The following is a 225440-nucleotide window of genomic DNA, read 5'->3' as shown; positions in this document are numbered from 1 at the left end:
AAATGGAGAAGGAAGAGCAGGAACTTGGAGAGATTTGTGAAAATAAAAATACAAGCCGAGAGACCCTATATTTAAGGAAACCTAGTTACCCTTGGTAAGATATTTGTACAAAGTAGACACCAGCTCTATTTCCAACTTCCTACATCCCTGAGTAAAACTTGCAGTCTTCATGCAAATGCTAATGTGTCATTTTTACAAAAAGAATACCATCGATTGTTGATAAAATATGTAATTCGAGAGCTGGGTCTTCCACATTCAGGGGTAGCCCAGATGTTGGCTGAAATGTAGATAGTACTGCTGAAGTTCATTTCCCTGAAACATGCAGCAGTATTGGTTGGAATAGCTAGATAATGGTGAGGTTAAAAAACTCACCTAAAATATTAGTGGCTTATAACAACAAAAGATTCTTCCTTGTTTACACTACATGTTTATTACAAATTGACTGTGGGATCCATTTCACACGTCTTCACTCTAGGTGCCAGGCTGGAAGCCCTGTCACTACCTGGAGTATAACAGGTTCCTCTGATGGTAAGGGGAAGAGAGTATGCAGAATTTCAAACTCTTAACACTTCTACTCAATTTCCAATGGCCAAAGCAAGGAAAGTAACATGCCCAACTTCATGGGGGTGGGAAAATGCAGACCCACAGTGTGACTGAAATGGAAAGAACTGAGTTATCATTGAACAGTCCTAATGACTACCAGAAATGAACACATTTGCTAATATTTCATTGTATTTCTGTTCTATGTTACTGATAGAGAAATGAAAAGGACTTCTCAATAGCTTTTTAAGATTTAATTTGACCTCTCAATAAAAGAAAAATAAAAACCTCATAGGATATATTTTACATGTAGTGGTAATAATAGTACTTTCCTAGAAGAAGATAGGAAAAATATTCTGAAAGGGTTTGGAGTAGTGAGAGAGCTTTGCCAAGACCCTTCTCCCCTATCTTCCTTATATAACAAAAGGCTTGATTCTCAAGGGAGAAGGACAACAAACACTATTGTCTGTTGCAAATAGAGGAAAGGAATGGAAAAGTAACCTCTACCACTAGAGAAACAGCAGGAATACAAACTGGGCTCAGGACTACAAGATGGGAGAGAAAGGAGCATAGGCTTAAGTATAAGTCTAGGGCTAATGTCGACAGAAGCTTAGTCAGGCAATAGAGAATACCCCAAACCTCTAGGCCAGGCTAATCAGCTCTGGGTAAGAAGTAACCTGCAAGAGACAGACCCTCTTTGAGGCACTGCACAAAAGAAAGATTAAAAGCTGAGGATTGAGAAGACATTAGGAAAAAGCAAAAACCTTCTGACAGAACAGTCCCCACTCACTAAAAAAAAAATATGTAGTGCACAGAGCATAACCATAGGAACAACAAATCTCAAATCCAGCTCAGTTTCTAATTAGATTAACTCCCACAATAAAGTCCCAGCAGAAAAAATGGTGTACCCATTTCTAGGCATAAACACTATATACCTCAGTCTTTATTGTAGTACACAAGATATCTTATCTTTATAAAAATTACAAAGCATTAAAAAAGAAAGGAAAAAATTCCCAAGAAACAAAGCAATTCTTAAAAGCAAACTCAGATATGGCACAAACGTTGGAACTATCTGGCAAGAAATTTCAAAAAACTATGATTAATATGCAAAAGCACTAATTGAAAAGATAGATAACATGCAATATCAGTTTGGTGATTTCAGGAGAGAAAAGCAAACTATAAGAAATTATAAAATAGAAGTGTTAGAAATGAAGAACAAAGTAACGGAGATTAAAAAGTACCTTTGACCACAGTCTCCCATCAAGCCTCTTAGATAGCCTCAACAACCAGAGGGCAGACAGCAGAAGCAAGAAAAACTACAATCCTGCAGCTTGTGGAACAAAAACCACATTCACAGAAAGATAGACAAGATGAAAAGGCAGAGGGCTATATACCAGATGAAGGAACAAGAAAAAACCCCAGAAAAACAACTAAGTGAAGTGGAGATAGGCAACCTTCCAGAAAAACAATTCAGAATACTGATAGTGAAGATGATCCAGGACCTCAGAATAAGAATGGAGGCAAAGATTGAGAAGATGCAAGAAATGTTTAACAAAGACCTAGAAGAATTAAAGAACAAACGAACAGAGATGAACAATACAATAACTGAAATGAAAACTACACTAGAAGGAATCAATAGCAGAATAACTGAGACAGAAGAATGGATAAGTGACCTGGAAGACAGAATGGTGGAATTCACTGCTGTCGAACAGACTAAAGAAAAAAGAATGAAAAGAAATGAAGACAGCCTAAGAGACCTCTGGGACAACATTAAACGCAACAACATTCGCATTATGGGGTCCCAGAAGAAGAAGAGAGACAGAAAGGAACCGAGAAAATATTTGAAGAGATTATAGTCAAAAACTTCCCTAACATGGGAAAGGAAATAGCCACCCAAGTCCAGGAAGCACAGCGAGTCCCATACAGGATAAACACAAGGAGAAACACGCCAAGACACATAGTAATCAAATTGGCAAAAATTAAAGACAAAGAAAAATTATTGAAAGCAGCAAGGGAAAAACAACAAATAAAATACAAGGGAACTCCCATAAGGTTAACAGCTGATTTCTCAGCAGAAACTCTACAAGCCAGAAGGGAGTGGCATGATATACTTAAAGTGAGGAAAGGGAAGAACCTACAACCAAGATTACTCTACCCAGCAAGGATCTCATTTAGATTCGATGGAGAAATCAAAAGCTTTACAGACAAGCAAAAGCTAAGAGAACTCAGCACCACCAAACCAGCTCTACAACAAATGCTAAAGGAACTTCTCTAAGTGGGAAACACAAGAGAAGAAACGGACCTACAAAAACAAACCCAAAACAATTAAGAAAATGGTCATAGGAACATACATATCGATAATTACCTTAAACGTGAATGGATTAAATGCTCCAACCAAAAGACACAGGCTTGCTGAATGGATACAAAAACAAGACCCATCTATATGCTGTCTACAAGAGACCCACTTCAGACCTAGGGACACATACAGACTGAAAGTGAGGGGATGGAAAAAGATATTCCATGCAAATGGAAATCAAAAGAAAGCTGGAGTAGCTATACTCATATCAGATAAAATAGTCTTTAAAATAAAGAACGTTACAAGAGACAAGGAAGGACACTACATAATGATCAAGGGATCAATCCAAGGAGAAGATATAACAATTATAAATATATATGCACCCAACATAGGAGCACCTCAATACATAAGGCAACTGCTATCAGCTATAAAAGAGGAAATCGACACAATAACACAATAATAGTGGGGGACTTTAACACCTCACTTATACCAATGGACAGATCATCCAAAATGAAAATAAGTAAGGAAACAGAAGCTTTAAATGACACAATAGACCCGATAGATTTAATTGATATTTATAGGACATTCCATCCAAAAACAGCAGATTACACTTTCTTCTCAAGTGCACACAGAACATTCGCCAGGATAGATCACATCTTGGGTCACAAATCAAGCCTCAGGAAACTTAAGAAAATTGAAATCATATCAAGCATCTTTTCTGACCACAATGCTATGAGATTAGAAATGATTTACAGGGAAAAAAACGTAAAAAAACACAAACACATGGAGGCTAAACAATATGTTACTAAATAACCAAGAGATCACTGAAGAAATCAAAGAGGAAATCAAAAAATACCTAGAGACAAATGACAACGGAAACATGACGATCCAAAACGTATCAGATGCAGAAAAAGCAGTTCTAAGAGGGAAGTTTATAGCTATACAAGCCTACCTAAAGAAACAGGAAAAATCTCAAGTAAACAATCTAACCTTGCACCTAAAGGAACTAGAGAAAGGAGAACAAACAAAACCCAAAGTTAGCAGAAGGAAAGAAATCATACAGATCAGAGCAGAAATAAATGAAATAGAAACAAAGAAAAAAACAATAGCAAAGATCAATAAAACTAAAAGTTGGTTCTTTGAGAAGATAAACAAAATTGATAAGCCATTAGCCAGACTCATCAAGAAAAAGAGGGAGAGGACTCAAATCAATAAAATTAGAAATGAAAAAGGAGAAGTTACAACAGACCCCGCAGAAATACAAAGCATCCTAAGAGACTACTACAAGCAACTCTATGCCAATAAAATGGACAACCTGGAAGAAATGGACAAATTCTTAGAAAGGTGTAACCTTCCAAGACTGAACCAGGAAGAAACAGAAAATATGAACAGACCAATCACAAGTAATGAAATTGAAACAGTGATTCAAAATCTTCCAACAAAAGTCCAGGACCAGATGGCTTCACAGGTGAATTCTATCAAACATTTAGAGAAGAGCTAACACCCATCCTTCTCAAACTCTTCCAAAAAATTGCAGAGGAAGGAACACTCCCAAACTCATTCTATGAGGCTACCATCACCCTGATACCAAAACCAGACAAAGATACTACAAAAAAAGAAAATTACAGACCAATATCACTGATGAATATAGATGCAAAAATCCTCAACAAAATACTAGCAAACAGAATCCAACAACATCTTAAAAGGATCAAACACCACGATCAAGTGGGATTTATCCCAGGGATTCAAGGATTCTTCAATATACGCAAATCAGTCAATGTGATACACCATATTAACAAATTGAAGAATAAAAACCATATGATCATCTCAATAGATGCAGAAAAAGCTTCTGACAAAATTCAACACCCACTTACGATAAAAACCTTCCAGAAAGTGGGCATAGAGGGAACCTACCTCAACATAATAAAGGCCATATACGACAAACCCACAGCAAACATCATTCTCAATGGTGAAAAACTGAATGCATTCCTCTAGGATCAGGAATGAGACAAGGATGTCCACTCTCACCACTATTATTCAACATAGATTTGGAAGTCCTAGCCATGGCAATCAGAGAAGGAAAAGAAATAAAAGGAATACAAATTGGAAAAGAAGAAGTAAAACTGTCACTGTTTGCAGATGACATGATACTATACATAGAGAATCCTAAAGATGCCACCAGAAAACTACTAGAGCTAATCAATGAATTTGGTAAAGTTGCAGGATACAAAATTAATGCCCAGAAATCTCTTGCATTCCTATACACTAATGATGAAAAATCTGAAAGAGAAATTAAGGAAACACTCCCATTTACCATTGCAACAAAAAGAATAAAATACCTAGGAATAAACCTACCTAGGGAGACAAAAGACCTGTATGCAGAAAACTATAAGACACTGATGAAAGAAATTAAAGATGATACCAACAGATGGAGAGATATACCATGTTCTTAGATTGGAAGAATTAATATTGTGAAAATGAGTATACTACCCAAAGCAATCTACAGATTCAATGCAATCCCTATCAAATTACCAATGGCATTTTTTATGGAACTAGAACAAAGAATCTTAAAATTTGTATGGAGACACAAAAGACCCCGAATAGCCAAAGCAGTCTTGAGGGAAAAAAAACGGAGCTGGAGGAATCAGACTCCCTGACTTCAGACTATACTACAAAGCTACAGTAATCAAGACAATATGGTACTGGCACAAAAACAGAAACATAGATCAATGGAACAAGATAGAAAGCCCAGAGATAAACCCATGCACCTATGGTCAACTAATCTATGACAAAGGAGGTAAAGATATACAATGGAGAAAAGACAGTCTCTTCAATAAGTGGTGCTGGGAAAACTGGACAGCTACATGTAAAAGAATGAAATTAGAATACTCCCTAACACCATACACAAAAATAAACTCAAAATGGATTCGAGACCTAAATGTAAGACCAGACACTATAAAACTCTTAGAGGAAAACATAGGAAGGACACTCTTTGACATAAATCACAGCAAGATCTTTTTTGATCCACCTCCTTGAGTAATGCAAATAAAAACAAAAATAAACAAATGGGACCTAATGAAACTTAAAAGCTTTTGCACAGCAAAGGAAACCATAAACAAGACGAAAAGACAACCCTCAGAATGGGAGAAAATATTTGCAAATGAATCAACGGACAAAGGATTAATCTCCAAAATATATAAACAGCTCATTCAGCTCAATATTAAAGAAACAAACAGCCCAATCCAAAAATGGGCAGAAGACCTAAATAGACATTTCTCCAAAGAAGACATACAGATGGCCAAGAAGCACATGAAAAGATGCTCACCATCACTAATTATTAGAGAAATGCAAATCAAAACTACAATGAGGTATCACCTCACACCAGTTAGAATGGGCATCATCAGAAAATCTACAAACGACAAATGCTGGAGATGGTGTGGAGAAAAGGGAACACTCTTGCACTGTTGGTGGGAATGTAAATTGATACAGCTACTATGGAGAACAATATGGAGGTTCCTTAAAAAACTAAAAATAGAATTACCATATGATCCAGCAACCCCACTACTGGGCATATACCCAGAGAAAACCATAATTCAAAAAGACACATGCACCCCAATGTTCATTGCAGCACTATTTACAATAGCCAGGTCATGGAAGCAACCTAAATGCCCATTGACAGACGAATGCTAAAGAAGAAGTGGTACATATACACAATGGAATATTACTCAGCCGTAAAAAGGAACGAAATTGAGTCATTTGTTGAGACGTGGATGGATCTAGAGATTGTCATGCAGAGTGAAGTAAGTCAGAAAGAGAAAAACAAATATCGTATATTAACGCATGTATGTGGAACCTAGAAAAATGGTACAGATGAACCGGTTTGCAGGGCAGAAGTTGAGACAGAGATGTAGAGAACAAACGTATTGACACCAAGGGGGAAAAACCGCAGTGGGGTGGGGATGGTGGTGTGCTGAATTGGGTGACTGGGATTGACATGTATACACTGATGTGTATAAAATTGATGACTGATAAGAACCTGCAGTACAAACAAAACAAAACAAAACAAAAAAACAACTAATACTAAAAAAAAACCAAAAAGGAATGAAATACTGACACACTACAGCATGGCTGAATCTTGAAAGCATGGTCTCAGTAAAAGAAGCCAGACATGACAGGCCACATATTGAATGATTCCATTTCTATGAAATGACCCAAAGAGGTAAATCCATGGAGACAGAAAGCAGAGCAGTGGTGGCCAGGGACTGGGGTGACAGGAATGAGGAATGAATGCTTATGGGGGGGTGGGATTATCTCGTGTTGATGAAAATGTTCTGAAATTGGTTCTGGTGTTGGTTGCACAAGTCTGTGAATATACTAAAAACCATTGAATTGTGTACTTTAAATGGGAGAATTGTGTGAAATATTATCTCAATAAAGTGGTTTATAAAAAAAAAAAAAAGTACCTTTGACAGACTTATTAGTAGACTTGGCAGGGCCAAGCTGTCATGGTTTGCTAGGGCTGCCCTTCCAGAGTATCATGGATCGGGTGGCTTAGATAACATAATTTTTCTCATAAATTGGCAGTCTAGAAGACTGAGATCAAGGAGTTGGCAGGGTTGGTTTCTTCTGAGGCCTCTCTCCTTGGCTTGTGGATGGTCATCTTCTCCCTGTGTCTTATATGAACTTCCCTCTGTTTGTGTCTATATGTCCTAATCTCCTCTTCTTGAAAGAACACCAGCAATATTAGATGAGGACCCAGCTAATGACTTCATTTTAACTTAATATTTCTTTAAAGAGGTCACCAAAACAGACCCTATATCCAAAACAGTCATATTCTGAAATGCTGGGATTAGGACTTCAAAATATAACTTTCCTTTTAAGAGAGAACAACATAACTTAGCCTATAACACAAGGAAAGTTTCAGTGAACTTGACGATAAGTCTATAGATATTATACAAACTGAAACTGAAACAAAAAATGAGGGGAAGGAAAACCCAACAGAAGAGATCACCAAGAGCTGTGAAACAATATCAAAAGGTCTAACATACATGTTATTAAGATCCCAGAAGGTGAAGAGGCAGAGTAGAGAAAAAATTTAAAGATATAAAAGTGAAGAATCTTTAAAAATTTATGACAGACATCAAACCTCAGATACGAGAAGCTCAGGGACCACCAAGCAGGAAAAATACCAAACACATACCAACACAGATTCACACACACACACTATATCATACCTAAGTATTATCATATTCAAACTGTTAAAAACAAAAGGTAAAGAAAATCTTGAAGGAAGTCAGAAGAAGAGACACTTTACCTACACAAGACTGAGGATAACAGTTAAGGCAGACTTCTTACAAGAAGCAATGCAAACTAGAAAATAATGGTGTAACATCTTTAATCTTTTGAAAGAAAAATAATTCTGTCAGTCCAGAATTTTCTACTCAGCAAAAATGTATTTTAAAAATTAAAGAAAAAAAATTGTTTTAGATTAAAAAAAGTAAATCCTGGGAATTTGACAGAAGACCTAATCAACAGGAAATATTGGGTGAAGTTCTTTGGGCAGAAGGAATACAACAATAGAAAGAAACTTAGATCGACACAAAAAAGAAGAGCATTAGAAATGGAAGTAAAATGAAATTGCTTTCTTATTTTTAATTACTCTATAAAACAACTGATTATATAAATCAAAGATAGTAGGAATATATACTGTATTTATAGCATATAGAAAAGTACAACATATGATAATAGCACTATGAATGAAAAGGGGGAATTGGAAATATAGTGTTATAAGCTTCTTACATTACACATAAAGAGACATAACCCTGTTTAAGTGTAAACCAGTTAGAAGTTTAAGAGAAAAAATGAGGAAAACCAGTTGGGGTCAGAGAAAGTCTCAATGACTGGCTTCAAAGACTAGTCCTACAAAGGGTATAATTTAAACTGGATCAGACTGTGGAGGAATTTGTGCCCCAGGTCATTGTTGTAAATAGTAGTGCAATAAGTGGAGGCTAACAGCCTGGGTGTGGTATCAGTCTAGGCAGAGCAGCTAGAAGCTTAACAGGGAGAACAGAGAAAGAGAGTTAAAGTGAGACTAGCTAAAACCACTGTTGTCTTTGGGCATCAGGGGCAGGGTGGTCAGGGTGACTGTGTACATGCTCAAAGCTGTGTTCTCTGAGGTGCAACATCAGAGAATGCACATGGTCAGAGAAGTATACTTCACTGAAATATCTAGTCAAGTCACTAAATAAACAAGCAAGCAATAACAAAAAATACAAAGCCCAGGAAGTGGTAAATGAAATCTGTATCTGGAGTTGCAACAATATATTATTTACATGCCCCAAATTCAATAAAATGTACAAGATGCAAACCTATAGGAAACTGTGATTGATAGGCAGGGGGAGAAAAACAGGTAAAAGAAACTCCTTTGAGAAGGCCCATATGTCATATATAACACACAAATTCTTCAAAATAGCTAAGATGAATATGTTCAAAAAACAAATGGAAACCAACTTAAAGAAATAAAGAAAAGTGTGATAACAATATCTCAAAATAGAGAATATTAGTAAAGAGATAGTAATTATAAAAAGAAACCAAATAGAAATTCTACAGAACTGAATGAAAAACTCACTAAACCCCTATCACTACTCCTTTTCAACATTGTACTGGACTTTCTAGCTAATGCAGCAAGACAAGAAAAGGAAACAAAAGGTATACAGTTTGGGAAAGAAGAACTAAAGCTGTCTTGTCTGCAGATGACATGATTGTCTATGTAGAAAACCTACAGCAGGAACTAACACACCGTTATAAAGCAATTATACTCTAATAAAGAGTTAAAAAAAAAAAGAATCAACAAGAAAACTGGAATTAATAAGCCATTATATCAAGGTTGCACAATACAAAGTTAATAAACAAAAGCCAATTGCTTTCCTATACAACAACATTGAACAAATGGAATTTGAAATTAAAAACTACCATTTACATTTGCACCCCCCAAAATGAAATACTTGGTATAAACCTATCAAAATATGTACAATATCTATATGAGGAAAACTATAAAACTATGATAAATGAAATCCAAATTAAAAAGCACAAGTGACAATGGAAAAATAGATAATTTGGACCTCATCAAAATTAAAAACTTTTATGCAGCAAATGATACTATCAGTTAAGTGAAAAGACAATCCACAGAATTGGAGAGAATATTTACAAATTGTGTATCTGGCAAGGGACTTTTAACTCAATAATGGGACAAACAATTCAATTAAAAATGGAAAAGGCTAAAGGCAAACAGTGTGGTATAGTTGGTAAATCTGTCACATGTTTAGCAAATATAGTTGTATGTTGTATGCAAAGAGTAGTCTAGTCTATGGTGCTGGACTAGACCAGAAATATCAGGATAAATTTATGATTAGATAGATGATAGATATAGGTAGATAAATAGATAGATGATAGGTAGATAGATAGATAGGTATGAATACAGATGCATCGATACACATGAATGGATGGATACATACATACATGGATATATTTCCTACTGCTGTCTAGTAAGAAGGCATAGAAACAGTGACACTTCAGTAACAATGAGCACTCCTAGTGCCCAGCTCTTGACTTCTAAATACCATTATCCAATAAAAGGAACCAGGGCTCCTTTGATAAGTGGTTGATCCCAGGCATGGAACAAGCAAATACAAGTTGAGCCTTGAGCATTACATTAAGAAAATGATTTAAAAAAAGAAAAAAAAATGAAAAGATGGCAGCATGTTTAAAGGACAAAAAGTAAATCTGAAAACGCTCCCAATGGCCAAAACTGGAACAATTTGAACAATAATATTAGTGTTGGATTGTAAGCCAAAGGATAAAATAACTATTCATGGGCACTTATTTTATGAACTTATTTTTAAGTTCCTTAAAAATTTGAAAACTATTTTCTAAAGTATTATCAGGTCCTGGAACCTTTAGTAGGTCTTAGTTTTTGGTTTATTTTGGTTTTTCAATAGTTTAGGTAAAAGGATGAATTTGTGATTTTTTTCTAGAAAGTCATGAATTGCATCAAAACATAAATTAAAACGTTTAAAGGTATAAAAATATTATTTTAGTATTTTTCTCTCTGTAGTTATATACTTTTTCATTCCTAATTTTGAACATTTACATTTTCTCTAGACTTCCCAAAGTGTTTTCCATTTTATTAAATTTTTCAAAGAACCAGTGCTTGGATATATATGCTAAACATTAATTTTCAACTTTCATTTCTAAAACTTTTCTTCTTATTTTCATTAGACTTGCTTTGTTGTACATATTTAATTTATATCATCAAATATTTTATTTACATATTTTTATTCTTTCTAGTATAAGGTTGGCATTGAAGGATCTAAATTGGTGTTTGACTCTATCTTTAGCCACATATCATAATAATATTTTTAAATCACAGTAGGATTATTTCCTAAATATTCTAAAATTGAAAATATCAGTATTTCATTGCTTTTTATTAATTATAAAATTTCAAGTACTACCGAAATAGATAACTATAAATAAATAAATTTTCTCTTCTAAATTACCTCAAACCAACTTTTCAAGGTACCAACTGCTAATAGTCTCTTTATTCTTTCAAATATTCTTTTATTCATATAAATATACGTTACGTTAAAAAGGCTGTAAATGTCCACTCTTGTGGGCATGTCATTGCCTGCATGTATAAATATTTCTCTACAATAGATTCTAGGGAGTGGGTTTCCTAGGTCAAAGGGCATGTACATGTTTAATTTTGATAAGTACTCTCACACTGCACTCCACAAAAGGCTGCATCAGTTTGTACAACAATAGTATATATTCATGCCCATTTTCCTACACTCTGGCCAATCTTAATATATAACCAGCATCTTAATTTATAATTTGCTCTCAGTGGTATTTAGCAGATACATTTTAATTTCTAAGAAACTGAATTTTTTCTATTGTTGCTGGTGATTCCTTAACCTTTTATTATTGTTGTTCCAAAAATTTTTGGCAACAATTCAATATGAGAATGTGATCGGTTAAAATTTTACCTTTTAAAATTTACTGAAGTTTCCTCTGGAGCTTTATAGGTACAATATGCAATGAATGCCTTTTAAAATGAAGCATCTTCTCTCTGTAGAATACAAATTAACATGTGTTCTATATTAATATATTATTATTATATGTGGGGGGTTCTCTATACCTATACTTTGTATCTTTAAAATTTTTACTACTATGTTAATTTCTTATAGTGCTCACAATAGTCTTTATTTAGTTAAAATTTCTGTGTATTTCTGACATTAAATTATAGATTCCTACTTTGGCCAAGAAACAAGTCAACATACTTATAATTTACATATAAATGATACAGTATATATATATTTTTTTCTTGTGAACAGTAGTATTTTTAGGAGAAGAAGTCATTTGCACAATATTTCTTTCTGTCTCTTCATACAGATTATTACATCTTCTTTCCTCTAATAGACTTCCATTGTTAATACAATTTGACCATAAGAGTGCACTGGAGAGAACTAAAATTCACTCTACCTGCGAATTAAATTAGCACATGTATGATTCTTTAAAAGCCTACTAGAAAAAAAAAAGCCTACTAGAAATATCTCTCTATAAATAATTCATTGTTTCATATTACTCTTATTCAAAAAAATTCATGCTGTTCCATAATGATTATACTCATAGCCTAATTTCCACAGTAATTATCCAAGCTTGTTTCCTCTGTGACATCTATATTGTCCTATAGTCATACTGAAATAATCATCATCCAATATAATATGATATAGTAGGTATTTATAAGCAAATAACAAGTCCAGGCTTCTGGCTTCCTCCCTTCAACTCAAATTTGGAGATGCCACTGCAACTAACAAAAAGTTTGACTAAATACCTAGAGGAGAAAAAAAGTGAATGAGTCCCAATGTGTGGGAAACAGCTTCCAGTGGGAGAGCTCCAGGGTGCACATATATGGCCTGGCCTAGGGAGAGCTTTCTAGGCGTTCCCCTTTCTCTTGTTGCTTGCACATTTGCTTCACTGGGCAGCCAATAGTAATAAATGTCAGCATGGTCCAGACCATTTTCTCCCTACTCCCTGATGAAGGCAATATTCTCAGAGGGTAGCTACTCTTGGATTAAAACATAGCTTGGTCAGAGGCACTGGGTGATTATTTCTGCAGTCAAGAGATGCCTGGGGAGGTAAGGGACATGGAGTAACAGTAAATTCTCTGTGTCTCTTAATTTCTGTAGTCATATTTATTATAGGATAAAACACAAAGATGTGAACAAATAAAATCACCCATAAATCTGGTCAAACATTGTTTTATATTTCATTCTTTCTTTCCTTATTGATTTATACAACTGAAATTATATTTACAAAATTTTATGTCATGTTTCTATTATTTAATATTATAAGATTGGGATTTATATGTTATTTAAATCTTTACATACTTCATTTAATATTCCATTGCATGGCTATACCATCATTTGCTTGTTCTTTCTCTTATTACTTCTCTTATATTTGGTCATTATATCAATAATTTCTTCCACATTTATTCTGTTTTAAATGTTGCAAAGTGTATTTCTGCATACATATATGTTTTAAGAAGTTTTGCTTAATATAATTTCTATGTCAAATGATACAAATAATATGTATATACCTAGGCAACATTTATTGACGCAACACTATGTACCAGTGTTCTACATGCTTCACATATATTGACTCATTTAATCCTCACATCTGTCTGTTGAAATAGGTACTCTTATCATCCCTATACTATAGAGGCAGAATCTAAGGCACAGTGAAGAGGTTAAATAATGTCCTGATGGCTAGATGGGAGGTGGCAGAGTTGGAGTTCAAATAGAGGCTCCAAAGCCGTAGAAGCACCTGTGAACAGGTATACCAGCACTGAGTGTGAGTATAGTCTTTTCAGGATAATGCATGGGGCGTGCTATCACATCAATTCTCCATTAAAATAGTAGTGTGGCACCTTCATAGCAGAGAAAGAATTGGTATCTACTTTAGGTAAAAGAGCATACATGCAGCATTTTTGTTTAGAAGCAACTGACTCAATCTATGAGATATCTAAACTATTCAGGCAGTCTGCAATACATATGCCTACATTCCCTGCGTGATGGATAGAAAAGAATTTATAAGGATCACAAAAGACACCCTAGGTCTCACTGCAGACATTATTTCTGGGCAAATATAAAATGGTTTTATTAATGTATTACTTTGTGTTTTTAGTTTTCTTTGTTATTTTTAATAACCTAAAATTATGTCATTTAAGTAAGAAGCCACTCTCAGAAGAAATTATATATTAACTTCCATAGAAAGTATTTTTTCTCTTTGACATAAATCACAGCAAGATCTTTTTTGATCTACTTCCTAGAGAAATGGATATAAAAATGAAAATAAACAAATGGGACCTAATGAAACTTAAAAGCTTCTGCAAAGCAAAGGAAACTACAAACAAGATGAAAAGACAACCCTCAGAATGGGAGAAAATATTTGCAAACGAATCAACAGACAAAGGATTAATCTCCAAAATATATAAACAGCCCATGCAGCTCAATATTTAAAAAACAAACAACCCAATCCAAAAATGGGCAGAAGACCTAAATAGACATTTCTCCAAAGAAGAGATACAGATGGCCAAGACGCACATGGAAAGCTGCTCAACATCACTCATTATTAGAGAAATGCAAATCAAAACTACAACGAGGTATCGCCTCACACCAGTCAGAATGGGCATCATCAGAAAATCTACAAACATCAAATGCTGGAGAGGCTGTGGAGAAAAGGGAACCCTCTTGCACTGTTGGTGGGAATGTAAATTGATACAGCCACTATGGAGAACAGTATGGAGGTTCCTTAAAAAACTAAAAATACAATTACCATATGACCCAGCAATCCCACTACTGGGCATATACCCAGAGAAAAACCATAACTCAAAAAGACACATGCACCAAAATGTTCATTGCAGCACTATTTACAATAGCCAGGTCATGGAAGCAACCTAAATACCCACTGACAGACGAATGGCTAAAAAAGATGTGGTACATATATACAATGGAATATTACTCAGCCATAAAAAGGAATGAAATTGGGTCATTTGTAGAGACGTGGATGGATCTAGAGACTGTCATACAGAGTGAAGTAAGTCAGAAAGAGAAAAACAAATATCGTATATTAATGCATATATGTGGAACCTAGAAAAATGGTACAGATGAACCGGTTTGCAGGGCAGAAATAGAGACACAGATGTAGAGAACAAATGTATGGACACCAAGGGGGGAAAGTGGCAGGGTGGGGAGTGGTGTGATGAATTGGGAGATTGGGATTGACATATATACACTAATATGTATAAAATGGATAACTAATAAGAACCTGCTGTATAAAAAAATAAATAAAATAAAATTCAAAAATTCAGAACAAAAAAAAGAAATGAGGCCCGAGGAAATGGTTGGACAAGTGCACAATGATAGCACCACAAACATGGTCATCCCAGCTCAGCATTGTTTATCACAGGGAAGAATGGGAATCTGCCTAAATACTAAGCATCTAGAAAAATGATAATGTAGATTTGTATTTATGATCATAAACATAACATATAAATTGACAAAAACAGGTTTCCAAAGTTATGGTATGATCCTAGTTTTGTGAATATACATTTATTTATATGTACAGGCATATGAGAAAATCTAGAAGGGTGAAAATCAAAATGAGGATATATCATGGAATGATATTAGATGTAAATTTTTCTAACCATTTGCCTTTGCTCATTTTTCCATGAGAATATATATTGGTTATACAATAAATAAATGAATATAAATGCCATTTAAAAAAAATAAAAAGTAAAAATAAATTTTTTTAATAAATTTTTAAAAAGAAAGTATTTTTTTTCTTCCTCTTTAATTTCTTTTGGTGTGAATGACATGGTCAGGAGGTAAGGCATGGTAAGCACTAAAATTCACATGGACCTAGTAGTACCAAATGTAGTCACAGGTTGGCTTAGGCAAAACTCCATGGTATCATTTTTATACTTAGGTTTAGTATTTAATTAGTTAAGCTTTCATACACATTGCCTATTTTTCTACTGAACCCTGCCAAAAACATTCTGACAGATGGTAAAATAATAAAATTGCTGGCTCTAAAATCCAAAATCTTGGAGATAATTAGAAGACTTGATACAGGTAACATGTATTAGTCATGAAGAGCTTGACAGCAAGGAGAATTTTTCAACCCACACAATTTTGAAAGGGGAAAAATTCTCTTTTTGAACACTGATAAAATTATGTTTCTATGACAAGAAGGGAGAAATACACTTCATAGAATTTTGCTGGACAACTTCTTCATTTGAGCACAACCTAAACAGAGAAGGAAAGCATGCTTTTATAAAGGTGATCCCATTTACAGAACAACAAAGGCAAATATAAACCATCTTTTGAAATTTTCCTCTTTTCTAGTTAAACAAATTGCAAGTTCATTAGGTAGAAGCGAGCACCAAGAATAATCTTGGTAATCATTAGAGTAGCTGTAAATTAAATAAAATGTTCTTAATTATCAGTGTTCCTTCTTTCTTAGCATAAGCATCATTCTTGGGCTGGGAAGGAAACCTCTGCAGGGGCATTTGCTGGTTGTAGAAGCTTAAGGTTTTAAGATTTTCCCATTTAGCTATTTCACACCCACTGTTACACACATAAGCTACAGTGGTTACCCCATCCATGTTTCACCAAAGTCAAGTAAAACTTACAGGTATAGGAAATTCAAGAAATCCTGCTATTAACACTACAGAATGGGGACAAATAGCATTGCCAACCTGCTTTGGGGTTCAGAACTCAGTGTAATTTAGGCTGTTGTGGCTTGATCACAGACATATGCCACCTTCCTAGAGTCAAAGCGTTTCCAAACTGAAAGGAACTTTCGAGATCTCCAGTTGCATTTCTCATCTTTTAGAGGGAAGAAAAATGATGCTTTGTGAAATTAAGTGACTTGCACAGGCTATACTCTGGAAAGCTTCAGTCTTGGTCATGGATGTCCTGACCCCCTGTATCCTGCTCTTTCCAGTGCATTATGGCTGCAAGTTTGCATGATAAAGTATCTGCCAGATTCACCAAACCTAGTGACCACAATTACATTCTGTGAATACACAGGAGTGAAAAACAAGACCAAATAAAATTGCAATGTGTAAATTTTTTAAAGTTAGATTTAAGAGTGGATAATATATTGAAAGCCTTGAAAAGGAAGGAATCAAGGAAGGAAGGAAGAGAAGCATTTTTTTTTCTGCTTTTCTAGTTGAAATATAATGACCTTTAAAAGAGAACTATAGAAAAGAATGGCTGACTCTATATATGTTATCAAAAATTAGGATTAATTCTTCTAGCTTATGAAAATGGAATGATAAATTGGCAAGGAATGAAATACAGCTATGCAGATCAGCTATGCAGGAAAGATATTTTTCACAAATAATGTATCAACTAGATATCTCTGGAGAGGGGGCAGTTAAGCTCTAAAACCAAGTATCATAACTGATAACAGATACATTTTAAAATAACAATAATAGATAGCTTTAAGTAAACACAGTCTAGAAGGTGGTAAGAAACAATTCCTTAAGAAACAATTCTTTAAAAGTAGAAATCATGATAGAATATGATAATAATAGTAATTGACATTTATTGAGTACTTTGTACGTGCAGACACTGTTCTAAGTACTTTATACACATGAACTCATTGATTTCCTACAGCATGTCTGTAAAGTAGTTATGTTTATTTCCTTCATTTTATAGATGTGAGACCAAGGCATTTCTAGATTAAATTACTTATCTAAGGTTACAACACTACTAACAATATAATTAGAAACTGAACCCAGGAAATCTGATTTCAGAATCCATGGTCTTAACTTCTATGCTATATGACCTTATCTTAGTACAAAGATAATAAAATAAATAGAAAATGTATCTTTAGAAAGTTGGAAAATCTCTCATATAGCACAAGACCATTACAAAGGTGCAGCTGTACTATAATAGTGGAAGGGTGTTGTTCAAAGGAAATTGATCTTAGAGCAAGCTGTAACAGCTTTACATTTAAAGAAGTATGTCATGAGGTGACTAAAAGAAGGAAGAAAGGAAGGAGGGAAGAAAGGAGGAGGGAAATGAATCAGATATGTGTATGGCAATGCAATAACATAAATGCAAAAACATACCAGAGAGCACCTTTGATGGCAAAAAAGAACATATAAAACTGATGGTAAGAACCTACTGTGGACATTCAGATTATAGTTCCAATGATAGCCATTGTTAACATTTTAGGACTCTGTGTGTGTGTGTATGAATACATATATAACAGAAATGTTTGTGTCCCCCCAGAATTCTTATGTTGAAGGCTTAGTCACCAATGTGATGGTGTCTGGACATGGGGCCTTTAAGAGGTAATTAGGGTTAGATGAGGTCATGAGAGTGGGGCTCTCAGGATGCAATTAATGCCCTTATAAGTAAAGACACTAGAGACCAAGCAAGTCTCTCTCTTTCTCTCTCTCTCTTCTCCCTCTCTCCCTCTCTCTCAATCTCCAGCCTTCTACAAGCCAGGAAGAGAATCCTCATTTCTTATCACTTTGTCCTTCAGCCCTACCTCAATTCTCAATTCTATATTTATGTTCAATACATTGTGCTTTATCCTCTAGGTCTTTACCCCTGTATCAAATTCACTTCGGCAGGAACACATTTCCCTTTTCTCTTTCATCTGGCTTAATTCTTCTGATCCTTCAGCTCTCAGCTTAGATGTCATTTCCTCAAATCTCTACAGCCATTGTTATTATCATTAGCATCTTTAATATCACTATTATTAGTCCTGCCAAAGACCTTGAGAGAGGTTCCCCAGTTTATTAGCCATTTGCTAGCAGTTCCTAACAAATCATAGGATATTTTGCTTAGTCCACACTTTTTGGAAAGAGGGAGACAGAGCCCCTTTTTAAGTAACTAAATTCCAGCTCTTGTTTAAGTGCTCTCTTTAGAGAACCCCTATCTGGAAGGCATGGGGTTGGTTCCTTCTTTACCTGGTTATTGCCATTGCTTCTCCATTTGTTTTGTTTTCTTTTATAGAGACAATGATTATATATAGATTGAATCTTCATTCTTTGCTCAATGCTCATGAGATAGTGGTTAAGGATTCTTCAATGATCCACTATGCTATCTGCCTGGGAAAATGTAATCCATTGAATTTTTATCAGATCTTAGTTATCGAGTAGCAAACAAACCACTGCTCTGGGTTGAAAGACTTCCAGGTGTAAAGTAAAAAGCTAGTGAAAAAGATGTATCTCTCATGAAAAGTTTAGACTTGTAACATTGAAAGCAGGAGATTTCGATGGCCACGTTTTCTGAAATGGGCCAGGGAAAGAGAGAATATCAGTCTGCAGAGTTAGAGATAAGCCTTCATGGAGAGGGGAGCAAAGGTGGGACCAGGAGTGAGTTCCAAAGGTGTTTGGCTCTCCAGTTCTAATCTTCAGGCCCCACTGCACTGTTGCCCTTGAGTCTCACGAGACTCTCCACTATTATTTCAATATGAAGACAACCTACAGTTGATTTTTGTCACTTGTGTCCAGGAAAGTGTGCTTTTATTTCAGTATTTATTTAAATATTACCTAGGTTTTTTTGTTTTGTTTTGTTTTTTGCTTTTATGCTTACAGTTTTCATTGCATTTATATTTGAAATATATTGTAACTTTAAAATTCTTCTGTATGAAAAAAGAGAAATTTAATATAATTTTACTTTGATTCACCTCTACTTCCCCTTTCTGATCATGATGAATAAAATCTATTGGTAACAGCCAAGAATGCTGACATTATTGAATTAATTTGGCTTTTAAAAATTAAATATTCTCTTTCAAAAATCACTTTTTTCTTTTGAATTTACATTTGTTACCACATTCACTGGTAATTAGATACATTTCTGTGTTTACTGCTATTTCTCCTTTCTTGCATTTTAACATAGTTCATCAAGTTAATAGCTAGAATATACTCTGAGTAAATTTTTCAAGAATTGTACATGGTGGTATGTAATTTGAATCTTTAAATAACTTGAAATGACATATGAACGATACCAGAGAATTTTAAAGTTACTGTGTATTTCCAACATGCTCTAGACACTTTCCAACTGTCAGGGTCTGCATCTCTGTGCCCAAGGGATTTTTCCCAATCCATAGAAAGCTATTCTTCCCTTGCCTAGAAGTGCCAGGAAATTAACAGCCCCAGAGAGAAGCTCTCAATCAGTGACAGATTGACATGAGATAGGATATGATATATATTTGTATATATTTTGAAATGATCACAATAAGTTTAGTTAACATCCATCACCATACACAATTACAGAATTTTGTTTTCTTGTGATAACTTTTAAGATCCATTCTCTTAACAACTTTCAACTTTCAAATATGCAGTACAGTATTATTAACTATAGTCGCCATGTTGTGTATTACAACCTCATGACTTATTTTGTACCTGAAAGTGTGTACCTCCTTTTGACTCCCTTCACATATTTCACCCACCCCCACCCCCGGCAACCAACAATTTGGTCTATGTATCTATAAGTTTGTTATTTGTTTTTAGATTCCACACATACGTGACATAATATGGTTTTTGTCTTTCTCTAACTTATTTCACTTAGCATAATCCCCTTAAGGTCCATCATAAATGGCAAGATTTCCTTTTTTTTTTTTATAGCCGAATAATATCCCATTATATATACTCCGTATTTTCTTTACCCATTCATCTGTTGATGGACACTTAGGTTGTTTCCATATCTTGACTATTGTAAATAGTACTGTAATGAACATGAGGTGCATCTATCTTTTTGAGTTAGTGTTTTCATTTTCTTTGGGTAAATATTCAGAAGTGGAATTTCTGGATCATATGGTAGCTCTACTTTTAATTTTTTGAGGAACTCACATACTGTTCTCCACAGTGCCTGCACCAATTTACATTCCCATCAACAGTGCACCATGAGGGTTCCCTTTTCTCCACATCCTCATCAATACTTGTTATTTCTTATCTTTTTGAAAATAGCCATCCTAACAGATGTGAGGTGATATCTCATCGTGGTTTTGATTTGCATTTCCCTTATGAGTAGTATATAGAGTATCCTTTCATGTACCTGTCGGCCATCTGTATGTCTTCTTTGGAAAATGTCTATCCAGATCCTCTGCCCATTTTTAAATCAGATTGTTTGTTTTTTGCTATTGAGTTGTATGAGTTCTTCATACATTTTGGATATTAACTCCTTATAAGATACATGATTTGCAAATATTTGTTCCCATTCAGTGGGGTTGCCTTTTCATTTTGTTGATGGGTTCCTTTGCCATGCAGAAGCTTTCAGTTTGACGTAGTCCCACTTGTTTACTTTTGTTTTTGTTGTCTTTGCTTTTGTTATCAAATCTAAAAAATCATTGCCAAGACTAATGTCAAGGAGCTTACTGCCTATGTTTTATTCTAGGAGTTTTACGGTTTCAGCTCTTACATTCAAGTCTTTAATCCATTCTGAGTTCATTTTTGTGTATGGTGTAAGACAAGATGTTCAGTTTCATTCTTTTGCATGTGGCTGTCCAGTTTTCCCAATACAATTTATTGAGGAAATTGTCCTTTCCCCATTGTAATTCTTGGCTCCTTTGTCATAAATTAATTGACCATATATATGTGGGTTTCTTTCTGGGCTCTCTACTCTGGTCCATTGATCTATGTGTTGTTTTTATGCCAATTCCATACTGTTTTGTTTACTATAGCTCTGTAATACAGGAGTGATGCCTCCAGCTTTGTTCTTCTTTCTCAAGGTTGCTTTGGCTATTCAGGGTTCCAGAAGTCTGTCCAAGAACCAATTTCGTATTCTTGGTTGTTGTTATTTTCAGCTACTTTCACCCCTTTTCATGCATTTTTAGGGTTATATCAATGAGAAGTTGAAAATAATTATATCCCCCAAGTTGAAAAGCAAAACTAAAAGGCTACATATGAAACTATGAGTTTGCATGTCTGTGTTTGGAAGACAGTGGGGGGTGGATAATTTGAGAGGACTTAAATAGAGTTCAGTTTAGTCACTGCTGCTTTTTCCTCATAAGATTTGAAGATCATGGGTGGAGGGTGATAACCTGGTGCCCCAGCCCAAGGGAAGAAGACAATAAAATAAAGAAGGAGGAACCTAAGAGCAGCTAAACATGCCTAAAACAGGAATTTTTCTAGCTTGTTCCTTCTCCACTCCTAACTATTGAAAACAGCTGGCTGTTTCTTTAATTTAATCCTTTGTTATCTTGGATTCGACAAAGCAAATTCTATTTAAAGGAGTCTTTTACATTTTCAAAGGAGAAAATAATGGGGTAAGGGTGGCATATTACATGAGGAAACTTTTTAAGAATCTTCACAAAACATGTACGTGGGAAGAGAAAAGTGTGAGGGGGAAAAGCAAATGAGCCAAGGGGGTCCTTATTTTCTACACAGACAACTTGACCTGAGTTCTAATCTGGAAGCACTGCCACATAACTTGGCAAGTCATTTCATTTGTTTGGGTCGAAGGTAATCATGATCTTCTGGAATTTCTCCTGGAGTATTTTAATGTTCACATCTTCCACTCGGAATTTCCTCCTGTGACCTGGCCAAATTCCCAAATAACACGGGAGAGTTCTTCACACTGCATTTGGTTCTGCAGGACCACCATCATGGGCATAGATTTAGATTTGTGGTCTTAGCATTTCATCTAATCCAGATGCTTCATTTTGTCTGCTTTCTCAGCATAAGTGAGGTGGAGACTTGGACTGAGATGAACTGGCTTCATCCCAATCTGGACACAACAAATACACCCTGGCAAGAGAAAATATCTAGAATAGACAGTCTGACTGCCCCTTCTATTGAAAGCACATGTCTTGATTTAGCTGGTAAACATTTAGGCATTAAGGTTTTGAATTTATATTAAGAGCACTGGAAGAGACATCAAGAACACATCTCTTGTGCTCCTTTGACTTTTTTTTTAAATTAATTAATTAATTTTGGCTGCATTGGGTCTTCGTTGCTGTGCGCGTGCTTTCTCTAGTTGCGGCGAGCAGGGGCTACTCTTTGTTGCAGTGCACAGGCTTTACATTGCGGTGGCTTCTCTTGTTGTGAAGCATGGGCTCTAGTCACGCAGGCTTCAGTAGCTGTAGCACGTGGGCTCAGTAGTTGTGGCTCACGGGCTCAAGAGTGCAGGTTCAGTAGTTGTGGCACATGGGCTTAGTTGCTCCGCAGCATGTGGGATCTTCCCAGACCAGGGCTCGAACCCATGTCCCCTGCATTGGCAGGTGGATTCCTAACCACTGCACCACCAAGGAAGTCCCCTTTGACTCTTATAGCAAAAGTCCACTATCCCAGATAAATAGGTATATAGCCATCCTTTGGTTAGTCATATAAATGCAAGCATCCCTTGGAATAAACGATCCACATCAGCAAAAAAATCAATGAATTAAATATATTGGGCCTTGAGATACATTATGTTATTTTGTCCCCATCAATTTATCTCTCTGCTTAGGTGAGGAGAAAAATTGCAGATTTCATTGATCGAAAGATGCTAGTTTTTTCCACATTTTAATAGGTCTCAAACTAGGATGCATTTTACAATTGATGCTGTGTCATGATCTTTATTGAAAGTGCTGTTTGGGGAGATTTTATTAAAATATTAAAAATTATTGCATCTTAAAATGGATGGTGTCTTAGATTACATGAAATACAGAAGTTGGAATTCCTTGGAAAGTTTTGTTTTAGTAGTTCTAGGAATGGGGAGGTAATAGGAAGTAAACTTCGGAAGTGAACTCAGGAGTATTAGAGATAAAAGTTTTATCAATCAACTTTAATAATATACGTTTGGTTCTCTTGACTCTTGTCAGTTCTTTTGAGTTCAGGGATTAACTGTACACTTTACTTATTCAATACAATACCTAATCTATTGTGAATATTTGTTAACTACATCATCATAACACAAGCAGTCATTCGTTATGAGGGGACCAAATCACTGAAAAGAAAAAGAGGAATCCAGCATTAAAATTCCAACTTACCACTCTTTACTGACCAATTCCATATAATAGCATTATTTTACATTATCTTCTACAAGAATTTCCCTGTATAAACCTAAATATTGAATTATGAAAATGCCATTAAGTACCTCCAGAATCAAGAATTTCTTATACCAGTGATTCTCAAATGTGGCTACACATTAAAACCACCTAGGAAGCTTTTAGAAAATACTGATATCCAAACCCCATCTCACACTAAATTAAAGCAGGACATCTGGAATAGGGCATTGGCACTTTTTAAAAAGCTTCCCCAACAACAGAGAAAATCAACAGAACCAAGAAGTGGTTTTTCAGAAAAATCAACAAAATTGACAAACCTTTAGCTATATTGACTAAGAAAAAAAAGACGACTCAAAATCAGAAGTAAAAAAAGGGTGCATTACTACCTATTTTACAGAAGCAAGAAGGATTGTAAGAGAGTACTATGAACGATTATATGTAAACAAATTGGATAAGCTAGATGAAATGAACCAATTCCTAGAAACACACAACCTTCCATGATTGAATTATGAAAAAAGTGGGAAATCTGAATAGGATTGAAAGCAGGGACTCAGATATTTGTACACCCATGTTTATGGCAGCATTATTCACAATAGCCGAAAGATGGAAGCAAGACAAATGTCCATCAGATGATGAGTGGATAAACAAAATATGATATATACATACAATGGAATATTATTCAGCCTTTAAAAAAAAGGAAATGAAGGAAATTCTGACACATGCTACAACATGGATGAACCTTGAGGATATTATGCTACGTAAGTAAGCCAGTCACAAAAGGATAAATATTGTGTAATTCCACTTATATGAGGTGATTAAAATAGTCAAATTTACAGAGACAGAAAGTAGAATGGTGGTTGCCAGGGGTTGGGGTGAGGAAGAAAGGCCAGTTTGACAAGATTTAAAGGCTCTGAAGATGGTCGGTGACGATGGTAGCACAACAGTGTGAATATACTTAATACCACTGAATTGTACACCAAAAAAAATGTTTAAAATGGTAAGTTTTATGTTATATATATTTGCCACTATTAAGAAAAAAGTGTAGAGCCTTCCCAGCTGTTTCAGTAGAGCTAAATCTGAGATCCATGGACTTAGACCAAAGGATAGTCTCAAGTATTCTGATCACACTGGGCAGTTGAGGTCCTCTAGATAGAAACACAAACATTTTTTTTCTCTCTGTGTCCTCAGCTCCAGAGCTTGCCACATAACATCAATAATCCTATTTGCCTTTTATTGACCTCAATTATGAGTCAGAAATTATGCTAGGCCAGTCGTTCTCAAACTTTAGAGTGCATCAGAACCCCCTGATGGCTTGATAAAACTCAGATTGCTGGACTCCACCTGCAGAGTTAGGCATGAGGTATTACATTTCTAGTAAGTTTCCTAATGAGGCTCGGCTGGGGACCACAGGCTGAGCACCGCTGTGCAAAGCACTTTGCACATTATCACAGGATATACAACAACCTTTGGGGCAGGTATCATAGTTAGGCTCAGAGACACGAAATGACTTGTCCAAAATCACGAACCACGAGATGTTAGAGATGGGATTACATTCCAGGTCTTTCTGACTCCACAACCATGCCATTTCACTATGCTCTGGAAGATAGCCATTAAATGGATGAATTTTCTTAACAGATTCTTAGTAGACATCAATGGAAAATTAAAATTTGACTAAAATTTTTTTAAAAAGTTTAAAAACACAATCAGTGGAGGAGATGGTTTTTTACAGTTTCTCAGTTATGGTCCAAGGCAGTGTTTTGAAATTCCACCACTTACCCATAAGCAATCAGATGCCATTTGAATCTAGGCTCTAAAGTAGTGACATTTCACTTGTTATCAGTTTAGCTAACAACAACTTCCCCCTGTCAAAATCTTTCTAAGCATGCCCTTTCTTGGTATAAGACATGTCCTCTCTCTCTTTTTCATGCATTTTTTTCAATTTATTAATTTAATTTAGCACCATCCCCAAATAAACCATTTTCCTTGCCCATAGACTGACTTTTGTCTCAATCCTTTCTTTAATCCCTCATTGCTACTTATAAGTAGATCTGAACAACTTTTTTTTTTTTTGCCCAAAGAGTTCAAACTTGATGTTATAAAAATACTCTTCCAAGAAGATCTTTCCCCTTCATAATATCCACAGGAAAGATAAAAGAAGAAAGAGAGACAAAAGAAAAACAATATATGAATAGAAAATAAGAAATGGCAAATAAGTTGGAACTCTCAGTTCTAGTTAATGCTCCTCGTTCAAATGTTTTTAATTAATAATAGTGACTTGCCATTGACTGGTTGTATATTAAGTGTCAAACACTGTACTAAGAAGCTGAGGAATATCATCTGTTTTAGTCCTGATTTAAAAAAATATCTGAGGTGACTATTTTTATCACCGTTTTCTAGATGGGAAAATATGCATAGATAAAATTAGATAACTTACCAAATGTTTATTGCTGGTGTGTCTGGCTCCAAAAGTTCATGTTTTCACCCTCTGTAGTCTTCTTTGCAAAAAAAAGAGAGCGCGAGAGAGATATGAGTTTACTCGAGTGGTCTTGCTACTCAGGGAGAACTTTGTGGAATCTTTCCTACTTTTTGAAGCTTATTTCAAAATAGAAACCCTGGTATCGATGGTTTGATCTTCTCCAGTCACTAGGGCCATCTTTGTTTATAAAGTACATATAAGGAAGGTGTGTCATATATGGCTTGAGAAAGGCCTTGAGAGTTAGACCGTCTCAGTTTGGATTCTAATTCTACCATAATGTCTGTATAACAGAACAAGATGCCTAATCTCTCTGTGCTTCAGTTTCCTTAGTGGTGCAATGCGGTGGTAACTGTGCTTAACTCATAGAAATGTTGTGATGATTAAGTGATAGAAACCATGTATAGCTCTTTGAACAGTGCTTGGAACATTACACACTCTACAAGTAGCTATTATTATCATTATCAATTTTTAAATATTGGCCCTGTTTTATGATTATAATCTTTTTTATAGAAGGATTTGGAGTGCTTTTATCAATTTCTAGGTTGTGTTTTTCCATCTACTATCTTGTTGTAAAATGATACCACTAACGTTGTTTGTTAGGTGGCAAAACATAAGATGAGCTCTTTTTCCCATTTATTTTTCTGTAAGGAGTTACATCCGAATTCTCCTGGAGGCTATAGTTGTGAAAGAACAACTCAGGTTATCCGCACCACCAAAATTGATCCTGCAATTTCATGCAAAGTGATTTCACAAAAGAAAAAAATGTTTTCCTAAAATATGTGCATAAGCTATTGTAATATTTGTGGTTGCAAAATGAAAGCTATTCCTTCCTTTTGCTACACCCTTCAATATTTGCTCAGGTGCAATTTAATTTCCACATGAATTGATTTGGAAAACTTACTGGGGAGTTACAGAGCAGTTGTCATTCCAGCCTCTAGTAACTTCTCAAACAAAATCATATTCCCGAAAAATGGTTACATAAAGTACCTCTAATAAATCTCTCCACGTGTTTATACCTTAGTATAAACCCCATTGGCAATCTGCCTTTAAGCATGAGCACATTTTTAATCAAGCGGTAAAGCATTCAGAGTATAAAGGTCACCAAAGCTGAAGCTGCAGTGAACTGTTTTGTTCCCCTGGTGAAGGAGCTTGGCTGGAGAGGTTGCTGCAGTTGCCCCAAAGTTCTGTTCCCTGTGCGCCTGACTGCACTTCCCAAGTGACAGCAAAGAACACACTTGAAGGAGATACTGTTGATTTATTTGTACCAGGGCCCTTATTTCCAGATGGATAGGTTTTTTTCTTAATGAAGGAAATGTTCAGAAAGTCTATGTGCCAAAGATATCTTTCTTCAAGGGCCACCAGAGTAATAAAATAATTAAGTAATAGGATAATGCTAAGTTAACACCAGAAGTAGATTTTATATTTATAAAATTCAAAAAAAAAAAAGGAAATAGAAGTAGATAAATTTCACAGTGGAGCTTGGAACTCATGCCATGCAGCTTGGGGCCACTGTCATCAGATTCCTATTGGATGCATAATCATCAATAACTCCTCCACAAAGGCAATGGCAACTGAACTTGAATCAGTCCACTGGCAATGTTATGTCTATTTGTTTGCTGATTTATTCTTAAGTCAACCACATGCATTCTCTCAAACTGTAGTTGGCAATGTTTTATGGACTTTTTACAAGGCTGCATGTAATAACACAAATAGGAATAAAGAGTAAAGTAACCTAAATGTGCCCTTTCGCTGGCTTTAACTGGGATGTGACTAATAGGTAAAGCAAAATCATTTTTAAAAATAAACACATTTTCAAGTACATATTATTTTATTTCTAAAATATGAGATAATTATATTTTCATCTCTATCTGAGTGTATATATGTGCATGTATTTACATATATTTCTATGATATTTATCTCCAAACCATGACCCAAAAATAAATATTTAGACAGAATTTACTGTTAGCAGGTCAATGAGACATTTAAAGCAGTCTGCAAGCTCAAAAGACAGTGTAGGACTCTGCAAATTTGGGTAGTATTCCAAGTATAATCATGAGTCATCAGCGATCTAGAATTGATGGTAATGTTACTTTGAGGTGATGTGTAAATGATGAGCTTAGAGAGACAAATTAAGATAGGAAAAAAAAGAGCTAGGGGAGGCTGCTGTTACACATTATTGAATCATCACATTTCTATTATGATTGAGTATCTTGGTCCAAATGCTTGGTATTATGCTGACTTTTATAGGAAAAATATAGATGAAACTAGTTTTTGGTCCAATATCTTAAACTCATATGTAAGTCAAAAAAATGTAAAGTAGATCGCACTAATAACTGCTGTTTGTGTCTTATCTTGGCCATTGGGACATGCTTCCCAAAGGAGCGAGGTTTCTCCATTCCCATCTTTCCCGAATGCTCTGTCCAAGGTTATTCAACTGTCTTGTCCTGCAGCAGTCCTAGAACCAGTGTTCGACATCATTGCCTCACCCAAGTTTTTCTCCCTTTCACAGAGCTTAATACATCTCATTGTCTTCCACTTTCGGTTTCTATCTCATTTCCACATATTTTTTAGGTTGTCCAGATTCGTGAGTATCTCTTTCATGTTCTTTCTCTCTCTGTGGACTTATGCTTTGTTCATAGCACAGACAAAAATCATTCCATGAGTACCCACCCCCAACTCTCTCCCAACCTTACAAAAAGCACACAGCTACATCTTGTGCAATAATACTTTTTAAAATGGGGCCCGAGATTATTATTAATTTTTGCCAGTGACCTGGCCATATAATGAGGGGCTTTATGAATGTCAACAGTAAAGTTTTTTTCTCCAGTAACAATTTTTAAGTAAAGCCACTAAATTGAAGCACTTTTTTTTTTTTAACATCTTTATTGAAGTATAATTGCCTTACAATGGTGTGTTAGCTTCTGCTTTATAACAAAGTGAATCAGTTATACATATACAATATGTTCCCATTTCTCTTCCCTCTTGCATCTCCCTCCCTCCCACCCTCCCCATCCCACCCCTCTAGGTGGTCACAAAGCACCAAGCTGATCTCCCTGTGCTTTGCGGCTGCTTCCCACTAGCTATCTATTTTACATTTGGTAGTGTATATATGTCCATGACACTCTCTTACCCTGTCACATCTCACCCCACCCCCTCCCTATATCCTGAGGTCCATTCTCTGGTAGGTCTGTGTCTTTATTCCCGTCTTGCCACTAGGTTCTTCATGGCCTTTTTTTTTTTTTTTCCCTTAGATTCCGTATATATGTGTTAGCATACTGTATTTGTTTTTCTCTTTCTGACTTACTTCACTCTGTATGACAGACTCTAACTCCATCCACCTCATTACAAATACCCCCATTTCATTTCTTTTTATGGCTGAGTAATATTCCATCGTATATATGTGCCATATCTTCTTTATCCATTCATCTGTCGATGGACATTTAGGTTGCTTCCATGTCCTGGCTATTGTAAATAGAGCTGCAATGAACATTTTGGTACATGACTCTTTTTGACCTATGGTTTTCTCAGGGTATATGCCCAGTAGTGGGATTGCTGGGTCGTATGGTAGTTCTATTTGTAGTTTTTTAAGGAACTTCCATACTGTTCTCCATAGTGGCTGTATCAATTTACATTCCCACCAACAGTGCAAGAGTGTTCCCTTTCCTCCACACCCTCTCCAGCATTTATTGTTTCTAGATTTTTTGATGATGGCCATTCTGACCGGTGTGAGATGATATCTCATTGTAGTTTTGATTTGCATTTCTCTAATGATTAATGATGTTGAGCATTCTTTCATGTGTCTGTAGGCCATCTGTATATCTTCTTTGGATAAATGTCTATTTAGGTCTTCTGCCCATTTTTGGATTGGGTTGTTCGTTTTTTTGTTATTGAGCTGCATGAGCTGCTTGTAAATCTTGGAGATTAATCCTTTGTCCATTGCTTCTTTTGCAAATATTTTCTCCCATTCTGAGGGTTGTCTTTTGGTCTTGTTTATGGTTTCCTTTGCTGTGCAAAAGCTTTTAAGTTTCATTAGGTCCCATTTGTTTATTTGTGTTCTTATTTCCATTTCTCTGGGAGCTGGGTCAAAAAGAATCTTGCTGTGATGTATGTCATAGAGTGTTCTGCCTATGTTTTCCTCTAAGAGTTTGATAGTGTCTGCCCTTACACTTAGGTCTTTAATCCATTTTGAGTTTATTTTTGTGCATGGTGTCAGGGAGTGTTCTAATTTCATACTTTTACATGTACCTGTCCAGTTTTCCCAGCACCACTTAATGAAGAGGCTGTCTTTTCTCCACTGTATATGCTTGCCTCCTTTATCAAAGATAAGGTGACCATATGTGTGTGGGTTTATCTCTGGGCTTTCTATCCTGTTCCATTGATCTATATTTCTGTTTTTGTGCCCGTACCAAACTGTCTTGATTACTGAAGCTTTGTAATATAGTCTGAAGTCAGGGAGCCTGATTCCCCCAGCTCCATTTTTCGTTCTCAAGATTGCTTTGGCTATTCAGGGTCTTTTGTGTTTCCATACAAATTGTGAAATTTTTTGTTCTAGTTCTGTGAAAAATGCCAGTGGTAGTTTGATAGGGATTGCATTGAATCTGTAGATTGCTTTGGGTAGTAGAGTCATTTTCACAATGTTGATTCTTCCAATCCAGGAACACGGTATATCTCTCCATCTATTTGTATCATCTTTAATTTCTTTCATCAGTGTCTTATAATTTTCTGTATACAGGTCTTTTGTCTCCTTAGGTAGGTTTATTCCTAGATATTTTATTCTTTTTGTTACAATGGTAAACGGGAGTGTTTTCTTAATTTCACTTTCAGATTTTTCATCATTAGTGTATAGAAATGCAAGAGATTTCTGTGCATTAATTTTGTATCCTGCTACTTTACCAAATTCATTGATTAGCTCTAGGAGTTTTCTGGTAGCATCTTTAGGATTCTCTATGTATAGTATCATGTCATCTGCAAATAGTAACAGCTTTACTTCTTCTTTTCCGATTTGGATTCCTTTTATTTCTTTGTCTTCTCTGATTGCTGTGGCTAACACTTCCATAACTATGTTGAATAATAGTGGTGAGAGTGGGCAACCTTGTCTTGTTCCTGATCTTAGTGGAAATGGTTTCAGTTTTTCACCATTGAGGACAATGTTGGCTGTGGGTTTGTCATATATGGCCTTTATTATGTTGAGGAAAGTTCCCTCTATTCCTACTTTCTGCAGGGCTTTTATCATAAATGGGTGTTGAATTTTGTCGAAAGCTTTCTCTGCATCTATTGAGATGATCATATGGTTTTTCTCCTTCAATTTGTTAATATGGTGTATCACATTGATTGATTTGCGTATGTTGAAGAATCCTTGCATTCCTGGGATAAACCCCACTTGATCATGGTGTATGATCCTTTTAATGTGCTGTTGGATTCTGTTTGCTAGTATTTTGTTGAGGATTTTTGCATCTATGTTCATCAGTGATATTGGCCTGTAGTTTTCTTTTTCTGTGAAATCTTTGTCTGGTTTTGGTATCAGGGTGATGGTGGCCTCGTAGAATGAATTTGGGAGCGTTCCTCCCTCTGCAATATTTTGGAAGAGTTTGAGAAGGATAGGTGTTAGCTCTTCTCTAAATGTTTGATAGAATTCGCCTGTGAAGACATCTGGTCCTGGGCTTTTGTTTGTTGGAAGGTTTTTAATCACAGTTTCAATTTCAGTGCTTGTGATTGGTCTGTTCATATTTTCTATTTCTTCCTGGTTCAGTCTCGGCAGTTTGTGCATTTCGAAGAATCTGTCCATTTCTTCCAAGTTGTCCATTTTATTGGCATAGAGTTGCTTGTAGTAATCTCTCATGATCGTTTGTATTTCTGCAGTGTCAGTGGTTACTTCTCCTTTTTCATTTCTAATTCTATTGATTTGAGTCTTCTCCCTTTTTCTCTTGATGAGTCTGGCTAATGGTTTATCAATTTTGTTTATCTTCTCAAAGAACCAGCTTTTAGTTTCATTGATTTTTGCTATTGTTTCCTTCATTTCTTTTTCATTTATTTCTGACCTAATCTTTATGATTTCTTTCCTTCTGCTGGCTTTGGGGGTTTTTTGTTCTTCTTTCTCTAATTGCTTTAGGTGCAAGGTTAGGTTGTTTATTCGAGATGTTTCCTGTTTCTTGAGGTACGCTTGTATTGCTATAAACTTCCCTCTTAGCACTGCTTTTGCTGCGTCCCATAGGATTTGGGTCGTCGTATCTCCATTGTCATTTGTTTCTAGGTATTTTTTGATTTCCCCTTTGATTTCTTCAGTGATCACTTCGTTATTAAGTAGTGTATTGTGTAGCCTCCATGTGTTTGTATTTTTTACAGATCTTTTCCTGTAATTGATATCTAGTCTCATAGCGTTGTGGTCGGAAAAGATACTTGATACGATTTCAATTTTCTTAAATTTACCAAGACTTGATTTGTGACCCAAGATATGATCTATCCTGGAGAATGTTCCATGAGCACTTGAGAAAAATGTGTATTCTGTTGTTTTTGGGTGGAATGTCCTATAAATATCAATTAAGTCTATCTTGTTTAATGTATCATTTAAAGCTTGTGTTTCCTGATTTACTTTCATTTTGGATGATCTGTCCATTGGTGAAAGTGGGGTGTTAAAGTCCCCTACTGGGCTTCCCTGGTGGCGCAGTGGTTGAGAATCTGCCTGCCAATGCAGGGGACACGGGTTCAAGCCCTGGTCTGGGAAGATCCCACATGCCGCAGAGCGACTAGGCCCGTGAGCCACAATTGCTGAGCCTGCGCGTCTGGAGCCTGTGCTCCGCAACAAGAAAAAGGCCGCAATAGTGAGAGGCCCGCGCACCGCGATGAAGAGTGGCCCCCACTTGCCGCAACTAGAGAAAGCCCTCGCACAGAAACGAAGACCCAATACAGCCAAAAATAAATAAATAAATAAAAATTAAAAAAAAAAATTTAAAGTCCCCTACTATGATTGTGTTACTGTCGATTTCCCCTTTTATGGCTGTTAGTATTTGCCTTATGTATTGAGGTGCTCCTATGTTGGGTGCATAAATATTTACAATTGTTATACCTTCCTCTTGGATCGATCCCTTGATCATTATATAGTGTCCTTCTTTGTCTCTTGTAATAGTCTTTATTTTAAAGTCTATTTTGTCTGATATGAGAATTGCTACTCCAGCTTTCTTTTGATTTCCATTTGCATGGAATATCTTTTTCCATCCCCTCACTTTCAGTCTGTATGTGTTCCTAGGTCTGAAGTGGGTCTCTTGTAGACAGCATATATATGGGTCTTGTTTTTGTATCCATTCAGCCAGCCTGTGTCTTTTGGTGGGAGCATTTAATCCATTTACATTCAAGGTAATTATCGATATGTATGTTCCTATTCCCATTTTCTTAAATGTTTTGGGTTTGTTATTGTATGTGTTTTCCTTCTCTTGTGTTTCTTGCCTAGAGAAGTTCCTTTAGCATTTGTTGTAAAGCTGGTTTGGTGGTGCTGAAGTCTCTCAGCTTTTGCTTGTCTGTAAAGGTTTTAATTTCTCCATCAAATCTGAATGAGATCCTTGCTGGGTAGAGTAATCTTGGTTGTAGGTTTTTCTCCTTCATCACTTTAAGTATATCCTGCCACTCCCTTCTGGCTTGCAGAGTTTCTGCTGAAAGATCAGCTGTTAACCTTATGGGGATTCCCTTGTGTGTTATTTGTTTTTTTTCCCTTGCTGCTTTTAATATGTTTTCCTTATATTTAATTTTTGACAGTTTGATTAATATGTGTTTCTCCTTGGGTTTATCCTGTAATGGGACTCTCTGTGCTTCCAGGACTTGGTTAACTATTTCCTTTCCCATATTAGGGAAGTTTTCAACTATAATCTCTTCAACTATGTTCTCAGTCCCTTTCTTTTTCTCTTCTTCTTCTGGGACCCCTATAATTCGAATGTTGGTGCGTTTAATGTTGTCCCAGAGGTCTCTGAGACTGTCCTCAGTTCTTTTCATTCTTTTTTCTTTATCCTGCTCTGCAGTAGTTATTTCCACCATTTTATCTTCCAGGTCACTTATCCTTTCTTCTGCCTCAGTTATTCTGCTATTGATCCCATCTAGAGTATTTTTAATTTCATTTATTGTGTTTTTCATCGTTGCTTGTTTCCTCTTTAGTTCTTCTATGTCCTTGTTAAATGTTTCTTGCATTTTGTCTATTCTATTTCCCAGATTTTGGATCATCCTTACTATCATTATTCTGAATTCTTTTTCAGGTAGACTACTTATTTCCTCTTCATTTGTTAAGTCTGGTGTGTTTTGACCCTGTTCCTTCATCTGCTGTGTGTTTTTCTGTCGTCTCATTTTGCTTATCTTACTGTGTTTGGGGTCTCCTTTTCACAGGCTGCAGGTTCGTAGTTCCCGTTGTTTTTGGTATCTGTCCCCAGTGGCTAAGGTTGGTTCAGTGGGTTGTGAAGGCTTCCTGGTGGAGGGAACTAGTGCCTGAGTTCTGGTGGATGAGGCTGGATCTTGTCTTTCTGGTGGGCACGTCCACGTCTGGTGGTGTATTTTGGGGTGTCTGTGGCCTTATTATGATTTTAGGCAGCCTCTCTGCTAATGGATGGGGCTGTGTTCCTGTCTTGCTAGTTGTTTGGCATAGGGTGTCCAGCACTGTAGCTTGCTGGTCATTGAGTGATGCTGGGTCTTGATGTTGAGATGGAGATCTCTGAGAGATTTTTGCCATTTGGTATTACGTGGAGCTGGGAGGTCTCTTGTGGACCAGTGTCCTGAAGTTGGCTCTCCCACCTCAGAGGTACGGCCCTGATGCCTGGCTGGAGCACCAAGAGCCTTTCGTCCACACGGCTCAGAGTAAAAGGGAGAAAAAATAGAAAGAAAGAAAGAAAGAGGCTATAATATAGTGAAGTAAAATAAAGCTATTATAAAGCAAAGCTATAAAGACAAAATCTCACGCAGAAGCATATACATATACACTCACAAAAAAAGGAAAAGGGGAAAAATTAATATATCCTGCTCCCAAAGTCCACCTCCTGAATTTGGGATGATTCGTTGTCTATTCAGGTATTCAACAGATGCAGGCACATCAAGTTGTTTGTGGAGTTTTAATCCACTGTTTCTGATGCTACTGGGAGAGATTTCCCATTCTCTTCTCTGTTCGCACAGCTCCTGGGGTTCAGCTTTGGATTTGGACCCGCCTCTGTGTGTAGGTCGCCTGAGGGTGTCTGTTCCCCGACCAGACAGGACGGGGTTAAAGGAGCAGCTGCTTCGGGGAATCTGGCTCACCCAGGCCGGGGGGAGGGAGGGGTACGGAGGAGGCGGGGCGAGCCTGCGGCGGCAGAGGCCGGCGTGACGTTGCACCAGCCTGAGGCGCGCCGTGCGTTCTCCCGGGGAAGTTGTCCCTGGATCACGGGACCCTGGCAGTGGCGGGCTGCACCGGCTCCCGGGAGGGGCGGTGTGGAGAGTGACCTGTGCTCGCACACAGGATTTTTGGAGGCAGCAGCAGCAGCCCCAGCGTCTCACGCCCGTCTCTGGGGTCCGCGCTGATAGCCGCGGCTCGCGCCAGTCTCTGGAGTTCGTTTAGGCGGCGCTCTGAATCCCCTCTCCTTGCGCGCCGCGAAACAAAGAAGCAAGAAAAAGTCTCTTGCCTCTTCGGCAGCTGCAGACTTTTTCCCGGACTCCCTCCCAGCTAGCTGTGGTGCACTAACCCCTTCAGGCTGTGTTCACGCCGCCAGCCCCAGTCCTCTCCCTGCGATCCGACCGAAGCCCGAGCCTCAGCTCCCAGCCCCGCCCGCCCCGGCGGGTGAGCAGACGAGCCTCTCGGGCTGGTGAGTGCTGCTCGGCGCCGAGCCTCCGTGCGGGAATCTCTCCGCTTTGCCCTCCGCACCCCTGTGGCTGCGCTGTCCTCCGTGGCTCCGAAGCTTCCCCCCTCTGCCACCCGCAGTCTCTGCCCGCGAAGGGGCTTCCTAGTGTGTGGAAACCTTTCCTCCTTCACAGCTCCCTCCCACTGGTGCAGATGCCGTCCCTATTCTTTTGTCTCTGTTATTTCTTTTTTCTTTTGCCCTACCCAAGTACGGGGGGAGTTTCTTGCCTTTTGGGAGGTCTGACGTTTTCTGCCAGCGTTCAGTGGGTGTTCTGTAGGAGCAGTTCCACGTGTAGATGTATTTCTACTGTATCTGTGGGAAGGAAGGTGATCTCCGCGTCTTACTCTTCCGCCATCTTCTCCCAGGAATCAGCACTTTTGTTTTTACAGCTGGAAGGAGTCTTAGTGACTAGTTAGTTCCACACCTTCATTTAATAAAAGCGGCACCTGAAGCCCAGAGAGGCAAAGTGTCTTATCTCTGCGGGGCAGCAGCAAACTCCCAGGCAGGCTCTTCCCACTGCCCCATCGAGCCCCTCTGAACCTGGCAGCCAACTGATGAAAACTCTGTGCTGAATCACTCGGAGGAATACTAAAGTTCCCTGTTCTTATCTGTGTTCGAACACTATATGGTTACAACTATGAGGAAGTCACTCAAACTTTCCATGTCTCATTCTTTGCATTTGAAAAAAAATACATAATCCTTCATTTCTTGTCAGTCCATTTAGAGACAGAAATACACACACATACACACACACACACATAAAGAGGGCCTTTTAAAACAAGCAGAACTTTTGAAGGCATCATTTAGAAATTGAGTTCTCCTCAACCGCCAATAGCATGATCAAGAGAGGAAATAAATTGCCTTCAGTCTTTAAAGCATCAAGAAGACTCTATCTCTTATCCATCAAGAGCATCATTTAATTACCTACAGTGATACCAACTCAATGGACCACCTATCCCAATTAAGCAGCAGCGCATGCTAATTATCATTAGACTTAATTGGTTTCCCAATTCAGCAACTTCCCCGATCAAGTCTGCCCCAGTTAAGTGGCATTTATTGAACCACCTGCATCTTGCTTAAAAGAAACAAAAGAACATTTCTCATCTCAAGTTCAGCGAATATAACCTAGTCTCACCAAGTCACGCTAGCCAGTTTCTAATTAATTTCGCAAAGCATATGCTGAGGTTGGGTCCAGTATGCGTATCTTCTCCAATTAGACTGAATATTTTATTAAAATCAAGTAACATTAAGCAAAACATTTCAAACAACAATCAGTAAATGTGTGAAAATTAACAAATATTTACTAACATTTCCCCTTTTCTTCTTGTACACATTTTTGGACCAAGATGCTATGATTATTTCATCTTTTCAGATTTTGCACCCTTGAAATGTACTTTTTTTGGTAATAACACATATTCTGAAGAGTAGGTAAGCATAAAGAAAGGTGAAATTGTGCTTGTGGGCTCAACCTTCCCAGAGAAATTTATGTGCATGATGGTTCCTTTGCTTAAATTACATCAGTGAACTAGATGAATGTAAAATCTGGTACTTGAGAACTGCTCAGGACAAGGGGAGATGCTGGCTGAATGGGATGCATAATCTGCACAGGTCTGGAAGGTCAAGGCTGAGCATAGATTGGAAAGAGAAGCCTCTCCTTCTGGAAAGCTGGGCATTTGGGGTGGCGAAAAACATAAGCACACATGTGTTGGTGTGCAAAGTAATTGTTCCAAGTCTGCTCAGTGACAGCTCGAATGGGCTCTTGGGATTCAAGAAGACAGATGAGCATTTCTGAACCCTTCCTCCAGGTGAGCTAGAATTCTCACCTTAGACTCTTCCTGCCCATGTGAGAGCACAGCCCCAAAGAGAAAACATAACTCCAAGATTCCCGCTTTCTTCAGTTCCCCCGAGAAAAAGATGGACAAGAGGGAAGGTGGGAAGAGCTAGCAGAACCAGGTTGTGTCCAGGGGCCACATTTCTTCCGAGGGCAGTAAAACTATTCACGATTTCTCTGAGAAAGAGCCCGGAGGTCAACGTGGTCTTGCTGAAGGTGGAGGTGGGGATGAGAGCAGAGCCTGCCCCTGGTAGCACATGTATGGCACTGGCAGTGGAATCACCCAGCAGAGGAAGGGGGCACGCTGTGCCCTGGGCATGGTTTTTGGTCAGCACACTGGGTAGGCAAGGATGTGAGATCAACAGTGAAATAATAAAAAGGACCAGTGGCACACTGAGTGGGAGAGAAGGGTGACGGATGACAGCACAAGGGCAAGGGCATGTGGAGAGAGCTACTTGGGATGGAGCACTTTCCCACTTTCCCTGACAAGTGTAGTCCCGTCTCAGATGGCCTGGGAAAGGTCCACCAAGGAATTCAAGGCTAATCAGCAAGAATAACTCATCTTGTGAAGTTGGGGATTGTCTAGAAGATGCATCCTCAGGATCAAGGAAAGGGTGGACATTCCTCAGAAATTTCCCTTTTTTTGGCATTCTAATGATGTTGCATCAGAGGAGTTTCTTATGCCACCAATAGAGAATAACAACCACAGTAATAATAATAGAGAATAATATTGTCATATTTGATCTCAGTTTTCTTTGGACTGGCTTAAAAACGTCAAACTTGGGCTCAGGGTTCCAAAAAGAGAACAATATATATAACAAAATGCTTTACCTTTTCTCAAGAAACTAGCACACGTTCAGATTATATGAGTTGATGGAGCCTATTACTATAGTAGAGCCCTTTATTGGCAACATCAAAACACAGAGAGTAGCCTACATTTCTAGGATTCTACTTAACTAATTAAAATCAGGATTCCTAGTAGTATATGAAATCACCTCAGATACAATTCTATATGTCTGCTCATAATTGAATTAAACTATTCTGGCCTGAAGCAAAATTGTAAGGTAGAATTATTGAAGGTAGAGCTAGAAAGAATCTTAGAGATCAGTTATTCCCAAGCACTGTTTTTGCATTTAAGGAAACAAAGCTTTAACCATTAAAGGATTTGGCCAAAGAAGAACCAAATTTCCAGATTATTATCTAGTGCAGTTTCTGTTATGCAGGATGGAAACCTCTTACGAACTTTCACTATGATTCTGGTTTCTCCTTTCTTACCAAAATTGGAAAGATCTGGTACCAGTTATTTGTTGCTGTGCTTTCTGAAAGCCTTGCCTCCAGATCTGATTGAGTCAGACAGCAATAGGTCCTGAGACTTTGACATGTTCTAGCTGCCACTGGTTACTTCTCTGAGGAGATGAGGGGGGTAGGAGAAGGGGTCATTCCTGAACCCCATCAGGTAGGTGGAGAAGAACAGAGGAATCATGGGCTACTCCACTTCTTGGGGAATCATTCCAGTACTTGTCAGCAAATATATGATTAAGGGTCAACCATTTGTAAGAAGAGTGAAGAAAAAAAGCCTCTGAACATTGATGCTTGTTCTTAAACTAGTTAATTCACAACGGAAAAGATTAAAAGCTATAAAGATCTGTCAAAAAGTAGTACTAATTACAGTTATTTATGTGGACTACTAAACTATTGGCCTGAAATGTCATGGAACAACACATATCATTAAATATGTGTCAGATTAACTTTGTTGTAAATTGTATTTCATTCATTTTCTGTCATCAGCAATTATTGAACACCTGCTATACAAAAGATTTCTATTTTTTTCTTTCTTTTCCCACTGATCTCCAACTTTCCCCCTTTAGTGTTTCCCTGTCTTTCTCCTCGTCCCTTGCCATCATGAGATAGCTCTGTTATAACGGACTTTATTGGTTGCCTACTGGAACTATGCCCCACTTTTGCTAAAGAAACAAAATTGTGTTCTGATACCCACATTTTTTCCATGCAGTGTGTCCTTGAGGAAAGGACAGCGCTAGCTCCAATAAATTTTGATTTGTCTAAATCAATTGTGGTAATTTAATTTCCTTTATCAATGATCTATTTAGAAAGGGCCATATGACCCAGCTCTGGCTAATGAAATATGAGGGAGAGTTTTAGAGAAATGTTTCTTAGCTCTTAAAAAGTGTCCAGAAAAAATATGAGCTTTTCGTACCGTATTTTGACTTTTGACATTGAAATATAAGAATGGGATGCCTAAAGCTATAGCAGCCATCTCAAGACCACGAGGAGACTCCACATATCCACTGAGAATAACAGGTAGGAGAGAGACGGAAAGAATTTCTGTTCTCTGTAATATTTCTGAGCTACTGAATATCTGACGATACAGCCACCCTACCTGTGATCACATGTTGTATGAGATAATACAATTTTCTTATTATTTAAGCCACTTCGGGTTAGATTTCCTGTTAGTTGATGCTAAGTGCATTTTCTGACACTGTAGTGAATTGGTTAAGTGAAAAGATTTTGGAGTTGGGCAAACATAGGTTTGAGGGCTTGCTCTACCACTTACTATCTTTGCAACTCTCTGTTTTTTATCCATAAAACATAAAATGAATAATGTGGTGTTGTATGCATAGTATTTGCTCAAAGAAAGTTTGTCAGTAGTTAAATAGTGGTTCTGGGTGGTATTAAAAATTAACAAAGTAAAAAGGGATATTTAGAAGAAACATCAGAAACAGTATCAAGAGGTATAAAGCACGCAACTCTGATCTAGAGTACTTTTTAAAATTCCAAATTCACTTTCTCACAGCATTGAGTCAGAATTGATAAGCTTCCCAAAAGTACACCAGAGTTCTGAATGTGTCTAGGTCTGACACACAGAAAAATAGTAATTGAAGGAAATTTTTACTGACCATCTTTCAACATGTTGCTATGTCCTTCAGATTATGCAAAAAATAAATAAGACACCTAAACAAAAGTGAACTTTGAGAAAGTAAAGCTCATAGAACTTTAATTAAAAACATATATCAATCATGTTTATTAAGTGGCACAAATTTATTTCAAAATTCAAAAAGATCTTACTGTCAAATCACTAACTTCCTTGCCATCTAAGGTATTTGTTAGTATATAAAAGTGTGTGTGTGTCTGTGTGTGTGTGTCTGTGTGTGTGTGTGTGAGATGCAGCATACTTATCTCCTCCCTTCATATTAAAAATAGAATAAGTCAAATTATACATGGGACAAAATAAAAACTGGACAAAATAAAAAGAGACACACATTAAAATATTTACTGTAGCTAATCTAAACCTTAGACTACCCTACTAGTCTTTAAATTATTATATTCTCAAAGTATCTTAATTTCTCAGAATATTATATTCAAATGTTGTCTTTTTGAAATGGATGTTCAGACTCAAGAAATAGTACTTTGAGGTGATTTTATTTGAATTCCATTCCACACAAATTCCTAACATACTGATTTACAAAGAAGACCTGATAAAGCTTTTCAGAATATTGCTCAAGAGAAGCGGAAATGGAGAAACAGTTAGGCTACACTCAACAGTACCATCTTTGCCGCTGTTCATTGTCTGTTTGAAAGTTTTCTGCCAGTAAGGTATGACTTCACATATTAATGCCTAAGGGAAAAGGTTTATGCTTTGTCAGGTTTAGGAATACACAAAATTGACACTGATACCCTTTCTCCTTATTTTTCCTTCTTCAAATCCTTCCCTTAAAAATGCCTTCTGTAGTAGACTTGTGTTAAAAAATGCAATGTGACTGAAAGTGATTTGAAGTCAAATAGCCCAGAAATGGTGGAGGAAGAAGGCAACCTATAAGAGCAAATTAGGGTGGGTAAATATCTTAGAGGAATAACGGCTAATTAGGCCAGAGTGCTTATCCAAAAACGGAGTGGAAAGAAATGCTACAAGAAAGGGGATTCATTCAGCAAATATTGAATGATTACTATGTGCAAGGCAGTATGATGGGTGTTGGGGACATGTATGTTCTCTCAAAACTCTCAGTAAAGTTTACCGTTTGACAACTCACACCACACATGTATGTGGCTGATGTTAATTTCCAAGGTAAAATATTAAAAATGAAAACAACGATTATATTTCAAAATTGTTTAAAATATTTATATTGGTTATATCCCAAGGAGAATTTTATATTTTGATACATTTTGTCTTATTTTTAATGAAAAATGTATTCTTAAAGGAGAATTCCTACCAACAGTTGCTAAAAAAGAACCTGGTTCTGGGATATTCCAGAGATCTCTGGCAGAGGGGCATTCTGGGCTACAAAGTGGCAGTTGGATTTTCTTTCCCACACCTGGAGGGGCTCAGCAAACAGCAGCTCACAGGTGTCACCCAAGTCTGGCTGAGGCTGGCTCCAGTGAGTCTAGCCAGGATCTGGCTTAACTATTGCGCTGTTCTGGAGGGGCCTGCCTCCCATGAGCTTGGGCTGGAGTGCATGTATGTGGGTGGCTGAGAGTATATAACACTCCCTCTTATAACTCTCCATCCCTTTCAGCATCTAAATAGTAGTCAAGCACTTAAAATAACATTAAGACACGTTCCACCTTGCCCTGCCAGTCAAAGGGAAAAGGAAAAAAAATTGAAACCCTGCATTTCAGAACCCCAAGGGCTTGCTGATTTGTTAGGTTTAGTGGCTCAGAGGATTAAAAAGGCAGAAATATTAGGAAGAAAAAAGAAAGAGGCAGCATACCCATTGAAGCAAATCTAATGGGCTGCTGGAGCCCAGAAGGGTCTACTACCTGAGCAAATCTTATTTATTATTCTTGTTTCACAATTAAAAAAATTTTTTTAACTAATAATAATTTCCTAGACATTTTTCTTTTTTTGCTATGCTAGTCACATTTCCCAAATCCTTTATCAACCCTGCTCTGCATATGAATGGGCTGTAATTGAACTGTCACATTCATGAAGGTCAGTAACCTTTCATTAGGAAGAATGTGTTTTCTTGATAAATTATAAAGTCCCTGAGGATTTGAAAGCATATTAAAAGAAAAAAATTCTCTCTACTATACCCTGAAAAACAAAATACAGATTTTTCTTTGTTATTTTGTGTGGGGTGTAGGAGAGAGCAATTGCTTGTATTTCTGTTTAATTTGCTTTATGTGGTTTTTTTTTTTTGGTTTGGTTTGGTTTTTTTTGCGAGGGGTGGGGAATCCTCTCTACACCCCACCAACTTTAACTTTTTTGGTTTTTGTCAGCAGCACTATGCAAAATTGTCTAATGTAACCTTTTCCTGAGTCCTTCTTAAACGCAAAATGGAAAACTTGAACTCCTTCTCCAAAGAAATTATAGCCATTCTGTCTATTTAAAAAAAAAAAGTAATTATGGATGTTTTCTTTCTCATAGTACACTTCAGCATTTGCTATGGGAAAGACCAAAGTCATTATGTGCAAATGAAGACCCACCTGAGTTATGCATATTCTGCTAATCCTACCCAATGATTTAAGCAGTAATTAACACAGACAAGCACTCAGCCATCCCACCTTTGTGTTCAAGATGGCTGACCCCAGAGTGTTTCAAGTCCTGCCAGGGGTGTCTGCTTCTGCTTCCATGTAATTTGACTTGAGACCCCTCTGGGGATTTTCAACCAAAGCTTCAGACTTAACCAATACTAACTCCCTGTTGCCCTTTAACTCAACTGATCTTTGGTTGAAAACTACAAGTTATGTATGCCTTTTAATATGCGCCAGTATTCGGCTTCCCTGGTGGCGCAGTGGTTGAGAATCTGCCTGCCAGTGCAGGGGACACGGGTTCGAGCCCTGGTCTGGGAAGATCCCACATGCCACAGAGCAACTAGGCCCGTGAGCCACAACTACTGAGCTTGCGCGTCTGGAGCCTGTGCTCTGCAACAAGAGAGGCCGTGACAGTGAGAGGTCCACGCACCGCTATGAAGAGTGGCCCCCACTTGCCGCAACTAGAGAAAGCACTCGCACAGAAACGAAGACCCAACACAGCCAAAACAAATAATAAATAAATTTTAAAAAATTAATTAAAAAAAAAAATTATGCACCAGTATTTTAAATGGAAAGCATGGGAGATACCTGTCAATTTTGAACATAGTTTCTGTATTTGGCTTTTTCAATTTTAAGTTAAATTCAAAAGATTCTTCTAGCATTCTTGGTATTGAAAAGCACTTAAAACATTTAACATGAAATTTGAAAGACATTGGTGCAAAAACTAAGGCCATACGAGGGACTCAATGCATGATTTTTTCTGCCGTATTGATAGTCTGCATGTTTATCTGATACACTTAGGACTTCAAGTCCTCACTACCCAAACATATGGACAAGCATCAGTGCAAAACATATAGTCTGCAGGAGAAATTTTAAAATTTTCTATAAAAGAAACAAAGAAAAACAGAAGTCAATTTAGCACAAGATGATCCCACTTTCAAAGAATGTTATTATCATTTGTAGTTCTGGTGGTAGCATGGTGGGTATATCAAAAGAACATCCTATTAAAGCAACTAGTATTTCCCTATAGTATTCATCCGGTTCCAACTCAGAAAACAAACCTATGTCAGATAATTCAAAAGGGGGAATGTAATAGTAGAAAATGTTTTCAATGTTCTTACAAGAGCTGAAGGAGCAACCAGGGGAGGAAGGTGAGTAGAAACCATAGTGAGCTACTACCACCCATAGGGCTAGAGGGACAATGAGAGGGGATGATGTTACTGGGACCTTAGTGCTGGTTGCAGCTGCCCACACATGTGCATTGGGATGTTGCAGCTGAGAGCCACGGGTGCTCTTATGAAATATGATTTCAAAGAAATCAAACTAATTATTCAACCGAGTATGTCAGATTTTGCACCCAAACAGTTCAGCCGGTGGCAGCTGAAATTGTATTATGTCTGCCTGGTAGGAGGTGGGAACATGAAGGGAGGAACTGACCAGTGGGAGCTGAAGCCATTGATAAGACACAAAAGAGACCTTTCCTGGCAGAGAGGAACAGGGAAATAATCTGATGCCTCCTTCCCTCTGATCCTCCAATCTCCCACTGGGGCCTCCTGTTGTTAGGACTTAGCTGGAAGCAAGTTGGCCAAGAAGTCCGGAAATGCTGATGAAGGATTCAGCCCCAGTGATACAGGGAAAAGGCATGGGATACATTTGAGAGCAAAGAGACAAATGACCTGCAGTAAGTTCCTATCAGAACATGCAATCTGGGGCAAACACTAGTGTTAAGTTCTACAAATAGGATATATAGGCAGGAGAATAACAGCAGTAAGTTATGACGTTAAAATAGACAGTGTTATCTGGTTCACTCTAGTGGTCAACCAAAACAGTTCCTTAGAGATTTCTCAAGAAGTGAAAAAAAAAAAAAGAGAAAATTTTCATAAAGGAGACCCATTTTGCCAGTTAATGGGCTAAAACTAACCATTTTCAATGCTCTCGTGTGAAGCTCACTGTAACAGTATCAACATGGAGTCCCCGATTTCCTGGGGTGGCCTCGTTTCAGATTCCTGTGGGCTTCGTTGGTGCTCAGTGCAGTTGCCAGGCCATGTGCTTTGGGATGCTGAGATCCATGCCTGCACTTCTAAAACATGATTTCAAAATAAAACTATTTTTTTCGAACAGAATTTACATCCAAATAGTTTTTCTTTTTAAGTTCCTTTGACAAATTTAAACATTAAAAAAATCAAACAAAAAAATCTTCCCAATAGTGCACATGAAGGCTAGAATATTTGTTGACGTACATAAGAGTCTATTCGGGATTCTTATATTCCTTCTTTTTTAAAGAAATTCTTAATTATGGAATTCTGTGTTGTTTTGCTTTGTTTTACTTTTTTTGGCCAGGAACTTCCTACCCATTATCCTGGGTTACTTCTCCTTGCACAGACAAGGAAGGGTTTATATGACAGACTAAAGGTACAGGAGCATGTGGCAAAAGAGTCTTTGATGTAAGCTCAGAATTTCTAAGCTTTTAGAGAAGGTAATTACTCAGGCTTCACACCTACTTGATTTCTTGGGTTGATGCTGCCCTTGCTCTGACAGTGGTTTCAAACTAGAATCCTAGAAGCTCCTAGAAAGTACAAAGTAGTGTTTGAAGGGTAAAGATAAATGAGAGGCAGGGGTGAGCAAGGGGGAGGGGTGACTGTGTCTTCCACTCCCACCTCAATAGTGGCGCCGTTAATTAGGGTGTGGATATCGTGCTTGACTTCCTAAACCATTCATCCCATTTTCTACTGGTCTCTCATTCTGCACTATGAGAAACTGATTCTAGTTTCCGATTAGTCCTCCAGCCAATCACATAATCTCAAAGTCCCTTTTACTAACTGGTTCAGGGGCTCAGGCAGAAGCCAATCAGTGGATGCCATTCCCTGCAGGTATGTGAACGTGCGTGGCTCACTGAGACCAAAGGGAAAGAAACGAATTCCATGTTAAGAGAGAGATTCTCTCTCCCACCAGCTGTGAACAAGGAAAATATTGTAGCCTGGGTGCACAGTAGCCATCTGATGACTACTGGTGGGACCATTTCTGGGATTAAATAACACTGGCATTGTTAGGGTAGACAGAACGCAAGAACTGGGTCCTTTATGAAATTATTAAACAACTGACTCAACTAACCCTAAAGCTCACTCTGACATTTGGGTGTCTTTTTACCGAAGGTAATAATGTCCCTCTCATTTAAGCCTGTTTGTTGAGTTGCATCTTCAGTTACCTACAGCAGACACCATCATGACTGATATGTTCCACCTTGAAAAACACTGCCTTAGAGAATCTTCTAAAAAACTTCACATTTCAGATAGACATTTTGACTAAATGTTTTTACTTTTCTAATTCTAAATCAGAATTCTAACTTTTATGGATTTTAATATACTGAGTTTTCATGTTTAGAAGTCCTTCTCTTGTTTCAAAGGGGCCATCTTACTCCACAAGTGTATGGCTGTACAAGTGATCTCTAGAACAAAACTGTGTAGCCGAGAAAGGGTTTTGTTATTGTTTTCCATTTTTACATCTTCTATTTCCTTTTCCCCTCTGTGACACCCCCACTCCTTCCCTTCAGTCCATCATCGTCCTCACTTTGTCACTGGGCCACCGACGATCCTGGTCAGGTCCTATCTAGATCTGTGCTCTTTAGATATGTATCTTGCTATTCCTGTACCCTAATCTTCACTCTCCATTTAGTCACCCTGTGTTGCACTTGTCAAGTTGGTTGACTGGAATCATTGAAGAAATAGTTCATGCTAAGTTCTTCATGGCCAATAATGGCAATAGACATTTTAATTTGGGACCAAGGTGTCTTGCCTACAACAGAAGATCTGGCTCAGTAAAAGGGTTAGTGAAATAAATATGTGATTCCATCATCCCTAGTGTATTTATGGTGGAAGAGGGAGGTTTTAAAATGTTACATCATAATCCCTACAGATGAATCTATAATAGAATCACAGACCCAGTGACCAGACACTGGACATTTTTGAGAAGAGCCCCCTTTCTCAGGGCTATTTGAATCACAGCATTTACTTAACCATGTACTTCACCTAGCACTAAACCAACCAACCTAGGTGGCAAAGTGTTCATAATTTTTAAAAAAAGGCCTGAGTGCTGGGGACAGGTGTTGGGGAACCCAACTTTAATGTCGCATGAACACCATCCAGCATTCAAAGTGCTGCTCACGCATCTCTGCTGGGGCCTGGCAGCTGGCCCTTCCCACCCTCTTTCCACTCTGGGCTGCCTCATGTTTACACAGTGAAAATGAAACTGATGCCAGTGTTAATACAGCATAATTTATAAGCTGAGAAGAGAACTCAGCATGCATTCCCTTTTCAAGTGAAACAGGCTGTTATTTTCAGAACCAACTGAAGGGTGGAGACATTTCTTGGAAACCAAGGCAACTGCTGAATTCCCAGATCCTTTCTGCCTCATAGGATTCACCTCTCATGAGGCAGGTAGGACCAACTCACAGAAATGCTCAGTCTGACAAACCTCCTCCTTGAATTACAGAAGGCAGATTTATCTGATAAGGCCAATCTTTCTAGGCTTTGAAAAGTCACTTAGACCTCCAGTACAGCAAAGGGGCTTAGGACACTTGAGATCAGCGACCTTGCTTACGAGAGAAGGCCCATAGCACAGAATCTATGTCTTACCATTAGGTGTGATTTCAGGAATACCACAAAGCCAGACTGTATCTCAGAAGCTGGACATAGAGCATAGAACCCTAACCCCCCCATATCTATGCCTTTCAATTCTGTAAAAGTTGCCTGAATCCCTATCATACCCATTGTCCTTTGTTTCTAATATAGAAACTGAGATTATTTAACTGAAAACACACACACACACACTTTTCCAAATTCTGGGACCAATCTCAAGGAGAGAAGGAGGGAGGTTGTTAACCAGTGTCAAATCTATCTTTCTGGTTCCATCCTAAATTTGGTACTTGGGTCTCTTCAAAACTGGGTTTCTATCTTTTCTCTAGGCCCCACAGTGATTTTACCCTTTTATCCAGTCTCCTAATTCCTGAGTTTATTATACTTCTTTTAGGCGTCTGCCGTCTCAGATTTTTCCTATGGGCCTTCCATGGCTCTCCTTTTGCCTGATTACTGGCTTCTCCAGATCCTAGACTTGAACTGGACTTTGTACAAAGATATCTTCCTTTCCTCCATACCTTGAAATTGTAGGCTTACTTTTAAGCTCATATTCCTATTTGCCTGCCATTGGAATCATGTGCTGCCATGTTTAGATGCTCAGCTTCTGCCTAGCCCCATGCTATCTGTCTGAATGACAACTAAACACCAGTTTTAATAGAGTATTGAGCCCTAGATCCCCCTTGGGACATGATGGCCAGGGTCAGAATGGGTCAATTATGCTGATTATCCTGTTAATCCCCACCATTAGGATAAAGAGCAATGGTATTCAATGTAGTGTGAGGATAGGCACTCAGGAATAAAGCAGGGAGGTCCCTAATGCCTGGGAGGAGTATGATAATGACCCACATCACATCCCACTTTGATGGCTTCAATCTTCACAGCTTGAACACACGCATATCACCCTATATGACGAACCTGGCCTTGGACACAGATCCAAACTTACATAATTTTTTTCCTACATTTCCATTGCTAAACCACACGTACTTCTTTAGAGTACAACATTATATCTCCTATAGTCCTATTAAAGTTTTGAAAGTCTGGAGATAGAAACTGCCAATCCATTGTTAGTCCATCAGTACCTTATTGGAAATGCTTCATTCAATAATTATTTACTGCCATTATTTCCCAGTGTAATACCAGGACGAGAAAGCATGGGACCTGGAGCTGATACATTTTTATTGTGGAAGAGAAATAAGTAATAAAGAAATAGATTTCTCAATTAGAGTTTTCTGTTGCTGGAGAGGGTAAGACAAGAAGCTTATATGGAATGAAGGGCTAGGTGTGTGCCTCTGGGACTCACTCAGCTGTAGCATTGCCAGGAAACAAAATAATCCCAAACAGATAAAGGTAAAGATAGAGAGTGAAGTCCCAACTCTTTGGGGCAAGTGACCATCTCCATATTCCCTATATTTGCCAAATACCCAGCTCATCCCAACCTCCTTTCTACAAGGAAATCTGTTACCCCAAACCAACATAAGCATGAAGACATTTGTGTCATGAGTCTTGAAATTAACCCCAGAATCCTACAAAATGTTGTAGTTAGTTAAAGAGAACTATATGAAAACTATTTTAATTTCCCAGGAAACATCAAGCGGAATTAAGGTAATCCCTCTTTTCCATGAGATTTCCAAGAAGAGGCATAGAAAGATTGACAATGTAAGTTCAAAACACATGTAAAATAAAACCACTCTAGGTAATCCATGGCTTAGTTAAGCAAACCTTGTTAAAATAAATAAATCTTTTAAACAAAAACAAAAACACAGAAAGACATGCAGGTACATAATCTTTGTAAATAGCTCCGTTCATATTCTCTTTTGATCTTAACTTCTTACTTCTCCAGCAGTTTTCCTCTGAATCCACCCTTCATTAAGCAAGGGCATCATAATAGCTCAGGAACATGACTCCTCCTCGCTTGTCTCCCAGCCACATGGGTTTCCCTGGCTCACTGTTTTGGTGTTACTTCATGATCTCAATGTCCCAAAGACTCACAATTTTTTGTTTATAAGCCATATGGTGGCAAGAGTCCACAGGCTCTTGTCTAAAATGCTGGATACCACAGGCAGGGGTCCTTTAAGGTAATACTTTAGGTACATGGTGGGTGAATTTAAAAATAAAAGGAGTCTTTGTTTTTTTGTTAAATGGTCCAGTTGACAGACCTCAGCAAGACCTCTCTCATCAGCTAAATGAAAAAAATTTGAACAAAACATTTTTCTCTTGGTACCCAACACAAACATAAACTTCAACATGTCAGACTTCATCTAACAAGTATTCTAGGCCAACACTCTTCTCTCATTAATTAAACCATGGGACAAAGATCAGAATGACCTTGTCCACTACCTTATAATAGGCAGGTCTGGGTTCTGGCTGCTGTGTATATTTGTCCTTCAAAAAAGCCAAACTTGGGCTTCCCTGGTGGTGCAGTGGTTGAGAATCTGCCTGCCAATGCAGGGGACACGGGTTCGAGCCCTGGTCTAGGAAGATCCCACATGCCGCGGAGCAACTGGGCCCGTGAGCCATAACTACTCAGCCTGCGCATCTGGAGCCTGTGCTCCGCAACAAGAGAGGCCGCGATAGTGAGAGGCCCACACACCGCGATGAAGAGTGGACCCCGCTCGCCGCAACTAGAGAAAGCCCTCGCACAGAAATGAAGACCCAACACAGCCAAAATAAATAAATAAATGAATAAACTTATTTAAAAAAAAAAAAAAGCCAAACAAAGTTTTTATCCTCTTTTTAGATAGTTTTTAGAAATGTCTATTTGGCCTTTTTAAAGACCTAAGTGAGCATTTAAGTAGAATGATATTTCTGACTCTTAAAAATTATAAATAATATTATATACAAAACCAATACATCTTTACATGACAACAGAATTCTGCTGCATCTAGATACCTTACTAGCCTTAATCATTCGAAACAGATAACTAGGAACCATCTTGCATTCTCACTGGTTTGAGTTTGGGCACACTAATAGAGTGATAATACTTATTAAGTGCTCTCATGTAGATTATGTGGTCCTAGGAAATATTCAACAAATCAGAGACAGTTTTCTTTGTGCGGATGTCTTATACCCTAGATGCCCCCATGTTCACTTCCTTCACATATAAATGAGAGATGTCCTGACTTTTGGGAGTTTTACAAGATTTAACTAGTGAACGTTCAAAAATAAATTTAGATTTACATTAGAAAGAGCCAACTGTTAAGTCCCTGCCGGGACGAAAGGCAAACCTGCCCTTCTTTCAGGAACAGTTCCAAAGGCAGAAGTGAAACGTTTCTCTAATGTGTGACTCATTTATTGGAATTAGTTAATGGCTCGTCATTCTTGCTCTTTGCAAATATCTCAGAAGATATTTGGATGTCAAACAGAAGGTTCTAGATATTATCGACTCCCAGATTATCTCTGCTAACAACAATGTAAACATTTATGAGTCCATGATGATGCTAGATTCAGAAACAATCATCATCCTCTTTCTCACCACCTCAGAGATTAAATTACGTATTTGCAAGACCTTCACCCCAAAACAGCTGGGTGGCATCAAAGACAAAAAGGGTCAGGAGTCTAAAGGAGACTAAAGAGAAATGACAAGGAAATGTCATGCTTAGTCCCTTACTAGATTTTCTAAAATAAATATATATATATATATATATATATATATATATATATATATATGGCGGCATATGTTGAGATGATTGGGGAAAATTGAATATAGATTGTTTATTAGCTAATCATGTATAAATGTTTAATTCCTGAGTGTGATCCTTGCATTTGGTTATGAAGGAGAACGTCCTTGTTGTTAGATAGATGCTGAAGTAGTAACAGATAAAGTGTCGTCATGTATGCAACTAATTTCAAATGACTCAAGAAAAAAAGTACAGATATATGATAGATGGATAGATAGATAGACAGACAGATATAAAGAAAAGATGGCAAAATGTTAACAATTGGTGATTTCCAAGACAAGTGTGAAGGTAATGACAAATGGTTGCTCTTAACACTTTTCTTGGAAATTTCTCTGTAGGTTTGAACTTTTTAAAATAAAAAGAGTTAGGGGGAAATTGAAAAACAACCCAGGATGGGAGAGGCAGTGTGTGAAGTAGAGATGAAAAAATATTTGTCATTTGTCAATGATTGACTATAGCGATTTATGGGAAGTTCATCGAACTAGTCTTTCTTCCACTTCCATATATTTTAGAGGTTTCTATAATAAAAATGTTTAAAAAAAAATAGAGCAGGAATATTCCCTCTTCACCCCATCTCTTAGTTTTCCCCCATGCTCTGTTTGGATCAGAGCCCCTCTCTACTTTAAATAGCCAGAAAACCAACCACAATTATAGCCTCATTTTTGTGACAGGGCAGTGGACTCTAAATTGAGGTGATACTTGTGTTGACAGCAACTAAAGAATGTCTACCAAAAAACCCACAGTGTTTATAGGGCACTGGCTTAACATGATACTAGGAGAGGACAGATGTGAGAACAACATAATTTAAAAGAAAGTCTTGGTGGAAATAACCCAGTGTCCATGGATGGATGGATGAATGGATAAACAAAATATGGTATATCCATACGGTGAAATATTGTTCAGCCTTAAAAAGGAAAGAAATCCTGACACATGCCACAACAAGGATCAACCTTGAAAACGTGCTGAGTGAAACAAGCCAGTCACCAAAGGACAAATACCATATGGTTCTACTTATATGAGGTACTTAGAATAATCGAATTCACGGAGACAGAAAGTAGAAGGGTGGTTGCCAGGGTCTGGGAGTGGGAGGAACGGGGAATTATTGTTTAATGAGATAGAATTTCAGTTTGGGAAAACAAAAAGAGGTCTGGAGATGGATGATGGTGATGGTTGCACAGTAATGTGAATGCATTTAAGGCCACTTAGAAATGGTTAAAATGGTAAACATTTTATGTTACATACAGTTTACCACAATAGGAGAGAAGGAAGGAAGGAGGGGAGAGACGAAGGGAGGGAGGAAGGGAGAAAGGAAGACAGGCACCAGGTCTCTGTCATTCTGATCTTTGAATGTTGAAGCATCCTTCAATACTTGCAATGTCCATGGGTAAAAATGTTGTGTTTCCCATGACTGTGTAAATTTCAGCTACTGGTAGGAATTCTCACGTTAACACAGACCCAAACCTGGGTGCCATGAGGATATGAGTTTCCTGACAACAGAAGCCTTTCTGAACGGCTGCCCTGAGGGCGGACCCTGCTGTGTAGCCCCACAAAATCCTAGTTCACCAGTAGTTGACTTGGGGTGAGGGGAGAGGGGAAGATTTCCTGGTAGTGCTTCTTGTAATGCCTTGTTAGTGCTTGTAATCAACATGGCTAGGATGAAAGAATTCTGGCTTCAGAACAGAAACATCGTGCTTTAAATTAAATCAGATCCCCGCTGTGAGCCACTTACTCCCTTTCTTCCCCACAGCCAGGGAAACAATTCAGAGCTTTCTCTGCAGGGTTCGCAGCATGAGTGACCTTCAGTCTTTCCACTTAAAATCGATTCAAGACGATCACACTGGCTTAAATAAAAGTCTCCATCCACTCGTCTTCCCACTCTCTCCTTCTCTCTTACCTTCTCCGTTTCTGTCTTGGTCTCTTTCTCACACACACAGCACACATATACCCTCACGTTTATTCCTCTTCTGTGTATGTGCCCAAGAGCTGCTAAACCCACCTCCAAAGGCATCGCCTCGCCCTTCCACCTTGCTCAGAACTGACAGAGAGATTTTTCACCTCCTCGCTCTCCTTGCTGCTCTCTGATGAACAGTGAACCAGATGGCCATTCCCCAGTCTCCCAGCATGAGTTTGACTGACAGGGGCCTTTGATAAACCTCTGAAGAATGAAGTCATCTCCAGGTCACTGCTGCAGCCTGGCCTTTAACACCCCACACAGACCACCATTATCTGCTGAATAGGAGACAAAGGAAATTAGCCCTGCTTCCCTATCATCCCCATTATTTCCAGGCTGATTTAAACAAGGAAGCAATGAGATGCCCTTCACTCCTCCAAAAGGTACAAATGTCAGCTGTTAAAAAATGCAAACAAGAGGCTTTCCTATGTTAATGGCTGGGTTTCTTTGTCAAAGCTGACGAGTGGAAAGTGTATTTAATTCACCGCCTTTGAGAAAAGACTTAACAAGCTTCTAAACAACTTCCTCAACTACCCCGTACCTCAGTCTAGCCCGTAGGTATTCTTAAGCCTTCAGGTTTCAGCTGGAAAGGAAGGATGGAAGTGAGGCTTTATTTCCAAACACTTTAACAGCAGATAATCAAAGAACCTGGAGAGATAAGTGAAAGGAGTTTCCTATCATTTTAATCCTACAATTGAAAAAATAGGAAAAGGATCATTCCCCCTTTTCCCAAAACACTTTTCCCCCACAAACTAAATGTTTAAGTGTCCGCAGAGCTAACAATGAGGTGCCGGTACCATGCGCCCCTCTCTACTTGACACTCAGGGAGATTGTTTCTGGTTGCCCCCTGCCACATTGCAAAGGGCAGGTGTGTGTGTGTACTCTAGCTGTTTCTTGCTATGCGTGAGTACCCCAGCTTTAGCTGGAAAGTGGAAAATTATGACAGAAGGGCTCATTATTGGGAAGAAACTTGTCTCACAATTCCATAGCTGTTTCCGAATATTAAGGATCACAGCACGTTTCCTTTAGGTGACAGCCTATACTTCTAAGAAGGCAATGCTCGCTGTCGTTATCTTCCAGGCTATAATACTTTAAAGCTGTTGGTTCTGCAGAAACAGCCAGAAGATTGTAATAAAAGAGCAGGTATCAGAGAAATCATGACAATCCAGATAAATTAATGACTCAATCAACAGACACTTGTTAGACATCAGAGCCAGACGTTCCATTAGGTCCTTCATGTGATACTAATTTGGAGGCATAGTCCCCACAAGGAGTTTACGATCTAGATAAGGAAACACAAGTGAGACCAGACCTCATTCCTAAAGGCCAGGTAGGACCTACATAAGTGAAAATATGCAAGAAGCCCCTCCCAGAAAGGAACAGAAGCCTAGAAAAGAAAGAACAAAATGTTGAGGGGTTTCTTTGGAATAGGGAGTACTTCTATGAATGAGGTTGAAAGTAAGAATCAAATTGTTGATGGGCTAGATTGTCTGGATGAAGAATTGACACTTCCTGTTAGCTAGGGCTGCCATAACAAAACACGGCAGAATGGGTGACTTAAACAACAGAAATGTATTTCTCACAGTTCTGGAGGCTGGAAGCCTACGATCAAGGTGTTCGTAGGTTTGGTTTCTCCTGAGGACTCTCTCCTTGGCCTGCAGACGGCTGCCTTTTCACTGTGACCTCACGTGGCCTTTCCTCTGTGTGTGCATCCCTGGTGTCTCTTTCTCTTCTTGTAAGGACCCCAGTCATATTAGATCAGGACCCTACTCTTATGACATCATTTAGTCTTAATGACCGTCTTCAAGGTCCCATCTCCAAGTACAGTCACATCAGGGGGTAGGGCTTCAACATATGAATTAGGGGCAGGGGTTACATAATTCAGTCCATAACACTTTCTTTGGCAACAAGAAAACAAGGAAGTGATGAAACAGGGGGATCCACAAGATGAAAAGTTGCTTTAGAACTGCAACTGAATTAGTGAAGAGAGAGAAAAACTAAGAGACAATTTAGGAGGCTATTTCAATAGGCAACAGGTAAAATGTACAGGGCCTGAATTTGATGTTGGCAGTAAAAAGAACTGGAAGCAAAATAAAAGCATTAAGGAAAAATTAATAGGATTTGATGACTGATTAGATATGGAGAGCGAGAGAGAAAAGAGATGACTTCAGGTTATTAATTCTGAGAGATTAGGGAAATGGTGACCTATGAAATGAGTATGTAGAAGATACTTGTACCACCAAGTAGATTGGAAAGACCCTAAGTTCTGCAGTCACACATACTACTTTAAACATGTAAACTTTGTCACATTTTAAATGTATAACTTTAGCAATTCATTTATCCTTCCTGGGCCTCAATTTCCTCTTGTATGAAGTTGGGGTGATAAAACCAACTTCACTGGGTGGTTTACATTTTATGGATGAAAGGATATCACCTAATTCAACTATGACATAGAATTCAAAATTACTCTGGTAGGTTACAGAAGAAGCTTAAATCTAGAACATAGGTATCTTTTGATTTTCATCTTAGCTGAAAGTCTTCTCCCTGACATAAAGAAGCAAATTGAATACAATGTAGTTGGATGGGCAGGTCAGCCCCTTGATAACATTCAGGCTGTGACCCAGTTCTTTGCAGAATTATACACAACTGTCACTGTCTTATAAGTCAATTCTTTACAAAACAGAAATGTGGCTCTAGGAGCAATTCAAAGCCCACCTAGCTTTACAATCCCCAAACCTCACCTATTCATCTCAAAATGCTTGCAGATACTGTAAAAGCCCAGGACATTGGAAACAGAACTGCCCTGCACTTAAGAGAAAAAGGGAAAATTTTAAATAATAATTATACTACATTTCAGATATTAATGTATCTGACACATGGCTAAAATTTTAAAACAAAAACCATAAGGTCTCTGTTTGCAACTGTCTATATATTTATATATATATATATAATATATAGATATAATTTGTGATATTTTTCTACCTCTAAATGGTATTACCAAATTAATTTATTAAATCCCTTAAAGGAGTTCAAGTTGGCTTAGATATAAATGAGCACTCATGTAAATTAAGGATTCCTAAAACTCTCAGAAATATAGAATCTAACCCAAATGTGTTTTGAAGTTCACATGAACTGGGATACTCTTTGATAAATAAAGCTAGTTTTTAAATTGTTGGTAAAATGAAAATAGGCATTTCTTCAGCATCATCAGCATTATATATAAGGCACAGATACAATTTTTTTCTACCTAGGTTTGCCTCTCAAATAAGCTTATGTTATCTCTACTAGACATTTAAAATTAGAAAACTATAAATCCAACCTAAGAACCAAATGTACAATAAAAATGAACTGCTTGATGCACGTCAAGCACAGCAGTTTAAAAAAAAAAAAAAAAAAGGAAGGGAAGAACCATATGTTTAACTTTCTAGAGTCTTTCTTCAGTGATATTTTGATACTTGCCTGCTTAGTCAACAAGAAAAATAACTTAAAATGATGGCTAGCTTTGTTTTGTGTCTCATGAAATTTTCATCAGCAATTCTAGTATAGTTAAGAACATGTGCATTAAATAGATGTCTGTGGGATAAAAGTTTATAAGTGAACTTTTCAACAATAATTATGTTTTATAGTATGTTTACTTAAAAATAATTTCAAAAAACTTTCTGCTAACTTAAAACCTTAAAGCTATACAAAGTTAAATGATGAATATTCATTGAATGTATAGATGATTTACAAATGAGATAAAACATGAAGAGCTGAACAAAAGTTTATTTATCTACTTTTGGCATCTTGTTTTTATGTGGTATAGAGAACATAAATATACTGGGTCAGTAATGAACATGAGAAATTGTACTATGAAAATACATATGCCTCTAGAAATTATGAAAGGATGTATTTCCAATTTACTACAGAATTATAGTATGTGGAAGACAGTTCCCAATTGCTTCCTTCTTAGTTTTCACTGAAAGGAAAGATTACTGATGGTTAAAAAACTCTAATCCATACATATAAATAAAACTATGACAAATAATAAGGATAAAAAAATGGCCCATGTAGGAAAGAAAGATGTATTTTTGCTAAGGAAAGTTATTAAAGACATATTTAAGGGAAAGAGAATAATTTTGTCCTAAAGTAGAAAGATCGATTGTTCCAGAATGAGAAGGAGAAAACGTATATGACAAAAACTGGATAGATTAAAAACATGTAGACAGTTGTGGAAAAGAAATTTTATTTGTGAGTAAGCTGCTAATGGTAAACAGATTTATTTATAAATTATTATTTTTGGATGGAATGTCCTATAAATATCAATTAAGTCCATCTTGTTTAATGTATCATTTAAAGCTTGTGTTTCCTTATTTATTTTCATTTTGGATGATCTGTCCATTGGTGAAAGTGGGGTGTTAAAGTCCCCTACTATGATTATGTTACTGTCGATTTCCCCTTTTATGGCTGTTAGTATTTGCCTTATGTATTGAGGTGCTCCTATATTGGGTGCATAAATATTTACAATTGTTATACCTTCCTCTTGGATCGATCCCTTGATCATTATATAGTGTCCTTCTTTGTCTCTTGTAATAGTCTTTATTTTAAAGTCTATTTTGTCTGATATGAGAATTGCTACTCCAGCTTTCTTTTGATTTCCATTTGCATGGAATATCATTTTCCATCCCCTCACTTTCAGTCTGTATGTGTCCCTAGGTCTGAAGTGGGTCTCTAGTAGACAGCATATATATGGGTCTTGTTTTTGTATCCATTCAGCCAGTCTATGTCTTTTGGTTGGAGCATTTAATCCATTTACATTTAAGGTAATTATCGATATGTATGTTCCTATTCCCATTTTCTTAATTGTTTGGGGTTTGTTATTGTAGGTCTTTTCCTTCTCTTGTGTTTCTTGCCTAGAGAAGTTCCTTTAGCATTTGTTGTAAAGCTGGTTTGGTGATGCTGAATTCTCTTAGCTTTTGCTTGTTGGTAAAGCTTTTAATTTCTCCATCAAATCTGAATGAGATCCTTGCTGGGTAGAGTAATCTTGGTTGTAGGTTTTTCTCCTTCATCACTGTAAATATGTCCTGCCACTCCCTTTTGGCTTGCAGAGCTTCTGCTGAAATATGAGCTGTTAACCTTATGGGGATTCCCTTGTGTGTTATTTGTTGTTTGTTGTTTTTCCCTTGCTGCTTTTTCTTTTTTAAAACAGGTTTTGTTCTATGTTTATTTATTTATTTTATTTATGGCTGTGTTGGGTCTTCGTTTCTTTGCGAGGGCTTTCTCTAGTTGTGGCAAGCGGGGGCCACTTTTCATCGCGGTGCACAGGCCTCTCACTATCGCAGCCTCTCTTGTTGCGGAGCACAGGCTCCAGATGCGCAGGCTCAGTAGTTGTGGCTCACAGGCCCAGTTGCTCTGCGGCATGTGGGATCTCCCCAGACCAGGGCTCGAACCCGTGTCCCCTGCACTGGCAGGCAGATTCTCAACCACTGCGCCACCAGGGAAGCCCCCCTTGCTGCTTTTAATATTTGTTCTTTGTATTTAATTTTTGATAGTTTGATTAATATGTGTCTTGGCCTGTTTCTCCTTGGATTTATCCTGTATGGGACTCTCTGTGCTTCCTGGACTTGATTAACTATTTCCTTTCCCATATTAGGGAAGTTTTCAACTATAATCTCTTCAAATATTTTCTCAGTCCCTTTCTTTTTCTCTTCTTCTTCTGGGACCCCTATAATTCGAATGTTGGTGCGCTTAATGTTGTCCCACAGGTTTCTGAGACTGTCCTCAATTCTTTTCATTCGTTTTTCTTTATTCTGCTCTGCAGTAGTTATTTCCACTATTTTATCTTCCACATCACTTATCTGTTCTTCTGCCTCAGTTATTCTGCTATTGATCCCTTCTAGGGAATGTTTAATTTCATTTATTGTGTTGTTCATCACTGTTTGTTTGCTCTTTAGTTCTTCTAGGTCCTTGTTAAACGTTTCTTGTATTTTCTCCATTCTATTTCCAAGATTTGGGATCATCTTTACTATCATTACTCTGAATTCTTTTTCAGGTAGACTGCCTATTTCCTCTTCATTTGTTAGGTCTGGTGGGTTTTTACCTTGCTCCTTCATCTGCTGTGTGTTCCTCTGTCTTCTCATTTTGCTTAACTTACTGTGTTTGGGGTCTCCTTTTCGCAAGCTGCAGGTTCATAGTTCCCATTGTTTTTGGTGTCTATGCCCAGTGGCTAAGGTTGGTTCAGTGGGTTGTGTAGGCTTCCTGGTGGAGGGGACTAGTACCTGTGTTCTGGTGGATGAGGCTGGATCTTATCTTTCTGGTGGGCATGTCCACGTCTGGTGGTGTGTTTTCGGGTGTCTGTGGCCTTATTATGATTTTAGGCAGCCTCTCTGCTAATGGGTGGGGTTGTGTTCCTCTCTTGCTAATTGTTTGGCATAGGGTGTCCAGCACTATAGCTTACTGGTCGTTGAGTGGAGCTGGGTCTTGGTGTTGAGATGGAGATCTCTGGGAGATTTTTGCCGTTTGATATTACGTGGAGCTGGGAGGTCTCTTGTGGACCAGTGTCCTGAACTTGGCTCTCCCACCTCAGAGGCACAGCCCTGACTCCTGGCTGTAGCACCAAGAGTCTGTCATCCATACGGCTCAGAATAAAAGGGAGAAAAAGAAGAAAGAGGGCTTCCCTGGTGGTGCAGTGGTTGAGAATCTGCCTGCCAATGCAGGGGACACGGGTTCGAGCCCTGGTCTGGGAAGATCCCACATGCCGCGGAGCAACTAGGCCCGTGAACCACAATTACTGAGCTTGCGCGTCTGGAGCCTGTGCTCCGCAACGAGAGACGCCGCAATAGTGAGAGGCCCATGCACCGCGATGAAGAGTGGGCCCCACTTGCCGCAACTAGAGAAAGCCCTCGCACAGAAACGAAGATCCAACACAGCCATAAATAAATTAATTAATTAATTAATTAAATAAAATAAATTTTAAAAAAAGAAAGAAAGAGATACAATAAGATAAAATAAAGTAAAATAAAATAAAGTTATTAAAATAAAAAATAATTATTAAAAAAAATTTTTAAGTAATAAAAAAAAAGAAAGAACAACCAAACCAAAAAACAAATCCACCAATGATATCAAGTGCTAAAACCTATACTAAAAAAAAAAAAAAAAGGAGAGACAGAACCCTAGGACAAATGGTAAAAGCAAAGCTATACAGACAAAATCACACACAGAAGCATATGCATACACACTCACAAAAAGAGAAAAAGGGAAAAAAATATATTTATCGTTGTTCCCAAAGTCCATCCCCTCAATTTGGGATGATTCGTTGTCTATGCAGGTATTCCACAGATGCAGGTACATCAAGTTGACTGTGGAGATTTAATCCGCTGCTCCTGAGGCTGCTGGGAGAAATTTCCCTTTCTCTTCTTTGTTCGCACAGCTCCCGGGGTTTAGCCTTGGACCTGGCCCTGCCTCTGCGTGTAGGTCGCCTGAGGGCATCTGTTCTTCGCTCACACAGGACGGGGTTAAAGGAGCAGCTGCTTCGGGGAATCTGGCTCACTCAGGCCGGGGGTTGGGAGGGGTACGGAGGAGGCGGGGCGAGCCTGCGGCGGCAGAGGCGTCGTGACGTTGCACCAGCCTGAGGCGCGCCGTGTGTTCTCCCGGGGAAGTTGTCCCCGGATCACGGGACCCTGGCAGTGGCGGGCTGCACAGGCTCCCGGGAGGGGCGGTGTGGAAAGTGACCTGTGCTCGCACACAGGCTTCTTGGTGGCGGCAGTAGCAGCAGCCTTAGCGTCTCATGCCCGTCTCTGGGGTCCGTGCTGATGGCCGCGGCTCGCGCCCGTCTCTGGAGCTCCTTTAAGCAGCGCTCTGAATCCCCTCTCCTCACGCACCAGGAAACAAAGAGGCAAGAAAAAGTCTCTTGCCTCTTCGGCAGCTGCAGACTTTTTCCCCGGACTCCCTCCCAGCCAGCTGTGGTGCGCTAACCCCCTTCAGGCTGTGTTCACGCCGCCAACCCCAGTCCTCTCCCTGTGATCCGACCAAAGCCCGAGCCTCAGCTCCCAGCCCCGCCCGCCCCGGCGGCTGAGCAGACAAGCCTCTCGGGCTGGTGAGCGCTGCTCTCGGGCTGGTGAGCGCTGCTCGGCGCCGAGCCTCTGTGCGGGGATCTCTCCGCTTTGCCCCTGTGGCTGTGCTCTCCTCCGTGGCTCCAAAGCTCCCCCCTCTGCCACCCGCAGTCTCCGCCCGCGAAGGGGCTTCCTAGTGCGTGGAAACCTTTCCTCCTTCACGGCTCCCTCCCCGAGGTGCAGGCCCCGTCCCTATTCTTTGTCTCTGTTTTTTTTTTTTTTTTTTTGCCCTACCCAGGTACGTGGGGGGGTTTCTTACTTTTTGGGAGGTCTGAGGTCTTCTGCCAGCGTTCAGTAGGTGTTCTGTAGGAATTGTTCCACATGTAGATGTATTTCTGATGTATTTGTGGGGAGGAAGATGATCCCCGCGTCTTACTCTTCCGCCATCTTGAAGCTTCTCTTCATGTCCACACTTTTTTTTTTTAATTTATTTATTTATGGCTGTGTTGGGTCTTCGTTTCTGTGCGAGGGCTTTCTCTAGTTGCGGCGAGCGGGGGCCACTCTTCATCGCGGTGCGCGGGCCTCTCACTGTCGCGGCCTCTCTTGTTGCGGAGCACAGGCTCCAGTCGCGCAGGCTCAGTAATTGTGGCTCACGGGCCCAGTTGCTCCGGGGCATGTGGGATCCTCCCAAACCAGGGCTCGAACCCATGTCCCCTGCATTGGCAGGCAGATTCTCAACCACTGCGCCACTGTCCATACTTTTTGACATTTTTGACAACTTCCCCAAATTAAATTCTAAATGAAGTCTTTCTGACCACAACTAACTTTGAGATTTCCCAAAGGGCCCCTGGAAAATCTCAAAGAATTTGTCTCTTACCTTGTGAAAAAGAGGTGTAAAACTAATTAGGTTTATTGGCGATGTTAAATTACATGGGAAGCATTGTCAAATAAGAAGTGATGGTAAACTTTCTTAGGTCATATGTGTATGACTATTTTGGAAATTGTATAAAGTTCGTAGAAATTTGTCGATACCCTCATCATCTGGTTACCATGTTAGAATGTTGTAGTCACAGAAATACCTGATTTTCCTTATCAGGTGAACTTTCATCAGATCTTTAACCATGGCCATTTCAAAGTCACTTGTCATTCACAGACAGTTACTGGTTTACTCTGATTCTTCTTGGAAAGCATTTACAATCAGCTACAGGTGAGAATGCTCCATGATGGCATCATTTGAATAACATTGAGACCCTTCCACTGGACTGAGCAAGAGATTCCAGAATTAATGAAAAAACTGATGGATTCATAAAACTGCTAATTCAAGGTCAAGCAGAATAAGGATTAATTACATGGAACTGAATGAATTAACGAAGATGACTCTAATTTTTAGATGACTTTGTGTGACACATGACTGGTTCTTTAATGGATTGTTTTCCACATTTAAGGAAACCTTTTTTCTCTTAAGCTACGTGTAACTTACAGCAATTTGATAAAGTATGCCTTTGTGAACAAAAATGAAGCAATTGCTTTTTCTCCCTATCTGATCCCTCCAGAATTCAAAAACTCTTACCGTATATTCTTATTTTTATGGCAGTATAGTTATTTGCATAAGCTCAATAAGAATCTATTCTCCTGGTAACAGAATACAAAGGAAACATTGGTTATTCTACCAAGGCTTTGACTGGAATGTCATATTTGGGAATTTGGATATTTAGGAACTCGGGTTGACTTTTTTGAGCCAATAAAGCCCCTTGAAGAAATTACTGATACTATTCCAGGTACCAATCCCTGGTAAGGGATTCCAGCCTTACCAGGTAAGTAAGGAAGGTCACTTCCTGGTAGGCATCACAATGTAAGGATATTTTGGGGACCTTGAGAAGAGAGGAATTTACCCAAATCCATAGGTAATACAGGCAAAGTCTGATGGTGAGTTCTTAGCTTAGCTTCCCAGTCTCTAGAGGCTTTCAAAAGTCCAAACTGAGATTCCTTATGAAAAGTTCCAGCAAAGCAGATTTCACTATTCTTGCTGCACTTATGTAAATAATCAGGCCAAGTTTCATAACGCTTGGCTTATACTGCAAAGAAATTAGTGTTACTTCAATTATCTTTGATAGAAATGGAGGTGACTAGACAAAAAAAATTACATTTTGATGGAAAACTATAGCACACTCCTGTGGGTATTAAATTCTAGTCCTATTCGTGGTCTTTCAGGTCTTGTTACCTACTTGTACACTAGCATGGATCCTGAATTCTAGTTTCCTCCAATATCTAGCTACCTCTCTCCAAAACTATTATTTCCAATTTTTCTCTCACCCTTCTGAGTTGAAATCACTAAAAATTAAAACTGTCCTTTTTCCTGCGGCCCTGCAAGCTGAAGTTGGACAACTTGATATAAACTTCAGAGAAATCACCACAACAGCTCATGTTTGGACAATTTTTACAGCTGTTGTTGTGTGGGCCACTCAGAAAGTTTACCGGAATAATCGACAACATTCCCAGAGACATTCAAACTCCAAACCAGGAAAATCTGTAAGATTGCCACTGCTTGCCCTCACTTCTGAAGATATACTTTGAGCCTAACATCTAGAAATGCCCTCAGGACTCAAAAGCTGAATTTATAGTAGTTTGTTCTAGACATTAACCTTTGTTTTTCTTTTGTTTCCATGGAAATGCCCAGCACTAAGAGATTACTTCAACTGATTATGAGACAATTTACTAACTCAGTTTCTGGACTGTGAAACTTCTTAGGGAAGTTTCAGATGGAGGAATGATCATGCTCAGGACACACTACCCCGAAACATGGAACCTTGGCATATTGAATATTTTAAGCTAAAGGACTTATGAGAAAATGGCAGAAGCAGGAAGGTCACTCTGGCCTTCTCCTCTGAAACAGATCATAAAACCCTCATGTGAGAGGTGCCTTCTCTATACCTGGAGGAAAGAAAGATCCTTATCTCTGAAGTCAAAGGGACACCAAGTAGAAGCCAAACAAAAAAATCTTGCTAAGTTTCCCCCAGTTTACTGCACTTATACCCTTTGTCCTATCATATTCCTCATGAATGTCCACTCTTCATCAAACCTAGCATAAAATATAAGGTCTGTTTTTTCAGGTCTTCATTTCCTTATGAAGACTCCCATGTCACATAAAACACATAAAGAGAGAGAGAATCATACACACACACACACACACACAGAGAGAGAGAGAGAGAAAATGCAGTACTCAACATGAGTTGACTGGGTCAGCAGATTCCTTGGTTTGGAGAATATGCTCCCACTGAATATATATCAGCATATATTACTATAGCATCTCCCTGCTTTGTAATCATCGAGAAGAGACTGAACAAAATTTGGAGCAAGATCTTGTCAAACCCTCACTTAACATTTTGATTTCATGACTACAGCTCTCATTGTTGCCAGTTCAGAAAGCTTTCCTTTCGTCTTGTACTCAATGTGACTTTTAAATAATTTTAGCTATGTTCAGAAGCACAGAAGCTGGTTTTATGGAATCACAAAATTGCAGAATACAAAGGGGCCCTAGAGAATACTGTCTAAATTTATTATGCTGCTTTATTGGGTCAATTCTCATAGTTTTGCTGTAATCCTCAGGTCCCTTGGGATTCAATGCAGTTTTTAAGAGTGGTGATTATTTCATTTCTTATACTTGGAACTGGATTCTTTGAAATTAATTATGCAAAAAAAATAAGGAAAATTTATAGAAGTAAAGCATCTTGGTACTGTATGAAAACTTAAAGATCTTCTAGTCAAATTCTAAACCCGACACGTGAACGCTTTCGACACAACGTGTCACCCACCTGCTAATTAAACACTTCCAATGATCAGAAAGTCACTTTCAGGAGGCTGCCCCTATAATCAAACTGAGCTGGAGTCGGTCTCCTTGTGCCTTTCACTGGCTGATAGCAGTTTATAGCAGTTGTTATTTTCATCTGAACTGCATCCCTCCCCTCCCCCACCGCACCTCACCTCTCACCTTGTCCATGACCCAAGCACACTGAGGTAGAGTCTTTTCCAAGTATTTTTCTGGTTGAGTTGACAGTAAAGAACCTCCTTTTCTCTCTGGTTTTCTAAGCTTGATGGATGAGAGTTCAGATCACCCGGCAGCAGTAGGAGAATATGAAGTCTGTTCCAAAAGCAGGGATCAGAGTAAGAGCGGCGAGAAGGAGAGACAGAGAAAGAGAACACCCTGGTTCCAGTTCCCTCTCTGGCTAGTCCTGCTTCTGCCTTTCCCACAACTTGGTTACGTGAGCCCTTAAGCCTTCCTGTTTGCTTAAGATATTGATATTTCAAGTTACCTTGCTGTCACACACAAACATGAGACTTGGTTGAGTAACAAGTCTAATTCATCCTCTTTCAGGTAGCTCTTAAAAGCCATCATTAGAGAGATCATATTTTAATTGTCCAAACTGGGGCAATTTTGAGAGTGAAATACAACACAACTTGCGATTATGCGGAAACAATAGCCATAAACTTGGACTGTTCCAGGGAACTTATTGTTAGCCTACCCCTATTCTTTCCAGTCCACGCATCCCTGATTCCTTCACGCTTTGTTACAAATCCCCTTGCCACCCTGATAGGTATTCTTTGAATATTTGGCAATTTGTCAGTGTCTCTCTTAGAATGTGGAAGCCAGAATTGAATCCAGTGCTCAAGATGTGGTTGACAAGGGCAGCACATTACTTGGTTTGGAGAATACATTCCCATTGATCCCACTGATGCAAACTCAAATTGAATCTCACTCTAGCTCTGGGTCTCTCTCTTAAATAGCACTTTACATTGTGCCTGGCAGGTGGTTGGTGCTTAAGGACCAACGAATACATGGCTCATTTCGAGTTGGAAGTCAGCTATAATCCATTTTGCTTTTGAGGATTCAAATATGGGACCTCTTGTTTCTCTGTGTTAAATTTCATCTTGTTTCTTTCAATCTACTATATTAGTTTATATCTCACAGTATCATCATTTCTCCCAACTTCTGTTCTTCTATAAATTTGATAAGCATATCATCTATGTATCATTATTATTTATGTTGATATTAGCTAACACTTAGTGCTTCTTTTATGCCAGTCATTGTTTTAAGCATTTTAAACTCACTTAATATTCACAATAAAATTATGAAATGGATATTATGATTATTCTCATTTTACAGATGAAGAAATTGAGGTACAAAAAGATTAAGTAAACTCCTAAGGTCACAGACCTAGTAAGTGACAGAGACAGTATTCAAAACTAGACATCTGGCTCCAGAATCTGTGCTCTTCCATGCCTTTCTATTCTCATCAAACTCATTGATTGCTAAGACGTGGAACAGAACAGGGCCAAGGAGAGAGACCATGGGTCTCTCTCTCTCTCATCCCACCAGAGCCTGGGTACACAGCAAGCACTCATTGTATATTTCTTGTTCCATCAATTACTAGTCTACCTAACCATATGATGATACACATATAAAAAGAAAAAGTCATATGTTTTGCTGAAGCCCAGATACACTCTTCTAGCTTAAGTGTTTTAAGTACTTGCAAAGCATCACTTTATTAATCCAACCTAGAATTCTTTCTTGGACCAATGTCAACTCATAGTTTTTGTCCTGTAGAATCAACCTCCCTTCCTTCCTTCCTCCTTCCCTCTCTCCCTCCCTCCCCTCTTCTTTCCTCCTTCCCTCCTTCCCATCCTTACTTCCTTCCTTCCCTACTACATCCCTCCTTCCCTTCCTCCCTTCTTTCCTTTTTTTTTTTTTTACTCTCTCTCTTTTTCTCTCCCTCCTTTCTCTTCCTTACTTTCTCTCTTAAAGAGAATTGTATTTGCCTGATTCTAGTCTACTCTCTCCTGCTCCATGATTTCTTAAAGATCATAATATTTCCCTAGAAGTTCTCTCCTAGCCCAAGACTCTAATTTCCTTGGCCAGAAATTTGAATTTATTTACAGATGATAGATAATCTATAGCTTCCTCACCTGAGAAATTATAGTGCCCATCAAAAACTGCAAACCAACCAATGATCTGGACTAATTTAAAAGTCCTTCTTCTTTTGGTGAACATAATTTCACTTTGACAAATTTGTATCTCAACCTGGCCATTGTAAGAACAAGTCAAAACACAATGCAATGATACTGACCAATATGAGGGGCACACAGAAAATGTACAGTGGTTACAAGGTTAATGGTTTCAAAGATAACAAGACAATTATTTGAATAACTCCAAATTTAAATATAAAAAGTGAGAAATAAGTGTAAAAAACTCTGAGAAATACCTGATGCTATGGTCATCCTAGATCCAAGTCCTTTTGGAGGAAGTGTGTGACAAAGTCATTTATGGAGGAGTAGCCATGGAAATTAGTTTACACAGACACAGGGCCTCAAATTGATTTGGACAATCCTGAAAGAGTTAAAAAGAACCAATATATAAATAAAAATGAAAAACATCACTCCTGACCAGCCTGGCTATTGGATGCCCAACACCCTGCCATGGGGAAGGACAGAGCAAAGTGACAAATATCGCCAGCTCGGAGAGGAGTTTTTTCACCTCTCCTCAAGGCTGAATAGAAGGAATTTAATTTGCCTGCTTGGCTCTTATGCAATGCCAGGTAACCGTAGAATAAAGAGGGCTTTGAGGGAGAAAGCCAGACTTCCCAAACACACTGCTGCAATCATATCCTCCTCTTGTCAGATGCCTGCAGACACAGCGACCAACGTGTCCCAGACTGCTTATTGCTATCACTCAGATGCATAAGGCTCTGTCTCCCATAGAGAAGGATGGGAGATATAAAGGCTCCAACCGCTCTCCTTGTGAAAACTCCACAGTGAAATTCCATCAGACAGAAGCCAGTTCTCTGCTGAGTGAATTGAGCCTTTTATCAGTCAGATTTGTATACATTATAGAAAGAGCCAAAGAAGGGAGTCACTGTACACCTCGTATATTTTTAGTTCCCCAGGATTAGTTGCTATTGGACTTAATGTGAGGGGAAGAAAAGAAAAAAACCAACTTCAGTCTTCTGTGTATATTGGTGGCTTTTTGAGGTCTCTAAGTTTTGCTGGACTTGCCTGTTTCCTTTTCAGATATACTCTGGTAGCACAAAGAGCATGCTATCTGTTTCATGTTCCAATTTTGACCCCGATTTCATTTTCATTTATTTTTCAAATAATTTACTGATGAGAGCATGTGTATGTGTGTGTGTGTGTGTGTGAATACATGCATGCACACAAACTTACATTGACCTGATTTCAGTTTTGAGACTCATTCTGTTTACCAAAACAGCATAATAAAGGCATTTCAGTTGGCAGAATCAGCTGGGAAACTTTTGCAAGTCCCTCACTTTCTTCATTGACTTTAGTTATTGCTGAAGCAATTCCCTTGGGAAAATAAAAATGAAAACAAGCAAATCCATAAAATATGTGGATGCAGAGATAGAGTTAGTATTGATGTCACTAGATTTATAATAATAATAAAAAAAACGACTTTTTAAACTTGGTCTCTTGCAGAGTTTGGGGAATAGAAATAATCCTTCTACCGTGGTATTCACTCCTATAATTATTTAAATGTCAGTCTTACTACTTCCCCTACAACCTCCTTTCAATCATTCACTGTTTCAATCATTCAACAAGTATTTATTGAGCACCTATTATGTGGCGGGCATGTACTGGGTGCTGAGGATATGACAGTGAATAAGACAGGCATGGTTCCCACCCTCCTAACCTAGAGGATTTTCAATTAAAGAGATGATACAAGAGTCGTTACCATAAAATCCCTCAATCTAAGTTGTAGACACTAAAACTAGGGCACAATGCCATGTCTCTGGGGAAAGGAGAGGTGGTAAGGGGATAAATATCATCCAAATAGAGTAATCTGTTCAGTAAGACATTTCTAGAAGCACTGTCTATATTGCTCTCAGAGCCTGTGCATAGAAGAGGAAGTCTTTCTACCATCCTCCTTTCATTCTTCCCTAAGAGGAGGTGATATTAACAGATGAATCTGATTCCAAACTTGAGGTTGGTTTACATGTACTCCTAATCCACTTTGTATGCTCTCTTCCAGTTTTTATTTTGATGCTGCTGTACCAATAAGCTTCATCACAGTCTACTTCTTTGAGGTACATTTTCAGGGTACTAAAGTGAACATCCAATCTCTTTAGACCTAAATGGCTTTATGGGCATACAATCTGTTCACTCACCAGGGCCTCAAGCTCAAAAAGGTCCTGGGCTTTGTTTAACTTTCTACTGTTGCTGTCTTGAAATTCTTGATACTTTTTGGACAAGGGACCCTACATTGTCATTTTGCACTGACCTTGCAGATTATGTAGCCAGTTCTGTTTTTAGAATTAGTAGGCAACTGGTGGAAAGATTTGGACATGGTGTGGGTGGGTGGGTGGAGAGACTGCTGGGGTGCTAATTCTAAGCTCTTACCTCTCCCCCACTTAGGTTTACTAGAGACCCAAATTTTGGAGATGATGGCACTGGATAGTCAGTCATAGATGCTCAAGAAATAATTCATTAAGCAATTACTTTTCTAGTATTTATTCAACAGAAATTTACTGAGCAAAAGTCTTGAAGATGGACCAAATAAAGCTTAAAGGTTTACCTCATTAATTGCATTTGAGCTCTTTAGCAGTATTACTGTAAAGGAGCAATGGAGAATACCTTATACATGATTATTAAATTATGTCTAACAATTTTATGTAGAAGGCAATATATTAAATATTAAACTTGGAATCAGAAAACCTGGTTTTCTATGCAGGATTTTTGTCTTATATGATCTTGTCTGGCTACTTAAGCATTTGGGGTCTCTTTTATTTTTTCTATTAAAAAAAGATAATACTATGCTCCTGCTTGTTGAAAGGATTAAACAATATAGGTTAAAGTGCCTCTCGGAGTCTGTGCCATATAGTAGGCACTCAATAAGTCATTGTGTTGGTTTGATGTAATTATAGGCCTTTCCTTAGAGATAGAAATAGAATTGCACTGTCTGAATCCACTGAGGAAAAAAGTGAGGTATTATTAACATATTAGAGTTTAAAAGATTATAATTTCTTAAATAAAAAGATTATAATTGCACTTAAAATATTTTATCTCTCCTTTTTTCTTCTTCTCAACACTAACCAACATTACTACCATTGGATTCTTCTCTTTAGTACTACAACAGGATTCTTCCATTTAAATAGCACTTAAATTCTCTATACATCCAAAGATAGAAATTCTGGGGCTTCCTTGGTGGCGCAGTGGTTGAGAATCTGCCTGCCAATGCAGGGGACACGGGTTTGAGCCCTGGTCTGGGAAGATCCCACATGCCGCGGAGCAACTAGGCCCGTGAGCCACAACTACTGAGCCTGCGCGTCTGGAGCCTGTGCTCCGCAACGAGAGGCCGCGATCGTGAGAGGCCCGCGCACCGCAATGAAGAGTGGCCCCCCCTTGCCGCAACTAGAGAAAGCCCTCGCACAGAAATGAAGACCCAACACAGCCAAAAATAAATAAATTAATTAATTAATTAAAAAAAAAAAAGAAATTCTGACACAAATTTCACTCACATTCCAGGAATTTTGTTTCTGTGGTGTGTATATGTGCACAGCCATGCACAATTAATGAGAGTTTTCAAAGTAGAATCAAGTGAACTCGGCACCACCAGTTCCCCCAAATTACTACCATCGCTCTTTCTAGAACTCAACCAGTTAAGAATTTGGGGTTTCATCTCACGCTCTTTTCAGTCCAGTGCAAATCATTCCTACATCAGAAAACAAATAATCATTATTTGCTTTAACCAGTGTCCTATTAGCCAACCCAGAACATAGATTTTTTACTTTTTTAATTTAAAAAGCAAAATTCAATCCATTAAATTGGATTTGGTATAATTCTAAGAGGGAACGCTATCATTATATTCAATTCCCTAGTTACTTTCCTTCTGACTTTGAAAGGTACACATGAGGGTATCACTGTTTTGATGAGTAACAGAAAATAAGATCTCTGTCAGATATTACAGATGACTCCTGGTTCATGGAAAGCATTAATGATAGTCTCAAGGGAAAGGGCAGTTTAGGCAACTCCAAAGTAATAGTCATGGTTATCCAAGAGCTTCTCTTCCGTGTTGCTGAGAGCACATTTGATCATAACTATAGACCATAGTGACTGCTCATGAAGTAAATTTCATAAATTGTAAAAGTTCTTTAAATATTTATTACAAAATATTTGGAAGGATTTTACAGAAGGTGAAACTGAGGTTTAGAGAATTTGAGAAACTTGCCCAGAGTTACATTTGGACCTGGAAGAACCAAGCCTAAAACCCAAGTGTGTCAGACAACAAAAGTGGTGCTCTTAACTCAGAGTATTATCACCCTGCCTCCCATTTTGCCATTTACCATCCAGCTCTATATCCCTGTCGACTTTCCTTCCCTAGAACTGAGAATGTAGGTAAGTGAGCTCACCTGCAAGGCTTACCACAGGCAGAAGAGCACCTGGATTGAAACTAGTTACCTAAATATTATATTCTCAACCTTGATGTTCAGATGAGATGTCTTCTAGCATCCCGACCCCTAGACCTTGCCCCATGCAGTAGTATATCACTAAAAACAGATTATTGCACATGCGTACACATGCAAGCACTATCTCCTAGTTTTCTTCTTAGAAATGAGAATAAGCTTTAGTTTAGACAATAAATACTCCCAAGGTACAGAAACTTTTAAACATGTAGCATCATCTTGCTAGTTAAACAAATCAGTAACTTAGGAGTAAAAGTCAATAATCATCATGGAACTATCTTTGAAAATCAATTTATATTTTTCACATTCTATACTTCTAAATAAACCATTTGTAGTCAGGTTTGGCAAACATTCTTATACTCAATTTCATTCGAAGCACGTGTTCCACATGTGAAGGATTCTTAGTTTGTATGTTGATGTCAGCCAAGTTAAAACCTCCTTTGCCATCTGAATTATGTGAGAGCTTTCAAATTGAATGTGGAGTTTGCACCTTGCAGAAGGGAAAGACATTTTAATAAGCCTTATTGTATCCACTGAAGGAAAATGAAATGAAATTTGCAGAGATATTTACTTTTTAACAAGGCTGGTGAGAAAGCTATATAGAAAGATGATAGAACACCAAAAAGAGAACTCACTTGGATTTTGCCTTTTTTTTCTCATATCTTGTTTTTCTGTCACCTCCTTTTCTCTGTCAACTTCTGCCCAGGCTGAAAGATATGAAGTCCTTTTACATTTTTTCATGCCAATTCCCGCAGCTTTTGCTTCTTGCTAGGAAGTAAAAAGAGGCCAAGACAGAAGACAGCAGAACACACTGGTTACTATGCCACACACACCAGAAAATCCCCAAAAAAACGTTCAAGGCTCTATCCAAATTCCCACTGAAAGAGAGAAGAGGGTCAGTCCTGTGGTTATTTAAACTGGGCATCTCTGAATCAGAATAACTTCCTAACCCTTTCACTAGCTTATGCTAGCTCACCCCTTTCAAAAATCTATAGAATTAGTTTTCTGGATTCAATAGGTCACTTCATTTAAGCTTCTGTTCAAATGTCACACCTCAGGGTGGCCTTTGCAAAACACACTATCCTTGATCCCACACCCTTGATCCCATTTTCTTAATAACAGTCATCACTACCTGACATTTTACAATATGTTTCCTGGTCATTTATTTGTTGTTTTCTTCTCCTTCTGGAATGTAGGCATTGTGAGGGTAGATTTCTCTAACTGACCACCGTACGTCCCATGCCTGGAACAGTACCCACGCGTGATAGGAACTCACTAAATATTTGTTGAATTAATTAAGTACCTGTGAAAACAAGCTGGACCATATGGAGCTGGCAGAAGTAATACTGACACGTTAGTTTCTGATGTCATTTGTTCTCACATAATTTCGCCTGAAGGAAACCTTTTCAGGAAGGCAATCTCGAGTCCAAGTTTCTTCCACATCTTTCTTCTGTTCTCCGCGTAGTCAGCCCAAAGGATATTTGAGTTCAATTTGCAGAGAAATGCTATAGATAGAAATGATAATGTCCCCTCAACTTAAAAGAGCTGAGCATGTTTTGAAAGCATTTTATGAACTGGAAACCTTTCTATGAGGTATTTCACTACAGCCCCATAAAACCTGACACCCTGCTGGAATTTCATCCTGTTAAATTTGGCAGTGTTTCCTTCCTCATGTAATGAGTTCGTGTTTTCATTTAAGTTCATACCCAGATACAAATCAGTGTCACTGCCACAGGCAACGATTCACAGAATTCCCAAGTACTCGGGGCTGAGGGACTCAGGGTTTAGAAGCACAAATGCCAAATTCTCCTCTTCACATGGGGGCTCTGTGGCATTTACTGTCTTCTACCCGCCTCGGTGCAAGGTCCCGGGGAGGCCGTTGGCTAAGTGGGCTTCTGGCTTCTATCTCAATGCAAGCTAGTCCTCTAAAGCCTCTCTGGATTTCCTGTGGTAATCCCTCTTTGCGTCCCTCTGAGAAAGAAACAATAATCACGATTTTTTTTTTTTCCAGGAGGAAAGTTCAAGAGCACAAGTGGTTTTAGTTAGGGATTCAATAAACACTTTGGCAGGAATGAGGAAAGCAGTGTAGAAAAGACCTAGTTTTTCTTCCAGTTCTAGTTTAAGGTGGATATTTTCATGTGAGGCAAATCGGGCATCGTCAATACGATGAGGGACAACCTCTGTCCTTGGCTGATACACTAGGTAACTAAAATCTAATACCTAGTCAAAGGCTATTTCTTCAAGTGCCATTATCGATAAATGATTGTTATTGCAACAAAGATGGTAACAATGACAGTGAAAGCACCCAGTGTATGAAAGTTCTGTCCTGCCAGTGGGGAATTTGTCCCGATTTGCATTGACTTCCTGCAGGCAAACACCTGGAGACTCTTTCCTAGAGGTACTGCTGAGCGCAGGACAGTGCCATCAGGTTGTCTTCACCACTGAGAGGGGTGGGATAGGGAGGGTGGGAGGGAGATGCAAGAGGGAGGAGATATGGGGATATATGTATATGTATAGCCAATTCACTGTTATAAAGCAGAAACTAGCACACTACTGTAAAGCAATTATACTCCAATAAAGATGTTAAAAAAAAAAAAAGCAATACAGCCAGCTCTCCCCTTTCTCAAGCCGAGTTCTCAGACCACTAGGAGCTGATTTGGAGGAGACGAGGTTGAAAAATAAAAGGATAGTTAGAAGAAAGTTTAAAAAAGAATCCATTTGTCTTCTTTGTGTTCAAGAGAGCAAGCTAATTTACACACTCACATTCATATTTTACTAGTTTTTTTGCCCAGCACTAAACTTGTAACTCTGAACTTTCCTTATCACAGGATTGAAGCTGTACTATTAGGAACCCCAAATTTCAATACTGATAATCCCATCACTGTTCTTTTTTTTTTTTTTTTTTTAAAGGAACATTTATTTATTTATTTATTATTTTTGGCTGCATTGGGTCTTCGTTGCGGTGCGTGGGCTTCTCACTGCGGCGGCCTCCCTTGCTGAGGAGCATGGGCTCTAGGCTTGCGGGCTCTAGAGCGCAGGCTCAGCAGCCGTGGCACACGGGCCCAGCTGCTCCGCGGCATGTGGGATCCTCCCGGACCAGGGCTCGAACCCGCGTCCCCTGCACCGGCAGGCGGACTCCCAACCACTGCGCCACCAGGGAAGCCCCCCCATCACTGTTCTTGATTCCAGGAGAGGCAGACACAGAGCCCACCCTGAGCCAAGGTTTGACATCCCTCTCTGAGAGCTCTGTCCTTGGGACCCCTCCAGTAGATAGATGGCTGCATTGTGGCTTGGGCCATATTTTCTTTGTGTGCACCATTTATTTAGATGCTTAGTGATGACTGACAAAACTTGCTCTATAAAACAAGTTATTTTTCTACTCCCCATTTAGGGAATTCTTATAAATTCGAATTTGGCCTCACTACCTGGAGATCAATATGCCACATTCTTGTCTAAAACTGCATGCTTTCCAGATTGTCCCATAACAAGCTAAAATATATACACATATATTCCTTTTAATCCGACAGCTTTGTATCAATGTGATTCATTTATTAATCAATGCGTTAATTCAACAATTATTTTATTGAACACCTACTAATTCCAGGCATTGCACTAGAAGCTGGACACTGCAAAAAAGCATAAATAATACAAGTTCTTTGGTATGTATTAAAAATCTGGGGCTAATATGGGAAATAATCAGTTGTTAAAATAAACTGGACATAATGCAGGAGAAAATATATGAAAAAGCCACTGCAGACCCTAAAGCATGTGGTTTAAGGCATATTCTCTATGTTACAGATTCTATTTTGCTTATTCAAATAATTCTTGGAATTTTGAAGGGTTACATTTAAGTTGTCATATCTCAACCCAACATTCAGGCAGTGGGCTCGTTTTTAAAATCTGTGTTTTATCAGGAGTTTTGATCTGGTGTGACATCAGTGTGCCTGTCACAAGAAACTCTTTTAAGTCCAAGGAGATAAACTATTGTCTCCATTAACAAGGTCACGCCTACAGAGACACTGGGTTTTCCCTTGGGGCATTGGAAGGTGTAAGTTCACAACCCACAACCTGGGGCTTCAGTTGAACAAACTGAATAGTGGACTCAGACAGCTGCAGAAATGGAAAAGAACCCATCACCCTGTGGAGAGCCACGACAGAAACCACAGAATTTTCTTCTGCAACCTTCCAGACTGTTCAGATAGGCACTCAGTGATTTCAAGAAAGAATATGAGAGAGAAGAGGGAAGCCTGGGATAGATCTTAGCATGAGCTGTGAGGGGAACCACGCCAAGGGAGGGAACGGCTGATGCCCAGTTGTCAGTAGAAAAGGAGGGTGCAGCTCTTACAGAGCTAGAAGAGGTCAATAAATCACCACCCTTATCTTGTGAACAGAGCCTGTGACTTCAAAAATTAGCTTATTTATTCTGCACAATTAAATTTATTGAAGTGTGACAGAAAAGTTTAGCAGCCATTGGAGCATAAAGCCGCCAACAGCCGAGGCGAGCATCTGAGTGAATGACACAATTAGTTGATTTTCATTTTATTTATCAATATAATTATTGAATTGTATTTATCCTTTTTCACAGATTTCTACAATTATTACCGCTCGGGCCTCTAGGGAAAGAATTAGTCCAAATTTTCAGTTGAAGTTAATGTGATTATGGAGCTGCTAATAAAAGGAAAGTTCTTTAAAGTGCTACACAATCTTGTATTCAATGTCACTCCCATCATCGGGCTTAGAAATTCAGTCCCCTTTCATGAGACTGTGGTAAATTGAATTTAAATTTGTGAATGTGACAGATTCCCTAGGTGGGGACTGAACTGGGGTTGGCCAGTGCCCGCCCTCAGGAGAGGGACTTTAAAGCAGCTAGAGATTTGTCTTGTATTGAAAATTGGAGATTACAACACATTTTTTTTTTTTTTTTTTTTTGGTTTTGAAAATGATGAAAAAAGGAACCCTGGAATTATTTTCAGCCTTAATGAGGTTTGGGAAAGAAAGAAGACTAGAGTGATGGGAATGCTTGCTTTTTTATCTTCCCCTCTTCACTACCTGGCATTCCGCCGTGTCCCTGAGAAAGCCTGTCAAAAAGATAGAACAAATAAAAGTAAGACAGTATTCATATTCCAGAGGGAGATGGAGAGCGGCCTGCCACACAGTTTCTGGGAGACTAGTTTATCCCCCTGAAGCAGCAGCATATGAATACACCAGCTGTCTGGGTCTGAATAGTCTTCTCCCCATGAATCAAAAGACTTATAGGTGCCGATGTACACACTTCCTGCAAGGTCTGAAAAATAACCCATTTCCCACAGGGAACTCAATCTCATTCATCACCCACAGGCCTCTCAGTTAAATGTTTTTTATCTTCGGCATCTGAGAGATGCTTAGTTTCTGTTAAGGTGGAGTGGAGGTAACTCAGGTTCAACTTTTCATACATCCAACCAGGTACACAGTTCCAAAGAAATCTATTAAAGCAGTTATCTTTAGGCTTAGAATCTGTAAGGATGTGGGATCTCGTTAAAATGAAGATTCCCGAATTTCTCCAAGAGAGGAATTTGTTGCTCATTTTTAAATGAATAAGAGACTCCTTTGGCCATGGCCTTGGAATCAACTTCAAGAAGTCTTGAAAGTGTAAAGTACATCATGTACTTGAATAGTGGCAGCTCCTCCAAAGAGCAGCAGTCCTGTTCTCCATAAAACTCGGGGACCTACTGACTCACAGGTGAAGATGAGAACACCAAATTTTGACCCTGATACGGGCACCTAACATGCAAGCTAAAGCAAGATTATCACTGCCACATTTTCATGAGTTATCATTTATCCAGTTATTATTAATATTTTATAATACTCAGAGTTAAGAGCTAACATTTACTGTGTCCGTTATGACTTAAAATAATTCTGTATTCCTCTTTTTCTTCAACTCTCGTATTTAATCTAACAGCAAGACCGGTCTACCCTGCATCCAAAATATATCTCAAAACCATCTACTTCTTTCCATATCCACTAGTTTAAGTCCTTAATTCCTCACCCGGGAGGTCAGAGTGGCTGCAGCAGAGTGGGTGGGAGGCAGCTGGAGGTTCAAATCTGTGCAGTAGCCAAGGACCAGGTCAAGTAGGGCCTTGTAAGCCTTCAACTTTGGATTCTATTCTAAATATGATATGGGAAGTCACTCAAGTGTTGAGATGTCATGATCATCAAGATCTGACTCATCCTTTTAAAAGATTCATTCTGACAGCTCAATGGAATATAAGCTGTAAAAATGTATATAAAAACAGGTCCAGTGTGAGATTAAATTCTGAAGTCACAGGACAAGATTTTAGAAAGGTATCCTAGCCCATTGTTAACTGCAAAATAAACATATATCCAAAGGGAGTGAGGAAGAGGTCTTCTTTTATGACTCATTCTTTTGCAATTCATGGGCTACTTCTGACATGATTCTACCTAATCTTTATGCTAAAATAATGCAATTTTTGATACATACTTTGAATTATATTTCCAATGATCACAAAGGTTTAGTTATCTTTTCTCTCCCTGTATTTTTTGAGAGAGTCTAGCAATGAGCTGCATAGTTAGATAAGGTGGAATAACCACATAATTTGTGGGAGGATATTAAGTTAACCCCACAGAGTTTGTGGTAGACATCTATCATTCATAAACTTCTATCATCCTAGGCTACCAAGGCAGAAGTTTTTATTAGTGTCAGGCCACTCACTTTCCAACCCATCCATTTTTTTAAAAACTGAGGGAGCAGGGAGAGGAAAGAGGAGCATAGACTATTCTCAAGTCATTGGAGAAAGGCTCGACTCTCTTTTGTGATGATTGGACCTTGTCATAAGAGTACAGGGGCTAAAATTACACACAGATGGAATAAATGGGCCTCTCTTAAATAGAAATAGAGAAGATCAAATATTTCACTTCAAGTTAAAAGAGCAGAAGAAGATAATGGAGTTTACAATTCTATTTTGTAGTGACCCAGTTGTACCGATGACCCAGGGCTACATGTCAATTTACATGTGTGCACAAATTTCAAACACAGCTTTCAAGCTGTACATGGACAAGTTAAATAAACCCTAACAGTCCTATTTTGAATGCAGCATTTCCCTGAAATTTTTGCTTCTGTGGCAGATACTTTAGACCTTGAGATTGTTCTTGGTTAGGTTCTAATTCAAACTCTTAATAATACACAACACCAAATGTATATGTTGAAATATCCAAGAAATTGCCATTTTCTTTTGAGTTGGATTTCCTGGGAATCTCTCATGGATTTTAATGCATGTGCTATAAATGCACCAGCTTTTGCATATTGTTAGGACACTTGCTTAAGCCCTAGGCTGATATCTTTCCCCAAAGGAGAGGTTATGTCCATATATATTAGGACACAACTCTTTTTAACCTTCTTAGATTCCATCAGTACTGGATTTTAATAAAACACCACAGCATGGGGTGCAGTATCAGCTTCTAGAGAAGTGGTGGAAGGCCCAGATGACAAAGCCTAGAAGACAGAGTTAGCTCCTCATGGGGTAGAACCTGGCCAGTTGGAAATGGAAGATAGGAGAGAGCCAGACAAATAAGTTTCCCCTTCTTTTTGTGAGTTATTCTGGGGTGAAGTTTCTCCACATAAACCTTCTAGAAAATCCCCATGTACAAAATTAATGATTCTACTAAGTCATCTGCTATGGCTTGTTATAAAGTGCTAATACATTGCTTCCATTTTACCTTGCTTTCCTTATCTTTTGCTCTCACCTTCACTGCCCTGGACATGTACCTCCAAGGAAAGCGTTAGCATCAGTTCCTTGTCTCAGGATCTGCCTTTTAGAGGACTCAAGCTAAGACACAAAGTTTTCTATAGATGTGGAGGAGGAAGGGAGCCCAACCAGCTTGCCACAGCCATTAGGATCCTCAGCCCTGAGTGAGAATCAGAATGACTCGTTTATTAATAATGCAGTCCCTCTCACCACCTTCTCTGCCCAAGCCAACCCGAGACCTACTCAGTTTCTAAAGTTGGGGCACTCACAGATTGAAAAATCTCCTCCAATAATTCTGATGTGATCATAGGTTGCCTTCAGTCTAGAGAACCAATACTACTCAGACCTCTGAAAAATTAAGGAAAATAGGAATGGGGACTAAGGAGTCCAGGAGATTGTTACATTCTTTCCCCACTAGAACCAGTCAGCTAGACAGGCTTTAGAAGTTTAGACTGAAATGCAAATATACCTCAGAGAACAACATATACCCTTAACAGAGTAATATACCATGTCGAAAATGTAATAAAACTAAAAAGTTAATTAATCTCATTTGCCTTTCTGACTAGAGAAACCCAGAGAAGTGGCTTCCTAAATATGACTTACATGCTTAGTAACAGGCTTGAAACTACAGCCTGTCTCACTATTTTTCAGGCTAAGTTCCCACTCTACTCACCACTAGGATGACAAGTCTGGGATAAGAGATGGGTTACCATAAAAGCTTGCGTTGAAGAAGGAGTAAGGTCAGAATGGAGAAAACTGGCAGCAAAATGGAGGATGAGACCCTTCCAAAGCTACACTTTTCATATGTCATCTTTGGGTCTGGAGTTGGCTTGAATGTCACATCTCCTTAGTAGAGCCAGGTGACCGCCACACTCCTGGGCTTAATTTGACCTCTGACCCACAAGTTGTAGACCTCTCCTAAGGAGAGAAAGACTGAATAACAGCAAACATTTATTTTTATCCCACTATCTAGGGGACCATGAAGAAGAAATTTGGGTAACTTTTATGTGTCTAGGTTTCTTCTTTTGTGAGCTGTAGAGCAAACACTGGAACTTTGATATAATAGATTTCACTAAGAACAAAATCTGGCATTAGATAGATTCATTCACCTTGGAGATTAAGATGAAATATTTTTCACAGGGTTCATCGTATTAGCAAGACTCCATTAGAATATATAGCTATCTATTTGAGGGTATTAAAAAAGTAAGGGTTAATGAGAATCCAAGAAATAGCTTGAGTATCAGGAAACAGAATGGAATTACTATACATAATGTGATTGCATGCCTACTATGCCATATCTACTTTCTATGCATTTCATATGCTTTCGATCATTTAATCACTGATACAATCCTATGATGAAGGTATTATTATCCTAATTTTGTAGATGAAGAATAAAGGTAGGTTGGGTAGTTAAGAAGTTAAGGAGTTGGATTTGGAATTCAGCTCCAACTCCAAAGTCCATTTTCTTCCTTTTATACTGTAAGTACTATGGGGTTATTTTAAATGTGAGATACATTTTTTTAATTTTAATTTTAATTTTTTGGCTGCACTGCACGGCATGCTGGATCTTAGTTCCCCAACCAGGGATGGAACCCGCGCCCCCTGCAGTGGAAGCACAGAGTCCTACCAGTGGGCCGCCAGGGACGTCCAAATGTGAGATAAATTTTGACAATTTAAGTTACATATAAAATGGTATAATTAAGTAAATTCCTTAATTTAGAGATCTGGAAAAAGAGGTGTGTTTTTTGTTTCGTTTTTTGTTTTTCTTTGGTTTTGTTTGGTTTCGTTTTTTGCAGACTATCACATAGATGGTAGATTTGCTCCTCATGTAAGAAAAAAAATAACTGGGGATGCATTCAGTCTTCTTAAAGTCACTTTCAGTCGCTTTTCCTGGCCAGCTATAATACACAACCATAAATGGCTGTTATCCTTGTCCCACTAAAATTAGCTTTGTTTGAGTCTTGTCATGAAAAAGCCATTAGACATGAATTAGGCAAAGTAAGTAGGACACAGATCACTTAAAAATGAAAAGACTTCTTCCTCCACCAAGAAGCTGTGCAACAGATGTGACGTGGTCACCAGTTCCAAAGCACATCAATCACAGAGCAGTTATTAGAGAGTAGTCTGAAGCACATGTTCCATTATTAATCAGTGTTTAGGGGAAGAGCTTTCTCTACGCTCAGTCCCACTCTCTTCTCTACGGCATCAATTACAATGAACTATCACCTCCCCTTAGTAGTTCTCCCCACTGATGTTACAATATCCTGGCTTTCTTATCAGTGGACTGTCTTCCAATATCTTTTACCCAAACAAAATATACCAAAAGATACAAAAATAAATTGTTTTGTATGTTTTAGTCAAACTTTACTGCTAATAATATAACAACTAAAACTTACTGAGCACTTAAGTGTGAACAGGCACATTACATACATTTCCTTCTTCAAATTGCTCAGTAATCTATGCATTGCCATACATGACTTTTCTTTCTTTTCCCCTCCCTCCATTCATTTCTCCTTCCCTCTCTTCCTCCTTCTTCCCTTTCTCTTAAAAATGTTGAAAGTGAGCCCCACCAAGTTAATTTATCTGTATTTGATGACATATGCACATGTAGGAATCATGCCTGCCTGATTTCTACCCCAGCTCCTTGTCACTATAAGAGAACATCCAAAGGGGGCTGGGTAGAATACATACGGCTGTGGTTCAAAGAAAACGGATTCATTTGGCTACTTTGAGGGTGATGGTGGTGGTAATTCTGTATTCTCTGTTCCAGAAATAATTGACCTGACTTCAGTTTTCTTGAGGATTTGGGTAAGACAGTCAGGTTCTCTCTTTTTCTCACAAAATAAAACTAAAACATAAAACAACAGAAAATTAAAACTTTAAAAAATTTGCAACCAAATGGATTAAGTGACCTAAAAGGGCTTGGCTAGATCTATTTTCTCCAGATCATTTCAGATGGCATTTTTTTAAAAAAGAAAACAGCACCTTTTGATAAATATTAATTATTAGTGAATAATGTTAGATTCCATTTTGTCTTATTATATTGAGTCTACCTGAAAGAAATTTCCATGATCCTGAGCAATTACATCTTCCCTCTGTACTCTGGATTCTTTGGTGTATACAGTCTTTTGTAGCATTTGTCTAGTTGCACCCATTAAGGAAAAGTTAAAAGATTTTTTCAGAATTTCGGAAGCACTTTAGTGTCTGGGGTGTCATCACCCTCTCTCTGTTTGGCTTGCACCCCCTGTCTGGCACCTTGAGATAAACATATATGATAGAAGTAAGTCCTTCTATTTCCATGGGGTAAAACTCTGTCACTATAAGAATCTGTTACCAGTTAGAGCTCTGCATTCTCCTTGAAGACAGTTTAGGGACTTCTGATATTCACTCAGAGCCCCAGGAAGGAAGCTCAAAACAAGAGACCTCATGAAGGATTGGGAATGAAAACTAACATATACGGAAGTATTAGTCTAATTTCAGCCCAGGCAGAAGGGAGGGGAGGAAGGAAGGAAGGAAGGAAGAATCAAAAAGAAAAATGTTTTTGTTAGGTTTTCTGCAGCTAGATCTACACAAACAAAGCAAAGAGTTGAAATTAACTAGGTAAGTAAATAAGAAGATAAGACTGTAACAGATCCAGAGAGCTCTGCGATATCCGCTATCACGTTAGTATGGCTCAGAATATATATGACTGTTCGGGTCTAAAAAGCAGTGGGAGAAGGAGTGGTTAGATTTGGGGGGTATGGCTGGGAGGAGTTAAGGTGCAAATAATCAATGGGGCGGGGAGGTAGAGAAAGAGAAAGCATGGAGAAAAAAAAATCAAACAAACAGGGGCTGAGTAGGGAGAAAGCCCACAAGGAGAGTAAAAACTACTCAAACTAAGAAATCCTTTCTTATAAGCTTAGCAATACTTTGGATCTCCTAAGTAGCTGTAGTGACAACTTCTTCATTATTGTTGGTATAAGACTTCATGGATCATAAACTCTCTAAGACCATCATCTAGGTCTCATCTATCTCTTCAAGTTCTTCTCCAAAAATTATTACTAAGTTATTTATTTAATGATGATCAATGTGTTGCTATGATCTAAGGATATGACTTGGTATCCCAAACTATTAAACTTAATACAAATTTCTCTGTGGCGTTAATAAGGAAAATATCATATCAAGTCTATATTTTTTTTAAATTAATTAATTTATTTTTGGCTGCATTGGGTCTTCGTTGCTGTGTGCGAACTTTACACCTTTACATTTTCTCAGACAATCTATAACTATCAATAACATTCTCAAACACTTATTTAGAATTATGTAGGAAAGTTTTGTTGTCTGTCGTCTCAGGATAACAAATCTATAGCTTTAAATATGAAACCCCAAATAATCCAAATGCATACGTTATTGAAAATCTGGTCATGCTAACATTATGTTTTTGCATGTTCTGTGTGCCTATTTTATGAAACAGAGTAAAATAGGCACCAAATCTAAAAGAATACTTAATGAAAAGAAAATAAATTTAAAATTTGACAGGTACTTTATTATCAGTGTATAATACATGACAAAATTAAAATTCTTACCAAGGCCTACTCACTGTGAAAATCTAAATTTATTGTAATTGTTTAAGCAACTGCTTTCCCAAATGGACAGGGCCTTAGTTTCATTTTCATGCTTACTATAAATGTGTCCATCTCTTTGTAACCAGTGATAAATGCTACTGACTTGATTGTGTGACATATAATTTGAAATAAGAATAATGTCCTATACTTGCATATACTTTTCTCTTTACAAAACACTTTTAAACATTTTTCTAATTCTTACACCTATGAGTTAAATTGCTTTACACTAAATTGCTTTGCCCATATTACAGAAAATAAAACTAATGGTTAGAGTTACAAAGTGACTTGCCAAGGGTCACAAAGGTAGTAAGTAGTAGATCAAGATTACAGCCCTCTTTACCTGAGTCTCAGCCCAAGCAGCATTCTATCCTCTACAGAAGAGCTAGCTCCTTCCAGGTACTAAAAATGTACATAGATACTGATTCTTAACCTTTGAGAATCTGTGAACCCAGCTGGCTCAGAGAACTGTTTAATCTAGACCAAGTCATCTGATCTCTTTCTCTTTCTGTTATCTCTTCTGTAGCTGCCTTCATTTAAAGGTAAACAATAGTATCCAAACTCAGGAAGTGGTCCACAACCCTTCAAGCAAATTGGCCTGTGAAAAGAATTAGTTCATATGTACTACATTAGAAGCATAGCAATTGGATTTCTGCCTTATACTTTTCAGCCAACAATGGATTAAAAATGGCTGTTCCCTTTCCAAAACTTCCAACCTTAAAACAAGGGATATTCTTCTGCTTCAAAGTTACCTTTAGGAGATTTTTCTCTGAACAGATAAATAAATATAAAGTTGAATTTGAGCTTTTGCATGATTCTTTGAACTGTTTTCCTTGAAAGGTCAATTTTTTTTTTTTACATGTAACATAACCAAATGAAGAAAAATATCAAGATTTAAAATTGGCACAAGGTTACTAGACCTCCAGAAACGTTTTTACTTAAATTTACTTAACAAATTTCTCAGGTAAAACATTATTTCCTGAAGATTACAAAATGCTTCTTTGCCTTAGAAAAGCTTAATATAAATCTGTACTTTTACCTCTTTCCAGACAATTCAAAGTCCTAAAAACATTTTAATTCCATTTAGCCCCCTCCCATCTTGTATGCTATTATTATTATGTATTTTAATTCTATATATTTTAAAATTCCATAAGACATTGTTATTATCTCATATAATCAATACCAATTTAGATTTAGCTGTATATTTACCCTTTTTGTTGCTCTCCATACCTGTTTATTTATTTATATTTATTGGTATATATTTATTTTAATTTTCTAATTTTATTGTGATAAGACATTTAACATGAAATCTATTCTCTAAACAAATTTTAACTGTTGACTATGGGTCCAAAGTTGTACAGCAGATCTCCAAAGCTTATTCATCTTACTTAAATGAAACTTTATGCCTATTGATTAATAACTCCCCATTTCCACCCCTCCCCTCACCCCCAGACCCTAGTAACCACCATTCCAACATTTGATTTTATGAATCTGACTATGTTAGAAATATGTGTATGGCTTTAGGAGAAAAAAAAACCCTCTAAAATCAAGGCATTCTTCTCTGGTTTTCATTCTTCTCCCTGGTTTTGACTCTAATTCCTCACTACCTTGTTAGTTTTCTAACGCATCAGTAAAATATATTCTATACTTTGTCCATGTTTTCTAGTTGGTCTAAGAAGATGAGTTAGTTATAATTTCCTAATCCATCATAAATGAAGAGGGATTCTGTATTGTTTTAAGAGAAAAATAAACCAATATAATGATGTGTCTATGGTGCATGGGAACTTTACATTTGTAGCTAAAAAGGAATTGAAAAATAATCACTTAATTGAACTCTCTTGTTTTACAGGTGACCAAAATAAGATAGCTGGTTAGTCAATCAAAGATAGTTGAAGTATCTCATTACCAGTCCAGTAATTTTCCCCCTTTATATGAAAAATAACAGATAACTAGAAACAAAAATGATTGACACTCTATTCACCCCTTTCCTCAGCCTCAGGGAAATGGATATACTATTGTATAATTATATTGTATGTAATAGAATAAGATATAAGGGAAGAGATAGTGACCTCAATGCAGTATTAAGGCTCCAGCCATTTACTTAAATCAGATAGAGAGCCAACTATCTATGTTTCTTCTTAAAGATCTCTAGGAAAGGAGATTCACCTAGGTATCTAGACTCATTATTTGAGAAGAAACAGGAAACATTATCTTAAATTCAATATAACCACTACTGTTATAGCCCTTTCTAATTTTTCTACTCTCTTTGGAAAAGGAAACGTGTGTTTTTTTTCTTCCACTGAATAATATCTCAAACACATGAAAACTATTTTTAGGCCAGCTCACTGGAAACTTTGCTTCAGAACAATGGCTTTTAAATCCTTTATACACTTTGTGCTTTATACTGTATTTCTGTGTCAAGACTTGACAAAGTATGCTCTTTTTCATTGTCATCACTGTTTGCTGAAATGTCTTTTTAGAGCCTCCACGTATGACCACACATGCTGCCAATTGAACAACTCCAGGGGTTCCCATTTACATAACCTATGTTGTTTTATAGACAAATCTGTGGCTTATGACCCTTAGAGTTACACATAGTTGTGGTTCTGTGGCCCTTCAAGTGAGTTTCTCTTTTTGATTTCTAAAATAAATTGCTTAAGTAGTCTCATTAATTTGAGTCCAGACATCCTTCTTCCGACCCACTCTCCATAAGACTGCCAGAATGAGTTTCCTGAAATGTGTATGTACAACCAGAAAGACTAGAGTGGGCCCCAAGCTCTCTACATGTCCTTCCCAGAATGTGTAAATGCATGTGTAAGGGACGTGAGGAAGCTCAGCAACAAGTAACAGCAAGAGAAGGATAGTAAACTTCCTTACATTTAAGTGTAACCCAACCCACATACCTTTACATTGGTCAAAGGTGGAAGCTTTACTGACTAAAAGCATTTAAGCACAACCTCTGACCAATTATTAATGGACACTATTATACAGACCCTAGAAAGCTAGACTTAACTATAAAAACAATGATTTAAAAAAAAAAAAACTGAGCGGAAACATCAGTGGCTGTACTCTGTGATGAGACAGATTCCACAAAATTATTCCAAGCAAGTCATAAAACAAGGAAACAAATAAGCAAGCAAAAAAAAAAAAAATGCCAAAGACGGACCGTGTATCTCTCTGTTTCTATATAAAAGAGCACCAAGTTTCTACTACTTCCACTCCATTCGATGACTGTTATTCTCTATTTGGAATTAGCGAGTAGCAGGTACAAGTTTTGGAATTAGGGGCACGGGAGGGACTTTTGGAGAATGCTAAAGCTAATAACAAAAGGGAAAACTACATTAACAATTTACATATGTATGTAATATACATTTTTAATATATATATATTTCAAGAAAAGGCCTCTTTGTTATTGTAATTCCAGAACAGTAGCAAAGACTCTAGAGCCCAGGATTTCAAGCACTTCCCTGCTGGGTTAGTGACTTAATTTATTTCTTTAATTTGTTATAACCAACCCACAAAAAAATGATATTCTTTGGAGACCACAGTAGCCTGAGTTCTGCATGTATTATTTGCTGTAAGAGATTAATGAGATAGCAGAGGCAATTTCTAATGGAGTCCCTTGGTTTTCATCTCCCTCCTACCTACCCCCGCCTTCAAACTCAGTTGCCAGTTCAGCACTATGAATCTACTAAGTGTTTTTGGCATGTCTGATGGGGAAAGGGAGAGATGGTATAAACTGTAGGCTAAAAATATAAAAAACACTTTCCTCCCTACCCTCACTCTGCATCTGTTAGCTGCAATGCAATAATTGACTCTCTCATCTTACATAAGACATGTATGTTCACATTTAGCTCGAAATCTTCAATCTTCCAAGACTTGTAATCTGGGGTTTTGGACATTTCTAGGGTCTGATTCGAGTCCCATCTTTCTGTAGAATACCTAAACCACCAGATTATGAAAGTCACCATTATTGCCCTTTCTTGATTATGTTACCTCTCGTATATTACAGTATTTCTGGTATTAAGACATACTTTTTAATCATAATACCTGAAAGAAAAGTAAAAGGTAATTCAAAGCATGGACATAAGAGTTTTGTGTTTTATTTATGAGTGTTTGAGGGGAAAGTTAAAGATAAGTCTGCTGCTGATGAGCTACAGGACTCCCTATTTCCACTACAGAGAGTAGCCCTGTGGATTCCCCACTGGCTAATAGCACTACTAACTCTGTAGAATAAGTGACAGGCAGGTGATAAAAGCCAAGAGAATTTTTTGATAAAAGCAGTATTTCTCATAACAGCTGCGGAAAGGCTGCTACAAAAGAAAATTTAGGGATTCAAAACTTTCTCTGACTCTCATTGCAAATTTAAATGGTTACTGTGGCATAATGTAAATTGGGCCCTAGAAATGTTCCTTGGGTGGAAAAATGTTTACTACATGATATTCAGTGAAAAAGAGAAAAATACGAAACTGAATGGTATGAACTCAAATTTGGAAAAGAGCAGAAACAAAGACAAAGTAAAACAATGTGTGTGTGTATGTGTGTGTGTGTGTGTGTGTTTGAAAAGAGAATAAAAGTAATTAGACCAAAATATTAATAATGAGTATTAAGATTATCTATGGTTATTTTTAATACTAATGTTTTAAAAACATTTTTTTTTTGTATTTACCAGAAAATACAAAATACATATTTAAACACATTTTAAGTAGGGAAAAAAAAAAAAAAAACTTCTAAGGAATTGAAGCCTTAACTGGGTTAATATATTAACACTGCACCTTCTACATTTGCAACATCTTTCTATGAATCATTTTCTTGTCCACCAAAGTTTTCATCTAGCTTTTCAGAGGTTGAAAAATGAAGGCACTAATAATTCAAATGATCCGTCAATTATCACATAAGTGTATCAGAGTTAAGATTAATGAAAACTTTTGAATGCTTATTAAGGACAAAGTATCTGAGCTGGAAACCAAAGTTTCTGGGATAGTAAAGGACTGACTATACCATTATGAAAACATAGGTTAGAAAGGAGTGTTGCGTGGTAAAAACAAAATTTAAAAGAGACCATAATCTGGGAGAAAATAAGCAGGGTAAATTAAATATCCACATCTCTCACATTAGAGGTTGGGTCTCTGAGGATCGATCGACTGTCTATTCCTCTTGGAACATGATCCACAATATACATTTTTTAACCAAGAGAAAACCTAAAACATGTACTCCATGAGTAATAATTATTACTAATATTATTGTTTGCATACCATGTACCAAATATTCAGAAAATGTGTGATATGGTATTTTACACATATTATCATATTTATTTCTCCCCAAATACCCTATTTTTGTCATAAGATGAAATTATGGTTTAGAGATTAGCCTACCTATTCGATGTCACATAACTAAAAAGTATGTAATTCACACTTGAACCCAAGTCTGCCTGACCTTAGGGCTTATGCTTTTTCCAACATTCTACACCATCCTACATAGTGTGATGGGAACACAGTATACTATTGAAAAAGCTGGATGCACTAAGGTAAAGATAGACTTCCTTTTAGGGAGAGAAATTTACCCTTGGTTAGGAAGCCACTTGAATGGGTATGTTTGGTGAGGAAGGTTAAATTAGTTAGGATATGACAATAGTAATTCAGTGATTTAAGGATATAGAAATTTATTTCTCGCTCACATGATCTAGGATGTATCCGTTCAGAGCATGGCTCCCTTCCACTTGATTATTCATGAACCCAGGCTAAGGTCATCTCTTCCATCTGCAAAATGTGGCTTCTGATATAGTTCTTGTTGTAGCCATTCCTACCCTTGGGAAGAAGGAAAAGGCACAGAGGAGGACACACATACGAGTATCTCTAGGTCACGCTTGGAAGAGGCACCTGTCAATTCCACCCACCTTCCACTGGGGAGAACTCATTTATGTGCCCATACCTCTAGAAAGAGGACTTGAGTTGAAGAAACACAGTGCAGAGCAGAGATTCAGAAGGCAGTAGAAACAAAAAACTGGAGCTAGAGCCAAAAGGGAAGGTTTTCATCAGTCTTGGAGATATTCTGGTATGCGTGGTGCCCAGAGTTTGGGATTTGGGGTATCCAGCCATTTTATTGAAATATTCACTGAAGGTAATCTCAGAAAGCATGAAAATTTGAGAATATTTCAGGTACAAATGGGATAGCTGTGGTAGAGAAGAAAGATCACTGGACTTAGAAGTAGAAACTGAGGAATCTTAATACAGACCTTGCTACTAACCAGTTCTTTGATTTGGGGTAAATCTCTCCATCACTTCAACCCTCAACTTTCTTTCTTTTAATTGAAGTATAGTTGACTTACAATATTATATTAGTTTCAGGTGTACACTCCACACAAAGTTATTAAAAAATATTGACTGTATTCCCTGTGCTGTATATAACATCTTTGTAACTTGTTTCCAACCCTCAACTTTCTACGCAGTTAAATAGGGAAATAATATTGTCCCACAGGGTTGTTGATCAATGAAATAAGATAATGTATGTGAAAAGCATTTGAACCTGTAAAGTACTACACAAATATAAGGTAAAACTATATCACTGGCCTGGAAAATGTACAGAACATGAACATTTCACATTTTCTGGGCTATGTGGTCACTTTGGTTAGTGATGGGATAGAAGAGCAAGGGCTGAAAAACACCATGAGGTTTAACCCTGTGACAAAAGAACTATTTGGAGTTAGGAGAAGATTCTGGTGCAAAAAAAATCAGATGTCAGAATTAGTCTTATGTTTCAAAGGAATTTTGCCAACATTGTATGAAGCTCTTCTACAATATTTGGTATTTTGGGCCAATGAAAAGACCAAGATAATTAGAAGTGCAATGCACATAAGAAATTGAGCACATTTCAAATTTAAAATCCAGTCAGCTACAAATTTTGCACGTGTATGTATGTGCGTGTCTGCGCAAGTGGGCGTGTATGCATTTAAATGATGCTTTCTAATAGCTGTGATTGCTGCTTTTCCTTTAGAAATGGATTTTATTTGCCTTATGTTCTGTAGAGTTAATTAAATAGCAGAGAAATATGTTTACTGTCTCAAGTTCCACATACTTATGAGGATTTTGTCGTTGACTTTGGTCCAAACAGAACACCTTTAGAAACGTAGCAACACTTAGCTGCTCTTGGGAAAATCTAATGAGTCATTAACGTATCAATACTGCTATTTTCTGCCTTTATATCCCATCTTCCTCCTTCACCCAGTCTCATTAAATACATATTTTATATATTTTATAAAATTATATATATTCCTTAACACTAGGAAATTAATTCCTAGGTAATTTTAAAATATATCTCCCCTTGTAGGGTGCACAGAAAATCCCTCTACATTTCTTTGCAACTTCCTGTGAATCTGTAATTGCTTTAAAAAATAATTATTTTCCCTAAATATTTGGAATACATGAAAGAGCACAGGAAGTTTGTTTGGAGCTCTGGTTAAAATATTTCTATTGCCTTCCAAATGCAGCACTAGAAATACTACCCATCAGATTGGGGTGCAAGAGGATTTTCCATTTATATGCCATCCAATTATAATAATGAAAAAAGGGTTTCTTAAAAGTGAGGTTTCTTAGTAGAAGGCATCCCTTGATTTAGAAGAAGCCACCACGGGGAAAAAAATTACAGGAGTTAGAGCTGAGTCCTTATTTTTGACAAAACCTCTTAAGAGAAAAAAGGACACTCTGCAGAATCATAAAAGTCTTTGGATGGGACTTCTCAAAGTATCAAGAGTCAACCAGAACACTGTTATTTGGCATGCATTTTAACACTTCAAAAATATTTACTGAACATTTTTTATGTGAGAGCTACTGTGCTAGGCTTGTAGAAAAAGTCAAAGATGAAGATGTCATCAATATCCACCCAGTCATTGAACTCACACCCCCATCCCTTCATCATTCTCTGCATCTGAGTCCTTCCTAAGGGCTATAGATTCTACCTTCTCAGTAACTCCACACCATTCTCTCATTTTCCTCTCTAATCCCAACAATACTTTTTAGTCATAGGACCAGCTTGTTCCTGGACTTCAAAAACTGTGCTTCAGACTTGTCTCTCTCCAATTCTTTTCTAACCGCACCATCAATGTAATTTTTTTTTCAAATTAAAAAAAATTATCATGTTGCTCTTAAAATCCTTTATGGTTCACCATTACCTATGTTCGCAATTTTTAATTCCTATCTTGTACAGGTGGGATACTGTTTGAAAACAAAATATTACCTCAAAGTAGTAAGTATTTGAAACTGATTAAGTATTAAGTATTGAAACAGGAAGTTATTTTATGAATTCCAACTAGTTGATTATTAGGTCAATCAATAAGAACATTGAGATTATTAAGATTATTACCAAAATTTCAAATCAGGTTTGTGAATAAAGTTTTAGTTGTGAATAAAATTTTACTCTTACATCAAGTTCGATGTCCAGTTTTATTTCTGTGTTTGGTTTAGAATTTTAAGAAACTTTTTTTTAAATCCTATTTCACACTGATAAGTACTTGAAATTAGGAACTGGTTTTTTTAATAGCTACTCTTGCAGTCTCATGATATTTTTCAATTAAATGGAAATGACAGGAGAAGCTTTATTTGAAAGCTGTGCAAAAGGATGTGAACGTGGCAGCACAGGTTCATTGTGTTGGCCATCTCTGGTGTGTTCAAATGTACGTTTTTGTTTTTTACATATTTGAAAGGGTTTTCATGTTCTTTTTTAAAATTTAGGCCCTTTATTCTTTTTTACTGATTTATTTATTTATTCATTTATTTACTTTTGGCTGCACTAGGTCTTCATTGCTGCACGTGGGCTTTCTCCAGTTGCAGCAAGTACTGGCTACTCTTCACTGTGGTGCAAGGGCTTCTCATTGCGGTGGCTTCTCTTGTTGCAGAGCATGGGCTCTAGGCACGCGGGCTTCAGTAGTTGTGGCACGCCGGCTCAGTAGGTGTGGCACGCGGGCTCAGTAGTTGTGGCTCACGGGCTTAGTTGCTCCACGGCATGTGGGGTCTTCCCAGACCAGGGCTTGAACCTGTTTCCCCTGACAGTTGGCAGTTGGATTCTTAACCACTGCGCCACCAAGGAAGTCCTGGGGTTTTCTTCTTTGATTAGTTATTAAAATAGTTTTACATATCACAATATAAAATTCAAATCAACAACCATGAAGCAGAATCAAGTCCAAACTTCTTGCACCTTAGCATGGTCTATGAAACCCTCCATAATCTTGTCCTTTGTTTTTTTCTCCAGTTGTTTATCTCATCTTTATCCCCAGGCTTAGCCCAACCGTTTCTGATTTTTGAAAGTACCGTGATTGTTCAGCCCTTGGTTTCCTATCTCTTGCTTTTTCCTCTGCCTGTGATGCTCTTGGAGTTTTCTTTTCCATGAAATCTCCACTTCTCTCCAGGGAACTTGGCCACTCCCTCTATGCCCCATCTATTCTAGAAAAGGAAATCTACATTTTACCTTTTGAGACATTTATTTGTTTTTGTTTTCTTCCCTTCATTCCTCCAGACTTGAGGGAAAGACCCTATGTTACTCGTATTGGGGATAGATTTGCACTTCCTCACATTCGCTTAGCTGACACTGTGGGTCCAAGATCCCCTGTACTGGCCATCAGAGAAGACAGTGTGAGAGTTTGCGGCAGAAGTATATCAGCAACCATTCATCTCTGAAGCTTGGTGTCGGGCACCAATGGCTGCTGCAGCTCACAGGCATCCTCACTGATGCTGTGGTGGGACAGCAGCTGAGCTCACAGCTCCTCCAAGTCCTGCCAGATTTCCCCCTGTCACTTCTCATCCGGGGCCAGGCGCTTTTGCAGCTCCATGGCAAAGGACAGCCCTTCTTCTGCAGGTTATGCCTGTCATTGATTTCACGTATTTCAGGTTGTTGTTTACAAGTTCCAATTTGTCCTCCCTCTCCCCTGCTTCATATGCATGTTTTCTTCCCAACTGCTGGCCTTGATGACCTGCCATGATTTCAGGCTCATCACCAGATTCAGAAGTAATAGCCTTTCAAAGGCTTCTTCACCAGCACCTACAATTGGTTAAGGCATAGTCCCTGGAATAAATTCCTTACTCTGTATCACTTGAAGTGTCTTTACTTTATGGGGCAAGACTTATCTTACAAAGTATTATACCCTAGAGCTTATTTCAATTCTTGGTCCTCAGCAGGTATGCATTCAATAAATACTCTTGCCCTCATTAACAACCAGCACTGGTCTATCTGGTGGCAAAAGTAGGGACAGGTGTGAACTGGAGGAGAATTAACAAGGACTTTAAGGTTTAGTGTTACAGCCGTCAAAACTAGAGGTCACTTTAGATAAGATTATGTTCAACATGACTTTAGGGAAGATAAATGTGTATAAGACAGTGTCTGCACATTTTTCTGGGGAGACAGTGGGTCCACAGCTTTTAACATATCCCAGAAGAACTGGTGTTGTAGGATACTCCATTTTATAAATGTGAAGCTGGAGAATCCCACAAATGGTAATAACAGAATTCAGACAAGAACCAGGTTTTCTGATCTTAAGTTTTGTTTTCTCTCTATTCCAGCATGAAAAATTAGAGAAAACAAAGTTGTTAATGATAGAAATGCTGTAGCAGAAGAGAGAGAATGAAAGAGACTAGGAATACTTCTGAGACCTCTGCTGCATCAGCCTCACTAATCCTTGTGGGTGCCCACTGACAACAGTCATCCGTCTGTCTAGCTTATGCAAGCACGTGGGCACAAAGAAGAGTGTAAAGCACAGATGGATCTCAAGGAGCAATTCTGAATATGCTCAGAGGTTCCAAATGTTCATTTCCACCCTAGAAAGGCCCTTCAAATGGCACAGTTCTCCAACATATTTTGCCAACTCAGACTTCCCACAATAATAAATGTTGTGTTATTTCTCTGGTAACTTGACCCTACTCTTCTGCTTGTTGTATAGCCCTCTTCGCTGCCCCCATGCCATATATGGAGTATTAGTACCCTTGTATATAAGATGAAAAAAAAATAAATGTTTTTCACTTTCTCCTTTTAGAAAGGGAAATTTAAATTAAGAAGGTTTATTGAGGAGTTCTCACAGGACCAATACCCATGGGGAAGGGGAGGACGTGGGACTGAGTACAGGGAAATATTGAACGTCAATGATGCTGCTGCAAGAAAGGCCTCAGCTGATTGCATGGGGAGCTCTGAAGCTGGAATGGCCCTTCAGCATTGTCCTGAATTGAGGTGAAAAGTCACACCTTTGTACCACCTGTATCAACTAGTCATTGGATGCAGGCCTAGTCTTGAGAAAGGCAACTCCCATCAGCCAACGATTACTTCCGGGCAGGGACTCTTCTACGATCCATCAGCCACCAGCACTCCTGGCAGGTGGAAGAATGAGCGCCTGGGTCCGGAAGGGGGTTGGGCAGTTCACCACAGTGCATCAACCACCCACTGCTTGTGCCACTCAGATCAACTTGCTTTGTATATTAAGTTTATCCCATCTGGGAGCAGCCCCTTCAGAATTTTTGATGGTCTTGTGTTGTGGGGAAACTTATAGGAGGAAGGTCAGTGAGGTGAACCAGAGCCCCCACTGCTGCAGTGGGTCCTCAACCTCTGTATCACTCCCAATGCTCCTCTACTTCCCACCCAAGTGTCCCACCCTCCACTAACATCACTGCCAAGGTAGCTCTGGGATTCCTCTTCTTTAAGCATTGGTCATTGCAACATCCAAGCTCTACAAGCCATCCCAGCGGCATTTCTTGGGCCTTTACAAGGCTGTTAAATCCTGTGTCACAGAAGAGTGCTCGCATATCAATAAACTCTCCCTTAGCTAATTTTATGTCCTAACCCTGTGGCCTAGAACCCTCAGGATTCAGTTCCACGATACTCACCTAGCTCTTGCCAGTGTATGTTAATTAGGTTCTATGACCCTTTCAGAGTATAGTTCTGTCCTTCCTTACCAAGCCCAGCACTTCCCAGCATGTTATATAAAGACTTGGCCCTAATTTCTGGTCTAGTGGCCAGGAAAACAGAGGAGGGGTAGATTCTAACATGACTGAATGCTGTCCTGCAAGACAGAAGTGTCCTCATTGTCTTCAAGAAAGAAGGGAGTGTTGGTGCTTAATAGGGAGGAGTAGGCCACTTCTGCAGGTCCCAAGTTTTGTAAGTATCTGGGATTTTCATATTTTTGGGTGCATTGATTTAGATACTTCAGGGTTAACTCTTTCTCAACAAGGGCCCTGACCTTGGGAAAGCAGATTTCCCAGAGTTGAGAATTTAACCTTTCTGGAGCTTTGTTATCCTTATAATTAAGTCTTGGGGCTGATCTTTGGCCTGCTCTGCCCTCTGGCTCTAGGAGATGAGTCCCTTTATGTGTTGCCAGAGACCCTTTGACTTTCACACTTCGCCTTCAGTTGGTGATTAATCACTCTCACCTTTCATTGTCTCTCCAGTGCAAAAATTTCACTCAGCAACAGCCTCCTGATTCCGTTGTCTCTGTAATACTACTGCTCCATCCCCTCACATGCCTGAGATATTGCACCTGCCATTGCATCCCTTCCATCAATATCCCATCCCAGTTTACCATCAGCGGAATGTTAGCAATTGCACAGCTGCCACATGCCAGGGACTGTGAGTACGTCACCTACCACCCGTGAGAGGGTCTTCATCCCCAGCCAGCCCACACATAATCCAGCCTCAAAATCCCATTTTAGCATCCCACAGAACACTCCTGACACCAACTGTCTCAGATCAGGTTCCCTGAAAGATGACCATGAGATGGAGATTTTCATTGCAGGAAGATAATCAAGGAAATGTGACCATGGTGATGTCACTCAGATCGACCCACAAAACAACCTGCTACAAGGAAAGAGATTGGATGAGAACCTCTAGATGACATGACTTCTTTTTTTTTTTTTTTCTGTGCAGCATTCACACTGTAACCATGGTCTCCCTGGGGTCCTCCAGGCCAGTTACTTACCATAGCAGGGGTACTAGAGCTAGAATATTTCTGCCCAACTCAGGATTCTTCTAATGGGCAGTCATTGTTCTGGGACCCCTCATCAGCCTCGCTAAGACTTTTTGAGAATTATACTACAGTTTGAGGCTTTTCCTACTTCCTCTCCTCTCTCCTTCCATAGGTGTCAGGCCTACAGCCCACACTGAAGGCCCTCCTGCTTCCTCCTGCTTCTTCTCCTCTTTCTCTTTCACAAGCATGTCTAATTCTAGTTTGGCATCTTCTTCTTGGAGGACATTAACTGACACTTGAGTGCTCTTGGAACAACTCCTATCAGTGACTCAAGGAAGGAAAAGTTGGACTGCAAAGCAGTTCCAATAAAGGGATCCTCTGATTTCATGGGGAGTTCTGGGCCTGGGATGGCCCTTCAGAGTAGTCCCATATTGAGACAAGAGGGCTAAACCTCATACCCTGCATCCATGAGTCATTGGATGAAGGCTGCCACAAGAAATGGACGTAACCTTGGGGGAATCAGCTCCTGTTGGCTGAGAGAAAGTTCCAGGGAAAGACTCAGCTGTGAGCCATTAGCAGCAGACACTCCTGGCAGGCTGAGGGAAGAAGTGCCTTGGTCCCCAAGGGGATAATCTGGGTAGCACATAGCTTCTACTTTAAAGAGGAAAGTGAAAACTATTGTTCTGATTAAAGGACAATGGTAATCATTTCTGCCTTCTTTGTAAAGGGAGGATATCACATTTTATAAAACTCTATGGATGAGTAGAGCATATTTCTGGGATTAGTTTTGGGGTCAGGAAGAGAATCCCATAAGCAGAGTAATGTTGAGCAAGAGATACACCACACACTGATGAAGTGAATTTTGTATGGATTGTATTTCTTCCTGATGTTCTGTGCTTCTGCGCCCAAACATTTGGGAAATGTTTCTTCCTCTTTTCCTTGTAAAGAGGACAGGAAATATACCATCAGTTATTCAGCCATGCTAAAGTTATCCACAAGGACAGGCTGAAGGGAGTCTCTACTCTTTTTAGTGCCTATAAGGTATTTTCTCCCAACAAATAGAAATAGCAATATCTACAACAGCAGCTAACCGAGTGTCTACTAAGAAACATGATCCCACATGGTGCTTGCCACATCAAGTTATCTAGTCCCCAGAAAACCCTACAGAGTAGACATTACTAGCTCCATTTAATGGTTGAGCCAACCGCTCGTTGGAAGGTTGATATTTTCCCCCAGCGTTACACAGCCAAGAATCAATAAACCTGGGGTAAAATCCTGGTTCTCCCTGGTTCTAAGAGCAATTTTCTTTACACTTTCCTATGCTTTCAAATCCACTTGGAAATCAGCATTCCAATTGTAAATGCTTTTATTCTCCATCACAACTCTCAATGTAAAGGAAAGGCAAAAGTCAAAGCCTCAGAGCCTCTGGACTGTCATGATCAAATCCATTGATAACTATGATCGAGAGATAATTGCACAGGTGTTTGGTAGCAGCAGTAGCAGATTTCATCTAAAGATTAGGAAGTCATTCTGTGAATTGTGTGCTTTTGTCTCACAGTATCTCCATTCTCCCACTGATTATTTTCCCCTCGTTTGGCAGTCCTCAGCATAGGGGCTGCTGTGTGCATGGACACACACATGCACATGCACACAAAGATTCTCCTGCTCTTCAATGACCAGGATGCAGCAGGCTGCTAGGCTCTTTCATTCCTTTTCCATATTCAACCTTTTGATGTGTTGCCTGTACCATTCTTCCCTGTGAGCTAACAAGGCTGTCTGCGACGAGAGTTTCATGGGCAGCCAATTATAGCAATGATGTGAGTGTGATCAGAATAGTGCAGCCTGCTGGGAGACTGTCATTTACAGAAATAAAGGCAACGCAATCATTACTAAAGGGTTTAGTTTGGACAGGAGCTATAACCTTCCAGCCGTACAGCTAGTCATCTGAATTTGACGGGTTGTTTTTGTGTGTTTCAGGTTGTTTAAATTTTTTTTCTGTTTTGTAAGCAACATATTTGTAAGCTTATATTTTAAAACACCTAAGAGTAATGGTAATCTCTTTGCAATAAAATATGGATGAAGGTAGCCTGCCACATAAAATGCAATGCTGTGAAAAGAATCCAACAACCATTTGAATATATATATGTAAATGAATGAGAGTTGTGAATAGAATTTCAACATGCAAATGAAGAAAACGGAAGAAAATTGTGCCATTCTCTGTGTATAAAAGCCAGGGGTGATGCCATATTACAGTTGTAAATTTAGGTGCTTCCAAATAAGAATACGTAACATTTAAGTTTACAATAACCCAGCTAAGTCTCTATGATAGTATGTACTATCCTCAAATGTATATAAGTAGAGCACCCATGTTATTCTATAGATTGATGGCAAAATGGCAGAACAGAGTGAAAAAGAGTCTCTTTATTTTTATGCCTCAATTTATCCCCAGGGAGAAATCAATCCTGATTTTTCTTAATTTACTTTAGTCTTGATAGGAAAGCTGACCTGATTTTTCTTAAGGAATAAAAAAAGCGTAGAAAGAGAAATAGCAGAGGAGGGGCAAGAGAAAGGGTGACTGTCTATCTGCCACCCACCAACCCAACAAGTGATGGGCTCATCCAACCGCACCCCCCATTCACCTCAGCCATCGTCCCTAAGTGACCTAAGTGACGCTGGATTCTGCCTGCGACGATTTCCATCAATTATTAAGGAAGACACATACAGGCTTGACACATTCAAGTGTGTTTTCTGACCATGTTGAAACACGAACAGAAGAATTGTATGTTTAACCAACATAAGCAGATGTCAAGGAGTGCAAAAATATGCCTCTTTTCAAGTCAGTATGTCTGCGTATTTGTGCCGGCATATGCCCAGAACATGTGTATCTTGAGTGGTAAACATGAGGGGAACGAGGAAAGGAACAATAGCGTTCTTTCAACAACAACAACAAAAAAATCCTGTTGTAATTTCAGTAAGTTGAGAGCATTTTAATATCACAAGATTTTTACATCTATTCAGGAGGGTGGGAGATGGGCAGGTTGATGTGGGTACCGAAGGGAGAACCCTGAGAGAATGGGGGGATGTGGGCAGACTTGGTGACCTGAGTCACAGGTTCACTCTTTTGCTGGAAGGTGACATCAACTTACCCTGATATAAAAATGAGCTGATCTCAAGAAATATCCCTCCAGGGTAGAAAAGAAAGGTAGAAATGGGCTAAACTTGGAAAGCGACTTCTAAATAGGAGAAGATAGAATTCAGTTAGCAATCTACTAATGTAAAGCAGATAGTTCTGGATATTACCTTGGAAAGGAGGATGAGGTGAAATTCCTTATAAAAAGGATAGAAACAGACTTAACAGTGGATCAGGGGAATATTCTTCAGGCAACCTGAGCAAGGGAGGGCACCAGAAACTAATACTTAAATAGTTGCTTTGTGCCAGATGCTGTACTAGGCACTTCATACATGTATTATTTAACCTGCATAACAACCTTCCTGAGGAAGGGACAATAGTTCCTATTTTGCCAACGGAAAATCTATGGTGACACAGGTCAAATGTTTTTCTGAGGCTCACATCACTAATATTCAAGTCAAGCTCTGCCTGACTTCTGGGAGCTAGGACCTAAGAGAGCTTCAGGCACAGTCAACACACCTGCACGAGGTTGGGGGGTGATAATAGAATGTCCTAAAAAAAAGAGATTAGGATGCAGATTCTTGAAGGCACTGAGAATTCTCCAGACTTTACAGTAGTGCCAACCTAAATCTAATGCAGACAGTCTGAGAAACTTGGACTTTATCAAAAGAAGATTAGATGGGGTAGACCCCAAATGACTCTGAGAGACTTCTGCAGGTCTTTGGTGAACCACTGGGAACTCCCTTGAAGTGAAGACTGCTGTGAGTAGAGTTAGCTGACCACCTCCAGGGCCACACCCTCAGGATCCGCAGAGGCACTCGCGTAGAGGTCACATGCCTCCCGAATATTTGAGCTGATGTCTGCGCATGTTGAGAGTGCTCAAGTCAGCCCACTTGTGCCACTGCAGAAATGTCCTAGTAGGCAGTCATGGCTCTCGGGCTCCTCATCAGCTTGGCCGTGACTTTCTCAGAGCTGCAGTCTGAGGCTCTTCCTGCTCAGGGTTCCGTCATCCTCTTGTTCTTTTAGGAGGTGTCAGCCCTCTGCATCATGGTCTAAGGCTCTCCTTGCCCTCCTCTGTTCACTCTGCCATTACTTTTCACAGATAGTCCTCCTTAAAAATCTCTTGCACTTTTAATTCAGCCTTGGCAACTGCTTCCCAGGGAGCTCAAAATGACTCAGTCAGCACTGGTTATGGTTTGAGAAAGCCAATGATAAAATGGGATGGGTGTTCTATGCTAAAGTCAGAGTCCTGCCTGGGAAACCAGGGCCCCTGCACCATGGAATAGGGTTACCTGATTGGATGCCTTGATGACTGTGGCTGCAGACTCACCTGTCCTCTCAGGACCCACAAAGGTGCCCCATCCCTCCCTGTTAAGAGCTAGCACTTTCCATGCGGAGGGAGACACTGCAAAGGTCTCTCCCCTACGAAGCAACAGGTGTCCCCTCAGGACGTGTCACCTCCTCTTCTGGCTGCCAAACTGATCATCACAATTAAATCCCAGCATAACCCTTCTGGGGGATCGCTTAGACTGATAAGTGAGAAAGGAGACTGCACCTCAAAGAAGCTGAAAGAATTAGCAGAAGCCATTGTTGGATTTTACAGGTACCTCTTCAAAGGAACCAGGATGTGGTTCCTTTGAACCAAGAATTTATTGATTTGGGAGCACTTTCTTGGGACACAGGATACAATACTTTGGAAAGAATCCCCAGGATTGATGGCTCTTAGAAGCCCAAAAAAGCAGTATTTGTCCATGTTGAGCAAAGATGAAATGTCTGAGTTGCCATAACAAAAGGCACATGAAGGAATAAGAAACCTGAGAGCGTGGGCACACTGGGGTGGACAGATCATGTAAGGTCAGGAGACCCACCAGAGCTGTAGCTCCCCAGGAGGACCCAGTGCACACACCATCCACTAAGACCATTGGGAATGTGGCACCGAGAGGCACCGCATCACTAAGAAGGTCAGTGGTAACACTTCTCTGCAGCTCAGGGCTGACAGTAGATGTGTTCACAGATCTTGGCAATGGGAGAGATAGAGGCTTGTAAGAGCTGTGGAGGAGCTGCTACCCGAATGTGTATGAAGAGGTGGATCTGAGTGGTGCCCCGGATGGGCTGGTCTAGCCCCGGACGTGAGCTGCTCCCATCACCCACGAAGAGAAGACTGTTGTGAGTAGTGCGGCTGGTGGACGGTCTGCAACTGCTACACCTTCATGACCTACCTTAGTGTTCACTTCAAGGTCAAGCTTTTCTCAAGCAGCCTCTGCTCAATGACCAAGCATGATGGGGTGGAGGAGGGAGGCATACCATCAGCAGCCATGTGCCCAGTGTGGGACTCTAGAAAGGCGATCTTTGTTGCAGGTACACCCATTGGTCTGGTAGAGATGTTTATGGAGCTGACTGCTATCTGAGGCTTTTTCTACTCAATCCTCCTTCCTTTCCCTTCTTCTTTCACAGATGTCACACTTGCATCATGATCTGAAAGGTCAGCCTTATTCCTGTTCCTCTTGCCCTTTATACTTTACAGTCATTTCCCTCAATAAATCTCTTAAATTTCTAATTCTGTCTTAGTGTCTTTTTCCCATAGAACCCAAAGCGAATGGATAAAGGAGATGTGGTACATATATACAGTGGAATATTACTCAGCCATAAAAAGGAATGAAATAGTGCCATTTGCAGACATGGGGATAGACCTAGAGACTGTCATACAGAGTGAAGTCAGAAAGAGAAAAATAAATATCATATATTAATGCATATATGTGGAACCTAGAAAAATGGTACAGATGAACTGGTTTGCAGGGCAGAAATAGAGACACAGATGTAGAGAACAAATGTATGGACACCAAGGGGGGAAAGTGGCTGGAGGGGGGCGGTGGTGGGATGAATTGGGAGATTGGGATTGACATGTATACACTAATATGTATAAAATAGATAACTAATAAGAACCTGCTGTATAAAAAAAATAAATAAAATAAAATTCAAAAATTCAAAAAATAAAATAATCTAATTTTTATCATTGCTATATTTTTGATTAACTAAAATTTCTGTTAGGTTTTTCACATACTGAGTAATGTGACAAATTATGTCTGTCTGCGTTTTATTATCTTTATCATCTCACTGCATCTGATTTCAATATCCAGGCTTTTTTCAGAACACTAAGAGATGGTCTTGCCTCATTATAACGAGGTAAGTTACTTAACTTCCCTGAGTCTTCATTTGCTTATCCATGAATTGATACTTGGAATGCATCTCATAGTGCTGTTTATGAAGACACAGAGAAAAGGTATGTGAAAGTCCTTTTGTAGTTTCTTGCATACAGTAGATGCTCAATGTGTTATAATTATTATTAGTAGTAGTTGTTGTAGTAGTAGTAGACACCCTGGCATCAGGTACTGAAACGTGACATACCCTAAAATCCTAATAGGAGACTTGGAAAATACACAAAACTTAAGTCACTTAAGGAACAAGATGACTAATCTTGCTCACTGTATTTGAGCCCACCTGAGATAAACTAAGCACAAGTCCAGACAAGAAGAACCACCAAACCCACTCATAGACTTGTGTGAAATATTTAATGATTGTTTTTAAGCCATTAAGTATGGGGGAATTTGTGAGGTATCAACTGCTAATGGATACACAGAACAATGTCATAAAATTTTGATAGACTACATTTTATGTTGACGTTTTGTTACGGATTTTTTTAAAAATAATCTTTTTATTTTGCAAAATTTTTCATCTCTACTATTTACTTTTTCCAATCCTATCAAAATTAACAGTCTGATATATATCCTTTTCACAACTTTCTCCATGCTTTTAGAATCACATGTGCACTGATTTATTGGGGTTTTTTCTAAAGGTTTTGTTTAAGGAATCATAGTGTATATATTTTTCTTTGTCTTGCTCTGCTCTCCTAACAGTGCAGTCTGGCAACAATTCCAGTCAATAAATATAGATATAGCCTATTCTTTTTAAAAGCTCCATATGAACATACCACAGTTTATTCAACCATTTCCCTAATCATGATTATTCAGGTTTACACCAATTTCTTGTCACCATAAACAAGGCTATAATAACCATCCTTTTATCTATCCAAACATCTTAGCTTTAAACTAATTCTCTCTAAATTATTTCTAAACTTCTAATATCCATATATACAGGTGCTTTTATTTCTAGGACATGATGAAGACCCAGAAGAGATAGCTAGGTCAATAGGTATGTGTAGGGCTTCCCTGGTGGCGCAGTGGTTGAGAATCTGCCTGCCAATGCAGGGGACAGGGGTTCGAGCCCTGGTCTGGGAAGATCCCACATGCCACGGAGCAACTAGGCCCGTGAGCCACAATTACTGAGCCTGCGCGTCTGGAGCCTGTGCTCCGCAAGAAGAGAGGCCGCGATAATGAGAGGCCCGCGCACCGTGATGAAGAGTGGACCCCACTTGCCGCAACTAGAGAAAGCCCTCGCACAGAAACGAAGATCCAACACAGCCTTAAAATAAATAAATAAATAAAAATTAAAAAAAAAACAGGTATGTGTATTTTTTTAAACAGATGTTTCTATAATAGTTTTCCATAAGTGTGAAGAAATTGACATTACCACCAGCAATGTGGGCTATGCCCTTCTCTCCAAAATTCACCCCTGCCACCATCTCCTCCATCTCTAGGTCTTATCATTGCATCTGAATTTTGCATCACCATACACATGGGGCCTGGATTCTCGCTCCAGGAACACCAGCATGAGACAAAAATTCTCTGCTTCCCAAGCTCTTCTTTCTTGCTCCTGACATTAGGGAAGGGCTCTCTGGCCACATCAATGGTCCATTCAGCCTAGCCTGCTGTGCTCCAGTCTGGCTGTTGCCTCCCACGTGTGAGATCCACACATTCCACCTTCTCGGTCCTCTGGCAGGCTTGAGCAGTCCTCTCCCCAAAGAGGAGAATTGCCCTTCACCTCCACTTTCCTGGAACTTCTTGAGTTCCCAATATCTTAACAGATATTTATGGAATTGTTTGTTTCTCCTTTTAATTCTCTGTTTTTATTTTCCAGAGCCTTCTCTACCTAAAGCTCTGGAGGAAAAAATCTGCAGGGCAGGACTTGAGGACGATCTGAACACTATACAAAAGCCCTATGTACTTAAAATACTCCTTTATTTCACTTGCTGCACATTGACTATGTTCTCGGGAAAAGCTTCCTAGATCATTCTTTTCCTTTAGGTTCCATGGTCTTAGCCCATAACTGGCCTTCCTGAGATGTTTGAATTTGTAGTGTCCACAGTCTGGGATCCCCTTTAGAGCCAGAAAAGGTCATCCTTATGTATGGGTGCCAAGGAGGAGTGGCTTTTCTTCATTATCTGTTGTTCTCTAACAGGAATTTTCAATATTGACTAATGAATGGTCCTCACACTAACATTATTTGATCCTATTCTACAAATGAGCACATAGTCAATTGTAAGAGAAATCTAGAAAAGCCTAAAAGAAAAAAAAAAGATAAACTTGGAAAAACGTGAATAGTTTTTGCTTCTTCTTTCAAATATGATTTCTTTTTTTCTGGAAGACAGGGTAGAGAGGATGAAGAAGGTGGAATTTCAAAGCAGCATCTGCAGTGATACGCATATGAGTACAGGCTGTGGTCACGTTCTCTAGCCTCTATGACATTGGCAGTGGCAAGAGAAAATGTGTGTAACTGAGGCTAGAATAAGCCTTCTTCCTTTCAATCTGTCTTTGACCCTGAATTATTTACTATTCTTAGAAGAACAATACAGATCAATGTGATTGACATCACAAGAACCGAAGATTTTACTTTCATGGAAACCTTTCAAAAAGTCACGGTGGATGAGCTAACCCAGCTGGGGACACAGGTACAATTTTCTTCTCTCTGTATCATCTTTTCTGACTAGGCAGGCAGCTGAATGGCTCCATAAGTGAGAGACCATTGTGATAGGAAACAAGGTGATGATTTGCCTCGAACAGGATGAATTGACACACGATCACCTTGTAGAGATTCAAGTGCCAAAAACACAGTTGGAATTTTGATGAGTAATAATTATTAAATCTGAATAATTGAGTATATCTATTCTTAGGGATTATTTGACCCAATAATTATTACCCAGGAAAATTAAGTGTGTGTTTGAAATCCACATTTTATCACCAATGATGAGCCTGTCAATTCCATCCCATTAGCCAGTTTTTCTCACAGGCTAATGTTAATATTAAAAAAGTCACTGGAAATCACAGTTTATAACCATATATACTTACAGGTCTGTGGATTATAAACTATCAAAATAATTTACTACTTACGTACAGAACATCTAACAACCTAATTCATTTAAAAACAAATATAATCCAACCAGATAGCATTTCACACTTTTCATTCCAACATCTTCACTACAAGAAAGGAAAAAGACAAGGAAACAGGTCAACATTTATTTATTGGCAACATTTTAAAAAAATGAACACTTTGCATTCATTGTTCCCCTAAATTATCACAACCAGTTTATTCTTAGCCCTTGGTTATGAGTAAGATGAAGATTTGAGAAGTAAAGACCCTTGCCCAGTTCACTGAGCTGATCAATGATACAGGCAGGATTGAACCCAGATCTGAGTCAGAGTCACTAGCCCAGGCTCTTCCCGTGTTTCCCAACATGAGGTATCTGCTTCACTAGGAGGGTTCACCAGAGTGCCAGGGACAAGGGCACCCATGACATAATTCAATAAAAGAAAAGAAAAACAAACCAAACCAAAATTAAGCCATTAAACTAATATTTCATTTCAAGCTATATGTAGAGTAGAATCCAGCAGTCACATGGATTTTTCAAAATAAACTGATATTTCAATGATATTTCTTGCTTGTGACAGCTACTTTATGTTGTGTTTCCCCATTCACTGGAGTTAAAAAATTTTTTTGTTATTGCCACAAGGCAACTTTCAAAGGAAAATTGAGAAGAGCACCAAGCTGGGGCAGAAACAGACAAGTCACTGGGCAGAGGCAGAAGCTTAGGAATAACCAAAAGCTGGCATGATGCTGGAAACAGCTGCAGCAGCTTTCATTTTATTCAGTTCATCTTATTTCACCCATCAAACCAGGTGGGCTAGAGGAACTGAAACAGAGTCCCCCTAAAACTGAATTCCCCTGCCAAGGTTATGTTTAATCTCTCTATCGAAAACTTTATTCCTTTTCTTGTCCTGCCCCTCTTCCCCTCAGAATTAAGGAGTATCAAAGAAAAGGGGGGACTGAAACCAAGCAGGACCCCGCCAGGCCTTCCCAGGTACAAACACCCCTCCATGTTCTCTGTTTCATTTTTGTAGGAAAAAGGCTTAGTCTCTTAGGCCGTCCCCAGTTCCAAAGAGCAGACTCAAGCAGCTAACTATTAGAACAATAGACTCTAGTTCCTCCTGAAGGGATATACATAACAATCTGACACATATCTTTGAGTTGTTCTGCAGAAACTAAGACCCCCACCCAGGGGAGGATGGTGACTACATCCTGACCACAGGCATGTAGACCCCAGACTGGTGGGAACCAGAAGGTTGATGACTAAGATTCCCAAAACATCACCCTGTTACCTCACAACCAACTGATCAGAAGAAGGTCTATGAGCTGAACACGCATCTTATAGCCCCCCTCTCCTAAGACTGTCTTTAAAAACCCTTGCTTGAAAGCCATCAGGGAGTTCAGGTCTTTGGAGCATGAGCTGCCCATTCTCCTTGCTTGGTGCCCTGCAAATAAACCCTGACTTTGCTGCAAATACCTGCACTGCAGGAACATGAGCCCTTGCTCAGTAACAGAACAATTAAAGTGTAAAGTTATCTTCAGGATTTTGCCAAATGTTTCTCTCAAGAAAAGATGATTCAGACCTATCATTGTCTTACTCACAAGGTCAAGGTACAAAGGCAGCCCTTGGTGACATGTCAGACCAAGTACTAAGACTAGGGGTCCTGGACTGACGGCATGGACAACTTTCAGGTAAGCATCCTAAGTGGGTTCTGCTTGGCACCATGAATTTTATTAGAAATTAGCCCATGGTTGGGCTTCCCTGGTGGTGCAGTGGTTAACAATCCACCTGCCAATGCAGGGACACGGGTTCAAGCCCTGGTCCGGGAAGACCCTACATGCCATGGAGCAACTGGGCCCATGTGCCACAACTGCTGAGCCTGAGCTCTAGAGCCCGCGAGCCACAACTACTGAGCCCATGTGTCACAACTACTGAAGCCCGCGCACCTGGAGCCTGTGCTCCACAGCAAGAGAAGCCACTGCCATGAGGAACCCACGCACCGCAGTGAAGAGTAGCCCCTGCTCGCCACAACTAGAGAAAGCCTGCACACAGCAATGAAGACCCAACGCAGCCAAAAATAAAATAAATAAAATAAATAAATTTTTTAAAAAAACATTAAAAAAAAAAAGAAATCAGTCAATGGTAAAGAACATGTAGATTTAAACTCCAAAACACTCAGGGACAATATTTATGTATAAGCAGTAAAAATAGATCACAGAGATTTTATTTAGGATGACCAGATAGAAATACAAGGCAAAAAAGAAAAAGTTCCAAATTCCAATTTTTTTGTCTTCAATATGGGTCTATTAGCATAGATCATTGTTTTTCAAATCACCAGTCATATCATCCATCTAGTGGCACTGTCAACTATTATTTTAAAATAAAATAGAATAGAAAATAGTAGAGTATATTGCCCATAGTAAAAATAAGTGTTGTTGTGGTAAAGTTTTACTTGTCATACATGTAAATGTGGAAGTAAATTTTTTAGTACTGGGTCAAACTCTCTAAGATTTCTTAGTGTGTGTTACAACAAAATTTGAAGGTTATGGACCCAGATGACATCTAAGGTGACTTTCAGCTCTGAAAACCATGATTCTGCTTTTGTCCAAATTGGTGGCATCCAGATCAACTTTTTGCAGACCCTGAGTTTCCTGGAGGATGGTTACAAGTGGCCTCAGAGGGATTGATATATCAGAGCTCTAATCCACCAAATCCAGGGCAGCTCCACTTTCTTCTCAGGCATATCTCGTATTGTTAAGCAAGATATGCAGAGAAGAACAACACAGCTCCTGGAAACAAAAAAAATAACTCAAGACGTGTGTTCTGGGCATATGCCCCAAAATCTGGAGTCAGTGATCTCCCACGCAAACAGGGGAAGATGCTGAAATGTATTGAACTCCCACGATCGGCCAAACACATTATATATTCTATGTATTACAAGCTATACATATTATTTTATTTTCACAACCCTCTTAATTGATTATTATGTCTCTCCTCCCTCTTTTCACAGTTGTATAAAATAAGCCTTAGAAAAGTAAATGAATACGTTGCTTAAGATTATGAATTTGAATCAGGTGGATTTGAACCAGGTCTGTCTAATTGTAAAGCTTATGTACTTTCCACTGCACTGCTGTCTCCACAAACTAGCATATTCCCCTCATCACCAATGCTGAGAGAAACAAACGATGCCAAATGCTTTTAGAAATGCAATTTGAAATTTCTTTGAGATGACTAAGGGTTTTGGAAGCTGGGTTGAACCAAATACTACAGTTGGAAAATTTTTAAATGAGAAGTGTAAGAGAAAAGGTAAGAATGTAGAGAGAATTATAGACAGATAAGGTCCCTGATACCAGACACATCCTTTTAGAACTACACTCTGAAAAACAAAGTTTAAAAAAAAAGGGGGGGAGGTGAAATGCTGAATTCAGCTTTCACAAAGTAATGAACAGCTGGAGTGTTTCTGCATGATTTACCCTAATGTAACAAGTTTGGAATTTTTAAGTTTTGGGGAGGAGAGATGAGATGAAGTTCACGTCAGTTCTTGGTTATCTTTGTAGTAGTTACCTTTTGACACCTAGAAATCTTCACCTTGAAAGTCTAGATAATTGCGAGTCATCCCCAGAGCTTAGAGCATTAATAGTCCCACCTAAGGACTCGTTACCCATGGAAAGTGGAGGCATGTTTTGGCTCCCCGGGCACAGCCCACACCTCTTCACCAAGCATTTCAATAAGGACAAGTTCACGGGAGACCTTCCTCAAACACTGAGCTTCTGGTTCATTCAAATTTCTATTAGGGGTTGCTGGGAAACACTGTGGAGACAGGACAGATGTGCCAGCAAACCATGAACATCTGAAGAGTTTGGCTGAGTGCATCAGGATCTGCTCCAGAGGTATGATGACCTCTTCTCATTTGCAGTGACAGAAACTTCTATTTCAAGACTGGCAGGGGCCCCACCAATCTACCAGGTCACGTTTCTAGGCAAAAGATGAATGGTACTGTTACAGTCTTGCCATGTTTTAAAGACTTTGCTCGGGCAGTAAATTGGCTTGAGTCAAATATGAAGCTCTTGACTCTGATTCCAGTGTCCCCGTGAGATAGTTTCAGCGCCCATTGGGGGTGGTAAAGAGGGTGCGATTCTCCCCAATCAAGTGACTAAATAGCAGCTGTTCCCATAGGCAAGCAATACAAATGACTCTGCTTCTGAGATAGGCTTACAACAAATCCAAACTAATCTTTGTGAAACTGTGCTCTAAATGAGTAGTGTTAACAAGCATTTACTAAGACAGTTGCATTATTTTCTCTCCTCGGGATTTCAGAGCCCAGCAAACCCCTCTCACCCGCCCGTCTCCTTATTTTGTCATTCCATTGCAGCATCTTTTTTTCACTTCTACAAAGAAAAAAATGCCAAGAATCTGCACAAAGATGTGGCTGTTAGAAAAAAGAAAGAAACTGTTCATTCTTATTCAGGGCATGGACTGTAGATTCTACCCAATTATTTAGCACAAATCAGTAGGTGACTTTGATCCACAGGAGTTATGTAGGCACACCAAATCCCTGAGTCTATCATCTCTTTAACATTCAGGAGGTGAGAGAATGAGCTAGAAAGTCCAACTCAAGGTCTCATGCTGCCTGTAAGATCTCTCTTCTTTCTGCCAGTGGCCTTTTAATTCAAACAGAGCCGCTTTCCTGAAGGGTTCCTGCCATTACCCAATTCAGTATTCAGGATTGCTTCCCCCAGCTTCCAACTTCTACCTGATCCAAATCGGGCCCAACTTGGTCACTTTCGTAAGCTGATAAAGAATTAGGTATAGGCTGTGACAAATGATTGATAAAAGAAACAAAGAGGTGCCAGTTATCTGCTCAAATAATATTAGAGAAGTACTGAGATACTGTGGCTATTATTTTTATCTCGCCTCCATAATATATATATATATTTTTTGGTGACAACTTCCTGGTTGGGAAAGAAGGAAAACAGCACTTGCAGGAGTAGAAGACCACCAGAATGAAGTTTTGATCATCCTGATGAGGGAGAAAGGTTAGTTAAGAGCCTAGAACTGAAGAGGTTGGATGAATTACTGTGTGGAAAATGTACCCGCTAATGTACCCGCTCTCTTTTCCTTAGACGTCTGCCAATACCCCTTACCCTCAATCTGTTGCTCTTATGTTCTTTTCCTCTTCTCCCCACAAGCAAACAAATAAATTTTAAAAAGACAACTCAATGTCAGGGTCCCAGCAAGAAATATATCAGAAAGTAGTACAATCTGAAAAGAGCAGGAAGTTGAGGTAAGATGCCTGAGCTGGCATCCTGGCTGGGCCATTGTGACAGAGCTGCTATATGAGCTCCTAAGTAATTAGAGATAATAATTTTTTGTTCAGTACGCCCTTCCTCCCCACCAGTTTGGCGCTATACCTATATATACAGTTGCCTCTGTCAAGAGAAATAGGGACAATAAAATGGTTTGCAGTGATCAAACAACAAAAAACAGTATGATTTTTATCTCTTAGTTTCAAGGCAAGTATCAGTACAACATAAACCTGGGCTGCTTCACTTATTGATTTCTCCTATTGAATGAATCTCTTTCATTCATTCCTTGGGGTTTGTTTCATCTCTTTTGACTTAATTTTGTGCCTATGCAGCATTTCTCTGCATTTCACAAATTCTTTAGGCATGTCTCCCTATCTGCAGTTTTTGAATCAAGAGCAACCTGATGGGGACTTTCCTGGTGGCACAGTGGTTAAGAATCCACCTGCCAATGCAGGGGACATGGGTTCGAGCCCTGGCCCGGGAAGATCCCACATGTTGCAGAGCAACTAAGCCTGTGCGCCACAACTACTGAGCCTGCACTCTACAGCCCACCAGTCACAACTACTGAAGCCCGCATGCCACAACTACTGAAGCCCACGCACCTAGAGCCCGTGCTCCACAACAAGAAAAGCCACCACAGTAAGAAGCCCACGCACCACAGCAAAGACTAGCCCCAGCTCGTTGCAACTAGACAAAGCCCGCGTGCAGCAACGAAGACCCAACACAGCCAAAAATAAAATAAATTAGCTAATTAAAAAAAAAACAAACAAGCAACCTGATGGCTCTATTCAGAAATGCTCTGACTTTTCTGAAAGGTTCAAGTACAGTGTTTCAACCAATTCCCTTTTACGTTGAAATTGCTTCGGAGAGATCATGCTCCTGGGAGCTAAGACTCAGAGCAAGAGACAGACACAAGACTATGTTTGTATGACATAAAACCAGTCAACTTTTAATTAATTGTTCATCAAGAAAAATATTCTAGCCAGTGAAGATGTCTGTCAGAAAAGTTGCTTGGCAAATTATATGAAAAAACACCATTATGTATGTTAATTTTTTGTTTATTATTTGTCCTAGTAGATGTAGACTTAGAAATATAGACATTAGTTAGAGATATGTAGAAGAAATAACAGATAAAAGAAATTCACTGATTATTTCTTGGGATCTAGAAAAAATGTGTTTTCAGTGAACACTATGGAACACTCTGTTTTTTACTCTATGTAGTGAGTAAAAAATTATGTATTTGATATACATATTTCTTAATGAGATTTCAACAAAAGGAACATGACAGAAGAAAACTGACAGCTTTTTCTTTTAAAGGGAAAATTAGGTTTTATTCATTTATTTTTATCATTTGTCTATGATTTCCCTGTTTCTTTCTTTGCCTTTTGCCTCTAAAGGGCAAAGTAGCAAAATTCCAGAGTCCAGCTGTACTCTTTAAACTCAGTTTTCACTTAGCCCTTCCTGACACAGACTCCAATGTACAGGTAAACACCAGCTTTGTTTTTTCCAAGTTCTGTCCTTAATCTACCTTCAATTAAAATATTCAGGGACTGATTATCCGTATAGTGAAGTGTGCAGGGTTTGTAAATGTCCTCCCCCTTCCCTTTATTCCTTTTACCCATTTTTTTTCTCATTAGCACTGCACTCTGACCACAAGTGAAGGAAGAGACAGTAAAATCTGTTCAGTGTTTTGGTAGAAAGATCAGCTGTATTAGAAATTAAAAGGTGTGTCTCAAATAAGGTATGGGATTATCTGTGATTTTGCATATTCATGATTAAGAGTTAGCTGTATCCCACCATAACCACCAGCCGAATGAAGGCATGAGAACTAAGTCTCTGAGCTGCAACATCTAATTTAATTCTGGGGATACTCCAAAAAAGGCCACTGTGTAAAGCAATAAACCAGGGTCTTCTGTTTTCTCCTGTCTCCCCACCCACCTCTAATGAAGGGGTAGCCACTCCATGGAAATTTTAAAAGCAAATTTGAATGTTCTTCCTCTGCTAATAAGCACCCAGACGATCAAATACAGACATTACTCACACAATATCAGCACTGCTGAAACTACAAACACATCATTTTCTATTGCAAGCTGAGCAAGAAACAGCTATTTTTACGAATCTGCCGAGTGGTTTGTTTGTGTACAAAGGGAGAGAGTGAAAATCACACCAGAGTGAAAATCGTATTACACACATGAGGAAGATGACTTAACAGTCTGTGCACAAGTGTTAGATATGGAATGAAGTTCATCTGAGCCCTTAACGGCAGCAATAGACTCTAAGACTTTTCACCGGAAAGGTATTGTTAAGGAACAAATATTTTGTTGTTGATGTCATGATGGTGATTTTTTGTCTTGGTTTTCTGTATTATTTTAGATCAATTGTTATTGGGGCTTTGTCAAGAAAAGTATTTGAATAACTAATAACTGGTGACTACTCTTCTAGGAGTTAATCCCCCTCTTATAGAAGCAAAAGCAGAATTTTATATATAACCACGTCCTTGGTATGGTCCACATTCATTATGGTATTTGAAAAGGTTAGAGAAACCCATGGGGTGTTGTTTTTAGAATTAAATGAAATAACATCAAATAAATTAGAAATGATGGGCACATATTAGATGTTCTATAAGTGTTAGCTGTAAAGGATAATATATTTCCAAAGCCTGATGTTTCTTCTTCCTAAATGGAATGTTCCCACTCTTGCTTCTCCATCATTCCCCATTCAGTGACATTGGGATGAGTAATTAATTGGTCCAGCCCCTTTCAATCTTTGTCCATCAGTCTGTCTCTCTCTGTCTCACTTTCCATATACAAAATGCAAAATATAAAGTTCAAAATGAAAAAAAGAAGTTTACTAGTTAGAGAAGAACAATTTCTCAAGATTCTTGTCAGAGAAAAATACACTTACCTTTTTGTTTGTTTGTTTGACTTATTAAATTTTTAATCATGTTTGGTGAAGAAGAGGGGAGGGGCAAAAATAGAAAATTAAACCCTAGGCATTTTGCATGGGCAAACCTCTCTCTGAGTTAAAATAACCAACAACTTAGTCATTAAGATAAAATGAACTTAACTTCAGACACTGTAATCTCCACTATCTCAGTGTCCTCCATTTGCTTATGGCAATAAAACTGTGTTAAATATGTATTATTGGGGAAAACTCATATTTATCTTATATAGTATGATTTTTGACTCAGGGGTGCCTAGATATCAATGATAAATGAAAAATATCTGGTAACTTTCTAATATACCCACATGTCTTTGCTAACACAAATGATCTGACAGAAAGCGATCATTTTAATATTTCAGGAGATTAGGTTTAGATATGCACATGCATATATATGTATACATATACATACACACACATGCACACACACATATATAAATATATGCATATATCCACATATACCTACACAAACACATATGTGCAAAGGAAGAAAGTTATACCAAAAATATAGTGTCCTTTTTAAAATATTAGTATTTATCACAGATCTCACAGTTGATGTTTTTGGCAGTCCTATCTAAGCATGCAGACACCATCCAAACAAGATATAGAACATTTCCATCACTGGAAAAGTACCCTTGAGTGCCTTTCCAAATTCCCATTCTCCAGAGACAACTTACTTTCTAAGTTCTATCACTGCAGATTAGTTTTGCCTGTCCTTGAAATTCAAATGAATGGAAAAGTACAGTATGTTTTCTTATGTTTCTGGCTTCTTTTACTCAACATAATGATCATTTTATGTTGTTGAGTTTATCATAATTTGTTCCTTTTTATTGGCATACTATATGAATAATCCACAAATTATTTACCTATGTTTCTGTTGATAAATATGTATTTTTTAATTTTCTGGCTATTCACAATGAAGCTAATATCAACACCTTATAAAAGATGTTGTATGGACATATGTTTTTAGTTTTCTTGAATAAATATCTAGGAGTGAAATTACAGGATTAAGGGTAAATATACGTCTAACTTTGTAAGAAGTTGCCAAACTGTTTCCAGTATGATTGGATCACTCCTATCAGCAGAGTATTAGAGTTCCAAATGTTCTACATTCTTGCAAATATTTGGAATTGCTAGTCTTTTTTTTTTGGTCAACATAATTGGTGTAAAATAGTACCTCATTATGGATTTAATTTGTTTTTCCTTACAACTAATGATGTTGAGTATATATTAATATGTTTATTGACCTTTTTTGAGAAGTATATTTTTAAGCCTTTTAATGATTTTATATTGGTTTTTTTTTTTTGCCTTTTATTGTTGTTTTGTAGAAGTTCTTTATATATTTTAGATAAAATTCTTTTGTGAAATATATACATTACAAGTATGTTTTTCTAGTCCTAGGCTTGCATTTCCATGTTTAATTGAGTGTACAGTAAGAAGAATATTTTAATTTGGATGAAATCCAATTTATCAATTTGTATTTTCTTTGTATTTTAGCTAAGAAATCTTTGCCTATCTTAAAATCACAAAAATACTCTCCTATGTTTTCTGTGAAAAAGCTAAATGATCAAAAATTAGTTATCTGTATGTGGGTGACCCTATTCCTGGACTCTCTATTGTGTTACATTGATCCATTTTTCTATCTGAATACATATACCACACTGCCTTGATTACTGCAGCTTAATGTAAGTTTTGAAATTATATAATGTTAATCCTCCAACTTTGTTCTTTTTCAAAAGTGTTTTGGCTACTCAAGTTACTTTGAATTTCATATGAAATTTAGAATCAACTTATCAATGTTAATCTCTAACAAAAAACCCCCATAACTTCTGGAATACTGATAGGGTTGCACTTATACTATAGATGAACTTAGGGAGAACTGACAGCTTAAAAATATTGAGATTTTTGACCTGTGTACAAGGTGTATCTTTCCATCTATTTAGACCCTCTTTAATTTTTCTTAGGAATGTTTGTAGTTTTTAGTGTACAAACCTTGAAAATCTTAGGTCAAATCTATCCTTTCATATTTTTGATGCTATTGTAAATGGTATTGTTTTTCTCATTTTCTATTTCCAGTTGCTTATTGATAGTATATAAAAGTATAATTGATTTTTATACATCGATCTTGTATCATGCAAGGTTGCGAAACTCCCTTGTTGTTCTAGTGGCTTTATATAAATTCCACTGGATTTTCTACATAGACAATTATGTCATCTGTGAGCAAAGACAGTTTTACTTCTTTCTTTGCCTTTTATTTCTTTTTCTTGCCTAAATGCACTGGCTAGACCCTTACGGACAATGTTGGGTGAAAATGATGAGAGCAAGCATTTTTATTTGTTGTCGGTTCCTCATTTTAGGAAGGAAGCATTCAGTGTTTCACTATTAAGTATCATGTTAGTTGTATGCTTTTCCTAGATGCTCTTTATTGGGTTGAGGATGTTCCATTCTATTCCTAGTTGGCTGAGGTTTTATATGAGAAATGAGTGTTGGATTTTGTCAAACGCTTTTTCTGTGCTTACTGAAATGACCATATGAGTTTGTTAATATGTTCAAGTACATTTAGTAATTGATTTTCAAGTATGAAAGCAACCTTGCATTCCTGGGATAAACTCCACTTGGTCCTGATGTGTTATTATCTTTTTAATATATTGTTGAATTCATTTGGTAAAATTTTGTTTAGAAATGTCACATCTATGTTCATGAGAAATATTGGTCTGTAGTTTTCTTTTCTTGTAATGTGTTTGTCTGCCTTTGGTAACAGAGTACGTCTGGCTCATAGAATGAGTTGGGAAGTATTCCCTCCTTTCCAGTTGTCTGAAAAAGTTTGTGTAGTATTGCTATTAATTCCTTTCTTCTTTCTTTAGGTTTAATTTGTTGCTCTTTTCTTAGTTTCTTAAGGTAAAGGCTAAAGTCATTGATTTGTGAATTTTCTTCATTTAATAACAAGCATTTAATGTTGTAAACGTTCCTCTTAATGAATGCTCACAAATTTTAATGTTAAATAATTTACTTTTAATAATTGCAATATTTTATCATACTTATGCAGTCTTGATTTAATGATTTCAGTTTTCTGTGCTCTTAGTGGTTTTTGAATAAATTTCTATGTAGATTATAATTGATTTGCTTCTAATTTTTTGTAGAGATTTGTTGATATCACTTTTATAATTTTCAGCAGTTTTAAGACCATTTAAAAATCATTCTATTTCCCAATAAAATAAAAGCAAGAATGAAACCTATTACTTAACCATTTTAAAATCATTCTATCTCTAAATATTAAAGGCAAGAATGAAACCTACTACATGGCAAGATAATTTAACACACTTTTAGTTCCCATGCTTCCATTTAACAGTGCTTGGATGCATTATCTATAACTTTAAATATTCTTTTTATGTATAGCATGAATACCTGCTCTTTCAACAGGTATTTTTTGACATTTAGATTTCTAATATTTATAAAACATTTACAAAAATTATTTTCACTTACCTTCACACTTAGCTGGCTTAATTAATCAATTCTTTACTATGATGATTTGCTCACTTTATGTTTTCTCTCTTGAATCATTTCTCAGGTAACCGGAGTAAGTCTTTAAATAATTTTATTTCTAAAAAGTTCACTAAGGTAGTACATTTTAAGGCCTTGTTTCTATAGCAAAAAAGAAAAAAAATCAATATATTTCTATTGCCTTCACAAGAGAAAAGGTTTGCTTTTAAATTATTTAACCAAAACTTTTTCCCTCAAAACTCTGTAGATGGTCTAGAGAAATCCTTCACTGCTTTCCAATTACTCTTACACTAAAAGTTTTAGAAGAGATATCTAAAATCAACCATGTTTAAAGAATTTTTTTAGATAACCAATTTATCTTTCTATCAGAATACATGTAAAATTTTTGCTCTTAATTTTCACATTTCAAAATTTTGCCAAGATGGGTTTTAGCTTGGCTCCTTTTAATTTTGCTTGGAATGTAAGGAGCCATTTTGATTTGAAGACACTAGTCATTTTTTCCCAGAGTATCTTCTTGGATAAATTATTGATTATTGCATTCCTTTTTTCTTCTCTTTTTCAGGAATACCAGTATTCTATGGGTATGACATAAGTTCTTTTTCCTCAATGTCTATCATCTTTCTAACCGTCTGTCCTATTATCTGTATTCTTAGAGGGTTTCTCTGGTTTGTTTGAAGATCAAAAAATTCAATCTCCTGACTATTCATTTGGTTCCTTGCTCTCTTTGATGAAGATTTTTATTTCTGCTCTTGTGCTGATTGTGTCCTTGCAATTCTTTTTTCAAATCTCACAGCTTTTTCTCCATCACAATACATTTTGCTCAGTTCTTTGGTCTTTTTCACATGTTTCCTTCTGCATTCTACTGAGGCCATCCAGGGTTCTCTAAAACCATATTCTGGCTTCTCTAGAAAATAACATTAAAAGATCTGCTGTTGTTTTGAATGTTTTTAACGATGCTTGCTTTTTCTTTATTTGCTGTGCATTTTTTGCATACCAGCCATCCTGTAATGAGATTTCTAGCCAGAAATAATATTTTTTAATAAAAATGGTTTGTAGATTTCTCTTGGTCCCACTCAGTGTCTTCTTGAGTATTGGTAAAATCCTTTTTTGGAATTTGAGTCTGGAAAATATTCATGGTCACTCTTCCTAGTAAAAGTTCCAGAACCTAGTCAGCACTGAACTCATGTTATTCTGCTAAATTACTTGGAGTTAATTCTATCTGTGCTATTTCTTTCACACCCTGAACCTACTGAATACATGCAAAAAAACCCCAAAAGTGCCAAATTTCCACTCTCAATGCTCTTTTTGTCTATATCCTAATCAGTGTGGTCTACTTCTTGGAATCATACCTCTCGGGACACAATATACTACGATATACCATTTCCCATCCACCCCGATTGCTGCCTCCTTACATGTTGTTCTCTGGGAGTTGTTTCAAAGTGTACACACAAGACGAGATGCCAGTGGGCAAGGGGACACATAGAAGTACTCTGCCTCAGATGCAGTGCTCACAAAGCAAACTACTTGCTTTCATTTGGTACAAACCCAGAGCCTCTGAATCAGTGTCCTACTTTTACAGGCTGGCAGTCTTGGTTTCTAAAGAAAAGTTTATGGCATTCTCTGTTAAACTCCACAGTTATTTTAATTAGTGGAATTTGCTCTCAGATTTGGCAAAGTGGCCTTACGGTTTTTGTTTTTATTTTTGTTTTTAGGTTTTTGTTTGTTTTTTCCTATATCTTTTGGGAATTTTACGGAAAAATCAGAAATGCTGTGTTACTGTTGGTGGGAATGTAAATTGATACAGCCACTATGGAGAACAGTATGGAGGTTCCTTAAAAAACTAAAAATAGAACTACCATATGATCCAGCAATCCCACTACTGGGCATATACCTTGAGAAAACCATAATTCAAAAAGAGTCATGTACCACAATGTTCATTGCAGCTCTATTTACAATAGCCAGGACATGGAAGCAACCTAAGTGTCCAACAACAGATGAATGGATAAAGAAGATGTGGCACATATAAACAATGGAATATTACTCAGCCATAAAAAGAAATGAAATTGAGTTATTTCTAGTGAGGTGGATGGACCTAGAGACTGTCATACAGAGTGAAGTAAGTCAGAAAAAGAAAAACAAATACCGTATGCTTACACATATATATGGAATCTAAAAAAAAAAAGGTTCTGAAGAACCTAGGGGCAGGACAGGAATAAAGACGCAGACGTAGAAAATGGACTTAAGGACAAGGGGAGGGGGAAGGGTAAGCTGGGACGAAGTGAGAAAGTGGCATGGACATATATACACTACCAAATGTAAAACAGATAGCTAGTGGGAAGCAGCTGCATAGCACAGGGAGATCAGCTTGGTGCTTTATGTCCACCTAGAGGGGTGGGATAGGGAGGGTGGGAGGGAGACACAAGAGGGAGGAGATATGGGGATATATGTATATGTATAGCTGATTCACTTTGTTATAAAGCAGAAACTAACACACCATTGTAAAGCAATTATACTCCAATAAAGATGTTAAAAAAAAAAAAGAAATGCTGTGTGAAGGACCGCTTATCAGAAAGCATTTTAAACTGGAAGACCTTTAAAGTCCTTCTTTGTGGCCATTTAAAGCCATCATTCATTCATTTCACGTTAATCTGTCAGCAGCCACCTACATAACATATGACTCTGTGACCCTGCCTTATTCCCTTCTTCAGTGCTAAGTCTAATTAATCACTGTTTCTGAATAAGCCAGTTTCTGAAACTTTACTCAACTCACCACTGCAGGAGTCTTATAGGAAAAATACAACCTCTAAAACCATTTCACTAAAGTCAGAGAAAGAGAAAACTCATTCTGCAATTTTTGAGTGGGCTAAAATTGTAATTTTTCTCTTTACTATCTTTTCACTATTTTTAGCATTGCCAGTAGAGACCTCTTGCCACCTTAATGAAGGATGAAAGGAACTAGCATGGAAGACTCAAAATGACATTGAATTAGGATTCTTGAAATTTAGGTTCTAATCCTGATTCTGTAACTAACAAGCTTTGTGACCTAGGTCAAGTCACTTAATCCCACTGGATCTTCGTTTCTTCATCTGTAAAATCAATATCTTTCTCAACTCTTTCATTCTACAATGAGAGAAAAACTTTACACAAACTTCCATGAAGTGAAAGCCATTGACAAGATACATCAGAGTACCCAATTATCTCACATGGTTCCACATTTCATAGTTTATATAACTTCCACCTTCGAGATCAACCTTTTTCTTCACCTGGTAGAATTCCTCTGAATTCAGAGGCTAAACATTGAATCAGACTAACCTCCCTTTTCATTATGACACTATAGTGCACTTCTGGTTACCAGATTCTTTTCTTGACGTTTTCAGCCAATCACTGCCTGAATCATTTTTCTGTTCCCACATCCAGAGTCAGCTTCACGGACACTCAAGCTGTGCGGCTGCCTGGTGTCCCACATTTGGCACACCAGTGCTCTGAGACTGGAGTCCTTGTGGTCAGTCCTGCTACCTGCTGGATGATGTCCCTTAAAACTGGACCTCTGACTCTTCTCAGGTCATTCCAATGTGACCTTCACCTTCCCAGTCACCTTCAGCTTCTGGGATGGTTATGTATCATTTTCCTACGTACAGAGTCCGCTTAGTCATCAGCTCCTGGCCTTTGTAGTAATCAGTTCTCAATGAATTGGGCTCCAGTGTTTTATGTGGTCAGGGACACACAGTAGAAAAGACCCATTTGTTCTTTGAAACGGATTTTTACTCATTTTATATTTTTTGAAGACAGAATAACTCAGAGCAAATTCAGATGTTACTGGTTTCAAGTACAACCCCGATTCCACCTTTTCAATAGACAGGCTATAACATCTCATCAAGTTAGCACTGAAACAAAGGTCAAGCACATAACATGTAATTCCTTTAGGTACTGATGAGCGAATGGACCCCCGGGGAGGCTACGGGACCTGCCGATTATCACACAGCTAGGTAGTAACAGAACTGGAGCTAGGATCAAGATCTTCTGACTCCTAATACTTCTTCCAATAGGTGATGTTTCTGATTGGGATTATAATATAGAAAGGGTTCAATCTCAGGTATCTAGGACGGGTGGGGCAGAAAGGTGTCAGTGTCATTTCAAAGCCCGTGCTTCTCAGACAACCACAACCATCACTACCAGATCTGGTGTTATTTCCTTTACCAACCCCTCAGCGCCCACAGCCAAATAATAGTCCAGGTCCAGGCCGGCATCTGCATCACCAGGTGCTGTTAGAAAAGAAGACCCTTAGGCCCCACCTCCAACAGGCAGAATCAGAATCTGTACTTTAACAGGACCCCAAGGTGATTTGAAAAAACTTTAAAGTTTGAGAAGCATCCACCTCAATTAAAAATGCTATTTAAATGGAGAGAGAAAGAGAGAAAGAGAAAGACAGAGAGACAGAGACAGAGGAAGGAAGGAAGGAAGGAAAGACGGAAGGAAGGAAGGGAGGGAGGGAGGGAAAGAAAGAAAGAAAGGAAAGAAAGAAAGAAAAGAAAGAAAGAAGGAAGAAAGGAAGGAAGGAAGAAAAAAGAGAAGGAAAGAAAAGTGCCACTAAAATGTTCTCATTCCATTCATGTTTAATATGAAGCCAGGGACTTAGTTCCATTGTTTCCTTTCCTCTTCTTCTTTTTCCTCTTTTTTTTCCCAAGGCTTTCTGTTGCTGTTGCTGTTATTATACTGAAGAGCTACATAAGACAGAAAGCTTGGCAGCCTTCCCAAAATCCTCAGCATGTGGGAATAGCAAGTAACAAAGTGTTAGCCCCTGCCAACTGGTGGTTCTGTGTAAATGTCTCTGTTAACAACCAACACTGCTGCTAGCAGCCATCGGAGCAAAGCGGCAAATCTGTTCCTCTCTACGATGTGGAAAACACCACCGGAAGAGTCACCTAATTACTTGATTAAGATGTATCAATCCTGGAAATTGTTGATCTAGAACACTGAGTCTCTGACATTTAGTTCATTCTTGATTAAACAGAATAGTTTCATCTTGACTGGTATGTATTGTCTCCCAGTACTATCTGCCATGCAGAGAATGATTATAGTGGGAGCCTTTTTATGGGGGAGAAGAAAACCAGTTTGGGGCCAAATCCTGTCTGCTGTCTGAAGTCAACCCTTCAATAAGTCCTTGTGGCAAAAATGAGAAAAGATGGATGGTCCTGGAAAGATCAGGATTCCAGAAATCACTGATAATTCTAATTCTATCTGGCCCAAATTCTATTTTGAAAAACACTGAGAATTTTCGCCCATACCTAAGATACAAAGACCCCACCTCACCTCTAGCCTGTTTAAATGCATTGTTAAGGACAACTCTACCTGTACAGCCTCACATCCAAATTCCTCTCAATTTCTCTCTTCCCACCCCCCACAAGATGCAGTTTATCTGGTTCAATCATTACCTACTTGGGGTAGGAGTAGATGGAATTTAGTGACAAGATGCTTCTTTCGGTCATGCTGTCACATCATCACTTTAAGAGCAGCAGGTGGTCCACCTTCGGGGATTACCAGCACCAAGAGCTGAACAATCACGAAAATAATTCTTTCAAAAGATCGAGTTTTCTTTGAAAGCTAAGGTGAGAGGAAAGAAGAACAAGATAACACCCCCAAGAAGTCATATCATGGCTAGTCATTTTAAAGAAATACTTTCTACTTCTAGCTGAAATAAATGGGTCCCACTTCCCTCCCAGAAACACCTTCCTTGATTTAAAAAGGATGGAAATTTGCTTTTATTATCAGCTTCCTGTTGACATCCAAGTAGAGTCATTTGCCATAATTTCATGGTAGCTTTTTCATATTACTACCTGGCCATTGTCACATGTATAGAAACACAGGAATGACTACCTAGAATGATCCCAGTCTTCTTTCTGCTTCACAAACATGAAGAAATGAAACGGGCGGCAAGACAATATTATTTGTGGCTACATGTACTTCCAGAAAAGTAACCCTGCCACCCAATGCTAAAGTACTGCATCCAAGCCATTCATATGACCTCGGGTGTTAAAGAGAACTGAGTTTGCTTATTTGGTGTCATCAGACCCTAAGAACTAGGATCCAGTATGAGAAAGAGGCTTCAGTGGCTCACTTTTAGCACCATAAGTACACAAGTTTGTCTCTGCTGGCACAAAGATGGCTTTGCAAGCTGGAATAATTCCCATTTTGCCAAAACAATAGGTAGAATTTCCAGAGTCAGGCTCCCCTGTCCCACATGGAAATGATATGACAACAAGGTTTACTGTATCTTGACCAACACTGAGCAAAATCCAAGACACTCTCCACTTTAAATACTGTATCCTATTATCATCGTCTGTGCTCTTAACTATTGCAATATCACATCCCTGTCTCCATAAATATTGAAAAGGTCTTAAGTATCTAAAATACATTTCCTAGTCTGCCTCTCACAATGAAAAATGATGCAATGCCCTCTTTCACAATGTGTTCTTATTTTGGCTTCAGAAAGGTTGTCATGGTATATAGGTCACTGGAAAAATACCTGCTTGTCCTTTGAGGCAGTTCCACCATATTTAAAAAAAAACAAAAAAAACACAATCCATCCATTCCTAAGGATAATAGCTGATAACTACTGGTAAGAGGAAACACTCAGATTCCTGAACATTCTACATTCAGCATATATAGTACATTTGTCTGAATGGACATTGGGTGGGAAATTACTGATGATTCTGAAACAAGGGAATTAGCTTCCAGATTTCCAAAGCTATTCCTGGCTATCTCTTCAGATCAAAAGCTCTATCCGGTCCAGGTAGGTCCTCATGGCTAAATCTGTGTCACTTGGCTGACCTCTGTCTATGAAGTAAGAACTAACCACCTATTGGGGGCAAGTTGTCTGGGAAATTCCTAGAGAGTTTTTTTTTCCCCAAGTTGTGTGTATTCCTTTCCTAGTAGAGGATTATTTACAGTAAAAGAAGACGCACAAAATAGAATCCAGGGGAGGAAATATATCTCTGAGCTTTAGTGTGATTTATAGCCAAGGAGATCATTCTTACACAGAAGCAAGGACAATGGAAGCTTTAAGTAAACCTCACACACCTGACTGCTCTCTATCATTTTGACCTTTTTGTTTCCTTTCTTCTCCAGGGCTCTTCTCTTAATTCTGTTACCACATTTTTAAGTTTCATATGTTAGACTCCTTTTCTCTACCCAGATACAATACTGTTCTCTAGCATTTCATCTTTTAATCTCTTCTATTTGCTCTCCTTGGATAATTTAATTTACTCTCATGACTAATGCCTAAACCCATGATATCAAATATACAGCATCAATTCCATTCTGTTTTCTAGATCAGACCTCTCATTCATCTACACACGTACGAAAATCAAACTCAAAATCTCATCGTCCTTAAGCTTTCACTTCTCCATCCCTATGTTTCTAAGCACAATCAACAGCATCTATATCTGAACTAGAAACTTGGGATCACTCTGCCTTCTCCACTAGACTCTAAGAGGCGTAGTTGACAGGACTTTGTTAGTAACCCTTGTACACCCAGTGCATAGCAAAGTACCCAGCACACTGCTGGTGCTTAACAAATATCTAATCAATAGATTAATAAATTCTTGATTCATTCTTTTCCCCTGCTCTTATTATCCATTTGGTTACCAAATTGTGTAGTTCTATGCCAGAAGCATTGCTGGAGCTCATCCTCTTTTCTCCATTTCTAGTGTCTCTGCCTTGGACCTTTCTTTTCTCGGTTTCTTATGTCCTCTCATGGTAGTCCATCCTCCACATTGCCATAAGGGTTATCTTTCCAAAACAAATTCTGACCATGTCACTCACCCATGGGAAAGCTCCTGTTGGCCTTCCATACTCTTCAGCCCAAGAGCTTCTGAATGTCTGCAATTTCTTCATGATAAAACTTATGCTCTAGCCAGTTGGACTTGCTTCCATTCTTCACCACAATGCTCATTTCCCCCTTTCCCATAGATTCACTCAGGCCTTCTTGTTTGCTTGGAATACCCTTCCACTCCTCTTGTCTCATGGCAGGGCAACTCAATACCATCTCTTCTGTGAAGTTTTCTATGATCCCCATGGATGGCTCTCTGTGTGCACATTGCAATTTGTCCAGCATTCTCTCAAATAATTTTTATATTTTATAACGCCCATTTTTCCTGCTGCATTGTGAGTTCCTTAAAGGAATAATCCTGCTAAATTCATTTTTCCTGTCCCCACTTTCAAACAGGAGTGTAGCATATAGCGGTCATTCAGCATATGTTTCAAAGTGAGCCCTTGTCTGGAACATTGAGAACAGACACTCTAAGTCTGAATTGACTAAGGAGTGGAAGGATGTTTTCACCAAAGTCTGGAAGACTTTAATATACTATAAAAAACTAGTGATCAAAGCATTGTTACTATTAAAACCCAGGTCCACAATGGAACAGGGCAAAAGGCTGAGAGAAGAGACAGAGAGAGAGAAGTTAAGAGTTTGTTTTTATATCTGTGAGAATTACTTGGACAATTTTACTTTTCTGACCTTGAACTATAAGCTTCCAGGAAGTCCACCTACACATGCTTCCCTGATGAGGTCAGCATGAGGCACACTCAGAGTGCTTGCCACAGTTGTTTATCTAAGCAGGAACAAGTAACAACTGGTACAGTTTCAACACTACAGTTAAATGAAAAATGATTTGGCACAGACTTCAAACTATGTTAACATAATTGAGCACTTAGGTAGGGGTAGGGACAAACTTTATTCTACTTTTCTTTCTGGAAATTATTTACTTTTTCTCTATTGACGGTGTATCACAATCCTCTGAATAGGTAGTAATAGATAGGTGTATATATTCAGAATGTGTCATTATGTACATCTATCTATATTTCCTTCATTCCATCAGCAAAATAAAGCGATTAAAAAGTTTCATTTCCAGGGGACTTCTCTGGTGGTCCAGTGGTTAAGACTCCGCGCTTCCACTGCAGGGGGGCAGGGGTTCGAGCCCTGGTCGGGGAACTAAGATCCTGCATGCCTGTGGCACGGCCAAAAATAAAATAAAATTAAAAAAAAAAAAGAGTTTCATTTCCAATTGAATGAAAGTCAAATTGTTCTCAAAAACTGAAAATAGTGTAGTCTGCTTGAAATAATACTATGTCTTCTGAAGATCTTTGAATTGAGCCTTTGTATACAGGCAACAAAGGGTCATAGTTGTGTTTCTACAATTTTAACTCACTTCTCTTATCCTTTACATTTAGCCCCTCATGGTATCCTATATCTAACATAACGAATGCCTTGCTTGTATACATACATCAACTTGTACGCTTTCTTCAGAAGGACCTAATAAAGAGCTCTATTATTTGATCTGAAAATGACCTGTGAAAAGAGCATTGCATTCAGTAGATACATAGTAAATTTCTTCTATTTGAATGAATGAATGACATAAAGAGACGTAGCATCTTTCATTGGGGATCTGGGGCTCAATAGTCACATGGGAGCCTTGAGGCACTGCTAAGCCACAGTACTTCTGCCACATTAGGATGGGGGAGGAGTCTCTCAGGTTCTATCAAGACCAGTCCTCTCAGCATTCATAGATATGGATCTCTGCCAGAGGTAATCTCTCCCCACTAATGGCCCTGATAGGACTTAAATTTGAGTCCTTCAGTTTGAGACAGATATTATCCTCTCACAACTGGAGAAAGATGTAAAACCCAACTGAGAAAAGAGCACATTGATTTAACATTATGATAAGTAGGAATTAGTAAACAGGGATCAGAACTTTCCATAAAGACCTTTTTTTTTTTGGATGAGTAATATCAGGGAAAGTGAGAGTAAGAAGGAATGAAGAGAAAAACAAATACCATATGCTAACACATATGTATGGAATCTAAAAAAAAAAGAAAAAAATGGTTCTGAAGAACCTAGGGGCAGGACAGGAATAAAGACACAGACGTAGAGAATGGACTTAAGGACATGGGGAGGGGGAAGGGTAAGCTGGGACGAAGTGAGAGAGTGGCATGGACATATATACACTACCAAATGTAAAATAGATTAGCTAGTGGGAAGCAGCCGCACAACACAGGGAGGCCAGCTTGGTGCTTTGTGACCACCTAGAGGGGTGGGATAGGGAGGATGGGAGGGAGATGCAAGAGGGAGGGGATATGGGATATATGTATACGTATAGCTGATTCACTTTGTTATAAAGCAGAAACTAACACACAATTGTAAAGCAATTATACTCCAATAAAGATGTTAAAAAAAAAAAAAAGGAATAAACCTAGAAAGGATGGAGAAATTCCAACCTGAAGAGGGACAGGTGAATGAAAGAAGACTTAAACAAATGAAAATAAACTTTCATCTATTTAAACCATTTTCTCATGACTGATATAAATGATAAACATAATAATAGCGATAGCAATAATAATTGTTATTATATGTCAGACACTGTGCTCACCATTTTTCATAGGGTTATCTGATTTACTCCTCTAAAAGCATCCTGGGAGGCAGGTAATACTATAGTCACTTCACAAATAAATAAAGGTTATAGATGTTAATTAACTTGCCCAAGGTCATGTGGTTAAGAATTGGTGCAACTGGGATTGAAACTCAGGTCTGTCGGCCTCCAAATCCCATGCTCTTTACACAATGCTATGTTTATGTAGTGTTCTCCACATAGAAAGTTCTTCAATGTAGCTTCTCCTACTCCAATTATCACTATAAAGCATAATAAAATTTAATGACAATTGTGGCAAGGCTGGACACAAGCCAGAAACAAGCTTGGTCTTAAAGATTTTACAGAAAATAACACTTTGCTTATCTGAATTTTGATACCTAAGAGCGCACTACCAGCTTGTGGTCATAATGAGGCACTTTATATGAATTCAGTGGATAGGGCAAATTAGAAATTTGGTTTGTGATCGGCTGCAACTGCATTGGCCAGTTGACTTCAGCAAAGGAAATCAGTGACCCTAACTGTGAATTGGATGTGGCTTAGAGGTGCTGACCAAGCACCTTCCCTCAGCTAGAGAATTTTTCTAATTAGATTTGCATTTAATATTATCAACTACAACCAATTTGTCTGTAATAAGGATATAACAGGTAGGAGACTACCTCTTCAAATATCCCATGGAATAGAGCTGCCCATCAAATAATCTAGAAATCCTAAAGTTGCTTCTTTTATTCTTCCAAGATCATTGATTATTAATTGCACATTCATGAGTTTTGAAGAAAGAAACACTATTAATTTGGCTTTGTGGGGGACCTTATAAAATTGTGGAAGAGTCAGAGAGACTGATGAGAGGGAAAGATTAATACCCATGTAGTGCCAAGAGGGTGACTAATGCGATTACTTTCTTATGAAGCTGTAGCTCTCAAACTGTTGATTCTAATTTTAACAAAACAAAGCAGATTTGAAGCCCATGCATTGACTTTCTGCCCAAGAATATTTGAATATTGTTTTTACTGGAATTAGAAACTTTATTCCAGTAATGAGGAGAGCTTTCCCTACACAGAGTTAGATAATTATCATACTTGTGAGCAAATTGGCCTCTAGCCACAATGAATAATACATATGGGCACAGAGACTAAAATGTTACTACACAGTACTTTTTATTTAGTATGGAAATACTAATCAACCAGAAGTATAAAAACATAAGGAATTCATTTGTTATTGCAATTTCTCCATATTTATAATATTATAGTAATGAGTGTGTGTTTTGTGGTACTTATTTTGCTTTCTTTATTTGGATTCAATGTGTCTGCATTGCTTTATTTTTATTTTTTTGTCTTTTGTTTCTGTCTTCATGACCTAAACACAAATATATATCTATTTATACCTATCTAATAATGAGAATACATTATTCAATTAATTTATCCCCAGTAACCCTCGTTAGGGTTTCCTTTTAAATATAGCAGGAATCACATCTCCACTTCACTAAAATAAGTGTTTCATTTTGAATTGAAGATATATCTAACAATGTCTTTCAGCTCTTCCTAAGGGAACCCACCTGTCAATCTTCAATACAGTTAGAAGGATTCCAAGAGAAAAATGGAGAAATATGAAAACAGAGTTACCCTTATAAGACTGACAGGATAGACAAAGACTCATTTGAATGTATAATAAAATAAGCATTTAAAAAAAAACTCTGATATCATTAGCTGTATAAAAACCATTCTAACACTTAAAGGTATTATTAACTCTCACATTTCTGTGAGTTGACTGGGCACAACTGAATGGTTCTTGCGTGGGGTCTCTTAGGCAGTTGCTCTCAGACTCATTTGGGCTGAATGACCAAGATGGCTCACTCCCATGGCTGGGAATTGATGCTGGCTGTTGGCTGGGAGCATATGTAGGGCTTCACCGTGTGTCTTAGTCTTTTCACATCATGGCAGCTGGGTTCTAAAAGCGAGTGTTCCAAAAGACCCAAAGTAAAAATATATTAGTTCTCTATTGCTGCATAACAAATTACCACAAACTTGGTATATAAAAAGCACCCATTTATCATCTCACAGTTTCTGTAGGTCAGAAGTCTGGACACATCTTACTTAGCTGGGTCCTCTGCTCAGGCTCTCAGAAGGCTGCAATCAAGGGGTCAGCCAGGACTACAGTCTCATCTGAGGCCCAGGGTCCTTTTCTAAGCTTGATGGTTGTTGGTAAAATTCATTTCCTGTAGAACTAATGGCAGCTTGCTTCTTCAAGGCCAACAGGGAGTGTATTTGAGTTCAGGGAAGGTCTCAACTAATTTTTTTTTCAAAGAACAGCTTTATTGAAATATAATTCACATCCCATGCATTTCACTCATTTAAGGTGTGTAATTCAATGCTTTTTAATATATTCACAGAGCTGTTCAACTATCACTACAATCCAATTGTAGAACATTTTTGTCATCCCCAAAGAAACTGCTCCCAATAGCAATGACTCTCCATTCCAGCCTTATCTCCAGCCCTACACATCTGCTCATCTAGTGTGGTCTATAGATCTTCCTGTTCTGGCCATATTAATGGAATCATCCATTATGTGGTTTTTGTGACTGGTTTCTTTAACTTAGCAAAATGTTTTCAAGGTTCGTCCATGTTGTATCCTGTATTAGTACTTCATTCCTTTTTAATGCTGAATAATATTCTTTTTTATGGATAGACCACATTTATTCATCTGTTCATCAATTGATGTACATTTGGTTTGCTTTAGTTTTTGGCCGTGCCATGCAGCTTGTGGGATCTTTGTTCCTCGACCAGGGATTGAACCTGGGCCACAGCAGTGCAAGCACTGGATCCTAACCACTAGACCACCAGGGAACTCCTGGCTTGCTTCTACTTTTGAGCTATGGTAAATAATTCTTCTGTGAACACTCATGTAGAAGATTTTGTGTGCATATACGTTTGCCTTTCTCAGGGTTTTATATCTAGGGGCGGAATTGCTGGGTTCTATGGGAACTCTAAGTTAAACAGTGTGAGGAACTGGTAAACATTTTCCAAAGTCTCTGTATCATTTTACATTCCCAGTAGCAATGTACGAGGGTTCCTATTTCTCCTCATCCTCATCAACACTTGTTGTTGTCTGTCTTTTTCATTATACCCATCCTAGTGGGTGGGTAGTATCTCACTGTAGTTTTGTGTCTCACTTCCCTAATGACAATTGATGCTGAGCATCTTTTCATGTATATCTTCATTGGGAAAAATGTCTATTCAAACTCTTTGCCCTTTTTTTAGTTGGGTGATGTATATTTTTATCATTGATTTGTAAATGTTTTTTATATATATTATGGACACAAGTCCTTTATCAGATATACAATCTGTGAATATGTTTCCCATTCTGTGAGTTGATTTTTCATTTTCTTGATTATGACCTTTGAATCACAAGGTTTTGATTTTGATGGAGTACTGTTTGTCTGTTATGTCTTTTGCCACTTGTACTTTCAAAGTTGTATCTAAGAAATTAATGCCTAATCCAAATTCATGAAGATTAACTCCTACGTTTTCTATGGGTTTTATACTTTTAACACTTACAATGATGTCTGTTATCCATTTTGAGTTAATTTTTGCATATGGTGTGAAGAGGGATCCACCTTCACTCATTTGTATGGATATACAGTTGTTTCAGCACCATTTGTTGGAAAGGCAGAGCCTCTTTTAAAGAGCCTACCTGATTAAGGCTGACCTAACCAGCACAACTTCCCTTCAACTCAATGCCAACTCATTAGGAACTTTAATTACATCTGCAAATCAATTTACCTTTTCCACATATGGTGAGATCTTTCATAGTCACAGATCCCACCCATAATCAAGAGGAGGGTGTAGTATAGGGCATGTACTCTAAGGGGTGAGAATTTTGGAGGACATCTAAGAATTCCACCTGCCACAGGAAACTACCATTGTCTTAAGGCTTGGACTTGGAAACTGACAGAGCATCATTTCCATTATATTCTATTGGTCAAGCAGTCACAGAGCCCACCCAAATGCAAAGGAGAAATCATATACTCCACCTCTTAATGAGAGGAGAGTCTAAAAACTTGTGCCTATCTTTAATTTACTACCACCTGCTGCCATAATAAGCAGAATTAGACAAGGTTATTTATTAAAATATTTTACTTTTAGTTTTCCTTCTTCCATCTCAAGATTCTAAAGAACTCTGAAAAGCAAGAAGATAGCATCTGATAAAGAAAAATTTGGAACAGAATACAATAACTACCTAAGTTCACCTACCTAGGAGGAAATAAAAACCCAGTTCTAATGGGAATTGAGCATGATTCTCTATCAGTGTGTACTTAGTCTGTGCCCAGATGAATCACCTTGGCTGTCCCATGTAGTACATGTCCTTCTTTGTGAGAAGCAAGTGGCCCATGACTGACCTTGGAAAGATGATTCAAATCAGTTTTCTCAGAATTAAGAATTCCAAAAAGACTTGATTAGAGCTGAAAGAGGTCTCATTCTGATTCTTGAGGAAACATTTATTAATCCACATTTATTTCTGTGGCTCCAAGATCTGAGCTAGCGCTACCAACAACTCTGTTCCCGCCAACGTTAATTTTTTCCCTCTCTCAGGTTATCTCTAATGATGTAATCTTTGCCAATTTTTTTTAAAGTATCCAGGAAAAATGAGACCTATAAGAATATGTGAATTTCACAGGTATAAGCAGCCTTAATGGCCAAGGTATTGGACAAAGTTTGTCCTCGTGTAAGAGGATAATCAAAGTTTTCCTTTGCTTCAAGTAAAATCTCTGTATTACTCCATTTCTGCAGCATGTGAATAGGCCTATCTTGGATATATAAGAAATATACTATGGAAATATATGAAAAGCAACTTCCTCTCTCTCTCTCTCTCTCTCCCTCTCTCTCTGTGATCCAAAAGAAGAACTAAAGTGGAAATCTGGACATTTGAGGCAGGTTGGTAGAATGAGGAATAATTAGGATATTAAAGTAGTTGTAGATTTTGCTTTTTTGTTTGGCAAGAACATACCATTGTATTTTTAACCTAGGCGGGAATGACTGTAAACTACTGGTCACAGGTAAAAAGAAGTAAACCTAAGACTCAGAAAAGACCTAGCTGAATTCCAGAGCAGTTTTGGAGATTTATCCTGAATAGTAACCTGAGAAAGTTACTCCACATTTCTGAGCTTACATCCTTGTTTTTTAAAAATAATCATATCAATCCTACCTACCTCACAGAGTTATATTATAAGAATCCAGCAAAATATGCCTGTATATCATTAAGATGCTTTCTAGCAGCTTTGAGAAACCCAAACTTAAACTGGCTTGAAGAGTCAGATAACTTCTTCTCATGTGACTTCCAGAGGTAAGGCTAACTTCTGGGTTGACTGCTTCAGTAACCCCCTGACAGGAACACGTGTTCTTTTCAATGATCTTTTATGTTGTCAACAGATTTGGCTTAATCCATGGGCTTATTCTCCTACTCATTGTTATAAGAAAATCCTTACCTCTTTTGTTTATATCCAGAGAGAAAATAAAAGTCTTTCACTCTAAGCTGATACCCATTTGTGGACCAATAACAATGATCAGCAAACAGTGCTATGATTGACTTATACCTGACTTCCTGAAAGGTTCTGGCTTTGATCCATTAGGACCCATTCCTAAAGCTAAAAAAGGAGATTCTCATGAGTTGCAAGGGCTTTGTGTGGGACTTGAAGACACATGAACAGAACTGGGGTCTTTTTGAAGAGGAAACACAGGGAGGGAATGGAGGATGAGTAGACAATCAATAGTGTTCAATATAAACTGAGAAATCACTTTTTAAAAGCATGCTTTTACAAATATACAAGTTAGTTATCAAATCACAAGAGTAGAGAACAAAAGAGGAAAGGAAGAAAAAAAGACATACAAAAACAAATCCAAAACAATTAACAAAATGGCAATAAGAACATTCATATTGATAATTACGTTAAACATAAATGGATTAAATGCTCCAACCAAAAGACATAGACTGGCTGAATGGATACAAAAATAAGACCTGTACATATGCTGTCTACAAGAGACCCACTTCAGATCTAGGGATAAATACAGACTGAAAGTGAGGGGATGGAAAAAGGTATTCCATGCAAATGGAAATCAAAAGAAAGCTGGAGTAGCAATACTCATATCACACAAAACAGACTTTAAAATGAAGACTGTTAGAAGAGATGAAGAAGGACACTACATAATGATCAAGCGATCAGTACAAATATACAAGAAAATGTTTCAAAATTCTATTTTCTTCAAAAACATCTCATCTTCCCCTAGTACTACATTGAAGTTCTCCTGAACACCTTGATGATGGTTGCACAACAATCTGAATGTAGACAATACAACTAAACTGTACACTTAAAAATGGTTAGGATGATAAATTTTGTTATGTATATTTTACCACAGTTTTTTAAAAAACATGTACAGAAATGCTTACAGTTTGATATTTTAATCCTCAATTTTCTAAAATGTATTACATATGTAACAAGAAAAACACTAATTTAATACAAATATCTAGCTCATGTGTTATCTGGTATCTCTTAAGATCTTCAGAAGGGTGCTTGAATTCCTATTGCACATCTGGTGGAATTCGAAAGTTCTTGCTAAGATTTCTACCAATTCTTAGGAGTGGAGTTTGTTTCTAGTTTTCACCTCCATATTGTGTTGAATTATTCCATGTTAAGAATTTCACTCTCAAGAAAGCTATGTCCCTCGACATTGTATCTACCTAGACTCTGCTCAATTTCACAAAAGCAAAATAAAGCATTAAAATGCTTCATAGACATGTGTATTTAGAGAGTTAACTGAAGTTGTGGAGAGATGGAAAGTGGGGCTTGTTTATATTCACCACTCAAACAACTTCAAGTTGAATATTAGGCACCCAGCTCTTCATTAAGTCATTTCAGTCTCTCCATCCTGGTTGCTTCACACCTGTAACAACCCAACCTCACACCACATCCAGCTCATACTAGATCTCCTCGATTTTTCCACACAGTCTCTCCCACATTGTCTCTCCCTCAAGGTTCCAAATTATTCTTTATCCTATAATCAATTTAGACCTCTCCTAGCCCCTACCCCTAAGTCTAGCTATAAAATCCTCATGGCATCAGCAGAACTAAAGGACCCTTCATACACATCTTCCCCTTTTTAGCAGGCAGCTGTGATCATGATAGGCATTTCCCCCTCCTTTCCAAACAAAAGGATCTGTCCTTTCTACACCATCCCATCTTTTTTTTCACCTAATTCACTATGGTTGGATTCATCTCCTTGAAAACAGTGGGGCATTCTTCTCTGTGGCTCCCTACAGAGAAGAACATTCATCTGACACTAGTCAGCTTAAGGTCTGCTTGTAGAACTTTGGAAACCCCCAATTTTGAGGGCAACTTGTGGAATCCATTTACTAGGTCCTGCTCATATGTGCTGGGACTAATTGTTGGCATAAACCCACTGCAATGGAGTCTACTGGGAATTGCAAGATAGTCTCCTTCCTCTTGCATCCCAGAAAGGAATTCTGTGGTGCTTGCTCAAGCCTTGAAAATGGAGAGGAAATAAGAGAAGAAAGATCTCACATTTAGCTAAACAGATTATTGTATAAAGCAAGATTCATTCATCTCAGGTGTGTAGGTTCTGTGAGGGCTTAGTAGTTAGTATTTATTGTGTATTTTAAAAAAAATAACTCCACATGTAGGAAATAATGCTTTAAAAATGAAGGCACAAAACATTTTGAGTTTCTATACAATACTGGGCTGGCTTGGCTTTTACTAACCATTTATTCTGAAGAAACTTCAAAAATGTTTTAAGTGATATTTTTTAAGTTGGTGTAAATGGATGATTGCTGATCTCTTAATACAATATTTTAAGTTCCTTAGCCATCTAGCAACAATAACAGCAACAAAAAACACCCACTGTGTTACTTTGATAATGTAAGGGAATTACCTGTAAAAGAGTTTGAATCAATCATTTATTATTTTCTGAAAGCTTTTCTGTTTATTCCTCTGTCCATAAATTGAGTGATTAATCTGTTTCCTTTTGCTCACTGGCATAACAATCCAAAGCTATACACATAATGTTGTAGTGTACGCAAGACAGGGCAAGAGGAATGTAAAGGTAAATGGTAGAAATCACCAGAATGGTGAATGGAAGAGATTCTAAGATTCATCAGCATAAGAAATCAGAAAAAGAACACACCATCCAAAAATAGCCAAATGGCTCATTCTGAATGAGATGTTGATATGAAGCTGTTAAGCTTTCAAACCAGAAAAGAGACAAGAATTTAAGAACGGAGGAGAAATTATCTAAGTGTATGTAACTTTTGTGTTTTGGCAGCCAGAAGAATAGCAATATTTTTCCTAATGTTGTCAGCAGTTAGCAGTATAAAGTCTCTCTACCTGGGATTTCCCAGGTGGTCTAGTTGTTAAGAATCCACCTGCCAGGGCTTCCCTGGTGGTGCAGTGGTTGAGAGTCTGCCTGACAATGCAGGGGACACGGGTTCGAGCCCTGGTCTGGGAGGATCCCACGTGCCGCGGAGCAACTGGGCCCGTGAGCCACAATTGCTGAGCCTGCGCGTCTGGAGCCTGTGCTCCGAAACAAGAGAGGCCGCGATAATGAGGGGCCCGCGCACCGCGATGAAGAGTGGCCCCCACTTGCCGCAACTAGAGAGAGCCCTCGCACAGAAACGAAGACCCAACACAGCCATAAATAAATAAATAAATAATTTAAAAAAAAAAAAAAAAAAAAAAGAATCCACCTGCCAATGCAGGGGACACAGGTTCAATCCCTGGTTCAGGAAGATCCCACATGCAGCAGGGCAACTAAGCCCATGCACCACAACTACTGAGCCCTTGTGCCACAACTACTGAAACCTGCACGCTCTAGACCCCATGCTCCGCAACAAGAGAAGCCACCGCAGTGAGAAACCTGTGCACCGCAACAAAGAGTAACCCCTGCTTGCTGCAACTAGAAAAAGCCCGTGTGCAGCAATGAAGACCCAGTGCAGCCAAAAAAAAAAAAAAAGACTCTCTACTTGCATTCCGCAAAATGGACTCTACTTTATGGAAGTGCTCAAAACAATATGATCAGCTCTGAAAATGATTGAGCTAGGTGCCAGGAAACTAGATTCTAAGATGAAGGCTGTCATGAACTTATCAGGAGACTTCAGGTCAGAGTCACTTACTCACATCCATCCATTCTTTCTTGTGTTCATTCAACAAGTATTTCTTGAAATGTTTATTAGTATGTGCTAACAAATATGGTAAGTTCTAGATTGTAAGAATTAATTAGAAATGGCCAGTAGCCTCAAATATTTCCCAGTCTAGAAGGAAAGACAAATAACGGAAGTGTTTGTTGAACGTCTTTCGTTTCAGGGTAGCACTACCTACCAATATTGCTAAAGCAAGGAGGGAATCTTGCCCCACATTCCTCACTGTCAAAGGAAATATCACTGGAACTATTCAACTCAAGCATTTCAGTCACGATGCAAATACACCATTGAAGATGAAGTTTGGGGTAAGATACCAAAGCTTACCCAGCCTGCTGGAGTAGAAGGAGAGTCTCCAGATTCATTCTCAGGCTGCCATGTCTGGTAGGTATCACAGCTACAACATGAAACCATGAACTTTTCAAGAGCCTACAAAACAGTTTGCACCCTGAAAAAGACAAAAAGCAAAAGACTATGTGGTGTACAATTTTTTTAAATTATAAAATCAAAAATCATAATTAAGTTCTAAAGCCAGAAAGTTATTTCAACTTATCAGTTGCAACATAATATATAAATAATGTTTGAAGTGAGCTGTGTATTTTAACATATTTGAAATAATGTGGGCTGGGGAAGTCCTGGGGTAAGAGTACCCAGGACTCACAAAGGTCTTTCGGATAGTCCCTGTAGAACTGGGCATGGATTCAAATCCTGGCTCATCACGGGCTGGTTGGGGACTTGAAAAACTGTCTTCAATGTCTTAAGCTTTAGTTTAGTATTCTATAACAGGGATAATGATATCAAACTTAAAGTATTATAATGAGTAACAAATGATTTACTACGTAGAAATTGCCTAGCATAATGCTGACACATACTGGTTTTTCAATAAACATCGTTTCTGTTTTCTTCTATTTCGGGTAGGCGCTGCTGTTTATACAGTTCTGAACATGTATTTGTGGGTAAGGATGTTTGGAATCAGTCACCAAATAATACTTTAACACACAATTGATCCGTTCATACTAATGTTTGCTTCACTCTGTATATCTGGTGGTTGCTATCCTCTCAAACATCGGGCCCTGAGGAGCTTGTTAGGAAAATAATGATCTATCTAGAGATGTCTTGACTTCCCAAGGTGGTGCTAATGTGGTAATAAAAAAAAGAGCTTTTGCCCAGCTGGGTGCTGTTTACTCAAGGGATACTCTGTCGTCTCTTCAGAGAATTTCTCAACGAGCTTCTCCCATTCTTTCCTTTTCTTTCTTTTGCTGAAACTCAGTGGGAAAATAACAGAATTTGCTTTTGAAAAGGTCATCCATCTTCACGAGCGATACGCTTGATCGTATGATTTCTTTTGAAAATGATGAAGCCTTGAGTCATTTTCAGGGTTCACTTTTATTTTTATATTTGGTAGCTACAGTCCTGAAAAAATCCCGTCTCTGGAGAGATACGTGATGAAGAATTGAGTGAAATTTTCATAATTCAGCCTGCATTTTTCTTTCTTCCCCGAAGTTCCATAATTGGAGAATAAGATATTGAAGATTCATGCAATTTCATAATCTGTTTATTAAAATGACTGGTGATATGTGTGTGATCATGGAGGTCACAGGGCAGCCAGTGAGTACAGGTGTACATTGGGGGAAGGGAGGACAGGTAACTAAGCTCCAAATTGAAGGCCTTTATTTGAATAACACGTTTATTTGAACAACAAGGTGAGCTTGTTGGAGTTGTGTCCCTAAGTTCCCATGAGTGGAAAAACTCATACACCTCTCTCCACACACCCAACTACATTGGAATATAGCATGAGGAAGAAAAACCCTTGTTTGGTTAAGTCACCAAGATTGCAGAGTTTGTTATCCTGGTATAACTTAGCCCATCCTCGTTGATACTGTAATCCTGAGGCACTTGTGGCTTTTTGTTTTTGTGCCTTTTCTGCAATAAGAAGAAAACCAGAATTGGCAATCTACCTGCTTCACAAGTTGTCATGAGGAATTAGTCCTGGGATAATTATTTTGTAAATTCCTTATACGTAGATTGGAAAATGCACTGCAGGACTATATATGTGAACATTAGAGTTTCTGTAGATAGAATCATTCAGAAAAATGTTAGCTATTTTTAATGTAAGGGTAGACATGGTCTGTTATCTCAGTATTGGGCTAGCTCTTACTAATCAGAATAATAAACTACAACAAGCTCACCTGATTTCTCTTTTTAGCATCATATGAATGTCCTTTTACTTGCCAATGAAATAAATGTTTGTTGTCTTAAAACCCCCTCCCTGCATACAAGAAAAAAAAAAAAAAAGCTTTTAGTTTCAGAATTCCTTCTGGAAACTTATAAATATATTCCAGATTTCTCAGATAATAATTATGGTTCATCTCAAAATAGGCAAAAATAAATAAATAAATAAAATTAATTTCAGATCTACACAATGACTATCTTAGTGTCCTAAACCAATATCTGACATCTAAACAAAAACCCTTTATGCAGAAATATAGCCCACTAAATACATTTTAGTTTTAGTCATAAATAATAAAATGATTGTTGGCTTAAAACCCCTCTTTGGAACTTGACGTTATTTCTCCAATGATTTATATGCACCTTTGCAATTTTCACACTGAATATCTAGTTCTTTTATGTAGTTCCTTTAAATATATAACGCATATATCCAAATTATAACCTGGCTGTATCCTAAAAGTTTGTCTAGGTAGGCAGCTTGACACCCAGAATATATTTTTGTCATAGAAACAATGCTGTAAATTTTTGAGAGCTTCCCAGGGTAATATACAAATGCCTATTTGCCTTGTGGATGGAGTTCACAGCACTTGCAAAACTAGAAGGCTGTTTGGGACCCTGAGACTTGAGATGCAGGAGTGATGAAAACCCCAATAAAGGGTTTTAAATTAAAGAGAAAGAAGAGAAATCTAAATGGTGTGAAGAAAATGGACACGAGCTGGAGACAGAAAGGTGAAGAAAACACGTGGAATGGTGAGGAAGGGAAAGAGAATAAGACAGCAAGAAAGAGAGTCTGGATGCTGTTTCCAATTTCACTTTCACTTTAACCGTCTAGAGGTTAGTGAAGAAGGAAATAAAGGTCAGGATGAGAAGCTGGAGGTGAAGGAGAGCTTTCTCTTTTCCCCTCCCATCCTCCCCTCCCAGAATCAGCTCCTTCAACTCCCCTCCACCGCCCGCCCGCCCCCAATTCTCTCAATCTGGCCACAATATGGTGAGACAAAAAACTGTACACAAATTAAAAAAGACTTCAAAAACAAAGGCTGCCCAGTGAATTTTTTATGTAGATAATTATAATATTGGCCGCTGTCTTTCAGAACAATTCCATGCTGTGGTTACACAGCTATAATGAAGAGATCACACTGTGAAGTGAAAAGTCTCCTTATCCTCTGGGATTAGATTCAGATTTGCCTTCTTCCAGAAGGGTTTCCGAACGCGAGGAGAAGAGAAACAGCATAAAGAAGCAACAGAAAGAATTATCTTGATCTCTGTTTTGCGAGCCTGGAAAAAAGGTGCCTTTGCAGGAAACTCGGTTTGCAAACAAGGAACATCTTTTGTGTTGCTTTTTGGCAAAGTAATTGATTCTAGTCAGAGATTGGCTGGGTGCCACCGTGCAAGTAGTCTGTCTTTCTTATTCTGAAGAATACAGTAGGAAGAGCTGCAACTGAGGCTTTTTTACTCTTTTCTTATTATAGCCGACGTTCTATACTTTCTTCCTGCTACCCCCTCTACTGTAACCAATGGTATGCAATTCATAGGTCACATTTTATAATATTTTTAAAAATTATAGAGAACAAAATAAAGCTTTTAAGACAAAAAAAAATAAGCTGGAAGAAGACAATTTCTTATAACCAGTATCCTCTCCCTTCCCCCACTCCGATTGGGATTTATGTTTACCTTTTCCATCCTAAGAAAGAAACCAAACCAAAACATTGTACTATGAGCAGAAAGGTAACAGGAATTTATTCAAACTTTATAAAGCTGATGCAGATAATACAAAGATGGATTTCACTGTGAGAACCGTACCAGGGGAGCACACAGGGATGCAACCATTACATTTCTATTAGATTTGCTTTAATAAAAGTAAAAATTACTTAATATTAAATTTTAATTAAATTTTGTTCTATTAAGAAAGAGATGGGGGCTTCCCTGGTGGCGCAGTGGTTGAGAATCCGCCTGCCAATGCAGGGGACGCGGGTTCGAGCCCTGGTCTGGGAAGATCCCACAGGCCGCGGAGCAACTGGGCCCATGTGCCACAACTACTGAGCCTGGGCGTCTGGAGCCTGTGCTCCGCAACAAGAGAGGCCGCGACAGTGAGAGGCCCGCGCACCGCGATGAAGAGTGGCCCCCGCTTGCTGCAACTAGAGAAAGCCCTCGCACAGAAACGAAGACCCAATACAGCCAAAAATAAATACATTAATTAATTAATTTAAAAAATAATTTAAAAAAAAAGAAAGAAAGAGATGGACATCTACCACTGATATTTTGTTTATTAGCTTCTTCTGTTTAAGGGAACTTGGATATTTTACTATGACCATGAAAGGTATTATACAAATGATTTAATATTAAACAGTATCAAATAATAATCTTTGGTGTAATTGACACTTTGAAAGCAACAGGAGTTGAGACCTTGCAGATGACCACAGAGAGGCTGAAGCCCAGAAGTGTGGCTTCCCTCCTCTCACAAAAGGGGCCACCACGAAGTCGGGGAGGGGCTGGGTAAATCCGCTTCCCAGACACTCCTGCTTTCTTTCTTGAGCTGGGATCTGGGACCAGCTTTAAGCAATGTCCATCTTGAGGACCAACTTGGTTTGGGCTTGGAAGATGAATCCCATGTTTAGAAAGGAAGGAGCAGAAGTAAGCCACCTCCCCTAGATCTGGGAGGATGCAGTTTGTCTGATTTCACACAGTGAAGGAAACATAAATGCTTCTCCTTTGTGACAGTAAAATGGGTTCTGCGAAATAAACATCCCACCTTATTTTTCAAAATGCAATCCAGCAACAGATGCTACAAATCCAAACAAGAGGCCAAGCAGAAAAGGCTCTGATCATTGTTACACTGATTAATTGTTGTCAAAGCCAAGGGTGAAAGAAGAGCCCTTCATTTTAGCAAATATCCTGATGGCAACAGAGGAATCTGTTAAAGGATTATTATTTGTGTTTTATTAAAATTTCCTGGGACTTCCCTGGTGGCACAGTGGTTAAGAATCCACCTGCCAATGCAGGGGACACGGGTTAGAGGACGATCCCACATGCTGCGGAGCAACTAAGCCTGTGCACCACAACTACTGAGTCTGCGCTCTGGAGCCCACGAACCACAACTACTGAGCCCGCGAGCCACAACTACTGAGCCCACGAGCCACAACTACTGAGCCCACACGCCTAAGCCTGTGCTCCACACCAAGAGAAGCCACCACAATGAGAAGACCACGCACCGCAACGAAGAGTAGCCCCCACTCAGCAAAACTAGAGAAAGCCCGCACGAAGCAACGAAGACCCAATTTAGCCAAAAAAATTTAAAAATAATTAATTAATTAATTATTTTAAATTTCATAAAATATTTTGAAAATCTGGTATTATTCAAAATAGTTTTTAACCACAGGGTTATCAGATCATTGTCACGCCTTAAAGAATTAAAGAACTGAAAACAAAGTGATCCCACTACATTCTACTGAAAATTTTAATTTAACTATCCAGGAATACACATTTGTAAAACATTCTTGACAGAAATAAGAAAGCAGTTTAGGGCAAAGAGATGAAATCACTCTGTGACTCAAATTTTACTCCTCAATAGGAAAACAGGAAGCTGAAGGAATTAATAATTTTTTTAATTTAAATAACACAGAGTCATAGCAACTTAATTAGGACTACTCAGAAGTAACTGATAGCTAAGCTTATTGACTTACTCTTCCTTTTATATGTGTGTATATATGGTAATGTATTTAACCTCTTTTTTAAAGGTTGATTTGTTTTCATTGTAAAAGAATACATGCTCATTAAAAAAAGGAAGTAAACTAGAATAAGAAAAAAATGACCCATAGGTTTGGCACTTGAAGACGCTAAACATTTTAGCCAATTTCCTTTTATTTTTATTTCTTTACATACATATATTTGTTCATATTTATGATATATTCATCTACAGGCACACACAATTTTGTTTTTCTGCTTTTTGATCCTTTCATATCTTTTTTCTTTAAACATTAAAATGCATTTAATAAGAGATTTTCCTTTTTTGATGATAATGGTAACCTTCATTATTTCCTAAAAACTATGGAAAGGTATATTAAAAAGATTAAAATCACCATCAATTCTATGACAGTGGACATAACCACATTTTGGTGTATGTCCTTTTCACCCGTAGTCCATGTACATCCATCCATTCATTCATTCAGATACACTTTTGGATGAGCTATTATATTCCAGGCTCTATTCTTCGTGCTAGGAACACAGCAATGTATGAAACAAAAATTCCTACCTACATGGAGCTTATACTCTAGGCAAAGGAAACAGAAAATAAATAAATAAAATGCACATTTGTCAGATGGTGAGAGGGTAAACTAGGAAAAAGACATGGGATGAATAGGATGATTTGCAATTTTAAATAGGGTGGTCAGGAAAGGACTCGCCAAGACTAGGACATTTGAGCCAAGACAGGAAAGCAGTGAAGAAGGAGAAAGATTGAATATCTGACAGAAGAGCAAGTGCAAAGGTCCTGAGGTAGGAGATTGGCCAGTGAATTCTAGGAATAGCAAGCAGCTGGAGCCCAGAGAACTGACAGTATAATGGTGAGATCCAAAGGTAAGGGGAGAGAGATTCCCTTTCTTTATCTGAGTGAGATGGGAAGCCACTGGAGAATGTTGAGCAAAGACGTGACCTGACCTAGTGTATGTTTTAAACAGTTCATTCTACAATGGACACAGAGATCAGTAAGAAGTTGTTGCAATAAACTGTGTGAGAGATGTTGGTGGCTTGGACTAGAGTCAGTGCTGAAGGTGATATAAAGTGTTTACATGTCTTTGGAAGGTTCAGACAATAGGATCTGCTGATGGGGGATCTGAGAGAAATAGAAAGTTAAAGGTGAATCCTTTAGTCTTAATCCTTTAATCCTTTCGTCCTTAACTTTAGTCTGAGCACCTGGTAGAATGTTGTTGCATTTACTGAGATGAGGACTAAGGGAGGGACAGGTTTGTGGGGCAAACAAGGAGTTTGGTCTCAGACACGTTAAATTAAAAGGGATATGTGAGTCTACAACTGAGGGAAGTGGTCCAGTCTGGAGATAAAATTTTGGTAAATGTCAGAATATTTATAGTATTTACAGACGTAATAGGATGACATCTCAGGAGGGTTTGGTGGAGGAGTTTCTCTTGGGCAGAGAAAAAGAGAAACGAACAAGAGTGATTAACAACATAAGATCAGAAGGATTTTATTCAATCATGGGTTAGCCTAAAGGAGCGAAAAATCCTGTGACTTTGGATTTTTTCAGAAAATAACCCTAACTTGTCTAGATGATATAGCAGTGGTCTCCAATATAGTACACAGACCTCTGGAAGTGCCTCAAATAATCCACTGAGGAATGGGAAGAAAGCATTAGACATCACTCTTATAAGAAGTTAAAGTTTAATATATTGTTATATTATGGGCTTTATAGGAATACACGTGTATATGTACGGATGTCTATATTTTCGAGATGAGAGATCAAAAATGCTCAGAAAAGACGGTACTCTAGTGATAGAATCAGCAGAAAGATGCAAAGGGCTTTTGGCTCTTTTTGTTATGGATCATGTGGGAACATAGCGCCATCCCCCGTGCTTGGATGTGTGGTTTAAAAGGCCACTAAGGGTTCAACTGCGTGGCCCTGGCAAGGGTAGGCTCTGTCCTGTCAGCATCGATGTTCTTATCTCGCAGGCTCGTCTCCCCCCCTCGGAGGGCCCGAAGATGCGGGTGCGGACTCGGATTCCACGCCAGTTCACACACTTCTTGAGAGGATCCTGCAGTGCCGTGTTGGGCCTCAGCCGCCTCGGAGAGGAATATCGGTGGCAGAGTGAAATCGGAGGCCTTGAGAATATCGCCCTGCTTCCCTTTGTTGTGTTTTTCTGCAATTATTTCATCTGAGAGAGACACTCTACGGTTCCTGCATTTGTCCTCTGAGGAGGGGGCCCAGCCCAGCAAAGTCTGGAGGCTGCTTGAAAACCCTGCGTGCGGCACCGTGATCATTTCTCGCCGTTTATTCTTGCGGAAGCTGTGTACCTTTGATTAAACCTGGCACAGCACTTTAGAAGCCACTGATAGACATCAAAGAAGTTAGCTCTCTGATATCAAAATAGACTGAAGGTTTGGACCTAGACCAGCGCTGTGTGAACACTGAGAACAGTCCACAGCGGGAGGCAATGGCTTTTGGACAAGAATCAGAAAAGAACCAAATGGATTTCCTCTATTTCTCCCTTCGTTAGCTGCACGGCAAATGCCTTCATCCCATCAGAAGAGAAATCTTTATTGGATTTTTATCCAAAATCCTGCCTGGGCAGGGGAGAGTAAAATTTGAGGTGAAAAATTTAAACAACCTCCTTAATTATTAAAGTTTGTTAAAAAGGTAGATATAATTTAAGTCTGAGTAGAAAAATTACCTTGATTGTTCCCTTTATTTTATATACAACTGTAGGTGGAGCCCAGATGTGTTTGAAGAATGTGGATTTACTTTGTCTTCACTTAATGATCTGGGAACAATTAAAAGGAACACATAGATGCATCATAAGTAGACCAAGTGTAAAAAATTATACATATAGATATGCTTTTGAGAACTTCTTCCCAAAGGTATTTTGTGAGAATGAAGGAGTTTATATAATCTACCTTCAGGGATGGGTACTTGGTTTATTGGAGACATCTAATAAGTATGTGTATAAATGCTTTTAAATGCCTATTTCTAAATCATAACTAATATATATCAATTTATTAAATAGATCATATATCATCTACTTAAAAATAAACTCAATCAGATTGGTAGAAGGACAATTACAGCTATCGGAACAAAATAACTAATAATCAGTAATTCTTTTTTTAACAACTAGTAACCAATAATTCTGTTGTTTTCTTTCCTCAACATAATAAAGGCCATATATGACAAACCCACAGCCAACATTGTCCTCAATGGTGAAAAACTGAAACCATTTCCACTAAGATCAGGAACAAGACAAGGTTGCCCACTCTCACCACTATTATTCAACATAGTTTTGGAAGTGTTAGCCACAGCAATCAGAGAAGACAAAGAAATAAAAGGAATCCAAATCGGAAAAGAAGAAGTAAAGCTGTCACTATTTGCAGATGACATGATACTATACATAGAGAATCCTAAAGAGGCTACCAGAAAACTCCTAGAGCTAATCAATGAATTTGGTAAACTGGCAGGATACAAAATTAATGCACAGAAATCGCTTGCATTTCTATACACTAATGACGAAAAATCTGAAAGTGAAATTAAGAAAACACTCCCGTTTACCATTGCAACAAAAAGAATAAGATATCTAGGAATAAACCTACCTAAGGAGACAAAAGACCTGTATGCAGAAAATTATAAGACACTGATGAAAGAAATTAAAGATGAGACAAATAGATAGAGAGATATACCATGTTCCTGGATTGGAAGAATCAACATTGTGAAAATGACTCTACTACCCAAAGCAATCTACAGATTCAATGCAATCCCTATCAAACTACCACTGGCATTTTTCACAGAACTAGAACAAAAAATTTCACAATTTGTATGGAAACACAAAAGACCCCGAATAGCCAAAGCAATCTTGAGAACGAAAAATGGAGCTGGGGGAATCAGGCTCCCTGACTTCAGCCTATACTACAAAGCTTCAGTAATCAAGACAGTTTGGTACTGGCACAAAAACAGAAATATAGATCAATGGAACAGGATAGAAAGCCCAGAGATAAACCCACACACATATGGTCACCTTATCTTTGATAAAGGAGGCAAGCATATACAGTGGAGAAAAGACAGCCTCTTCAATAAGTGGTGCTGGGAAAATTGGACAGGTACATGTAAAAGTATGAAATTAGAACACTCCCTGACACCATGCACAAAAATAAACTCCAAATGGATTAAAGACCTAAGTGTAAGGGCAGACACTATCAAACTCTTAGAGGAAAACATAGGCAGAACACTCTATGACATACATCACAGCAAGATCCTTTTTGACCCAGCTCCCAGAGAAATGGAAATAAGAACACAAATAAACAAATGGGACCTAATGAAACTTAAAAGCTTTTGCACAGCAAAGGAAACCATAAACAAGACCAAAAGACAACCCTTAGAATGGGAGAAAATATTTGCAAATGAAGCAACTGACAAAGGATTAATCTCCAAGATTTACAAGCAGCTCATGCAGCTCAATAACAAAAAAACGAACAACCCAATCCAAAAATGGGCAGAAGACCTAAATAGACATTTCTCCAAAGAAGATATACAGATGGCCTACAGACACATGAAAGAATGCTCAACATCATTAATCATTAGAGAAATGCAAATCAAAACTACAATGAGATATCATCTCACACCGGTCAGAATGGCCATCATCAAAAAATCTAGAAACAATAAATGCTGGAGAGGGTGTGGAGGAAAGGGAACACTCTTGCACTGTTGGTGGGAATGTAAATTGATACAGCCACTATGGAGAACAGTATGGAGGTTCCTTAAAAAACTACAAATAGAACTACCATACGACCCAGCAATCCCACTATTGGGCATATACCCTGAGAAAACCATAGGTCAAAAAGTGTCATGTACCACAATGTTCATTGCAGCTCTATTTACAATAGCCAGGACTTGGAAGCAACCTAAATGTCCATCGACAGACGAATGGATAAAGAAGATGTGGCACATATATACAATGGAATATTACTCAGCCATAAAAAGAAATGAAATGGAGGTATTTGTAATGAGGTGGATGGAGTTAGAGTCTGTCATACAGAGTGAAGTAAGTCAGAAAGAGAAAAACAAATACAGTATGCTAACACATATATACGGAATCTAAGGAAAAAAAAAAAAAGGCCATGAAGAACCTAGTGGCAAGACGGGAATAAAGACACAGACCTACTAGAGAATGGACTTGAGGATATGGGGAGGGGGTGGGGTGAGATGTGACAGGGTAAGAGAGTGTCATGGACATATATACACTACCAAATGTAAAATAGCTAGCTAGTGGGAAGCAGCCGCATAGCACAGGGAGATCAGCTCGGTGCTTTGTGACCACCTAGAGGGGTGGGATGGGGAGGGTGGGAGGGAGGGAGATGCAAGAGGGAAGAGAAATGGGAACATATTGTGTATGTATAACTGATTCACTTTGTTATAAAGCAGAAGCTAACACACTATTGTAAGGCAATTATACTTCAATAAAGATGTTTAAAAAAAAATAATAATAATTCTGTTGTTTTTTTTTTAACAATGAGATTTCCAGATGCTGAGAGATTAATGACCTCATTTGTTCTTCACCATAGCTCTATGATGTGGCCACTGTTATTGATCCCTGTCTACAGGTGAAGCCACTGAGACTCTGAGAGTAGATTAATGCGCCTGGGATCAATCAACGGTTTGAATCAGGGATCAGCACGTTTCTTCTGTAAAGGGCCAAACAGTAAATACTTTAGGCTCTGTGGGCCGTCCGGCTGCTGTTGCAACTACTGAACTCTGCCGCTGCAGCAGGGAAGCAGCCATAGAGCATGCGTGAATGAATGAGTGTGACTGTATCTCAGGGCATTTTACTTATGGACACTGAAATTTGAACTGTATATAATTTTCATGTCAGGAAATGTTCTTCTTCTTTTGATTTTCTTCCCCAAACGTTTAAAAATGTAAAAATTTTAAACCACAAGCAATTAGAACCAAAAAAGGTGGTGGGCTGGATTTGGTGCCCAAGCAGTAGTTTGCTGATCCCTGGTAGAAAGTGAGGGGGTCAGGATGTCAACCTAGATCTTCTACCACAGCCCATGTTCTTTCCACTACACCATGTGGGTTTGTTTCATCATTGAGGAGAGACCCTACTCAGAGACTTGAAATCTGGAGAGTTTTACTGCTGTTCGTACTTTTGAAATTAAGTACAAGACTCAAACGTATTAAGCTTCTGCATCCAAAGAGAGAGAGAGAGTAATCACCGGCAGCAGAGCAATTAGCAAAGAGCGAGCCAATAGCAAGCCCAGCGAACACTTCATTGTCAGCTAGAGGGTTTGGCTAAAAGTAAATGTAATACTCATTAAAAAATGAATGCTGCTTTAATGCCACTTCAGAGGCTGGTAAATTGTAGCTAACTCTAAGCAATTCAGGAAGCAGTCCCATTGCTTCAAGGCTGACAAACAAATCCTTCATGAGACAGGAAGATTCGGAGAAGCCCCATCTTGGAAAGGTTAGGCGTCCCCTGAAACAGTCCAGACTTCGAATTCTGCTCCCTACGAAGTGCAGTGAGCATGGTCCCAAGCAGAAGAGAGAGTAGGCATTGATCCTGCCGGTATGCTGGCAGAAGAATTTCATGAAGTACAACCCTACCGAGAAAAAGTTTTGAGAATTGCACCTGCCTAGGAAAATAGTGATTAAAAGCACACTCTTATCAAGGTTCATTTCATCATTTTTACATGTGCTCTCCTCCTCCCGTACCATGATTTACAGCAACCCCTCTGAAGCATGAGGCTGAAATCTGTCTCCTTAAACCTCTTCTTCCCTGAGTGCTTTTGCTGGGATAGAGTTGTTCCTGAGAGCTGGGCAATTGCTGCTGTGCTATGGAATAAAACTGTCAGTGTGATTTAAAAATACATATTGCAGAAAATAAGAAAATGCATTTGAAAAACCTTGTCATTTTGTCTTCTATGGAAACAAAGGCAGTGACATAGAGAGTTCAAAATAATGAAAAGTCTTTGTTAACTGTGAGGCATTTACAACCTCAAAATCACATCAGTGCCAGCAGAGCTAGCAGGTATTCAGGTGTCTCAGATCTAAAATAACAGGAGCTAATTGCCCCTGTGATAGACGACTTCAGAGAAATGTACTTGAATAAGTAAATTAGTGAAGGAAAAAAGGAAATGAGTGACTAACTACACATATGTACATACATATACTTTTTGGATATTTTGGATATTTTTGGATTTTGGATGCAGTCGATTGATCATCTTTTACACTGCCCATTTTCCTTTTGTTCTGGTTGAGTTTATGACATCACAGAATTAACCAAAAAACTCAGAAATTAACCTACAATGCTTGGCTTGGCTTTAAATTCCTTTTAGTTTTATATTCACCTACAGTCTACACTTGGAGAACTTCCTCAGCTCTGGAGGTTTGTATATGCACACATATGGGCTTGTGGGACATTCTTTCATCAGAATGGCATTAATATATCTTGTGTCTCATAATGAATATTCTACTCTGTACTACGCTTTGAAGGAAAAATGCATATTCATGTGCTTGCGAGTGGTAAGAGAGGAGAGGAAAAAGAAAGTATGCAGAAGAGAGATGATTTTACCCCTGCCATCTAGATAGACGGATAGAAGATAGCTAGGTATTTAAGTACATCCTTTAAGCATAGACACAGATATTTGGAATTTTATAAGTGAGTTTTTCCCAGCCTCTTTTTTCCCATGAAGCACATAGAAAATGATAATATTTTTAAAATATACTGTGGTAAATGGGAAGGAATTTGAGAATATCTATTTGGGGTTTGGTTAAAAATATTCTTTTATTTTAGTTATAAAATTGAGGTAAGAGAAAAAATGGAAAGTATTAGGAAAGATTAATTATTTTTTATAAAACCTAATAATATATCAAAATATTTAAAGAGAAATTTGAGCTTGCTTCTGTGAATATATCCTTTTTATATCAGGTTTTAAGCTTTAAGTGGCTATACATAAATTCTAGCTAAGGCTTTGCAATGATGGTTTCTCCAAATTCTTGCTATTTATGATCTATGAAATACTTCCATATGAGTAAATAATATATTTTTTTAAAATGTCTTTAAAACCTTTCAGCCATTTACAACAGTTGATTTTCTTAAAGGATCTAATCGTTCTTTTTCTTAAATTATCAATTATACTGAAATTTCTTGAGGATGGATTTCAAACCCAAGTGGGCTTTTAAAATATCAGTTATGTCAGAAATAATGAAGCTCCAATTTGCAAAACACGCATACATTTGTTAGGGCAGTCACCCGCAGCTAGTTTGTATGCCAATAGAAGACACATCCAGCAAATGGACATAAGTATACAATATATGTACATAAACATAAGGATTCAGGGTCTTTTCAGAAATGTACCCACCAGTAGCTCCCCCTCCTCTCATCCCCCGATTCCCTATTTCCCACCTACAGGACTCGTTTGGGGATGAGTGCCACATACTTTGGCACTTGATACATTGATTCTAAAAGACCATGGTTCCTTGGTGACTAATGGGCAACCACAGATTCTGCAGCTGGTACAAATGCACATGTCTAGTGCTTCAGCATCTCCTTGGCTATGCTCAGCTGTTGCACTGGGCAAGGGTGCCATCTTGCTCATGGTCTTCTTTATTAGGGCCTCTGCAAGTGGACCTTTAAACAGCTCCACTGGAGGGTCCACGGAGGCGAGGAAGTGGCTGTCTGTGCTTTCCCACACCCAGCCAGGGCTCCATCTATGTCCCTCAACTTTCCAATCTCCCAACCAAAAGAGCCAATGGCCAGTCTTAGAGTACCCCGTCCCAGCCTCAGATAAACTGGAACTCTGAGAATCTAGAGGCCATCTGAAAGTTTCTGTAAAAGAGATATTCTACCAAACTCTCTGAGTAACCGACATTAATAGCAGAGGCATTTTCTGTGCAGCCCCGGGACCAGCACCTCTTTCGGTGCAGGAGGAAGTCAACTCCTTACCAGCCATTACAACTCAAATTTTCCCTAGTAGACCACACTCTCAACCAAGGAAGCTATGGTTGCCTATTTCTGGGCTGTTTTCCCTGCTTCCCCCGAACATGGGGCAATTGTGAAAACGGAAAAACAGAACCTGATCAACATTAGATACACAGTTGAAAGGTTCCAAAATTCGTTTTTGTTTTACATGTTGCTAATGGTTAAAAAAAGGCTTTTCTGTATATCAAAGAATATTTTTTGATTTGCTGACGTTATAAAAATTGCAATCTTGGTGAATTCATTGAATTACAAATAACTCAAAAAATATATCTCTTAAATAATTACATCTCTTGCCGAAATTTTACCTTACCCAGAGATGGTTCATAGAAATTTTACTTTGATCTTGGTCAACATGTTAAGTGTAGCATTAACATTAAAAAGGTATGTTTTGCATGAGGTAAAAATTAGATCACTAGTAATTCCAATTTCAGAATTTTCTTTTTAGTATTTTTGTAATAATCATAAATACATGTGAACTACTTGTTAAAAATAGTCTCCATTCTTTATGTGCTCAAAAAATCTAAATATTCTTTTTTTATTGAAGTATAGTTGATTTACAATGTTTCAGGTGTACAGCAAAGTGATTCCGTTTATATATATATATATATATATATATATATATATATACACACACACACACACACAGACTGTATATATATTCTTTTTCAGATTTTTTCCATTATAGGTTATTACAAGATATTGACTAAGTTCCCTGTCCTCTACAGTAGGTCCTTGATGTTTATCTATTTTATATACAGTAGTGTGTATCCACCTCAAAAATCTAAATACTCTGATGGAAGGAAATTTAGGGTCAGTTTGACAGTATGAGATTTTAAGTCTGATTCTATGAGACCAGGACAATTTGGAGGCATCAAATCAAGTGTTACAAAGCTGATATCAGTGGACAGCTACTTGTCATGTCTGGGTAGTCATCCCAGGTACCACCAAAACTAACTGAAGGAGCCCAGACTGCAAGGCTACACTCTAGTTATTTGGCTTTCTAACTGCAGCCACAGTCCAGTAATTTAAGCAGTAGTATTTAATAAAAGAGAAAGCAAATTAAAAATGAGTTGTATTGATAAATGTGATTAACCCAATTTAAATTTCAAGGCTTTAATATTTTAATAGGTTTAGTCTTTTGTTCTTAGTCACATGCATAATTACTTTTCCTCATTCTCTTGATTTAATAACAGAAAAATCTGAATAATCTTTGTAGAAAAATGATCTGTGGGAAAAACTGATCTGAGTGAGTACACATGTTATCAAAGTCCTGTGGTGACATTGTATATCACCGAGGGGGGGAAAAAAAAAAACCTTGATAATCACACGGATCATGGTTAGAAATATATAAATATGCTGTTTTCTCCAAGTATAATTACGACGGAGCAAGACAATGTTTTATTTAAATGATTTACCGCTGTCAAAGTTTCTCAATAAAAGCAAATCAGAATCACCAGAAGAGTCGCTTCAAAATACATATTTTACTGCAGATAAATTAGGCAAATAAATAAATAACAAACTCACCCTTCCCCAGTCCACTCTAGTTTGGTGACCTCTTAAAGAGACCAGTAAAGAAATACTATTTATCCAGGGGTATTTTGAAGTTGTGTGTGTGTGTACACATACATGTATATATAAACATATAAAATCAGCTTCTCACCCTAGACCTCAGAGCAAGAACTGCCTGATTTGACTTTGGAAGCACTCGATTTCTGCAGACATCCCCACTCCCTGCCTTTATTCTGGAAGGCACGGTTACGATGGGAATTTGCCAAGCATCCATGCTTCAGTTTCCCACTTGAGGTATTATCACTCTGACCGCGCTTTCCTCCCTGCCATGGAGCTTATCAGGGCCCTGATTGGCAAGGCCAGGGCCAGCATTTGCCCACAATAATTTGAGGGATTCTGTGACCTCCTTCAGAAACCTCAAAACATCCATGGAGTGGATGACAGGGAGGGGCCGAGATTTCTAAGAGCTGCTTTTCCTAGAAGCATAGGTGTCTAAACATTAGAAATAGCCACTCGGTCTTAATAATGCCTCCTATTTGTGGACAAATTCTGCAAATTTTTGTCAAGAAGAATACAGTCTGTGAATACTTAATTATTATGTAATTATTCTTTTCTGTTCTTCCCGCCCACCCCCTTTCTTTTAATCTAACACTTTCCTCTAGGGAAATCAATTATACTAAACAAGCATTTACTAATGTGGTCTTCAAGCACTTTGAGATCACCTGGAGAGCTTTTCAAAATATAGGGGCCTGGGTCCCACTCCCAGAGGTGTTACTGTGATCGTCTGGGGTGCACCTGGGCACCAGGATTTTTACAAACTCCCCCAAGTGATTCTTAATATGCAGCCAAGATTGAGAATCACTGCTCTTTGGAGGAGAAAACCCTAGGCTGGGAGGGAGAGGAATTAAAATATTGGAGGAAATCAATATGATCCAATGCTCCCAAAGAGAAAGACACCATTGCTGTAGGGGTAAATGATAGGCCAGCCACCTAATTCAGAATTTGCAGCTTTGTTCACTATTTTACAGTCTCTGTGTTATTAATTTTCTGTTTCATAAAACTGACAAACATAATTGTTAATTACATACCATACACTCCACACTCCCAGTAACGGTTTCTCTCCACACCCTCACCTGATATAAAGCTATAGCACAATGCCCCACTATATTAAATTTCAATTTAATTATCTTTATTATAGCATCACCTCCTTGGAGGAAATGATTAACTCTGAGATGGACTTGAAGAGAAGAGAAAGATATTGCGGTGAGCTTTGCCCTAAAGCCCTGTGCTACTATATAGGCTTCATTCGCAGGCACGAGAGCAACAATAAAATGGTTGAAAAATTAGCTTCTCTTCCATTTCCTCGGATCCCTGTGATGTGATCCCTCAAAGGTCCCTACTGGCACACACAAAAGTGAATGGTATAAGAAATGGGACTTTAATGCATAACTTCCTTTGTGTGTGTGTGGAGGGAGGGGGCCTGTAAGTGCACTTCAGTTAAAAGCAAAGAATGATTCTCAAATAATTAGCACAGGAGAGAATAGTTAGTAGCCCACGGACAGTACATGTTCACTACTTAATAACTGACCTTCTGGAAGTTAAACTTTATTTAGTACCATGGAACTTTTCAAAAATCTCAGGGTGTTTTACTTTTAAACATTACTTGAGGTGACTTTTTCAAAGAATCTCTTTAACCTTGGTTTGCAAATTAAAAGAGCTAGAAGCTCCTGAGTTTATCAGAAGTAATTGTTTCCCTAAATTAACACTAAGGGGCTTGTATCCCATGCAACTACGATATTAGGTGACTGAGAAGAAACAAACTGGAAAATGGGACCACAGGGCTTTGAGACTCCATGGTATTGCAGCAAAACAGTGAAAGGACTCTCATTATTATTAATTAAGCATTTATATAGCAAGTATTTACAGAAAGCACTTTGAGATCACCTGCTGTCAGGAGTGGACGGGCACCGTTCCACATACATGCATCCTCACTCCCATTTTTGTGCTCTTTCAACACGTTTAGGAAATTCAGGTACAGGCAAATTGTCTTGTCCAAATCTCAAACAATGGGGTCTAACCTATGTGCAGATAATACCACAGAAACTTGAACTCTTCAGTAAATTGGGGTATTAGCATGTAGCTAGGGCTCCAGGTTGAACTCACTATAGGATACTGACACATCTGGTGTGATGGGGGATGCAGGAAGGAGAGGTAGAGAGCTAGGAAGCTTCTTTGGTAAGAACAAATGTTGAGGGAGAACATGCTGAGACATGGAAGGGAATAGCATAGCCATTCCCAGGGGAGAGAGCGTTTTGAGTACACCCTTCACCCCAGGGAGGAGTTGCAATAAAGAATAAAACTTGAAATATGTATGTTACTAAAATTGCTGCAATGGATTGGGGTGAGGGGGTTCTAACAAAGTGAAAGATGGGTTTCCAGAATTTGCAGATATTGGTCGCTAGAGGAGGAAGGAAGAGGCTTCATAACATTGTGGCAGGCCTGCTTTTCACACGTGTTAATGTAGTTGATGGAATAAGACAGTGGGAAGTGCTGAGTATCAGGCAGTCACTCCGGGTGCTGTACAAATGGAGAAGAAAGGTGAAGGTCTAGAAGTGCTTATTTTTGCCATTAAACTGGTGTGACCTGAGTAAAGATAAATAAGTAGTATCCAAATAAAATTGTTTTTGCATTATAAATGGGCAGCCTATATAATCAAAATGCACTCTTTATATTCTTTGTTCTCCACGAACTTTGTACAGCGTGTTACCTATGGAAGTTTCATAATATTTGCTCATTAACTGAGACCTGCATGAACAATCAAAGTCCCAGGATTTCTCATTTGGGTATTTCCCTTCTGTATTCAAAGAGTCTATTTGGTTTTACAAGATGCATCGGTCAAGGCTCAGACAGGAACACAGAAACAACTTTAAGCATTTTAAATGGAGGAAACAATACAGGAAATCGGTTACTAAACATTGGAAGGGCTAAAGGAATTAAAAAAAAAAAAAAAGGAGCGTGTAATTGGTAATTGCAAGACGATAATTCCACCCCATTAGCAGGAAAAATAAAAGGGAAAATACTATCTAAGAGCCCATGACCTCTGTTATTAAACCTGTTGCATAATCTCTTGCTGCTGGTGGAGCTACCACAACTGGCATGACTTTGCAAGACCATAGGCGTAGCCTGATTATTTGCTCCTGCTTCCAGAAGTGCTGCCTGAAACCAAAAAGAAAGAAAATGTTCTATCTCTTATTCCTACCTTATTATCTCTTAATCTCCTGGAGGGTCTCCTGCTAGAAGAATATAAGGAAGCCACTTGGCAAGGGTGTCTGTTAAATTAAGTTAGCAGACTTCCAACCTGTTTAAAAGAGAAGAACACAGATGCATGGGAATGGACCTGAGAGCCAACAGACAAGTAATAGTACCGGCTAATCTAACTCAAATGCAAGCAGGAAGCTGACAAGACTGTGGTAACCTGATAGATTAAATTCCATCACCAAAGGGAATTTTTGATAGAAATTATACAGTGATTGTCTGCCACAGAGTATAACAGGAAAACCATCAATTTCTACCTTTTGTTTTGTGATGGATAGATTTAGCTTAAAAACACTTCTATTTACTAAAATATAGGCTGGAAACCATTTATAAAAACAATCAATAATATGCATCCTATATTACAATATGTAATATATGACCAATATAAACAACGTACATTTATTAGAACCTTAATTGGCACATGGTTACCTGTAAACACTTAGAAAGACAATGCAACAAAGGAAATTTAATGCCTGACATAGGGCCAAATACAGCATCTGAGGATGAGATTTGATGGAAATAGCTTATGAAAATTCACTCCCATTAGAGAATGGCTTTTTTATGTCAGCTCAATAACTTCCAGGAAATAAATGAAGACATTTAAAAAATCAAAGTGATAGAACCATGTAAGTGGAGCCTTATAAAAATTGATAATGGCACAGCATACCAGCTCCAAAGTATGACAACATTTACCACATCAGGAGAAAGTAATGAATTGTAATAAGTCTGGAAACAAGCTACGAAGTAATTAATATCTCTGAATCAGTTTCGTGAAGCTATTATCTTAATTTTGTGGTATTTTGAATAGAATGAAAAATATTGAGTAACAAAAGCAAGACATTAACTAAACGATGATGATTTCTGAGGCTTTTGTTGATACACTTACTATGTCTTTCCTTGTCATTGGAGACTGAAGTGTTACATTTCATCTTTGGAGAAAGTAATCATCTATATAAGGAAAGTAAATGTTTAAAGCAATTCAGCAAATAGAACTTGAATGACAAATACCAGATTTCCTCAAAGGTTGTACCTACAGACATGTGTCCTACCAAGGAAGCGTCAAGTGCAAATTATTGTAATGTTTTTATTTCACAGTGATAGCCTTTGCCATTCACTAGCAGACACTTCAAAACAAACGCCGCGGGGCTTCCCTGGTGGCGCAGTGGTTGGGAATCTGCCTGCCAATGCAGGGGACACGGGTTTGAGCCCTGGTCTGGGAAGATCCCACATGCCGTGGAGCAACTGGGCCCGTGAGCCACAATTACTGAGCCTGCGCGTCTGGAGCCTGTGCTCCGCAACAAGAGAGGCCGCGATAGTGAGAGGCCTGCGCACCGCGATGAAGAGTGGCCCCCGCTCGCGGCAACTAGAGAAAGCCCTCGCACAGAAACGAAGACCCAACACAGCCATAAATAAATAAATAAATAAAATTAAAATTAAAACAAACAAACAAACAAACACCGCATCACTGGTCTTGAAGTTCTCATCCTCCTTTATTTCTAACAACTGTCTGCTGTTCTTAGCCCAAGGATCCCAGCTATTCCGGGTGAAGAAGCTAATGTCAATCTCCCAAGCCCCAGAGATGGTTTGGTAGAGAAGTCAATCACTGAGCAGGCAAGACAGGTAGCTCCCAGATGCACTCCTCTCTCCGAGGCCGGGGAACAGCCACCTGGAGTGCCGCCCTAACGTCAATCTCGTGAAATTTAAGAACTTTGGACAATCACTGTCATTTAGGGGGTGCCCTGTAAAAAAAAAAAGCAGCAGAAACTGAAGAGAAGGAGGAACTGTAATGGGAATAGGATATTGGTTATGTGTGCCGAGTGTAGGCACAAGTAATATGTTTGTAATTCTAGGACAGCCTCTGGCCAAAGAATGTCTTAAAGCTTGGTGCATGCCCATCTTCCATTTCCCTTCCGGTGGCCCATCTCAGCAGCGATCCTGATTTCCCCTTACGAGAATGTATGTGCCTATTCTTCACAATATTTGTTTAGTTTATGAAAGACACGGGTGCAAGTTATATATTTCATGAATGAGAGGTATGTTTGTATTAATGGGGTAGTCTTACACTAATAATCTCTCTGAAATCAGGATGTGTCTTACACATCCTTATGAATTCAAAATGAATTCATAATTTAAAGTGGTAATTCATAATTACCTTATGAAAGTGGTAAATGCTTCTTTAGGTAAATTACCTAATTTAAAGTGGTAATGCTTCTTTTTGTCTTGTTGGTACATAAAGAAATGGTATAGTTTATAATCTTCGGTGTTAGAGATTACGTAAAATATAGCACTTAGTAAATGAATAATATTGGATGAATTTCAGGTTCCTAGTCTGTAAAATGTGAAGGCCACCACTTAACTAAAATGATTTCTTAATGTTTCTTCCCCCTTCAAAAGCTATTATACCATTGACTGGATTCTCAGCAAGGATGATTTGGTAAAGGAAGTAAGTTGTTATTGACGAATGGTCTTGGAAGGAAACTAAGCTGTTGCCCAAAGTTAATAGGTAGGGAACAGTTTAGTTGAGGACGAGACCACACCCCCCTAAAAGGGAGAAGACCAAGAAGCCCAGAATAGGACTGCATATACAGTATTCAACGTTTTCCTATTTCTTAAACACTCTCTTGCCTGCTCTACTGGAGCATAGAATAGCAAACACAAACCCTCTCTGTAGCTAATATTTTAAAGGGTCAGGAAGCTGTCTTCACAATATATGTTAGAAAATTTTTGATTGGAGGAAAAGAGAATGAATTATTCCACACCAAAAAAAAAAAGGCTGACAGTTTCTAATATGGAAGTGGCCCCAGAGAAAGCTCCTAAGCCACTTATCTGTTGAAGGTATAATTATTTTTGATTCTATAAACTGTATTGAAATTTGAATGTATTATGGATGGTGATGACATGCCCTGTCCCCTTAGCCTTTTGAAGGTGAGTACATACATGCGGAAGGCCCCCTGGATGCGTTACAGGGACACATCAGGCGTCCTGCCACCAGAAGATTTCCACTTTGATCTCCCAACAAGCAGCTTATGACAGTGTCCCCACAGAGCGGAAGTCACCACACAGGAGGGTCTTTTAACTAATGTGCACAGAAGGAAAAATTTATGAGGTTCTTATGAAGTGGTTTGTTTTAGCTCTGAATAGAGGAAAAGACGGAGAGAGAAATAAGGGGCAGAGTTTTGTGACATAAAGGTCCACTTGAGCCTGGTGTGGTTTTTATCATCTTAAGACACGTTTGAGAAGACTAACCTCAAAGCATACGACTGTTCTCAATACGGCACGTGAGAAATGGAAGGCAGAAAGTAGCTGGTCTGTAAACAACCCACAAAGCAAATTGCAGGTTGATATTTCCTGAACTAAAATTCTTTGAGTTACAATGGGAACCGCTTCTCAGTATATAAAGAGCATAAGTCCTCTCTTTGGTTCCAACGGGGCTCTGTCATGACTTGTAATAAGCTGAACATTGTAATGCATGTTCTAAAAAAAAAAGTTGTCTATTACTGTGTGTGCAAAAAAATACAATGCCCATGCACCAGGATGTTAACAAAACGCACCTGCACAAACTAAGATTGCAACTCTATTCTCAGCTTATCTTTGCTTTTCACTCACAGGGATCATTTCTGTTTCAATGGGAAAGGAAAGCCGCACATGCAAGCATAATTCATACGTTAAACTGGAGCGACCACTTTTGTATGAATCAGCGCTCTGTAAACAAAACAAAAATCTGAAAAATTGTTAAATCCAAATATTCTTTGTCAGATAAATATAACAAGCTTCCATGATGACAATGGTAACCGCCGTAGACTGCAGGTAACGCGGGCTTTTAAAAGTGGGATTGGAATTTAGGGAGGTACTTCGTAATTATGGACTATTTAAAGAATTTTAAATTAACTATACTCTTAAAAAAGGAATAATTCAAACTTTATGTAAAGCCGTTCTTTAAAATAACTTGATTCATAGAATTATAGAATTAAGGTACAGATAGGTGAAAGGACATACATAGCAATAATGATTATATGTATGCATCCTTTTAAAAATGCCAAGAATTAACAAAGCTCTCAAAATCAAATCCATCATCCATCTGTGGTGGGCAAGTGACAGATTTGCTGACTAATTGAAAACAGACAACCCGGGTGAATAGTAAAAACTACCACAACCAACAGGTATTGAATATTTATCATCATGTTCCCTAAAGTGTCATGCCTTACACTAAACACTTTACAGTTATTTTCTTATTTAGTCCTTCCAGCAGCCCTATCAGGTAGGTACTCGTTATGCTTTGAATTTGGCAGGTGGGTAACCTGAGGTTTTGGATGCATGAACCTTGCTCGTGTCAAACCGCCAGCCAGTGGCAGAGCTCGGCAGCCTGGCTCTGGACTTGAGCCTCAGCACCTCACTGCTCCCCCTGGGTCTAGTCATCACAGATTTCTGTTACTATTGCTATAAAGGGGTCAGACAGCATCAAGATTGCTGTGACCTGGGCAAATGCACATTTTAAAATTGCAGAAGGGAGAGAGCTGACTACAAGAAGAAAAGCTGAAAGTGAAGAGTGAGCGTCCATAATCCGAATCATTACAACCTTACAAAAGCCAGACTTAATACAACCACAGCCCCTTAAACTGGGAGGTGATTTGAGAGGGTATTGTATTCCATCCAACACAGGGATTCTATCCACTGCATCCTTGGCAGATGGTCATCTAGTCTCTGCTTGAACACTTCCAGGGATGGGGTGCTCCCCACCTATCAGGCAGTCTATTCCAAGTTTGAATGAGTTTTAGAAGGGGCCTCCTTATATGGAGCCAAAAATCAGAGGTGCTGGCACTTCAAGGAATTCCTTTCACAACAAATCATACTCAAGTCTGTATCATGTGATGGTTAAAAGGGATACTGGGGGCTTACCTGGTGGCGCAGTGGTTGAGAATCTGCCTGCCAATGCAGGGGACAGGGGTTCGAGCCCTGGTCTGGGAAGATCCCACATGCCGCGGAGCAACTAGGCCCGTGAGCCACGATTACTGAGCCTGCGCGTCTGGAGCCTGTGCTCCGCAACAAGAGAGGCCGCGATAGTGAGAGGCCCGTGCACCGTGATGAAGAGTGGCGCCCGCTTGCCACAACTAGAGAAAGCCCTCGCACAGAAACGAAGACCCAACACAGCCATAAACAAACAAACAAACAAATAAATAAATAAATAAAAAGGATACTGTTTCATGGTAAAATATGGGAGGTAAAGTAGAGCTCAAAGGGCAGCATAATTTCATAAATGGTGTGTCAAGGTTTGAATCCATTTCTTTCAATTGTGTCAAGGCCAGTAAAATCCAATGGCAAGCCCAGATTACAGTGCATAACACTAAATAGAATTTACCAATAAGCCGAGGGCATTACACATCACGAAACCATTGCGCTTTGTTGTACCAGCTTTGTACCAGGATCGTGTTGGTAAATATACACCTAATACCTGGTTGAACCCAGATTCAGAACTGAGCAAAGCAGCAGGTATACACGGTGGGTCTGTGAATAGGTAATTCCCACTGAAAATCCGCTGAGAGAGGATTGTAGGAGGACTTGAGTATTCATGCTGATGGAGGGGATGACGGAGGACACAAGGACAGGCTGAAGGGTGGCCGTGGCTCTCACACGACCAGGCTTCCTAGAGGGCAGGGCTTCTGATGGACAGAACCAGGCAAGGTGACCCGCTTCCCATGCCCACCTTGCACATCCAGCCAGACAGACTTAACTTCAGGGAAAATATTTGTTCTCAAAGCAAGCAGAACAAGAATACACTTTAATCTGTTCTATAGATACACAGTGCCGCCTCTTAGCCAAATACCTTACTCCTGAGCTGGTCACTGCCCTCTGTAAACCAAATGTCAGACAGGACAGGAGAATGTAACTCCTTCATTTCTAGAGGGAAGCATAAGATTGGCTATCGCCTAATATTTTATATCCATTTTTGTCTAAAATGAAAACTTAGCAGCAACCCAGTCTAGGTTGTATTCTAAGTATTGAATAGGTGCTACGTCAGAAGAATTGAGGAGTTTGGCACTACTGCCTTCCCCTGCCCCAATCTCCAAGAAAAGCTCCACCTGACGTCCAGAATTAGCCAAATTCTGTGGTCTCTGTCTGAAATGAAAAACGTGTTGCCGGTTGTACAGAATTTTCAGTTGTGCAATCTGTGTGTGAACGAGTTGACTGATTTTTAGGAGCAGGCATGGTAGTCTTTTTTAAGCTTTTTTTAAGCCTTATTAATTTCAGAAGCAAAAGTCCTACAAACTTACAAAGAACACTCTTTGTAATATTTATGGTTACCTTTCTTTTCACTTATGCAGTTTTGTAAATTTTTATAATTTTTTTCATTTTAATCTTTTTCCAGTTCCTCTTACTGAAGATGGTACACACCGGTTAAAAACATAACATGAAAAGATTATTCAAGATTCACGAAATTGCATACATATAAAGGAACATAAGTAATTAATATTTCAAAAGATTATCATAAGGTAGTACATTTATACTTCTGAAGTAATTAAGTATAAGTAAACTAAGGTTTTTGAGACACACTGTAGGATGGCTACTGAGTTACGCTACATCTTGTGAGAAGACAGCGACTAAAATGCCATCTTTGTATGTATGCTTCTTTGCTCACTGCCTGACAATGAACAGATATAACATAGAAAGAGGATTCTTGCCTTTAAGATGTCATTTTCCCTTTGTGAATGTGTACATGCCTACCTCGGAGATATTGTAATTTTTTGGTTTCTCAGTGTGTATAACAGTTATGTTTACACTATACTATAGTCTATTATGTGTGCCGTAGCCTTATGTTTAAAAAAAACAACAACATACACACTTTAATTAAAAAATACTTTATTTCTAAAAGATTCTAACCACCATCTGAGCCTTCAGCAAGTTGTAATATTTTTGCTAGTGGAAGGTTTGAAATATTGCAAGAATTACCAAAATGTGACACAGACACACAAAGTGAGCAAATGCTATTGGGAAAATGGTGCCTATAGTGCTCGATGCAACCTTCAATTTGTAAAAAATACAGTATGTGTATAGCACCATGAAGCAAAGCACAATAAAACAAGGTATGCCTGAAAATGAATGGTGGGGCGTTTAAATTATTATTTATTTATTTATTCATTCTTGGCTGTGTTGGGTCTTCGTTTCTGTGCGAGGGCTTTCTCTAGTTGCGGCAAGCGGGGGCCACTCTTCATCGCGGTGCGCGGGCCTCTCACTGTCGCGGCCTCTCTTGTTGCGGAGCACAGGCTCCAGACGCGCAGGCTCAGTAGCTGTGGCTCACGGGCCTAGTTGCTCCGTGGCATGTGGGATCCTCCCAGACCAGGGCTCGAACCCGTGTCCCCTGCATCGGCAGGCAGGTTCTCAACCACTGCGCCACCAGGGAAGCCCCCTGGTGGGGCGTTTAGAAAGAGCATCTTCTCCGAGGATGACTCCCGACCTCTGCCCCATGGCACGTGACTGAAATTTGGAGAACGTTTCACCCATCATGGAACTATAGAATCTAATCATAGTGAAAACGAGGAGGTTAAGAAGAGATTTTCTTGATTGAACTTTCAAAATTGAAGCTGGCAATGAGCCTGCTCTGAGAAATTGTGCATATGTGCAGACTTGATTTGCTCTTTCCACTCCCTAGACTGGAAAAATACAGGAAAGTTGGACATTGTGTTCCAATTTTCATTCCTGTTCTTTAGACCATTCCGCTTGCCCCTCCCCTTCCCAATTTCCCTACAGGACATTGAATGTCACCACCACAGAAAAATCGAACTAGACTGTGAGGAGACCAAATTAGGCTTTATCACTCAACCAAAATGGAATAATGATCTTCTAGCCTAATCACAATGACTTATTTTGTGAACAAGGAAAACAGAGAGAACAGAGTTTTAACACACTGTGTTGAATTGATCTTGGATAAAACTCCTCCCAGTAGATACTTTGTCTAACACACTGCTTAGATAGCATATGTTTAATTTCATTTCTCCCCCAAACACTGAAAGCTACTTGAAGGTAGAGACCACGTCTATTCATTGTTCTGTCAATAGCACAGAGCTGGCACATGGATGTAACCAACAGATGCTTAACTAAACGGAACTATGGAGATAATACAAATTCTTACACAACAGCAAGATATTAAGGCATGCTCATCTTTGGCTTCCTGTCGATACTGGGTTGGATTAACAAACAAGGGTTCCTTTATAATAAAAGGATGATACTGTGTTCTAACGCTTGACAGACATCAGAACAAAGTCTAGGAAAGGAATGAGATTACTCCGGTTCGAATTTTTAAAGGGAAAGATGGCAGACAAAAGACAAAGTGTGTTGAAACAAGAAAGAAGCATGGAAAGTAGTCCAGAACAATGGGCAACTCAGAAGAGAACATGAAGAGATTACAGTGGGACTGGGACTTGGAACCACTTCTTATAAATGTTGCTTTAAGTATATTAATTTTTGTGCAAAGAGCATGTGAGATCCTCATCCACCATCTCCATAAAAGATTGCAGTGTCAGACAGGGCTACCCCATGTGGATTTTGTTTCCGAGTCAGCTTTCTCACAAATGTCTCTATATTTTCTGACAAAAGAACGTAACGTGTTCATTTGAACGAGGAGGGCCGATTGTCTCTATCTGCCTTTGGCTTGTTTGCTTCCTTGGGGGGGACTTCATGAAAAAGCAACATTTGGGCAGGAGGGAAAGGGCTTTGGAGTTGTCAAGAGCCACTAGTTAAAAAGCTTCAAACTGTGTTCTGCTGGTGTGTAACTGCTGTGGAAGAAAATGCTTGAAAACAAGACATACATTTTGAATAAACAGAGACCTAAAAAATTATTTTTATTTGATCTGAGCCTGACATCGTTCTGTGCTTCTAAATCCCTTTGGAAACACTAAAACTTTCAATTCCCATGTTGTCTTCAAAGCGCTTCGAGGCATGTGACTATGGTGTAATTATCTTTTGAAAGAATGGAAAGTAAATGTTATTTTTTTAAAAAGAATAACCCCTACTCCATCTTAAATATGCAAGAAATGCCTCATTTGTCACTTCTTTATCTGACACACTGAAACAGCACCAAGCATTTTCTAGTCTTCTTGCAGAGATTCTCTGCCCCTCACACTATATTCAGAAGTTTCATAAGTGTTCCTTACTTGAAGTTTAAATCACTCTGAGTTAACTAGGTAAACTGGAGACTTCTTTGTTTGCTATTCTCTCTCAGTCTTCTGCCCCTAAATCATGGAACTGAATGAATTTAGAGACCCCCATCATTTTACAGATACTAAAGCTGAGATATAGAATGCCTGATATTTAAATGTCTAAGAACATCCAGCTGGTTCCAAAGACCCCAAACACTGATTCTTCAGATTATCCACTCTTTCTTCTGGGCTATAATAAAATACACACTATAAAAAGGGGCTGCTGTTTCAGAGGCACTTTGCTAGATGCCTTAAATGTATTAAGTTCGTTTTCCATGTAGGAAGATAATCCTACAAGGGCATTACTGTTCTCTCCATTTAGATGAGAAAGCCAAGACCCAGAAAGGTTACATAACTCAGCTGACGTTTAAAAGCTGGCAAAACCTGGCCAAGAACATTGCTCAGACTGACTCTAAAGCCATAAAGGCTAAACTAACTTATCCCTAAACCTCAAAGTCAAGTTAAAATCTGAATATGGAAATGGATACGGAGGAAGGGGTTTCCCTGAGTACTGTGACAAGAAAAAATTGTGAAAATCAAGCTGTTTCTTGACCCAATGGGAGGAAATCTAACCTAGACATGGAAGACCCAGTCCCCGCTCCATCGGCCACTAAGTGATGGAACCCTGGCAAAACCCGGCCCCACAGAGCCTCGGTGTCCTGCTTGCTGAGACCTGGACTAACGTCCTCTCCACCTCCTTCACGGGGCTGCTGAGAGGATCAAGTGAGAATAATAAATAGGAAAAAACGTCTGAATACTTATCAGAGAATTATCATCTTAAATTCTAAGCCCTGTGGAAAGAGTTTCAAATCTCTGCATTTGTCTTCATTATGTGGAGAAAAAATAAGTAGATAGATGACGAATCAAAATAAAAATTAAAAAATGAACACTTCTCCACCACATTGTTCAGGGGGAAAAATCACTGAAAAGATCTGCACCTGCCATTCAAGAAACTCCAGCTGTTTACATCATTCTAAGAAACACCGAAAGCGAGTGACGGTGTAGTGGGTTGCATGTTGCCTCCCCGCACCCCACCAATCTTGTCCACTTGGAACCTCAGAATGTGAACTTACTGAGCTATAGGACTTTGGCAGATGTAATTAGTTAAAGATTTTTGAGATGTAGTCATTGTAGATTTAGGGTGAGCCCTAACACCAATGACTGATGTCCCTACAAGAAGAGGAGAGGACACTGGACACACAGGGAAGAAGGTCACATGACAGTGAAGACAGAGATTGGAGTGATGCTGCTATAAGCCAGGGAATGCCAGGCACCACCAGAAGCTGGAAGAGGCAAGGAAGGATTCTTTCCTAGAGGCTTCAGAGGAGCCTGAACCTGTTGACACATTTATTTGGGGCCTTTAACCTCCAGAACTGTGAGAGAATAAATTTCTGTTGTTGTAAGGCACCTAGTTTGTGGTTATTTGTTAGGGCAGCCCTAGGAAACCCATACAGAGGGCCTTCCTCAATTATGCTCTATGCCATCAGCAAGACCCCCTCTCCTCCATCCCCACCCCCAGATGCTCCCTTGCGTGGGTGAGTTTCAGCAGGTGGCATGGGTCAGGCTGTACCAGTTGTTTGTAGCCAATCTCCACTCCCATTGATCAGGGCTCTGCTGCTAAATAGGATACATACCTTCAGTATTATCCCTGCTCACAGGTATTATAGGGCTACGATATTCAGTTGCAAATATAAGATTCAGTCAAGCTGCTTATCTATTATTATGTTTGATATAATTTTGTGTTTAGAGCTTTTCATGAATAGACTGATGCTGGATGGAACCAGCATCCCATCTGGGTCAAGAATAAAAATGTGAGTGGTAAGAATTACACATTAAAGATTTGGATATAGCTTACGGTCTCAGCAGAAAAGGTCTCGGTGGGTGATAATTACTTTTACTTCTCACCTTTGCTACAAAAAGAATGTGAAAGACAGGAAATAGGAAAGGGCTGTTTTGGTTTATAAAAGGATGTGAGTTTTTTTTTTTAACTCTGTTTATATAATAAAGGGATTGAGATCAGGGCCATGGTTCAAAGAGTCTGCAGAGGACATTATGCATGGGAGGCCCTCAATTAATATTTGATGGAAGAACAATAATAAATGATTTTTTACATGCCTCATTAAAATTAATATATGTTATACTGGAGTATGTTAAATTATAAAACATTTATTAGTATATAGGGGAGTTGGAGGTGGAAATTTCTTAGGTAGGGTCAGCTCCAGGAATCTTCTGCCCTTTTCTTCCTAATTCCTCCCATGTCACCAGTATTAACAACACCTAACAAGAGACATAAAAAGGCTAAAGAACCATGTGGGGCTGTTGAGAAGACCAAGACAGCTCAGCTGTAATAAAATCCTAATGTTCAACGCTCTTCACCTCGCTGATCTTGCAAATATAACCTAAGGCCCCACCCCACATATGTCATACCCAGCGATAATGCAGGCAGAAGAAATGGAAACAGGTGTTCCCCATAAAGGCCTGGACCCTTCGGGCACCACCTGTGTCCACATAAATCCAAGGCAAACAGTATCCAGCTAAGTTGTGAGCAAGGTTATAGGATTCATCGCATTCCCCTGCCAAGGCAGGAGGAAAAGGACAGGTAATTTGGCCCTTGGATGCCTCAAAGACACACTGCCAAACACAGAGAAGGGGACAAAATTCTCTTCCTCCCTGACATTCTTCAGGAAAGAAGTGGGACTCTTGGCCAACACAAAATGAAACCTTGGAAGATGCACGGAAAATATCAAAAGGTTCTCAGAGTTCAAGTGACTCTACTTCACCACTCATCTCATTCACGAGAATACGCCAAATTATACACATCAGGAACTGAGGACACTACCAGCTCCAAAAACGGGCAAAGCAGGCTGCTGGTTGCGAGTCTTAGATTCCACGGGACCCTTTGATCATCAGAGTTCGTGATCATATCTCACTTTCTTTGGCAAAAGACCTGCAGGAGAGGTGACAGGTCAAGTGTAACTTGTATTGCTAGCTCCAGGGACCCAGTATGGAGGCGTGGCAAAGCCTGCTCTTTTTCTGATCTTAACTTGCAGCCTGAAGCAGCCACAGACATGAATATCTAAGAGCAGGGGAGACATCTAGGGAAGACTGGCCAATGGGGCCACAGGGTGAACTGTGCCTGATCCGCCCCAACAAACTTCTCAGTATCATCTGGAACCACTTCTTCTCCCAGAGCAGACACACACTATTAAAATGCAATATTCCTCCCAGTATTCTGGAGAATCACATTTACGTGCCCCACTTCCTTAGAGATTTTGCCTTCACAGGGCAAAAGCGAGACCTACTGTATCCCAGCTTGCCTGCTGAGTGGGTTGCTGCAAAGCTGAGAGCCTAGAAGAGGGATTATTACTTTAATATGGAGAGAGTGCAGGACAAATCTAGACATGCCAGAAGAGGCATTTAGAAATGGCACACACAGAGCCAGAGCCTCACTGAGAATGCTCCGTCTTGGCATTGCTGGATTCTGGCTACTACAGCTTACAGGGATAATTTCCCAGGGGCAATGTTTCTTATGAAATCTGTTAGTTCCTGGGTATTTTTAATTATTTATTTATTTATTTATTTATTTATTTATTTTTGGCTGTGCTGGGTCTTCGTTTCTGTGCGAGGGCTTTCTCTAGTTGCGGCAAGTGGGGGCCACTCTTCATCGCGGTGCGCGGGCCTCACTATCGTGGCCTTTCGTTGCGGAGCACAGGCTCCAGACGCGCAGGCTCAGCAGTTGTGGCCCACGGGCCTAGTTGCTCCACGGCATGTGGGATCTTCCCAGACCAGGGCTCGAACCCGTGTCCCCTGCATTAGCAGGCAGACTCCCAACCACTGCGCCACCAGGGAAGCCCATTCCTGGGTATTTTTGCATGATGGATTTTATTGAGGTAACGCTGGACCCAACACCTGGGCCTCATCAACTGCATTGCTAGTAATAATTGTGAATGCTTTGTGGTCTTTGGGCACATAAAGGAGCACTTCTGGGCAGGCTATCCCTGTACCATCACATCCTCAGTGCAAGATCATCAGTATGTGGGGAACTCCTGGAGCCTCTCCCCCAGGTGCTTCATAACTTAATAAGACTTGTTGTGAAATAAGAAAAGAATGCCCAAACTGGAGATACTGTTTTAAAACTTTATTAAAGCTCAAATCTGTATTTATACATAAAATATTTCATGCACTCTGTTCATTATATTTGGTTTAACTCGGGAATATTTCATTCATTTAGGCAAAGATCAATATTTTGGGTTTTCAAAATCCCCTTAAAATATGAATAGTCCCGGTTTGATTCTTTTTTTTTATGAATTTATTTATTTATGGCTATGTTGGGTCTTCGTTGCTACGCGCGGGTTTTCTCTAGTTGCGGCGAGCGGGGGCTACTCTTCGTTGTGGTGCGCAGGCTTCTCAGAGCAGTGGCTTCTCTCGTTGCAGAGCACGGGCTCTAGGCGCACGGGCTTCAGTAGTTGCAGCACGTGGGCTCAGTAGTTGTGGCTCACGGAGCTCTAGAGCGCAGGCTCAGTAGTTGTGGCGCACGGGCTTAGTTGCTCCGCGGCATGTGGGATCTTCCCGGACCAGGGCTTGAACCCATGTCCCCTGCATTGGCAGGCGGATTCTTAACCACTGTGCCACCAGGGAAGTCCCCACACAGTTTGATTCTTACAGAATGAATAGCACAGTTAAAATAGCTATTGTCATTTTCCCTGGATTTTCAGACATTTCTTTCCCATAACCAGGATGTCATCACATAAAACGAGCAGGTCAATGGTTTTCAAAGCTTCTGTCTTCAAGACTATAAATGATTTCTAGTAGCAATTTCAAAGCAAAAAGGATACTTGGATGATGATTTCCACAGCACATAAAATTTACTTTGTAAAATGTGTGCAGATTAAGAAACTAAAAGGAAAACGTGCTGGCCAAAAGCATCACTGAATACTGCAGAAATTAAATGTGCAAGAAATTCAAGGCACTTCATATAATCAAGTGGCAAGTGCGGTTTGTCTGCCCCACTCCCACAGACTAAATGGCTAAAGTTCCTGTTTTGCAAATCTGATTTCTTGCCCAGAATGCTGCTAATAATTGGTTCCTAGGCTGGCATGCCCATTGAGATGTATGAAATGGCTCTTGTTGATATTTTGATGTCAGAAAGGGTCTGTCAGATTTTTCTTTCCTGTAACCACTCACTTTCTCTTTGCCTCTTGTCACTTCCCCCCCCTCTCCTGCTCATTTTACCCACATTAAAGCTGTAAGTAAATAAATGACAGGCTGCGGCCTATCATCAGGTGACAGATCATCCTTCATTGGCTGTGAAGAACAGAGACCCTGTCATCTGTCTGGTCCCCCTCACATTCCCTGTCAACCTCACCGCATCCGGGTGGCATGTCACAGTCATCGGAGCAAGATGAATGCAGCAGTGTAAACATCAGCCTGAGAGCGGAGTCAATCAAAAATGTGACTCTGCACAGAAGCCCTTCTGCTGCCGGAAAAGAAAAACTTGCTGAGAGAAAGAGATGCCTTTTAGTGGCCTGCTTCTGCTGCTGGTAATTATTACTTAATTGAATTTAACAGGATTTGTTTTGTTTTGTTTTGTTTTCAAATTGAGGGGGAAAAGTCATCTTTTCCCCCAATGAGAGTGGGAGGCACAATACAAAAATCTCTCCGTTCTAGAGCTGATCAATAGTTATTGGATTTACCTAGTCATCGAATGAGACCTCTTCAGGACCATGATGTTAAGGTCTCACAGAGCTTCACACCCTTACCCGTGATAAAAGTGACAACAGAGGAGATGATGAAACATCTCACTGGTGAAGCTGAAGTGGCATTTGGAAGAATTTTTTGGAGGGCTGTTCCAAAACAAATAATGAACCATGTATTAAAATAAACAAAGTCATAAAAATGTCAGGAGGAATGCCAGAATAATAATGACTTCCCACTGTGAGAAGAGATTCAAAGAAGGATAATGAAACTCCTTCCCAAATGAAAACAGCTGGCTCCGACCGTCCTTGTGGATTTTCCATCTCCCTCCTGTTACTGTTTAAGAAGCTTTTTGGTGCTGCCACTTTGGAAGACCTTGTTCCTGACACATGAGGGAAAAAAAATTAATGTTCCATTAAAAAAAATCACTGTCAGCTACCATGTGGCTCTCTTGTAGTAGCTGGGGGTGAATGCGGGACAATTAATACCGCAGCCAGCTTCTGCTATGATTTCTTGGACATCAAACACCCCAACCCTCATGTTGAGAGCAGCCATTGACAGAACTTCCACCATTTGAGGCCATTTAGTCAAGCACTGATGATTTCTGAAAACTAGGTAGTTTTGTTGTTTATCAAAAGCACTTATGTAGCTCTTCAGCAGTATAAAGCACTAAGCAATATTGCCAACAACTCTGGAATTTTCCCAAACCCTTAGTGATTCTGAAGAAAGGAAACTTGCAGATTCTATCCATAGCACCAAATTAAAAGCCACTGAACACTGACTATTGATATCTCTACATCCTTTGATCTACTATTAAAGGCTCTGCAAATTCTGGTCCTATCCTAACTTTTCAGCTATATTTCTTTAACTTTTATTACTTTCCTGCTATGGTCTGAATGTTCGTGTTCCCTAAAAATTCATATGTTGAAACCCTAACCCCCAATGTGATGGTATTTGGAGGTGGGTCCTTTAGGAGGTGATTAGGTCATGAGGGCGGAGCCCTCATGAATGGGATTAGTGCTCTTATTAAAGAGATCCCATAGAACTGCCTAGCTCCTTCCACCATGTGAGGAGACAGCAAAAAGGCCCCAACTGTGACCCAGGAAGAGGGCTTTCACCAGACACTGAATCTTCCAGCTCCTGATCTTAGACTTTTCCAGGCTCTAGTACCATGAGAAATAAATTTCTGTTGTTCATAAGCCACCCAGTTTGTGCTATTTTTGTTACAGCAGCCCAGCAGGGCTTAGACATTCCCCTATACCCTATTCTCCAAGCAAACCGTATTACCCATTTCAGCCCATCCCCAGTGGCCTGTACTCTCCTATGTCTAAGCTATTGTTTACATTATCTCCACCCCTGGAATATATCTTGTGCTTCTATGTATCCATTAAAAATATACAGATGCATTGACCTGGAATTTCTACTTCAAGACATTCATCACTAAGAGAATGAATTTGCTTCAAGGATTTCTTTCAGCATGTTTGTAATAGAAAAAAAAAAAACCCTCCAAATTCCAATATTATGGGATTAATTAAACAAATCATAATACATCTATATACAACATAGTATTCAGGCAATAAAAAATGATGCTGTAGATTAATACTGATTTCCATGAATGATATTCATGGTACATTGTTTGGTGGAAAAAAACATCATATACAAAATGTTTATGTTTTTATAAAAATAAACATATCTAATTATGTATATATTCATGTATAATTGTATCCCTGTTTTATATACCCATATTCATATTTATATCAAGAGACAACCTGGAAATACACACCTATGTATACATGTGGATTATTTACAGATTAGGGAATCATTTTATGTGTATCTGTGTGTGTGTATGTGTTAAGATTATCTGTACTTTATAATCTTTTGAAAGTAAACATGGATTGCCTTGGTATTGTTGACTGAAAAAAATGCACAACCTAAAAGTTGAGAATTACGTTCTTTTTGGTGGTCTTTCTGAGGACTTCAAGTCAGGGAGGCAGCATCTCAGACAGCTCTGTGGGACAGCTCCACAGAGGTAAGAGAAGAGCCAGGATATACAGGAGTTTTGCAACCAAAACCAGGTAGTCAGAACATCAAAAGATTACTGTTAATTAGAGAACCAGACATCTCCAGTTAATGAATTTAGCACTTTCCTATGTATGGGAAGATGCAAGAGTCTGGACTCACTGAAATCATTCCTTTGATATGCACCTTAGCTATCTAGGGTCAGTATCCTGTGCTTTACCATCCTGAATGCCCTCAGGGTGCACGGCTGGGGGCCGCGGTAGTGGCTGATGCCTTGGCGGCTGCAGCGTCCTTTGTTTGCTGATATGGCAGGCAACATTTTTCATCCACGGTATCGGAAATAACTTCAGTGGGAACAATCTTCAAACTCCAGCTCTTTTTCCACGCAAAGTTTTTTTTGAAATTTCATCAGCAAGTTCTTTGTCTCAGTTGTATCTGTATCTATTTCATGTTGTTTAAATTTCATTGGGTTAAAAACATTTGTATATTATTAGAATATAAACTACACGAGAATAGCGGTCCTTCTAATGTATCCTTGAATGCAAGCTTGTAGCAAGTGTTTAACAAATATCTTTGTATGAATCAGTGTTATTGGCCTAATCAGTAATTAAAAATTCGATAGCACACCAAAATCACTTGGAATGTACTTTTTTTTTTTAATCTATTTATTTATTTTTATTTTTGGCTTCGTTGGGTCTTCGTTGCGCGCGGGCTTTCTCTAGCTGCGGTGAGTGGGGACTACTCTTCGTTGCGGTGCGGGGGCTTCTCGATGCAGTGGCTTCTCTTGTTGTGAAGCATGGGCTCTAGGCGCGTGGGCTTCAGTAGTTGTGGCGCATGGGCTCATTTGCTCTGCGGCATGTGGGATCTTCCCGGACCAGGGCTCGAACCCGTGTCCCCTGAATTGGCAGGCGGATTCTTAACCACTGCGCCACCAGGGAAGTCCTGGAATGTACTTTTTAAAGGTACAGATTCCTGGGTCCATCCATTCTGTGGGCAACGCAGCCAGCCTCGCTTTTAGGTCAGAAGTGGAGAACTGCAGTCCTAAGGCTACTCCTAGACGATTCCTAGTTTAATCTAAGCAGTTCTCCTTCAGCCAGGCGTGCTCATTCTATCCCCGTATTTGGGTTTGGGGCTGTTAATGCCCTGAATTAATCCCTGCCCTTGCAAAAAGTGTAGAAACGATCGTTAACTGATCAGACTTCACAATCAAGGTGCCAGAAACATTGTAAATGTTTAATAAACGTTTGCTGCAGAATGGTCATATTCTCCCGTCATGTTTCTAACCTTCAGAGCCTGTAGATCCCCTGACGCCTGAACTTCTGCAGGAAGTCCTCTAACTGCCCTGACTTGCCCTTTTTCTGTTTCTCCAATACTCATCTAATTGTCTTGAGAGCTGATTCCCCTCTTAGCCCGATCATAAAATTTTTGCAAAGACAGATGTTTCAGCTGGCCTGGCACAGGAAAAGTAGACAAATGTGCACAACAGGGAAGCTTCAAGATCAGGATGAGAGGTTTTTGGGTGGGGAATGGGATACGCAGTTGTGAGTATTTGGTAATGGGTTTAACCCGTGATCTCAGAGGTGAGTCCGGGCAGACAGGAACAGGTAATGAAAATCATTAGCAGGCAGTAGGGAGATGGGAGGAAAAGAAATCCAAACAAGGATATTCCTAAAGCATTAATTCAGGAAGAAAGCTGCACAGTAGGCAGGTGGGAATTCCATTAAGAAGATTAAAGCAGGGAGACAGTTCAAAGAGTTCTGCCAGATACCTTCTGTACCCAATACAAGGCAGCTAAGTGTTTGTCACTGTCACCTGTTGTCACTGCTGCTTATCAGCTTTGTTCTTTACTCACTGTTTCTGCTAACCTCTCAGTTGCCAGGCCCTAAATCCCAGCCACACATCAGTCTCCATAATTACGAGTCAGGGTCCACTCTGGGAGTGGCTGTGTGTCTGACCAAAGAGATGAATATTGAGGAAGAGGGTAGGGACAGAAAGAGAAACAAATATAGAATGGAACATGACATGGCCATTTAGACTACTGCATTGCTGGAAACCACCCTTTATCTGTGTCATCATTATACTAAACAATATAGCATACAGAATATCATAGACTGCAATGTTATCAGACTTCAAATCCTTCTTCACAGAGGTCAAATTTACCTTTTCTGCCTTCTCAGGAATTATAGGTTTTAAAAGCCCATTAGCACATATTGAGAGCTACTGTTTCAATCTTTCTATTTGAAACCAATATCTATGGTTAAAATAAAAAAGTTCCAGTCTTTATTCAGTGGCAATGAAGAGGATAATTTGGTAATTAGAATGTGTGTGAATGTGTGCTAATATCACTAGCAGATTTTTTACTTTCTAAAAATCCCCTGTTTTTAATTGAAATGAAACAACTATCACACACTTTGGAAATCACTTTATAATACTTTTAAAGACATTTGTTCATAGAAGAAAACTGAGACTTATTAACATATGATTTAAATATTTAAAATTAATTCTAGTAACTTTCAGAGAAATGAAGTAATTTGATATTTGGAGAGCCTTTCTCTCCATAAGCAGGTTATCTAAGGAATAATGTGTATAGAATACCACTTCTGATACTTTTTACTTTTTTTTTGTAATTAATAGATAGATAGATGTGAGTTTTTCCCTTAAAAAATCCATATATTTACCTAAAATTATCCTCTGATACTTTCACTCTAGACCTTTCTTTTCTTCTTATCAAGCATCTGACCTGTGGTGCTCTCTCCCCCAACCCAAGTCTCAGTTTGACTTCCAGCTTCCCTGTGGGGATTTACCTGTGATTTCAGTTTTCATAGTAAACATACTGATACCTTGTTTTCTTTATATGGATTGTAATTTATAAAAGCCTTGAATTTTCTCAAATTTGCCCACCAGCTTCCCCTTTTCCCTCACACCAAGATAGAAAATACAATGAATCCATGGAAACAACATCCATGATGATTATAAATTTATAATTCCTCTCCTTTTTAGGTGAAAGATGAGGAGCGCACAGAAAAAATGTCCCTTTAGCCTGTACTGCTTGCATGGTTTGAGCCAACAGCTGAGGAGCTATGGGTACACAGCTGAGGTCATATGGGAGAAGAGTGTGTGTGGGTGAGTGATGGAGAAATACAGACAGAGAGACACACATGACATAGGGAGGGAGAGAAAGACAAGGAGAAAGAGAAACAGAGAGAGAGAGAAAAACAGAGAATGACAAAAATGGAGAAAGAGGACGTAGCTACATATGAACATTAAATCCAGAGGTCACCCTGAGAAATACGCGGTTAATAGCAGTCCGTTCTGAGGCCTGGAGTCCAAAAAAGGAAGCCCATGAGACTGATGGTCACTGAAGTGATGTTTGTACAACTATAGAGAGACTGGCTGTAACCTTTCAACAAATGTTTTCCTTTCTCCTGCCCACCCCTCCCTGGCCTCCGTCCATACACACACACACACACACACACACACACACACACACACACACTCACACACAGACTTAACACTCCAGAATAACAGAGTGCACCCCTGCATTCAGCCGTTTAGCAAGATCTGTTGCAGAATTCCTCTAAGTAGCAAATACCATTGACACTTAAAACAACATTTCATTTAAAAACCAATTTTATCAAAACAATCCCCGCTTCATAAATCCAGGCACAGTTTTCCAGCTTTTTGGAGCACCTTCGCTTTCAAACCATACTTTTTTCTAATTTTATACAAAACTATGAAAAAATGAACTCCAGTGGGAATTATACCTATTCTTGTAAAGATTTGCAAAAGTCTGTTCCAGATAAGTACTTTGCCTCTAATCTGCCACACTTCTCTTCTACTTCCATCCTATGTAAAGATATAAAAGGTACTCTGATAATTAAAACACTTAAGAGGAAAGAGGAATTTTAAGGAATTTTCCTCAGGAGTAGCAGACACATCTCTCCCGATAAACCCCTTAATGAATTTTCCACATTGTGCTAAAATGAACTAACATAAACTTTCAAAATGAAGCCTATGCAGCATGAATGCTGTTTCTCTGTGTTGGCATGCAAAATGGAGCCTGCATCTGTCTCCATTCAAAAATTCCATCAATGGGCATGTGAAGTTGGCTTGTTCCATAAGCAATTCAGAACGTGGAACAGCGAAAAGATAAGAGGGTTCATTAAGTGATTAAAGTCACTGGAATCAAGAATTTTTCATCGCGGAAGATTTCATGGAGAAAGTGAGATTTTAGGGACATTTGGATATATAGTCTTTAACTTTGGGGGGAAGGGAGAGGGTGCTGTTAATTAAGGGGGATTCTCAAATATCAGTGTGGTTGGCCAAGATTCTTTTTTACATGAAGCTTTCCAAAACCTCCTGGGTTTCGTATGAAACCCTCCAAAGGGACGAAGGTGGCTTTGGGGCGAATCATTTGATCCAAGATGACCAGAATGAACTAGAATAAAAAAGGGTGATGAAGGCTTCCCCAGCCTCTGTTTGGATGGAAAACTTGTATCGCATTACCAAGGAATCATGCATGGCCTGGAAGGACAGTGCTTTTGAACTTGACCAAACATATTTTCATGCAGTGTGCCTTCTCCCTCTGGCAACCTATCTGTACTTCCAAACGCTTATAATCACCAATAGGAGAGAAGCCTCCTCCATCAGGGCAGCAAAGGATAGAAACAGGACGTTGAGAGGGGAGAAGTAGTCAGTGACTCCTGCCCAAAACATAAAGGGCTGGATATGGAACCGAGTATCTCAATGTTTACCGACCCACAAGTACATTTATACCCAAATCTCAGTGCCTCTGAGTTTTCCTTTCCTTAACGAAGTCTATTACTTTAACAGATACTTCCTAATATGTTTCTAGGAACATCCCCCCACAGGGCTCCATGAGTCATGCATCAGATCCATCTTTTGTGTACAGCTCTGATTGACCAAGTCAGGGCTCTACTGCAAGATGCAAGAGTTTTCCAAGGAGGCTGGGCTGTGCTGGGATTTCTCCCTCACTGCTTGAGGTGTTGTCATCACCTTCGAGGAGATGAGAAGCTAGACCCTTATCATCACTCCAGCTGATGAACCTGACTTCAAATGCCCCAAGCCCATGATGAGTCAGAACATCGCTACAGCTTGGTGCTAGTGAGCCAAATGACAGAAATCTGTATCTTTGCTTTTGTAAAATAAAGAGTGCATTTCCTATGTTACAATCAGTAGGGGACCCAGAAAAAGCTGCTCAAGCCCTTAAACATTACAGAAATCTTAGTTACACAATAATTTTGTCCCTGGGGTGCAAAATGCGCTTAGAAAGGCAGAGCCAGAAAAGTTTTATTTTTTAATCACCATACCTAGTACCACCACACCACTACCCTCCAACAGAGGGTGGGTGGGGGGGGGGAATATATATATATATATATATATATATATATATATATATATATATATATATATGTATGGCAATAAACTCAGTAGACTGGAATTCAGAAATAGTGCTCAACATTTACACTGATAAATTTTTTAAAAATAGGATATCAACCACACAGATAAATTATCTGGAAAGAGTCTAGGCAGAGAAACAAGGCAAAAGAGACCACATGACTTGGGCTTTGCAGGGCTGAGTCTAGTCCTGCAGTTCCCAAATTACGTGCTGAGGTACCCTTGGTGCTGCAGAACATGCACATAGACCGTGCAGCATATCTTCCATTTTAGAGGGAAGCATACCGTCATTGACCAAATACCACATGAGCTATGACTTTTAAGCTGCTTGGACCTGAATGAACTTAATTAAAAAATTGGTTTGTACCTAAACTAAATTAAATGGAACTGCTCTTTCTTTTGACCTAAGAACACTTTGAAAATTTACTGAGACCCTAAGGGTGCTGTGAATAGTGTAAGTTTGGGAACCTCTGGTCTAGCCAGTTGATGATGGCTGGCATTCCTGTGCAAGAAAGCCAAATACAGCAAAGTCTTAGTCTTTGCGATGGTTTGGAAATAAGGTAATGCTTTTGCAAAACCTGATGCTGCTTAATATGAGAAATTTTGATTTGCCTGCACACTTACATTGAAAAATATTTATTTTCTAGTTTCATATAGACGGGAAATACACTCAACCAGTGCATCTTCCTTTTTTCTTACTCAGTGTGTTAGAACTCAGAAAAATTCAGAGTTCGCAGATTGCCTAAATATCTTTTTTTACCCAGCTCTCCAAAACTGGTGGTTTTATAAGATGGCGGTATGAAAAAGACATGTACACTCATGGGAAATCATGTTGCTTTATATAATAGGCCATGACAGGAAGAGATGTCTTGGAGCATATAATACAGCCTACTCAGAGTCACCTACGTGAAAATTTGACTTTAAATATTTACTGCGCTAAAGTCTTCGATACTTTGAGAGCCATCTGTCAATGATGAACTGTATAAAGATTGAAAGCTATAGGGTTTTAGTCAAGGCATTCCTTAAAGATTGTTGAACATATTCTAAAATCTTACTATTATTTCTTTCTACATCTTTTCAAGACATTCTTTTTTCTTCTAGGGGGTGATAAGACAGAGTAGAGATATTATTTTCCTATAGAATGTCTCTGTTCTCTCTGTTAAATACCGTGGGAGTTTGTAATGGGTCAACTTGGATAAGCTGGAACTTCATTTCCTAGACGGCTCTTCCCTGCATGGCTCTGAGTTAAAGCTGGCCCAAGGAGGAGCTCACATGAGATTTGGAAGCAGAAGTGAAAGAGCAACCACTACTCCCTGAATGAAGGTCATCATGATGAGAAGTGGTGACAGGAGATGCAGAGATGCTGGCAGGTTCTAGCACATCCTCACTCTCCTCCACTCTGCATCTCGTGAGTCTGTTGAGCTGACCCTATTCACCAACAGAAGCCTGGGGTCCACCACCAGACACCTGGCAGCAAACCCACAGAGGCAGCTACCGCACAGAGGCACAGCTCCCCAAAGCCCTCCACGACCTTTCCCTTCCCCATCCACCTGGGTGACCGGCCGCACTTGGCTTCTGACTCACGGCTTCTCCAACTCCTGCCTGGACCTGCACATCCCCCCACATCATGGACGCTCCAATTCCTGTAATAAATCCCTTATCCCCTAACTCACAGTGGTTGGGCTTCCCTGACTGATGCAAGTATATACTATAGACATACCAAGTGACAAAGAAAACATGAAAAATGATTCTCCAGTAAGTATAATTTTTTTTTGGTAAATGATTTCCTTATGGAGACATTGGACTGGAATACAAAGTATCTGTCACTCATCAGTTCTGTTTTTAGAACATCCTAGACTGTTGCTCTTGAAATCCTTAATACTAAAGAAGGCTTGGGAATGAACCATACATGGACGGCGAGATTGTCTAAAAGGCATTAAAGTTACTCAAGTTTCTCATGGCCCATTCCCTCTGAGGAAGAAGAAAATGTTTCCACAGTCTGGGAAACAGGTCGATTTGGTGTAACTTTCTCTTTCAGTCAGCCAGTTTCTCTCCAGATTTAATAAACAGCTTTCAAAAGGGGTATAGAAGTATCTGCTCAAAAGCCTGCAGTCTGTTATTTGTGGAAGTGTCTGTGGATTCACAGACCTGTTTCCAAAGGAGTGGATTATCATCTTGTGATAACTCACAGCACAGCACTGAGTAATACAGTTCTGTGGGCAAACAAAAAAGCCATTCTCTTTTGGTGACAAAAGATGAAGCTAGTTATTAGCAATTCGATACAAAAGAAGTAAAAAGGACTGAAAATGAGGAGTCAAGCCAAGTTTGGCATCTATTATTCACACAAAACCTTCTAGTAATGACAACTACCCAAATCATAGAAAAATCCTATTCAGAGGATCCATTTGCTTGCTTCGCTGTCAAAAGTGTAGATGATAGATAACTTCCAATGACTGTCAAAATTAAAATCAAATCAATTTTAATGAAAGAAAATAGACTGTTTCTGTTTGTTGGTTCCAGAGAAAATGTGTGATGATGAATTTCTGAAGTCTTTAATTTATCATTCCACCCTGAAAAGAATCTATTTTTGCAAACAATACTTCTCTATATCGTTGACATCCTTTTTTTTATAAAAAGTGTATCAGCTTAAATGTTGTGCTCTATATATGAACTCCAGTCTACTGAGTTTTTCCCAGAGATATTTTTTTCTGTATTATCTCATAGTTGCAGGCTTCATCAAAGGTCATCAAATCCACTGATTTTTGTCAAATATCCCCATGTTATTTCATCTGATAAATTATAATTTGTGATTGGCCTTTGGAAATTTCAAAGGGTAGCAAACAATAGATTTTTTTTTCAAAATAAAGAACAACAGCAAATAAAAAGTACACTCAAAACACAAACAAATAAAAATCGAAAGGAAAATATTAGCAAATTCACAATTCAGAAGGCTTAATCACATGTAGTAATTTTTCTGAGTTTCTTCTTATTTATTTTTCAAATGAACGTGAAACCCAATTCTCATTTCCATAAATGCTAACACAATGGGAACAAAAGAGCACAGTGTGACAATTTCCAACTGAAGTTAATATTTGAAACGTGAATTTACCTCATAACACAGGAATCACACACTGTTCACAAACCTGGAAAACCAAAGCCAACCACGACTATTAGTTAGATATTATTTTAGTATTCTTTTAAAACACTACTTATGCTTAATTATATAACATTACTATGGTCCTTAAGAACTCCTAAGGGCATGAAAATATAATGCATTTTTCTGTTCTTTAAAATACGTTGAAAACGAAACAATAGGATCAGTTGGAATTGGATGGCTGAAACATCTCTTTGTTAGATGTGTCTTACACAGCTAATCTGAAGCTTAAGAAGCATTTTATTTATTAGGTATCAATATATTACTTAGGGTAGTTCAACTCTGAGGCCAATAATCTAATGCCTTCATACTTCCACAATATATAAGTAACCAGCATGGTTTTTACCACATGATAGTTAGTCAATATACATATGGGCTAAAAGAATGAATCAGAGAGGGCTTTCCTCGTGGTGCAGTGGTTAAGAATCCGCCTGCCAATGCAGGGGACACGGGTTCGATCCCTGGTCCGAGAAGATCCCACATGCCACGGAGCAACTAAGCCCGTGTGCCACAACTACTGAGCCTGCGCTCTAGAGCCTGCGAACCACAACTACTGAGCCCAAGTGCTGCAACTACTGAAGCCTGCGTGCCTAGAGCCCATGCTCCACAACAAGAGAAGCCACCTCAATGAGAAGCCCGTGCACCGCAAGGAAGAGTAGCCCCCGCTCGCCACAACTAGAGAAAGCCCACACGCAGCAACGAATACCCAATACAGCCAAAAATAAATAAAATAAAATATTTAAAAAAAAAAAAAAGAATGAATCAGAGAGATGAAGCAACCAAAATAAACTAATTTGACTAACACCCCACATTGCACTGAACCATCTCAACGTCAAGTTTTTTCAAGGGTTTGTACCATGTTTATGGATAACTACATTCTATGCCTAAATTTCCTCTTTCCCTGAAGCTTCAGACAACAGACTGTGAGCACATGGCTTACATTAAAGACGTAGCAAAATGCTTGACTAAAAGTTTGTCTGAATCAGCTATTTTAGAAACAATTTATGAGTAAATATCTACTCTAATGTACATGGAATAAAAATATTTTTTTACTTGTTAGGAGTCTACCAAGGGCGTCAATGTTAGTGACGTAAAGACTTGAGCTTCAGAAAGCTCCTATAAATCTGTAAGAATGACACCAGCACTTCAGTAGGAAAAAGGGCAAAGGGTATTCATTAATAGATCAGTTGCTCAGCGGTAAAAAATACAATAGAGTTTCCCTATTATTTTTCTGTGTAGAAGGTACATATAAAATTAAACATAGTCATTTTTCCCAGTAATCAAAATAATAACCAAAATCATGATATAATTATTGAATAAGAAAATAGGAAAGTTCTTCGTTTTTCTTTTCTCCTCCCTTCCTTTAATTTTTTTTCATTCTTTTTTATTGGTAGAGGGAAATTAATATGATTTAAATTTTCTGAACAATCACTTAGCAGCATAAACCCAAAGCTTTTAAATGTCCATATTTGATGTGAAAATGGACATTCTAATACACCATTAGTGGGGCGTATAACTTGTAAAACTTTCCAAAGGACAATTTGAAAATAAATTTTAGCATTTATAATGTTTATGCCTCTTGCCTGAGCATTTCCACTTATAGTAGTTTATCTAAAAAAATAATCTCACAAATGTGTCTATACACATATGGAGAAAACATCATAACAATCTCAACTTCTATCAGTAAAGGAAGTGTTAAACTATAGTTCATCCATAAAATGGAATAGTAGGCAGGCATTACAAAAATGAGATAACTGAGTACATTGGTGGGAAAGTTGTCCAATACATGATGGCAAGTAGAAAAATAAAAAGTAAATTACATAACAGTATGCTAAATATTGTCTATTTAAAAAATTTAATATTATTGATAATATATAGTGGCATATCTTTTCTGTAACATTTAAAATTTTAGCAAACATATTTTATTTATGATCTGGAGAAAAATATATGTGTGTAAATGTGTAGACTTTGGCTCAGCAATTCCATTTCTGAAATTTTTCCTGATAATGGATAATATGCTACTAATTCAAAGAATGATTTAAATAGGGAATGGGTTGAATATTGTAGGCATATACACAACTAAATTTATTCAGTAAATTGAAAAGATATTTAAAGGTATATTTTTTAATTAAAAATGTTTATAATATACTTTCAAGTTTAGATGGATTATAAACATCATGTACGGTACAATCTCACTTTGGCAAACAACTTTTAAAAATGTTCCTTATGTTTGTAAGCAAACTATATAAATGAACACAAATGTATACACATACGCAAAGAAAAATGTCTGGCAGTACGTTAACAGTGGTTAGTTTGGTATTGTTTATGAGTGCTTTTTTCTCTTTTTGTTTAATCATAATTCTAGTTTTTTCCTCAGAAGGCATATACAGCTTGAAAAAAAAAAGATATCTTTTAAAAAACCATATATATAAAAACTGACAATCACAGTAGCAAAATATATATGTCTAATAAACAAAAAGGTTTAGACTTATTAGGATAATCAAGGAAATATAAATTTAAGACAATAATGAATGCAAATTTTCACTGGCAAAGATTTTTAAGAGAACATTCACCAGAGGCAAGAGGTGAGAGATTACTCCTTCATTGTTCATGAAGGTATGTTTGTGTGACCTTTCTGGAAAACAATTCAGCAATAGTTAAGAGCCTTAAAAATGCTCATAAGTTGGACCAGTAACTTAGCTTCTAAGAATATACCTTAAGAACTTAATCAGAATTGTGGGTAAAGATGTGTGTCATTTGGCCATTTACACAAAAAGTCAGGAAAAAAAGCCAAGAACTCAATCATGGGGAAAATAATTAAACCATATTAATAATCATGTCTGAAGTATTGTGAAGCCATTGAATATTACAATTTCAAATAAATTAGAGAGCAATCACGCTACAGTGTGAAGTGGAAAGAAAAAAGAATCAGGATGCCACATGATATAAATAGCATAATTCCAAAGAGGAAAAGACTAAGAGAAAATACATAAACATAATATTTTCTCACTCTTTGAGGGAGAATTGCAAGTAATTTGCATGTTCATCTTTATACTTCTTTCTGTTTTTAAAAATTATATCTTCAAAAATTACTGGAACATCCGTTGAATGAGAGGCATGAACAAATACACCAACTGGCATGTGAGTCAGGATCCAAGAAACAGACAGGTGGGGGAATTCCACGACTACACTGGCCCCCGTGCAGAGCACCTCACATATTTACAGAGGAGTTGTGAAGGGCAGGATCACCCAATCAAGTAGGAAGAACCTGAAGTTTACCGTTTACAGCCTGCTCAGTGCTTCTCAAAGTGCGGTCCCTGGACCAGGAACATCAGCATCATGGAAGGACCTAGAAACACAAATCTTCAGGTCCCATCCCAGACTTAATTGAAGCAGATGTTCTGAGGGTGAGGGCCAGCAACCTGTGTTTTAACAAGCTTCGTGGAGACTCTGAGGCATACTGACGTTTGGGAACCACAGGCCTTTCAGATGCAAGAAATCTCCAGCCCTCAGATGCCAATCACTGGAAATTATGCATATCCTAACGGGTTTGGCTGCACGCATTGAAGCCAGAGGACCTGAAAGGAAGTCTGGGATCATCGACTGTGGCTGGGCTTTGCCAAAAATACCATAGCCTCCAATGGTTTTGAAACCACAGGCAGAGAGCTGCTGATTGTGTTTACAGAGCTTCGGTTCTGAAACGGAATTTGGAAGCGGTCGGATCTCCACATTTTTGAAGATGAGAAGAAGACACTCAGCAAAATGAAGTGATTTGATGGGGCCTCACTGTCAGTCAGAATCCGACTGACGTCAGCCACCGGTCCACCGGGTTTACAACACGCACTATTGTCTACCAAGCAAAAAGTCATAATGAGAGTCTTTCAAATTTATTCTGGAAAAAAGTCAATATTCTTTTATATCTCAAATGAACAAACAGGAACATTTATTCCATTTAATAATATCCCCAGTGTATCCTCCAGGCCTGCCATCAAACATCTGTGTATTTTGGATAGCCTTGGGAAATTATCGACTAGAAACAGAGCTAAACAGATTTTGTGAGTTGGGAGGAAACTGGGAGGCCAAATAATTCATCGTTTAGGAGGCTAAAATACAGAGAGATTATTAAATGATATTAATATTTTAAAATTGTGAGCCCTCGAGGCTCTCGTTAACCTTCATGTGGTCAGCGGTACAGGCAGCATCTGTGTCACCTGGGAGATTTTTGGAAACGTAATCTCAGGCCCCACCCAAACCTACTGCATCAGAATCTGCCTTTTAACAAGATCTCTATATGATTCTTATGCACTCTGACGTTTAAGAAATATTGCTCTAGGAGTTTCCCATTTGTCTTTAATGATGGGAAATTATTGTTTCTTTGGGGAAAATATAGTGCTTTCAATAGAACTGGCAAAGTTCTTACAAGGGCATTAATATCCAGGAAGAAAAAGTATCAGGGAGTCTGACGTGCATGTATTATATGCAGATTTGGGAGATACTACAGAAGGAGAGTAGAACTTATTCATTGGGATATATAACAGGGTTTTCTGGTCTGCAAGCAACAGAGTAACAAATCAATCTGTCCTACACAATAATAAAATTTGTTGCCTCATAGAGGTAGAAGAAGTCCAGGGTAGGATAGGATCCAGACATTATGTAATCAACAACTCAACCGTGTCTTCAAGAACTGAAGTTCTTTTAGTCTCTCCATTTCCCAGACCTCAGGATCAGGGTCATCCTAAGACAGGTGTCCCTCATATTTTCAAGATGACTATAAACAGGGCTAAATGAATTTTTGTCTATATTCAGTGGGAGAGAGAAAGAAAGACAATGTCTCCCCCAAGTATGGTTTATAATAAGAAAGAACATACATAGGCACACCTCAGAGATATTACAAGTTTGGTTCCAGACCACCACAATAAAGCAAATATTGCAATAAAGCAAGTCACATGATTTTTTGGTTCCCAGTGCATGTAAAAGTTATATTTTCATTACACTATAGTCTACTAAGTGTGCAATAGCATTATGTCTTAAAAAACAATGTACATACTTTAACTAAAAAATACTTTATTGATAAAAAATGCTAACCATAATCTGAGCCTTCAGTGAGTTGTAATCGTAACATCAAAGATCACTGATCACAGATACCATGACAAAAAGCATAATAATGAAAAAGTTTGAAGTATTGTGAGAATTACCAAAATGTGACACAGAGACATGAACTGAGCAAATGCTGTTGGAAAAATGGTGCCGAATAGACTCACTTGACGCAGAGTTGCTACAAATGTTCAATCTGTAGAAACACAATATTTGTGAACGCACTAAAGCAAAGTGCAATAAAACGAGGTATGCCTGTAATTTATTTTACAATAAATTTTGCAAACCACAGTGCTTTTAAGAATGAAAGTGGGCAGTATTTATAGTCACACCAAGAAAAAAGGCTAACACCTGGGCTGCTTCAGACAAGCCAAGACATATGGTCACATGTCACCCTATGCATTAGATCTTTAAGTCTTTTCATTAAGTCTTTTCATTCGATCAAATTAGGTCACATGCCTATCTTTTGGGCATGCAAATAGCAACCAGGGGAATATCATAATATAATTGACTTAGACTAAATTTGAATCCCATTCTACAACTGGAAGCAGGGTGGATAGATACTTTTAAAAATGGGAGAGAACTCCTATTAGGAAAGAAAAAAAAGGAGGGAATTAGGTACTGGGCATGCAACTGACAATGTCAATTACAGGAGGCCCCTATGACTACAAGTGCAGGTGGAACCTTGCTGTTCAGTATCCACAGCACCATAAGCCAGGTGCCCTCAGGCATGTGATGATGCTCTGTGTTCATCACTAACACCCTGGTTGCCTCTGATGCATCACTAACACCCTGGTTGCCTCTGATGCATCATTAGGTATAATTTTTGGTGTTGAAATGGCCTTTTGTTTTGGAAAAGACTGTAATAGTAGACGGTGGATGCATTACTTTTCTTACTTGCAAATGTGAAAGCTGGCCACCCTATGTCAGCTGTTCACATTTTTGTTTATAGTTTCATTGACTTGACATTTCAGTCTGGGTACAACGTTATAGGGCTTGATGATAACTTGATCTTGTCTCAAATAAAGTATTTACTATTAACATTATTATTGTGAAACTTCTTCCAAATGATAAAAGCACTACTGATAGCACTATTAAAGAGGTTTCAAAAGTGAAAAATAAATCATGTCAACTTCCTGCCACTATCATAATAAATAATTTCACCTTGGGGATATTCCCTTCCAGGCTTTGCTCACACGCATACATATTTTACAACAGACGTAATCATGGCATAACTGTAATTTTGAATTCTGTTTTATCACTTTAGCACCATATTGTATACTTTGCAATTTGCATGCATTCCTACAAGAAGTGCTCAGGTGAAAGATGTTAAAGAAATGAAACCCTTGAAAGGAACCGACAGCTACATGAAAATTTTCTGTTCAAACCCGTATATTCCAAATCATTACGGAATTGGAGAAACGGTTCCTTTTGCTTTAACTCTAGTTTTTATTGACAATCCAAAATCAGTAATCATAGACTAAAGCCCCTAAAAAATATGGTGCTGATTATCAAAGAGAAGATGCAAGAAGCAAGAGGCAACTGGGCCTTTTGGCTAAAGACAAAATTCTCCTCATTTTTTGCTCTTATTAGGGATTTTGTGATTACAACTCCCTCTGCTATTTGGCGATGTTTCATGGATCTGTAGAAACATTTGACATCTTACGATAAGTTCAGGTATGTGTCCATACGTACCATTTTTAAATGGAAAAAAGTTGCCAAATGACAATGTCCAGTCACTCCAATAGATGGCCTTGGGGGAGAGATAAGCAGTAAATAAGAGACTTGATGTTCCTCTTTCTGTGCTCACGAGAGGACAGAGCACATTTCCACCAGGATATACGTGGAGGAAAGAGCCTAATGTACCTGGTGAGGATTCTGCTGCCAGGTTCCTGAGTCTACTCTTCACATGTCTATTCCCCCATTAGACTGTGAGCTCCTAAATCAGATGTGAGGGTTTTATTCTTTCCTACACTCCAAACCCCTAGTGTAGCTCCAGGCACGATAAATATTGACTGAATGTCTAAACTAATCATGAAATAAATTCCATAGTATTTTTTAAAGACAACAGTGTTCATGGCATTGTTTCTTTTTAAAGCTGTGCTCTCTATCTACTCAACCTCTCCAAGATGCTTCCTTTATATTTAGGGCATATTTATAAATTTCCTCTCTGATTCAGTGGGGCAATTTGTTAAAGCAGAAGAACACATTGCGACCCCTGGGGCATCATTTTATAAATTGCCCCTCTGCTTCTGCTATGGAAGCTTCAATGCACCTACTTACAGGCATCATAAAGCACCAAGTGTGTGACTTCACCAGGGAACTGTACCATTGTTTCAAACTAACTAGTCTGGATTAAGTGTTGTGTAATAGGGATGGAGGAAACATTTTCTGGGAAGCAGACACTTTCCTATACTGATGATGAGAATGTCTATAGGTACAACCTTTCTGAGGAAGCTGGCAATTTGCACAAAAAGATTTTGGCATAAAATTCCACTTCCAGGAATTTATTTTCAAGGATAATTGTGGAGGGACATAAGATCTTTTAAATAATATTTTTGGTACTGTAATGTGCATGTCTTCACTTATGAAATACGGAGACCATTTTTTTTAATATATGCCAGATACTGAGCTTCCGATAATCACAGAACTTTGATGGGATGAAGCCTGTGCCTTTTCTATCCTAAAGGGGATGCAACCGTATATTGGCCCACACCTGTAAGTATGGTTTACGAAGCCTAAAATATTTACTATCTGGTCCCTTTCAGAAAAAGTTTGTCAGTCCCTGCCTAGAGGAGCATATCTTGTATATAAAACAGCAGATTATTTTCTTATAGAGAGTAAGCATCTTAAGGATTTTGCTTCTTTTGTCCCCAGAGTGAAGCCCTATAGGAGGAAATGCCTAAAGCACAGTAGAAAAGAAGGAAGAAAATCCTACAGTCCTGTTCTGAACTCAGATCATCCCACAGGGTCCAGACAGTTGTTGACTCAAGAGGTATAGCTCTCCTGGTCAATAAGCCTGTTTCACTCTGCATCTACCATCTTTGGAAAATCATCAGGCAATTATAGATGAGTCAAGCCATGCCACTTATATCAGATAGGGAACTGCAGTCAAGAAAATCCTTGATTACTTCCTAGTTTCATGAAAAAAGCCCTTCAAAGAAATCAAGGTGGTTAAAACATTGCCATATGAAAAATTCACTTGAGACCTAAAGGGATTTCACCAACTTCAAAATGGTTTGTGGGTCACACTGTCTACTTTTCTATATTAGATACTTCCCTCTTATTATTCTCACTTTTCCCATTTTCTCTCCATTGTCTCTTCTTCTCAATGTGCTATTTTTCCCTTAATTATCCTCACCACTGCCTCTCCCCAAAGTCAATTCTTATACTTCAGTTTTCCCACGTTGTATTAATTATATCTTCCCCACTCACCTCCCCATCTCCAGACACAATTATAAAAATTAGTGAATTAGAAAATGGAACAGCCGGGCTCTATTCCGGGCTTTGCCACTATCTAGCTTGGTGTCTTAGGGATGTCTTTTTATTCTACAGGTGTTAATATTAACCTGTAACTGCGTAGATTGACCCAGGACCTCTAAGACAGAAATTTGTGGGTAAGATAAAATTAAAGCTTATTTGTTTCTCAGCAATAAAAGTAACAATAACAGGTGTTTTAGAAGCTATAAGTGCAACATTTCACAGCAATACACAAGATGTATATGGCCAGATTATCTGCAGAGCTGCCAAGAAGATGCACAAAGACATCTCCGTCAAGGACTACAAACCATGCGCTAATCTCTTCTAGCCATACTGCCAGACATGTTTCTAGGGCCAAGAAAACTGGGTCTGATTTAACATAGCCGTCATCCTTATTTTCTAAGAAAATATATTCTGTAGACTGGAAGTAAATAATTTTATATTATTGTTATTATTGAATATAATATGCAATTATAAAATATGCCATATCAACTCTATACTGTTTTGTTTTCAGTTCGCCCCATATCTGGCAGCTGAGCCGTCCCCATCCACTTCCACACTAGACCCAGCTTCCTGAAGTCCAGCCAGGGCACAACTCAAGGCTCGCCAATTAGTTGGAGAGAAGTTCAGATAAATTCTGCAATAGCCCATGAAAAACATTTGTCAGATTTAATTGTATCAAAAGTAATAGAATGCTTGTGTAATACTAAAATTCTGTAGTGAAACAACCCTATGCTCACTGACTTTCAAGGATCCCTCGTTCCATTCATTCACTACTGAGAGAATAGAAAAATTTTATTTCATGTCTCCATAGGTAACTGGAGAAGTTGAAGGTAATACAGGACTGGACTACAGTGCTGGCAATGGAAATGTAAAGGAAAAGATAGAAACGAGAAAAGCTGGGGATGAAAATGTGATAAGGAACTACCTGTCATCTAAATCTCAAGGGCAAGGAAGATAAATATTTTGGTGATGATGCAATATTTCCAGCTTGAATGACTGAATGCTTTATTCCACTGGCAAATAGGCAAGTGAAGAGGAGATAAAGCATAGAAAGAATTAATAGAGCCTATTATTTTAAAAGTAAAATAAATAACCAAATATACACTAAGTTGTATTTTTTTTAACCTATAAGGAAAAGAATCTGAAAAATAATAGATATATATGTATGCATAACTGAATCACTTTGCTGTACCCCTGAAACTGACACAACATTGTAAATCAGCTATACTTCCATTTAAAATAAAATTAATTAATTTAAAAATTAATGTGGGAGTGGTCAGAGATGAATAGACAGATTTTACAATTTTCCTAATTTATTGAAAATTTCCCTCTCTGACTCCTACCATAAAACTTCCCTGACACTCCCAGACTGCAGCTCATATTTTAACCTATAATCCTTGGGCGTGGTTACCAGGAGAGAAAAAAAAAACAAGAAATGAAACGGAAAAGAAATGTTCAATGACTTAAAATAACCAAGCAGGTGCCATGTCATGGAAGCCAAAATAAGAAAAAAAAACATCAAGGAGAGAGTGGAAAATAGTTCGATATGCTTAAGATTTTAAGAAGTAGAACTGAGAAAAGGTGATTATTTTGTAATTAGGAGAATACTGGATAGTCAATAATTAAATACAGCAGGAGAAGGGAAAATGTGCTATTATTATAACACAAGAACTGACTGCATCTGCTTTTTCATTCCATGGTGATGATACAATTCAGATTTGGGAGAAGGTTCTATGTTTATAGGAAAGAAGAAAGAAAGAACCCTAGGACCAAGGTAGGGGTTCTAAGAAGAGAGGAAGACAACATTCTATTTTCAGAAATGACTGAGGAATTCTGGAGGCTGTAATATTGTAACAGGGAAGAGTCAAATCTCACTACATGTTGGATCTGTTTATTTTACTTTAACCTTTGCTTTCCGCTGCTTTTGTTCACTAAAAGGATACTGTCTATACATAATGGCCTGCCTCAGGGAACCCTGCCCAAACTGCCTTTGTTCAGGGAAGCATCCTGCCCCTGTCCACCTGTGGATGGCTGCAAGAAAGAAGAAATTATCACATCCCCTCCCTGAGGCTGGCCATTCAAGGGCATATTTGCAAAACTTATGGCCTTTTTACTTTACTTCCTCATCTCCTCCCCATCTCCGTTCTAGAAAAGAAACTGGCATCCAAACCCCGATAAGATGGTTTTTTGGAGACACTGGTCTGCCATCTTCTCGGTCTGCCGGCTTTCCGAATAAAGTCATATTCCTTGCCTCAACACCTCAACTCCTGATTTACTGTCCTGCCATGCGGCAAGCAGAGCAAGCTTGGACTCAGTAGCAAATTTTAGTATTAAATTTAAGTTGATATCTACATGGTACTATATTTATAATCGCCCACCATTATTTCAAACCTTTGGAAATAGTCTGCTGTACACAAGACCATTACTGTAGCTATTCATGAGGGAATGAAGAAATCAGGGTGGTGTCCACCATGGAGGAGAGTGGGCCAGGATGAGAAAAAGGAAACCTAGGAAAAGCAAGTGATGTTTAAAAAGTAACTTACTTTGTGGGCCAATCAAGAGATTTCTATCCCCCTGAAATCCACAGAAATTATAAGGATATTTTCATCCTGATATGAGATGGAGTCTCAAGTTGCCATATTTAAATATTAAAACGAAGGGTGGGCTTCCCTGGTGGCGCAGTGGTTGAGAATCTGCCTGCCAGTGCAGGGGACACGGGTTCGGGCCCTGGTCTGGGAAGATCCCACATGCCGCGGAGCAACTAGGCCCGTGAGCCACAATTACTGAGCCTGCGCATCTGGAGCCTGTGCTCCGCAACAAGAGAGGCCGCGATAGTAAGAGGCCCGCTCACCGCGATGAAGAGTGGCCCCCGCTTGCCACAACTAGAGAAAGCCCTCGCACAGAAACGAAGATCCAACACAGCCATAAATAAACAAATAAATAAATAAATAATTTAAAAAAAAAAAAAAAAAAACGAAGGGTGGGGACATCCCTGGTGAAAATGATTGAACTTAAGCCATAGGAAAAGAAGGTGATACTAACAGTGTGAGTCATCAGGTACTTGGCATTGTGATGCCTCAATCTTAGAATCTGACTACAATTTTTCCTGGATTTTGAAGCTAGTCTCTGTTTGGTTCATAGACAACCCATCCAAATACAGTCAACTCTTCAGTAATGACATTCACAGGATGGGCTTTGAGACTCGTCCAAGAAGGAGAGGGTCACGTTGTCTTCATAGTTTAATTTCTCACCTGTTTATTTGCTCTGAATAAAGTCTGTAGGATTAGAAGAGAAATCACTTACTCTCTCCCGAAGAAGTTTTTTCAGCTACAGCAATACGTCTGAGCTCTTATCTTGAATTTTAATGATTATTAACTTCTCTATGATCTTCTATGTTGGTCTGAATCCTCTCCACAGAGAAAAGTAAGTTAAAATTTTTTAAGCAACGACAAAACTACTGCTTAAAATACGTGTGAGCAAATTATAACCCGCGGTCCAAATCTGCCCTCTTGCCTCATTTTATATGGTTTTATTAGACCACAGAAATGCTTATTTGTTTACATACCGGTTGTGGCTGTTTCCACACTACAACAGCGGTACTGAGCAGTTGTAACAGAGATCATATGGCCTTTGAAGCCAAAAATAGTTACTCTCTAGCCCTTTATAGAAAAAGTTTGCAAACTCCTGACTCTGCAGCATTACATCTTTCGGTATAGGTCTCCTTAAATTTGTATAGTTCTTTTCCATCAATTGTGCTTAACTGGTTTCCTGCTAAAAGGACATCAGTAACACGGGGGCTAGCTGAAGCAGAGATTAAAAATAAATATTTGGGGACTTCCCTGGTGGCACAGTGGTTAAGAATCCGCCTGCCAATGCAGGGGACACGGGTTCAAGCCCTGGTCTGGGAAGATCCCACATACCGCAGAGCAACTAAGCCCGTGTGCCACAACTACTGAGCCCACGTACCACAACTACTAAAGCCCAGGTGCCTAGAGCCCGTACTCCGCAACAAGAGAAGCCACAGCAGTGAGAAGCCCACGCACCACAACGAAGAGTAGCCCCAGCTCGCCGCAACTAGAGAAAGACAGCGTGCAGCAACGAAGACCCAATGCAACCAAAAATAAATAAATAAATTTATTTTTAAAAAAAATAATAATAATAAATAAATAAATAAATATTTGAAGGATCCTCAAAGTTGCATGCACCACAGTCAGCCTGGTGATTCTTTTACGTCCTTTGACCATTTTGAACAGAGCACAGGGCTTCCAGAAATCTACAGATCTTCAGTGGAGTATGTCCCAAACATTACACAAGCTCTTCAAAGGGTTTCATCTATTCCTTAGCCAGCTTGAAGCAACACATCGATATGAGGAAGAATTTTGACTCATGAAGTAGTGCAGCGGAGCAAAAAGTATTAGTCACATCCACACCGCAAGAGGTATTTATAACATCACCACTATTGGTCCCCAAATTTCAAAACCTTTTAAACCACTTTAGCCTAGAGCGCATTTCAAATGCACTTTTGACTAAAGACCAACATTCAAAAGAACTTTAGAAAAACACATAAATTAGAGAACAATTCCAACCCTCTGAATTAGTATAAATATGGCATCTTAATATCTCTAATTATACTTGGTAGTCTCAGACTTTCTCATTCATTTAATATTTCCTAGGAGCAGCTCCCTTGATCACAATCTGAAATCTTCCCACAAAGTAAAAAAGAGTAATATTCTTAAAAATAACATTCCTCTTTAAGAACAGAAACAAGGTTGGAGTATTTTGAGTATGAGATAAATAAAATTTGGAAAATGTTCTCATATTCCAATTGACAGAATTCTCTAAGGTTTTTAGTCCCGTTCATCTGAAATTTTAATACCAAGACTTCACTCAAGATAGGCACTTCTGTGTCTGACTTTTTCTTAAGTTCTCATGTCTGTTTTTGACTTGTTTCTAAGGGCTATTTCAGACCAATATTAATGTGTGAGACAGCCCAGAGTTTGTAATTTTTGTACTCATTATATGTTGCATCAAATATATTGTGAGGCTTAAACATCCAGAATTGCTTAAAAGTCTAAGAAACTCATTTTAAAATAATTTACAAGCACTAAGTTTAGAGAACCTTTAATTAGATGTGTCTAGCCTATCTAAATGTAGCCAACTATAAAAGAGCAGTTGCAACTGGTTCCAAAGATGAGCTAGTCCAGAGCTGGCTATCTTTCCAAGGTGCTATGCCAAATCCTCATGTTTTCACTCCTTGCCTTAGCGGAGTTTGTTATTAGAGTTTGAGGAGGATTTTTGGGTTTAAGAACCTCCTTTCGACTGGTGCAAAGCACTAATTTTGGATGTGGCAGAAACGGTTTAGTGTTGATCTACAAAGTTCTTCTGCATATATTATCTCATTCATTATAGAGAAGAGGGTATTGCTATGACCCTGTTTTTCACAGATGTGGAATGTGAGTTCCAAGAGGCTAAGTTATGGGTCCTGCAGCTGGAAGGATACAAAGTTAGAGTTCGAACCCATGTCTTCAAACTCCAAGATCAGATCTTACAAACAGAAAAAAAAAAAGTCGTTAGAGTTTAGACAGATATCAGAAGTCAAAGCCAAAGAGGCAAGCTGTGCTCACCTTGACTAAATTTAGGGTATAACTGCTGCCAAGGCAGGTTACACTGTAGATTTAAAACTAGGAAGAAAGACATACATCATTACAATATAAATACTAGGAAAGGGGACTTCCCTGGTGGCACAGTGGATACGACTCCTCACTCCCGACGCAGGGGGCCCAGGTTTGATCCCTGGTCAGGGGACTAGATCCCACATGCATGCCGCAACTAAGAGTTCACGTGCCACAACTAATGAGCCCTGGAGCATCAACTAAGAAGCCTGCCTGTCTCAACTAAGACTTGGTGCAACCAAATAAATAAATATTTTTAAATAAATAAATAAATACTAGGAAATACAGTAAAACAGAAAACTCAATATATAGTGGGGAAATCAGGGAACCCTCAGAAGTTGGAAGTAAAAACAAAGTTGATGACCGAAAGTCCTAGAAGAGATTCAGCAATCAGAAAGTTACAGGAATTGGGAGAGCAAGGGAAAGCAACAGAAAATCTTAGATTCCTAAGCTTTCGTGGACTATTTTATTGCAGGCACATTGCTTGGTACTGAGAATACATTAACAAAACACTGTCCTGGCTCTTCACTATTTCATAGTATCGTACGAAAGATAGAAATATAGACAAGTAATTACCATATGATGTTATAAATCTTAGAGGAGAAGCCATATACAAAGTTCTGTGGAAGCACAGGGAAGAAATTATGTAATGACATAACGACAAGAGAGAATCTTAATAACTGCCTCATGTTAGAGGCTTTCATCTCATCCTCACCTGTGTAGAATGAGGAGGCAGTGGCTGGACTGAGGTTTGTGGAGCAAAATGGTTGAGAACTCTCAGCTGGTTTGAGGATGAAGAAGGCCAACAGGAATCTAGTTGCACCAACATTTAACAGCAACAAGTTAATAACCAGCTGAGACAGAATAAGCGAGGAAAGCACAGAAGTTAAAAGACCCAGGGGTCAGAAAATTATGCTCCCAGGAACATCCCTCCTGGAGATGGTCTGAAAGATGATGCAAGAAAGGCCCGAAGACAAGCTCTCCCACTTTACAATTTTGCCTCAGATCAATTCTGGTGTTAATGAATTGGGAGGACTATATAATATATTGACTAAGCCTGGAGTAGAGAAGAAAATGAAGATCGACTGATAATTATCCAGGGAAACTGGGATAAATGGTCATCTTAGATCAGATCTGACTCGGCCCGTGGGAATGTGGGCAAGTTATCTTTCTGAGCTTTCATTTAAGTGGGAGTGATAATATCTAACTTTAGAGTTGTAAGCTCTTGGAAGGAAGGGAGGGAGGGAGGGAGGAAGGAAAAAAGGGAGGAAGGAAACCATGTAAAGTGCCTGGTTTATTATAGGCAACTCAACAAAGCTAGGATCTGTCCCAATTCCAACTTTGGCCTTACATCAGTACACATTAACTGAAAGTAGAGATGACAAGAGTAATCATGACTTTTAGAAGCTTGAGAAATGGGTTGAGGAATACGCTAGTGTGAGAACATCCTTCATACATTTCTGCCTGCCGGGGGTGCTGAAACATACCTAGGCTTCTGCGGCAGCCCACACAACACTGTAGGGCTCTGTATTGAAAACAGAGGTCATCCTAACGGAGTTATCTCAGCCGCAAAGCCAGACCAAGCAGACATGTCACGAAATAGCTTTATGTTCAAGTGAAACACCAAGCAATTTGTAAGTTCTTAGGTCTGAGCATCACAAGTGATCCCTTTTTCCGTGTAACCTTTTCTGTCGTCTGTGCCTAGTATTTATAATGGCTGTCTGGACACAGAAGAGCACCTGTTCCAAAGGAGCAGATCTAATGTTTGCTTCTCTCTTGTTTTATCAGAGCTGCCAAGTAAAAGCTACAAAATTATACCAAGAAGCAGGCAGACAGTTCAGCAAAGATAGGGAAGAATATTATCTTCACTATTGTAGGTGATGATCAGGTACTTGGGAGGCATTCTAGGGACAAGTGGAAAATGTGTGCCCACCTCCTTTTTGATTTGTAGGGTTTGCACGGCTCAGTTTACAATAATGGCTCTAGGGCAGAAGACACAGGTGGGGGAGAAGACAACAATTAGTAATTGTCTCAATCTGGGGTGGTCCTAAAAGCCCACACATGCAGCCCAAATTGACGATGATTTTCATGCAGGCTTCTCTCACTGTATGTATATATTGTTATTATAGGTTCTGCTACTGGGTGTCTCTTGACCTTGACCTTGACTTTCTTGACCTCACAGTGTCTCTATGTGCTCCTGCCTAACAGCAACCGTATTTTTCCTGCTCTCTAGAACCAGTGTTATAAAGAGAACATGCTTAAAAAAAAAAGAAAAAAGAAAAAAAAAACCTTACAAGAATAAAAAATGGTAATAAAGGAGACCAGAAACAGGTTTCAAGTCTTATTTCTCCCACTAAATAGCTACATGGCCTTGGACAAGCCACGTGGTATTTCTCATCTGTGAAATGAAGAGATTGGGCCAAATGGGTCCTAAAATCCCTTCTAGTTCTAATGTTCTAGGATTCTATCATTCTGAAGCCAAGCCCCTCAGACGATCAGAGTGCAGGGTAGAGGTATGCATTGCTTATACCCTGCAGAGATTTTTAAGAAGAAAAGAAAAAACAATATAGTACTTTATTCCTAAAATGACTAGTGGGCCTTTGGGAAACCAGAACTGGGAAGATTTCCTCTCTTACGTAGCAAAAATTTTTCCCTTTCTTTGAGGTTCAGAAAGATGTCATGTTCCTTTCTTGGATAAGCGCTTTATTTCCAGAATTAGAATTGATCTCAATAAAATGAAACATTCATCACAAGTGATAAAACTCCAATGTATTTGTCACAGCTTTAATAATATATGGCTATATTTAAAGCACCTCTATTAACCTGGCAGTGACTTGGTACCAGTCTGAACAACCAGAGAAAGTTTCCAAAGCAATAAGAAAACACTTCTGCTTTATACTCGAGGCAAATTTAATCCAAAAAATAATAATAATAAAAAGGAGGGGAGCAAAGGTAACTACACATCACTAGGTAAATTTTTTTAAAAAACCTCAAGAGAAAAAAATGTAAAAACTTTATGCCATACACATTTTGAAGAATTTCCATTTTGATACAGTAAATATGATTTCAAATTTTGTAAAGGTATACTTCTTTCTTAGTTTCAATTATCCAGAGTTGGAAGAAGCCTCCAGAATCTTTAGCTTGATCTCTTACTTCTGAGAACCACCCCAGAGTCTGCTGAACAGAAATGACCTTAGTGCTGGTGCTGAGAAATTGGGGTTCTTGTCTGGGTAGCAGCCAACTGACTTGAGGGAAAATCAGACTTATTTTCTGATCTGTAAAACAACAAGTTTGAATGCCCCAAATCCTGTATTCTTTAAGTCATTCCAAATAGGTGGATATCTTTCCTTTGCTGAAACAACTATAGCCTCGACAGGGCTGGGAACGAGAGCAAGAGGTATCTGTAAAAGCATATTCTATAAAACCTGGTATCTGTAGTGGACTGACTCAGAGAGAAAGGACTTTCTTAAACCTGATTCTAATCCCTCCCTTTAGTTAAAGTCCATTTCTGTCCTCAAAGAAGACATATTTGCTAGTACTCCTTATCTTATGCCAGGGTTTTCCATATACACAAAGACAGTTATTAATCTTAGCTTCCCTTCATCTGCTTCTACTGTCAAGTAGAAAGAATATAGAAAAAACGTCACACTTCCCTGCATAGGGATGGAAGGCAGGGGAATTACAGTTTCTAGAAACACTTTTTTTTTTTTGGCCATGCCACACGGCTTGTGGGATTTTAGTTCCCTGACCAGGGATTGAACCCAAGCCCTCAGCAGTGAAACCGCCAAGTCCTAAGCACTGGACCACCAGGGAATTCCCTAGAAATACTTTCTGTATTTCCAACAGGACATTCTTAGAAATTCTAAACTGAGTCTAGATAAGAAAGCAAATGAATATCCTAATAAACCAGAAACAGGTAACCGAACAGGTAAGATCATTTTCAGATGTAGAAATCTGGTTTTGGTTCATCTGTTTCCCAGGGTTTTCTGGACAGTTCATGCTGGATCCTTTGTGCAGTGCTACCCTACAGTCTCTGGGATCATCTGTCTATAAATCCCTTTCCTTTCCCACTATTGCTATTTGGCCAGCAGTTGAAAGGCAAGCAAGCACTTTTCCTCTGGAAGAAATAAATAAAATTTAAAAAAAGAAGAAGCTAACAGCTAACATGATCCTGCTCTGTTATATCCAAAACTTATATATATCCAAGACACTGAGTAGATGACATCAGTTCCACAAAAGGAGGAGTGAACTGCTGACATAACCAGGTAGAAAACAACTCCCACATTCTTGTCTCACCCAATCCACACACAAATCCATCTGACGCAGAGATGACATAGGACAAATATTTTTAAAAATGAAAGAAATTGTCCCAAACTTTGCTGCCAAGAAGGGATCCACACCCTTTAGTTAAAATCAAGCAAGTGATCAGACAAAACTCGCTGTCCCTACGAAGTGGCGAAGTGAAGAAATCTAATGGTTCTATCAGGCAGGAAGGTGACGTTTTCCTAAACACAAGTTGTGGATATTTTTGGATGATGGAAACATGTGATTACCTGGAAACACAATAGCGCCATATGTGGGTCCTAGGATCACTAAACGAGAAGGCTGTGTAAAGCCTACAACTGTGAGATTTTAAGTTATTTGAACAGAATCTACATAATTATGTCATCATAAGCCTGCATGAACAGACATTACAGCCAACATCTTTACATCATGCACACATGTTTAACATCTCACTAACGCTTGTGAGCATGAGAATAAAGCCTTTGTGTAACAACAAAAGGATCATACTGTTTCATTCATACAACACCCACATTGGAGTGACCAAACCGTCCAACACCGAAGCTTGTAATAAGATACTTGCCCACAAATTAAAAGGGATTCTGCAATTCCATCACTAGACAAGAATGTGATTTCAGCATCACAAGAGTAAATAAAATAGTAATCCTACTGTTATAAATTATGCATCTTTCATCTCAAAGGACAATAAATAAAGCATCTTTCATCCCTATGAATCCCAAAGCAGTTAACAATTTATAAACTAGCACATGGGAATCACTTGATTCATCTCTGAAAGACATCCTGCCCTGGGATACTGTGGTATTTTTTTTAATAGCACACACAAAACTATTGAAAGATGAGAAGCAAGGAAATACTATGCCAGTGGCCTAGATTTGAGTTGAGGAGATAGGAACCTGATTGAAATCCATTTAGAACAGAAGTTCTTCTCTCCCATTTAACTCAAGGAGATGTCAGTTTTGAGACTTCCCAGACATACAGGTATAACTCTCCAAAGTTCTTGCTGACGTGCCCATTTCTTCTCACCTGGGTTATTACAATAGGCTTTTTTGAAGCAAATATTCGGCATATCCTTCACTTGTTGACAAAGCTTGTCACCTGCCTTGCCTAGCATGACGTGCCCCAACTTCTTAGAATAGCATGAAGGATCCTCCAACATGTAGTCATCCCACCTCACTTGGAGAGAAACACGCATATCAAAATAATTTGATTAAGGTGACTAACACTTGATGTGAGTGTTAGTACAAGGAGGAAGTAGATAATGTCCGTCCTTACAGCACCATTACTTCAATGACCGTACTAAACCATGCGGAAGTGAGATTGACTTATCCAAATTCAAATAGCCATATACAGACAAAGTTGGCATGATTCTGGAGGAGTTATTCCCAACTGGTGGGAGATTAGGATCCAGGTTATAGAGACAGTGACCATCTTTCATCATTCAAACTAGGACACACATGAGAATAAAAGAGGCATACACTAATATTTTCACCAAGACAACAAGAATAAACTGGAACTGTCCAAGGCAAACCAGATTATGGCTCCCCAAGTTAAGGAAACCATATTAGTATTTCCAGAAGGTTGGTGCAGGGAGTCATAAGCAGTTTGATGAAGCATAATTCATACACTTAGTGCCTTTGTAATGGAGAATCTACAGCTGGTCAATATGTATTTGGCCGGCCTGGCTTTTCTAGAAGATAGAATGAGAAAGCATTATAGGAGCTTTGAATTCTGGAAAGCTGAGTAACACTGCTCTAGAGTCAACGTGGCAAAATTCCTTCTGAGAGCCCACCACACTCTGTGAGCTGCATTTGAAGCCATGTGTTCTCAGTTCAGTGGGCTAAGGGGTACTCCTGAAGAGAGCTGACATATTCAGAAAGAGAAACTCTTCTCCCAAGCCCTCGTCTTCAGTATTGTATGAACCTCTGGATGGCTGCCAAAGGCTTTACAAAGGTTGTGTTTTCCTTATTGACACATTTGAGATATAACATCACGAGTGATTATTATTATCAAGGGCCACATTTTCACTTGCCAAATACAGCATCTCCTTAGTGAACCAGTCATCTCTACTCCATATTTTAGACCCTGAAATTCATTATGATCAAATAGGACAAATATCATCTACCCAGCTATTAACATCACTATACAAATATTTATGGTTTTCTTAAAAAGATATCTTTTCAATACACATTTGATGCTGAGATCCTATAATACCAGAATCCAGGGCAGCAGGCTGGATTGGCTTCTTAGAAGTGCTTTGTATCATTTTCCCCCCAGTTTTGAGTGCCATCTGTGTGCTAGTTTGTTTGATTTGGCTTTTTTTTTTTTAACATAAACTCAACTTGAGCTGTACTCTAAGGTACGTGAAGGTATACACCTACAGAAAGTAAGCTTCCTCCAACTTTCCAAGTCTTAGACTTTGCAAATATTGACAACGTCAGCCCTATAAGAGCCTTTACACATGTAAGCATTCAATCAATACATGGACTGATACTTAGGATGTGATCTAGAGGCAGTTAAAAAGAGCAGTGTTTGAGAATAGTGAGGGGAAAAGACCTGTTTGCAGCCCTGATTTCTGAACACACTGCAGAGCTCAGAATAGGGTAGGTGTTCAATAAATATTTGTTGAGTAAGCGCTGAAAGAATGCCTCTAAATCTTTCTCTTCTCACAGTGACTCAAACATATAAAGTAGAATGATAGGCCTTGGGCTAGGAAGGTTGGCCTTTGCGATCTCCCCATCTGCCTGCCTGATTCCAGGTGGTGACAAAGCACCTCGGATGCCGCTGCTTCAGCCTCAAGCTCTCAGCTTTCCTACAGCCTCGTTAGATAACTCATCTTTTCTTCACTCTAAACAGATTCAGGTACAGATGCCTATCCCAAAGTGAAAAAGTAAGGTTCTATTCTTGGGAAAGACACAGCTGTAAAGAACAGCCATGGACCAGGAGAGACCAGGTGATTCCCAATATTTACCCTTCTCTGAACCTAACTAACCCACGAAAGCAGATTTTAAATTAAAAGAGATTCTGCACTTAAACATTGGGCCTGTCTCTGTAAATGAATTCCAGGCTGGAACCACCACCTATTCTGCATTACAAAGTCATGCTGCCCCTATCCATTCACTTAAAGTTTTTCTTGCTCAGGTGGAATGAAACTCAGATCCCTAAGAGTACACAAATGACCAGGAGCTACTATTACCCACTGGAAGACAAAGCAACATTAGCTGAGGACAAAGCAGGTCCTTATGCATCTGGCATTATTTGGGGACAAGTTGTTCCACATTTATGAATTTGCCAGATAAATGGTTTAGGAAACGGCAGACTCTACATGCAGATCATATGCAAGGGACCACATGGCTCATGATCTGAATTAAAGTGTGCAAGAATAAAGTAGGGGTCATAGAAGGTAAAGAAAACTAAATCCTCAAGAATTCCTAAAGAGACTGTGGGGGAATTCTGGGTTTCCTACAACATGCAGAGATTTGAGCAAATACTGTGTGAATCTCAAATGAAGAGGGGACTTCGGATGACACTGGAGATGAAGAGAGTTGCAAATTTGGGACAAGAATCCAGGTGTTTTCAACCAGTCAGTGGCTCTTTCCAAAAATCATTTTACTCTTCACCTATAGAAAAATGTGCTTCTTGAATTTGTCCAAGATTGAGAGGAATTTTAGAATGTAACTGTATAAAGGGCAGGAGCTGTGCTTTATACATATATGCTTTATATAATGCACGGCACGGCTTTCCTTCCTTCTGCATGATCGTGGCTAATCAGAGCCCTTTCACAGTACAGGCAGCCGTGGAAGAAGGACCATTCAGGGCCAAACCCGGCTTGTTCCCACTTGCCACACAGGTGAGGGGAAGTCGCACTGCCAGCTGCCCTGAGAGTGACTCATGTGCCCTGCTCCCCACCATTGCCCCAGGCCATGCCCACACCTCTCCAAGCCCAGCTGTAGGCCTTCTTAAAGGACCCTGAGGCCCCAGCGTTACCTGGCAACCACGCACCTGTGAGTTAGGTCAGCCAGGCGTGCTACCCTGTGTGTTGGGGCTTGCTGGCTCCCGATGATGTATTCTTATGCTCCCTGATTATAGCTCACTCCCCCAGCTCAGACAGGAGAACAGAGCTGATTGTTTTCCTTCTCGGTTTCCTAGAGACAACAGATCCTCTGATTAGCTCTCTGTTGAATGTGCAAAAAGGCTAAGGTATACACCATAGCAGTAACCTTGAAAATGTAGCTTTTAAGCAAGTGTCCAGTTTTATTTTGGGAACTATATCTCTGCTAGGAAACTAGCTCCTTAACCTGGAAAATTTAAGAAAAGAACTCTGAATAATAAATTATAATAAAAAATTTTTAAGAGAAAAAATTATTTAACAAGTAGGCTTTTTTTTTTTTTGCTTTAATCTCTGTTTCTCTCAGCCTCTTCCCACCAGAAGGGGTTGGTGGTGTCAAAAGTCCAAGGGAGACTTAAGGAGAGGCTCCGGGACTAGCCTTTCTGACCATTTCAATGAACTGCATTGGGGTTTGACCAGCAGTAACCCTCCTACGTACCCAGAGTTCCTGTTCCTGGCATGGAAACCTGACATTGACCTCACTTCCTGTCTGCTGACCTCCCTCCTCTAGGACACCGTTTTCTGGAAGCAGATGAGCACCTGTAAGGACAGAGAACTAGGCTGTCATAGTGCCTCCTCCTTCCATTGCCCCAAGGGGAGTAAATCTGGGTAGGGAAGGACCTAGCCAGACGTGGATGTCTGCGTGCTGCTGGGACAACCTCAATAAATATTTTGTAAATGTGTCTCCAGTCCCCCTTAGTGCATTAAGAAAATGCACTGTTCTTATTTTTCTATGTACCATACCCCTAGCTTTGTAGTTCTAGGCATGGATTAGGATTTAGTAAAATCTGACTTCCCTTGCGATCTAGTTTTCTTTTCCCTGACTTTTCCCCCCACTTGTTTCTCTCCTGTCTCATTCTCTTCACATGCGACTTCTCATCTTACCCCATTTCTCTTTGTTCTGCTCTCTCCTCCATCTCATCCATCCTTACCCCATTCTACAGCCATTGACTACTTGGCCTGAAAATGGCCAAGTTAACTGTTTAAGCTTCCATGAAAGGTGTTTTCTGAATCATCCTTTTTGATCAAAAAGTTGCAATGTAAAGGAAGCCAAAACGTGAAGTAAACCAGCAATCCAGTGGCTTCCAAAGACTTCTTTTTAGGATCAGGCAAGCCTCATTGTGAAGATGCAAATCCTGGTTGCTATTGCTGTAACCAGTTTTCATTTCTTCTATTAGTGGGGCCATTTCTGAATCACCCTGCTCCCTTAAATCTTTTGTTGTTAAACTTTGCCCCCAAGAGTGTTTGTTTCCCAGCTACTTTACAGATACCACCTCCAGGTTTAATCCTCATAGGCTTTGAGCTGCTAGAACAGAAGGTGTGTTACTCCTCAGGGCTCCTTTACAAATAACTGAGCGCAAAGATGTAGAGGTCAGGCGACTCTGAGTTTCCTTCCTTTTCTTCCTTCCTGCTTTCTCACAAAGACTCAGACATTTTCTTCTAGTCAAGAAAACTGTTATGTTGCTATTGATGATTTTTCAAATGTGTTACTTTTTAAAAAAAAATTTAAGTGTAGGAATGGAATACCAAACAAGCTGTTTTTTAAGAAAACTAAATCTCTCCCTTTAGGGGTCTTTTATAATTTACTTTGTTTTCCAACAATGGTATTTTACAAACCTCTTTCTCTCTTGCAATCTCACTTGGAAAAAAATCTCCTGTTCTTTTTTTTTTTTCCTTGCTGATAGGGTTGATTATGTTTTGAGTATTCTTGTTTTAATGAGAAACATTTACATTTTTTATGTGCTGTATATATATATATATATATATATATATATATATATATATATATATGAAATCATTAGCAGTGCCCAAAGTTAATAGCCTAAGAATGTATAGCATAATATACTGCAGTGTCACTGATAGAGTGAAAAAGATTTAACATAGGACTCAGGGGGAGAAAGTATAAACGGAATGAAACTATTACTACTCCAATTAGTTCTGAAAGAGCTCAATGTGAAACCAACCAGAAAATGATCATCCCACAACTATAAATATAAAGCACTAAAAAAGACAAAAGCTCTCTGGCATTGTGAAAAATCCAGAAAGACAAAGCACTCCCAAAAGCATTTGCTGGAAAAAGTATTTAGTGTGGTAATAAAAAAGAGTATTTGTTTTCTTTATATTAAGTGATTTTTTTAATGGAATCTGTACAATTAAACACTACATAAGAACATAAGACTTGGCGGTTATGTTTGAGACCTAGTTGAGAATAGAATCGGGAAGATGCAGAATCTGAAGAGGTTATGTCCCTTTACACTGTAGAGTCAAGGTTATCTGTAATGTCTTGTTAAATGAAAAGTGCTCCATACTGAAAAAAGTTCATTCTTTGAATATACACATATACATATATACACATCAACACACAATATAAAATAGGGCTCTCTTTTATGGTTTTTATTTTGCACACAAATGTTTGAGTATAAGCAGAGTAGCATTTTGAGGTAGAGATCTGTACTCCAAGAGATAATTCTATCAGGCCAATCTTCATATCAAATATATTTAAGGAATATATTACTATCTCATTTTATTTGTTGCTATTCATTAGGCTACATAAGAAAGAATGTCTTTTTTAAAAACAGAGTTACCCGTTGTCAGGTAAAAGAAAATCACAGTAGTCCCAAGCACTAAGTACTAAGCACTTAGAACCAAAAAGTAGAGAATTAAAGAATAAACTTAACAAACTACACATAATGTCATATTGATTCATCCAGTCAAAGACTTCCAAGTCTCAGCAAGACATTAGGGATCATGGTATTAATAATGAAGCTAGGGCTTCCCTGGTGGCGCAGTGGTTGGGAGTCTGCCTGCCAATGCAGGGGACACGGGTTCGAGCCCTGGTCTGGGAGGATCCCACATGCCGTGGAGCAACTAGGCCCGTGAGCCACAATTGCTGAGCTTGCGAGTCTGGAGCCTGTGCTCCGCAACAAGAGAGGCCGCGATGGTGAGAGGCCCGCGCACCGCGATGAAGAGTGGCCCCCGCTTGCCGCAACTGGAGAAAGCCCTCGCACAGAAACGAAGACCCAACACAGCCAAAAATAAATAAATAAATAAATTTTTAAAAAAAGTAATGAAGCTAATAGTGAAATAATAATAAAAGTAATTTTGCCTTGTATATGTTTTGAACTTCCATGAGTCCAAGTGACTAAAGTATATGGACCAGCTGCTTCACGCCTCACATTCATTCTGTGGGAGACAGAGGTTACCAGAGTATCCTGATTGACAGGATGCTGGTAATGAAGACAAAGCAACGGAGGCTGGCATAACCTTTGCCTCCACCCCAGTATCCTTAGCAAAAGAATTGCTAATGCAGGGTCAAGTGGAATCATGTCCCATTCCAATGTCTGGACTGCCCTGGGGCAATCTGAAAGGGAAGGATCACCACTATTGGTCTGGACCATTTGCAGTTTCCAATAATTGCCTGGAAAAACCCCACAAGAATAGCAATTTCATATGGATTTAAACTAATAGTTTATAGACAGTACAGAACTTGATCCATTGAGAATAGTTTGCCTGCTGCAAAAGAGAGGTTCTCAACTGGTCCAAACCTACTTGTTTTTACAAGTCTCTTCCCTCTGACAGTGAGAACCATTGAGGAACTATATGCCTGGTTATTGCAAAGATTCAATCAAGGGATGTCACTTTAGAATTGGTCAATAACTTACATATTACACATAGTAGCCTCTGTAACCCCCATAACAATCCTTTGAGAAAGGTATTGCTGTCCTCTCTTTATAGACAGGAAACTGAGGCAAAGAGAGTTCAGCAACTTGCCAGAGGTCACAGAGGCACTAAGTGGTAAAGCCAGGACTCAAGTTCAAGTCTTCTGTTTCCAAATCTAGTCTCACGCTATTCCAGTGCCTATCTCAGGAACTAAAAATGTCCTTTACACAACTGTAGTGTGGAAAATACTACGATCTATAATGATTCTCCAAGGAGGGAGGTAGATCAGGGCAGATTTAAAGCTGATTCCAAGGTTTCAAAGCTACACAGCCAGGAGGATTGTTCCTATATTAACAAAAATAGAGAACTCTTGGGGAGAAGCAAGGTTTAGAGGGAAAGATGATAGGTGTATTTTTAAGCTCAGTGTTCAAATTTTTGTACATTATGTACATAGTTGGAGGTGGTCAACAGAGAGCTCAGAAAAGAAGGTGAGAATTAGGCTGAGGTTCCCACAAGAAGTTGGATGAGATCCACCAAGGGAACAATTACAAATGGAGAAGGGCTGTGAGTAGAATCTCAGGGAAACACGGCAGATGGGGGAAGAACACATCTCTTCAGAAAGATGGGGAAAGTAAAGTCTCATGTCAAAGAATGGAAAAATTAGTCTTAACATGGAGAAGGATCTCTACTTCCTCAAAGATAAAAATGAAACAGAATGTAGTAAAGGCATAAAGAAATTGTGAAGTGCAAGGAGGAAGAGTTAAGACAGTACATGTCTGAATAATCCCAATGTTCTCATTAAAGATAAATGAAAGAGCTGGGTAATGTTCTCAAAAGTAAAATTTTGGGACAGCTACTGTGGGGAAGTTAGAAGAGAGGAACTAGAGCTGAATAAAAGGGAAGCTGATCTACAGGGAGGACCCAAGTGCTGTCAGACGAATTGAACATGTAGTGGGAAAATCATCATTGCTACCAGAATTTCTCTGGAGAGCAGAGAAATAGAAGAATTTAACCAGGTTCAGGAACTAACAAGAAACATATGCTGTAAGGTCAGAAGAATGAGAGGCATTTTAACATGATGTGAGAAGTTAGCTAAAACGGCTAAACACAGAGTCTAGGCTATATATGAAAGAGGGGATGGAACTAAAGAAGGAAAGATCACAATAAACATGGACAGCAGGTTGGCTGAGGGTGAAGAAGCGGAAGGATGCAGAGAAACACAATCTGTGTGCTGCGCTGGTAAGCTGAACACAGAATCTCAAAATCACCGGGTTTCTAACACTTCTACTTTCATTTTCAACCTTTTACTTTACCTGCCCGTCCCTTGAGAACATTTGAGTTTGTAATCATTTGTCAAAATTTTCTATCTCCATTCTTTATATCCATTTGCTTCTGAATGCCCCTTGTATTCGTTTCCTGCAGCAGCTGTAACAAATCAACACAAAGAGTGTGGCTCAAAGGACAGAAATTGATCCTGTCAAAGCTCTGGAGGAGAGAAGTCCATCAGCAAGGCCACTTTCCTTCTGGAGGCTCTAGGGGAGAATCTGTTCCTTACCTTTTTGAGCCTCTGAGGGCTGTCATGTGGACATATCTTTGGAGCCACCATTCAGTCCACTACACACTTCAACCTACCTCCTACTCACATCCACTCCTAAGCGTGTGTGCGCACACGCATGCACATACACACACACACACCCCTCCACTTAACCAACTGTCACTAATAGCACTGATGGATGACCTCCTATTTTTTAGGTCTCAAAGTCAGTTTTCATGAGATTTTCTACAATATGAGCCTTTTTTTTTTTTATAATTTATTAATTTATTTATTTTTGGCTGTGTTGGGTCTTCGTTTCTGTGCGAGGGCTTTCTCGAGTTGTGGCAAGCGGGGGCCACTCTTCGTCGCGGTGCGCGGGCCTCTCACCGTCGCAGCCTCTCCTGTTGCAGAGCACAGGCTCCAGACGTGCAGGCTCAGTAGTTCTGGCTCACGGGCCTAGTTGTTCCGCAGCATGTGGGATCTTCCCAGACCAGGGCTCGAACCCGTGTCCCCTGCATTGGCAGGCAGATTCCCAACCACTGCGCCACCAGGGAAGCCCCAATTTTATAGTTTTATATGCTTGTGTCACGAACTCCTTGAAGAGAAAGACTATAACTTATTTCATTCTGTAGTCTTTATAAGCCAACACAGGACCTAGTACCTGCCCACTGAATCAATGAAAAAAATGAGTGACTGTATGCTGCTTGGGGGTCACCTTGTATTATGAGAGACAAAGCTTAACAAGGTGCAGGCTCTAAAAAACAAGCTTCTGCTTCCTTTCACAATCCCCTCATGAGAATGGCCAAATCCAATAATTCAGGAAGGTTTTACATCCATACAGCGGATGATAGATGATCTTGTCTTTTGTTTGTCTGGTTTGGTTTTGGTTTTGGTTTTTAATGAGTTGCAGTTTTAGCCATAAACATTGGAAGTTAACATGGTTAACTGGGTACATGAGCCATTTGGCTGTCACCCTTCGTGCTTAAAGTACAACTCATTCTAAGAATCACTCTTCTCTGAAATCTGAAATACGGTGATTTGGAGAATTCCAAATAGTGGTGCATAATTTTTCAAAACTGTAGTTAAAAGGAAAAAAGAGCTGATATTTTTGCTAAAGGAGAGAAAAAGCAGAAAACATCCCTGATTTTGGCTATCGGATGTACATGGGTGCATGCATCTGTTAATGGAGTAAAGGACAGCGTTAGTAAAGCGTTAGGCAGGCATACAGATTGCAGGGGAGGAGACTCATGGAGGTTTTTTCTGGTCTCGTGCATTCAGCCCAGCCTTCACTGCCTGTGGCTGCGCTTTTTATGAGAACTGGCGCACATTTAACTGCTATAGCTGTTGGCTTCTAGGCTTACTTTTACCCACAGAGGAGGCATTCATTCACATTTTAGCTATCATTTCCATTAAACCATGAAAGTATTAATGGTACCTAATCTAACTGGATAAGGCACAACCAAATAAATATATCCCCTAAATACCCTAATTATAAGGTATCTAGAAACATAGTGGTGGTACTTATTGAAAATAAGTACATTAACTGGAAACTTAAAATTTTCCTTCCTAAGTATATGGAAAAACCAAATAAACTTTGTGCAGAAGGCAGGGAGTAGCAATTCCATTAAGATATTTCATGGGAAAAAAAAAGAAAGCACTAGTCCCATTTTGTCTATTTCAAGCTCCATTTTGCTCATATTGTAACTTAGAGAATCATTCAGAGAAACAGAGTGGGAGGAAGAATATGAGCTACATTTCGTTGGAACCTTAGATACATTTTTCTTTCCTGTTTTATCTGAGCACGCAGGCGACATCTTCTTAATGAGGGTCTTCAAACTTCTCTGCCTTTTAGAAGTGTCTCTGGTGTGCCCGGGGACAACAGTCTCTGATTTTAGCTTTTAAATATGCTCATGATATAGAGTAATTTTTTTTCTTAGCACTATGCATTGTTTTACCTGCCTTAGTGGGAATTATGGATTTGATTAATGCGCTGAAAGATTTGGTCCCTTTTAGGTTCCTTATCTCTATTCCTTCCTGATGCATGGTGCCGCCAACAGTCTCTGAATACTTGGGAAACATATCTGCAAGCGTAGTTTAAAATAAAAGTAAAAATAAGAGCAGGATGGTTTATCTATGATCCTGGCATTTGCGATGACCATTTACATTAAATATATTCATACATACAAGTATCAATAAATGTTTAGTCATATTTATTTATTCACTCAGCAGACTATTCTGCATCAGGCATTATGCTTGGCACTGGGAAGAATCTGTAGTGATTTTAGGTTCTACTAAATTAAAATGAGATGGTGGCCAACCATGGAGCTCTACTTTGAACATGTCCATGGCTATAACAATGCAAATGGGTATGCAAAGAGAAAGTAACTATAGCAGGCCTTGTTTATTCTGTTTTAATTTTGGTCACTATGCTAATCAAATAGCTAATCAGGAAACACCTGTGTTCAGTGAGTTAATAAAAATGTATGACACATATTCCTGATGAAACAAACTACCCATCTTGGAATCCACAGGTGCTGCAAAAATAACTGCAAATAACCAGGCAACTAATCCCTCATCACCGGGAGTGGAAGTTTTGAGTCAACTGTGCATATTTATCACCCCAAGTAGCTCTTAAATGTGAACTAATGCTTATAGGTTTACTAAAGGTCTTGCAGAAGAAGGATTATCTAAGAACACAAAGTATTTGGGTGTGGGGAGTTAAAATACAAGATTTCAGTGAGACTTCTCCTTGATTTTTCTAACCAATAGAAGTGTGCTGTTTGGGCACATGCACACCTTCATGGGCATGTACAAAACCAAACAAGTGTGTAATCCTTGGGGTGATCAGATAAAATAACATTCAAGCACTAGAATGGCACTAATAGCCCCTCTTTGGAAAATAGTGTATTTTTTCTCCATTTGGGGAACATATGAGTAAGTTCACTAAAATAAGCTGGAAAATATTCCTGACTCGTTCGAATGCAATCTGTGAGCTCCAAAAATAAGTAAAGATTGCTCCTAAGAAGTCTAGAACATGATATGATGCAAAGCAGTGGTAACAGATTAACTGCTCCCATGCTCCCAAACATCTGAATCAGCCAGTTCTGCCTGGTTAACATGAAAATAAGATGTATGCAGAGATCTTAAATTATAACTTATCTCACAGGTCCTCAGATCTGGAATTTTAAAAATGCATTTGATGAAACATAAGTGGTGGTGATAAAAGTGTGTGTGTATTCACTCTAAAATTAACATAAGCACAAATTATTTCATACTTACTGATGGGCATAGGGAGCACAGAACAGCACTGCTATTATAGAAAAAGTTCAGTATTCTGCTTAATTATAAGATAAATACATTTTGCTTAATCATACACACACAAGCTCAAACTCCCCCCCACCCCGTGCCGAAACATCTCATATGATCTTTAGTAAAGAAGAATTCAAACACAAATGATAGTGGGTATGAAGCTGATTACAAAGCAAAACCGTGAGATGATGCAGCCAGCCAGGGAAGATGTAAATGTATTTCACAGGAAGTATGATGTCATTCATGTTTCTGCCCAAAGGAGGAGACATTTTCAGATCAACTCCAACCAGGAAGTTACTCTTTGTGCCAAAAGAACATGTTTTATACGTGGCTGGGTGGAACACACAGTGTTCAGACTCCAGAGAACTAGACCAGAGGGGCCTTATCATTCTGAGAGATGAGCACAATTTCTGTGATGATAAGTACTTCCTGGTAAAGGGTTTTATCAGATGGCTCTGAAAGAGGAAAAGGACCCCCAAAACATATTATTAACAATGGACTTTGAGTGGATACAAAAGCTGAGCCTTGCAATTTTGTGGAAATAGTAACCGAAGTCTGATAGAAGGGCATAACCATCCCAGTACATAATGTGTAGAGCAAGAATAACAGGAGGGGATGCAATAAGGAACAGACGGAAAGAGGGCTGATGGCCCCAATTCTTCACCCTTCCCTTTACCATCACTCTTTATCATGTGAACGGCATTTCCTCCCCACCACCAAAAAAAAAAAAAAAAGTGGCAGAATTCCTCACTTTGGGTTTGATCCTGGGATATACTTTCACTAATGGAATGTAAATGGGAGTGATATGACCAAAGGCTTCTAAAGAGGTTTGGGTGTTTGGGTGCTCTTCTGCCATTGCTGAAGAACTCAGCAAAAGAAGAACTTGCCCAGGCTGGAGGATGAGAGATAATGTGGGCCTATATCCTCTAACAGCAGCCGCAATCAGCCAAATTCCTGCCTACTCTTAGACCGGGGAGAATGAACTCTTATTTTGTGTGTCACCAAGAATTCTGAGGTAATTTGTTCCTAGGTAATAGCTAACTGATAGAAAGAGAGTAATTCTCTTCAAGTGTATGAAGACATTTTCTTTCTTTACCTGGAAAGAGAAACTACTAGAAGAGATTCAGGTTAAAAATAGTATTGTTAGCACCTTTTTTTAAAAAAGTTTCACGAATGGGAAAGATAAATGCTGAAGCCTCGATTAGCCTCTAGAAGAAACAAACCAACTGATCTTTGCTCCTTCACACTTATTTGATCCCAGGTATAAAATCACAGACAAGCCAATAGAAAATAGAAATTTCACCTGATTAAAAACAGGCTCTATGGTAGTTTCTTGAAACAGATAAGAAATCTTTCTTTTATGCTGACCTACTCTACACGATATAGAGGGTCAATCTATTACTTTTGTTAAGACATATGGTTTGTCTTGGTCCTCATTAACTTGAATCTAGTTTATCAGAACAAATGCTCTCTTGAGAATTTAAATAACAGAGAAACATATCAAAACTAAAAACAAGAGAAAAATCGTTTAGTTAAACTAAACTTTGAGTTAAATTAGAAGTTTTTATTTTATTAAATTACAAGTTGATGACAACCAAGAAATTTCAAGAGAAACTTTATTTTCTTTTTTTAATTTTTAATGGAGTATAGTTGATTTAGTTGCATTAGTTTCAGGTGCACAGCAAAGTGAATCCGTTATACATATACATATATCCACTCTTTTTTTAGATTCTTTTCCCATATAGGTCATTACAGAGTATTGAGTAGAGTTCCCTGTGCTATACAGTAGGTTCTTATTAGTTATCTATTTTCTATATAGTAGTGTGTATATGTCAATACCAACCTTCCAATTTATCCTCCCCCGCCCCTTATTTAAGTTTTTTTTTTTGGCCGGGCCGCATGGCATGCAGGATCTTAGTTCCCTGACCAGGGATCAAACCCGCGCCCCCTGCAATGGAGCACAGAGTCTTAACCACTGGACCACCAGGGAAGTCCCAAGGGAAACTTTAGATGAATTTGCTTATATGTGCAAATATCGAGTATAGTTGTTAAAGTTCTTTCTCTAGGGTCACACACATATAGTTACAGATCTCAGCTCTGACACTTAATACCTATGTGACCTTTGGTAGGAAGTTAGTTTCTGAGCCTGGTTGCCTATGGACTAAGAAAATTATGCACAGAGTAAGTGTGTGCCCCTGCCACCATCATCATGAAAACCATCATCATTATCAAAATCATCATCATCATCATTATCATAAAAAGTTTGGGGGAAGAAGGAATATGATCCAAGCTGTGCCTTGAGATGAACTTGGCAGGAATGCACAGAATGAATTGGAGAGGTCAAGCAAACTAGAAACACTAATGGTTTTATTTAGAATGTCTCTATCCTTTCCATCACCCTCTTGCAAAATCCCATACACCCACACACACCAGAGTTAGAGCAGAAAACCTAATACTAAAAGACAAATAAGGTAAGGCTGGCATTGCTGCCTGAAGCGAGTTATAGGCAAGGATCCAGACAGAAGTATTTCCTATCCCCACTTTGCTCAGGAGCTCAGGACTAAATAGCGGACAGACAGACTCCAGGCTTATGCCTAGAGATCTCGCCCTCAGCACTCTCATGCATGCTCCTCCATGGTCTCTGCTGCCTACACTGCCGGCCATCTGTGACAATGGCATTGTGCCAACTTACAGGATAGCTTGCCGGCTTTGCAGAAGCCCGGGGGCCAAGCAATGGTTTCGACAAGAAGCCCTTATGAAACTCACAAGCGTGCCTGGAGAGAATTCCTGATTGCCTCTCCTTCTCCCCACACAGCACTGCTGATGGTGATTTTTGCTTCACGACATTTTATTTCACCTGTTGATTAAACTAGTTGGGTCTCCCATCTAAATCTTGAAATCTGGAGAGGAAAAAACATGAACCATGTGTAGGTACCTGTGGCTGCCAAACAGACAGGTGGTGTTATTGCCTGCTTCCTGGCAGGGCTAATGGGAAGCAGCAGGGTTTCCATCAGTACTCTCCTAGTGCCTCCTCTAATTCCCCAGGATTCTCTTCTATCCCCCATGATACCTCCCTCTTTTTCCCAGTCCTTACACTACCTGTGAGATTTAGCAAATATTGCTTTGCTTTGCTTGTATTCCACCTGTGTTCACATCAATTTAAATGGAAAATATTAAAATATGTACATTTAAGTTATTCTTATAAGACACAAAGAAAGATATTTAAATACATCTGGTGTTTAAAACTAACGCTTATGCGTGACTATAACATTTTATCATTACATTAAAGAACATATATCCTTTGGGAACCAGAAGAGTAAGTGTCAATTTTAAGTTAATAAAATAAAAACCTTCAACCTAATGACCAAGAGCATTTTCAGTTTACATTCCATTAGGTATTAGCACTTTTTATAAAAAAATAGAGAATGCATTCAAATATCTAGAGCATGTGGTAATAAGTACAACAAAAACACGTTAGTCCTAACAGTAGGTATTTGCACCTGTTAGGGAGAAAGTGCAGAGGTAAGAGTTTAAATGTCACCTGATGATGAAAAGGATGTTGATTTTCACTCATTCATTCATCCAATAACTCTGGATCAGGCATTGGGCTTAAGGTTAATACACAGAAAGCAAGTCATCCAGAATACCTCCGGTCAAGAATTTCACCATCTAGTGTCATATGTGTATATGTGACCAGACAAACATAAAATAAAACAGAAATTCAGTGATGGGGACACACACAGGTATTACGAGAGTACTTACTCCAGCCTGGAAAGAAGTAGGGAAAATTTCCTGGAAGAGCCCCAAAGCACGTTTCATTAAAAGTTTGAGTTCATAAAGCATAAGAAGAATTAGATTATCACTTGTCATTACTTAACAGGTTGGATGATTCTACACATCTATTCATTACTCAAATCTGGCAAAAATTTCTGGGTTAGATTAAAAAGAATCTATGAAATGGGACTAATTCTTGTTCTCTGTCACCAGAGGGTGGATATAAGAATCCACAGAGATAAAGTATACAGCATTGTATAAATGAAAGTTATTATCATTTATCTCTGGTATTCTTTTTCATCTACTGAAGGATCAAAAAAAACCCAAGAAAAATAAGAAAAAACTACAAGAAATATAATTAGTCTCTGCTCATTCATTTCAGAGATGAAGTTTTCTAGATGATCATGGAATCTTAGCACCAACAGAGGCTCTATGGGGGTCTGTTTGTCCACCTCTCTGGCTTCTGAGGGAGGACAGAAGCCCCAAATGCTGAGCAACCTTGCCCATTCCTCCCAGCACTACTGAGACTGTCTTCCTTTCTAGAAATGTCCTCCTCATTAGGATGCCTCCTTGTTTACATTGTGGGTGGGATATAGGATATGGGGAAAGTTGCACATGCTGACAACTGCACTGAGTCCTCAAGTAAACGAGCAAACAAAAAAGACTAAATTTCTAATTCTTCAATATAGATCATTACCATTGACATGTTTTCTTCCAAATAACTCAAGTTGCCTCCTGACACTCAGTTTATAGTAAAAGGAGGAGCTGTTTTGAAAATGTGCCTAGTCCTGTCTGAGCAAAAGCAACTCGAAGGCTTAGAGTGAGTGACGGAAAGGAAATGGACAAAACGGGAAAAAGTGGCAATATTGTATAATATATTACCACTGGCCAGAAGAACAGAACCTGAACTCCAGACCCAACCTAGTCCCTGCTTTACTCTGAGAATATCCACCAGGCATATGGTGGCAAATGAAGACCTTCATTTCTTCACCTAGTACATAAGGGAGTCGACCAAGCAATTCCCTGGCTTCCTTCCAGCTCTCAGCCAATTGAAATCTTGAACCAAGAAACTCCCCCCATAAGCTCCATCCACAGTACTAATGGTTCCTCCCACTATGCTCCTGGCACCGTGGAGACTTACTAATGTACATGAGAAGCCCATAACGGACTATAAACTTCTACGGGTCAAATGACAACTTTGTAGTTTCCGTTATTTATAATCTTTTAGGTAACTCCTCATAGATAAAGGATCTTATTTAAACGTGGTCAAGAGGTAAAATGATTAACTTCCCTAATATTTCCGGTGTTTGATCCTTTCTATTACTGCCCAGTATTATTTATATTGATATTTCAGAAGCAAAATAATGAAACATGACTTTTCCTTTCCTTTTTTTTTTTAGAGTGTCCAAGAAGAGTTAAATTCTAGGATTCTATTTGAGTCAACATTATAAGATTAGCTATCTCCCAGAAGGTGGGAGGGCAGTAGAGGAGGTGATATTTCAACATCTAAATATTTGAAATGAAAAACGTGTGTATATATTCACGTATATGTATATATCATCCCCAAGTATGTATGTATATTCTCCCCTGATATACAATCTCAGTAAAATATCAGAGAGAAAAAATGTCAGACATACATAGCGTAGCAATCAAGGGCTAATGAAGATCCAGGTATTAAATCAATTAAGAAGTATCAAAAGCTACCTAATCATCAAGGAACAAAATTGGCACCACAATATGTAGTGAGTATGGGAAAGCCTAATTTACTAAACATACCCTGCAGTCACATAATTGCATGTAATTTTACCAGCATAATTAACTAATTTAATTACCACTTCTCAAGTGCATCAATTATTGACATTACAGAGTTTTCAGACAGCAGAATTACTGTGTGGCACATCCAGAGAATGCAAAATGCTTTGTATGCCGATTTGCCCAGTCATAGTCAACTACTGAAGAAGAATGTGGAGTTGGACGGACAAAATTCCTGTTGGGGAAGGCTCCGTTGGGCAGGTTGAAAGAGGGAGCACCCCCAAATGTGTCTGGCACGAGGCGGAGAAGGGGAGGAAGCCCCAAGACTATGATCCTCAAGGCAGTTCTTTGCCAGGGTGCAGAAAAAATGTACAGAACCCAGGCAGGGAAAGAAATAGAAGGCTATAATTTTTTTTAAAAAGATGATGCAACAGCAGTTCAAAATGCCTAAGAAGACTACTGGCAAGATGGAAAGGGAATAAAAGAAACAGAAGTTGAACATTTCATTGAAGAATCGAAGCCAGCCTTTGAGAATAAGGTTTTTCTTTCATATATATATAGTGATAAAACAGGCTACTATTAATTACATTTATATGATATCCCAGGACATCTGGGAAGCCCCCTACATCTGTTATCTCATTTCTCCAAATGGTCCTGTGAGACAGATATTACAGATAACATATATGTGTTTGTTATCCTACTTGTCAAATCAGAAAGATGTTGTATTTCACTCCCAGATGGGTCATAGCTTTACAGCTGTTTAGAAGAAATAGGCATCATCAGTTGAGCCTGTTCTCACGTCATGAACTTTGTGAACAGAGATGGCTGCAACTCCAGGAGCTCTGGAAGAATTGTGTTTCTTTTACATTGCTCTTCTGCAGCTGACTTTTGCACAGCTGTTTCATACTATCTGGAGGTGGCTGAACTGTGAAACAGTGCTCACATTAGCGGAGTATTTTCATGAGACCATTTAATGTGGAGTAAGGGGTGTGAGACTAGCACATCTTTCTTACCTTTTGAGTCCTTGGATAGCTACATTGTCTTTGGATTAAAATGGGGTAAGTCCTTTATTGGCTCTGGAAATAAGAAAGGAAGCCTTTATTACTTCTATCTTTAGGAGTTGATTTATTGCTTCCCTTGTAAGTGACTTAGTCAAGCAATTCAAAAATTAACTCAAAGAAAAGGAAAATATGTTTTCACTCACATGGTTGAAAATCAGATAACAGTCTAAAGATCTTAACCTTCTATTGGGGAAAAAATTGCAGAGCCTGGGAATAACTGGTTGCAAATTTATTGGGCCAGCTTTTACAAAGAGTCAGTTTCTGAGAATCATGTTTATTTACTTTATGTAATAAACTTTTTGGAACTGAGAGCTGGAGACCTAGAATTATTACCTCATCCTTGGTGTGTATCACTAAGCAGGGCAAAGTTGTCACGAGCATGAAGTTTCCTTCGGAGCTTTCACCAGTCCCTGTATACAGTGTTTTTAATAATATATAATGCTTTTTCCTCCCGCCACCATCTTTCAAAGTCACAGAGCTCCTTTTTGTCTTCTTCTACCCTCTATCTTAAAGTGGCTTAAATTTAAGTCAATGTATTACCTCTATACATTGCATTACCTCTAATAGGGGTATTTAATGTAAGCTTTCTCTATGATTTTCTACGCAAAGTTTCAGATCTTTTAAAATGATTACAACTTTGTAATATGATTTCTAATGTTAATAATCAAGTGAGAAATGGTACTGGGGGCTTAGGGAGATGGGTGGGTAAAGAGTCTGTCCTGTGCTCCTAAAACCACAAAAGATTAGTAGCACTTCTTCCTCCATGAAAGGTTGTTTCCAGGATCCAGACACACTCCTGTGACTCAAGCCCACTGAATTTTTCAGTTCTAATCCAATTCTCTCTGAAATGTATTAATACAACCCACAGAAGAGTCAATAAAATATGTTCTGCATGAGAAAAGCCTTTCCATTTCAGGAATGCCTGTTATGAGAAGTTTATTAACAAGTCTATGTGTCTGTCTAGAAGAAGTCTGTACTAATTAGGCTTTAAATTAACCTCAGTCCTCAATTCACTCAAGCTAAAGATATTGACTCTTCACTTCCTGTTACCATTACCCACATGTATTGTACTTTTGGTAACGTGGATCCATGTGGGCAATGGTTCAGGTAGACCAGTTAAAAAGGAAGAAAGAGGTCACTCTAGTTAGCTGGTGCTAAAATAATGCAGTTAGACCAAAAACACCCCTTACCATCATTAAAAAAAATATATAGAAATAAAGACCACACAGAAAGATGCAAGAGTTCCTGTAGAGAGAGCAAATATGTGTAAGGCATAGTCCTTCCAACGGCACTCATAATCTCGCCGGGCATTCGGAGGAGTCCATAAATAAGAATAGTACAAGAATGAATCAATACGCTAGAAGAGCCAGAAGGAGAGAACTGTTAAGAAGGGTATTTAAGGAAGTCTTCATGGAAGACATAAGAAAGTTAGGATTTAACACAGAGGGTTAAGAGAAGAGTGTAGAACGAGCATAGGAAACACCACGATCAAGAGCACAGAGGTGGGAAGTTTGTGAGGAGGCAGGCGGTATCCATGTGGCCAGAAGCACAGTGGCCACGTACAAAATCAGGAAGTGGCAGTGGGAGGAGGGGAAAGAAGATATATGAGTGAGGTCCCAAAGCTCTAGTAAAGTCCCAGCCTTACTACTGACTAGTCGCAAGATCCAGAAAAGCTACTTCACTTTTCCAGATGTAAAATGAACAGGTTTAGCTGAACAATCTCTGTGCTCCTTCCCAAGTCTATACAAATCCTATGAGTTGAAATTGAAGTTTGCCATTTTACATGCTTATAAATATTTCTCTTTTTTTCATCTTTGGCACACCTTCCTGGTCTTCTCCATAGCTACTACAATCTCTCATTGTAGTTTAGTTCCCATGCAGGATCAATTCATTTTATAGCAATCAAACTTATAATACCGCTTTCAACCACATTTTTGGGATGGGATTAGAGGACTCCGTACAGAGGATCCCCAAATAGCAGTCAGCTGAGTCAAGGATGCCTGAAGATTGTTTTGGCCATCTAGGTCCTTTCTTTTCTGCCAATGCTTTTCAAGCAAGTGATCTGCCCACCTGGTCTCCATATCTTCAAAGTCATAGTTTCATTCCTTATACTCGGAATTGGCTTCTGCCACCACGCAATTTAAAAAAACCTTATTTTACAAGATTATTGGCAACCTTCTATGTGAATTCTCTGCAGCACTGTTGATGTATGGCTACGGGAAGGGACCTTCGTGGCTAAGAGTCAGATATATGCTTCTGTTGGTCAGGACAGATTGCTGAGAATGGTGAATTCCCAGAACTGATTAATATTATTGATCAAGCTCAGCACCCTCCAGGACCACAGAGAGATTTTTTTTTTCTCCTGACACCAAATATGTGGTGTCTTTGCAAAACACCCATCAATTCTCCAATTCTCTGACACCAACTGGGTGTCCAACATTCAATTCCATTTTGGCACTAAATAACTGGAGTTATTATCAGAACCCAAAGGTTAAGGGCTCAGTCCTACAAGACTACTCTCACTTCCAACACCAGCCACAAGGGGTTACCCAGGCTACCCACACTTCTTGACTAGTTACAAATTCAAGGATTCCCACCATCTCCCTCTCAGGTTCGATAATTCACTTGAATTACTCATAGAATTCAGGAAAGTGCTTTATAATGAATAATGGTTCATTATAAAGGATGCAACTCAGGAACGGTCAAAACGAAGAAATGCACCTGGCAAGGTATGAGGCGGGGATGGACAGTGCGTGGCTTTCATGCCCTCTCCAGACACTCTATTCTCCTAGCAATCTGATGAGTTCACCAGCCCAGGAGCTCTCCAAACTCTGTTGTTTAGAAGTTTTCGTGGAGCTTTCATTATGTAGGCTTGATTGATTAAATCGTTGGCCTTTGATGACTGACTTCAATCTTCAGCTCCCTCTCCTCCCAGAGATGGGGGTTAGGGGAAAGCACTGAAATATCCAACCTTCTAATCATGCCTTGGTTCTGGTGACCAGTCCCCATGCAGAAGCTATCTAGGAGTCCCTGCCAGGAGTCATCTCATTAGCATAGGAAAAGCACTGTTATCACTCAGGAGATTTGCAGTGTTTTAGGAGCTCTGTGCCAGGAACCAGGACAAAGATCAAATATTTATTTTTTATTATACCACAACCACCTTATCTAATATTATCAGGGCATGTCATAATTCTACCTCCTGGCTCTTAAATAAGCATTTCTCTCTTTTGGCCCAGAAAGAAAATCCAGGATGACCTGGGAGAAATATTTCTTACGGTGATTCCTCTGTCCAGGACCATATTCATTACCTACTTAAGTGTACAGAGACATAACATAGGCTAAAGTTGGCACCTCTGGAATATTGAGGATCAATCAGAAAGAGGATAATTATTCATCAAGAATTCACGGTTGTTTGGACAACATTCAGTCCTCAGCCCTCTCTGCTCATTTCACTCTCTACATTTCCTTCAGATATCATCTCACGGCAAGGTTTCCACTGTGGAAATGGTGATCTGTATGAAAAACAACTCTCAAAGTCATATCTCTAACCCTCTGTCCTGAACCCAGGCCTTCAACATCAACTGACAACTGTGTGTTACCTACTGAATATTACAATATCATTTCCTTCTCAACACCCCAAACTACGCCTATCATCTCCCCCTGAAATAAGGCCGCGACAGTGAGAGGCCCGCGCACCGCGATGAAGAGTGGCCCCTGCTTGCCGCAACTAGAGAAAGCCCTCGCACAGAAACGAAGACCCAACACAGCCATAAATAAATAAATAAATAAATTTAAGAGTTGTTGTATTAAAAAAAAAAAAAAGAGTTTCATAAACCCTTCCATACCATACAAGTTAATTATTTTTATTAGTTATTATTGAATCAGGAAATAGGAACTATGCCTCACTCATTGCTTTATATCTAGCGCTTGGCATAGTGCCTAATGCATAGGCCCTCAATAAATATTAGCTGAGTAAATGGATAAATGAATAATATTATAATTGTCTTTGCTATATCCTGAAGACTCATGAAGAACTTTAACACCATAACTTCCTTCCTCAGAATCTTATGTATTTATGGTCTGTAAAATGTTAGCTGTATATGAGTTTGATTTGTCTTCCCAGCTAGATCATAGTTGAA

At 38.8% G+C, this 225440-nt stretch overlaps 1 protein-coding gene across 1 annotated transcript; it reads left to right on the top strand.

Moving 5' to 3' along the window:
• Positions 1-53699: 53699 nt before the first annotated feature.
• Positions 53700-180288, top strand: LOC309607638 (uncharacterized protein). Its single transcript, XM_082346417.1, has 2 exons — positions 53700-60129; positions 170814-180288. Exons 1-2 carry the CDS (start codon positions 59516-59518, stop codon positions 171157-171159), a joined length of 960 nt encoding a protein of 319 aa, XP_082202543.1. The 5' UTR covers positions 53700-59515; the 3' UTR covers positions 171160-180288.
• The last annotated feature ends 45152 nt before the right edge of the window (positions 180289-225440 follow it).

This window comes from Balaenoptera borealis (assembly GCF_965194805.1).
Source record: "Balaenoptera borealis genome assembly, chromosome: 12".
Taxonomy (NCBI): domain Eukaryota; kingdom Metazoa; phylum Chordata; class Mammalia; order Artiodactyla; family Balaenopteridae; genus Balaenoptera; species Balaenoptera borealis.
Note: the sequence above shows the minus strand (reverse complement) of the source record. Positions and strands in the feature narration are given on the sequence as shown.

Excerpts from the sequence above, each read along its gene's own strand:
- LOC309607638 (XM_082346417.1), top strand. The coding sequence starts at position 59,516 with ATGTTGGTGCGCTTAATGTTGTCCCACAGGTTTCTGAGACTGTCCTCA. Across the intron at positions 60,130-170,813 it reads GTCTGGTGGTGTGTTTTCGG|TTCCTGGGTATTTTTAATTA; the intron begins GTGTCTGTGGCC and ends GAAATCTGTTAG.